Raw genomic sequence first — 288,358 nt, forward strand, 5'->3', positions numbered from 1 at the left:
CGTTGAAACTGACGGGTTCCTGTGAACACATTTTGTGCTGTACTGAAGAAAACAAGTGTGTAATTCATGAGGCATGGTCTAAGAGACCACAACACATGCCAATAGCACATGTCAACAGTTAACAGAGGAGGGGACAATGCAATTGACAATGAAACTTTATAGGGGGAGTGAAGAATCATACCACTGGAAGTGACCTTCAAAGGTCGAGTTTGAAACTTTTCACACAGTCTGAGAGACCACACCTCATCAGTTAAGGTTTAATGTCTCTTGGCTCGGATAAGTGTTTTACTAAACCTTTAGACTTATTTGAGGTACGTGTTACCTCTACTCTTCATACCCTATCTGCTAGTACGATTAGAACCAGTTATTAGCTAATCCTCATATTCCTAATTCTTCTAGCTTACATAGTAAAATTTTATGAACATTATGTAAAACCTTAAAAAGGTCTAAAAATAAGCATATGGCACACTAATCTTTGCCAAGAGCATAAAGTACCACTTTTTTCAGTTTTACTGTGGCTGCTTCTGTACTGCTACCACTTCAGAAACTAAACTGTGTGTGCAGCCATGGGATGTGGCTTCAGGTCACTGCAGTAGTGACTGAGGGAAATCTGACTGTACTATGGTAGGTCACAGACCCTCCAACTCTTCATGTGTTATTCCTCATTTGATTGTACCATGGTGTAATTTTTCAACAGGGAAAAGCTCGTCTAAATGTGACATGTGTCTCTATGAACTGTTATGTGCTGCTGAGGTACTCCCATGGCCAGTGAGACACTGAGATATGTCCCCAATAGGGCATGTATGGGACTAGCTTGTACATCAGCTCTGTCAAGAACTTGTGGGGTGGCTTACCCAAGAAGAGGATATAATGGCTTTATGAGACCCTTCCCAACTGAATCAGTGCATGCAATCAGACATGGGACATTCAAAGTCATAGTGATAAGTAGGTTCATATTACCAAGTTGACTCAATTTCGTAATCACTACAGTAACATCACATTCCACCTCACCCATCAAGCTTTATTTTGTATTCTCCTTCCTTTCAGAGTGCTTTACTTTTTTTTGTCAGGCAGTATATTTATTTTATGGAAAGTGGAATTTTGCTATATAAATCAGAATCAGTTGCATTTTGTGGTTCATTTCAAGTCCACTTTAAGGTGTTTATTAATAACAAATACATTAAACACCTCTGACAGTTTACTTCTCTTGGTTGCACATTTTTCCATGTGTTATTCATCATTTGATTGTACCATGGTGTAATTTTTCAACAGGGGAAAGCTCGTCTGAATGTGACATGTGTCTCTATGAACTGTTATGTGCTGCTGAGGTACTCCCATGGCCATTGAGACACTGAGATATGTCCCCAATAGGGCATATATGGGACTAGCTTGTACATCAGCTCTGACTTAATGGTGTCATGGAAACTTAAATATTTAATACAATGTGTGTGTGCATGTGTGTGTGTGTGTGTGTGTGTGTGTGTGTGTGTGTGTGTGTGTGTGTGTGTGTGTGTGTGTGTGTGTGTGTGTGTGTGTTGGGGGGGGGGGCAATAAGTATAATGGAAATAAATGAAAGAACAAAGGAATCAGTGTTGAAGTTGTACAAGACTTTTCTGGTACCAGTAGGCATAGGTATAACAATATAGGGCTGAAGTGTGGGTGCTCACTAGAAAGAACAGGAGGCCAAGCCACCAAAATAATACTTCTTCAATCAGTTGTGGAAGTGAGAAAGAGGGACAAGAAAAGAAATGAAAACATATGGTAGACACCCAACTTTTACAGCTTAAATAACAATACCTTACAATATCATCAAAATTGCAGATTTTGTATAGGAGGGATGAGTGATGAACATTTGCCAAAATTTGTCTACAGTTGTAAGCCTTGGGGATTCTACAGAGTGGACAGATCAAATGGAATATGGTAAGATCAAGTTTGAAGTTTGCAACAGGTTGAGGGGCCTAATGCAAGAAGATGATGATAAAGATATTTATTTTGTTGTCATTACACATTGTACTTCAGTCTAAACACTATGGCTCAAACAACTGAACACATAAGACTTGGTAAATCTTACTTCCCTAAATGTACTGTGGTCAACACTGTGACACAAAAACCTTAAAATATGAGATTTTTTATGTAAAAGGACATTTTCCTATTTCTGTGTATAAACAGAAATTTAGCATGTGTCTTCTGCTTTTCTGTTAAACAAAAAATTATTATGCCTTATAAAGGGCTATAGATAACAGCCTCAAATTTCTTATTAAAATATTTCTTTTCAATTCACAGTTTATTGAATTTCCAATACATTGATGGATTAAGAGTCTTTTTATAATTTACGAGGAATTCAATTTATTTTACTTTGACTAAAAGTGATATATCAGAAATTTAACAGATTACAGCAACAAGAATTTGCATAAAAATGATTGTAAGTTATAAAAAACGTATGGAATGGATAGATTGCTACTCATCACATAGAGCAGGTATTGAGTCATAGTCAAGCACAATGAAGAAGACTGCTAAAATACTGAGTTTTCAGAGGAAGTCATTCTTCCAAAGTAGAAAGCTCACACACAAGCACAACTCTTTCTCCTCCCCCCCCCCCCTTTTTCTCTCACTCTCCTTTCTCTCTCTCTCTCTCTCTCTCTCTCTCTCTCTCTCTCTCTCTCTCTCGCACACACACACACACACACACTCACACACACACACACATTACACATTCACAAAATGTCTGCCGACAGTGTTTTCTGCTTCAGAAGAAGGACTTTGAAAAGACTGCTCAAATACCGAGGTTTTTCACATTGTGCCTATATGTGACTCGACACCTCGTCTATGGGCAAAAAGCAATCCACACTTGTTATTCATTCCTCAACTGTTCATTGCTTGATTATAAATTGTATGTATTTAAACAAACTAATTTGCAATATGTGTTGAAATGAATGGATTTTATCTTTAATTGGATTATTAACATAATGATTTAGTTGCTCTACAAGTCATCTTTTCCATTGTGATAAAAATATGAAACTGTGAAGACTGATAAAGCTGAAAAGCAAAGAAAACAACAAAATGCACCATAGTAAAATTTGACTACAAAAAAATGTAAGTTATTCCCCACCGAAAAGGAGATTTTCACTGTAGTGGCATTGTAAGTAATCCCTGTGGGTGAATGTCATTACCAGGAGCTGGTGTTGTAATATTCTGTTTCACAATCAGAGTTAATGACTTCACAGCAATTTCATCATTTCTGAAGAGTCATTTCCATAGTTTGTTGTATGAAGGATTCCTCCCAGTCAGCACAAAGAGCAGTTATTCAGTTTCTTTGTGCAGAATGGGAGCATGCTTCACAAATTTATGTCAAAATGAAAGAGGTGTACAGAGAGAAGTGTCTTGCATGGTGCATAATATTCTGGTGGTACCAGTATTATGAAGCAGGATGTGTGGCCAAGAAGACCCTCAGATTCTTCAAATATTTTAATGAAAGATCTTGCAACATTGTCCTTACAGACCCAGTATCTCCCTATGGACTCGCATATGTATAGTTGTGTGATTATAAAGAAAGTTGAGTGATTATAAAGAAACCTTCAGACAAATTATGTTTATGTGCAGATTTTGTGATAACAGTAAATCCACAGACTGTGACTCACTCATCTCTTTGTCACAGTCTGAGGAAATTATGGATAAGCTTGATGTAGGTTACTTCTTTTACAAGACTGATCCATGAAATGTTATTTGCAGCTTCTGGTGGATGAATAGTCCCAGTGAGCGTTTCTGATCAAAACTTAATGGGGTTATTTAAGTTTCTGCAGTGTCCTTCAGCAGTGTGTCTGCACCTGTAATTTTTCAGTGCTACTAATTACAGTTGAGTGCTACAGTTCCTTCTTGTTTGAACTATTTGGATGACGTATTAGTTTCAGGTCATACTCCCGAAAAACATCTCAATTTCAGGAAATTGTTTGAAGTGCTCTCAGATGCTGATTTAAGGTGTAATAAAGTCAAACTACTCTTCCTTCCATACCCTGATTGAATATTTGGGACATGTTATCAACAGTCAGCATATCTATGCTTTGGAGACACACTTAACTGTCATCCAGGACATATTGTCTCCTCATAAAGTCAGTGAACTCCAGGCTGTCTTGGGTAGATTCGCTTATTACATTCAGTTAATCTCACATACTACACATATTGCAGCTCCACTGCATTGTCTTTGACAAAAGAATTTTCCATTTGAGTGGATGAGTGATTGTCAAGTCACGTTTCAGAAACTGCAAGATGCGTTACTGAGCGATTGATGTTTGGTAAATTTTGATCCAACTAAACCTGTTGTGCTGGCTGTTGATGCATCCTCTTGTAAGATTGGCACTAATCTCTGACAAAGGGTTGGACAGGTCAACTGCCTTGGTATACACACTCCACGACAAAGTACATTGCAACTAGTCACAGATTGAGAAGGTGGTTCTTTCTATTGTATGTGAGATGACAAAATTTCACCAATACTTCTATTGCTGAAAATTCTACTTGGTGATGGACCACAAGCCTCTCACCTCATTTTTCAGTCCTTCAAAGCCTGTTATTCTAAGCCTGGCACACAACTCACTGCTATGGTCTCTACTCCTCTCTATCAGTATGAAACTGTGCATAGGCCAATGGGTAAGCATTTGAACAAAGACACTATTTCTCATGTGTCAGTGGGCACTGACTTGGTGTTTGACGCTGTACAAGGTTCTTCCTTTCCTGCTGATGTCCACGACAATGAAATACTTGATGGTTTTTTCCCTTCTACCACCAACGGATACCCCCATCTCATGATTCTGTTGAAGTGCTTCCACACTGATTGACCACATACAATTAAGCAGATTAGTGATCCAGTGTGCCATTATTTTGCACCGTGGCACAGCTTATCATTCAAGTGGGGTGTCATCCTCTTGCAAACAGACAATGATTAGTCCTGTGTGGTTGTGCAATGTTTGCTTCAGAAGTAGGTTCTTCAGCTTCCCTAACAAGGCCACTGGGGCATTGTACACACTAAGCAGCTTGCCCAATGCCACTGCATGTGGTTTGGCATGGATGCTCAAATCCAAAAATTAACTTCACAATGTCTGGCATGTCCATAACACCAGGGTGCCCTACCACAAAAATTTTTTGGTTGGCTGAAGCTCATGCGCCTTGGCAGTGTTTGCACTCTAACTTTGCAGAACCCTACTGGTTCAAATGGTTCAAATGGCTCTGAGCACTATGGGACTCAACTGCTGTGGTCATCAGTCCCCTAGAACTTAGAACTACTTAAACCTAACTAACCTAAGGACATCACACACACCCATGCCCGAGGCAGGATTCGAACCTGCGACCGTAGCAGCAGTGCGGCTCCGGACTGGAGCGCCTAGAACTGCACGGCCACCGAGACCCCTACTGGAATTATTGTTGAATTATTATGGTAGTGCCATTAGAAGATTTCCATTTGTGATGCCCATTGCATGGATGCTGACATTAGACACTTCTCCAGCTTCTGCACCCTCTGCAACAATTGGCCCATTACCCACAGTGCCCTAATCTTAATGTGCACAATTTGATATTTTTCAGAGTTTTTGGCTGACATCAGTGCTGGGAATGATGCACTATCATCAAAGTTCAGGTGTTGCTCCTTGTATGTTGGATAGTGTACCACCAGACTGCAGATTCATTTGTGTGATCCTGGCATGGGTTTTTTATTTACAGAGTCAGTGCCCAAAGGACCACTAGCACCAGATGGGATGCAGGTGGACATTGATGTAGCGTCCACCTTCACCGTCACTGCAGCACCACCAAGCCCAGCCATGGGAAGTGGGGACCTCATATCCTTGCCAACTTCTGGTGGGCCATTGTGGAACCTCCACTCGCCGTTGTGCCTCTGTTGATGGGAGAAGGTGCTCCATCCCTGGGCATTAGTGCACACCCAATGACTTGTTTTCAGAAAAAATTTCAAACAATTTGTTGGACAAATGGCGGGGTGCAGGTGAGAGATTTTCATCAGCTGAAGTTCCAGCTCCACACTTCTCAATGTCACCTGTACCTAGACCCCCCACCCTTCTCCTCTACTGTCATTTCTGACAGCACCAGTACACAATGACAGTGAGGAGTTGTGGCAGGGGGGGAAGGGGAAAGGGGGGGGGGGAGAAATTTGTAATACTGTGCTACACTACACCAGTCCACTTTTAGAAGTTGGCAGTGATCATGTAATCCTGCTGCTGATCTTATATAGCTGTGAGTGGTGCATGGCACTCTTACAGTGGTCAGTGAATAATGCTGTCAAAATTGCATTTTCTATTTAGTAAGTCATGTAGCCATCCTGAGTGTTATCTGGTATCAATTTTCATTTTTGCCTCATAACAATGGAGCAGAAACAATAGAGACAAGCCTGCAGTATCTTGATTTGCCATGTTGTATGTTAATGTCATGATGGGCATTATTGTGTCTCAGTCTCTCTGTTCAACATCAACATATATTAAGGCACATCTGCCAACATCCTGTTAAGGCTATTGTGGGTTGTAGGCAGTTGTCGTAGTGTGGGTGCTATTGCAATGTGACATAACCTCTGACACTAGTCTCAACTGGAATACTTTTCCACAAACATAGAGCCCGTGCTTCAAAATGTCTCTTCTACAAGGAACCTTGCTAATTCCAGCGTTTTGGTTGCTGTCTAGTAGGTAAGATAGTCAGTATAGCTTATTATCAATTGATTCCCATTTTTTTGCTATGGGAACCTCCCCAAGAGGTCAATTCCAATTTGGATTAGTGGTACTACTGCAACGGGAATTGGTACTAGGTGCACTGGAAGTAACTATGGTACATGCTTCCATCATTTACTTTCCTTACAGTGGTTCAAACAGTGTGTAAGTGATTGGTAGAAGCGCAGCCAGTGGATCATGAATCCAAGGTGACCAGATGCTAGACCATTATGGAAAAAGTCAGGATATCTGGCCATACATGAGCTGGAATGATGAGAAATCACTTTCATAACTTTGGATAATAATTCCTTGTATAAAATGTTCTGTTTACAAACTGGGTTCCTTCTCTGAAGCTTATGAGGTTTTCAGTAACGCTGGATCTTTCCTCTGTTCAGCAACAATGTCATTTACTGCAGTGCTGAATAGTGGAACAAAGCAGCAAAGATGAAACCTGAAAGTATTCCTTGAAAGTCAGCATCCTTATTTTTGTGTCCATTTTCATTTTCTCCTGAAGCCTCAGTGCCCATCTCATCAGTAGGACTGATAATATTTTTGAAAACATTGGGATACCAACATATTGATATTTAAGAAATATCATTATCAGCCCTTGACATATCAAAAAAAATTACGGCAGAAATGTATCGACATACTGGCCAAAAAAAATTTGTCTTGTAATCTTACCCTCCCACACATCACTTAAATTTTTCTTAGTGTTTTCATTAGTTTCAAAAGCTTGAAGAGGTGCAAGACATACAAAATAAAATCTTTTTATTTATCTTCATTTTCTCTTTTTGTTGTTGGCTTTAGTTATTGTGTCTAGAGGAACATTGTTGCAGCTGAAATTGTGATTTATAACATTGTGGGTTCCTGATGATCAAATAACTGATGAAGATTCACCTGTATTATTCTTGAATTTTATTCTGTGTCTTATTTCGCCATATCACACCATCTTAACAATTTCCACATCTATCACACCACAAATTACATTACTAGTGACACAATCAAAAACATGTCTGATTCCATCAGCGGCATGCCCACTACTACCTACATTCTGCAGTAATCACAATATTCCAAACAGTTTACAAAACAAAACAGTTTACAAACAAAGTATCTCCAAGTTATATCATTAGTTTGTAAATGAGTCAAAAAATCATTTTTATATTTATCGTCAGATTGTGCAATTAATAACATGAATATTAAGTATGCCAGAAATTTTGTAATTTCAAATTTTAAACTCTTTTTCACCTTCTCCAAAGTAGTTAGATAATTCACTTCCTAAAGGTAGCCTATACAAAGCATCAGCAACTACATTGTCTGTGCCCTTAATGTTCAACCTCCTGAAATGAATGAGCACCAAATCCAACATCACTACTGTCTGTCATAATACGAAATAGTTTGTGCATGAAGTTTGTGCTTGATTCGACCGCTAGAGGCCTTTGGTTTGCTAATGTGACAGCAGTTACATGCGCAGCCTGCCAGCTGTGCCCCCTGTTGGAACTAATGGATATAATAGGCTGGTGCGACAGGCTCCGCTGGTCACTTGTGCATTTCTTATTGTATTGTACTCGGCTGATTGAGCAATAAAATAGAGTGTTCTTAGGTTATAAAAATAAAAAACTGAATTTTTATGTCATGTAAGAGGAATTGTAAGTGCCAGCAGAGAAAATAATAATAGATGTGTGTCATTGGCATGGAAGAAATCAAAGTCTGTTTTGGGTTACATAAAAATTTGACTAAATTAGGTCTCAACAAAATTATTCAGAAATCTCTCTCTCAACAAAACCAACTTGAGCATCACATCATTTAGTAATGAATACAGCACCAATTACTGTGAATTCAGCCAAAGCAGTTGCATATTATCACAGAAACTGAAGGGACATCTATGAATCACTAAGCAAATCATAAGACGCTATATCTATACAATCCCTAAAAACTGGAACAAGGAATGAGAACAGATAGGACTTATGGAACTGAATGGAACTGATGTCTTGTATGTGGCTTAGTAGTAAAATAAACTAATAATACAGCTTTCATTTAAGCCTACAAAATGATGATTATAGATGGTAAGCTAAAAAGAATTTTTTCTAAGAAAAGTCATTAAACAGAAGCAACAAGTCATATGTTGATGATGAAATGACTTGTACATTGTTAAGCTTAAGGCTATTGGAAGCCAGCAAGGGTATTCCAAGATACGTAATCAGAGACACAATGAAGACAGCCGGCAAAAGTATTAGCCTTTAGGTTACGGGAGGTCTCCAGTAATGCTAGAACCATGTGACTTTTAGATGCTCTGGGCTGCTATCCAAGGGGAGAAGTAACATTTAAGTGATTTTTAGATGCTCTGGGCTGCTATCCAAGGGGAGAAGTAACACTTAAGAGAATTAAATGGTAACTGCACACACTGCCCAGATGTTGTTGCTAGGCATCACGGTAAAAGATAGTGACAAAAAGGCATGTCTTAGCAGATGTAGCAAGCATGATACTTGCCTCTGACAACTACACTGATTACAGTGCTACAACGGCAGTCCCTACTGATGAAAGGCCTCTGATCAGGGCCAACTGATGTAAAACACTGCTGTTGCTGGCCATAAGAGGAATAGTGGTGATATAAACTTTCAGCTGCTATTAAATTTGAAGTTTGTTAATGTAAGTCCAGATACATCCCTACATACCAAGTAAGGGAAGGTAAGGAATCTGAAAGTGTTTGACCAGAGGTGCTCTGGAGGTGCATATACCACTCTTCAGATTGGCTGAAACCTATTAGGTGCCAGTGGATTGGTGGGCTGACTATAGGAAGGGAGAAATAGTGTGCCACCACAATCCGTTAAAAACCCATTTTTTGTTTTGAGAAGGGGGTCTCAGTCAGATCATTGGGACATCAACTCTGTCTCACTTGTTGCCAGCTTTTGTAAGTCTGTTTTTTGTACTTGGAGTGCTGCTCGATAAATTTGTACTTAAAATCCTCCTGGTGTTTGTTGCACCTGTTAGCTGTCACTCCATGGACTCAGACACTGACTTCTGTTGTGCAGTCAGTAGCACTCTTTGATTTTTCTAATGTTTAGAATGAGCCTTGAGTGTAGCAGTTAGTCTGATCGCAAATAAACAGTGTTAATCAGATCCCCATATATCTTCGTGTCTCCAGCTGCAAGCATCCTATCGAGTCTTAAAATCAATATCCTCATGGGTGCCTTGTGACCATGCTTGGTGGTACTGTTAACAATCAATCTGCCTTCACTGAAAGTTTGTCTTAATGTGGTTGTTCCTAACCACTCAGAAATTGCAGAGTGGCCTTCAACCCCATTTTCCCTCCATCCTGTGTTAACACATGACATAAAATAGGTAAAAAAATTTCTGGTGCTAAGTGTGAGGTATCCTTAATAATTTTTTTCTGTGATAGATAGTTTCTTTCCACATACTCAGCCCAGCATTGAGACTGACTTAATTGTTCTGAGTCTCTTATGAGGAGCAGCACTTGCACTCTACTGAGAACTAGAGGTGGCATGGGCAGTCCTGTCTACAGGACTTCATAACAAGAGGGTGTTATGGGAACAGCCAAGTGACAATGAGACAGAGTGGCCATCACAGTCCTGAAAGGATTGTCAGGGAAACAACCCATGGCAGCAGCATGGTCAAGCAGCAGAGTGCGTACCGAGTCTTCATGAGCTTCAGCAGCAGTAGGGGTGGCCAGCGAGCAGCCTGCAGTGGGCAACAGCCCAGCACAACATAACTTAAGTCTACTTGACACTGCGGTTGTTGTGCAGTCACGCCCTGCTCATGTCACCTTAGCACAGCACTTTCAGTGGCAGTGCTGTCTCAACCCGACTTGCCTCACCTTGCCTTGCCTCTGCACAACTCATCAATAAACATAGAAAGTCATGGCCTCAACTGACAATGCAGTGGCCAATAATGGAGCAGCCACAACTAACATTACCATTAGTGAGGCCATTAAACTGCTTCTTTAGGCTTTTGATGACACAAAATTCACATTAAAGAATTTCATAAGTGATGTGGACATACTTTTGAACTAGTACTTGGAGCAGGCCATCCAATATTGTTAAAGTTTGTAAAAACCCATATTCAGGGTCCTGCATGAAGAAAAATGCTAGTACATGCATTATCTTCCACATGGGAAGTAGTAATAACTATCTTGTTCAAAAATTTCACAGGTAAGTGTACTTTACTCTTCTGCACTTGAAACAAATTTTCTAGCAGATAATCAAAAGGAGAATCGATTGAAGATTCACTTCAACATGAATTTCATGAGCCTGTCCATGTTGCAATGCCAGCACCAGAACTGGCAGGAGATCTGTCATTAATAAGAAAATTAAGCAAGCAGTATTCATTCAGGGGACCTATGATGAGTGCATACAGACAGTTGTGCATGCAAGGGGCAAAAACATCACACTAATTGATGCAGTTGAGGTAGTTTTGAGGAAATTGTTTCCACCAGAGATACAGGATTTAGTGAAAAAAGTCTTCAGGGCCAAATGTGGATGGCTATTCTTAAGTGTTTCGCATGTGGATGTGTAGGGGACAGTTCTAAGGACTGCTGAATTAATCTCAATTGTAAAACCTGTGGCTAATTTTAAAATAGAATTGGCTCAAGTGTGTTGAGAGTCAGTGGCTCGAAAGGCAGTCAGATGCGAAAGTTGCAATTTATGGGAATCAGAGGTCTTTGCAAGAAAGTGAAGCCATCTGTGTGTTTCACGTGTCATAGGATGGAGCATATGGCTAGTGATTGTACTCAAAATAAGGACCAGGGAAATGGAAGAAAAGCATAAGATTACAGTTGCCTTATGCCAAGTTGGGAAAGATATTTAAAGTTGACTGTAATTTGTAAAACTGAATTGCCCACAGAGTACAAAAAGTCCATTAAAATGGCTTCTAGATAATGAAACACATATAGGTTGTTCAATACGAAATATCTGTGAAGCAAATTCATGTATAGAACAGAAGAAAGGATAAAGACTAAAAGTATTACAAGTGCAGTCATATGTACATATGGGATGCCAGTTTTAGCTCTTGGAAGAGATCAGACATTAAGAGTGAAACATAAGTTTCATCTGGTAGAAGGGGAACTGGATATTCCCTATGCCAGTTTAATTGGTAGAGACTTCTTTACGAAGCATGGTATAACAATTGTTCATGCCAAGGGAACCCTGTGGATGAGGGATAGGCACATTAAATTTTGTACAGAGACAGAAGTGCAAGGCTCCAGTGCACAGGGCAGGGAGCCTAGTAATGCTTCTGAAACTGTAGAATATGAAAGTGGTAAAGTTGACAGTTCTCTGAGTAGCTCAAAGCAGCCAGTAAATCATTGTACTTCGGAGAAATGGCACAGCAAACAAAGTACCAGTAGACAGATATTTAGCCAATGGAAAACACATACTGCAGAATGTAAGGCAAGCCAGATGGCTAGAATAAAATTCGGTCTTCATGAGGATAGGATTCTGAGGTTAAAGACTGTAGATACTAGCCTATGAGAAGACACTGTTGGAAAACAAAAGTTAAAGGAAGGTGTGTGCCTACCAAAGGCATTGGTGAGAGAACAAAAGAGCTCTTGTTTAATTAGCATGTTAAATACATAAGAGGAGGTGGTTTCTACTGAGATGCCTTGCATTAAGGTGGAATAAGTTCTGCCATTTAACCCAAATCTGAAGCAGACTGCGTGCAAGATATACAAGGGTTTGATTGATAAAAAATCAAGAGTTGGTTTATTAAACTTGTGATTTTTTTTTCCCCCCCGGCAGTCTACCGACTGGTTTGATGCGGCCCGCCACGAATTCCTTTCCTGTGCTAACCTCTTCATCTCAGAGTAGCACTTGCAATCTGCAATCTCTGTCTTCCTCTACAGTTTTTGCCCTCTACAGCTCCCTCTAGTACCATGGAAGTCATTCCCTCATGTCTTACCTTATCAGTCCACCTAATTTTCAACATTCGGCTATAGCACCACATCTCAAATGCTTCGATTCTCTTCTGTTCCGATTTTCCCACAGTCCATGTTTCACTACCATACAATGTTGTACTCCAGACATACATCCACAGAAATTTCTTCCTCAAATTAAGGCCGGTATTTGATATTAGTAGACTTCTCTAGGCCCGAAATGCCTTTTTTCCCATAGCGAGACTGCTTTTGATGTCCTCCTTGCTCCGTCCATCATTGGTTATTTTACTGCCTAGGTAGGAGAATTCCTTAACTTCATTGACATTGTGACCATCAATCCTGATGTTAAGTTTCTCGCTGTTCTCATTTCTACTACTTCTCATTACCTTCGTCTTTCTCCGATTTACTCTCAAACCATACTGTGTACTCATTAGACTGTTCATTCCATTCAGCAGATCATTTAATTCTTCTTCACTTTCACTCAGGATAGCAATGTCATCAGCAAATCGTATCATTGATATCCTTTCACCTTGTATTTTAATTCCACTCCTGAACCTTTCTTTTATTTCCATCATTGCTTCCTCGATGTACAGATTGAAGAGTAGGGGCGAAAGGCCTTGTCTTACACCCTTCTTAATACGAGCACTTCGTTCTTGATCGTCCACTCTTATTATTCCCTCTTGGTTTTGTACATATTGTATATGACCCGTCTTTTCCTATAGCTTACCCCTACTTTTTCCAGAATCTCGAACAGCTTGCACCATTTAATATTGTCGAACGCTTTTTCCAGGTCGACAAATCCTATGAAAGTGTCCTGATTTTTCTTTAGCCTTGCTTTCGTTATTAGCCGTAACATCAAAATTGCCTCTCTCGGCCCTTTACTTTTCCTAAAGCCAAACTGATCATCACCTAGCGCATTCTCAATTCCATTCTTCTGTATATTATTCTTGTAAGCAGCTTCTATGCATGAGCTGTTAAGCTGATTGTACAATAATTCTCGCACTTGTCAGCTCTTGCCGTCTTCGGAATTGTGTGGATGATGCTTTTACGAAAGTCAGATGGTATGTCGCCAGACTCATATATTCTACACACCAACGTGAATAGTCATTTTCTTGCCACTTCCCCCAATGATTTTAGAAATTCTGATGGAATGTTATGTATCCCTCCTTCCTTATTTGACTGTAAGTCCTCCAAAGCTCTTTTAAATTCCAATTCTAATACTGGAACCCCTATCTCTTGTAAATCGACTCCTATTTCTTCTTCTATCACATCAGACAAATCTTCACCCTCATAGAGGCTTTCAATGTATTCTTTCCACCTATCTGCTCTCTCCTCTGCATTTAACAGTGGAATTCCCGTTGCACTCTTAATGTTACCACCGTTGCTTTTTTTAATGTCACCAAAGGTTGTTTTGACTTTCCTGTATGCTAAGTCTGTCCTTCCGACAATCATATCTTTTTCGATGTCTTCACATTTTTACTGCAGCCATTTCGTCTTAGCTTCCCTGCACTTCCTATTTATTTCATTCCTCAGCGACTTGTATTTCAGTATTCCTGATTTTCCCGGAACATGTTTGTACTTCCTCCTTTCATCAATCAACTGTAGTATTTTTTTGTTACCCATGGTTTCTTCGCAGCTATCTTCTTTGTACCTATGTTTTCCCTCCCAACTTCTGTGATGGTCCTTTTTAGAGATGTCCATTCCTCTTCAACTGTACTGCCTACTGCGCTATTCCTTATTGCTGTATCTATAGCGTTAGAGAACTTCAAATGCATCTCGTCATTCCTTATTACTTCTGTATCCCACTTCTTTGCGTATTGATTCTTCCTGACTAATGTCTTGAACTTCAGCCTACTCTTCATCACTACTATATTGTGATCTGAGTCTATATCTGGTCCTGGGTACACCTTACAATCCAGTATCTGATTTCGGAATCTCTGTCTGACCATGATGTAATATAATTGAAATCTTCCCGTATCTCCCGGCGTTTTCCAAGTATACCTCCTCCTCTTGTGATTCTTGAACAGGATATTCGCTATTACTAGCTGAAACTTGTTACAGAACTCAATTAGTGTTTTTCCTCTTTCATTCCTTGTCCCAAGCCCATATTCTCCTGTAACCTTTTCTTCTACTCCTTCCCCTACAACTGCATTCCAGTTGCCCATGACTATTAGATTTTCGTCCCCCTTTACATACTGCATTACCCTTTCAATATCCTCATACACTTTCTCTATCTGTTCATCTTCAGCTTGCGACGTCGGCATGTATACCTGAACTATCGTTGTCGGTGTTGGTCTGCTGTCGATTCTGATTAGAACAACCCGGTCACTGAACTGTTCACAGTAACACACCCTCTGCCCTACCTTCCTATTCATAACGAATCCTACACCTGTTATACCATTTTCTGATGCTGTTGATATTACCCGATACTCATCTGACCAGAAATCCTTGTCTTCCTTCCACTTGACTTCACTGACCGCTACTATATCTAGATTGAGCCTTTGCATTTCCCTTTTCAGATTTTCTAGTTTCCCTACCACGTTCAAGCTTCTGACATTCCACGCCCTGACTCGTAGAACGTTATCCTTTCATTGATTATTCAATCTTTTTCTCATGGTAACCTCCCCCTTGGCAGTCCCCTCCCAGAGATCCGAATGGGGGACTATTCCGGAATCTTTTGCCAATGGAGAGATCATCATGACACTTCTTCAATTACAGGCCACATGTCCTTGTGATTAGATCATTAAAATGCCACAGAAAAATGTTCCATCATAAAGATATGTTCTACCTATAATGGTATCTTTCATTTTCCAGGGGATAAGTTGACATATACAGACACAAGTCATCATCAAATAAAATTGATTCCCAAAGTAGAAGGATGAGTAATTTTCTCTCATCCTTACAGAATACCAGAAGTGTAGAAGGAAGCGTTACAACTGGACATAAATCGGATGTTGGAGATGGTATATTAGTACCTTCAGCAAGTGTCTGGAAATGCCCATTAACTATGATTCACAAAAAGATGGATGCATCTGGTAAAAATAAATGGACAGTAGAAACCGATTACAGAAAACTAAATGACATTACTTTCAATTCAGTATTCTCCCTCCCCCCCCCCCCCTGCCCCCCTCCCTGCACCACTCCTCATATCTAGGAAATTTTGGACTGAGTAGGCAAGGCAAAATATTTTTCAATGCTTCATTTAGTTAAGGGGTATTATCAGGCATTATTAGATGAAAAGAACTGAAAATTATAACTTTTAGTAAACTATATGCAGATTATATGTATAAAAGAGTGTGAATGGGACTTTGATCTGCACCCTCCACATTCCAAAAATTGATGATTTCAGTTCTAATGGATTTAAAGGGTGAGAAAATGTTTATTTACTTAGACAATGTAGTAATTTTTTATCCATCTGTGGAAGAACATAATGCCTGCATGGACAAGGCTTTCAAGAGGCTAAGGCAACATAACTTAAAGTTATAGGTGGATAAATGTGAAATTTTAAGGAAAGAATTCACATATTTGGGATATGACATAACTGAGAGTGTTTTAAAGCCAGACCCAAACAAGTTAAAAGCAGTGGTGGAATATACCCAGCTCAATATAACAAAAGTATTAAAAGGTTTGTTTGGGTTATTTGGGTACTACAGCCATTTTCTAAGTGACTTCAGTAAAGTTGCAAAACCACAACATGAGTTGTTGAAGAAAACTGTTAAGTATGAATGTTGTGCCAAAAAAGAAGATTTGTTGCAAGTGCTAAAAGAGAAGCTACTCAATCCCCCTGTATTGCAGGAGTATGATTATGAAATTGTATACAAAAATGGCCAGTACAACTGTGTAGCAGATGCACTTTTAAGGATAAGAAAAATACAGTCAGCTGATACCAAGACTTGGGCAAATGAAAGTGTGGAAGGGCTGGTAGTAAAGGAAGATGAATAGCAGGAGATAACTGCTGAAGAAAAGGTGGAAATTTTGCAAGGGTTCCATGATTCACCCATAGCTGGTCATACAGGGATCGTGAGAACTTACAATCAGATTAGGAAATACTGAACATGATCTGGAATGAAGAAGGATATTGAGGGATGTATCATGAAATGGGTTTGCTAGATTGATTTTTTTTTTTTTTTTTTTTTGGAGATAATGCAAAATAACATGGTAATGCCATTGATTAAAACACCAGCACCAGAAGGGGTATATGGTAGGTATGATATCGATATCATTGCTCCCTTGACGGTAACAGATAGAAATGACAGATATATACTAACATTCCAGGGTGCCTTAATAAAGGTCATTGTAGCTGAACTGATAGAAAAACAGGATGTAGGCACAGTGACTGATATCCTGGCAGAAAGAATAATTCTAAAATTTGGGATACCCTTAGTAATAATACTCAGCTAAAATGGTAGCCATTTTCTGAGTGACACACTAAAGATAGTGTGCAGATTGTTAAAGATTGACAGGTACAGATCTCCTTTTACCATCCTCAGCTGAATGGAGCATTCGAAAGATCACACTGAACTATAACAGAATTCCTGTTACACTGTATTAATAGTACTCAATCAAATTGGGACAAAAGGCTTAAATTTGCAGTATTTGTGAACATGCCGTGTCCCATAGTGCCAAAATTATACACTACATGAGTTATTTTTCAGAAGAGCATGTAACATTCTGGGTATATCACAAAGAGATCCCACATATGTTACTTATAATTTTGATGATTATGTACCCAAATTAAAGGAGAAAATGAGACTGATAAATCAATGCATCAGATATTATAATAAACAGTGTAAGAAGAAGAAGCACTATGCTAGAGACCAGAACATGAAAGATTTTAAAACAGGTGATCAAGTTCTACAGTATGATGAAAGCATTAGAAGGGGCAGAAGCCATAATCTAGACTCACAGAGGCTTGGCCCATACACTGCAGGTAAGGACAAAGTACCCATATGTGGTCATTTGTTTAAAGAGAAACAAATTTTTAATGGCACATGCCTATAGGTAAAAGGAGCTCTACTGAAAATGAACTTCCTCTTGAATTTCAGATGAGGAAACTAGTGGGAGTGATGGACCTGGTGAGCTGTGTTGTAGCAGTGTACACACTTGGCCAGTTTCAAGATTTTAGCACAGAGGATTTTCCATCGTTGCTGGGCTTGTATTATTATAGTACTGGCCAGGTACAAATCTGCAGTGTGACATGGAAAATCACTAACTTTATTAACCAGGGAGAACTTCAGGGAAAAGCTGATGAGACAGAAAGACTCACACAATTATCTGTATGATATTGTAAATAGAAGTTAACAAATTTGAGATAAGCAATAAAGAGTGTACAGCTGTTGAGTGAGCCTTTGAATGGCATGTCAAAAAGATCTGGAAATCACAAGATCTAATTGGACAGTTAACAAGACATGAGACACATAGGAAATGAGGTGTCTTAAATTTTTTGGGTGAAATTAGTAAAATATTGTTTAGGACATTAGATGAACAGGATGCCCAAATTTCAGATCACAGACTGAAAAAAAAAAACAGAGTCCATTGTGTAAGTGGGTCAAAGAGCAAGTAATAGTTGAAAAAGCTACTTTGACGATTTTTAGTCATACAGTAGCTAGCCTTACGTGTAATGAGAAAGTAGTTAAACATATGGAAAAGCTCCATAGATACATGAATGAATACACTAATAGTACAGATAAAAAAATGCAGCACTTAGCCATGATCACTACTGTTAATGAACAGTTAACATAGTAGGTATGAATTTACATTGAGTTAGAAAGAGAAGAGGCAATGTTAGTTTCTGCCATAGTAAATACACATAAAGCAATACTGGAACCCCATATAATTAATCTGGCACAACCAGTTAAATACTTGCATTTAATTTGGGATGATATTAAGGACAAGAAGTTCTCAATTGCCTTCGCAGAAAAGAGCGGATACTAGTTTGGATGCATAATTGATGTTGATGCATTTATGTGTGGTCATATATTTAGCTATGTATAGAATGTCCAATTAGTAGAAAATGAGTTGTTTAATTTACACATAGTATTACCCCACCTTTCAAAGTTGGTGGAAAGTAAAATTTATTTATGTATATACAAACGGAGAAAGATTATTTGTTGACTGCAGAATCCAAGTGGCACCATGCAAAGATGAATAACAACCAACTGTTTTGTAAAGAGATAGATTGCATTCACAAAATTTGTAAGCAAAAGTTTGTGTTAATGTCCACATATGATCACAAAACATATAACACTAGGATTTTGCAATTGTTGAGGAAAATTTCCAATGATTTTAATAAGAAGTTGGTGAAACTAAATGATAATATTTGGACTCCACTGAATCAGGCCATTGATTATTCATTGCTCTGAAAGATCAAGCTTTGACAATTTTGTGTAATTATAACAAGCCAACAGATGTACTGGTCAGAGGTACAGGGAAACGTAACATTTTATGGAAAATATGAAGTGTGTACCATGAACATCATGAATCAAGTAAAACATAAAATCTATGACACTGCTGTGGACAGAAAAAGATCCTGCAAGAATGGAACCAACAATGACTGAAGAGAATCATTGAATGTGACAGAAGTGCAACCCTTCTGCAGTTTGCTGCAAATTCCAATGCTGGGACATCAGCAAGTGTCAGTGTGTGAACCATTCAATGAAACATCATTGATATGGGCTTTTGGAGCCTAATATCCACTCATGTACCCTTGATAACTGCATAACACAGAGCATTATGCCTTACCTGGGCCTGTCAAAACCAAGATTGGACTGTTGATGACTGGAAACATGTTGTCTGGTTGAACGAGTCTCATTTCAAATTGTATCAAGTAGATGGACAAGTACAGGTATGGGACAACCTCATGAATCCATGGACCCTGCATCTCAGCAGGGGACTGTTCAAGCTGGTGGAGGCTCTGTAATGGTGTGGGGTGTATGCAGTTCGTGTGATCTGAGACCCCTGATATGTCTCGGTATGAATCTGACAGATGTCACGCATGTAAACATCCTGTCTGATCAGCTGAATCCATTCATATCTATTGTGCTTTCCGACGGACAAGGGCAATTCCAGCAGGACAATGCGACACCCTGCATGCCCAGAATTGCTACAGAGTGGCTCCAGAAACACTCTTCTGAGTCTGAACACTTTTGCCGTCCACCAAACTCCCCAGACATGAACATTATTGAGCTTATCTGGGATTACTTGCAATATGCTATTCAGATGAGGTCTTCACGCTGTCAGTTCCCTACAGCACTACTTCAGACATTAGTTGAGTCTATGCCACATTGTGCTGTGGCACTTCTGCATGCTCGAGGGGCCCCTACACGGTATTAGTCAGGTGGACCAGTTTCTTTGGCTCTTCAGTGTATGTAACATGAAAACAAAGGAGGGACAAAATAATTTTATCTTTGTTGTATGTATTATGTATCTGTAATGTTAAAATTAAAACTTATTTAATCAATGATTTAAACTGATGTTTAATGTGTAAGTTACAGTAAAAGGTGAACCGATGATTTCTATTGATGCTTCTATGCATATGTATTTGTGTGTGTATAAGTGCAATAAAAAATGAAACATTATTTTACATTGATGTTAACATGTGTGCAAAAGTGCACGTACAAATGAACTCTAAAAAGCACAAAATGACTAAAGTGATTAACCAAGATTTTATATAATGTCATTTTTTGAACTAAGATTTTTACTACAACAGAAACATTATTACAAATTTGTTGCCACATGTTTTCAGCAAATTTTTCCCATGGGAGGGGGTGGGAGACTGCAGTAACCACCAGAAAGATCACGGGAGGCGTGCATCGGCACGGCGCGTCACGGACGGTAGTTGCTGCAAATAGAGTCCCGTCCACCAGAGGGCACGCGAGAATTCGGCCGCAACCTCTGCCAGCGGAACAACAACAACAACAACTCAGGCAGTACGGGCCGTGCCCAGTCATTTCACATCGGGCATGCCTATGAGACAGTTCTCGGTCTACTCTGAAGGGCGACGGAAAACGTGAACCGTGTTACTACAGAGACATTACCTATAGACAATGTAATAACTTGTACATTGTTAGTGTTGTGGATTGTCAGGAGAGCCAACCCAGGCTTAATAGAGGAAGCCGAAAGGCACCCGTTTTAGCTCACGCAGGCTGGCGTGAGGTCTGGAACAGGACAAGGAATTTAGACTAGAAAAAAAAAGGATGTAGCTGGTGGAATACATAACTTTAATCCATTAATGTTGAATGTACCTCTTGTCTGTACATTATTTACAATATCAATAGTAACTGAACATGGTGCCTTGCTAGGTCGTAGCAAATGACGTAGCTGAAGGCTATGCTAACTATCGTCTCGGCAAATGAGAGCGTATTTTGTCAGTGAACCATCGCTAGCAAAGTCGGTTGTACAACTGGGGCGAGTGCTAGGAAGTCTCTAGACCTGCCGTGTGGCGGCACTCGGTCTGCAATCTCTGATAGTGGCGACACACGGGTCCGACGTATACTAACGGACCGCGGCCGATTTAAAGGCTACCACCTACCAAGTGTGGTGTCTGGTGGTGACACCACAGTTAGGCTTAAGGCTGTTGGAAGCCAGCAAGGGCACTCCAAGATAGGAAATCAGAGACCCACGAAGAGGTCATCAGTAATGCAAGAGCCATGTGCTTTCCATAAGCTCTGGGCTGCTGTCCAAGGGGAGAAGTACCACTTCAGAGAATTAACTGGTAACTGCATAAACTGCCCCAATGTGGTTGTAAGGCATCACAGTAATAGACAGTGAAAAAAGGCATGTCTTAGGAGATGCAACGTGCTTGATACTTGGCCCTAAGAACTGCACTGTCAGTTGGTTTCCACTGATTAGTGTGCAGCTATGACTGATGAAAGGCTTCTGGGCAGGGCCAAGTGCTGTAAAATGCTGTTGTTATTGGCCATAAGAGAAAGAACAGTGACTCTAAGCTTTTAGCTGAACACTGTTGCTACCAAATATTGGAGTTTGTTTATGTAAAGTCCAGATACATCCCTACATACCAAGCAGGAGAAGGTGAGGAATCTGAATATAGTTGACCAGAGATGCTCTGGAGGTACACACACCACTCCTCAGATTGGCTGAAGCCTGTAAAGTGCCAGTGGATTAGTGGGCTGACTATAGGTTTTTTTGTTTTTGTTTTTTCTTTTGTATTCAGATGGAGTTCTCAGTCAGAGCATTGGGACACCAACTCCATGTCACTTATCATCAGCCTCAGTATGCTTTCACAAGTCAGTTTCTTTCACTTGGAATGCTGCCCTCAACGTTTGTACTTAGAATGCTTCTAGTGTTTGCTGCTCCTGTTAGTGGGCACTCCACAGGTTCAGACGCTGAATTCTGTTGTGCAACCAGCAGCACACTTTGCTTCTTCTAATATTTAGGATAACCCTTCATTGGTTGCAAATAAAAAGTGTTAGTTAAACCCCGTGTATCCTTGTGTTTACAGCTCCAAGCATCCTATCAAGTCTTAAAATACATATGTTTGCAGGTGCCTTGTGACAGTGCTTGGCACTACTGCTAACAATCAATATGCCCTCACTGAAACTTTGTCTTTCTACAATTGTTCCTAACCACTTGGAAATTGCAGACTGGCCATTAACCCCAACTTCCCACCATCTTGTGCTAGGACATGACAAGCAACATTCATCAAAGCTGAGCAAATGTACAAGAGTGAGTTCTGTGATAACCATAGAAAAAGAATACGCATTCCAGTTGGAGCTTTGTGGTTGAAATGACTGTGGTTATAGTTTTAGTAAGGAAGGAGCTTCAACAAATAGTAGAAAGACAGAAAGGTTTTGAATGAAAAAGTTTTCGATATTATTTTTCATTCTTTTAACACACAAACTTTACAGAAGCTCTCCTGCGAACCTTGCAGAACTAGAACTCCTGAAAGAAAGGATACTACAGAGACATGGCTTAGCCACAGCCTGGAGCATGTTTCTAGAATGAGATTTTCACTCTGCAGTGGAGTGTGTGCTGATATGAAACTTCCTGGCAGATTAAAACTGTGTAGCTCAGACGGTAGAGCACTTGCCTGTGAAAGACAAAGGTCCCGAGTTCAAGTCTCGGTTGTGCACACAGTTTTAATCTGCCAGGAAGTTTCATATCAGTGCACACTCCACTGCAGAGTGAAAATCTCATTCTGGGAACTTCAGTTTTTCCTTGACATAATGCAAATTAGATATTATTTCTTCTCTAGTGATCCATTCCTGGAAGCAGTTAGAAAAATCTGAGTTTTAAAATGAGAATGCAACCAATAATCTGATATGACAAAAGGAAATACTGAAGAAAAACCTTCAGAAATCATAAAATACAAATGATAAGAAGAATAGGTGAGTATGAAGCTCAGACAAGCAGAAAGTGGGACAGGAAAGAAATTTGATAAAGTACTTGAATCATTATCCTGAATAAAAAGGGTAACACATTTATATAATGTTGGAAGTGTGAATCAGTATGAGGGGAAATACTGATCAAAATTTACAACTGAACTGAAACATTCTTGACTTCTAAACTAATGATCTGAGGCCATAGCAGTTACTCATTTGGACAATGAATCAGTCCACAGGAATTTTTTTTTTCAGTAACTTGTAAGAAAAGAAGTTCCAATGGCATACCTGAGTCAATTTTAAATGTGATAAATTGAGGTACCCAGAGGAAATGTAGTTATCATTAGTCAGTTCCTTCATGTTTAGTGTATTAGAAAAATTAATTCCTATAGTAATGGTAGAGTCCATGCCCATTTGACAAACATTAGTTCAAATTTGGTTAATAGAATTGGGAATAGCAGTATTAAGAGGAAATGGAAATGTAATATCCACCCTTTAAGAAAAATATCTGAGGACACATGTGATGAGTTGGGTTTAAGGGCTGGGTATAGAGGTAACCATAGCTTATGTCTGTCTAAGGCTCAAGTGAGGCTGTACAGTCACCAGCATATATTTAGTCTCTGAATATATGCAAAGATTAGTTTTAGAGGTGGTCATTGGGGTTATTCTAGTCTGTGTAAGCTAGGTATCTCAAATTAGTATGTAGTGGTTTTAGGAATCAAAGGAGAGGAGGTGCCATTATAGGTCCTTAGGTGGACACAAAAGGATATGAATAATAAAAAAGGCCAACATACATACACAAGCACACCATCTCGTATTACATAATGGTCGGTACAGGGAGACTTCCATGAAACAAAAAAGGTGATACTGTTAGCATGTGCATGAGCACACACCTGCGACTCGTGCATGTCGCTGTGTGTGTGTGTGTGTGTGTGTGTGTGTGTGTGTGTGTGTGTGTGTGTGTGTGTGTGTGTCCATGGTGCAAGTAGTTTCTTTTGAAACATAATATCAGTTTTTCAGTGTAAAAATAATTTATTTTCCTAGTTTTAATTTATTATTTTCGAGGACAAAAGAGGTACTGAGATTGTATTTGTTCACAAAGAGCAGACCAAAAGTCAGGAAACACAAACCACAATGCTCCTGATACTAGCACATATGAACTTCTGCACTTTTTCAGCAAGATGAAATAGGATGGATTGCAAAGACAACCACTGATTTAGGTATCGTGAAGTAATTAATAAAGAAAACTTCTAGAAATGAGATGTTTATAATCCTTTATTGAATGTCTATAATTTAAATAGTGAAAGCAAAAGCTCACTCAATAGTTGAGGTGCTGAGTCATAAATAGGCACAATAACAATGTTGCCAGCTTTTAGACTAATCATTCTATAGAGCTATAGAGGACACTTTCACATGCATAAATACAGTACAGGACTGATTGGTTTATTCTGACAGCAGGCAGGGGGAGCTGTGAGCAGTGCATCATGATGCCATGAAGCCAAATGGGAAGGGAAGAGTGAGGAGGAGACTGTGGGGCAGAGTGTGTGTGTATAGGATTTGTGAGGCAGTGCTGGAGATGGGTGTGGGGTAGTAGCTCGAAGAGATTGAGACCAGAAAGATTACTGGATTGAAGACTTTGCTGTTAGGACAACTTCAATTTGCATAATTTACAGAACCTATTGATGGGGATAAGGTTCATCCAAACAACATGCTTTGTGAAATAACGATTGAACCTGGACATGTTGTGATCAGGAATGTGTTCTGCATCTAGGTGATCAACTCTGTTCTTGGTCACAGTTTGGTGATGGACAATTGGTCGAGGTCTTACCCACATAATATGCTGTGTAGTAATTACAGTTGAGGTAGTATATGATGACTGATTTCCCAGCTGTTCTTGCCTTTGGTGGAATAGGATAAACTATTGATGGAAATAAAGTAGGACATGACAGATGCACATGATCTGATGCACCCATCTGGCACATCCTACTGCAGTCCTATCGCATGCTTGTCTTATCACATCAGAGGCATGGGCACCTGTCTAAGCAATAATATAATGTAGTAGCTCCACTGTAATTCCTGAACAGCATTTCATGTGGGCATGACCACGAGTGAGTCGTTCACACAAATGAAAGGCCATAGACAAATTTTGGCCAAGAGTAGTGTTAACCACCAAGTGCTAGAACACACTGCTAAGCAGCCTGAGCTCAGTTTTTACAGTTTCTCCATAACCCATGACATATGGGTACTTCCACCCAGCACCAGCTTCTCTGAATTATACAATGGGAATCGTCCTTGCAACACATTCTTATATCCTATAATATTTTTGGCCTCAATCTCTGCTAATCCCTGCCCCACACCCACCTCTACACCTGCCCCTTGACACAACCTTCACTTGACTCTCACTTACACATACTTCCTCGCAGTCTCCAAATAAATGATGAAAATTGAAGTCAAAGTTACTCATAAATTCAAAATGAAAGTGCTGCAGTATGCTATGTTACCTGAGCCATGTATGTGTGCCACAGCTGTAGGTGTAGGTGGGCTCTGACCTAGCTGAATTAAGGTCTGCGGGTTGTTCCCAATTGAGATTGTTAAATAGCATCTGGGACTAATAATATTTTTTTCCACTCTCCAAACTTCATCTTAAAATGCAAGCAATAACCTGTAACACAAGTCAGAACATAAATTCATTTTATGAACATAGAAATTACCTCATTATTAAATTTATCTACACATACAATCTTATAGTAGGCAAAAATTACTTATTTCATGTTTCAACTTATCTCCAAGTGGCACATTTTAGAAACAGTTTTTTTTATCCAGAGTATACTTCAGCTGATAATCTTATGAGAAGGAAAGTTGCTACTCACCATATAGCAGAGATGCTGAGTTGCAGATAGGTATAACAAAAAGACTCTCACAATTAAAGCTTTCGGCCCTTAAGGTCTTCATCAACAGGACACACACACACACACACACACACACACACACACACACACACAACTGCAGTCTCAGGCAACTGAAACCTGAGACTTCAAGGATGGGCAAAAATTTGTAACAGGGTCTTTCTATCATGCACCAGGTTCTCCTCCTGATGTAACTGGGAGCTTTAGAGAAAACCTCGGTACACTTGTACATAAGTTTCCTAATGATATTGTTATCACTGGATGAGACTTTCATCATACAGCAGTCAATTGGGATAGCTATAGTTTTGTTAGTGGTGATTGTGATGACACATGCTGTGAAACATTACTAAATGCCTGCTCTGAAAACTACCTAAAAAACAAATAGTACAGAACCCCACCCATGATGGAAATATATTAGTTCTGATGGCAACAAACATATCTAACCTCTATGAAGAAGACCATATCAAAACTGGAATAAGTGACCATGAGGCTGTTATAGCAACAATGAATATGAAAACATTAAGGGCAACTAAAACAAGCAGAAAGATTTATATGTTCAGCAAGCTGGACAGAGAAGCAATAGTGTCATATCTCAGTGAGGAACCTGAAATTGTTAACTGAGGACATGAGTGTGTAGAGGAACTTTTGCTCAATTTTACTGTGCACTGGATAGATATGTACTCAGTATGACAGTTCATAAAGGGTATACGGTCACTGTGAAGAAACTTCTGAATAAATAGAGACTTATGCATAATAGGCATAAAGCAAAGCACAATGCTATTGATAGAGAAATGCTGTACGAAATGCATTTAGCAGTCAAGACAGAAGTGCATGAAGTCTTCAATGACAAATTTAGCAGAATATTATCAAATTATTTTCCCCGCAAGAACCATGGACATTGCCATTGGTGGGGAGGCTTGCATGCCTCAGTGATACAGATGGCCATACCGTAGGTGCAACCATAACGGAGGGATATCTGTTGAGAGGCCAGACAAACATGTGGTTCCTGAAGAGGGGCAGCAGCCTTTTCAGTAGTTGCACGGGCAGCAGTCTGGATGAATGACTGATCCGGCCTTGTAACACTAACCAAAACGGCCTTGCTGTGCTGGTACTGTGAACAGCTGAAAGCAAGGGGAAACTACAGCCGTAATTTTTCCCGAGGGCATGCAGCTTTACTGTATGGTTAAATGATGACTGCGTCCTCTTGGGTAAAATATTCCGGAGGTAAAATAGTCCCCCATTCGGATCTCCGGGCGGGGACTACTCAGGAGGACGTCATTATCAGGCAAAAGTAAACTGGCATTCTATGGATCGGAGTGTGGAATGTCAGATCCCTTAATCGAGCAGGTAGGTTAGAAAATTTAAAAAGGGAAATGGATAGGTTAAAGTTAGATATAGTAGGAATCAGTGAAGTTCGGTGGCAAGAGGAACAAGACTTTTGGTCAGGCCAATACAGGGTTATAAATACAAAATCAAATAGGGGTAATGCAGGAGTCAGTTTAATAATGAATAAAAAAATAAGAGTGTGGGTAAGCTACTACAAACAGCATAGTGAACGCATTATTGTGGCCAAGACAAGACAGACACGAAGTCCACACCTACTACAGTAGTACAAGTTTATATGCCAACTAGGTCTGCAGATGATGAAGAAATTGAAGAAATGTATGATGAAATAAAAGAAATTATTCAGATAGTGAAGGGAGATGAAAATTTAATAGTCATGAGTGACTGGAATTCGGTAGTAGGAAAAGGGAGAGAAGGAAACGCAGGAGGTGAATATGGATTGGGGCTAAGAAATGAAAGAGGAAGCCGCATGGTACAATTTTGCACACAGCATAACTTACTCATAGCTAACACTTGGTTCAAGAATCATAGAAGAAGGTTGTATACATGGAAGAATCCTAGAGATATTGACAGGTTTCAGATATATTATATAATGGTAAGACAGAGATTTAGGAACCAGATTTTAAATTGTAAGACATTTCCAGGGGCAGATGTGGACTCTGACCACAATCTATTGGTTATTAACTGTAGATTAAAACTGAAGAAACTGCAAAAAGGTGGGAATTTAAGGAGATGGGACCTGGATAAACTGACTAAACCAGAGGTTGTACAGAATTTCAGGGAGAGCATAAGGGAACAATTGAGAGGAATGGGGGAAAGAAATACAACAGAAGAAGAATGGGTAGCTTTGAGATATGAAGTCGTGAAGGTAGGTAAAAAGTCGAGGGCTAGTAGAAATCCTTGGGTAATAGAAGAAATATTGAATTTAATTGATGAAAGGAGAAAATATAAAAATGCAGTAAATGAATCAGGCAAAAAGGAATACAAATGTCTCAAAAATGAGATTGACAGGAAGTGCAAAATGGCTAAGCAGGCATGGCTAGAGGACAAATGTAAGGATGTAGAGGCTTATTTCACTAGGGGTAAGATAGATGCTGCCTACAGGAAAATTAAAGAGACCTTTGGATAAAAGAGAACCACTTGTATGAATGTCAAGAGCTCAGATGGAAACCCACTTCTAAGCAAAGAAGGGAAAGCAGAAAGATGGAAGGAGTATATAAAGGGTCTATACAAGGGTGATGTACTTGAGGACAATATTATGGAAATGGAAGAGGATGTAGATGAAGGTGAAATGGGAGATACAATAGTGTGTGAAGAGTTTGATAGAGTACTGAAAGACCTGAGTCGAAACAAGGCCCCGGGAGTAGACAACATTCCATCAGAACTACTGACAGCCTTGGGAGAGCCAGTCCTCACAAAACTATACCATCTGGTGAGCAAGATGTATGTGACACGTGAAATACCATCAGATTTCAAGAAGTATGTAATAATTCCAACCCCAAAGAAAGCAGAAGCTGACATATGTGAAAATTACTGAACTATCGGTTTAATAAGTCATGGATGCAAAATACGAATGCGAATTCTTTACAGACGAATGGAAAAATTGGTAGAAGCGGACCTCGGGGAAGATCAGTTTGGATTCCGTAGAAATATTGGAACACGTGAGGCAATACTGACCCTACGGCCTATCTTAGAAGCTAGATTAAGGAAAGGCAAACCTACATTTCTAGCATTTGTAGACTTAGAGAAAGCTTTTGTCAATGTTGACTGGAATACTCTCTTTCAAATTCTGAAGGTGGCAGGGGTAAAATACAGGTTCGAAAGGCTATTTACAATTTGTACAGAAACATGAAAGGGAAGCAGTGGTTGTGATGGGAGTGAGACAGGTTTGTAGCCTCTCCCTGATGTTATTCAATCTGTATATTGAGCATGCAGTGAAGGAAACAAAAGAAAAATTCGGAGTAGGTATTAAAATCCATGGAGAAGAAATAAAAACTTTGAGGTTCACCAATGAAATTGTAATTCTGTCAGAGAGAGCAAAGGACTTAGAAGAGCAGTTGAACGGAATGGATAGTGTCTTGAAAGGAGGATATAAGATGAACATCAACAAAAGCAAAACGAGGATAATGGAATGTAGTTGAATTAAGTCAGGTGATGCTGAAGGAATTAGATTAGGAAATGAGACACTTACAGTAGTAAAGGAGTATGGCTATTTGGGGAGCAAAATAACTGATGATGGTCAAAGTAGAGAGGATATAAAATGTGGACTGGCAATGGCAAGGAAAGCATTTCTAAAGAAGAGAAATTTGTTAACATCGAGTATAGATTTAAGTGTCAGGAAGATGTTTCTGAAAGTATTTGTATGGAGTGTAGCCATGTATTGAAGTGAAACATGGATGATAACTATTTTGGACAAGAAGAGAATAGAAGCTTTCGAAATGTGGTGCTACAGAAGAATGCTGAAGATTAGATGGGTAGATCATATAACTAATGAGGAGATATTGAATAGGATTGGAGAGAAGAGAAGTCTGTGGTACAACTTGACTATAAGAAGGGATCGGTTGGTAGCACATGTTCTGAGGTATCAAGGGATCACCAATTTGGTATTGGAGGCCAGCGTTGAGGGTAAAAATCGTAGAGGGAGACCAAGAGATGAATACACTAAACAGATACAGAAGGATGTAGGTTGCAGTAGGTACTGGGAGATGAGGAAGCTTGCACATGATAGAGTAGCATGGAGAGCTGCATCAGACCAGTCTCAGGAATGAACAACAACAACAACATTTTCAAATGACCTTTAGTGACATCCAAGGAAATTCTGGTAATATATAAAGGCTGTTAGTGGCACAAAAGATAGCTTCCACTCATTCATGGACGATACTTTAATTGAAGTTGGGAGTAGCAAAGCAAAAGCAGAAATGCTTAACTTAGTTTTCAAAATTTGCTTTACAAAGTAAAATTCAGGAGAACTGTCACCAATTTAATGTTCATGCTATTCAAAAGGGGATTGATAGCAGTATTAGTGTCAGTGGTGTTGAGAAACAGCTGAAATTGTTAAAACTGCACAAAGCTCCAGGGCCTGATGGAGTCCCTATCAGATTCTATACTGAATCTGAAGCTGAGTTAGCACCTCTTCTAAATAAAATCTTGCATAGATCCTTCAGACAGAAAACCATGCTCAGTAGTTGGAGAGGGCACAGGTCACACACATCTACAAGAAGGGTAGTTGAAGTGATCCACAAAACCACCATCCAACTTCCTTGACACTGATTCATTAAAGACTCATGGAACATATTCTAATCTCCAACATAATGACTTATCTTGAACAAAATGACTTCCTTCATGCAAATTAGCGTGGATTCTGAAAACATCAATCATGGGAAACTCAACTCCTACTTTTCTCACATGACATACTGAAAGCTTTGGATCATGGCAGTCATGTAGACACAGTATTTCTTGATTTCGGAAAATCATTTTACTCAGTACCACACCTACAATTATTGTCAAAAGTTTGATCATATGGGGTATCAAGTGAAATTTGTGAGTGGACTGAGGACTTTTTGGTATTGAGGACACAGCATGTTATCTTGGATAGAGAGCCATCATCAGATGTAGAAGTAACTTTGGATGTGCCCCAGGGAAGTGTATTGGGACCTTTGGTGTTCATGTTGTATATTAATGATCATTTAGACCATATTGATAGTAACCTCACACTTTTCAGAGATGATGACATTATCTACAATGAATTACAGTCTGAATGAAGATGTACAAATAATCAGTCAGATCTTGATAAGATTTCAGAGTGGTGCAATGACTGACAGCTTGCTTTAAATGTTCAAAAAAATGAAATTTTGTGTGTCATAAAACAAAAAATTTAGTATCCCACAAACATGAGGTGTGTGAGAAAAGTAATGAGACTGAGAACACTCTGGGTGATATGGCAGACTGTGTAGACTGGTGTGTTAATCCCTTCCAGATGCTCTGTTTGCATTACAGCTTCATACAGCCATCACATGATTATTGAGAGCACCATCAGTGAAGTTGCAGTTTTGTTGTGTGTTACAAAAATAGCTGAATCTGGCCTGTGGGGAGTATTCCTTAAAAGAGCCACGTTTTTCACTGGCACATATCAGTTTTGGACAGCCAAGAACACTCTGAAGGTGAACCTTGCTCAAAGAGGCCTCCAACTCCAAAAATCAATGAACACATTGAATGTGTGCATGTTCTTCTGAGATCAGACCAATGTTTAACAATAAAAATTATGGGTGACTTGTTGGACTTAAACACTTTCATCAAGCTTTGACCACGGTTTTGAACATGTGAAAAGTTTCTACCAAAATGGTGTTGTAATTCCTCACAACTGAGCAGAAGGATAATCAAAGAAATGTGTTCACCTATCTTCTTGAGAGGACTGCCAATGACTACAGATCATTCAGCCATGTGATCACAGGTGATGAATTCTAGATTTTTTAGTATGATCCTGACAGGATTGGCACACTGAGACATCACCTCAACTGAAAAAAGCTAGAATGAGCAAATCAAAGATCAAAACACTGCTGATTTCCTTTTTTAATAGTAGGAGTCACAACAATTCATGTTGAATGTTACTTAACTTAAGTTTCTTCTGCCTCGTCCATTGATGAATGAATGTGCAATTTTCACGCTTCACAAAATTTATTCACATTAATTGACATCCGACTGAACACTCATCATACAAACAAAACACGAACAGACCCCACTGATCTCAATGACTTCCAAAAGTAAATTCAAAACTAACTGACAAAACAACAACTCAGTAACTAACTCGCAGCCTCACTGCATCGCTTTATATAGAATTTTAACAAGAACTTCTAAAAGGAAGCATTATTAATTTTGTACAATTTTGATATTAGTATTAAAATTTACAAAACTTAAAGAAACTGATGTTACAGCCAAATATGGTATAAAATACAATATTGAATGACAATTTTCTATAGTAATATCTATAGTTTTCCAACAGAAAATCATTCTGAACTTCCATTACAATAATGTCTCTCATATTATTTTAGTTACATAATTAATTACAGTTTGGATTTGGTCACTAACATGTAATGGTAGTACAGAGCTTGTGCTTTAGCCAATTAAATACATAGAATGTGCAATTAAGGCCTCAAATTCAGGAAATAGGTATACTGTGAGACGTACACAATTGGAGAATTAATTAGAAATGTAATTACAAAGAATATTAATGACAGAGGAAGACATAAAAATAAATAACAAATGAAAATAAATTGCTTGGTAATAATTTTTAAGCTATTTCTCAAGATAATGTGTTTTTTTGTTACTGGATTTTTAGATTACCATTTTGTTAATTAGAAGCATTGAGTTTCCATGCTAACATCTCTGCAGTCTCTAGTTATTTATTGCTAATGACTTATTACTTCAATTTCTAGATTATTTACTTAATTTAGTATATGTACATAATTTTATCAATAAGAACAATCCACTGATAATTATGACAATGCATGTCCTTCCAGAAAATTTTCACAACTTTTGCAATGAATATCAATTTTTTTTATCAAGTAAGACAGAATGATATATATATAGACACACATACAAGGCCTTTGGAAGCACTGAATTGTCTGCTCACTATCTGGATGCATATATAAAGAAGGTGGTATCAGACATTTTATATGAGTCCTGGGGGAGGCTGTACCATTATGCAACACCCCCCCCCCTCTGCCCCTCTTACAAGTATTACTTGTATGACTGGCTGCTAAATACATATCCACACATTTAAAAAATCAAGAATCACTCCAGTCACTGGTTCACATTGCGCATCTTAAGGAATTGGCAGCTCACAATCATCAGTCTTTTTGCGCTGTCCATATTGTGTCTGCAACCCCTCTTTTTCTACACTGCAATATCACAGTCTACTATTAGTTCCACAGTTTTTTAATTTCCAGGTCAGGTAAGGATCCTGGATACAGTTCTCGAGGCAGGAACAGGGATGAACTCATTACTCAAGGTACTCGTGCAGGTTACAATTAAGGTCACATCAGGTGCAAATATACCACAAGCATTCACATATTGCCCTATACTATTCGCATATTTATAAACAAAATCACACAAAATTAAGCTTCTCTAAACTGTAAGGATTTAGCTATATACAGATTAAAGTCAATAAACCAAAAATGAATTATATATGTATCCTTTCTTTTTGATTAATATTTCAGTATATTCCACTATACAGTATTTTGACCCCCCAGATCTCATTTAACTCTTTATCATATCAAACAAACTCACAGACTGCTCATCATCACACCATCTTGTAGTAACATACTTTTCACAAAATGTCTTTTCTCAGAGTGCAACTGGTCCATTTAGTAACACATGTACATCTTTACCATTGTCCATTTGTTCATCTCATTAGCAAATTCATAAAATCATGACCTTGCCTGTAATTCTCAAAGAAGCACCCACAAATCAAATACATGCTCTACAGAGTATAGCTGCAATAATTGACCTTCACTGTTGTAGGAAAGTCAAATTTAGTACACAGTTTACATTTTCAAATTAGTCCTCAAATAATGTCACTTAATAGTCATATTACATATAGAAAACTTATACTACAGAGAATGGATAGTATTATCAGTAAGATATAACTTCATTACAGGTTTATAGATGAGTAAAAGATGTAACATCCAAAAATGAAAAGAAGAAAATAGAATGATACATAGTTGGAGACCTAGTGCTCACCACACACTTGACACAAAGATGTGTCCTCCTGAGGACTTTTACATCATCTTACTTTTTCTTGGTGTTTGGCACATGCTTATAGGGTTTCAGTTCGGTTATGTTACATAGACCAAATAACCTTCCAGACATTGGATACACTAACCTGTATGCATTTCTGTGAGGCATAGATTGAATTTTGAATGGACCAATATAGATGTCAAAGAATTTCTTTAATTCATTACTTATAGCCTTTAATTTTTCATGTGTTTTCGCCAAGACCAGATCAAGGATTTTAAAATTTGTAGGTTTCAACTTCTTACCATATTTGTTTTTTCTCATTTTCCCCTATTGTTCCATTACTTTCTTGACAATTTCTTCTCTTTTCTGTGGACTCATAGTCTTACATGCTGGGAATTGAATTAAGTCATTGATCAGATTTGGAGGTTTCTCGTGATACATTATTTCATATGGACAGAACCCAGTAGACCAATGTTGTAAGCTGTTCATTATATCTTCAAAGCTGTGTACATAGTCTATCCAACTTACGTGATTTTTGTTGCAATAAGTTCTAAATAATCTCCCTATTTATCTCATGTAACGTTCAGACGGATTGCTTGACAGGTCATAAGCAGATATCAGAATATGGTTTATGTTCTCATTCTCAAAAAATGTTTTCCAAGGTTTAGAAGTAAATTGTGCTCCAGTGTCAGAAAGCATGCTCTTTGGTTTTCCTACCTTTGTGAAATAGTCTCTTCTAATTTTCAAAATGATGTTCTTACTTGTTGCTTTCTTCATCAGATATAGTTTAATGAATTTTGAAAAAAGATTCACCATGACAAAAAATGTAACAAAATCCTCCTTTAGCCTTAGGCAATGCTCCATAAAGATCAACTGCTACAAGTTGTAGTTGTTCTTTTGGCAAGATATTTTGCATGTATCCATTGCAGGTTTGAATACTAACTTTAACCCTCTGGCACCTGTCACATGTAGATAATTGTATTCTCACTCTCCTAGCAGTATTGTAAAAGTATACATTTTCTTGAATCTTTTGGATACATTTCAGTGTCCCACAATGTCTGAAGCTCTCATGTACATACTTTATCAATTCTTCAATATACTGCTCTGGCCAATGAATCTCCAAGTATCAATGTCTGCACTGTATCATCTGTAAATCTGTGCACTTTGTAATACTGCTCTACTTTCTCATATCCTCTCTTACCCAGATAACTTTTAACTAACTTCCAGTTGGAATCATGGTTCTGATATCTATGGATGTCATTACAAATTTTCCTGATTTCATTCTAATCTTTCACCCCTTTTAGATAAATAATTTGAAATTCCCTTTCACATGCATCACTCTTATTTTCACCATTTCCCCCCATTGGCAATCTTGATAGAGCATCAGCAATTAGATTTTCTTCACCTTTTATATACTTTTACCGTATAGTTGAACTGCTGGAGGAATAGTGCCCACCTGCTGTGATGCAAAGCACAATCTTGTATATAGATCAAAGACTAATGGTCTGTGTATACAACTACTTGATGTCCTGATAAGAAATTCTTGAACTTGATGAAAGCCCAATAGACTGCTAACAATTTTTTTTTGGTGACGATATATGACTTCTCATGTTTTTGTAATGCTCTACTGGTGTAAGCTATTGATCCATGCTCCATCACACCATCTACAATCTTTTCTTGGAACAAATGAGCTCCCAGTCCGTAGTCACTGCTGTTGGTCATAATGCAAAATGGCCCTGTAGGATCAGGTTTGTAAGATCAGGTTTTACTATTGCACACCTCTTTCTTGATGTTGTTGAATGCTTCCTGACAATCCTTGTTCCATACACAAATGGTGTTCTTCTTCAACAAGATGTTCAAAAATGGTGCATTTAAAGTTTGATTGCTGACAAACTTCTGATAGTAGCCACAAATTCCATAGAATGATTTAAGTTGTTTCTTAGTCTTGGGTGCAGGAAATTTTGCAATGGCTTCAAGTTTTTCTTCATCAGGCAAGATTCCTTCTTCTGAGATGGTATGGCCTAAAAATTTAGCTGTGTAAGTCTGAATTTGCACTTCTCTAGTTTTAATTACATCCCTCCCTGTCTCAATCTGTAACACACTTCACCTAACAAATGTATATGTTCTTCCCAACTCTTTCCTGTTACAAGTATGTCATAAACATAAAGGATTAGTTTGCTTAACAGTTTTTTTCCTAAAACAAAATCCAATGCTCGGATAAATTCTGTAACTGATACATTAAGGCCAAATGGTACAACATAATAGCAATAACATCTTCCTCCATTCAGAAATGCAGTATATTTTCTAGACTGAATCTCCAATGGTACCTGAAGGAAACCAGCTGTTAAGTCTAAACTAGACATGTACTTCATATGTTCAAACTTATGTAATAACTCATCTATTTTTTTAGGGTGATAAGTTTCCCTCTCAAGGCATTTGTTTAAATGTCTTGAACTGAGCACGAGTCTTACTCCACCATCACATTTGGAAATGACCACGAATGGGTTATTGTATGCACTACTGCATCTTTCAATTACTTCCCACTCTTCCATCTTTTGCAGTTCTTCCTCCACAGCTTTCCTTTTTGAGATGTGTACTCCATATGGTTTGATCAAAAATGGTTTGTGAGATTTCAGTTTAAGCCTAGATTCGTAGTTTTTCACTTGCCCAGGTTTCTCACTAAACACATCTTTATATTACCACAACAAAGTACCTAACTGATCTGTCTGTTCTTTACCTAGGCTTCCAGCTTCTTTTAGTTTGGTGGCCACTAATTTAGCATACTTGTCTTCACTGCATTCTTCTTCATTGTCTTCCTCTTTAAAATCATTCTTTTCATTTTCACAAATCACTCTTCTAATTTGAAAATTGTTCTCTAGGCAATTTTGGATGATTAGTTCAGTCACATGTGTCTCAACTGTCTTTGAGCTGGTAAGCCTTAACCTTTTGTTATTCCAGTCAAAACTTGCATTTACTCCTTGTATCCAATTCATCCTGAACAAAATATTTTCATTGAGGTCAGGTACTACAAAACATCCTTGGTTATACTGTACATCATTAATGGTGAAACATATTAAGGCTTCACTGTTTACAACTTTGCTGTGCCTACCAGTTGCTACCTTAATTTTGATTCCAATAACAGGATATTCTTCAGAGTCAGCATTATGTCTTATCTGGTCACTAAATTTTTCAGAAATGGCACAGACAGTACTACCTGTGTCTAATAGGCAAACTCCTTCATAATTTGCAACTTTTATACATATATAAGGGCAACCCAAAACTTTTTCCTTCCTGCTTTCCTCACCTTCATGCAACAAATCATCCTCAATCTCTTTAAACTCCAAGTCGTTTATACCATTTTTTTCTTCACATTTTCTCTTTCTTGTCTGAATTTTACTTAGAGGTACGTCAGATGCTTGCTTGATGTCATGCCCATCTTTTACACACTGTTTACTTTTCCTGGAAATGATCTCATTGTAAGCCTGCTGATTGGTTCTACTTTCCCAGTTGGAATGAAATTCTTCACAAATAACCTTGATGACCCTTTTTACTGTTACTGTCACTATAACCTTTGTAAGTATACCATAAAGTTTCTAGCATCACATCTAAATCATAATGTCTGTCCACATGTTCCTTATCTGATGATACCTTCCCAGTTAACATTGGTACAATCTGGTTCTCATATTCTTCACAAATACTACTGACATCATCTTTCTCACCATTAATTAAATCATCTTTAACCTCCATATACACCATGCTGTGTAATTCTTCCTCCCATTCATCATTACTACTGTCACTTTCACTATCAACATTGTCACACATGTTATCATCACCAATACTAGGCACTTCTACAACATCTTTACAATGATCATCAGAATTGCTGACAAGTACACCAGTAGAAGTATCATTACTTAAGTGTTCAACAGTGATAGATTCTTCCTCCATTAATTTACCTAATGCACACTCATCAGAATTATTATCAGGACCAACATTTTCTTTGCCACACTGATTATATAGAGTTGAGATTGCTTCCTCTTCTAATGGAACCTCTTCAATATTCTTGCAGATACTATTACTTCCATCTTCAACACTTTCATTCATACTTTTCCAGGATTTACTGTCAAACTGTAATTTGCTAATCTGATGTGCTCCTCTTACATTAGTTCTGTCATTTCCACTCCAATATCTTTGACTATTCTGTCTTCTGTAATTATTTTTGATGTCTCTAGGTTGGTGGTGTTTAGCCTGATTTTGGAACTTATTTTTTGTCCCAAATTGACAGGCTCCCAGGGAGGTGTCTGTCAGTTTAAATTGCCTGGTCTTGAGTGGTGATTATCCAATTGTCTGTTATTATTCTCCCAAGATCTCTCCATGTTGTGATATCCTCTGTTTCCATTCTCATTTCTATGGTTGATCCATCTATGATCACTTCTATTGTAACTGCTATTATCATTATTCTGATTTTCATTGCCACTCCTTTCTTGATTCCTGCTCTGATTCCACCCTCCAGATGGTTGATTGCCAAATCTGCCATTACTTAACCTCTCATTTCTCTCAAAGGCTCTATCCAAGTTATCTACATATCTCAAGAACTCATCTACAGAGTCATCTGGTCCATAAATCAACTCTCACTGTACTCTTTTTGGTAATCTCCTTTTTAAGGCAGCTATTTGTGTTAGCTCATCAAAAGGTTTGTCTAAGTGTACTAATTTCCTCAATTGGTTTTCACAAAAACACTTCAAGCTACCATCACCTTCCCTGTACATTCCACCATTCAAAAACTCTCTATTAATCCTAGCTTGCTCAGATTCTGACCAAAACTTATTTAAGAACTTTCTTTCAAATTCATCATATGACATAGTACAATTAACATTCTGGTTGGCCCACAAGATTGCTTCTACATCCAAAAATCTCTTAACAAATTTAATTTAAACATTTTGTGTCATGTCATTAATAAAATTATCATGACAATGCTGTAAAAGATCAACAGGATGCAATTTACCATCTCCTGGAAAGCATTTTAAAGGTTTGCCTCCCCATACACAATTAATATTGTGAACAAAATTTCTTTGAACTACAACTTTCTTGCTTAAATCTACAACACTACTTTTACACAAATATATTTTTTTCATCACACGTAAGTTCTACATTATTTATGTGATTGCAAATATCTGTAAGTTTTAGCACAGAGTTCCTTTTGTAAGTTTCTACTTTATCTTCTAACAGTCTCCTAGTCTGAACAAACTCTACTTCAAGTTTAGAATTTTCTACTTCGACATGTTTATCTAGTTTGTCAAATCTCTCCTCATTTTTGGGCAACTCTAGTGTGAAATTAGTTTCTAGTATCTCTAACCTTCTATCTACTGCTCCTACAAGAGTATTGAGTTCACCCTGTCCTGTCTCAACAATAATTCTTAGTGCTGCCAAACCCTCCTGGATTTCCCTAATCTAATTAGCATTTTCAGTAACAGTATTCTTTAATTCCACCATTTGTTTACTGAATTGCTGACTTAACTGTAGACCCTGTTCACAATATCCTTAATCTTTCCCATCTGTTCCATCTGTTCCTTTGCTTCTTGCCTAATCTGTCCCATCTGTTCCTTCACTTCCTTCATATGCTGCATTAATAACATTAACAAATCATATATACCTACTCTTCCCTGTGCAATTGCAGTACTCATGGTGACATATTCACGGGAACCCTCTCCACCAAAGCTTCTATCTACTATTTGATTACCGGTATTATTCGATGATAGATCACTGATACTTGCTCCTAGATCTGAAGTGTTTTCTACAGATTTACTATTAACTCCTTTTTTCTCACACAAATGTTTTTCACTTCCACAAAACTATTTAATTAAATAGATAAACTGTTACTCATCTGATGGTTGACGGTGCTGTCCAAGAATTTGGTCCTTTTTCTGCATACCAACTTTGACCACAGTTTTGAATATGTGAAAAGTTTGTACCAAAATGGTATTGAAATTCCTCACAACTGAGCAGAAGGATAATCCAAGAAATGTGTTCATTGATCTTATTGAGAGGACTGCCAAAGATCACAGATCATTCAGCCATGTGATCACAGGTGATGAATTCTGGATTTTTGAGTATGATCCTGAGAGGATTGGCACACTCGAGACATCACCTCAACAGAAAAAAGCTAGAATGAGCAAATCAAAGATCAAAACACTGCTGATTTCCTTTTTTAATAGTAGTAGTCGTAACAATTCATGTTGAAGGTCACTTAACTTAAGTTTCTTCTGCCTGGTCCATTGATAAATGAATGCACAATTTTCATGCTTCACAAATTTTACTCACATTAATTGACATCCGAATTGTACACTCATCATGCAAACAAAACACAGATAGACTTCACTGATCTCTTTGACTTCCAAAAGTAAATTCAAAACTGACTGAAAAAAACAACAACTCAACAACTAACTCGCAGCCTCGCTGTGTCACTTTACATAGAATTTTAACCAGAACTTCCAAAATAAAGCATTATGAATTTTGTACAATTTTTATATTACAATTAAAATTTACAAAACATAAAGAAACTGATGTTACAGCCAAATACAGTATAAAATACAATATTGAATGACAATCTTTTATAGTAATATCTTTAGTTTTCCATATGAAAATCATTCTGAACTTCCATTACAATAATGTCTCTCATATTATTTTAGTTACATAATTAATTACAGTTTGGATTTGGTCACTAACATGTAATGATAGTACAGAGCTTGTGCTTTATCCAGTTAAATACATAGAATGCATAAATAAAGCCTCAAATTCTGGAAATAGGTAAACTGTGAGATGTAAAAATCAGAGAGTTAATTAGAAATGTAATTACAAGGAATATTAATTACAGAGGAAGACATAAAAATAAATAATAAATGAAAATACATTGTTTGGTAATAACATTTAAGCTATTTTTCAAGATAGTGTGTTCTTTTGTCACTGGATTTTTGGATTACCATTTTGATAATTAGAAGCATTGATTTTCCATGCTAACATCTCTGCAGTCTCTAGTTATTTATTGCTAATGACTCATTACTTCAATTTCTAGATTATTTACTTAATTTAGTATATGTACATAATTTTATCAATGACAACAATCCACCCATAATTGTGTCAATGCAGGTCCTTCCAGAACATTTCACACGCCTTTGCAATGAATATCAATTTTTTTTATCAAGTAAGACAGAATGATATATACAGACACACATACAAGGCTTTAGGAAACACTGAATTGTCTGATAACTATCCAGATGCATATAAAAAAAAGTGGTATCAGACATTTCATATGAGTCTTGGGGGAGGCTGCATCATTATAGAGTATCATGCATGAAGAATATGTTCCTCCAGGAAAAACTGCCAACCAAGTGTTTTACAAAGATGTCCTTGAAAGAACCAGGAGAAGTGTGAACTGAATGAGACCAGACATTTCAGACAAGTGGATGCGGCAACATGACAATGCCCTATGTCACATGGCCACTTACATCATGGAATTTTTGACCTCAAAAGGCATTCCTGTTGTTCCACAGCCCCCTATTCATTTAAAATTAAAACTTTGGTAGGTAAATATCTGTCTCATTACTTTTCTCACATGCCTCATATAACACTAGTAAGTCACAGTTATTTGGAATCTGTAAACTCGTACAAATACTTGATTGTAACACTTTGTAGGGACACGAAGTGGTACAAGCACATAGGCTCAGTCATATGTAAAGCAGGTAGCTGACTTTGGTTACTGGTAGACTGCTACGAAAGTGCAGTCAGTTTACAGTGGAGATTGCTTACAGATAATTCATGTGATCCATCCTAGAATATTTCTTAAGTATGTGGGACCTGTACAAAACAGGACTGGCAGGAGATATTGAACATATAAAGAGAGGAGCAGCATGAATGGTTACAGCTTTGTTGGACCCATGGGAGAGTGTCACTGAGATCGTGAAAGAACTGAACTGGCAGATCCTTGAAGATAGATGGAAACTAGTCCAAGAAAGTTTCAAGAACTGACATGAAATGATGAGTCTTGGAGCATACCACAACCCCCCTACACATGACTCCCACAGAGCTCATGTTGATAAGATTACATTAAATACAGCATGAACAGAGGCATTTAAACAATCATTTTTTCCCATTATTTCTATATGAATGGAAAGGGAAAAAGTCCTCATAACAAGTACAGTGAGATGTTTCCTCTGTCATGCACTTTACAGTGGTTTTCAGAGCATAGATGTAGACTTAGATACAGAAGACTAAAAAGTCTTACAAAGATGAGCAATTAGACTTACTGTACAATGAGTTTCTATTATTATTATGGAGAGGGTTAAATGTATTCTATCAGAATGATGAGCACTTTACTAGTGATACGACATGACAAGTGTGCCTAATTCTCCAAGGCCCACAATTTCTGTTGACCTCACCCTACTAGATTTATTAATGCAGGATCAAGTTAGAAGCAACATTTGCAATGCAAGAATAAAGAGAAAACGTAGTCACTAATGTTATTAACACTTATTCTCTAGGGAAAAACACCACTATTTATTTGATATAGTTAAATTAATTACTGCAAAGTGAACTGAGAAGTTCGTCGCTATCAGTGGAGGAATTCATGAAACTTTATTTTAAAACACTCATTTCACATAACCTTGTAATAATTCAATAAATAAGCTGCCCAACTGCAAAAGGAGAATGAGAGGTGTAAGGTGTGGAGGGAGTAAGACCTAATAAAGAAACCAGGGTTTACCTGCTGCCAGATGATAGCAACATGTGAGGCTCCCTGACTAGGCTCACAGTTGAGGAAGACCAACAACTTCAATGGCAGAATGCAATCTCAATGGAAAAGGTGGTGGAAGAGTTGCTCTTCCTGATGATGGAAATGTCAGCACTACGGGAAGGATACATATGGTCAAATTGAATTGTGACTGACTATTTACTGATGTGGTAGGGTGACATTAATGGCAATAAAATTGCCACAGTATTTCTTAAGCACAGCAACCATGGGTAGCATAGGAAATATTTTTATACGTGTAACAGGAAACTCGAAGACCCAGTAGGGGTATGAGTGAGGTGGCCCATGTCGATATGCAGCAGAAGCCTAACAGGATGAGAGAAAGTGATGAAGGTAGGAAAATGGAATACTAGGACCCTACTAACAGTCGGAAAATGGAAAGACGTCAGCATTACTCTGAGAAATAATTACTTTGACAATTCCGAACAGTGTGTAACCTGATGAAAAGGGCAAGGAGATATCAACAGTAATTTAACTCAGCAGTGCATGCACCTGGAATCTTGACATCAATACACACAGCTGGTCTCACACATCCTTAACGTTTCCATTGCTCTTGGCAGACAGTAACAGAATGTACAGAGCAAACAAATCTGGTTTTCCTTCCACAGTCCACACACTGTCCTCCCGAGCTTCAAGTTGATTCCACTTCAGAGATATTCACACCATAAAGCTCTCCATTTCTCTCTGTTACCTTTTTTGACAAAATTTTTGACACTGCTATTTGCTGAAGGTGGTCTTGCAGAAGCACAAAAGAAAGCTCGCTCAAGAAATCTCTTCTTCTCAGTTGTTCTTTATTATTTGTGTTCAGAATAATAGTAGCACCTAACTCTCTCTTCTTCTGCCTCATAAGGGAATCCATTATGCATTTATAATACTTACAAGATACTAAAATAAGGTACCAAGCAAATTCAATACTGCGTACATGGATGTATGGGAATAACCTAAGTGGAGCTAACAATAAACTGACACTAGTGCACACAGCTGGTAAGTGATACTCTAAAACTGTTTATTGTAATATAACTGGAAGTGCTATTGTTTCAATACCAGGTACACCATAACAAACAACTCCTATTATGGTCACTAAACGGTACTAAGAAGTTACATTGTTGAAAGCAATTGTCAGACATTGTATGGATGCAAAAATATTCTCCATAATCTTACAAACAACCTGTATGTACTTACAAGTTAATGAGATTAACATAGAGTGAAGAAAATGGGACACCAATCGTAAGAGGGAAAATGGACGGGCAATGTTACAAACACTTCAACGCTTGTCATGTAAATTGTAGATTAATCTGTAGTGACAAGCAGCCGCTATTGAAATATACCGAGGGTCCTACTGAGGCCTTCCCAAATCAAAATAAATCTTGCAGCTCTGCACAAAAACAGATCTTCCATGCCTTATCTCTCCAGTCACTACCTCACATAGTTCCAACATCTGGCAATAAAAAAGCATTCCCCTTGGGTCTTAAGACCACCCAGGACTGGAGTAACAGAATCACATTCTCTGCGAGGGTTTCAACTACCTCTCATTGTGCCCTGAAATGAGGAATGTTCTGTCCACTATCCTTCCCACACCACCCACAGTGATATTCAACCACCCACTAAAGCTGCACAACATCCTGATCCATCCATTCTCCACCTCTGCTCCCAACCCCTTTGCCTCATGTCTAATATCCCCTCTATACACCTAAACGCAAGACCTGTACCATACGTCCTCCCACCACCATCCACTCCAGTCCAGTCACAAGCGTCACTTACCTCACAAAATGCAGGGCTATCTGTAAAAGCAGTTTGGTGATATACAAGCTAAGCTGCCACCATTGTGCTGTGTTCTACATGGGTGTGATGACCAACAACTCATCTGTCCACATCAATGGCCACTGACAAATTGTGGCCAAGGAACAGGTGGAACACCCAGTTGCAGAGTACACTGACCTACAGAATGTTCTTCACTTCAGTGTCTGCTTCACAAACTGTGTCATCCAGACCTTTCCTACCAACACTAGCTTTCCTGAATTGGGAACTCTCCCTGGAGTACATCCTACATTCCTATAACCTGCTCCTCTCAGCCTCAATTGTTGTCAGTCACTGTCCTTCACTCACCTACCCCCTAACATGTTCTCACTCCAGCACTACATGGCCTTCTATTCCATCAATGCACCCGCAGTCTTTTTACTTCTCTCCTTGTCCACTCCCCTTCCCCCTTCCCCCCCCCCCCCATTTGACCACCCAACTGCATCTAGTTGCCCTACCCTCTCTCCACCATATCCCTATATGCCTGCACAAGCAGCACTTCACCATAATGCACACCATTATTCATTCACACGACATACGTGCATGTGTGAATGGATGTGTGTGTGTTTCTTTTTCTAACAAAGGCTTTGGCCAAAAGCTAATGTGTAAGTGTCTTTTGGTTGTGCCTGTCTGAAAATTAATGTGTCATCTTTATGGTAACTAGTAACCTATCTGTTCCTTGTATTGTTAAGCATAAATTTCTGTTGTTGTCAATTCTTATTATGATAAGCACCTTCCTTGATATGTAACAATTTTCTATGAAGTCTAATGACTTGCACATTCTTACATTTCACTCAACTTTCTAATGCATGAATATTTTTATAAATGTAATAACTGTTGCTTCCAAAATGAATGTGTTGAAGATTCTTGCTGTTTGTGGCTCATATGTAGCAGCAAGTATTTTGAAGTTGGTTTCTATGTGTCAGGAAACGGTTTTATTGCTTTTGGCATTTTATGATCATATCTGCATGGTTTTACCTTCAGCTGCAATTGTAGTAGCTTATTTGTGGCACTAAATAATGCAGTTATTGCATTCAACACAAGTTTCCTATGTTCCAGATTCACTGATTTGACTGGACAGCCGGCCGCTGGTGGCCGAGCGGTTCTGGCGCTACAGTCTGGAACCGCGCGACCGCTACGGTCGCAGGTTCGAATCCTGCCTCGGGCATGGATGTGTGTGTTGTCCTTAGGTTAGTTAGGTTTAAGTAGTTCTAAGTTCTAGGGGACTTATGACCTCAGCAGTTGAGTCCCATAGTGCTCAGAGCCATTTGAACCATTTTTTTGACTGGACATGTAATGGAAAAAACATCATGTTATTGAGTACAAGTATATAACTACATTCTACATTAGTGCTAATTGTGCTAATGTATAGCATGTTTATATGGACTGTGTTCAGACAGATTCTTATGACAGTTATATAAGTTCTACATTTGACAAAATGTATTTTTGACCCATTGAAGTGTACTGTTTTTCTGCTGTGAAGATGGCTGTTATAACCGAACACTGGTAGAGAATAATTACACAATTGTAAATCTGATGGCAAAAATATGTTTCTGTTCTTTTTTTTTTTTTCAAAATGTCTTTTAATAGTCACCCCTGCTACAAAATCGACAGTCTGTGACTGGCCAGCACACAGACAACATCATTATGTCAGTTAGCTTGAAAATCTGTGCTATCTAGTTTGATACTAACATCTCAGTGTTGCAATGAACAAGTTTGCAGTAGGAAAGTAAATGATAAACACCTTTGCAGCTTAAAGTCTGCTTCTCAACATCATATGTGCATCAAGTACATAAGCAAGGAGAATGCAACTGCGTAATCTTTGTATCTTAAAATCTCAGGTGAGCACCTAAAAGTAGTAATGATCCACAGACACTAACTGTTGTGCAGTGGAGTTAATTCTGATGATCATTCTACAAGTTAATTTCTGTGCACTGTTCAAGTTTCCATGACTATATTATGCCACTGTGAAGTTCAAAAAATACTGTGACACAGAGCTAAATTTTTAAAATTTTAGGTTCTGGAACACACCTCTACAACCATATGATTGCCTTCCACTGACACCTCCTCACAGACACAAAAATCAACAGTTCCAATTTTTAAAATTTGTGATAAAACTTAAAATGAGAAATAACATTTTTACAAAATACTGCTCAGAAATTTAGGTCTCTAAAACATAATTTCTTATAATTAAAACAATAAAACCATATGATTCAATATAAACAACAGGTGTCATGTTCACTAGTACCTGCAAAGCAACAAATTCCAGTTACGTTACGATGCAACGTACATATACTGTTTTAAATAACTGGTGCCAACTTGTTCCAGTGAGCTCAAACAAAATTCTCCAGCGGGTGCTAGAATGCTATTTCAGTGCATTTTGGCCAAAATTAAGTCCTGCTGTGACTGATTAATGGTTGGTTGAGTCCTCTTCCAGTTGTGTTTGTGAAGAAAGGGTTGCACTTCTCTTAACTGTATAGACTGTGATTTGTAAAACTGCAACTAGCCATGAACAACAGTATAATGCAAATAAAATGAGATGAGGCACTTTTAAAATTCATCTGTTATGTGGTCTACATCATTTGGCACAATTCTCCATTGTATCAGTTTCCAGGATATCTATTCAGTGCATCAAGACATGAGATTTCAAGATACATAAAACTAAGTGCAACAACAATAATAACAACAGGTAAGGGGAACATTGTGAGATCAGTATCAAATTAAGAGACTCTACCATTACTTTCCTTCATACCATTGTACAGATACTTAAAATTTATCAGGAAGACTCCTCTACTGACATTTTCATCTAATCATTCTCACTACATCCAACATTCTATAATCAGGCAGCATTGTAGCACATAATCCGCCATTTTGTTACCATCTCATTGACCCAAAAAGTCTATGACCAGGATCTTAAGACAATAAACACAATATCTGCAAGCAATGAATTTAAATCCAACAGTATTGAGAATAGTTACATGAAAAGTGAAGAAGCATGCCAGATTGCTACTGCACGCAGTGGACAACATAGATGGAGTAATGTTATGGAACAAATGGGCTAGCATGGTGTCAAGAAATTTGATGTTTCAGCTATATATTTGTTTACATTTACTTTATTTATTTACATTTTCTTTGCTATGAAGACCAAAAAATTGATTTTGAAGTTTGATTTTGCCTTTTTAATATGACATCACAGAATCTGCAGGGTAAAATATCCCTGTGATAGACACAGCATCCTAGTAAACCCTTACACCACTCACAATTCCAGCCCCTTGTTACAGGGTTCATATCCCTGTGGAAGACACTAGTGTAAGACCTTCCCAATCCACTCACCTGGCATTTCCTCTTCCAGTTCTATTAAAAGCTTTTCCTACACCATCACAGACTGAGCCACCTCAAAAGGTACCATGTCATATACCAGCTCTGCTGCAATCATTGCACAGCTTTTTATAATGATGTAACTACCAACCAGCTGTCCATCAGGATTAATGGTCACCGCCAAACTATGGACAAGAGCAAAGTGGACCACCCTGTGGCCCAACATGCCACTGAACATAAAAGATTTCAATGGCTGCTTCACAACCTGGGCCATTTGGATCCTTCCCTCCACCACCAGCTTGCCTGAACAGCACAGATGAGAGTTATCCTTACAACACATTATCCATTCCCAAAATTATCCCAGCCTCAAACTACAATAAACATCTATCCCCACAGCCTCCCCCAACAGTGTCTGCCCCATCTGTCTCATCACTTTCTCCCAATGCACTTCCATTCACCCTCACTGTGCACTACTCTCTGCCAATGCACCCACCAGTCATTTCCCCTTTCTGCTCCTCTTCTTCTCCATTGCCCATTTTCTTCTCCTCCCCCGCAGCCTCCCTATGCTTCACCTGGCAGCCTCGTCCTGCCACCTTATAGTACCTACACAATCTGCCAGACAATTTTGTTCTCTTTTCCTAGACAGACCCTGCTATCCCTCCCCCTTCCCCACGTCATTTGATTGCTGCTCTCATTCAATGCAACGGCTGCTGTGTGGTCAGCGCAGCTGGAGATAGCAGTATTGTGTGTGTGAAGTGTGCCTGCTTGTATAAATGGATGTGTATGTTTTCCTTTCTTTCCTGAAGTACGCCTTAGCTGGAAGCTCAGTGAACAAGTCATTTTGTTGTCTTCAACTCAATATCTCCTCTATACAGTGAGGTTTTTTCTTTTCCTTTTGACAATACTGCATCCCCCTACAGTCACTCAATGACACTTTGCCATAACTTGCAGCATGATGAGCAAACAACTGCAGATGCTTACTCACCCAATTCTCAGATCAGTTATGTATACAGGGAATGAGACTGGTCCTATCCTACTTCCATAGGACACTTCTGACAATGCCCTTTTTCATGATGAACACTCACTGTCCAGGACACTGTAGTATGTTTTATCACTTAACATATCTTCAGACCACTCACATACATGAGAAAATATTCCTTAAGGTTGTCTCTTTATTTGCAGTGTGCAGTGAGACACTGTGTCAAATGATTTCTCAAGATCTACAAATGTGAAATCTGCCTGTTGCTCTTAATTCATAATTTGCAGTACACAAATACAAAAGGCAAGTCAAGTCTCACACTAGTGTTGCTTTATAAAACAGTGTCAATTTATGGTCTCAAGGTTTTATCTCACAAGGAAGTTAGTTATATTTGAACTTAGAATGTGGTCAAGAATTCTACAGCAATCTGTCATTAAGAATGTTGTTCTGTAATTTTGTGAGTCAAATCTTTCTCCCTTTTTATATATGGGAGTCACTTACCCTTCTTTCCCAGTCACTTGGAACTTTACACTGGGCTAGAGATTCAAGATAAATGCAAGCTAAGTAATGGGACAATGCTAAAGAGCATTGTCTGCAAAGTCAAATTGGAATTCCACCCAGAACTAGCAACCTATTTTTTTTCAGCTCTTTCAGTTGTTCTCAATGCTAGCAGATGTCTATGTCGATGTTCTCCTTAAAACAATCTGCATGTTAGTCAAACAATGGTATGTGTGTATGATCCTCCTGTGTGAATGCTTTTTTGAATGCGGAATTTATAGCTTTAGCTATTCGTCCATTGTCTTTTATTGCAATGTCAGACTGGATGAGTAATTGAACAGAAGTCTTGGACTCACTTAGTGATTTTATTATGTAATGCTAGAATTTTCTCAGGTCCTTGGCAAGATCTTTCACTAATGTTGCAAGGTGCCAGGGCTAGCAGTGTATTTAACACTAAATTCTTCTAGAATCTTCATATGGAAATGGTGCTCTAAGCCCCCCCTTTCCAAACTCTGACTTTTGCTGTTGCACATGGATTAAGAAGAAACGTGAACTGACTCTAATCGACCCTGCAAGCGGAGTAGAAAAGAGTTTGGCAACTGCAATAACTTAATTTGACAGAAATTAATTTGATAAATAAGTTTCATTAACGTGGTGAGAAATGAAAGGGTTGCTCTACCAATCTACAGAATGAAAGTTCTGTCCAAAATAACAATTTGATTTATTATGACTAAACTCAAAATAATAAATACAACACATGAAACATTTACAATATGTCAAATCGGATACTCAAATGAATGCTGTGAAGGTGAAGCTGTCCGTAAACTAGCTTGTAACGTTTATGACCAAGTGGTATGTGGAGCCAATTCCTTGTAACTCAAATCTTAAGAGAAACACCTAGCCAACCCAACATTAATTGCTGTTACAGTAGTGAGAACTCAGACAATGAACACTCAAGACAGAACCACATAAGAAAAGACAGGAACAAGTGCGCTCTGCTGAGCTCTGATTATCACAGAGCAAAATTCCCTAATCTGCCGTTGCTGCAGACATACATTACCAAGCTGTCTTCTTGACTGCAAGGACATGATCTGGTGTACCGGAGGCGATGGCTGGTTGCTTCGACATCCTGTCGTGGTGATGATAATGTCGTGAGTATAGCCCGAAACAAATTATCCTGGTCTGGTTGGTCCAGACTAAAGACTTCCTATCAATACAAATGCGACTCTCAGGGAGATGAAGAAGGCTCACCACACAATCACTGAAGGTACAGTGATTGATTTTAACAAGCGAAGTCACACAGTAACTCCGATACAGGCAACTTTAGACAAAACTGCTCAAGACGGACAACACAGGCCGCTTGTATGCAGAACGTGCAATTGCCAACTGTACTCGGAAAGTTACATTGAAGTCGAAACTTCAGCAACTTTATCAAACAGTTACAAGTAAATGAAAGTATATTAGACAGCCAAAGGAAGGCAGGCTGTCCAGAGCAGCGAGAGTTCATTCTTGTAACCCACTCTGACCGAAAGTGGAGAGTCGACCCTCTCAAGAGCACTCGTATAAGCCGAACACAGAACATTCCCTCCCCCACAACAGTGGCCGCGGTTAAACGTTCCAATCAGCAACTCCAAAACCAGCGGAGAATTCCACTCTATTGCCGACGCACTACTATTCCACCAATGGAGATACTCGGCGCCAATTTCTGCGCCGATTTTGCTATGTCACAGAGCTATCCCCTGAGCAAGCCAATCACAGGTATCATATTGCAGAAAACGCGGGAATTTTCCTGCCAAGACTGCCTGGGAACACAATCATACTCACGCCTTGCTGGTAGCCCACCAGAAAGTGTTTTCACTAAGTTTCTGCAAAGTAACGGAATCTCTAGCCCAGCCGCTCCATCAGGCCCCTGTGGGCATGTCATCCCCTCTATTATGACAATGTCATCATCTGGAAAGCATCCACTCGACTCCCTCACACCCGTCGGCTTAACCCTTTCAAGATCAGCAGTACCCGCCTGTCACCGGACCACCCAGATGACGAGAGACGCTGTGTGGGAAGTCCGCACGTGAGGGAATAGCAACTTTTCACCGCATGCAATTAGAGAAGAAAATCAAATTATTCAGAGTAAGATAGAAATATGAGAGGGGGTTCATGCCACCTCTCAACATATAATTGTTGAAGTTGCTGTATGTTACATGCAACAATCTCTTTATAGCTGCACGGACTTCTGCTAGCTTTGGCCTGTTGGCATTTCTGTGTTCTTTCCTGAACTGAGAGTGCACAGTGTGTTTGTGAATTTTCCTATTAAACTATCGTGGTTTTTTCCATCCTTAATCCACTTACCTAACACATACTTCTCCAGAGCATTATCTACAATCAGTGTAAACTTTGTCTATAACTTCTCTACATGCATCATGTTGGAACTAAATGTGATCCAAGTAGGATTATAACAAATGAACAACTCCTCTTTCCTGGATAAAACCTGTCTTAGCCTTCATGATATACACTCCTGGAAATGGAAAAAAGAACACATTGACACCAGTGTGTCAGACCCACCATACTTGCTCCGGACACTGCGAGAGGGCTGTACAAGCAATGATCACACGCACGGCACAGCGGACACACCAGGAACCGCAGTGTTGGCCGTCGAATGGCGCTAGCTGCGCAGCATTTGTGCACCGCCGCCGTCAGTGTCAGCCAGTTTGCCGTGGCATACGGAGCTCCATCGCAGTCTTTAACACTGGTAGCATGCCGCGACAGCGTGGACGTGAACCATATGTGCAGTTGACGGACTTTGAGCGAGGGCGTATAGTGGGCATGCGGGAGGCTGGGTGGACGTACCGCCGAATTGCTCAACACGTGGGGCGTGAGGTCTCCACAGTACATCGATGTTGTCGCCAGTGGTCGGCGGAAGGTGCACGTGCCCGTCGACCTGGGACCGGACCGCAGCGGCGCACGGATGCACGCCAAGACCGTAGGATCCTACGCAGTGCCGTAGGGGAGCACACCGCCACTTCCCAGCAAATTAGGGACACTGTTGCTCCTGGGGTATCGGCGAGGACCATTTGCAACCGTCTCCATGAAGCTGGGCTACGGTCCCGCACACCGTTAGGCCGTCTTCCGCTCACGCCCCAACATCGTGCAACCTGCCTCCAGTGGTGTCGCGACAGGCGTGAATGGAGGGACGAATGGAGACGTGTCGTCTTCAGCGATGAGAGTCGCTTCTGCCTTGGTGCCAATGATGGTCGTATGCGTGTTTGGCGCCGTGCAGGTGAGCGCCACAATCAGGACTGCATACGACCGAGGCACACAGGGCCAACACCCGGCATCATGGTGTGGGGAGCGATCTCCTACACTGGCCGTACACCGCTGGTGATCGTCGAGGGGACACTGAATAGTGCACGGTACATCCAAACTGTCATCGAACCCATCGTTCTACCATTCCTAGACCGGCAAGGGAACTTGCTGTTCCAACAGGACAATGCACGTCTGCATGTATCCCGTGCCACCCAACGTGCTCTAGAAGGTGTAAGTCAACTACCCTGGCCAGCAAGATCTCCGGATCTGTCCCCCACTGAGCATGTTTGGGACTGGATGAAGTGTCGTCTCACGCAGTCTGCACGTCCAGCACGAACGCTGGTCCAACTGAGGCGCCAGGTGGAAATGGCATGGCAAGCCGTTCCACAGGACTACATCCAGCATCTCTACGATCGTCTCCATGGGAGAATAGCAGCCTGCATTGCTGCGAAAGGTGGATATACACTGTACTAGTGCCGACATTGTGCATGCTCTGTTGCCTGTGTCTATGTGCCTGTGGTTCTGTCAGTGTGATCATGTGATGTATCTGACCCCAGGAATGTGTCAATAAAGTTTCCCCTTCCTGGGACAATGAATTCACGGTGTTCTTATTTCAATTTCCAGGAGTGTATTTATCAACTTTAGTAATCATTGTGGCTATGGTGACATGATTACTTGGTATCCTTTCATACTGGTCCTTTTGATGAGACCAGACTGTTTGTAGCTTCAAGTTCTTCTATATTTTTAATGTATGCATTGGATGGGGGGGTGGGTGGGGGGGGGTGGATGATGGGGGTAGGGAGAGCTAGGAAACCAGGAGTAGAGGTAGTAAGAACACAAATTTGTACTACAGTTGTGGGTTTTGGTTTACTGTCAGCCCAGCTATGAAAATGTGTTCAGTTTGCTGTTCATAGTAGCTCAAGAGCATTAATAGTTTCTTATCCATTATTACATCAACACTGTCATCAATCCCCATTTAATTTTGGGTGTACAAACCAGCATTCACCTGAGCAGACATCCTGTTCTTCATGCTACCTTAAGCCATTAATTCCCACAATACCTCACAAAACCTATCTAACTAATTAAGCTATCTAGCTGTTAGTACATTTTTACTGATGATAACATCCCCATGAGCAGAAAAAAATAACTATTGCAAACAATTGTTTCACTAATCTAAATACACATTTTGTCAGTCCTCAATCAGATAACAGCATAATGGAGAACGTGAGTAAGGCAGAGGCACTGCTGCCAGAAATGAACAGTAAGCAGACAGACAGCTTTCACAGGACTTGTGTAACTGAGAAGATGGTCAATGAATCAATAGCTAAGCTCAGTAATTCTAGAGCAGAGGATTATTATGGTCTCTCAAATCATGTTGTTAAATATAGCATAAACCAGAGAATAATGCCACTGACTAAAATAATCAACAAAATTTTAAATGAAGGTAATTATCCAGAATGTTTAAAAATATCTGTAGTTAAATCAGTACATAAGAAAGGAGATATAGCATCTCCAGATAACTATCAACCAATATCACTTATACCCATAATATAAAAAATAATAGGATACTGCATGCATAAACAGATGAGTCGATATTTTGAACATAAAGGCCCATCCACACGCAATGATGTGTCTGCGCAAATGTCTGTGCACATCACATCTGCGCAGACAGATCATTACGTGTGGACAGAGGATTTGCACCAACCTGAGGGTTGTGCTAATCTGGAAGTTGGAGTTGGAAGTTTGAGCGAAATAGTGTAGAAAAACATTCCTTAGTAAAATTCTGAACTGATAGACAGTAACAACTGTTACAAAATATATGTGTTTTAAAGTAGTGTTTTAAAGATGGCAAATCACAGAGAAGAATCAGCCTCTGAAAATCAACTTTACAGCAGAACTGAAAACATAAGAACAAATTAACTTTCTGGATCTCACTGCCTACAAAAAATTTGCATGCACCATTTTCAAATACTCTGGAAGCCAATGTGTACTGATGTCATTACAAATGATGAACTGTGTCATATAGTACAGTATAAACATGCTTATTTCCACTCTAACATCTTCATGATTCTTCACCTTTCCTTACATCAGTCACAGGTAATGAAAAAACTCAGAAATCTACAACAGGTTGTCCAAAATCATGAATATGATCTCAAAATAGTCCACTCTGGCTGGAAAACATTTATGGAAAGGATATGAACTTTGAATTCACAGATGAAAGTACAGTTCACTACCACAAAATACAGAACAATCCAACTAAGCTGTTCCTCTCAAGTATTTCCAGAACCATTTACAATATCATATCTCCGTTTCCAACCAGATGAATTGTGAGATAGTTCTCGATAAACAGTGTATAGTATCTTTTCGTATGTATATTAATTTTTTAGACATAAGTATCAACTTAGCTTTTCCAGATGTAATTACAATACTTTCTGCTGATGACAATGTAGTCCTAAGAGGAGATGAACACAATGGCATTTTATTATTTACAATTTAATTACTAGTTTCAGGGTAATTACAACACCTAAAATATGGAATTCATCTGTTTTGAACATGAAACTGACTGCTGTCTTATGTGGAAGATTCTGATTTAAACCCAAATGAGGGTATGCATCATGTCAGAAAGGATAAAACAGAGTTTTATAGGCAGCAACATAGTCACAAATGAAATAAATAACCAAGAAACTACAGAATAATTTTGTTTATTTCTGATCCCCGATAACAAGAATTATTTTCAGACTACTGGTTTTAGCATTTTGTGAGCTCCTTCAGTTCTCCAAAGAATGGTGATCCAAATAAAACTAACTGACAATATACTTCTTGTACTTAATTATTACATGATAAAAATGTGTCAATTACACATGTATAGAAAATGTGACCTTAAAAATTTGACAGCAGTTATCTGGTTAAAACATATCCTCATATAATAAAGCCAGAGTAATATTATTAACAGGTATAAAATGATGTTAGTCTGAGCATGTCAAGAAGAAATAATAATGTGGTGTGAACTGGGCTACACTGGCAGTGGAGCAAATGTGAACAGTGCTATTGTTCATAGGAAACTTAGGTGCATCTGTAACAAAGTAAACTTGTGAGGTACTGCTACTAAACATGTATTTGACAAATATCCAATATGCAATTAAATAAAAACATGACATGAAGTAAAAACTAATTTAGAATTACAAGATGTCACAAGTGTTCACAGTAATAAAGTAAAAATAGATTAGAAACTCAAATGAACATTTTTTATTTATTAACAATGAATAGGATTAGTGACAACATATGATGCTGAAACACTTTTATGATATCTTTGGATAAAATGGTAATGATGTAACAAAGTTACTAGTTAAGGGGCAAACATCATTACATAAAATAACTAATGCAAAGAGACCAAGTGAAAAAAACTTAAGATGGGAGTAAGTGATCAACAACCACTGTCAATGTAGCCCCCATAGTGCAGCAGAGGTAGGTACTGACTGGAGAAACAGAACCACCAGAGGACCTCTCATACCCCACAATATGTTGCTTGAAGAAAAGGAGCACAAACTATTCTTCCTGTCAATTAACAAGAAACTCTTTATAAAAACAGATATGTGACCTTCTAAAAGAAGCATGACACTAAATGCAACATACCTGGAATGCACTGTATGTGAGATTATGACCAGGGCCAGTGTATGTTGTAGAGGTGTTAGATGGTTAATGCAAGACTCTGTCACACAGACACTGTCACACAAAGTAAAGTAGCCATTGGGTACAAAATCACTCTGTCCAGTGAACACTCTTCCTGGCTCTTGTTTCTTGCTCTCATAAATTTAGAGCACAGTCCTTTGTCACTTTATGGAGAATACATATGCTATTCTGAGTGCACCCTACACTATGACCCATTTCTGCTAAATGCAACCTCTTAGCAGTTTTGTTACATTACTGTAAATGCTCCTTAAATCTCACATCAAAAAAGTGGCCAGTTTGGCCAATTTAGTACTAATCACTGTTATTGCAATCAGTACTGTATACTCCAGAGCCATTAAATTTGTCATACTCACTTTTCAACATATGTTTTTCATTAAATTTTCATGTATTGTTGGCTTGGAACCAGTATCTATCCTTCTACTTTTTAAAACTTTTCTTAGTTTATGGGACATATTACTGCGAAATTCCATTGAAATGGTTTTCCTTCTTTCATTGCTTCTTGTTTCTTCAGCCTTCTATGCTATTGAACAAAGATAAACAAAATAGATGATGAATAACTGATGTGAAAAAGGCTCTTTTACATTTTTCATGGAAGAAACTGGTTCTGACGATTTGATCTGTATCCGGAATTTTCCTGGAAATCGAACATTAATGTTTGTCGTTAGCTCTCTTAATGGGAAGACTTAGATAGTTAATTGAGTTCTCTTCTTCCATTTGCACAGTAAAAGTTATTTTCAGTTCATGCTGCCCATTGCTTGAGCAAATATGTTAAACAGTGTCACCTTCTACCAGTAACAAGTTATCATCGACATAATGTTTATAATAAAAAGTTTCTTCTCCTAGTTTTGTAAACATGGGAAAGAACTTACCTTCTAAATCATTCAAAAAGATGTCTGCTAAAGTCCTAGGCAGACTATTAACAATCCCAAGACCATCTTTGTGATAATATTTTCTCATTGAAGATAAAGAAACTATAGGCTAAAACAAACTATAAAAATTTAATCAGTTCTATATATTTGTAGTACTAATTAGTTATTACTGGATTAGTTAGTACTAGATATTATGTATAATAATGTGGCCTAGTTTGCACTATATTATGAGTTCTGTTCAACAATACCAATGCTAAATATGTTTTATATCTATTTTCCCATCACCCTCTCACAATATTTGATTCCACATCACCTCCATTGTACACCGCAGCTCACTGGCTCCAGTGCCCCACGTCACATGCCTAGACTAGGCACCCGCCACCTCTCAGTCCCACATTCCTATCTGCACACCTGCTACCTCCCTCCTGGCAGCTAGCAACCTGCTCCCCAACCCCTCCTCCTACTGCCTGGTGCTTCCTCCCTCTACCACCCCTCCTGACACAATCCTCATGCAGGTGTACCAGCCAAACCACAATTTTAGCATTGTGTGTCCAGCAGGCCCAATGGAGTTGCATAGGTGTCCAGCTCATCAAAGGATTTCTTCCAGAGGCCAGCAAAGTTTTCATTCTGTGTTTGTCAATGATTTAATGCCTGTGCTATTCAGAGGGTGGCCCATTTGACTGCTAAATTATTCACAAACTAATTTAAAGTTTCAGGTCTGTTTCAGCCTACAGTTTCTGCAATGAGAAAATAATTATATCACCAAAAAGATGGTCCTGGAATGGGTAACAGTCAAGCTGATTCTCTACCATACATTTTTGTGAGTCATTTATGGTGCTGATTATTTGCCAAGTTCTCATAGCTAAAAGGGAAAAGCTATTTATTATAAATGTTATGCCAACAATATTTTTGTACTGGTAGAAAGTGATATTAGTGAGGTTACTGGACTTGCACAGACAACAGGTAGCATGAATCATAAAATAACTTTCACTGCAAAAGCAGGAGAAGGGAATTCCATGGACTACCTAGACCTTACCATCGAGAAAGTTAACAACAAACATTAATTTTCAAGTTCCATGTAACCCACAGACACAGTTGTTATCACCAATGCCAGTACCAGCCATCCACCACAATATTTGAGGGTTACTTAGTAAGTGATGGAATACACTTTTTTCCTTGAAATAGGATGATTTAAATACACCTTAATGTTCCCCAAATCTTTGGCTAAAAATCTTTGGTTCTTGTCTGCAGGTTGCAACATTGCTGGCTTCACAGCTATGTGTGGCCAACCTGTGCTTGTGAGATTATACACAATTCCTTCTCCTTATTGTGTTGATAACAGACACTTGTCCCAGTGAATTATATGCTCTTAGCCACTGGCTGGGGTCCATAAAAATTCTTTGAATGGCTGTAAATAGTTGTAATGTTCCATTTCTCTGTCAGTAGCAGTTCAGTAACTGCTCTTTTCTTGGAAGACATCTCTGTTGCAGACATCATTCTTAAGACTAGTTATAGTGCTATCATCTAGTGGGAATTACCAGAAAGGTATGAGATGATGTGGGAATCTTTAAGGAAAAACGATAAAATGTTGTAACTAAAACTGGCTGAGGAAAAAGAGTGATGCATTACTTATTGAATCCCGTATAAAAAAACCTTTTTCACATCAATAATTTACTGTCTCTTTGATTTACCCTTGGCCAACAGAAAAGTATGTAGAGAATTCAGTATTTAAAAGTAAATTAGAACAGTCAATATTTTTCTGCAAATGATGTTATGTACCAGTCTAATAGACTAAAGGAAAAGTATGTAGTGGGAAAATGCCTTCTCAGTCTGAAAAAAGAAATAATGAAGAAAGAATGGAAACCATTCCAATGAGATTACATGGTAATATGTCCCAATAGTTAGAGAAATATTTTAGAAAATAAAAAGGTAGATGTTGTTTCTAAGTTAACAATACACTAAAATTTTGTGACTATCGTATGTTGAGAAGTGCACAGACAAATGTGATGCCTCTGGGGTATATAGTATTGACTGCTGTAACGGTAATAAGTGCTACATCAGCCATGCCAGCCCAGTATTTTAATGTAAGACTCAAGGAATATTTACAACCACATAACAAAACAGTCCTGGGGTTGTATTTAACAAAAATCAGTTGTGCTTCAGGAAGCATTGAGAATAGCATACACATTTTGCATAGAGCACCAAATGCTTGATCTCTAAAGCAATTTTGTATTAAGTGCCTACTTTGCTTTGTGACACAATGTTTTACATTAATCATCTAATAACTTTATTAAAAAATGGAAAGGTTGGGATATCAACTACGTTATGAAAAGGATAAATTCCTACTCAGCATAATGATCACATGTTGAGTTGCAGACAGACATGACAAGAAGACTGTTGCACATTTGAGCTTCCATCCAAAGCCTACTTCAGAAAGGAGTACATACATGCATTTACTCAAGCAAGCACTTTTTATGCACACATTACCATTATCTCTGACTGCTCTGGCTAGAATGCAACCTTGAATGGAAGAAGCAATGCAGAGTGGGGTGGGAAAGCAGGAGGGACAGCAGGGAACATGCAGGATGAGGGGAATCAGCATTGCCTGGTGAAGTGTATAGGGACTTGATGGTGCCACTTGGAAGAGGAAGGGGGAGAGGGGGGAGAGGATGGGACATGGGGAGTGGGAAAGGAGAGAAGCAGAGAAGGGGAAAAGATTGGTGGGTGCATTGACAGAGAGTGATGAACAATGAGGGTGAGGAAGTGACAGGACAGAGGGGGTGGAAACTGATGAGTGGATGGTGTGGAAATTGTAGGTTGATGCCAATATGGCTTCAGCATTGGAGAATGTGTTGTAAGCATAATTCCCACTTGCACTGTTCGGAAAAGCTGTTGGTGGAGGGAACATTCCAGACAGCCTGTATTGTGAAGCAGCAATCCCTGCGTGGCCAGGTTGTATGGAAGGGATTTTTTGCTGTGGAAGGCGTGGCCACTGTCATTGTACAGAGGTCAGCATTCATGAAATTTGCAAGCTGGGTTGAGAAGGACCAAGTGATGTGGATGGGAGGGAAGGTGCTAAGGTTGTGGAGGAATGAAGATAAGGTGTCTTGGCTCTGAATCCAAATCTTGAAAATATCGTAAGCAAACCTGAACCAGACCAGGTTTTTGGGGTTTTGAGAAGCTAGGAAGCTTTCCTGCAGATGGCCCTCAATCAAGTTTGCATAGAAGTGTACCATGTGGCTGGTGCTCATGGCTGTGCTGCAAGTTTATTTGTATATTTTCCCTTCAAAGGAGTAATACTTCTGTGTTAGGGTGTAGCTAGTAAGGGGTATGAGGAATGAGGTAGTGGGTTTGGAGTCAGAAGGAAGTTGGGTCTGGTAGTTTTCAATAGTGGCAAGAGGCATGAGGGATGTGGCTGTATAGGGAAGTGGTGTCAACAGTGACAAGTGGAGACACTCTGGGTAAAACTGTCAGATTTAGACAGAGACTGGAGGTTAAGTTAGACTGTTGGTGTGGGATCACTCTGGCAGGATTCATAGATGGACGAGTCAGATAATTTGCAGATGCCTTCCACCAGGTAGTTGCTGAAACTCATTATAAATTTGATTGAGGCTTTGTCTGCAGATAGGGTGATTAAGCAAGATTGGTGTTGAGACCGTGCCCGCATCTCGTGGTCGTGCGGTAGCGTTCTCGCTTCCCACGCCCGGGTTCCCGGGTTCAATTCCCGGCGGGGTCAGGGATTTTCTCTGCCTCGTGATGGCTGGGTGTTGTGTGGTGTCCTTAGGTTAGTTAGGTTTAAGTAGTTCTAAGTTCTAGGGGACTTATGACCACAGCAGTTGAGTCCCATAGTGCTCAGAGCCATTTTTTTGTTGAGACTGTGAATGGCTGTCCAAAGATTGAATCCTGCCACTCCCAGTTCATACTATCATCCAACCATGATCCTCCTACCCTCCCAACCAACCACTTCCTGGTCATCTTCCACGAATTCCTTACCTCCATCTTGGTCTCACTCTCCTTCCTCAGGTCTTTTCTATGAACACTGACCTTTCGGCAGAAGAAAGGACAGACATACACTGCCTCACAACAGATCCTCATCTAATCATTGTACCTTCAGCAAAGGTTCCATTGCCATCATCATGAATCTCAGTGGCTACCAGGTGGGAGGCTTCTGCCAATTGCCTGACTTGTCCACCTGTACACTCTGCCAAAGTCATCACATCCCAGAAGTTTAATATAGCTTCCAAACCCTTGATAACGCTTTAGGCTCTTTCCAGTACCTCTCACCTGAATTTAGTTCCCTCCTCAACCCTATGACACCCTATACTCTCCCATTCTACATTCTCCCCAAAACACACAAACCAAAAATTCTGGATGTCCCATTGTAGGTAGTTATTGTACTCCCACTGATAGAATTTTGGCTCTCACTAAACAACACCTCCAACAAACTGCCCAAAATCTGGCCTCCCACATCAAAGATACCAACTGCTTTCTTCACTGACTCTCCACCCACCCAATGCTTTACCTCCCGGATCTCTAATCATCAATGTTGACATACTCCTTTGAAGGGAAGATACACAAACAAATATGCAACAAAGCCATGGGCACCTTTTTGGCATGCTCCTATGCCACCCATCATCTATCAATGCTGGATATCCTACCAAGATTTTTCCCACCCCTCCTAAAGTGATGCTGCATCACTCAAACAACCTCCACAGCATTCTAGTACTTCCTTAAACCATCCACAACCGCAACCCCTTGCCACAGGGATCATATCCCTGTGGAAGATACACATGCAAGATATGCCCAATCCACCCACCCAGTACTTTCTATTCCAGTCCTGGCACAGGCCTCTCCTACCCTGTCAGAAGCTGGTCCACCTGTCAAAGCAGCCATGTCATTTACCAGATCTGCTGCCATCACTCCACAGCTGTTTATATTGGTCTGACTACCAACCAGCTGTCTGCCAGGATGAATGTCCACCACTGAACTGTGCCCAAGAGAAAACTGGGTCACACTGTGGCCTACTTAATGTAACACGCTTGATTTAAGTGGCTCCCATGTGGATTCTCCCCTCCGGCACCTGTTTTTTGGAACTGCACTAACTGGAGTCATGCTTACAACACATTTTCCACTCCTGAAATCATCCAAGTCTCTACATAGGATAGCTCATGCCCCGCACCATCCATCAAACATTTTCTGCCCCCTCTGTTCTATTACCTCTTCCCATTCAATGTCCCCTCACCTCACTGTTTGCCACTCTATGCCAACACATCCCCCATTCTTTTCCCCTTCTCCGCTCCTCTCCTTTTCCAATCCCCATCCCTCCTTCCCCTCCAACCCCCCCCCCCCCTCCTCTTCACAGCCCCAAACACTGTGTCTGGCAGCCTTGCCTTGCCACCAACTAGTCCTTGCACGACACACTAGGCAGTGCTAACTTCTTTCCCCCCACAAATACCCTGCTATCCTTCCCTCTTCCCCACCCCACTCCATATTGCTGCTTCCACTCTACATTGAATCCTGGCTCGAATGTCCCGAGTTAGTGGTGATGGGTGAGTGAGGCTTGCTTTCTTGTGTGAATGAATGGGTGTTTTCCTTTCTAAAGAAGGCTTTGGCTGAAGGCTCAAATGCGTAACAGTCATTTTATCATGTCTGTCTGCAACTCAATGTATCATTTTTACAGTGAGTAGTAATCTATCATTTTCTTAATTCAGGGCTATTCGAAAAGAAGGAACAGATTTCAAGTATTTATTGCTTCCAAACTACAAGAGATAGAAACACAATTCCTACTTCCCTGGAAAGAGAAAAGTTCAACTATTTATGCATTAAATGCGAGAAACATGCGTTACATGACAAATAGCAAAACAGTGGCTCATTTCTTGCCACATACGAAACAGCTGGTCCTCGTTACCAAAGTGATAGCTTAAACAAGGTGATGTTGCAGACTTCTAAGAATGTCAGGCGTAAGAGGGTTAAAACATAAGGTGTGAGGTCTCGAATGTTGGATTGGAAGAGGAGGAGGAGAAGATTTACTTCATCATTGGTGGCCTCCCAGGTCTCCAGACATCACGCCTCGTGACTTTTATCTGTGGGGTTATAAGAGACCACATTTTTATCCCCTCTATGCCTGACACTTTTGAAAGTCTGGAAAATCGCATCGTTGAAGCTGTTAATTCGATAACGAGAGACCAGCTGGTGCTCACATTAAATGCATAAAAATTTGAACTTTTCTGTTTCCAGGGATGTTGGAATTATGTTTCTATCTTTAGTAGTTTGGAAGCAATAAATGCTTGAAATTTGTTCCTTTCTTTTGAATAGCCCTTTCTTATTAACACCTTTATTTGATATACCTGTCCTGGTCCTTGCCTCGTAAAGAGTGTATTCTAGTTATGTTTTATCTTGTTATGCTTCTCAAGCCACTCTCTTTTCTTGGTTGTCATTTACCTGTTTTCTTATTAATTTACAGGAACAATGGTTTGTAATTCTTGTTCTGAGGCTATGTAACACAAGGTGCAAGGAGCTATCTGGCAATTGCATTCTTCAGGTCAGTACTTACCTCTGCCACATTCTGGTGGCTTCATTGACAGAGGTCAGTGATTACTTACTCGAGTCTTCAGGAGAGAGAGTCTTTTTCTGGAGAGAGACTTGTGCAGAAGTGAGATGTGGACAATGAACAGTCCAGACAAGAACAGATTAGAAGCGTCTGCACTGTGGTGCCCTAGGAGAAGTCTGCAATTTGATGCATAGACACTTAACTAAAGTGTAGACACGGAACTAATAAGTAGATACTGTGTCTAAATGGAGAAGCAAGAAATTTATGACACAACTTTGGCTAAAAGAAGAGACCAGTTCATAGGCTACATTCTCAGTCATCAAGGAATTGTCAGTTTGATAATTGATGGAAGTGGAGTAGTGGAAGGAGGCAGCATCGTGAGGGGGGGGGGGGTTGCTGGAGGGGGTAAAAACTGCAGAGGGAGACCAACGTATGAATACAGCAAGGAGCTTCAAATGGATGTAGGCTGTAGCAGTTATTCAGAGATGAACAAGATGGGACAGTATAGAGCAGAGTGGAGAGCTGCACAAAACCACACTCCAGACTGAAGACTACAACAACAACATTTTATCATTTTTGTGTAATTGTATTAGCTCATTAAACATGATACTTTGTGTGCAGCACTAAAGCAGCGACTGCACACCGACCAGTGGAGCGCCGCGAAATAGCATCAAGAAGGTGCTTACCTGCATGCCATTGGAGAAAGCAGGCAGCACCACACCTCCACGAAGATAGAGTTCAGTGCCCCTGTCAATGCTGATTGAACCAGCTGCACATTGCTGTTTAACCCAGTTTGGTCGCAGTCTTCGAGAGCACCAGTACTGAGCACATGACAATTTGAAAAAACAGGACTTCTGCTGGAAGTTCGCGTCATTCTCACACGTTATTTCGATGGCGTAACTCACTCAGGTGCTACCTGAGAATAGTCCTTGGGCGGATCGAGTCCAGTATTTATGCCTGTAAGGTGCTGGACGGTCCCTAGTCGGTCCGCCCCGCATCGGGTGTTCACACTGCAGTCCACACCCGCTAGGCTCGGCTCCAATGGTAGCCTTTGGTCGCTGGTGCTCCGACCGCAGTCCGCACTTAGTGCGGCCGTCCTCTGGGGTCGTGGTCGTCATCTGAGGTCTGTCAAAAGGGGTCTATAATGTCTGGTGTTCTGTTTCATTGCTGTTCCCTCGGTTTCCACTTCTGTCTCTTGCAGGCGCCGCATCGAGTGTTCTGTCCCTGGTCCACACCCGCAAGGCGCGGCTACAATGGTTCCCTTTGATCGTTGGTGTTGCGACCGACGTCCGCGCCAGATATGGCCGTCCTCTAGGGTCGTGGTCGTCATGTCAGGAGTGTCAGGGCAAATCTGTAGTGTCTGCTGCTCTGTCTCATGGCTGTTTTCTCTGTCCCCACTCCTATTTCGTGTTTCAGAAGTTCAAGAGCCAGATCCCAGGCTGTGCTGAGCTGGTATCCAATGTCAAGGCTGATGAGATTCTCCATGATCTTGATCTCAAAGTACTTTTTTATGACACTGTCCAATATATAGGGGTCTGTGTGATTATCTTGGTGTCACTGTAGTTCATCAAGTGACCAAGCTTTAGACAGTGTTCTGCTATGGCTGATTTCGTTGACTGTCTGCTCCTGGTGTTCTTTACACCTGATGTCCACACTCCTGGTGGTCTGGCCGATGTATGACATCCCACACTCGCATGGTATGTTGTAAATGCCTGGATTCCGTAACCCCAGGTCATCCTTAACATTCCCCAACATTGTCCCAATCTTAGTGGGTGAGCAGAATACGCTCTTAATGTGTCATGAGAATTCTGCTGATCTTAGCAGAGATCGGTCGAGCATATGGCATGTATGCCACCCTCTTTGGCTCTTCTGGTTCTTCTTCTGGGTCCTGTGGTTGACTGGCGGGTCGAAGTGCCTTCTGGATGTCTCTAGATGAGAATACGTTCTTGCTGAATACCAACTGTAAGTGTTCTATTTCCATCGCCAAACAGTCAGGGTCTGACAGAGTAAATGCTCTGTGGACTAGAGTTTTGAGCACTCTGTTCTTCTGTGCCTGATGGTGGCAGCTGTTGGCTTGCAGATATAAGTCAGTGTGTGCCGGTTTGCGGTACACACTGTACCCAAATGTGCCATCAGCCTTCCTCGTGACGAATACATCCAGGAATGGGACTTGTCCATACTTCTCCAGTTCCATTGTGAATGTTATATTCAGATGACATGAATTCAGATGTTCCAGAAAATCATCTAGCTTCTCCTTGCCATGGAGCCAGCTGACAAAGGTCATCCACATACCTAAACCAAGCACTTGGGTTCATATGTGACCGATGTAAGTGCCTCCTCTTCAAATCTCTCCATGAATAGGTAGGCAACCACTGGTGATAGAGGGCTGCCCATTGCCATCCCTTCCGTTTGCTCATAAAATTGAGCGCCACATAGGAAGTACGTTGAGGTTAGTACATATCTGAATAAGTTGGGGAGATCTCCAGCGAGGCTCTCTCCAATAAGATAAAGTGATTCATTCAGTGGTACTCGTGTGAAGAGCGGCACCACATCGAAACTGATCATTACGTCAGTGTCCACAATGTTAAGTTGTTTCAGCCGTCGTAGGAAGTCCTCTGAGTTCTTAATGTGGTGTACAAATTTGTCCACTTTTGGTGCCAGTATCTTCTTTGGGTATTTTGCAGTAGGATAGATGGCAGCGCCGATATTGCTAACAATAGCTCCAAGAGGAACCCCATTCTTGTGAACTTTGGGGAGTCCACACAGTCTAGGTGGTACTGGCGGTTTGGAATGCAGCTGTTTGATGACCTGTTCAGGCAGGCCCGCCTCCTTGAGCAGAGCCCTGGTGTTTTTGTCCACTTTGTCTGTGGGGTCACTTTCTGTTGGTTTGTATGCAGGATCCTCCAGAAGTTGTCGCACTTTTCTGTCATACCCTGTCATCTATAGGATGACTGTGGAGTCCCTCTTGTCTGCTGGCATCACCACAATGCTGTCATCCTTCTGGAGTTAAATGAGTGCCAACCTTCCATCGCTTGAGATGTCGGATTTCGTTGGCTTGGTCTTGGTGAGCGCCCTGCACGTCCCTCTACGGATCTCTTCAGCCAAACTGAATGGTAGCCTGTTGGTCGCTTGCTCAACTGCACTGATGGCAGAAGTGGTAACCAATGAAACAGCAATGAGACAGAACACCAGATATAACACGCCAGTTTTGACAGACCTCAGATGACGACCACGACCCCAGAGGACGGCTGCACTGGGTACATATGACGGTCGGAACACCAGCGACCAGGGGGGACCATTGGAGCTGGACCTGGCGGAGGCGGACCGCGGAGGGAACGCCTGGTGCGGTGCTGACCAACTAGGGAGCGTACTGGACTCGATCCGCCCGAGGACCATTCTCGGGTAGCACCTGAAGAAGACAGCAAGTTACGCCAGCGAAATATCCTGCGAGAACGACTCGAACATCTGGCAGAAGTCCCATTTTAACAAAATGTGAACAGATCGCAGGGAAAGCTTGAAGGATTACAATAGAGAAACATATTTGCATGTAGGAAGCACAGGCAGTAAGTTAAGTTATGTCTATTTTCTTCTTAGAAACAAAATGATCAGTTAATCTTTAAGTGTTATGTACACAACATTTTGGATTCCTGCCACTGGCCATTACAACTTCTCTCCTTCCTTGTTTGAGTCCATGCTGACTCCCACAGTAGCCAACACAACACTTTGGTATATTACTAATGATTTATGTAAAGTTACCTTAAAACTGTTGCAGCAACATGTATCATCATTTATTAATTTCCTTTTTCATAAATTTAAAAAAAGTCAATTTCATTGATGTTTTTAATGCACTTCACATTGCTACTGTAATAATTTGTAGCACCTTGTAGTTTCCAAATAGTTTTTGCCTAATTGTACCTTTTACCTAAATGCATATTACATAGTTGTAAAATATGTGTACAGTAGCAGTAACTGAGAAGTTTATGTCATGATCACTTTTCTATTGCAACTACAGCCCTGTTTACAATGAATGGTAGCACTGTTCACACTGAATCCACTGTCACTGTGGCCTACCTCACAACACTTCATTTGTTCTCTCTGAAATACTAATACTTATTTTGTGTCATGTATATGAACGACGTCACTTTCACTGTATTATATGAGGGTATGTTTTAAACAGGTATATTTTATAAATTTTTTTAAGCTTCTGAATTTTATATGTATGTAATTGACACCTATTTACTATCTCATAACTACTTGTTTACAAGATGTAGATTGTCAGTTAGTTGTATTTGGTTTTCCACTTCTCTGCAGATGAGCAAGATGGTCATAACAGGCCAAAACCAATAATTTTATTTTTTTATTTACATGTCTAGTGCTGTAAGACCAAGTTGAGGAGCAAACTTCCAACGGCATGGAACGTGTCAGTAAATGAAATTAAAACATGAAAAACATATAAAATAAAATGTGTATAAACCCAAAAAAAAGTCAAGCCATAAGCTTAACTAAAAGCAATCAACAGTACAACATAGAAATCAATTTAATTTTTCAAGGAACTCCTCAACAGAATAGAAGGGGTGACCCACATGAAAACTCTTCAGTTTTGATTTGGAAACGTGTGGATTACTGCTAAGATTTTTGAATTCTTGTGGTAGCTTATTGAAAATAGATGCACCAGTATAATGCACACCATTCTACACAAGAGTTAAGGAAGTGCGAGCCAAATGCAGACTGGATTTCTGCCAATTTTTAACTGAGTGAAGGCTGCTAATTCTTGGGACTAAGCAGATATTGATAACAAAAAATGACAGTAGAAAATATGTACATTGAGAGGCCAGTCTCAAAATACCCACGCTAGTGAACACGGGTTGACAAGAGGTTCGCAAACTTCCACCAGATATTGCCCGAGCTGCCCATTTCTGAGCCAAAAATATCCTTTTAGGATGGGAAGAGTTTCCTGGAAATATAATACTATATGATATAAGCGAATGAAAATAAGCAAAGTTCCTTCAAAAACTGTTCGCATAGTAAAAATGGCAGCATTAAGTCTTTTAACAAGATCCTGAACGTGGGCGTTCCACGATCGTTTACTATCTGTCTGAACATCTAGAAATTTGGACTGTTCAGTTTCGCTGATCATATGCCCATTCTGTGGAATTAAAACACCGGGTTTTGTTGAATTGTGTGTTAAGAACTGTAAAAACTGAGTCTTACTGTGATTTAGCTTTAGTCTATTTTCTACAAGCCATGAATTTGTGCCTATGGATTGCACTATTTGAAACAGAGCTGATGTTGCATACAACATCTTTACTACGAAGCTAGTGTCATCAGCAAACAGAAATATTTTAAATTACCTGTAATACTAGAGGGCATATCATTTATGTAAATAAGGAACATGAGTGGCCCCAGCACTGATCCCTGGGGCACCACCCATTTAACTGTACTCCATTCAGACACTGCATCACAACCATTCTCAGCGCTGTGAATAATGACCTTTTGCTGTCTGTTGTTAAAGTAAGAGGTGGGCCAATTGTGAGCTACTCCCCATATTCCATAATAGTCCAATTTCTGGAGCTATATTTTGTGATAAAAACAATCAAAAGCCTTAGTTAAATCAAACAAGATACCTAGCGTTCGAGCGCTTTTGTTTAATCCATCCAGCACCTCGCAGAGAAAGATTATATATCATTTTCAGTTGTTAAACGACTTCTAAAGCTGAACTGCACATTTGCTAGCAAGTTATGTGATATAAAACGATAAATTATCCTTAAATACATAGCCTTTTCAATGACTTCAGCAAACACTGATGGGATAGAAATAGGTCTAAATTTGTCTACATTATTTCTTTCTCCCTTTTTATAAAGTGGTTTTATTATTGAGCGCTTTAATCGTTCAGGAAACAGACCATTCTTAAAGGAAAAATTACAATTATGGCTAAGTACAGGGCTAACATGTGCAGCAGAGTACTTTAAAATTATTATAGGCACTCCATCATATCCTTGAGAGTCCTTAGTCTCCAGCGATTTAATTGTATCTCCCCCTTGTTAGTATCACAGAGGAGTATTTCAGGCATGAATCTTGGAAAGGCATTTTACAAGAGAGTTATATGATTCCCTGTAGAAACTAATTTTTTATTTAATTCACCAGCAATGCTCTGAATACTGTACTTATATCTGACTTATCAGTAAGAGAAATATTTTTACTACGAACTGACTTTATATCATTGATCATGTGCTGCTGACCAGATACTTATATCCTGTGAATTAGCTATTCCATTTGCATACCACATACTCTTTGCCTTCCGAATAACATTTTTAAGCACCTTATGATACTGTTTGTAATAGGCTCCTGTAGCTTGATTGTGACTACTTCCAACATTTAGATATAATTCCCACTTTGTTCTACATGATATACTTATCCCACTAGTTAGCCAACCAGGCTGCCTTTTACTGCTAGTACCCCGTTTAGAACGTTCTAATGGAAAGAGCATGAGAAATGTGTTAAGAAAAGCATTACATCTGTCATCTATATTATCGGCACTATAAACATCCTGCCACTCTTGTTCCTTAATGAGGTTTAATACTACCAAAATACCCATCTAGTAATGAAGAATGAATAAAAATATTGTGTGTGGCTGGCTACTCTTCCTCTCCACCCTGGTTGAAAAAAACACAGTCTACACCAGATCATATGAGGTTTTTCTTGCACAATCACGTACAAAATTAATATTGAAGACACCACATGTAACTGGTACTTCCTATAAAGTGAACCAAGAACCCTCTCTAGCTTAAGCAGACATGCTCTGAAGTCACGAGTTATGGGACCTATAGACAACAACAATTAGAAGTTTAGTTTCACTAAATACAACTGCCCCTGCACGACATTCAAATATCTGTTCAGTGGAGCGCTGTGATGGTCTATGGACTGAAATGGTATACTGTTTTTTACGTACGTGGCCACTCCTCCACTCCACAAGGAACTCCTTGAAAAACAGCCAACTAATATGTATCCTGGTAAAGGAAGCCTCTAAATTCTCAAATAATTTAAGTCGTACTCCAGTATACCAATAATGTCAGAGTCAACATCTATAAGCAGTTCACTAACTTTGTCTCTAATACCTCTCATATTCTGATGAAGTGTCCTATTTCCTTCTCTACTTGGATATCTGACCTCCTCTGAAGGTGATTCCTTAATTAGATGGACTCCCTTTAAGCAGGTATACCTATCAGCTGGATTCAATCTAAAAAAAAGGTGCAACTCTAACACAAACTACTACAGGAATTTTTCCATGAGTGATCCCACCACCACCTACTACACTGTCACCTATAAGCTTTGCCAGCCATGCCTTCCCGTACCTATTGAGGTGCAGGCCATGCCAAGTGAATCCCGGTCTACTGATAGACTCAACAGGCACCACTGCAATGTGCGCCATGCCCTCAGCCATCAGTGCCTTCACCAGCCCCATGTTAACACGCCTAACAGCAGCATTAAGAAGAGGCAGATTATGACGGTGAAACAGTTTCACATTAGTACCACCAGTTTCAGTAGCTATCTTTACTAGGTCACCACCTACATCATATTCCCTGTCCCTATCAAAACTACACCCTGCTCCACCCACAATCACTACCTGATCCTCTTTCATATAATTCCTAGATAACTCCCCTATGCTGTCAGTCACCTGAGCCAACCCTATACTAGGCTTCACAATACTGGTTAACTGGTATTCATTCCCCAACACTTCCTGCAAGTGCTGGCCCAAACCTCTACCATGATAACTACCTGTTGAAGAGTATATGTCAGATCCTCAAGATGTAGCACAAGCACAAGCTGTTTACAGAAAGCCGGAGTTTAGTGTACACACTAAGTACAAAGTGGGTGAAGGGTACATGTGAACCTGAAAGTAAGTATTGTGACTGAACATTATCCCAAAGTTAAAACTTGTTAGCAGAAAGCTATTACCATTGTGGAGCTATCATGAGGTGCGTCTGTTGTGCAAAAGAAACCAATCAAACCATGTACAAAAGAACAAAGGTGTAATTCGCGTGGTATGACGCCACTAGAAACCAGGAAGTTGTTTTGAGTGAGCAGGAGGACTAGGAAAACAACCATTTCTAGGTGAATTCAGTATGTAATGAGCACTACAGTGAGAGGAATAACTGTTGTGAATGGTGGTGGGATATGTGGTTTTCTCATGAGGATGTTTTTCGGAGTATGTTTGACTAGAAATAACGGCATCCATCGTTATTGTTGACAACACATGAAGGGAAATCAAAATCGAAAATTATTTATCATTAGTAATATTGTGTACATATGCTTGGGCTTGCAATGAAACCATGAATATTTTTGTGCTGGAACAGGATTCCAACCCCCGTATGTGCCTTTGGTGGTGATCTAGAGAAGTTTGCGATCTTGGGAAAGACAACAAATGGTCGAACCATATCGCTCCGTGTGGGTTATATACTACGAAAGATACATCCGAATTCGAATCCCAGACCAGCACCAAAGTTTTCAACGTCTTAAGTTCTAATAACGTAAGAATCCCGTGACCTAAAGTGACCATTGGCTCATTAAATAAAATGAAGTTTCTAGTGTAAGGAAGCTCATTTTTGTCAGAGTTTCTATTTGCCGCGGCTTCTGCCTCTGCTATGGACCAACCTAAACCAGCGCTGCCCCAGTTGGTAGCAAAGTGATATGAAGTTAACAATGCGAATTCTGAACTACGGTCCAACCTGACGTTCTCCACTTGGCGTTACTAGATGAAAAGGAGATCTGTTCCTATGTGTTCATAATACATGACGGAAGTTGGAATCGAACCGATATGTCACACATAAGGGTCTACGATCCATCCGCGAGACCAATGAAGTCCAGACTTCATACATTCATGATCATGTCATAACGTATAATGCGCTTAGCTTACAAATTAGACACGGTGATAACAAATTAAGTTCCCTATTCACTGCTTAATTATCAGCAGGCTTCTGACACGGAAATTATGCTAGTCTCATGTCAACAGGATTCAAAGACACTTAGCCATCACGGCCTAGATTCGAAATTTTCATTGTTTCAAGAAATGTCTTAGATTGGGAAATACCATTGCAGAATATGAAGTTACCAAGTACTTCGCTCATTACTGCCATTATCGCTATTAACTTCCTCATTCTGCTGCTGCTACACACGTGCTTGAAGGAAGCATTTACTACATCTTTGTCATTTTTGGAAGCAGTTACCCAAAAAAGGTAAATATTTAGTTCTCAGCAATTGGTTGCGGCGTTCTGTGGCAAATGGACCATAACACGTAGTTATTTAGTTCCACGTTTAGAAAATACTTTTCAGGTTAATATCGGACATCTCCAATTATTCATACAGTACATTAAAACTAAATTAACTGAGGAAGGCGTTACTTCACAAGAGAAATTGCATTGCAGTACTTCATTTAGTTGCGCTTAGCAACGACCCTTGTAAAATGCTAAAACTGGCGACAAACACCACTTTCAAAGCCAGAAGATGCTAATGTCTTCTGTTAAATGTCACGATCGTTCTCTACAGATGACTTGGCGGATGTCACTTATTTCAAGAAGCACAAGGAAGAAAATATTACAGAAAACCAACTATCTTCGTTACAATAAACTCATTTTACGTGGAACAAATTCACACTATAGTATCCACTTCAAACTTGTAGAAAAGTATTCCAATGTTGCAAAACTGACATCCTTACACTTAGTCGCCAACCAGAAATTCTAATTCTGTAGTAAACCAGTTTCAGTAAACAGATGTAGCGGAGATCCTTTATCACTGCTCTTTCTCACTGGAAAATACGCAGGTGAGTTATTGGGCTGTATAACGATATTGAAACAGTAATTTCGTGTGCAAAGAATGCATACGAATTGAAGAATTTTATACTGCCATGATTTCCAGTGCTATATATCCCAGACTTAACCCTTTAGTGACCAAATTATTTCTGGAAGTTGTAGACTTTTTATGAACACTTTATTGGGCTAAGAAACCGTTCATAAAATCATAGTTTAAATCTCGAAAGTGAGACTTTAGCCTACAAGTATAAAAAAATTAGTGGGAACTATTGCTCCCACCAAACTCTGGAGTAACTTCACTTGCTAATTTAAAAAAATGTATTTAATTTTTTGTAGTACAAAAACATGTTAAACATTACATTTATATTAGTTCATACTGTCCTTTGAGTTCACTAAGGTGATGTATTATGGAACTTAGAGAAGCATGGAGCTACACACAAAGGTACACGATAGTTACTACTCATTATTTTTCTTCTCTTTTCTGTGTTCTTGGTGCTACATCGGCGGCATCTTCTGTTTGTTGTACCTTTTGTAGGGAAATGAGTTCCAACTTTCTCCAGACAAACTTCATCTGATACTCCAGACACACCTCTTTTTGGTGTTTGAAAATGAACAGGCCTTCCTCTTCTCTTAAGACTTGAGAAGCCAGAGATAAGCGGCCTTGCCAAGTGCAATCTAAATGTTAGCTCGTCTGCTTCTGTCTTCTGTAGCTTTCACATAATGTAGGAATTGACAACTGCCAAATCCACAAGAAAGAAAAACAGTTTGTGCCACCACTTCCATGAACGATGGCCTACAGCATACCGTTCACACAGCTGATCAAAACTATCCACTCCTCCCATTATTTTATTATACTCTGCCACAGCCAATGGGCAGAATACTTCACTTCTGCTTCCACTAACTTACCTTGTAATATTTACGTAATTTTCAGTCAAATCCAGCAAATATACACGAATACTATCTCAATCATAAATATAAAAGTAGATCAATACAACACAAGTCACTTCACACGCAAAAGGAAGGCACACTATCCAAAAACCACTGTAGCAGTCGAGACAGTGGCTCGTTTTCACTCGGGAACTGCGCTTCTGCATTGATTGACTTACAAGGTAGAAATACAACAGCTTTCGCCTAACCGTTGACAATCTACACATAGTTAGCACACTCTAACAGAGATGGTAGCACAGGCTAGAAGTGGGAACACGGATTACCACTGAACATAGAGCGAAAACAAATAAGTGGTCACTAAACGATACTGGTTCTGCACCATTTGAGGCAGCGTCATACTAATACCTATAGTGTACTCGTACTGCCAATGTAATTGTTAATTTCACTTGATTTCATAATCATTGAAATAAAAGTTACATGACATCCCAACACGAGAGGTTTCATTTCATTCCTCCTTTCCTTCTGGCATATAAGTTTTCTGGTCAGTAAGCTTTCTTCCAGCGAAGTGCAGAAAAATGCGGCCATTAATCGCTTCACAAACCGCTGTTTGGTGCTGTTAAGAAGATATCTTGTGATGTAGCCTTAGGTAGAGGACTTTGTTTTGACCTTGAAACATGTTAAGCAGCAATGTTTGCAAATTTCCCGAATAAGAAAAGCTTATTGTCCAAGTAGGAAAAGTTTTAAATACAAAGTCTGCTCAATATGGGCCACGCCGCTCTTCTCGTCTGCCGGCACTGCATTATAGTTTGCGTAAGAGTTACAACAAGTTGTGTTGCTGTAGCTGTTGAAATCATTAGCTGAAACCGATTTCAACATCGAAGGGTATGGTACTGTTCAAAACACAAAACGATTAACAACCGAAGGGTGAGTTCATATTCAAACTGAGGTGTATGTATAATAGGGAAACCAGGGAGCCGTTTGTCCTCGCCTTCCTCAAATGAGCACCGGAAGCCAAATACACAAATCTTTACAATAAGACGAGTACTTTGAACGTTACAATTGACTTTGTCCTCCTAAACCAACAATTTTTTGTTTACAACGAATTAAAATTTGTAGAAACGGCAGAATTCGAACCCGTTAACAGGAGATTACAAAGTCACCGCTTTACCTACTCCACTTTTCTTCCACTTCTCTGAAGCGCGGTTAAAGACTGGTGTAACATGTGAGATAACAGAGCGGAGTACAATACGATAGCCCGAACAACCTGTATCACAATGTGGATCTAAATTTTGCCTGTACTCTCTGAAAATGGTGTCATTATTACTACTACGTATAATGTTTAGAGACAAAATACGTTTACACGATACTCTAAGTGATATTCACAAAGAATTAATTGATCAAATCTTGTAACAAAGCATGAAGTGGGGAATGAACTGGACTTCTGCGAGGGAGAAAGCGCTGCCCACCTGGCATCGCATTTCGTTTCCTCCTGCCTTGTCAGTGGGTCCTTACGTGAGAAACGTCACAGCTCAAGGAATCTAATGAAGGTAGCATTCTTGCACTTTATGAAGATTGATACTGTATCAGCGCCATTTTCCCTGCCATAGGATATACCTCTAGATGGAAAGGATACCGGAGGAAGGCTACGTCAACCGTCGACCGACGTCGCCCTCGACGTCCACGGGCTATCACGGAGGATGAAAACAATGGGATAATCCACTGCAGTGATGAAGACCCTTTGAGGACTAGCACAGAAATTAGAAGTATGCACCAGATAAGTGTGATTATGTTAACCATTGGTAGTCGTCTCAACGAGAAAGGAATTTATGAACGAAAATCAGCGGTTAAGTTAATGTTGAAGGAGCAACATAAGGCTGCCAGATTAATCTTTCCACTGGTGTACTGAAGGAAACCTCTTTCCAACTGGTAGCAAGTTATATTTACGACCGAGGAGGTGTTTTTTAATGTATCAAATACTTCGGTCCACGTATATCGACCAATTTCAGCGAAGTTCGATGAAAAATACACTCCTGGAAATTGAAATAAGAACACCGTGAATTCATTGTCCCAGGAAGGGGAAACTTTATTGACACATTCCTGGGGTCAGATACATCACATGATCACACTGACAGAACCACAAGCACATAGACACAGGCAACAGAGCATGCACAATGTCGGCACTAGTACAGTGTATATCCACCTTTCGCAGCAATGCAGGCTGCTATTCTCCCATGGAGACGATCGTAGAGATGCTGGATGTAGTCCTGTGGAACGGCTTGCCATGCCATTTCCACCTGGCGCCTCAGTTGGACCAGCGTTCGTGCTGGACGTGCAGACCGCGTGAGACGACGCTTCATCCAGTCCCAAACATGCTCAATGGGGGACAGATCCGGAGATATTGCTGGCCAGGGTAGTTGACTTACACCTTCTAGAGCACGTTGGGTGGCACGGGATACATGCGGACGTGCATTGTCCTGTTGGAACAGCAAGTTCCCTTGCCGGTCTAGGAATGGTAGAACGATGGGTTCGATGACGGTTTGGATGTACCGTGCACTATTCAGTGTCCCCTCGACGATCACCAGTGGTGTACGGCCAGTGTAGGAGATCGCTCCCCACACCATGATGCCGGGTGTTGGCCCTGTGTGCCTCGGTCGTATGCAGTCCTGATTGTGGCGCTCACCTGCACGGCGCCAAACACGCATACGACCATCATTGGCACCAAGGCAGATGCGACTCTCATCGCTGAAGACGACACGTCTCCATTCGTCCCTCCATTCACGCCTGTCGAGACACCACTGGAGGCGGGCTGCACGATGTTGGGGCGTGAGCGGAAGACGGCCTAACGGTGTGCGGGACCGTAGCCCAGCTTCATGGAGACGGTTGCGAATGGTCCTCGCCGATACCCCAGGAGCAACAGTGTCCCTAATTTGCTGGGAAGTGGCGGTGCGGTCCCCTACGGCACTGCGTAGGATCCTACGGTCTTGGCGTGCATCCGTGCGTCGCTGCGGTCCGGTCCCAGGTCGACGGGCACGTGCACCTTCCGCCGACCACTGGCGACAACATCGATGTACTGTGGAGACCTCACGCCCCAAGTGTTGAGCAATTCGGCGGTACGTCCACCCGGCCTCCCGCATGCCCACTATACGCCCTCGCTCAAAGTCCGTCAACTGCACATACGGTTCACGTCCACGCTGTCGCGGCATGCTACCAGTGTTAAAGACTGCGATGGAGCTCCGTATGGCACGGCAAACTCGCTGACACTGACGGCGGCAGTGCACAAATGCTGCGCAGCTAGCGCCATTCGACGGCCAACGCCGCGGTTCCTGGTGTGTCCGCTGTGCCGTGCGTGAGATCATTGCTTGTACAGCCCTCTCGCAGTGTCCGGAGCAAGTATGGTGGGTCTGACCGGTGTCAATGTGTTCTTTTTTCCATTTCCAGGAGTGTATGTCCATCAGTAGCAAAGGTGTGGCCGAAGTGCTGTCACAGTTTGGAATGGATATCAGCAAGTCGTTGCGGCGTTGTGTGCAACTGGACCGTCCGTCTTCTAGTCATTACTACTGCGAAATACTGGAGAACGTAATGATACCTCGTCTGAGATTTTCGGGAGGCAGAAAAATCTTCCTACATGACCGTTCTCCTGTCCACACAGCGAAATGTGCAAAACACTGGAATCAAATGTCCCATAGAGGACGTATGGGCAGAGATGGAGAAAATTATCAACCGTAGAAGACCAGCACCGACAACAAACCCAGCGTTGTCCAAAGCAGCTCATGACACATGGGAAGCGTTGTCACAGAATAACAGACTCATCCGGAACCTTGTTGCCTCTATTCCCCGGCGGCTAAATGCATTTATAGAGGAGGACGAAAACTGTACGCGTTACTGAATTATTGTGTTGTTAGCAAGAAAATGTTGTTTATGACAAATGAACCTTTATTTTCCCTCGAAGAAGAGGAAAATTCGTTTGTCTTATCTCCTTAAAAAAATAAATAAATAAAAGAAGGAGCATGTGGGTCCGTAAATCGGCATGAATATCAAGAGGAGCAAATTACACATAAAAACTAGGCAGCCTATTTCACTCTTTTCAGTCCTTAAATAGATTACTGATTTTAAATTATTTTACGACCATTGATCAAGAAGACTGAAACAAATATGAAACCACTTTTTTTTATCACATGGCTCATGACGTCAATGCCGATGAAGACACCAAAGGTAAAGTATTTACTTTTTTAAGTCGAGAGAAAGGATGATATTGAATTGTGCTCACTTTATTTGCACGCAGGCAGGACGCCACAACAGAGATATCATTTCCTTTTAATGGCAAGCAGAAATCACATTACATAAAGAGAAAAAGTGGTACAAGGCTTGCTGTGTAGACGTAGCCAAGCGTTTGAATCCACTCCTTCCTCAGTTATATACTTATGAATTCTTTAAAATTATGAGTACTACATAATTCTCGTTGTTCTCCTAAATTACCAACTCATAATGCAAGTTAAAATTGATGGAAGTGACAGGATTGGAAGCCCATACCAGCGTATTACAAACTGACTGCCGTAAAGGCAACGCCAATCGATCAATCGCATACGCTGCCCTTACGAACGGGTTCGAGTCCCGGTCGAGGTATACATTTTCAAAAGAAAAACAAAAGTAACTTAGTCGCTTTTAAAGTGAAGACTGCTTTGGTCCCCGGATCCGCTCATGCTAAAGGGTACGTTTTTGGCCGTTTCGTGGCCAAGCTACAAGCAGTCAGATCGGAAATTTTATTTATGTCAGTTATAAAATGTCACATTTCCATACTACAGCAAGTAAATACAGACCTCTTCGAAGTCCAGAATGAGTAATATCTTGCTGATTCGTGCTGATATAGGCACACTCCTGCTACAGATACTTTATTTTTTATTAACATAGACTTTGTTGTAAGGATACGATAATTATTTGATTTTCGAATTAGGACAGTCCAGATTTTAACAATGTTGTCCATGATTTTATTGACCACAACAGTAAACATGAAAAGAAATTAATCGTCAACAGTATATTCTGTCACACTATCTAAAACAGTCTTACGAAGTTCAAGTAGTTTACCGATTCCATGCCTGTGGAAACCTGATGGATGATACTTAAAAGATGTCGTTAGAATAGGTTTGAAGTACATTTTCGTCCACAGCGGATTTTTCTTGACTGTTCTTCAATCAGGACCTCAAAAAGCGAACATCTGAGGACATATGATCAAAAGAGTAAATGCATGCGGAATGACATTTCAAATTCCCGGATAGTTTTGTTAATAAAACCGGCAGTGCACGTTATCATGTAGTATCAACACGTGATGTAGTTTTGTAGGTCGTTTTCTTACACTGCGACAGATATGTGTCTTAGTTGTTGACAAAAAATACTAGCTGCAGTATACTCTCCCCTGAGTAGGTTTTCGTAATGCATTACACCTTTTTGAGGCAGCAGGGTCAAAAAATTATGCCCTATGATTGAGTTTTTTTGTTAGGGCTCTGGCATTAATTCTTCTTAAGAAGTTAGTATAAAGACATCAAAACTAGTCACCAGCAGGAATATTGCATTAGAATTCTCAAAGGACCAACTAATGACTATCAAGCAAAAATGCGTTAATAATCAACCCTTTGATTTTTGTTGCTTTCAATTAGAGCATGCAGTAATACTGAACCTGACTTCTGAACGTTGCTAATTGAGTGCAAATGCAGCGCAACACTTAAATGGTCGCACTTCATCATGTATCTCTGTTATCGGGGCTACCTGAACGTAAAAATCATTCATGCCATAACGACCTTTCTTGAAGCAAAAACTATTTTCCTGACGTGTCTTGCCCAAAAGAAATCGCCCCACACACAACACAAAGTGTTCAGAGCTGCTTCTGCTGCCTTCATCCCTCAACTAAACCCTAAGAGAACAACATGTCGCAAATGTTAGACCTTTTTCGACTTGTGACTATATTTCATCACACTTAAACGACGCTCATAAGTCTCAGGCACGCAAAATCCAAATCGTAACTGTGAGATAAATACGAGAACTTCAAATAAGAAAATGATCGCTGATAAATACGCTCGTAGTACCGCGCCACATTCGGCTGGTCGGAGGCGTGTGACGTTGGCAGCAGGAAGCGCGTGGCCAGTAGCCGGCAGGGATCTCCTGCTTACGTGGCAGACGCTCTAGCCGACTTTTTTTTATAATGGTGTAACAATAACAAACATAAACTGCTTCTATCAATTTTTCATATAAGACGATGCTCTTTATAAAATAAAATATTACTGGAAAATGTAAACAAGTGGATGTTTTTCACATAATGGTGTAACAATAAGAAACATAAACTGCTTATATCGGTTCTAAACAATAACGGACCACGTCCCTCTTCCTGGGCGCGTTCCTCGCTAATCCCGTTGTACCTCGCGTTGGTGCTGGGTACGTCTTCACGTGTGGTGGTCGATCCTCTCCACTTTCCTGGTCCTTTCTTGTTCTGAATACTTAAGGCAATAATTACATTCTCCTAGCCGGGATACCCCAACTGGCTGGGGTATCTAGCAAGGCACTCCCTAAAAAATTTGCGTAACATATTCGATATCTCGGATGTCTCATAATTTGTGAGTGATGTTCTTGTAGTAAAGCCCGAAAGTCGAGTACATTCTTACTGCGCTCTCGAAAAAGGTAAAGCACAGTCAGACCCCGAATCCAAGTCACTGCGTTTGCTTCGTTTGGGGATAATAGGTCATATCCGGGAGAAATAGTATCCGTGGTTCTATTGCTTGCGGTACAACCCGAAGGAGGAAGGCGATCATTTTTTTGGACGTACACCACACGTCTACCGAAGGCCCGCATATCAGGCGATGTTCCCCTGTGTATATAACATTGCACTGTGGACACAGTGGCTCATCCGTCATATGAATTGTATGCAACCTGGAACGAGACACTTATTTCCCATTTACCACCTGATACCACAGCGCGCGTCCCAGTATCAAGTGTGGGTGGTGTACTGTACACCATATCACTGACCATGTCACTGTTGGTTGTCGGCGCTCATCGGCATTATTCGGCCGTCTTCGAGTCAAGATGCGATATATATCACGTTCCATTGCCGTCCTGGTAGTCGGTGGTTCCATATGTACGAGGGCTGGAACTTAAATAGTGGCAACTATTTATTCACAACCGATACAAAAGAGTTACATGTTTTCACCTGTTACTATCCTTCAAAGTAGTCACCAGCATTGTGTAGAATCCGTTACCAGCGATGTGAAAGGCGTAGTATACCGTTAGCAGAGCCTGTTCTGTTGATGGTGCGAATGGAGCGGTCTACTGCCTGCCGAATCTATGGAACAGTTTTCAAGCAAATGCCACCGTCAATGCACAGTATTACTGTTCGTTTTTGGAGCGTCACCTACATACAGCTTTGCGAAAGAAGCGGCAACACTTTCTGCGCAACCCACCCATCATTTTGCACGTCAATGCGCGGATGCATACATGGCAAGCTCTGGCTGCTCTGTTCGGTCGATGGGACTGGGAAGTACTGTACCATCCACCATACTCCCCGGACTTAAGTCCTTGTGACTTTGATTTCATTCCGAAGATGAAGGAACTACTTCGTGGCATTCGCTTCAGAACTGTTCCATAGATTCGACAGGCAGTAGACCGGTCCATTCTCATCATTAACAGAACAGGCTCTGCCAACGGTATACTATGCCTTCCACATCGCTGGCAACGGGTTCTACACAACGCTGGTGACTACTTTGACGGAGAGTAACAGGTGCAAACATGTAACTCCTTTGTATCGGTTGTGAATAAATAGTTGCCACTATTTAAGTTCTAACCCTCGTACATAAGTGTGTTCCACAAAAAAGGTTCGCATGTGAGCAAGCGATGGTGATATGTGTGCCACGTTACCGGTGTCTGACGAGAAGATGGAGCTAGTTCGTCTATCAAGGCGCCCGTCAGACTTGTCCGGTGTCGTGTCCACATCTTTATCATCGTGCTTGCGTAAATAGCCTCTCCTCGGTCGTGGACGTGGACTGGTCCAAGACCTATACCACTGCTGGGAAGAGTGGGGGTTTCATATCCGACCTTAAAAAGCAGATCTGTGCTCACAAAATATCCTAATGCCGCCAGGATTCGGCGCACCAACACCACCGGCATAGGAAGAACTTGTGCCAGGTGGGGGATGCGAGAAGCTAGATAAGTTTTGGCAAAGATGACACGCTGTATCATGTTCAGGGCTCTTAGCCTGTGACTTCGGACAGTCGCACGAATTGTTTGCAGATGATGTCCGTAGCTCAGTGCCACCGTGCGTCGAACGTCTTTAGTGAAAGTAATTCCTAGGCATTTCATCTTGTTTATCGGCTGTATTGGTGCTACACTTCCCGTCGGGAGTCCTCTCCCGATGTTCGTCGCTCCCGACTTCGCCATGTTCATACCACTCCCCATAGCCATACCATGCAAATTAATCCAATGCAAGTTCGCTCTTGCCTCGTCGCCCGACCGTGCTAAGAACACTAGGTCATCTGCGTATGTTCTGCATATAAACTTGTTGTGCCTTATCGTCATTCCTTGGAGTCGATTCCGGAGCCCGCAGAGCAACGGCTCGACAGCGATGGCATACAGTATCGTCGGCAGCGGGCACCCTTGGCTGACCGATCGTGAGATGGTGATGGGCCCCAGCATGCGTCCATTGATGAGCACTCTGGACGAGGTGACGTGGAGTAGTCTCATAACGACGGTGACGAAACGTTCTGGAAACTTCATTTGCGTCATCACTTCCATGAGACTTTCTGCTGTGGGGCGAGGAAACCCACGAATGTAAACTGTTCTGATCTTGACGCAACCAGACGCCGTTCTCCGGAAATGCTTAAATTATTGCTATTTCAGGTGGATTAGAAAATAAGACGAACTATGTTTGGGTTCCATCAGATGATAACTTTCCTATTCTGAATGGGTCAAACATATCCAGTTCGTTTACTAAAATTAATATAAAACTGCGATTAATATTTGTACTTTAACTGGACCTTAGGTGCTCCTCAGATACGTAATAATTTATGTTGTTCTCAATTCTAATTTCAATATATAAAATAATTTTGGAGACACACAGCTTTGGTGATTGGGACGTTTAGACCCAGTCAGAAATTATTTGAATTCTAAGAAAATTTTCTTTGAAATAAATGCAATTGTTGTCGTATGGTCTACAATGGTTCAGATGCATTTCACATTGTTGTAAGAATAGGTACAACAACTACAATATTAATTTGACTCTGTGTGTCAAAATGGTTAGACGTTTTCTAAGTAATGATCAGTTACGGAGGCTTTTGAATGAGTCACATTATGAAATGGTAGATAATCCTGTCAGTGGTCCTGATTTTCAAGATTTTCTTGACTGTCCAATTGATGATGATAATGTATTACCTGGGAGTGAGGGTGGTGATGTGATTGGAGGAGATGAAGGCAAAGTATTGCGGGGCCAGACACGCTTCTCAGGGTTATCCCTTTACCTCCTCATTGTGTCGATTGTCTATAAAGATGAAAACCTATGTCAACCATCACTTGCTGGGGATTGTACGCAGTATACCTTTACTCTTAACTTATTCTCAGGTTTAGGTTTCATTGTATTTACTTGTAATTTATTTTATTGCATTGTATTTAGTTCCAGTGTAGTTTATTTTTCCTTATTTTATATTTTTATTTCAAGGCAGCAAACATTCTCCAAAACAAGCATATCTGAAAACATGGTAGAATACCTACTTTGTCACTTTTAATTAGCTTATGTAATTTAAAACTCCGTTAACGGAATTGGACTGCCTGCATTTCCGTCGAAGACGCACTGCAGTGCTTTCACTCGGTGGCGTGGCTCACCCTGTCAAAGGCGCGATCGAAGTCTATCGATACCAGTACACCCCGGAGACGACATTTTGTTGCCAGTGCGATAACATAGCGATAGTCGCTGAGTGCCGTTTTTAAATTGCTGTCCCATTCTAGTTGTTTCGTCGAGTGAAATAACTTGGCGTAGTACGCGATTAAAGCGTGCTGCAAGTATCCTGGTGTAGATCTTGTAGTCAGAATTTAGAAGGGTCAGTGGCCGGTAAGCCTGTATCCCTGTGCCGCCGAATGGCTTTCGGATTGGGATGATCATTCCTTCCACGAAGGAGAGTGGAAGAGGCACGTTGGGAGACATCAATTCGCGGTACATGGCAGTCCATCGCGGAGTCACGAGATCTTTAAATGTACCATAAAAAACCATAAACATAAAAACCATAAACCATAAAAAACGGAAACCCATCGGGCCCGGCGATTTGTGCGACGCTCCCTTATCAAGCGCTGCCGTTACGTCGTCAGCTGTGACTTCCCCTGTTAACTCTCGGTCGGCCGTCTCGTCGAGACACGCGGATAGCGTTCGTGGGACCTCATGAGAAGCTGCCTGCTCGTGTTCCACTTCTTCACAGAGATGATCGTGTTGTTCCACAAAGGCGTTGGCAATGTCTTTTTGCGTTGCCATACGGCGACCATCCGGCAGTACGACTGTCTGTATTAGCGTTCTGAGGCTACGTTGTTTTTCTCTGATAACGTGACTCATCGACGGTGATTCTCCACGGACTCGTTCAAAGGCCCTTGCGTGGACTGCGACATCCTCCAGACGGCGGCCCGTTATGGAAATTATTTGAGCCTGTGCTCGTTTTATAGCAGCACTCCGATCCTGTGAAGGCGCTTGTACAGAAATTTCGAAGAGTATCGTGAAATAAAATTTCGTCGTGTAGAGCCTTCACTTCATCTGCTCTCTTCCGTATGCAATTAACGCTCGACGCAATGCAGGCTTAACGCATTCCAGCCACCATTGCAACGTCGTCGGGTACGTCGGGAGGCGTCGTTCACATTAGTGGCAAGTGTCTTCGATTAAACGTCTGAACTGAGGTTCCCTGAGGCGTGCTGTATTCATTTTTGAAAAGCTGCGACTCATCCACGCTCGTTGACGACTTAGGGAAACCGTGCATATATACGTTATGTGATCTGAAAAGGCGACGGGCCACAATTCCGCATGGAGGATCGCAGATTCGAGACGACGTGTTACGTAAATTCGATCGAGGCGACATGCAGAATGACTTGTGACATCGGTATATCGGCGTCTGTTGCCATGTACCGTCCCCCATGCATCGATGAGGTTCATGTCCTGTATCAGTTGCCGCAGCGTGGTGTTGATCCTTCATTGCGAGTACGCAGTTGAAGTCGCTTCCAAATAAGACATGTTCATACCGGCCTAAGAATAGTGATGCAATCTTCTCTGCGTAAAATCGTGATGGATCGCGCCGGCTGTAGGACCCCGACGGTGCGTAGATGTTAACGACCCGTACTCCTAGCACTGTGAGCGCCAGTCCTCGCTCTGACTGCAGGTACACCACGTCCTCGGCGACTATGCCTCCACTTAGAAGTATCGTTGTTCCGCTGCCGCCATCTGTAGTGGGTGTAACGTATGTATAGTACTCACAGAGGTCGGGGAAGCTCTCGACACATGCTTCCTGCAGAAGGACGATGTCGACGTCTGACGCATGCAGCAGGTCTCGTAATAACTGCAATTTGACCGGCGTTCTAATTGTATTCATATTAATAGAAACTGTTCGATACACCTGCCGCTGTTCCTCAGTGCGTAAAGCGCACATGAACGCTTCTGTTAACTTATGTGCTGTTGCTTGGCGACATGCTGTCTGTGCGTCAGTCTGCGTCTTCTGCGTGGTTAACATACGGTGGACGTCGCAGTAGCCATTGCGGCTGCGTCGTCGGTCTGTGGGTCAATATCGGATTCGTCGGCCCAGTTCCTGTGCTGGAGGTCCATCCCTCGTCGTGTTTCTCCGGCCGGGCTGACCGAAGGCGGAGTGTTGCCGCGGTGGGTGGAGGGACTCCTACCGGCGTCTCTCCGTCCGGTGGGTCTGTATTCAACCCCTGTCTCGTGTGATTCGAGTCGTACTGCTGTGTGGGAGGTAGAACCTCCCGTTGCGCATCCGGATTCACTGTATCTTCGTTACACGCAAGTCTGTCTGATTTGGAATGCCTTAAGCAGGTGTCCGACGGAGTTAGGCGTCGTTTCTAGTGGCGCTTCGGCGATCGTTGTTTCCGCGTGTGCGCCTCCGTGTCCGAGTGCGGAAGTGACTCCCGGTGCTCAGGGACGAAAGCAGCTGTCGGCACAACCGTAGGATCAATTTCCATACCTTCTACCGATCCTTTCCGGTCTGTTAACGGCGTCGTCGGCGCCGGAGTGGCAGAAGTGTACGTCGTTTCGTCACAGGTGGCGGTCTCTGCCGCAGTCGGTTGCCGCAAACTGTCAGGACGTTGGAGCTGGTCATTCTTCGGGATGGGATCTGTTCGAAACGCGTCCGCATACGTTAGTGTCAGCGGCGACACCGTGGACGTAGGCACGGTTTCGCCAATTGGAACTTGCACAATCCTCCGCTGCATACATTCGGAACGGACGTGGCCTTGCTTCCCGCATCCAGAGCATGTTTTGGGTCGTCCATCGTAGATGACTATTGCTCTGCATCCACCGATGAACAAGTATGAGGGTACATGTTGTGACAGTTCTATTCTGATTTGACACTCCTCATTGAGAACGGGGTAGGTCGTGAAGTTGGACCATTTTTCCTGTACGTGGCTAAGCACTCTTTAGTATGGGCGTCAGGCGTCAATCACCAAGTCAGACGGAACCTCGAAAATACGTATGCTTCGTAAGCCCAGTCCTGTGTGATCAATAGTTACTTCTCCAACATGTCCATCAGAGTGACGAAATTTGAGTCCATGTTTAGTATCTCGAATGATCCTGTCACACACTGCACCGTTAATCAGTTTAACGTACACGAGACTGCTCACTATGGAGAGGTGTATTCCTATAAGTTCGTTGCAGTCAAATTTAACTTGGTCTCGTAGGAACCTTTCAGTTTCATAGGGTTTCGGTCTCGCATATTCATTCGAAAAACTAATCTTGAGAGTGGACTTTCGGTATGCATGTGCCATTCTATATCGAGTCTTCGAAACGTGTGCGTACGCCCAATAGGTAAACAACCGCGAGCGCCCGAACTTCCACGGCAGGAACGTAAACAGACGTCCTTGTCGCAGCACCGCCGAAGGCAAACTGACGGGTGACAGCGGAACACTAGAGCACCGTAGTCTCCCTTATTGCTCCAGTGCTCACTAGGACTGATAAGCTCGCAAGGTGAAATACGAAATTAAGTGCAATTTTCATTTCCTGGACTCAGAACCATAGTTGATAACTTTGTTTCATTCGTTATGTTAAAGTTACGTAGATTATTTAATCGAAATGTTATGAATATATCAAGTGAATTTTGTAGGCTAATTCTGAGTCACCTAAGAAATAACTCGTCGATCAAAAGGCTGAAAAACAAATCTGGCGTTGTTGCCAAGCTTCAGTTAGGCCGGTATTACACACACTACCATATTTCTTTGTAGAAGTTGATATGTCAAATATTTATGTCGAAGAAATTTGAGAGTGTAATAGGGAACTTTGCCAAATATCGACTTTCTTCAAGCAAATATGAGCAAATATAGGGCCTCGCCGTGAACTGCAGTGTGAAATGTTACGGCTTGGAGCGCTGGCATCGCTACAGCTATGTGACGTCTGTAGTGGGTTTGTAAACATGGCTAAAAAGTTTAGTTGGTGTGTACCTTCGGCGGGGGGGGTGGGGGGGGGTGGAGTGAGGAAGGGGCACAATGCATGCTATTAATCGTGTGCTGGTGGGATATGCTGCAGGTGAAGTCAAATCCACAATCGCAGCTACAGCCATACTCCTCTACATCGGAAAACACCAAGGTGACTTTTCAGCAAGCCGGAATAGAGGACGACACACTCTAGAATTAAAAAAATTCTTAGCTCTCCATCGCAGTTTGTATATTTTTGAACTCTGGAGGCCATCAGTTAAAAACTGCTTCATATGTTTCGTACTTTTCATTAATTTTATAGTAGTTGGAACACTATTGTACTAATTGAATTATTCAGAAATGGAAATGGTTCTTAATGCCCATAGAGTGCATTAAACACTTAGTTATCTTCAGATATTGCTCCTTCAGTGCTTTATAAATCACTTCACACATTTCTGGAATCATTTTGGTTAATGTGCACTGTGGTATTGTAGCAAGAAGTCACCGTGTTATGCTGAACCTATCTACTGCAATATATCAAGTGAGCATTCTGCTTTGTAATATTAGGAACCCCTTTACTGAGCAAATACTGAAATGCACTCTCTTCCATTTGTGAGTAGTTTGTATAAGACTTGACGTCCTCCACTTGCAGCTGTCGTAACAAATTTTGCTGAATGCTTTTATTATCTCGACACAAGACCCACGGCTTCACCCAAGTGTGTTTTCTTTTCTCTACAGTTTCTCTTCCAGATGCGTACACAATGCAATTGTGGTACAAGCAACTACAAACAATTATCGTTGTCCGCCATCTTGAACTTTGACGAAATATATGATGGCACTGTAATACCAATTTTCAGCGCCACCTCAAAGATCTATGTCAAAGAAATTTGACGAATACTCGATCACATTTCTTTGTCAAGGCCTTAGAAGGGGCAAAATCGCCTGGGTGGAGCAAACCGCCCCCTAGAGGACTTCCTGGTATTTGCTGCTATCGGTCGGCAACATTATGAGCTGGTGAAGGGGCAACGATTATGAGTAGTTCGAACTTGGTTTCGTTTGAGTATTGGCGACTGTTTGGATTGTGCAAGTTTTTGAAGTTTTAAACAGTTTATTTCTCAAGTTGCACGAAGTTTGATTATGGTTTTGAGAATTAGTACGCCAATATGATTTACTATCAGTGAGTATGTATAATTATTTAGTGTGTTTAGTTGTATTTTTATAATAAACGTAGCCTAGCAACTGTTACTCGAGACCTGAAAACGCCATGTTTGTTTCGTTGAGTACTGTGTGTGAGGCAAATCCGTCAATCGACGATCGACGAAGGTCGGTTTTGTCCCGCAATGTTAAAACTACTCATATCGGTGTTCCATTATTCTTTATAAAATAACCGAAACTCTGAGTTAGTAATACTAAGTGTTTCATTAATTACTGTAAATGAGAATGGAAGTTAACATGAAATAAAAAGGAGGTGGTCAGATTTTATACTTTTTACTTAACACAAAAGTTGTTTTACTTGTTACACCAAGAAAGTTAAAACCACAGGTAACTGGTACTTTAAATATATTCTAATTATATTCTAACTCAAAGGACAGGGAGGGGCTCCACGGGGCTTGTACAAATTGTGAAAAAGAAGATGACAATTTCTTTTCTGACTTTTGTTCTTAGAATTTAAATGTAATCTCTTATCGAGTTAATTTCTTATTTCATGTTGATAAATGTCTCACTACTTTTTAAAAAAATCATTTGTATATGTATTTTTTGTAAATTTTGGAATAAACTTTTTACATTTAAATCTTATGGGTGTCTATTTTTTCCCATCTATGGGGAAAAACCGCCATTTTGTCAACGTCAGGAAAAAATTTTACAAAAATTAAAGCACTTATCATTAATACGTTATACAAGAACATCACACATCTTTAATATGCACATAACATTAATAACCTCATTTCACAAAAATAATTAGCAGATGTCCGATTTTCAGAAGAAATAATGGTAAAAGGTCGGTTTTGCCCCACTCGCCCTTATACTATTAGCGGGAACAACACCAGCCTTGACATGTCTAGGAAGTGACTGCAGTTCGTGTTTCAAAGCCGTGGCGGCCGAAATATCCATAGTATATGTCAGTGAATCTTATTGCATTTCTATAACTTGGTTAAGGGACTAGTGCGTCACCACTATTGATACACAGATGCGCCGACTGCAAACTAAACAACACGAATTATAGACTATCACAATTATTTGTGTCTTTTCTGTCTTAAGCTCACTGAAACTAAAATCTCATTCCAGACATATTCACATTTTTAGAACATCTCCAGTAGTTATAGTGTAAACTTTATGAGTAGACAACACATATTTTTTATAATAATAGACTAATAAAATATTTTTCTTGAGATCAATATGAATGGCACTTAGTATTTTCGTTCATAATACAACTACATAACCTTGGCTTCAGACTGCTAATGTGTTTTTATTGCAAATGGACAGGTAGCATTAGATTTCGAGGAGTGCGCTCGCTCTTTCGTTGTCGATCCTTCATTACTTGGGACAGCCTGACAGTCAGTTGCCCAGTGCATACCATCCTTTTTGCTACCCGTATTGTTGTGGATACTCAGCAACAGTGGTCTTAAAATACAGTAACGGAAGATATTGCACGCATGACGTGGCCTGACGCTCTCTCGATTTCAGTCCGAAAGATCATGTCTGGGATGCACTAGGGAAACGGCTTGCATCACGTAGTATCCACCAACGTCTAAGACTGCTAGCAGCTCTCCAGGAAAAAAGGGCATCATTACCTCAACACTAGACTGATGACCCCGTCGTTGTCATGCCTGTGTTGCTTTCAGAGGTGGTCACACCCCATACTGATCACATTAACCAGTTGTCGCAATATGTGTGCAAATCCATGAACTTGGAAAAACGAAGAACATTTTTGTCCACCGTTATGCATGTTGCAGTTGTTTACATTTTTTATTCGTTACTTTTTTACCATCACCTGTTTATACTGTCTTGTACCAAAATAAACGAAGCCTTGCAAAATTTCCGTTTGGTGTTTTAATGTGTGCCGTTGAATGTGAAACTGGAGGGTGTGAAAAGAGTAGACAAAGGAGAAACATAAAATAAAAACTTTCTGCCGGGTATGGAGTAGCTGAAGTGACAGTTGGAGATTGGGGTAGAAATAAACTACAAAATTAAGAAATTTTCGTCAAACAAGTCTTCTATTTCGTCATTTAAACGGAAGTCAATGAAGAAATCTGAGTATAAAAAAACGAGTGCAGCTTTGTTCCTTTGGTTTACTCAACAAACGCAAAAATGAAATCCAATTTCAGGGCCTATTCTGCAAGAGATGTATTTTTTAGAACTGAGTTAAAGGAAAGTGAGGACGATTTTACTGCAATTTCAGGATGGTTGGATGCGTGGAAGAAGCAATACGGCGTAAGGTAGCTTGAAATTTGCGGTGAAAAAACTTTCTGCGGATTGTGAAACTGTTGCATAGTTTTGTGAGAAATTAAGAATAATTATGCAAGAAGAAAATCTTACTCCTGATCAACTGTCAAACTGTGATGAATCCCAAAAGAAGAAAAGGCTGCCCTGGGGCTACAAAAAGCGCAGAGAGGTTAACAGTTCTTGCTGCACCGAATGCAATTTGGAGACCAGAGACTGAAGATGCTGGTAATAGGGAAGTCTGTTAACCCTAGTGCCATTTTTTTTAAGAAACAGAACACTGCTTCTGCACTGCCTGTACGTATGTCCATCAAAAATCTACTTGGATGGATAAAAATGTTTTTAAGAAGTGATTTTTCGATTATTTTGTTCCAGAGACCAAAAGTCACCTACAGAAAAAGTGCTTGTCTTCCAAAGCAATCTTAACGCTTGACGACGCTGGTTCACAATGTGAGGGTATTAGTGCATTGCTTTTACCCCTTAACACGACGAGGTTAACATAGCCTTTAGACCAAGGCGTTTTACAATCCTTGAAAAAAAAAAGGTATCGGCGTGTCGTTTGCTTCAGACGCATCTACAAACCATCAAAGAATGATGGAACCATCAAAGAATTTGTAAAAAACCTACGCTAAAGACGTAGTTTGCTGGATAGACGATTCATGGTCTGAAATAAAGGCGGAGACACTAAGAAAATCTTGGAACCAGATTTTACAGTTTGAAACGGATATCTACTCCAATGATGAAGATGACCTACCGCTGGTAGAACTGATGAAAAAGCTTTCTAGATGTGGAAATGCGAATCCGAGTTACGTTCCAGAATCGATGAACTGTGATGGACAGTTGGAAGTGACCGATTTTCCAATTGTAGAAATGGTCAGTGAACCCGTTGAAGACAATGACTACGAGGAATGGCTGAAGAAACTATACCAGTGATCACTCACATCGACGGTTCGGCAGCGCTAGGTGTGACACTGCGTTTTATGGAGCAGCAAGCCGAAGCTACTACAACTGACACCATGCCTCTTAGAAGATGGCGCGACACTGCTGCTAAAATAAATAAATAAATAAATAAAATAAACAAATGAGTGTGGACGATTTCTTCAAAATGTAACTTATATTTTTGGAACTTGGAAATGCGTGCCCATACATGCACCTACAACACAGTTATGTACTATATTTTTTAATTAATTTTTTAAATTACTGTTGTGATCATTAAACATTTATTCATGATTTAACCATTGAGTCAGTGATATTTCCGTATTATCCAAACTTTTTGTTGTTCGAGGTAGCCTCAGTTCCAACTAGCTCTAATTTCCGGGGATCTACCGTATAAATTAATCTTGGCAGCAATGCAGGATATGTTTGATAACCCTTTGACCGACGAGCTACTTCCTGGGTGACACAGAATTAGCCTACAAAATTCACTTGATATATTAGGAATGCACATCTTTTTTCAGTGACCACAGCAAAATATTATGTTGTCACCGCCCTTTGCTCGAATATATGTCTTTTGTTAGGGCTCAGCCATTAATTCTCCTTAAGAAGTTAATACAAAGACATCACAACTAGTCAACAGTAGCAATACAGCATTGAAATTTTCAGTGAACGTATTGGTGATGATCAAGCAAATATATATTAATAGCAATATCTTTGATTTTCGTTGTTTTCAATTAGAACATGCAATAATACTGATCCCGACTTCTGAATCTTGTCTACAGAGTGCAAATGTCGCGTGACGCTTAAATGGTCGCACTTCATCGCATATGTCTGTTATCGAGGTTCCCTGAATGTGTTAAATAATTCATGCCACAACGATATTTCTTGAAGCAAAAACTGTGTTTCTGTCGTGTTCTGCCCAAAGGAAATCGCGCCATACACAATACAATAGTTCAGAGCTGCTTATGCTGCCTTCACCCCTCTACAAAACCCAAAGCGAACAACAGGTCGCAAATGTTAGACATTTTTTACACTTGTGACTATATTTCATCACACTTGAACAATGTTCATAAGTCTCAGGGATGGAATACCCAAATCGCAACTGTGAGGTAAATATTTCAAATATGAAAATGACCATTTGAAAATCTTAAATACGCCTGCGAAACAGCATCTGTGTAAATCTGAACAGTTTGAAAAATCAGTCATCCAGTTGCAAACATAGCTTTATTAGTTCTTTACCTAGGTTTCGATATTTATAAAAATATCCTCTTCAGAAAGAGTAGGCCTTGTTGCACCACTTGATGTGCCAATAGATTAGATGAAGCCGAGCGGCTCTTGTCACATACAAAGTTGACAAAACAAGAACTATCCCACGCCATGGCTTTAGATAGCAGCCAGATTACATATATCGTACTTCAGAATGAATGCTCACTAGTAAATACCCACAGGTAGAGGCTCTTGTCGACGTAAACTTGTAATAGGAATCAGAGGTTAAAATATTTGCTCAAGTTACGTGTACATAACGCCAGAGACGAAGGCCAACTGTTACATATACACTGGCTCAAGCGACCAGGAAGAAGTGGGCTGCAGAGAGCGCTAAATACATGCGCGTAAGAACTGCGTCTTGATTGCGTTGAACAATAGCATTTTACGTTAAAGTAAGAATGAAATTTCCTCTACAAGGCTACCAAAATAATAATAGATTTACTGGTATACATTACGTGTAAAATTACTAATACATTTGCTGACAGAAATACCGTACATAAATTCAGCGTGCGGAAGTTACAGTTCTGTTTACAAAAGAACACTGTTATAAATGCATTGGGAAAGACGAACGAATATAAGGTAAAACAACATCAATAAAAAGGAAAAACTTCCGCTTAGCACTACGGAAGCTTAAGCACTCGCTACGATATACGAGCACGTAATCTGGCTTTTATCTAAAGCCATGGCTTGGTATAATTCTCGTTTTGTCAATTTTACATATGACAAGAGCCTCTCGGCTTCATCTAATCTGATGTACCATCATGCGAAGTAACAAGGCCTACTCTTTCTGAAGAAGATATTTTTACAAATATCGAAACCTAGGTCAAGGGCTAATAAAGCTTTGTTTGCAACTGGTCGGCTGATTTTTCAGCCTCTTCAAAATGACCGTTGATAAAGACAGTCATAGTACCGTGTCACGTTTACATGTCGGAGGTATGTGACATTGACGGCAGGAGGCGTGTGGCCGGTAGCCGGTAACTGATGTGAGGCGAGGAAACCCACGAGCAAAAACTGTTCTGTTCTTGACGTTGCCACAAGCTGTTTGGCAGAAATGTTTTTGGAATTTATTGCTATTAGAGGTGGATTAGAAAATGAAACGAATTATGTTTGAGGTTCCATCAGACTAATAACTTAACCTTCCTATTATGAATGGTTCAAAATGACCCAGTTCGTTCACTAAAACTGACATAAAACCGCAACTAATATTCATACTTTAGCAGGAGCTTGGATAATCCTCAGATATGTAATGATTTATGTTGTCCTCAATTTTTATTTCAAATTTAAAATAATTTGGAAGACACACAGCTTTGGCACAGTTACTGTGAATGCGTTGTTTAGATTCAGTCAGAAATAGTCATTTAAATTGTAACAACATTTTATTTGTAATAAACGCGTTTGTTGTCGTATGGTCTACAATGGTTCAGAGGAATTGCATATTGTTGTAAGAACAGGTGCAAGTATAATAACTACATTATTATTCTGGCTCTGTGTGTCAAAATGGCTAGACGTTTTCTAAGTGATGATCAAGTAGAAAGGCTTTTCAATAGGTCAGATTATGAAGTGATAGATGATCCTGTCAGTGATCCTGACTTTCAAAATTTTCTTGATAGTTCAACTGATGATTATAACATAACGGCCGGAAGTGAGGAGAGTGATGTGATTGAAGGAGATGAAGGTAGAGTATCGTTGTCTAAGGAAACCAATGTTGTGGGAGATGTATAAACGTGACGTAATGGAACAGAGTGGTCAGCAAATCCTCCAGCAGAGTCTAGAGCATGGTGAGCATAACCAATATATTATATGTAACTGTGTTTTATGGGTATACTATTATTACTATTGCATCGCGTCATGGTCTAGTGACTAGTGCCCTGAGCTGTCAACGTTCGCCGGCCGCGGTGGCCGAGCGGTTCTATGCGCTACAGTCTGGAACCGCGCTGTCGCTACGGTCGCAGGTTCGAATCCTGCCTCGGGCATGGGTGTGTGTGATGTCCTTAGGTTAGTTAGGTTTAAGTAGTTCTAAGTTCTAGGGGACTGATGACCTCAGAAGTTAAGTCCCATAGTGCTCAGAGCCATTTGAACCATTTTGTCAACGTTGTGGTCCCAGATGCGAAACTCGCTCCAGCTATCAACCATCACTTCTTGAGGCTTGTACTCATAGTATCTTAACTTTTTACTTATTGTCAGGTTTAGGTTTCATTATATTTATTTGTAAATTTACTTTACTGCATTGTTTTTAATCCTAGTTTGGTTTACTTCTCTTTATTTTACATTTTTATTTTAGGGCTGCAAACATTCTCCACCCTACTTCAGGACCTACGCAGTTTGCTCTTCAACGGATTAACAAAACGAAAGTCCGTCATTATCACTGTTCATAACTGAAGATAAGTTGATAGTGATTTTGAATGAAACCAAGAGAGAAACTGCTCCAGTATCGCAAGTTAAAGATGCGACTTTCACTGCTATTACAAGTCAGGAACTGAAGGCTTATTTAGGATTTCTTATATTAGCTGGGCAACGGCCTTGCCACAGTGGATACACCGGTTCCCGTCAGATCACCGAAGTTAAGCGCTGTCGGGCGTGGCCGGCACTTGGATGGGTGACCATCCGGGCCGCCATGCGCTGTTGCCATTTTTCGGGGTGCACTCAGCCCCGTGATGCCGATTGAGGAGATACCCGACCGAATAGTAGCGGCTCCGGTCAAAGAAAACCATCATAACGAGTGGGAGAGCGGTGTGCTGATCACACGCCGCTGATATCCGCATCCTCACCTGAGGATGACACGGCGGTCTGATGGTCCCGATGGGCCACTTGTGGCCTGAAGACGGAGTCCTTATGTGTTTCATAGTAGCTGGTGTGTACATATCTTCTGTAAAATCTCTTGAAGAGCTGTGGGACAACACGAATGCTCGATCAGTTTATCATACAGCAATGTCACTTCAGCATTTCCATACAATTAGCAGATTTGTCAGATTTGACAACAAAGAAGATCCAACATCTAGGTGACGTCATGATAAACTGTCTGCTATTAGGAATCTCTTTGAAATGTTTCTGGAACTGTTGCGTAAAATGTTTGTTCCTTATGAAGATGTCACAGAGGATAAGCAATTGCTTCCATTAAAAGGAAAGTGTCCTCCCCAGCAATACCTAGCGTCAGAACCCAGAGGGAAATATGGAATAAAATTATGGTTGTTATCTGACGTAATAACAGCATATGTTTGTGCGATAGAAGTGTATACGGAAAGTCAGAAAATGGACCACAAGAAAAAAATCAAGGCAGAAATTTTGTTTTGAGGCTTGTTCAAAGTACTGAGAAAACTGAGTAAAACGTTACCGCTGATAATTTCTTTACATACTACACCCTGGCCAAAGGACTTCTTATAAAAAATCTAACGTTAATAGGAACTTCCAGAAAGAACAAAGATGAGATTGCGAACGAAATGCAGCCAAACAACAGCAGACCGGTACTTTCAGCCATCTTTGGGTTCCAGAGGGACGTAACGTTAGTTTCGTACGTGCGTAAAAAAATCAGTTGCATTACTCTCTACAATGCACCGTGAATATAGCCTGTCTTCAGAAGAGCTGGAGTAATGCCAAATTAGAACAAAACGAATTGAGGTTGGTTGGTTGTTTTGGGGGAGGGGACAAAACAGGGAGGTCATCGATTCCATCAGATGAGAGAAGGATGGGGAGAAGTTGGGTGTGCCCTTCCAAAGGAACCATTTGCCAGCAGCGATTTAGCAAAATCACGGAAAACCTAAATCAGGATGGCCAGACGCGGGTCTGAACCGTCGTCCTCCCGAATGCGAGTCTAGTGTGCTAGCCACTGCACCACCTCGTACGGTGAAAGGAAGAGTTGACACAACAGATAAACTTGCTAGCATTTATTCTCACAAAAGGTGTACCAAACGATGGTCTGTTTGCTCTATAACATGCTAGATATTGCTACAATAAATGCCTCTGTGTTGTATGTACACATCGATCCAGAGTACATTCAAAATAAATTGCACAGAAGGCGGCTATTTTAAGAGTACTTTGATATGAGTTAACAAAACCAGTGGAAGAGGAAAGATAGACCAAAAATATTTCTAACAAGATGAAAGTTAGTTTGGAAAATATTGCTGGAACCAGTTCTGGAGAAAAAGAACGGAAGAGGGGCCTGTGAAAAGAGTGTGGACTGAAGAAAGACCAAAAGACAAAAAAGTGTAATAGATGTCAATCATTATTCTGCGAAAAGCATGCAAGCATTTACTACCTGAATTGCATAAGTTAATGCTACAGGCATAGAAATTGAGTTCAGTATAGTTTCTCAGAGGCAAATTTTGTAATTTAATTTAAATTTCGTAATGATTATTGTCTGCAATAAACGTTGCAATTTAAGGTCTAATGTGTGTTTTCCTGGAAGAAAGTATTTTGAAGTACCATCTAAGAATTATTTATTTTTCAACTTAAGTTTTGTAATAAGCTTTATTTTGTAATAATTATGTTCAGAGGATTAGTTCCTATGTCTGTTTCCTTACATAAAAAACGATCTGCAAAACATATTTTGAAGTATCACCTAAGAACAAAAATATTTTTTTAATAGTAGGTCTAGCTGACCCATTCATAATATGTGTGTTTCTGTTTGAAAAACAATAGTTAGGTTAAGCAGATATCTGATATGCAATTTAAGAAACTAGCGAAATGAGTGCACATGAACGCACGGCTTTATGTGTACATAGAAGAAAGCTTACCACCGAACATAACAGCTAGAGAAGAGTGACATACACTTCCACATTCTACATTGTTGCCAGATAGTGCATATGGCTGGACTTAGAATTCTGGGGGGTGATTGGAAATATTGGCCACCTTCAGTGAATGATTTGGACTTCATCTTTGCAGCGACCAGTTAGCAGCAAGGTTCTGTCTAATACTATACTTTTTTGTTATCTCGATGCAATATTCTGAATAGCTTCCATTTAAGATGTGACAATGAGTCTGTGAAATTCGTTGTTTGAACCAAGACTTGGCGTTAGGCACTTAAACTAGGATTGGTCTCTAATGGCACATCCCAAGTAATCTACATTAGGAAATATGGACATAATGAAAAAAGATATACTACAACTTATCAATAATATGCTCGATTTACAATGCATTGCTTAATATGCAAGTCTGTTTGGATCTCGGTAGTGAAATGTTGTGCTGGCATAAGCTGTTGCCAACACACAGGATGGCGAAGAAACTAACAGTAGGCGCTAGAACAAGCACACCTATCAGGAGAGAGGCCAAAGACAGACTCACAAGAAACTAGCAGCCAACGCCGTCTCGACCGCCAGTATTGAGATCGCCGCCGTCGACCGGAGGGCCCAGTCAGTCACAGACAGTCATCCCAGTCACAGCCAGTGGCAGTTGCAATTAGATCCTCTGTCTCAGGTAGCACATAGCGTCCAGAGCAGTGTGCATAGCGAGACATGTACTTCATCAGCAGTGATGCTAACGTCGACTATTTATTATATAAGAGCTTGTGCCACAACAAATGGACTAGCTTAAGATACGTAGCTTCTTGTTCTTATGAATAAAGAACTCTGTTAATACATACGTGCAGTTTGTTGTAGAAAGAGGATACCGGCCACCAAACAATATCCTCCCCATGGCTTCCCCTGGTACAAGACTCTAGAGTGTCAAAAACGACACAAAAGTGCCGACGAGAATAAGTCATAGCAGATCGAGATCACCGTGGCTAAAGATTTTGCTTGCTTCTCTTATGTTTTAGCTTTCAGGGGTGATCACTTTGCTAATTTGTTGTTGTGTTCTTGCATATATTCCAGGAGGAGAGCGGCAGAACTAATAAAATTTCTCTTTTCAGAGGCTTTGCTTGTTTTCTTGCTGTAACGTATTTGTGTAAACCATGGCTAGCCCCCTTCACCCCCTGCCCCCGCGTCCCAACCGCAGATGGCCAATGTGATGGATCTAACACAAGATTTTCAGTTTCAGAACCAACAAATCTCTGCCCTACTAACGATGGTACAACTACTATTGGCTGCACAAGCTGCGCCGGCCGCACAACCGCAACCGACCGACCGACCAGCCCAACAAGTGCCGCCGATCAGCATACCACCATTTCGACAGTACTCAGCTGTGACAAAGTAATCGTTGCATTAACTCAATATTATGACCAGCAAGTCCAAGTAGCTGCAGCCAGATATCAGTTCGTTTGCTTGCAGAAAAAGCCAGAACATATGTACCGTCAGAATTAACGGGCCTGACTAGGAAGTGTAAATTCAAGTGTAGTTGAGGCAACTTGTACAGAGATTTAATGGTTCAAATGGCTCTGAGCATTATGGGACTTAACATCTGAGGTCATCAGTCCCCTAGAACTTAGAACAACTTAAACCTAACTAACCTAAGGACATCACACATATCCATGCCTGAGGCAGGATTCGAACCTGCGACCGTGGCGGTCGCGCGGTTCCAGACTGAAGCGCCTAGAACCGCACGGCCACACCGGCCGGCTGTGATTTAATGATTAGGGATGCAATGACATTCAGTGTTCCAGATAGTAGAGTACGGGAACAAATCCTACAGTACTTAGATCCATGACTTCCCCAAGTAGTGCAAATCCTAGAGCAATATGATTGCCGGCCGCGGTGGTCTAGCGGTTCTAGGCGCTCAGTCCGGAACCGCGCGACTGCTACGGTCGCAGGTTCGAATCCTGCCTCGGGCATGGATGTGTCTGATGTCCTTAGGTTAGTTAGGTTTAAGTAGTTCTACGTTCTAGGGGACTGATGACCACAGATGTTAAGTCCCATAGTGCTCAGAGCCGTTTGAACCGTTTTGAGCAATATGATTCAGGTGCCATTGAGACCAATAAGTTTGAACAGGTCCCCATTTGTCGGGTCGAGTTGCCCCTTGCTCGCGACCGCCCCAGGCAGCCACAAGAACGAGCACGTACACAGCCAAGCGGACAGCCACGTCGACGGGTAAACAGACCTGTGAACTTAGTGATGTTTTGTTCGCCATAACACACAGGATTGCTCATCATGTAACGCAACGTGTTACAGATGTGGGCAAAAGGGACATGTCCAAGCACTTTGTTTGCAATGACACCAAAACGCCGATTTTGTTCGCTCCGAGAGAAAAACGGGCTCGTGAATATTATGTTTTCTAAACCTACAACAGGTTGCAATAAAAGTAAGATTAAGGTTGTGCCTCCTTCTCGCCCTCGTGCTGTGTAATGACGTTCTAACAAACTTTTGTCTCACTACGAATTGCTGGCCATCATGTGAACTTTCAATTAGACACAGGTGCCTCAATAACCTCACTTAATCGTGCCGCATAGGAACAGTTAGGCTCACTATGCCATTCTAAATCTAGTAAGCACCTCACTGCCTACAACGGACAGGAAATTCCAGAACTTGGACAGTGTAGTTTGCCTGCAACTTACAAATCTCACACTAGGGCAGTGAATTTTACTGTGTTCAAATCCAGAGACAATGAGAACATTTCTAGGTTAGATGCTTTTGATGCCTTTGATTTGTTTGTCCTTAGCATCCAAGACTTTCCATATCAGCTTTTGCACCAAAAGACAGTTTCGCTAGCTTGCTTAAAGAATTTACTGAACTATTTTCAGAAGGCATGGGAAAAGCCAATAACTTTGTAGTGCATGTTACAGTAAAAGGGGCCTGCCCCATTCCGCGTGCCGGCCGCGGTGGCCGTGCGGTTCTAGGCGCTGCAGTCCGGAACCGCGGGACTGCTACGGTCGCAGGTTCGAATCCTGCCTCGGGTATGGATGTGTGTGATGTCCTTAGGTTACTTAGGTTTAAGTATTTCTAAGTTCTAGGGGACTGGTGACCTAAGATGTTAAGTCCCATAGTGCTCAGAGCCATTTGAACCATTTTTTGAACACATTCCGACTGCTTTAAGAGACAAAGTAGCCAGTGAACTGAAGGCACTGCAGGATAATGGTGTAATTGCTCCCATTCAAGCTATTCAATGGGCAAGTCCTCTTGTTCTGTTGCCTAAGCCTTCTGGCCGCATTCATGTTTGTGTTGGCTTCCAGTCTACAATCAACCCACAGAGAGTAATTGACACTTATCCACTACCTCGCCATGAGGAACTCATGGGCTGGCTTGGTGCAGATCCCGATGGTTTACAGTACCACCACCAGAACCAACTTCGTGCACGTCATTTGCCCCATGATTCTCCTGCTTACCTTCCTCCAGATTCACTGCCTCACAGGACCACATGGCCTTCACAGCCGCCCACTGGTGCCACCAGGACACCCCAGGAGGAGCGGATGGACGATGAGCCCTCGCTCCCACCGTCTCCACTCGCTGACCCCATGGACCTGAAACCACCATCGCCATCTCTGGCACTGTCATCGCCCCAGGTAACGCCCTGGATGTATGCCCTGGCAATAGTTTTCTGGAGGATATTCCTGTTGCCTCGCAAGCCAGATGAGGGGGGGGGGAGGGGTACAGTTGGGAGTATTCCATCCTCCATAGTCATTGCTACTGGCTCATCTCTATGTCCAGCATCCTGCCTCCCTCCCTGTTGTCATTCGCAGCCTCCCTACATGACAACAGTGTGGCATTTAGGGGGGGAAGAGGGAATGTGCTGGCATAAGCTGTCGCCTGCACACCGGTTGGTAAAGAGGTTGCCAGAAGGTCGATAGTTGGCGCTAGAGCAAGCGGATCTATCAGAAGAGAGGCAAAAGACAGACTCGTAAGAAACGAGCCGCCAACGCCCTCTCGACCGCCAGTATTGAGATCGCCGCCGCCGACCGAAGGGCCCAGTCAGTCACAGACAGTCAGCTCAGTCACAGACAGTCGCAGTGAGAGTCTCTATCTCAGGTGGCACATAGCGACCAGAGTAGTGTGCATAGTGGGACATGTACTTCACCAACAGTGAGGCTAATGTGGACTATTATGGAAGAGCTTGTACCAGAACTCAATGCAGTTGCTTAAAGTAGCTTCCTGTTCTTATGAATAAAGAACCCTCTGCTGTTTGTTGTAGAAAGAGGATACCAGCCACCAAACAACATCCTCTCCCTGGCTTCCCCAGGTAGAAGACTCTACAGTGTCAACGACGACACAGAAAATGTGTTTTGGAAGTCTTTCTCTCGTTTTATTTATTCGATTGGGAAATGGCCACAACGAAATTCAGTGACTAAATCATAAGATAAGCTCTGCATCATCAGCCACCTCACAACCTCCGTTCAATACATTGTAGGAGTGAGCAGAAGTGGCTGTTTTGGAAATACTGAGTTACTTTATGTTGTGGCGTAACAAGACAGCCACGCCACTCGGAAGTAGCCGAAAGGCACGCGTTAACTGACGCAGGCTAGCTTCAAATGGCTCTGAGCACTATGGGACTTAACATCTTTGGTCATGAGTCCCCTAGAACTTAGAACTACTTAAACCTAACTAACCTAAGGACAGCACACAACACCCAGCCATCACGAGGCAGAGAAAATCCCTGACCCCGCCGGGAATCGAACCCGGGAACCCGGGCGTGGGAAGCGAGAACGCTACCGCACGACCACGAGCTGCGGGCCACGCAGGCTAGTAGATAGGTCTGAAACAGGATACGTAATGAATGCTATAAAGAAAAGTACGTAGCTCCTGGAATACTTAACTTTAATCCATCCTTGTGGTACATCGCTCTTGATACAAGTGAGACTCTTTAGATACAAGCTATGTAATGCTAATGGCGCCTTGCTAGGTCGTAGCCATTGACTTAGCTGAAGGCTATTCTAACTATCTGCTCTGCAAATGAGCGAGGCTTCGTCAGTGTGCATCGCTAGCTACGTCGTCCGTACAACTGGGGCGAGTGCTAGTAAGTCTCTCGAGACCTGCCGTGTGGTGGCGCTCGGTCTGCGATCACTGTCAGTGGCGACACGTGGGTCCGACATGTACTAATGGACCGCGGCCGATTTAAAGCTACCACCTAGCAAGTGTGGTGTCTGGCGGTGACACCACACTTTACAGTAAAGGCTCAAAGGGGTTATTAATGATAGTAATTTATATTTTGCTTCTCATTTAGGGAATCATCGTCCGAGACACATAGAAAGAATACATAGAAAGAAGGATCCTTTGTTGTATGATTATATGATAGCGGAAGAAACACTGGTAGCAGTTACTTGTGTAAAATATCTGGGAGTATGCGTGCGGAACGATTTGAAATGGAATGATCATATAAAATTAATTGTTGGTAAGGCGGGTACCAGGTTGAGATTCATTGGGAGAGTCCTTAGAAAATGTAGTCCATCAACAAAGGAGGTGGCTTACAAAACACTCGTTCGACCTATACTTGAGTATTGCTCAACAGTGGGGGATCCGTACCAGATCGGGTTGACGGAGGAGATAGAGAAGATCCAAAGAAGAGCGGCGCGTTTCGTCACAGGGTTATTTGGTAACCGTGATAGCGTTACGGAGATGTTTAGCAAACTCAAGTGGCAGACTCTGCAAGAGAGGCGCTCTGCATCGCGGTGTAGCTTGCTCGCCAGGTTTCGACAGGGTGCGTTTCTGGAAGAGGTATCGAATATATTGCTTCCCCCTACTTATACCTCCCGAGGAGATCACGAATGTAAAATTAGAGAGATTCGAGCGCGCACGGAGGCTTTCAGACAGTCGTTCTTCCCGCGAACCATAAGCGACTGGAACAGAAAAGGGAGGTAATGACAGTGGCACGTAAAGTGCCCTCCGCCACACGCCGTTGGGTGGCTTGCGGAGTATAGATGTAGATGTAGATGTAGACAAAGGTTATGGGAACAATGAAAACACTGGGGTAAACCTGGAAGTGAAAACGTATGTAGTAGCAGAACTGTACGCTTTTTCAGATTTTGCTTTTTGTATCTGCACCACAAGAACCACATTTTCCTGGTAAATACACATTTTGATTACTGTGTGGTATACATGAATCATTTCACAACTGTACCTATAACAACCAGTTTTATTTCCCTACAAAAAGCTTTTGTTTTAAGATAAATACGATAATTGCCGCAGTGGATACACAGGTTCCCGTGAGATCACCGAAGTTAAGCACTGTCGGGCGTGGCTGGGGCTTGGATGGGTGACCATCCAGCCGCCATGCGCTGTTGCCATTTTTCGGGGTGCACTCAGCCTCGTGATGCCAATTGAGGAGCTACTCGACCGAATAGTAGCGGCTCCGGTCAAAGAAAACCATCATAACGACCGGGGGAGCGGTGTGCTGACCACACGCCCCTCCTAGCCGCATCCTCACCTGAGGATGACATGGCGGTCGGATGGTCCCGATGGGCCACTTGTGGCCTGAAGACGGAGTGCTTTTTTATAATTTAATTGCATTTTCTGGTACATTTCAGCCGTGGTGGTAGAATTTATGCTTCAAAGATTCTCAATCTATTTTCTGGACGAGCAGAGTTATGAAGAACATAAGCTAACTGAAAGTGAAAAAGTAGGTATTCTGCTATGTTTCATCAGATGTGCTTGTTTTGGAGATGCAAAGTTACTCATATGGCACACGAGTAACTTTGCCATCACTGTGTTGAAATTTTATTACACATGTGGTAGCAGCTATTAAGCTGTCACACTCTTCCACACACGGCATCTCCAAAACAAGCAGATCTGATAAAACATAGCAGAATACCTACTTTGTCACTTTCAGTCAGCTTATGTTCTTAATAACTCTGTTCATAGAATTCAAAGTTAGATAGACTGCCTGCATTTCCGTCGAAGATACACTGCGACGCTTGTACTCGGTACATCACTCCTTTTTCATGAAACAATTGTGACATCCCAGATCATATCATACTATTTCGTAAGTTCAGCGTATGCAATTAATAAAGTGACGTAGAAGTTAAGGCAGTCAGTTTCTAATCTGCAGGTTGTTGTTGTTGTGGTCTTCAGTCCTGAGACTGGTTTGATGCAGCTCTCCATGCTACTCTATCCTGTGCAAGCTTCTTCATCTCCCAGTACCTACTGCAACCTACATCCTTCTGAATCTGCTTAGTGTATTGATCTCTTGGTCTCCCCCTACGATTTTTACCCTCCACGATGCCCTCCAATACTAAATTGGTGATCCCTTGATGCCTCAGAACATGTCCTGCCAACCGATCCCTTCTTCTGGTCAAGTTGTGCCACAAACTCCTCTTCTCCCCAATCCTATTCAGTACCTCCTCATTAGTTATGTGATCTACCCATCTAATCTTCAGCATTCTTCTGTAGCACCACATTTCGAAAGCTTCTATTCTCTTCTTCTCCAAACTAGTTATCGTCCATGTTTCACTTCCATACATGGCTACACTCCATAGAAATACTTTCAGAAATGACTTCCTGACACTTAAATCTATACTCGATGTTAACAAATTTCTCTTCTTCAGAAACGCTTTCCTTGCCATTGCCAGTCTACATTTTATATCCTCTCTACTTCGACCATCATCGGTTATTTTGCTCCCCAAATAGCAAAACTCCTTTACTACTTTAAGTGTCTCATTTCCTAATCTAATACCCTCAACATCACCCGACTTAATTCGACTACATTCCATTATCCTCGTTTTGCTTTTGTTGATGTTCATCTTATATCCTCCCTTCAAGACACCATCCATTCCGTTCAACTGCTTTTCCAAGTCCTTTGCTGTCTCTGACAGAATTACAATGTCATCGGCGAACCTAAAAGTTTTTATTTCTTCTCCATGGATTTTAATACCTACTCCGAATTTTTCTTTTGTTTCCTTTACTGCTTGCTCAATATACAGATTGAATAACATCGGGGAGAGGCTACAACCCTGTCTTACTCCCTTCCCAACAACTGCTTCCCTTTCATGTCCCTCGACTCTTATAACTGCCATCTAGTTTCTGTACAAATTGTAAATAGCCTTTCGCTCCCTGTATGTTACCCCTGCCACCTTTAGAATTTGAAAGAGAGTATTCCAGTCAACATTGTCAAAAGCTTTCTCTAAGTCTACAAATGCTAGAAACGTAGGTTTGCCTTTCCTTAATCTTTCTTCTAAGGTAAGTCGTAAGGTCAGTATTGCCTCACGTGTCCCAGTATTTCTACGGAATCCAAACTGATCTTCCCCGAGGCCGGCTTCTACTAGTTTTTCCATTCGTCTGTAAAGAATTCGTGTTAGTATTTTGCAGCTGTGGCTTATTAAACTGATTGTCCGGTAATTTTCACATCTGTCAACACCTGCTTTCTTTGGGATTGGAATTATTATATTCTTCTTGAAGTCTGAGGGTATTTCACCTGTTTCATACATCTTGCTCACCAGATGGTAGAGTTTTGTCAGGACTGGCTCTCCCAAGGCCGTCAGTAGTTCCAATGGAATGTTGTCTACTCCGGGGGCCTTGTTTCGATTCAGGTCTTTCAGTGCTCTGTCGAACTCTTCACGCAGTATCGTATCTCCCATTTCATCTTCATCTACATCCTCTTCCATTTCCATAATATTGTCCTCAAGTACATCGCCCTTGTATAGACCCTCTATATACTCCTTCAACCTTTCTGCTTTCCCTTCTTTGCTTAGAACTGGGTTTCCATCTGAGCTCTTGATGTTCATACAAGTGGTTCTCTTATCTCCAAAGGTCTCTTTAATTTTCCTGTAGGCAGTATCTATCTTACCCCTAGTGAGAAAAGCCTCTACATCCTTACATTTGTCCTCTAGCCATCCCTGCTTAGCCATTTTGCACTTCCTGTCGATCTCATTTTTGAGACGTTTGTATTCCTTTTTGCCTGCTTCATTTACTGCATTTTTATATTTTCTCCTTTCATCAATTAAATTCAATATTTCTTCTGTTACCCAAGGATTTCTACTAGCCCTCGTCTTTTTACCTATTTGATCCTCTGCTGCCTTCACTACTTCATCCCTCAAAGCTACCCATTCCTCTTCTACTGTATTTCTTTCCCCCATTCCTGTCAATTGTTCCCTTATGCTCTCCCTGAAACTCTGTACAACCTCTGGTTCTTTCAGTTTATCCAGGTCCCATCTCCTTAAATTCCCACCTTTTTGCAGTTTCTTCAGATTGTGGTCAGAGTCCACATCTGCCCCTGGAAATGTCTTACAATTTAAAACCTGGTTCCTAAATCTCTGTCTTACCATTATATAATCTATCTGATACCTTTTAGTATCTCCAGGGTTCTTCCATGTATACAACCTTCTATCATGATTCTTAAACCAAGTGTTAGCTATGATTAAGTTGTGCTCTGTGCAAAATTCTACCAGACGGCTTCCTCTTTCATTTCTTAGCCCCAATCCATATTCACCTACTACGTTTCCTTCTCTCCCTTTTCCTACACTCGAATTCCAGTCACCCATGACTATTAAATTTTCGTCTCCCTTCACTATCTGAATAATTTCTTTTATTTCATCATACATTTCTTCAATTTCTTCGTCATCTGCAGAGCTAGTTGGCATATAAACTTGTACTACTGTAGTAGGTGTGGGCTTCGTATCTATCTTGGCCACAATAATGCGTTCACTATGCTGTTTGTAGTAGCTAACCCGCACTCCTATTTTTTTATTCATTATTAAACCTACTCCTGCATTACCTCTATTTGATTTTGTATTTATAACCCTGTAATCACCTGACCAAAAGTCTTGTCCCTCCTGCCACCGAACTTCACTAATTCCCACTATATCTAACTTTAATGTATCCATTTCCCTTTTTAAATTTTCTAACCTACCTGCCCGATTAAGGGATCGGACATTCCACGCTCCGATCCGTAGAATCCCAGTTTTCTTTCTCCTGATAACGACATCCTCTTGAGTAGTCCCCGCCCGGAGATCCGGATGGGGGACTATTTTACCTCCGGAATATTTTACCCTAGAGGACGCCATTATCCTTTAATCATACAGTAAAGCTGCATGCCCTCGGAAAAATTACGGCCGTAGTTTCCCCTTGCTTTCAGCCGTTCGCAGTACCAGCACAGCAAGGCCGTTTTGGTTATTGTTACAAGGCCAGATCAGTCAATCATCCAGACTGTTGCCCTTGCAACTACTGAAAAGGCTGCTGCCCCTCTTCAGGAACCACACGTTTGTCTGGCCTCTCAACAGATACCCCTCCGTTATGGTTGTACCTACGGTACGGCTATCTGTATCGCTGAGGCACGCAAGCCTCCCCACCAACGGCAAGGTCCATGGTTCATGGGGGGGGGAATCTGCAGGTAAGGGGTCCGAATCAACTCACTTCCATAAATCTCAGCTCATGGTAAGGATTAGTAGCTTAGGAGAACAACGAGAAATATTAAGTATTCATAATTTTAAGGACTACATAAGTATGCACCTAAGGATGTAGTGGACTCAAACGCTCGACGACTTCTACACAGCAGGTATTGCACCATTATTTCTGTTTATGTACTGTGATTTCTGCTTGGCATTAAAAGAAAATGGTATCTCCTTAGAGCTTTAGCCGATATTAGCGTCCTCCTAGCGTGTAAATAAAGAGAACATAATCGCATATGATATTTCTTCTCGAGTTATATATACTTTACTTCTAGTGCCTTCATGGGCACTGACATTATGTACCATGTCACAAACATGTCTCAATTATTTTGATCAATGGTAGTAAAATAATTTCAAATCAAGAGTCTATTTAATAACTGAAAAGAGCGGATTTGACAGCCTAGTTTTTATGTATGATCTGCTCTTTTTTCTTTAAAAAAAGGTATAAGAGAAACGAATTTTCCTCTTCTTCGAGGGAAAACAAAACTTTCATTTGCATACACAAAATTTTCTCCCTAACAACACAATAATTCAGAACGTGTCCATTTTCTTTCCTTCTCTACAAATGTATTTAACTGCGGGGGAATAGAAGCAACAAATTTCCGGATAAATCTGATATTATGTGATAACTGTTCCCACGTGACATGAACCGCTTCGGACAGCTCTGGCTTGGTTGTCGGTGCTGGTCTTCTACACTCAATAATTTTCCCCATCTCTGCCCATAGATCTCTGAGGGACTAAGGTCAGCACCTTAGGGAGGCCAGTCCAACAGCTTAGTGTCTCCGTTCACTTGACACCAGTGTTTTACACATTTCATTGTGTGGAAAGAAGAACGTTCGGGCTGGATGATTATTATGCCTCCAGAAAATCTCAGACGAACAGAAGGAAGCATTACATTCTCCAGTATTTCGCAGTGGCAATGACTAGAAAACGGGCGGTCCAGTTACCACAGCACACCACATCCACTTGCTGATAGCCGCCCCAAACTGTGGCAGCAGTTCGGCCGCAGACATACACGGACTGAAGTATTTCGTACAGTAGAAAATACCTTCTCGACCGTAAAGATAACTTGCTCCCAGTGCGACAGTGGTTTCCTTCAGTAAACCAGTGCCAAGTTTAATCTGGTAGGTTTATGTTACTCCTTCAACATTTACAGGAAAACCGTTTCCTTCAGTGCCCCAGTGCAAAGAGTAATCTGGGAGTCCTATGATGCTCCTTTAACATTTACTTAACCGCTGATTTTCGTTCGTACCTTCCTTTCTCGTAGAGACGACGACGAATGGTCGACCTGCTCAAACTTGTCTAGAGGATACTCCTAATTTCTGTGCTAGTTGTCAGAGGGTCTTCATCGCGGCAGTGGAGTATACTATTGTCCTCATCCTCTGCGGCAGTCTGTCGAAGTCCAGGGTGACGACGACGATTGACGTGGCCTTCCTACGCTATCCACTTCACCTAGAGATGCATCCTATAGAATGGAAAATGGTACTGATTCCGTATCCATCTTCATTAAGGCAAGTATGCGACCTTCATCAGATTCCTTGAGCTGGGACGTTTCTCATTTAGGGATCACTGACAAGGCAGGAGGAAACGAAGTGCGATGCATTGTGGACAGCACTTCCTCCGCCTCAGTAGTCCAGCTAATTCCAGATTTCATGCTTTGATGAAAGATTTAATAAATTAATTCCTTGTGAGTATAGCTTAGAGTATCGTGTAAACGTATTTTGTCTCTAAACATAGTAATAAACGAAATAATAGTGATACCATTTTCATAGAGTAAAGGCCAAATTTAGATTCACATTCTGATACAGGACATGTTCTTCCGGTTATCGCATTGTAGTCCATTGTGTTACCTCATATATTACACCACAGAAGTCTGTAACAAGTGGGAGGATGATGGCGTAGGCAATGTGATGTGTTTGTAATCTCCTGTTAACGGGTTCGAATTCTGCCACTTCTACAAACTTGAATTAGTTGTAAACAAAAAATGGTTAGTTTCGGAGGACAACGTCAATTGTAACGTTCAAAGTAAACGTAGTTTTGTAAACATCTGTGTATATGGTTTTCAATGATTATTCAAGGAAGGAGAGGACAAACGGTCTCCCCTGGTTTCTGTATTATAAATACAAATCAGTTTGAGGATGAACTCAGCCTTCGGTTGTTAATTGTTTTGTATTTTTAGTCTTCGATGTTAAAATTAGTTTCAACAAATGATTTCAAGAGTTACAGGAACGCAAAGTGTTATACCTCTTAGGCAAACTATAACGCAGTGCTATCAGCCGAAAAATTCAACCTCGCCCAGATTGAGCGGACTTCGTTTTTAAACCCTTTGCTAATGGGACAATAAGCTTTTCTTATTCGGGAAATTCTTGATCTTTGCTGATTAACATATTTTAAGATTAAACTAAATTCATTCACCTACGGCTACGTTAAAGGAAATATTTTTAAGAGCACTAAATAGCGGTTTGTGAAGCAATTAATGGTCGCATTTCGCTTGTTAGAAGCGAGAAAGATTACTGACCAGAAAACTAATCTTCCACAAGGAAAGGAGAAACTAAATGTACTTCTCATATTGGGAGGTCATGTGACTTTTATTTCAGTGATTACAAATGGCTCAAATGGCTCTGAGCACTATGGGACTTAACTGCTGAGGTCATCAGTCCCCTAGAACTTAGAACTACTTAAACCTAACTAACCTAAGGACATCACACACATCCATGCCCGAGGCAGGATTCGAACCTGCGACCGTAGCGGTCGCGCGGTTCCAGACTGCAGCGCCTAGAACCGCTCGGCCATCAGTGATTACAAAATCAAGTGAAAAGAACAGTGATGTTGACGGTAAGAGCACAATGTTGGTTTCAGCATGATGTTGCAGTACCTGAGGCCTGAAATGATGCAGAGCTAGTTTATGTCAGGAATACACAGCACTGGAAGCCACGACATTCTAATATTCTGCAATTCGTATGCATTCCTTGCACACGAAATTATAATTGCAATATAGTTATATGGCCCAATAAGTCAACTGCGTATTTTCCTTTGAGAAAGAGCAGTGATAAACAGTCTTCGATATATTTGTTTGGGGAAACTGGTTTTCCACAGAGTTGGAATTTTTGGTTGTAAGGCCTCTGAGTAAGACGTCACTTTTGCAAGGTTGAAATACTTTCCTACAATGTTGAAGTATTGCACTACAGTTAAGAGTAATTCCGCGAAAATGTGGACTTGGTCCGCGTAAAATGAGCTTTCTGCAACGAAGTAGGTTATCCCTTGTACTTCTTGAAATAAGTGACGTCGACCAAATCATCTGTAGAGAATTATCGTGACATTTAACAGAAGATATTAACATCTGCCGGCCGGGGTGGCCGAGCGGTTCTAGGCGCTTCAGTCTGGAACCGCGCGACCGCTACGGTCGCAGGTTCGAAACGTGCCTTGGGCATGGATGTGTATGATGTCCTTAGGTTAGTTAGGCTTAAGTAGTTCTAAGTTCTAGGGGACTGATGACCTCAGAAGTTAAGTCCCATAGTGCTCAGAGCCATTTGAACCATTAACATCTTCCGGCTTTAAAATTGCGTTTTAGCATTTTACATCTAAATGAAGTAGTGCAACGTGAAGTAATATCTTCATCAGTTAATTTAGTTGTAAGGTAGTCTATAAAGAATTGGAGATGTCCGATATTAGCCTGAAAAGTGTTCCCTAAACACGGAAAGAAGTAAATAGCTATTATACGTGCAGACAAAGTTGACGCTCGGCGTGGTGGCTGATGGGAGCGACAGTAAAGGCATTTCCCATTTACAGTCGCTCGCATGAGCCACCGCACCGAGTGTCAACTTCGTTTGCGGGAGTCGTACATGTTACGCTGTATTGGCCACAAAACACCGCAACCAACTGCTGCGAACTAAATATTTACCTGTTTTTGGGCAACTGCTTCTAAAAGTGACAAAGATGCATTAAATGCTTTCTTCAAACACGCATTTAGCAGCAGCTGAATGTAGAAGTTAAAAGCGATCGTAGTAGTAATAAGCGAAGTATTTGGTTACTGCTATGGTATTTCTCGATCTAAGAAATTTCTTGAAGTAGTGAACATTTCAAAGTGGCATCGAATCGAGGCTAAAAGCGTCTTTACATCCCGCTGACGTGAGACTAGCATAATTTACGTCTCAGAAGCCTGATGATTATTAATCAGTGAATAGAGAACTGAATTTTAACCGTGTCTAGCTTGTAAACTAAGAGCATCTTACGTTGCGATACGATCATGAATGTATCAGATGTGGCTTCAGTGGTCTCATGGACTGATCCTAGTTTTTTAATTGCGAGGTATAGGTTCGATTTCTACTTCCTTTATGTATGCCAAACACAAACGAAAAGGCTGCAACTCTAGGATGATACACATCTATAGAGGGGCAAGTTAAGTGTTTATCTCTTTCTGTCTTTTCCTTGTAGTATATTTATTAAATTTCGTTCGTGTTGTTCTGTTTAAGATGTTAATCTCACATTTTTAAGGGTAAATTCAGTCAGTTTGTTGCACAGTAGTTGCTCATTTGTTTTGTTTTGAGGACAAGCGTCCGTTCGTTCAGCACGCCTGTCAGCCAGTAGTGTTAAACGTGGGTAGTTGTCGCATAAGATATTATAGATAGCATTTTTAAAAACTATCAAAATCGTGATTAACTATTGATTATTTTGGACAGGGAGTCACTTCTCGAGTTAGGCTGTCGGAACAGTCTTGTGTGGTATTCCAAATAAAAAATAACTTTCTAAGAATTTTTTATTGTTTAAAATACAACACAAGAAATGTAAATTTTGTTCTTATAAAAAGTAAGGTAATTAAATTCTGGTCCTTTAGTTTGTTGTTTAAAATATAGCGTTACAAGATATGCAAATTTTGTTTTGTAAAAAGTAAGATATTCTAATTTTTACTCTTTAGTCGGTTGCGTTTTTTGTTAATTATTTCTCCTGCCTTGCAGTAAACCGTCTTTGCGGAAATGAAGTCGCTGGACAGCACAAATATTAAGTGGCCATTACACGCAATATACTATTTGATTTCACCCAACGTTCTAATACAGAAGCATTCTTTTCTATTACATGTTCTTTAAAATACTGACGTAGGTCAATTGTGCAACCACCGACTGTTGTAACGACATCGACTTTACGCTGATGCTGATTGGGCAAAAAAAGTAGATCATCCGATTTCAAACTGGTAGACGTATTAGCACTTCTCATGGATGCTTCTGTTTCAGGCATTCTTGGTGTTGATGCAGTGACAGCAGCATATTCTTTCAGAAGTAATAGTGCAGCGTTGTCTGACTCTTGAATTTTCATGAAATCAAGATTTTTAAAACTGGGATCTAATAACCTAGCAAGCATTTTAACCGTTCGTATAGTAAATGGTTTCAGTCTTTCATTGACTGATTTAATTAGGAAATCCATTCTACAGCAGATGGTTGTCCATATTCGCAACTGCGAATACATTTAATGTAAATCTAACAGTGGTTCAGTCTGGACGGCTGTAAGCTAGTTTATAGTTCAGGCTCAGTTTATTGTAAGATAAAATTTTGACACTTGGCACTGACTAGCCGATACTCTCTCTATGATAGCTGCTGGGCTTTATCTCCGGTAACTGTAGATAATTGATCGGCAATTGGTGATCTGCAACAACGGTGACAACTGGCTCAGTGCAGCTGCACAGCAGATTTTATCCATGAATGGTGAAAAAAAAAACACTTACGAACTAATTCAAGGATACAACGGGTAGTTCTTGGTACCAGCGCCCTCTGTGGGGGCTGACAACTGTTGGCGGATGGAACGACCATTTTTGTGTCGTGTAGCGGAAGGGCCGGCCGGGGTGACCGAAAGGTTCTAGGCGCTACAGTCTGGAACCGCGCGACCGCTGCGGGCGCAGGTTCGAATCCTGCCTCGGGCATTGCTGTATGTGATGTCCTTAGGTTAGTTAGGTTTAACTACTTCTAAGTTCTAGGGGACTGATGTCCTCACATGTTAAGTCCTATAGTGCTCAGAGCCATTTGAACCATTTTTTGTGGCGGAAGGATCAATACGTTCCTGTTATGTGCGCCATCTATGTAGCGACTGATCGGAACTCTGTGGCACCACGCTGTAGACTACCTGAAGTTTGGTGCGCACTTTAAGCATATCTGAGTATCATGTCCTACCATTTATACAGCATCCGTCCCTTCGCCTTTATGGCGACTTGAGCTCTGCTGGGGGCAACTTCCATCAGGTATCTGAATACCGATGGACCCCATTTTTTCTTAACAGCCGAAACTAGAGAAGGTAGTGATGTTGGACGCGGGAGTCTCAAGCCTAGATGATCCTTGTTCCGTTTAGTTCAAGTCAGGAATCTGATTGTCCACAAAATATTGCTCAGACATGGTGCTTTACATCAGGGTGCATTGTTATGCTGATAGAAACAATCATAGTCTCCGAACTATCCTTCTACAAAACGCAGTACACAATGCTGTAAAATGTGTACATATCCTTCCGCATTTAACATTTTTTAATCGCAATTGTGGAACCGTACCCTAACCACAAGAAACACCCTAATACCGTGAGCATCAATTGGCCTGTACATCATTGCCAGCACTACACAAGAAAACAGGTAACGTTTTCCATGCATTCGACAAGTCCAAATCATTTCATCGGATTGCCACAGTGTATAGCATGCTTCATCATTCCGATCACTCGTTTCCAGACATCCGCCGTCCAGTGGCATTGCTCTTTACACTCAATCAAGCATCGCTTATGTTGACTGCAGAGATCTGTCGCCTATGAAGAGCTGCTCGACCATTACACCCCATTCTACGTGACACCCTACGCACAGTTACTGTGTTAACTGCACTGTTTCTAGCATCTTGGAACTCACGAGTGACCACTACCGCTGATTTCATTCGATTTTTTTTTCACAACTACCCTCTGTAATGCTTTAAAATCCCAGCCCGTCTGTATATGGGTCTGCCTGGCCTTTGTTTAACTGTGGTTATTCTTTTATCATCATTCAGATCATCAACAGTCAGATCATCAACAGTCTATCTGAGCAACTTTAGAAGGATTGAAATATCGGTGATGGATTTGTTACTGATATGAGATCCAGTGATTAGTAGAAGTTCCAAGTCCCTGAGATCTCCTGACGAACCTATGCTGCTGTTACTGGTTAGTACCAGCCTCCTTTTATAATGGTGGGTCCGCCTCTCGTGATATCTAGTAGTCAGTTCTGCATTATATGAAGGTGACCGGATACTTATGATCAGATTATGTACTTGCTTTATCAAAAATCTATACCCGTATTGAAGCACAAATAAATATTCCTTTCAATTTAAGAATATTAGATACATAACTTCTATTATTTCTGACGGGAAGTCAAATCAAAAAAAGACAGATGGAAAAAGTAAGTAAACTTTTTATAATTTCAAAAGCAAACGCCCTAACTTTTAATTTGATTATTCCACTGTGAGACAAGATGTCCCACGCCCTCATGGAAAAATGTTTGCGGTTGCCTACGCGGCCATGATTGTACCCAGTCGTGAACTTCTTTGCCCCCAGCAAGTCGACGGCCACGAAGGTCTTACACGTACTCCATACAGTCACAGTCTCGCCCCATACAGTCACAATCTCGCACCATGTGATCTCTATGTTTTTGGAGCCCAGAAGAAAGACATTGGTGGTAATCGATTTGCTTCGGGGGAAGAGGTGCACACCTGTGTAGAATCATAGTTCTGTAGGCAACCGCAAACATTTTTCCACAAAGTCATTGTTCGTCTCGTCTCTTAGTGGGATAAATTTACTAACAGTTATGATCATTGCTTTTGAAATACTAAACAGTTTACTTATTTTTCATCATCTGTCTCGTTTTCATTTGATTTCCCCTTATATTTTCAAATGGCTCTGAGCACTATGCGACTTAACTTCTGAGGTCATCAGTCGCCTAGAACTTAGAACTACTTAAACCTAACTAACCTAAGGACATAACACACATCCATGTCCGAGGCAGGTTTCGAACCTGCGACCGTAGCGGTCGCTCGGCTCCAGACTGTAGCGCCTAGAACCGCACGCCCACTCCGGCCGGCCCTTATATTTTAGTTGTCTTTAATTTAATGGTAGATATCATATATAGCATGGGAACACCGATACTATAGTGGCAAGTCATATAATTGCTACACTTCACTGAGTCTTGAACGTGCACAACTCAACACTGTACACAATAAATATATATGGTAGCCCGATAGTGACGAGCTTATCAGGTACCGATCAACTAAGCAACCAAAGGAGGTACCCTCTTTTGATCTGTCAGCATAAGTGATAGTAAAACCGCCGTGCTTGTTTAATATATTGCAAGACGAAGATCTGAAAATCGTTCTTAGTGTTGTCGCTCTTCTACAGTTCGTCAAAGTTAACAAGACTGGGCCTCCTAAGAAGCCAGATTGGTGACTTACTCCAACCTTGGCATTTATCAAGAATACTCTCTATACCAGTTTATAAAATATAGCTCTTTCCTCGATTCTCACATGACCTCGTTGTTTGCAGACGATTATTAAGAAGTTGCTCCACGGGTGAGTGAGCACCGTACAGAATGTATTCCGAATGTTTGTCGCACAAAAAAGAGGTGTCCTGAGGCACCAGGGGATCTTCCATTTGGCGATGGAGGGAACAGTGTATGTATTGGGCGGGGGTGATGGGGGGGGGGGGGGAGGGTGTTACAGAGTGTGAGCAAGAGTTAGAAGATTTAAAGGGATGTAGGTTGTAGTAGATATACAGACATGAGGGGATTGCACAGGACAGAATAACGTGAGTGATGTGTCAAAGCTGCCTTCGCACTAAAGTCGACAACAACAACATCGACCATGAAATACATTTGCTAATATTTAGTAGAACAAAGTGCAAAGTGTGTTATTGAGAGCATTCATGTTTCTTCCTCTGTAGTCTAGAGTGGATGCAGCATTCAGTTTTACTCATGAAAACCACTCATTGTGATCAGCACGTACTCAAAATATATTTATGCTCTGTGCGTTGTAAATCGCATGTTCGCTGCTTGCTGTTTTAGATACTCAGTGCTATTTCTCCAACAAAAGCAACCACCACGGTGTTGCACATGAAACGAAAGCCCGGAAGAGGTGATTTTTGTCGTCTGTCTCGTGTAACCTCATATCGAGCTCCGCCTTTCGCGCCACCTCCCATAATGCTTGTTCACTAGAGTTGGGTGGTCATTGTGAATTATGTTTCTCATTAAGCCATAAATAAAAACATGCTTCTTCGTCCCCTACAAGTATTCCGTATGACATATGATGCTTTTTAGTGGCCGTTTTTTATGAAACGTGCGGAGCTTTCATTTTCACCCATAAAAACCAAAATTGACCGCGCTTTGCGCCGGTCCGGGAGCTCTAATAAAAGGCTTCCCGCTGCGACGCTGACCTGTGGCCGCCCACCTCTTACTACCAGCTTTGCGTCCGCTACGGAACCTTTCATTACTCGACCATGCTCAGCAGTTGTGACTGCAGGGCCAAAAGTTAATCAAATCGGAGAACTGCTCTGACGCAAACATATTAATTACGTGTAATTTCTTTTTAAAAAGAGGGTGATAATTTAGATAGCTGGGAGACTGATACTGCCATGGATCCACAGTAATAACATTCGTATCATCCAATCATTGTGCTCCATAGTTTGATTTAATTTCAAACTGTGATTTAAAAGTTTCATTGTTGTTTCTAGTTAAGTCACGGTGAAGTACGGCGAGGTAAACTGCACTCAACGCACTAGCAAATGGTTCAAATCTACATCCACATTTACACTCCGCAAGCCACCCAACGATGTGTGGCGGAGCACTATGGGACTTAACATCTGAGGTCATCAGTACCCTAGACTTAGAACTACGTAAACCTTACTAACCTACGGACATCACACACATCCAGGCCCGAGGCAGGATTCGAACCTGTGACCGTAGCAGCAGCGCGGTTTCCGGCTGAAGCGCCTAGAACCGCTCGGCCACCAACGCACTAGCAAAAAATATACTCGACTCTGGTGACAGCAACTCGCATATTATACAACAATTGTCTCTGTTTAAACACTGGTTTATCGCCCGTACACATCTCCCGCAGCCGTCGTTCACACCTGTCATCAATGACACATGATACGTCACAAAATGGTTCAAATGGCTCTAAGCACTATGGGACTTAAGATCTGAGCTCATTAGTCCCCTCGACGTATAACTACTTACACCTAACTAACCTAAGGATATCACACACATCCATGCCCGAGGCAGGATTCGAACCTGCGACCGTAGCGGGCGCGCGGTTCCAGACTGAAGCGCCTAAAACCGCTGCGTCACCACGGCCTGCTCTTAGAATTGAATAGAGAGATTTCCTCTGAAGAGATATACAGAGTGTAAAGGATAACTTTACAACATACCACAATCTTATAGAGCAATTCAAAAACTGTTCGAATGTGTGTGAAATCTTATGGGACTTAACTGCTAAGGTCATCAGTCCCTAAGCTTACACACTACTTAACCTAAATTATTCTAAGGACAAACACACATACCCATGCCCGAGGCAGGACTCGAACATTCGCCGGGACCAGCCGCACAGTATAGAGCAATTCAAGACGAACAGTTTCGTATGGGACAGTTGAGGTATGTCAAGTATGGATGGCGGTTATCGCCGAAACAATCGGTTTTCGTTTGAATTAGATTTTCTCCACGCCAGGTTAGCTTGACTGTTAAAACACTTCAGAATATCGGGTTTCTGAAATAACCGATTTTCGGTTTTTTATTCCTATTATTTCCTGTAATAAACGTAGAAATCTAACAAAGATTGATAAATTTTCACTTTTTCAGTTTCAAGATACATATAGCCAAAATATTAAATGAAATAGGCAAATAAGAGAAACCTTAGTCTGTCCACCATTCTCTGCTCTTCTCGAACAGTCGTAAGTGACTGAATACTAAAAAAAGTTATCAGTATTATCCTATTGACTTTAATTTTTTGAAACTCTCTCAAAATTCATATTTCAATCAGGTATCATACGACTCCTTGGGCACTATGAACAGTCATTGCTGAAGTGTGGAAAACGAAGGTTGAAAAATAGTTTTTCGTGTTAATTTGTTCCTTTTCAAGGGCTACAAGCAGATAAAAGCATATTCAGTCGACACGGCCAACAGATAAGCTAATTTCTATTTTTATTGTATATTATGGTTCAAATGGCTCTGAGCACTATGCGACTTAACTTCTGAGGTCATCAGTCGCCTAGAACGTAGAACTAATTAAACCTAACTAACCTAAGGACATCACACACATCCATGCCTGAGGCAGGATTCGAACCTGTGACCATAGCGGGCGTATTGTATATTATGAATAAATTGTTGATTTATTACTGTTACCACAGTTGCCTTCCTCTTTCATTATTTTATGGAAATGGCAAACATATCGTTAATATTTTAAAACAAAGGAAGCCTATATTTCGCTGCTACCTAGCTTCGTAAAAATATTTCGCTACTGCGGATGATACCATTCCGTAATACAAAGCATGTCCGATGACGACAGCGAGGAACAGCAGTATAGACGAAGTGGGGGCAAGTCTTACACGCTACACGTACACACGGCAACAGAGACAGTATTGTCTCAGCAATGCTGTACCAATTCTTATGCCATATGTTTCTTGCTTGTTTCTGTCAGCATTGTTATTGAAATAATACTGATCGTTTTTCTCATTTTCTACAGTAATACAGTGTTTCGAACCAATGCAAACTTCAAGAATAAAAATTACTTTTAAAAAAGATTTATTTGAAAAAGTAAAATTTTACATTCCTGTTGTGAGTAACTGATATTTCAGTTTTTTGCTTGTTTACTAGTAAAAAAAAAAAAACACCATCTATTATAACCGAGATCGAACCTGGTGCATACGACAGTATTGATTTAAACGAAGTTTTAAAACACTCTGGAAAACAGATAAACAGATTGAGACCCGTGCATACATCAGTACACATAAATCTGAAATAAGGAGCATGTATGCGTCGATTAACTTTAAGCAGAAAGGTTCAACAGGCCCACTACTGTGCTACACAAAGGGGAAGGGTTTTAAGATCCCAGCTGTTTTATATGTCGGATAAGTCTGTGGACATACCGCCTGTCAGTACAATCTATATTGACTGTAATATCGCAACAAACTCATATCTCAACGATAGACTGTTTCGTTCAAGTTATAGATTCTTCCCATAAGAACAGTTCAGACATTGGACTGTCTGGAGCTGCGTTTTGCGGATACGACTATATGCTAAAGCAGAACCAGCAGTGATCTCGAACGTGCAGAGACCCAGAAGTGGCGGCGACCTTCATCCAGCTTGGACCTACAGCGGACTCACCTCAATCTCTCGGCAGAAAAAAATGCGTGTGAAATCTTATGGGACTTAACTGCTAAGGTCATCAGTCCCTAAGCTTGCACTCTACTTAACCTAAATTATCCTAAGGACAAACACACACACACATGCCCGAGGGAGGACTCGAACCTTTGCAGGGACCATCCGCTCAGTCCATGACTGCAGCGCCACAGACCGCTCGGCTAATCCCGCGCGGCCTCTCGGCAGAAGCAAAGTCCTCGCCTTGCCGGGAGACCGCAAGTGGCGACAACGAACATCAACCAGCTGGAACTTGCTGTAGCCTCCCAGAGTCCTCGTATTGTAAACGAAGACAGAATGTGCACAGGGTATAAAACCAATGTGCACAATGCACAGTGCGGCACTTCACAACAGAACACCAAAATAATATGTGTGATGTGGTGTCACCGCCAGACACCACACTTGCTAGGTGGTAGCTTTAAATCGGCCGCGGTCCATTAGTACATGTCGGACCCGCGTGTCGCCACTGACAGTGATCGCAGACCGAGCGCCACCACACGGCAGGTCTCGAGAGACGGACTAGCACTCGCCCCAGTTGTACGGACGACGTAGCTAGCGATGCACACTGACGAAGCCTCGGTCATTTGCAGAGCAGATAGTTAGAATAGCCTTCAGCTAAGTCAATGGCTACGACCTAGCAAGGCGCCTTTATCCTTACATAGCTTGTATCTAAAGAGTCTCACTTGTATCGCCACAATCTCCAGATGTAACACAAGGATGGATTAAAGTTAAGTATTCCAGAAGCTACGTACTTTTATTTATAGCATTCTTTACGTATCCTGTTTCAGACCTCACGCCATCCTTCGCGAGCTTATAGCGTGCATTACGGTCCCCTCAAACCACACTGTGTCGGCACTTCTGTCGACACATCATGTGAACTACGAGTGTCTTAAATTAGTAGGATTGACACCTCACAATGATGTTCGATATACCTAGCCTGGTGGAATATGATGAGCATATTACACGCCAGCAATACTTCTAACATCAACGTTATGCATTAACCACATTTAACAAGAACGGCGGAATTAGAATCGTCATCCAACACCAAATGCTTTAACCCTCCCATGTAAGAGTTTCACGTGTCTTGGTGGATCATTTACGAAAAGGGATGGTACTGCTACGGTTGTATCGAACCCTAGATGTAATTCTTTAGGGTTTCTGTTTCATAAGGTACAATATGAATTCAATAGAGTCGAGACTGACAGTACATGTGATGTAGGCATAAAATAATCTCTTAAAACTTACGTTTCTGCCTCTCCCTCGCATTTGAACTATTTACAAAATGTTGGATCGTTCATAGATGAGCCAGTTGGTAGAACAGCGGAAGAGTACAAGAAACTGACCGCATGTATACCTCTAAAATTGCTTATGAGATACTTTGAAGACATGTGGCGAATAGTTCTGAATGATAAACAGGAAATTATTCTGGTATGAGGTGCTACGGATAACAACTCATACATTCAAGGAGCTCAAGAGGAGAACGAGATCACTATTAATAAAATAATGTGGAAAATGACACACATCACTGTAGTGGATGAGCAGCGTTTGAAGTTTTTAAATATTGTGAATGCTGATGTATTTCTAGCGTTATCTTTCCCTTCATAGGAGGTGTTCGAGTGCCCAGTGCTGCCGACTGCAACCAGACAAACGTGGGCTTTTAAACCCTCTGCTCAATTTATACTTGCATTTCGGACCGATAGAAGAGGGAATATAGCAAATGATTCCACCAAATTTGGCAATTGCAGCTTAACAAATGCCAGAATCTACCTGAACTCCGATTCCTACCTGTATGATAAGTTACACCTGCAATGGAATGAAAATGTATAAAGTCATGACATGAATGTGATGTTCTATGCTTCATACGGTAAAGAGGAAGGATGTTTACTACACCGACAGAAATCAAGGAGTTGACAGACCACATTTGCAGCACAGTGTGTGTCTTGTCTCCTCTCAACCAAATACTCGTTCGCTGCATCATATGCTGCGATTGCGACAGAGCACCGTGAACACCACTGTATAGGCACTGCAAATAGTCCCCGGTATAGAGGGCTCCTGATGCTGCAAAAAATGGTTCAAAAGGCTCTAAGCCCTATGGGACGTATTATCTGAGGTCATCAGTCGCCTAGACTTAGAACTAATTAAACCTAACTAACCTAAAGACATCACACACGTCCATGTCCGAGGCAGGTTTCGAACCTGCGACCGTAACAGCAGCGCGGTTCCGGACTGGAGCGCCTAGAACCGCTCCGCGACAAGGTTCGGCTCTTGATGCTGCACGATGCACACCCTTAGCCTGCTTATGGGTAGAATATTGCAGTATGCATTATATACAGGGTGTTTCAAAACCGTTGGTAAATATTCAGGGATATGACAGGAATGATCATTCGAAATAAAAAAGTCAACTGAACATGGGCTCTAACACGCTTACCTTAAGGACAATGAGCAATTCTTGACCTTTGATACTGTGCAACAAATATCTTGTACTGCAAGCTCTTTGCTTTCCATATTATGGGAAGTTATAGTATGGACCAAAACAAGGAAAAAATGTCCAGTAAACATATGCTCTAAAATGCATACCTTTGGCCCTTTCTCATCTTCGCTACTGTGAAATACAACTCTTATAATGAAGAAATGCTCATAACTTTTAAGATATGCATTTTAGATTATATGTTTATTGAAATTTTTTTTCTTGTTTTGGTCTGTACTGCCACTTCCCAAAATATGGAAATCAAAGAGCTCGCAGTAAAAGAGATTGGTTTCCCAGTACCGAAGATTAAGAATTGCTCTTAGCTCTTAAGGTATGTGCTTTAGTGCCCATGTTTACTTGACTTTTCTGTTTCGAATGATCTTTCCTGTCATATCCCTGAATATTGACCGTCACTTCTCAAACACCCTGTATACATTTTCGCTGGCAGACCTACGAACTTCACAATAGGTGATCCATTCGCCTTGTCTTTCATTAGGCAGATACCCTTATTGTTCTGTGGAACAATACCACAAGCATTATTGGCCATGCATGAAGATGTATCGAGTTCTTGACTGGGGCATCCTCATTACTTCATATGGATTGCAGTTCTTCACTCAATAGATGAAACTTTCTATATCCATATACGGTAACTTAGGATCAGCGAAGTGAGGTTTGGAAGACTCATAATGAAAGCGATACATGAGGAATCTGAATGGGTCAAGTAAGCACATACCCTCATAGATAGGTTTTGTTAACTCTACTGCAGCCCTCGCCATCTCCACATCAACAAAGTTCTCATTGAATATTGTGACCCGTTTAAAATATGGTCTGGCAGTTCATTTTCTTATGCCCCAACACCCATCCCATTCGGTTCTAATCAAAATTTCACGATGTGCTCTCAAATTATCCATTGTTCTTGCCGAAAATTGAATTATTCATTAATTTAAAAATGTCTTTCTCAATATCACATGTCGCAGAAGTCCTCAGTGTCGTATTCAAATCAATATACTCCTTCAACCAGGGGGAAAGCTTGAAGGTGGTAGCCCGGGTAACTCTAACCAACCTCATTCCCAATTTGAGACACTGCTGGAGATTACAATAGTGAATAATGTATCTCCTGTTATTCCTCACCATTGTCATCAGTTTTTGAGTGGAGCCTCCTCGCGGAATTAGTTGCCACAGACAAGAGGCAGCTTGGGGTGCGCGTGTTGCAAACTAATTAGGTATGTGAGTTCTCGCTCTACAATGGACCCCACACTAGAATCAGCCGCCATAGCCACGATTTTCCCACCTAATCCCTTGAATTCTTCTTTGGACACCAATTGAAACGCCCCAATCGGCAGTGCCCAAATAGGTTATTGACTACCAAGTACATGATGTAGCTAGAATTAAGTGATGTGTTGAATCTCTGCTCTTACCTTGGTGTGCCTATGGACACATTGGCGAAGTCCCCCACAGACCTCCCACTCAAAGAAAAGAAACACACGAGCATCTTTCAATAGTTCGATGCTGCGCTTCGTTTTATTGACCATGGCGCCCCAAGTGCACGCAGGTGCTGTGTAATAAAAGGAAGGACCCAGAGAATATGTGGTTATGCATAGACTCCAGAATTTCTCGAAAACATCCACGAGCAATCGGACGTCTCCATGTAACCCTATGCATACTCTCCTAAAGTGTAGATGTTGAATTCTCACCAGACATCCACATCATGCTCACACTCTGCATCAAATATGGCATCGCCTCTAAGGTTTCTGGAGAAGGCAGTTGTCAGGTAGACGGGTTTCGTTCAGTTTTGCCAAGCTATCCAGATACTCGTATGGAAAAAAAAACCTTCCTAGTCACAAGTTGCTGCTATCCCATCAGACATTATGTCTGTTTTTGCAAAATCAAAAGTTGTAACTTTTCCTCATTGGCTAATCCAGCTCCAGTGATGTCCATATCCTTCTCAGGCAGAGTTTCAACAAGTTTCTGAAGTGTTGCCTACATTAAATATACCGAGTCAAGAAAGCAGAGCGTTATCCTTGACTTTATTCATTTGGAGAATGAAATATATTTCGCAGCACTCTCAGGCAGGACACTGACCTGATACTTCTCCATACCGAAATTAGACAAATGCTCAACAAGACAGTGAGCGTCATGCCCACTTAAATTATGAAACAAAACGGTTTTGTGTCGCGGTAATTGATATTTCAAGTTGCATGTGTTATAGGCGATGCCATGGAATTTCCCCATAGGATGACATTAGTCCCTATGAGTAGTTTCCACTTTTCTATCTAATGGCAGCCCACAAATATGCCAATCAACCGCATTTTAGTACCAGTCTTCATTCTCCTTCGATTTGGTCATGGGGATGTTGTCATTGCAAGGCTTATCAACTTTCCATGAAAGTTTCCCAAGCTCAGTGAGAAGCAAAATCACACGGATTATCAATAAGATTTGTATTAGTTAAGAGTCGAATCATATGATGATGTAACACGGTACGCTGCCACATATGGTACATGTTTCCTGTGAAGGTAGTATGTAAAGCTGTAGGGTCACTTTCACAGTGGGTCACAGGAGCGGGGAGGCATTCGAAGACGGCGTATACCACAGACTAGCATCGCTCCTGTTTGACAGCATTCTTAAACTTTATGAGTTTATGCTCCTCAGTGGGCATAATAACATGTACCGCGTTCTTGGAAGTTCAATGTACTAGATTATTTGTTAATAACTTTTCTGACAAAAATACACTGAGGCGCCTTAAGCAAATATACTGTTTAACCTTACGTTTACTCAATTGGGAAGCAAGGAGTCGGGGCGTATCCCTCATCCAACAGTAATGACATTTGTCTCCATTGGAGAACTGCAGCACGTTCACATACATGTTATGCTCACTGGCAAATTCTGAGAAGTCGAGGGGTCCAGCGACTATACGTTTATACTGCCTATTCTGCTTATCTGATTTGCGTTTCTCCACCCCATAAACATGAACCAATATTCCGGTACACAGTGCATCAAATTAGTTGTGTCCAGGATCTTGACAGGGAACTCGATACCATCAAAATTATACTCCCGGGGATAGCGTCTAACTTCCATCTGGGAAAACAGGTCCAGCATAGCGCTCAAGGTGGACTCACTAAACCACTTGGCAATTGATGCACTCCATGACATCATACCATCCAACCCCCCTCCCCCCTTCCCCGCCCCCCTCCCCCCAGAGATAGTGCGGGCCTGTTTTGCCAAAACCAGAGATAGTGAAGGCCTATCTTGCCAAAACCACCATTGAATTATTTGGAATGATGTGATAGTTCGATGTACAGCACAGCACTGCATTTATTGATGGGATACTGTGGATCATTAACAGCCTTGAGGAGCTCCATTTCTAGAACAGGAAGTCACGTTTTCAGAAATCCTACAAGGTCACAGTACCCTCCTGCCTGATTCTCGATCCTAGTGAACGAAATTCGCTCCTCAAAGGCAAAGGCATCCACAGTCACCAACTATTCTAATTGCAGTTTGGCTTTACTTACCTGATTCCTTCACTAAAAGGACGGGGGAGTGAACTGCTGCTAGTCACAGGATTAGTACTATTACTATAACTACAACTAAATAACGACGACGCTGCTCCTGCTGGCTGTGACAATGATGACTGCGGCGTGGAGGAACAGGGAGGAGCACAAACCTTGCAGTTCGTGCCAGAACGTGAGGGAGGAGATGGTGCGTTGCTTCAGTTCGAGCAGCCTGGCTGCGGTTGTGGAGATGATGGTTGTCACAACCCTGAAGAAGTTGCTGGAGGGAGGCTGGCCCATGTACAGCCGAATGGAGCTGGTGCAGCAACAGCGGTGGTGGGAATGGCTGCAGCTATGGCTTCCCATCCAGCAATGAGTAGCTTCTTACATGGCAGTGTGGCCCACATGGGACCACGTCTTGCTGATTGTTTCCTCACCACCCTTGTACCCACACCATGGTGTATTGTAGTAGGGCTGGAAGAAGAAGAATAAAGAAAAGAATTAAATACAATATTCTAGACATTGCATGCTGCTCATGCTACAATAAAAGAAAGAAAACTGTTTGAATGTAAATGGCTCTGAGCACTATGGGACTCAACTGCTGTGGTCATAAGCCCCTAGAACTTAGAACTACTTAAACCTAACTAACCTAAGGACAGCACACAACACCCAGCCATCACGAGGCAGAGAAAATCCCTGACCCCGCCGGGAATCGAACCCGGGAACCCGGGCGTGGGTGTTTGAATGTAAGTAGAGACAGCATGTATAAAAATTAACAATATCGCTCTGGCTCTATGACATATCCCTCAGGTCATTGAGAATCACATCTGGCATCTCCTCACACAGCTCACTTTCCATCTCCTCAATACATTCTGGCACGTCATCATTCTCACCTGAACCGCCATGGATCCAGCAATCCAGCTCCACTGCATCACCTACAACAGCAACACACTGATCTAGTGAAAAAAACATAGACACACACATAACTAAGAATTTTTTTTGGAATACACATTTACACAATAGCTGTGATGGGAGAGGTATGGCAATCTCAATGGCTCCCTGCTTCTCTTCCTCAGAATCATCCACAACAAAGAATATGTATCACACAGCAACATACTACATGTACACGACGCTACAATGAAATTTTAGAAGGAAGTTTCTTAACGAATATGTCTCGTCAATTTTTATGTAAACACAGTGCTGCAATGAAGAAGAATGTATATACCTACCTGCTGCTGTTGCTTCTGCTGCTGCTGCCTCTCAGCTTCCAACTGGTTCAATATTTCATGGACATAATGAGGTGATATGTATTTAGTACTATGACATTCTTAGTGAATTAATAGTAAAAAAAAGCTACAATTATCGATTTGAATATGTGCTTACCCAATAATTCCCATTCCTCTGATTCCATAGGGTGTTTGCCCCTCAGGCTGCAGTTGTTTGCAGCTGCTGACCGCTTCATGGAAGGGGTGCATGGATGCACTATCAAAAACTCAATGAACTAACGAGGACACAGGCACACTGATGTGACAATGGATGATAGCAGAACAAGAACGACTGGGGAGGAGGTAGGCTTTATATACCTTCACTGATTCTGTATTAGCCAATAGGAACAGAGTATTCTGGGGAAGGATTAAAATCTCTGTCTGAGTGTTTGGACATATTGGTTTATGCATGTGTTCACACAAACAGGAAGTAACCACTCAAGAAAGAGAGAGAGAGACAGGAATCGACTCTGAAATTCCCCAATCAAAGGAATGCCATCCATCACCTCATACTTTGTTCGAGGCCATGTCTCAGCCTGGTATTTGCATGTGCGGATCCTGGTGGAGGGAGAGCTGTGTGGCCTCTGACAGTGGTTTCTCTGCTGTGAGCTGTGCGGGCCCCAACAGGGGCTTCTCTGTGTGCAGATGGTGCGGAGAACGAGTGCCTCGGGCTTGCATGGTCTCCTGTTAGTTGCGCCAGATGCTGCATGGCGACGCTAATCTCAGAAAGCGCCATTAACCTATAGACTTCCACAGCAAATGGAGCTGTCAGTGCTCAGCATTCTGCTTGGCGCCTGGCAGCTCCCAGCCAGCTGACACACATGTGGGTGACCCAACATGGCAACTAATATATCTCAGTTCTTTCCATTCCTCAGTGCTTAATGTTATTAAGTTATGAAAAGTGGGGGGTGGGGAGGGGTGAAGACATGAGCTCTACCTAAGTGGGGTGGGAGAAGGGAGGTGCCCTTTCTCCTGAAAACTGATTAAATAAGGAATATGCAAATCGAACTGAAGAATATACTCTCTGGAATGTAGTCCACAATGATTTCAATTTCGTGTCATGTGATCCTTCCTCTCCAGCAGGTCAGCACAGACTGAAACTTTTTCCCACCAATTTCTGGATGGAGAGGGGAGGGACTGGAAGTGGTGGAAGGGAGGGGTGGGCTGAGGGATACCCACTGAGGTGGAAAAGAGGCTTAGAACTTGGGATTGGGTGGCAAAAAAAGTGTCCCTTTTCCCAGGGGCGTCGGGGTGGAGAAGGTGGGGGGTAGGGGTAAGGGGTTTCTCAGAAGGGGGTTCATAAATCAATCCCCAGAGCGTCCTAAATTAATTAGCATAACAATAGGTTAAGGGGGAAGAGAGAGAATGGGTGTTTTAATTGGTCAATTTAATTAGTTACCATATCAAAGAAAAGAGCCCCAGAACACACTTTATCCCATTATTGGTGTCGAGAGAACTTGGAGAATATCTTGAACGCATTTCCTGATCATGCTGTCGTAGTAGGAGGAGAATTGGCTTTGCTAGCTACAAACTGAGAGATACGCGTAAATACCTTTTGTGGAAATTGCTTCAAGCTGTTAGAGAACCGACTAGTAAGAGCAACGTCTTACTTCTTCTAGTAACTAAGAGAACCAAACTGTTTTAATTAGTTAACAAAGAGGAGGTTATAGATGACAACGAGGTACTGAAAAAAAGTTAGGAAAAGTAGGAAAACACTTTTGCTAAGCAAGTGGGACAAGAGAAAAACGTAGATATCTGTGCTGTCACCATCAGGTATTCATCTCTGGGGACGAAACCGTGGAATGCAAATGGATATAATTCAAAAGCATTGTACAATACACTTCAGACAAGTATGTACAAAGCCGAATTGTGAGGGAAGTCAAAGACCAGCTGAGGCTCAATAGCAGTCTGAGAAAGCTCCTATGAAATCGAAGATAGCTTCATAAACAAATTTAACCGAAATTTTTTAAGCGGAGAGCTATTCAGCAGTTTTTCCTACGACCAAAGGGACTAATGAGCGTGCTACTTGGTGCGCTAGTCGTTTGTCAGTTATTTAAATATTCGTAAGCCTGAGGCGGTGTTCTTCGCTTGCAAGAAATCGGCAGCAATATGTGATCTAGAGAGTTTTGAAAACAGTCAGCCATTATGGGCCTTCTGTTATCTCTTCTTCGCAGTTTTTTTTTAAATCTCAATAATAGCGTAGTGCTCTGTTTGTGACAGTGGACAAACTTTTCTTTTTAATCACATTGGTATTTACTGGTCCGCTCTTAAGAAATCAATATCGAGTCGTATAAACAATAACTAAAAGTGTTGCACTAAGTTCAAAATGTTACGCAATGGTGTTAAATTGTTGTTTTGTGCCGTCAGCCCCGTTTATAATTTCTGATTTTTGCATTCTTTCTGAAGCGTGTAAAATCTTCGCCAGTGGAAGAAAAATAGATCGTGTGCCCGTTGAAGTTAGTAGTAACTTTTAGTTATCGCGTAGTCGATGTGGAGTGGGTGGAAACTTCATAGGCATTGTAGAATAATGCTCTGTGGGTTCAGTTTGATATCTGTACAGTTCGTCATGTCTTATACGGGTATAACAAATGTGTGGCGGCAGACTGGGATAGTTCGCTTCGAGTGGTTAGCACACTGGATTCGCATCCGGGAGAACGAAGGTTCAAATTCGAGTCCGGCCATCTAGCTCTAGGTTGTCCTTGATTTTCCTAAATAGCTTCAGGCAAATGGTTCCTTTAACAGCGCACGGCCGATTTCCTTCCCCATTCTGCAATAATCTGAGCTAGCGCTCCGTCTCTAATGACCTCGTTGTCGACGGGACATTAAACACCAATTCCCTCCTCCTCCTAGTTCACTTCGGGTGAACGCAATGTTATCCAGTGAAGTAAGTGACATATCTAGAAGATCTTTTAAAAATGGGAATGAGGATTAGCGTTTAAAGTCACGTTGACAATGATTTCACTAAGTCAGTGCTGCGTTATTTCTGGTATTAACTGTTTTTTTTCCTTATACATAGTTTTATTGATAGTGTTAGTGATAATGAACCTATGGCTAGCGGTACTCTCTCCCGTCCTGATAGCGAAGGACATCAGATTAGCGGCATGATGACCCCTCTCGAATACTCGGCGGCTGCGAACGCCGTTGAGGGACATATCTTGTTCGCTAGTATTGAGAATCCGGCCAGGGGGTAGTTATGTATAATCAATATCTGATTGTAGGAAAATTCAGCAACGATTTTGTTGTTGTTTCTTATAATCAATAGACGACTTCCGTGAGATGCATCAATGGCTCCATAAAAATTCTGGCGAGGATGAAATACCAGAGTGTGTGCATGAGATGGCAGCTGCTGAGGACGCTGAAATACAACGCCATCTCGCCATTTTGGATGAGAAAGAAGATATACCTGACTGGGTGGAAGAACTAGCAGAAAGCCCGACTGAACTGCTCAATCCTGAGTTGCAGAGTGTAAAAGATGACTATAATGCAACCGTCATCATTATAGCATATAATTATTATTACTATTTTTGAATTTTTATGTACGTAATTGTTGTTTAAAGCGCGTATTAAAAATATTGAGCATTGTACTTAATTTTTTTTCCATTATTTGTCTGTTGCAGATGTATATCAACACTACCACCATAATAACTTGCTGTCGCATGGTTGTCGGGGCAGGCATCATACACGCACCCGAGTGGCGTGCACTGCCGTGCAAGTCATCACTCGTGGCTCTGCGAGAGGCAGCGAAAGCAGCTGTGGCAGCTGCAGTGCCAGCCCCCGCACCATCTGTGGGTGGTTCAGTCAGAGGATGAAGAAGAACAGCACCAATCTCCCACCCCTCAGGATGGTGGTGGTGAAGGCTTCAGCATCCAGCAACATCAACGAGCGCTCTCTCCACAGCCTAGGTGTCCCCACAGGACCTCACCGCCACCACCTCCTCCTACACTGGCTCCGACTGTTCGCCTTTGCCGCCAACAAAAGGTGCGTGTGCCTCAGCGCATGCCCCTCACCTCAGTAGGTGCCCCTTTTCCAATGTGTCATCCACCGGGTGGACACAGTCTTCCCCTACACATAGTTTTATTGATAGTGTTAGTGATAATGAACCGTCCTGATAATCATGCTCTGGGCCACGATCTTAAGTCTTTTGGGGGCTGATGGTAAGACTAAATTTCTCACATGTATATGATAATTTGTTAGTTAGATACTGCAGCTCATCTTCTGTCTGCTAAAAGAGCTGCATCGTCTGCATATAACAACTCACGAATAACAACTGTTTTTACTTTGGTCTTGGCCTTAAGGCGGGCAATGTTGATAGGATTTCCATCGGACGTAGTTTGTAAATACACTCCCTCCTCACAATCTTTAGAAGAAAATCTCTGCAGAAGAGAAAATAAGATCCCAAATAGATTAGGAACTAACACACATCCCTGATTCGCACTGCAATTAACAGAGAATGTTTCCAGCGTTTTAACGCTAAAGCAGTTGCCGCCTACCTTCTCTCATGGAAAGAGACAGTTATTTGTAGAAGTTTAGCTGGGCATCCAACCTTCTGCAATAACTTGAAGAGCCCATAACTGTTCCCTAATTCAAACGCTTTAACAAGGTCTATAAAAACCATATATACTGGTTTCAACTGCTCACGGTATTTCTCTTGCAGTTGTAGTAGAGAGAAGGTCATCCCTACAGTTGATTTGCCAGGTCTGAAGCAAAACTGAGGTTCAGGGTAGATTCTGGAAGCTAGGATCTCTAATCTCAGTAGGATGACTTGCATATGATTTCCCAGCCACACTCAGCAGTGGAATGCCTGGGTAGTTGTTGAAGACACTTCTGTCCCCATTCTGTATATAAAAAGCAACAATCTTCGAATTCCGCATACTCAGGGGACATAAACTTCTTCCCATCTGGTTGTGAGAAGTGAGTGTAAGTGTTTGAGAAGGACAGACGTGTTATACTGATCCCATTTTCACCTAGAGCCTTTCCATTAGCAAGAGGATCTATTGGTTTACTGAGTTATTCCTTAGTAGGCATTGCATCTAGTTCTTCCATAACTTGCGATTGGCTGATGGCGTCATGTGCTAACTTAATTCCCAACTGCATATAACTCTAGGCAATATTCAACCCAGTGTTCCATTTGGTTACCTTCATCAGTAACGACTTTACCTGTCTTGGACTTCAGAGGAGCTGTTCTTCTGACAGTTGGACCACCTGATTCCTTAATACCGCCTTACATAGCCTTAGTGTTCCCAGAATCGTCCACTTTCCGTATACCTGCACATAAATTCAGCCAGTAGTTGTTTGCATATCTCCCGGATGTTCGCTGTGTCCTGTTCTTTGCTGCTCGCAGGTCATCCCGACATCTTCCGTTTGGGTTTCTTTTGTAAACAAACAAGGCTCTTCGTTTAGCCTCACTGACTGGCTCTATCTCTTCCAAATTTTTCTCACATCAACCCTAGTTTCTATTATCTCTTATTACATAGGCCAATAATGCCGAGTTGTAGATGGTACCAGAATGTTGTGCCCATTTATTATCAATTTTCCTTTCTGCTTGTACGTTTCCTGTTAAAGCACTTTCCAAATTACTGACCAATTCCTGTTTTCGTTTTGAGTCATGAACATGATAGGTGTTGATCAGGGGTTGACCTGTCGGTTTGATGTGGTGATATTTCTTAGGAGAAACCTCAGTACGCATGCAACCAGAGTATGTCCAGTGTTGCAATCAGTACTATCATAGTTTCGTGTTAGTGGGACAATTCTGAGATCTGTACGCTATGATGCTAGTGGTGAGAGCAGCAGTTTCTCCAGAACAGCTTGTGTCGATCCTTAAGTTGAAAATATGTGTTTGTAATGCATAATCCGTGAAAGCAGTAGACTACTGGCAGTCTCTGGTCGTTTTCATTCTTTTTTCTCAGTCTCTGATGACCCAAATAAGTTGATCACATGTCATTATCTGATCTCACTCGAGCATTCAAGTCCCCTAAAGTATGTAGAGACTTGGAGCCAGATACTTTGGCTGTTATGTCCCTGAGTAAATCACAAAAGAGTTCCTCCTCTTTCATGCTGGATGATAGAATGGGAGTGTACACATTCACTATAATGATAGTGCCACTTGAAGCGCATTGATAAAGCAAGAATCCGCTCTGTTCCACCAGATGATAGCACAATACAGTTTAGGAGGGTGCTTTTAACTGTAAATCCTACACATTGAAGTCTTAAAGCTCGTCTTCAGACATTCCCTGCCAGAAGAATGTGTAGCTAGCCTCTGTGATAGAGCCATGTCTGAAAGCTGCATCTCCTGTAGTCTCACAATGTCGATATTCAAGCGATGGAGCTCAATGTCAATTATAGCAGTCTTACAAATGAATGAAACCTCCTGGGCATCGTCAATCCCCGACTTGTAGAAGACTTCCCGTATCCTGCTGTTCCCTAAACCCAACAAACCCCCCTCCGATACCTCTTCCTATCTTCCCATCTGCCTCACCTCCATGTTCAGTAATGTCTTCGAGGCCATCCTCTCACGCCGTATTCGCCGCCACCTTAACCAGCACCACCTCCTTCCCCTTCCCAGTGTGGCTTCCGGCCTTCCTTCTCAGCTGACAACCAGCTCCTTAATCCTTAACCTTACCAATCTTCTTTACCTCCAACTTAACTCCCGTCGCTCCGCTATCTTTGTTTCCCTTGACCTCCAGAACGCCTGTGACCGTGTCTGGCATCCCAGGCTCCTTTTCAAACTCCAGACCTATGATCTACCTATCAATTTCGTCCATCTCATTGCTTCCTTCCTCTCCTGTTGTCCCTCCTATGTCACTATCCACAATCCCTACTCCAGTACCTTCTATCCCTCCACCGGCGTGCCCCAAGGTTACGTCCTTTCCCCTCTCCTCTACCTCCTGTACACTGCTGATATGCCCAAACCCACCTTGACCAGTTCATCACTTGGTGCAACCAGTGGTTCCTTTGTATCAACGCCACCAAGACCCAGGCGATCATCATAGGCCGTACCACACGCTCCTTCTGTCTCCATGATTTCTACCTAACCATTTATGGCTATATTATCCACCTCACTCCTACCCTCATATACCTTGACCTCGCCCTCGACCACCACCTCACCTGGACATCCCATCTCCTTACCATCCAAAACAAAGCCCATAACAGACTCCGTCTCCTGAAACTTCTGTGCAGCCAGACATGGGGACTGCATCCTTGCACCATCCTTCACACCTACAAATCTTTAATCTGCCCTATCCTTTGTTATGCCAGCATTGCTTGGATTTCCGCCCCTCTCAGGTTCTATAACGCCCTCGAAATCCTCAAGCACCATGTAGTCCACCTCGCCTTCCATATGCGCCTTCCATCCACCACATGCATCGTCTACAACCTCATCCCTTTCCCCCACCTTCTGCTTTTCCTTGAACACATCCACACCCTGTATATTGCCCGCCAACTCGATCCACCCCCCCCCCACCCTATGGTGTCCCCCTTCCTCTCCACCCCGAGCCCATTGCCGCACCTTTACCGTTGTGTCCCGCCCTCTCTCCATCTCCACACCCTCCTCCTTCTTTTCCAATGCAACTTCCAGCACCTGCCCCTCCTGAATGATGAACCTCGCCCTGACGTCTACCCCTCCTACCAACTCTAACCCCACCTTCATCCTGCCTCCTACTCAGGGCTCTCTCTCCTGCCCCTTCGCTTCTCCTGAGTGGCTTTTCCCCTCCTACAGACCCTCCCTCTGGCATGCTCCCCTTCAGTGTCTCTGCACTCTTTCCTACCTTGTCTTCCCTCTTCATCTCCCACCCTGCCCGTCTCCTGCCTCTTCCTCCTGTCTCCCAGTGACCCTCCCATTTCTTTCCCTCCTCTCCAACCTCCAGTCCTGCAACAGGTCCCTACCGGTGACTTTTTTTATTCTTTGTCAGTGTTTCGTCGTTTCCAGTGGTTTTGCTTTTTAAGTGTCTCGCGCTGTGCGAATTTCATACTGTGGCAAACTTTTACCTTGTGTTTGACTCCAGTGATTTTAAGTACGTAACGAGTTGCCAGCTGTGTTCTTTTAAGTTTATGTCGACTTTTTAGTTGTCCTGCAACGTCTCCATATTAGTGTTTATTTCAACTACCATCATCCCCATTTACTGTATTTTTATGTACCCCTTTTTACCCCCTTTTTTATGTAAGAATTCCCCTTGTATTTTTGTTACAGCCATTTGGCTGAAGAGCTGTGGACTGTACAGCTGCCAGCCCTCCCTTGCCCATATGGGGCAGGGAAATGAAATTACAATAAAGGAAAAAAAAGAAAGAAACATCGTATATGTACCTTGGACACATAGTCCTAACATTCCTTTACTGTTTTCCTTTTGCTTTTAGTAGATGTACTATATCAACCAGCTTGCTGAAGATTATTTCTAAGCTCTATACACCCTATGGAACAGGCTGTTAGTGTCGGAAAAACATCTTATTGGCTGTCCGCCTGCTTAGCTGCGTGGTAATGTACTCGCCTCCCATGCAAGCCGGCCTATGTTCGGTTCTCGTTGGAGATTTTCTCCGCTCATCCCGTGTTGTGCCGATGAAGTGTGCTCTCTCCAGGATGCTACATGTCTAGGCAATAAATATGAAGACATGAGACTCCCCCAATCATCATAGTCTCCCTCTTGAAGTAAATGATTATGTTTAGAGGAAAGGCAAACCATTACGTCTGCTATCGTTTCCTCTGCAGGAGTTGCTGGGAGGGGGTGTAGTATGTCTGCCAGCCGCATTTGGGGCCCAACCCACATTTTCTTTCACGGTTTTCTCCTTTATCCTTGATCCTCTCCCAAGACCACCTTGTTGTAGCGCTGTCTGTGTGGGTGGGAGAGACTGTGTGCTCCGAGGAAGCTGAGTGCTATATCGGCGGTAGGCAGCTATTGGCAGGTCTAACCTAGCCAGGCAGGTATCTGCAGGGGAGCCAGTCAAAGAGTGCCTCACAGTGACTTATATCCTACATATCCTGTTCATTATGCTTTCTCCAGTTACTATTCCTTTTCCTCCTTTAGCTATTTTACACACTACTGCCTCGTGGTTAATCTTGGGACGAGGGTAATGATCCCCTCTTCCCTGTTCCACTTGCGAATGGCGTATGGAAATAACGATTGTAGACAAATTTCCATATTATCTCTAACTACTAGAATTTTCTCGTCTCACAGAGCTGCAAACAAAAAAATCAAATGTATGACTGCTAAAACCACACTATTTACAGTTTGGCTAGCTGTTCAAAAGCTGAAGTTCAGTAGAGTCGCTGATAACCATTCCTAGAAAATCAGAGAATTCTGTAATGAATAAAAGCCGTGTCCCCAGATTTCAGGAGGGGACAAGTGCTCACTTTTACCCTCCTCTATAACCCCTCACCCCCGTTTGAAAACGGCTATGTAATGGACATCCGTTCACCGAGCTCGTATGATGCAACTTCTTGAATGTTGTGGCTAGCAGCCGATGAAAATGCCTCGAAAACAATCGACTTGCGCCAATATGCATCGATCAGAACCAGTGAGCAAAGCGACACTGTTATGGGAGAGACGATAGCATCTGTTGTTTATATTAAATCTTGCGGTTTTATTGCTTTGATTGTAAGAAATTATCTTTCACCAACCCCAGTTCGAGAACAGTACTTTGTAAAAAAATATTTTTAATTGCAAGTTCTATCACAAGTTTTAAAAGATCGAGATTATGATTTTTATGGCTTGGGGAGGGGGAGGGGGGAGGGAATGTTGTGTGGTTGAAAAGATGTGTTCCGGCATCTAAAAGTTTATGAATTAAGCATGGGGTGTAAGGCTGGTTAATGATACCACACTGGCAGCAAAATTCACCAAAATTCTGCACAGCGCCGCCATGGACATTCCAAACGAATGGGAGGTAGTCATACTCATCTTACACATATTTCACCCCTCCTTTTGACGCCACTACGATGGAGGTCCGAGCCACGACACTCAGTCTAGAATCCATGTGGTTTCCATTTGGGTGGCTAAGGATACCATTTTATACACCGCTGCTCAGAATCGAGATGAGAAGGGCTCAGGGGTGGCGTAAAGAGCGTCTGCGAAACCATCCTTTAACTTGGAGGGCTTATTCCCACAAATTTCACAGTCAGCAGTGCGATATGCAACGGCTAAAAAAGCATAATCACCATTTGCTGCTTCAGATCGTGTTTAGATTTCGACGAATTGCTCTGAAAAGTTCCTAGTGGTTCCACCCTATACACCAGAGCAAAAATTAAAATCTACGATCGCATTGCACTCCATAGGGATGCGATCATGTTGAGTGGCGTTCCTGGCCCACGATGGCCTTAGAGAAGGATTGAATCTTCTGTGGGTGGCAGCAGTGTCAAAGTTGTCATTTCAGACAGCGAAATGTGTGGACAACAATGCCCCAAGGAAAGGGATTGTTTAATTGACGTCCTCTATGCCACCCCCTGAGGCCTTTTCATGTCGATTCTGAGTAACGTGTGTTTCAAATGTTTTCGTCAACAGTAGTTGGGAGATGGCAACACAAGCCCACTTTTGATATCAAATTGATATCAAATCGATATACAAATTAAATAAATTGATTAATTAATTAGCCATCACCCTGGATGACGTGATGTGTTTTCTTCAGCCTGCACGTAGGTCCCGGCCACCTCCCTCCTACCCATCTCTCCCTCACCCAACTACCCAATTGGTGGGAATTTCGAATTTTGAAAGGAATTTAGAATTTTGGCGGGAATCTCTAATTTTGGCGGGAATGTCATTGTACCAGAGCTGTGCAGACGTTCCACCTCAACCAGGAATTGGTGACAAATTCAAAATGGCGTTGCCCTTGCAGGGACTCGAATCCTGGTCCTCCTGGACGAGTAACACAAGTGCACCTTCCTAACACAACTACACCGGCAGAAGCGCTAGGTATTGGTTGGAATTTAAAAATCGCGGTGTCCTTTACGGGACTCGAACCCTGGTCCTTGTAGACGGAAAGCCCAAGTGCACACCGGACACATTGAAACTGGCCAGATGCAGGAGAGAAAGGATAGGTTAGAGAACTTCATTTGATTGGGAAACATCGGTCTTAGTTACGTAATTACACTGATCGGTCCTAATTACACAACTATATGCGTAGCGCTACACAAGGACTGCCTAAAATCGCAATATAGCTCGAAAGTTAACAACGCCATACAAAAGGTGTTATCCTGCAAGGAAAAAAAATTCACAGTACTACTCGAAACTAGTGTCAGATGCACTAAAACTCTCTCCTCCATCTACAAGGAGGGGGGGGGGGGAGGCTGGGTTGCAAGGTACTATAATTTTTTTTTTTTGTGGGAAATATATTCAACTGACGAGATGCTGCTGCTACAGACGCCTGCTCGATAACCACCCTGCAGCCCAGGTAGTCTAAGCCAACACACACTACCACAAAAGATGTAGAAAGAGCTTCACTGTTGTAATTACACTTTGAAAATATTGTGAAAAAAACCAGCACTCATAATGAATGGGTCATAATTCAATACGTGTACTGGAGGATTGTGAAAGGATCATCATAATAACACAACTACCGCATAAACCAACCCCAGAAGATCATATGGGGCAAGCAGTTTCGTCTTTGTCCATCTCGATGGACGCTCACAAACTACTGAAATTCAAGGCCCTCACCTCATCCCTCCCCTGCCTCCCTCCATCAACCTACAGGGGGGGGGGGGGGGGAGACACAGGCTGTTTCAAACGGTCAGCAGCTACTGCCCCGCACCTCGAGAATATTCTGCGACCAACAGCAATCCATACGTGGTCGTCGGCGCCCGGAATTTCACCATACCCGACGTGGACGCTGGCCGCCTTCAGGCGACGGGCCTTCACCAACACAAAGGCATGAATAGTCAACAAAACAACAGGAGATAAATTATGAGCTACCCCTAGTGCAACTTGCTCGTCTATAATATAACGACACAGCTACACCCCATAAGCAGCGCTCTGGTCGGGACTCATCTGTGTAGCGCGACCACCCCCCGCCCCCCCCCCGCCCCACCCCCCCGCCCCCCCACACAGTCGTCCCGAGCTATTGTATTTTGTATTTAACGTCAACGCATCTCTTATAATCCAGCATTATTAAAAAGGAGAGCAAAATCGCGACGATTATAAATGTCCTCTTTCAACGAAAATAGGTACAGTCCATTTTCGTTTAGTTTTATGAGTGAAATCGGTATAGTTTTTATGTTCGATTGTGTAGTACTAATTGGCATTTCACCATTTAGTGACATCCAACGAAATGCACGGCATCTGATTACAAATGATCAGTGGCCTAGACACCTCTATCCTACATAAAACCAGCAAAATAAAACTTTCTCTATTTTGCTGTGAAAACTACCGATCACCGCAGAATATCACGGTTGTTTTGAAACTGTCATCGGAGTAAACAAAAAGCGAGAATTTAAACTACGAAGAAAAAACGTCTACGTTAAGCAACTTCTTTCAGCTTGACTGACAGATTAGACGACCTGAGAGCGCCTGTCGCGTTCAAATCAGTGTCTGTAAATAAACTGTTATGTACATACGTATTTACAAACATTTCAGACACGTTTAATAGCATTTTCACAATATATATAAATGACCTAGTAGATAGCGTCGGAAGTTCCATGCGACTTTTCGCGGATGATGCTGTAGTATACAGAGAAGTTCCAGCATTAGAAAATTGTAGCGAAATGCAGGAAGATCTGAAGCGGATAGGCACTTGGTGCAGGGAGTGGCAACTGTCCCTTAACATAGACAAATGTAATGTATTGCGAATACATAGAAAGAAGGATCCTTTATTGTATGATTATATGATAGCGGAACAAACACTGGTAGCAGTTACTTCTGTAAAATATCTCGGAGTATGCGTGCGGAACGATTTGAAGTGTAATGATCATATAAAATTAATTGTTGGTAAGGCGGGTACCAGCTTGAGATTTATTGGGAGAGTCCTTAGAAAATGTAGTCCATCAACAAAGGAGGTGGCTTACAAAACACTCGTTCGACCTATACTTGAGTATTGCTCATCAGTGTGGGATCCGAACCAGATCGGGTTGACAGAGGAGATAGAGAAGATCCAAAGAAGAGCGGCGCGTTTCGTCACAGGGTTATTGGGTAACCGTGATAGCGTTACGGAGATGTTTAATAAACTCAAGTGGCAGACTCTGCAAGAGAGGCGCTCTGCACCGCGGTGTAGCTTGCTCCCCAGGTTTCGAGAGGGTGCGTTTCTGGATGAGGTATCGGATATATTGCTTCCCCCTACTTATACCTCCCGAGGAGATCACGAATGTAAAATTAGAGGGATTAGAGCGCGCACGGAGGCTTTCAGACAGTCGTTCCTCCCGCGAATCATACGCGACTGGAACAGGAAAGGGAGGTAATGACAGTGGCACGTAAAGTGCCCTCCGCCACACACCGTTGGGTGGCTTGCGGAGTATAAATGTAGATGTAGATGTAGAGAATTCAATCATTCAGGCCATTGACTCACATGTCGGAAAAAACACCATCATTTTAAGTTCGACAACAGCATGCTATAATTCAACAGGACGTAGCTGTCTTGTATACAAGGGCAAGTCCCGCTTTACCAAAGTGAAGCTATATCACACCAACATTTACGAAACAGATCGTGAGAGCCTGTCTTGTAATAGGACCTCCTATAAAATTTTACCGCATCTCTTTCTACCGCGCCGGCCGCGGTGGTCTAGCGGTTCTGGCGCTGCAGTCCGGAACCGCGGGACTGCTACGGTCGCAGGTTCGAATCCTGCCTCGGGCATGGGTGTGTGTGATGTTCTTAGGTTAGTTAGGTTTAAGTAGTTCTAAGTTCTAGGGGACTTATGACCTAAGATGTTGAGTCCCATAGTGCTCAGAGCCATTTGAACCATCTTTCTACCGCTACATCGAAACCAGTTACCATCTGTGTGCTTACGTTTGACATCTTTGCTTTATAACTCCCCTCTACGACATTTATGTAAGCTTTCTATCATAGATTCTACTTTTTTAAGCAATTTCATCGTGACAGCCAATTCAACGCAATCTACTCATATCTCAGGGAAAAAAATACTATCACTTCTAGAATCCACAACGGGCTGTAAATCAAATGGTGTCTACTTTATACTTAGAGGTTATGAAGTATGAAATAACACAGGACTTGCGGTAACATCAATTTTTTAAACACGCAGTCGTGACAATAATAATGAAACAGCTACGATTCCTCGAGAATAGGTACTCGTACATCCGATTTCTATTAATTTTATTAGTAAAATCGGTGTAGTTTTGAGAGAACTAGCTGCATCCAAACTTTATACGACTTCTCATAATAGAACCTCCTAAAATAGTTTATCGATTTTCTCTCTTTCGATGTATCGAAAAAACAAATACTGTCTGCATGCTGACATCGAGTATACAGGTATCATCCCATTGGAGTATGTGGCCAGTATTCGAAGTCTCTTACACAGATCTGCGTAAAGGTTTGTCCACTGTACTGGAGAAGAGCATAGGCAGCAATCAATCAGCCGGAAGAGTGAGTTCCTGTATTGGTCCTTCATAAACCGTTTATTAATTTTTTTTTCGGCTGTAGCACATCGAAGCTGGGTGGACTACAGTTTTGTACACCGCCATACCTTTTGTTTTTCTACCATGACTTCGAGGTCTATATGTCAGGCGCTAAAACTATATTAACACGTTTCAATCCTTGGGCTCTCACACAAAGCTGAACATCGCATGGTTCGCTCCCACAACACGCAGGTCAGTAGAAATTAAACACAGAGTCGATGTTTCTCACTGACAAAAATATGGGAGACATCGCAGCATATGGAAACTGGCATTTGCGGCATTGTAGAGCGTTTCCAACAGCTATCCGAAGGTGATGACCTATAGAATTATTTTCATCTTTCAGCGGATGTCTCGGTGTTCCATTTCGCCGAACATTGTTTCCTGATTTTGCAGTCATGTGCATGATCACTGTTCCGTTGTTGCTGCTGCGGTCGCAGGGCGTGGACGTATGTGATGTCCTTAGGTTAGTTAGGTTTAAGTCGTTCAAAGTCTAGGGGAATGATGATCTCAGATGTTAATCCTATAGTTCTCAGAGCCGTTTGAACTATTTTTTTGTTCCGTTGTTGACCATCGCCGGAAGGTAACATTCACCACACGAGCGATATAGTAGAAATAAAAATCGGTAATGTTCTCGTTTCGCTGAAAAGAATAAATAAAAACTTGTAGCAGGCATCGCAGAATATGGAGATAGAACGAGTCTGCAGCATTGAGGAACGTTTCTAAACAACTGTGTGAAGGTGATGACTTCTACATTTAATCTCTTATTCCAAAGTGACAAGTAGCAGATATCCAGTGTTTCGCCAATGTTCCCTCCATCTCAACCAAACGGTGTCAGTCATTGATTATTCGGTAATAAACAGCATACTGTGGATGGACGGGATGGGAAAGACACTGTTGATATGGATGATGTACTGTAATACATACTGCAGTTGGTAGCGCGTTTAATTTGAGCAATTTTCCCAGTTGTTCTGTAATTTCAACGCCAGCGAGTGACACAGCAGAATGCTTCCCAGTTTCTGCATCGTCGCCAAATCATCCATCCACTACTTTCAAAAATGGCCCCAAGCACTATGGGACTTAATATCGGAGGTCATAAGTCCCATAGACTTAGAACTACTTAAACCTAACTAACTGAAGGACAGCACACACATCCATGCCCGAGGCAGGATTCGAACCTGCGACCGTAGCAGCAGCGTGGCTCCGGACTGAAGCGCCTTGAACCGCTCGGCCACAGCGGCCGGCTCCACTGCTTATACTAGATTATGAATGAAGTTAGATGGCTGCATCTGTAGAATATTTGGTTGTGAGTGACTAGGGGCAGTCGAGTATAGTGCTACAGCGTCCGACTAATGTGATGTTCTGTACTGTACGTAATACGCGGAAAATGCTCAGAAAAGAGAGGAATTTGGATGATTATATGCTGTCATCACGGATATTTAGAGTATAAAAAGGAGGTGTAACAGGCGCAGCAGGATGTCTTCGTTTGTTGTTATTACTGGAGAATACTGTTACGAAATACTGGTAATATAGTATGCATCGAAGATGTTATGCTCTTTTCCAGGATGAATTTAAATGTGCGTACATTCCACACAGAAACGCTTAGCGACGAGTTTTTCGCTCTTTGCGGGTCTGTAGTACTGTCGAAAATAGCGTATAAGCGGCTGAAATGGAGACTTCACGATTGCTCATATGCATTTATAGTTGTATGTGTGTAGAGCTGTCAGCGTCGGGCCGCTGTGGTTGTAATACATGACTTGCAAACAGTTCGTCTATAAATTACGTTTCCCGGAATGCGCACTCTGTAGGTACAGGGAAGGGAAACTCTAAGTTCCAGGATGCTAAGTGCAGCCGACACACCGTCAACTAATGAATACCTTATTACTAAGACAAAAAAAAAAAAAAAAAAAAAAAAAACAACAGAAACCCACAGTTTGTAGATGTCCTGACATGGTTGTGGGTGCGTATCAGTGTTGGAAGGTGTAAACAAAAGTTGTGAAGCTCATCTGGTAAGCAATTAGAGCATATACTTACGGGAAAAAATATCACAGTAGCAGCAGAAGTCAACGCTGTACACACGTCAACTCTCTGTTGCAGATCCCTACACAGTAGTTTGGAAGTCAGATGAAGGTGTAGTATTGTGCCAGACTTCGAGTTTGCATCAAGTTGAAAATGGTTCAAATGGCTCTGAGCACAATGGGACTTAACGCCAGAGGTCATCAGTCCCCTAGAACTTCGAACCAGTTAAACCTAACAAACCTCAGGACATCACACACATCCATGCCCGAGGCAGGATTCGAACCTGCGACCGTAGCGGTCGCGTGGTTCCAGGCTGAAGCGCTTAGAACCGCTCGGCCACTCAGGCCGGCTTGCATCAAGTGCATCGCTACATGAGCCTGCAGAAGTGCCGTAGCAGCACACAGATGTGTTTCCAGACTACGAATTTCCCATCTGAACCACTCGTTGAGTCTCATGTAGATACGAAGCGAGGGTTACTATACTTTTCAAGATCTCGCTATCGAAAATGCATGCATATAGATCATCAGAAAGAGGGGAACTCTTGGAATCTTTTAGTAGGCTGGTGTATAGGACACGCAAATATCCTCGTATAAAACCAAACCGCGCATTCGTATGCTGGCAATATGATCACACACATACGGAAAAATGTCTGAAAAAATATGAAAAAGGTGACATAAAATCGGTAAAAATCGATGGAAATCTCATACAGTTACACTACTGACCATTAAAATTGCTACACCACGAAGATGGCGTGCTACCGACGCGAAATTTAACCCACAGAAGAAGATGCTGTGATATGCAAATGATTAGCTTTTCAGAGCATTCACACAAGGTTGGCGCCGGTGGCGACACCTACAACGTGCTGACATGAGGAAAGTTTACAACCGATTTTTCATACACAAACAGCAGTTGACCGGCGTTGCCTGGTGAAACGATGTTGTGATGCCTCGTGTAAGGAGGAGAAACGCGTACCGACTTTGATAAAGGTCGGATTGTAGCCTATCGCGATTGCGGTTTATCGTATCGCGACATTGCTGCTCGGGTTGGTCGAGATCCAATGACTGTCAGCAGAATATGGAATCGGTGGGTTCAGGAGGATAATACGGAACGCCGTGCTGGATCCCAACGGCCTCGTATCACCAGCACTCGAGATGACAGGCATCTTATCCGCATGGCTGTAACGGATCGTGCAGCCACGTCTCGGTCCCTGAGTCAACAGACGGGGACGTTTGCAAGACAACAACCATCTACACGAACAGTTCAACGACGTTTGCAGCAGCATGGACTATCAGCTCGGAGACCATGGCTGCGGTTACCCTTGACGCTGCATCACAGACGGGAGCGCCTGTGATGGTGTACTCAACGACGAACCTGGGTGCAGGAATGGCAAAACGTCATTTTTTCGGATGAATCCAGGTTCTGTTTACAGCATCATGATGGTGGCATCCGTGTTTGGCGACATCGCGGTGAACGCACATTGGAAGCATGTATTCGTCATCGCCATACAGGCGTATCACCCGCCGTGATGGTATGGGGTGCCATTGGTTACACGTCTCGGTCACCTCTTGTTCGCATTGACGGCAATTTGAACAGTGGACGTTACATTACAGATGTGTTACGACCCTTGGCTCTACCCTTCATTCAATCCCTGCGAAACCCCACATTTCAGCAGGATAATGCACGACCGCATGTTGCAGGTCCTGTACGGGCCTATCTGGATACAGAAAATGTTCGACTGCTGCCCTGGCCAGCGCATTCTCCAGGTCTCTCACCAATTGAAAACGTCTGGTCAATGGTGACGGGGCAACTGGCTCGTCACAATACGCCAGTCATTACTCTTGATGAACTGTGGTATCGTGTTGAAGCTGCATGGGCAACTGTACCTGCACACGCCATCCAAGTTCTGTTTGACTCAATGCCCAGGCGTATCATGGCCGTTACTACGGCCAGCGGTGGTTGTTCTGGGTACTGATTTCTCAGGATCTATGCACCCAAATTGCATGACAGTGTAATGACATGTCACTTCTAGTATAATATATTTGTCCAATGAATACCCGTTTATCATCTGCATTTCTTATTGATGTAGCAATTTTAATGGCCAGTAGAGTACTATAAATTGACGAGAAATACGTAAACTTGAGGGAAATACGGCGAAATATGTAAAATCGGGAAAAAACAAGTAAAATTACGTAAATTGACTGAGGTTACATAAAACTGGAAAGAAAGTACCACGAAATGCATGGAATTGAGATGGGTTGGTTGTACCCAGCCACTCAAAATCGAGACAAGCTTAAAATTTATGCTCTGCCTGCATTCAGTTTTAACCGTTCGCCTCCCTTTGTAAACTACGCGGTTTTTCGTAACACATACTCCAACATAGGCGACATACATAAATATTACACAGAGGCGCTATATTAAAGTATGCAAAACATATGTATCCCAACCCATAACTCTGTTTTCACACATGGAGTCGAAAATAGATGTTACCGAATTATGACTGGTTCTTACCAATAGTTTTATTCCTTAAGTGTTAAGGAGAAGAATCAATGCGTTTATCAGACTTAAACCATTCCATAAAGTGTTCTGTAGGGGAGTGCACCGATCTCACATGCATCATGTTAAATAGTGTGAGGGGGTTTACTCGAGACATGTGGTGTTAGCACGAAATTGCTTAATTACCCTACACATGAGCAAAACTACCTAACATCAGACCAGGACTTCTTTGTGCAAGAGGAATGTTACCAGAGCTATGATGATGCTACTGTAAACAGCAATAAGTCTGTTACATCTCTTTTGGCTACTGATCGCGCTGCTTGTTCAAGTGCATTTTCGTGCAGCAGGTTGTGGACGGTACCTCAATATATCAACTATCGAAAATACACTCCTGGAAATTGAAATAAGAACACCGTGAATTCATTGTCCCAGGAAGGGGAAACTTTATTGACACATTCCTGGGGTCAGATACATCACATGATCACACTGACAGAACCACAGGCACATAGACACAGGCAACAGAGCATGCACAATGTCGGCACTAGTACAGTGTATATCCACCTTTCGCAGCAATGCAGGCTGCTATTCTCCCATGGAGACGATCGTAGAGATGCTGGATGTAGTCCTGTGGAACGGCTTGCCATGCCATTTCCACCTGGCGCCTCAGTTGGACCAGCGTTCGTGCTGGACGTGCAGACCGCGTGAGACGACGCTTCATCCTGTCCCAAACATGCTCAATGGGGGACAGATCCGGAGATCTTGCTGGCCAGGGTAGTTGACTTACACCTTCTAGAGCACGTTGGGTGGCACGGGATACATGCGGACGTGCATTGTCCTGTTGGAACAGCAAGTTCCCTTGCCGGTCTAGGAATGGTAGAACGATGGGTTCGATGACGGTTTGGATGTACCGTGCACTATTCAGTGTCCCCTCGACGATCACCAGTGGTGTACGGCCAGTGTAGGAGATCGCTCCCCACACCATGATGCCGGGTGTTGGCCCTGTGTGCCTCAGTCGTATGCAGTCCTGATTGTGGCGCTCACCTGCACGGCGCCAAATGCGCATACGACCATCATTGGCACCAAGGCAGAAGCGACTCTCATCGCTGAAGACGACACGTCTCCATTCGTCCCTCCATTCACGCCTGTCGCGACACCACTGGAGGCGGGCTGCACGATGTTGGGGCGTGAGCGGAAGACGGCCTAACGGTGTGCGGGACCGTAGCCCAGCTTCATGGAGACGGTTGCGAATGGTCCTCGCCGATACCCCAGGAGCAACAGTGTCCCTAATTTGCTGGGAAGTGGCGGTGCGGTCCCCTACGGCACTGCGTAGGATCCTACGGTCTTGGCGTGCATCCGTGCGTCGCTGCGGTCCGGTCCCAGGTCGACGGGCACGTGCACCTTCCGCCGACCACTGGCGACAACATCGATGTACTGTGGAGACCTCACGCCCCACGTGTTGAGCAATTCGGCGGTACGTCCACCCGGCCTCCCGCATGCCCACTATACGCCCTCGCTCAAAGTCCGTCAACTGCACATACGGTTCACGTCCACGCTGTCGCGGCATGCTACCAGTGTTAAAGACTGCGATGGAGCTCCGTATGCCACGGCAAACTGGCTGACACTGACGGCGGCGGTGCACAAATGCTGCGCAGCTAGCGCCATTCGACGGCCAACACCGCGGTTCCTGGTGTGTCCGCTGTGCCGTGCGTGTGATCATTGCTTGTACAGCCCTCTCGCAGTGTCCGGAGCAAGTATGGTGGGTCTGACACACCGGTGTCAATGTGTTCTTTTTTCCATTTCCAGGAGTGTATTAATGTCGGTATTTATTCATTCTATTATCTAGTGAGATATAGCCGCATCTGTCAAAACCGATACTAGTTGTAATTATAAGTACGATTGATGCGGTAAGTGAGAATCAGGTTACGTAAGTTTCAGACTTAAAAAGACGTATGAAATCCATTAATTTCCTAAGAGACAGAACATAAGTATGCGGACCTTGTTCTAGTTGGTGTATAACCAGCATGAGCGGTGGATATACACTGACGATGAGATTCTAGGACACCAGAATGGTATAGAAGAGAGTAGTTTTATCATTTTAAAGTTTCTCTCCATAGTATTTGGGGTGGGAAATTTGCGGGGTGATTGTACGTCTGATGTTGGACAAATACAGCCTGCATTAGAGTATTAAGAGCGTTGCATTCCGCACGACTAATACTTAGGAAACCATATGGCATTAACAATATAGCATTTTTAGGTGCGGAAGCACCAAACCATAGGAGTGTGTGTTTATGCTCTACGATCATTTCTCTCATGCAGGTACATTTCTGGTATTGAACCCAGAGAGTGGAATAATGCTTCAGAATTGATAGCACGGTTGATTTACGTGAAATGTTTCAACTCGATCCGTCTGGAGCTCCATAATGTATAAACCATACTTTCTTCTTAACCACAACACTCTCATGTCCACTATACACCGATAAGAGGCGCTACCCTCTTCGACACGCACGCATTTGGAGAGATGTTGTGCTTTTGGATAAGAGTCGTGTTTAAGATTCGTGGTGCAGGGAGGATGGATCAGGGACAATGTGGAACGGATCTGTCAACCTCTGACTTCATCCTACGAATGTGAGAATACTCTATGACGCCCATCCACACAGGGAAAGATGGCCTGTCGTAATCGTAAATTCTGCGCATGATCGATGCTCTGGAAATATATACATAACCTAATTGCATCACTACCGGAAGCTGCATTCGCAGTCTAGTGTATTGTAGCTGCAAAGTACTGGTGGGATGATTTAGCGATGATACAGAAATTGGGACACATTCTAAATCGTTCAAATGGCTCTGTGCACTATGGGACTTAACATCTGAGGTCATCAGTTCCCTATAACTTAAAACTACTTAAACCTAACTAGCCTAAGGACATCACACACATCCATGTCCGAGGCATGATTCGAATCTGCGACCGTAGCAGTCGCGCGGTTCCAGACTGAAGCGCCTAGAACCGCACGAAAGGCGGAATGCCAAAAGTCGAAGTTTGGGACAAAATCCGCCTAAATCTCAAATATAGGAGAATTTATTTGATGATGACATGATAGATGAAATAGTTTTACATACAAACGTGAAACTGAATACAATAAGGGCAATGTTGCAGGAAACAACTAATCCGTGCAATTACAGAGATACTGACAGCGTCGAAATCAAAACTTTCACATCCCTTCTAATGATGAAATCAATATTCATATCGTCTCATGAGGATATGTTGTCTCTTTTCGAAAAAAAACCATGAGGCACTTAGCTGTAGCAGTTGACAGTTTGAATAAGCTTGTGTCCTCCCGCATCCCCCTAAAATGTGGATGGAGGGCGGGAGGGAGGGAGGGGAGGAATGAGGTGAGGTAAGAGGGGCTCGAATTTTGGAAGTTTGTGAGCACTCTTGGAGGACATGGCTGCAGTCCCTCTGGAATCTTCTGGGGTCGGTTTTTGTGTTATTACGATGATTTTTCTCCTATCCTCCAGTACATGCACTGCATTATAACCCACTCGTTATGGTTGCTGGTTTTTACACGAAAATTTCGAAGTATAATTAGAACATTGATGCTTTTTTTCTGTCAGTTGTGTTAGCATGTATTGGCTTCGTTTGCCTGGGCTGCATGGTGATTGTAAGTAGGCGTCTGTAATAAGGTAAACTAACGTTATCTTCCTCTCCTGCATATGGGCAGCTTCCATGTGTTATGGTGCACTTGGGCTTTCCGTCCAAAAGAACCAGGTTTTGAGTCCTGGAAAGGCCACAGCCATATTTAATTTCCCACGAACTGCCGAGTGGGGGGGGGGGGGGGGGGGAGATACCAGCACAGCCCTGGGACAAAGCAATTCCAACAGTTTTCGAAATTTCCACCAAAATTCGAAATTCCCTCCAAAATTCGAAATTCTCACCAGTAGGGGAGGTCGGGGAGGTCGGGAAAGATAGGGTAGGTGGGTGAAGGGGCGAAGGGGTGGGGAGGGGGAGGCTGGGAACCACATGTAGTCTGATGGAAACAGTTGATTCCATCCAGGGATGGGCATGGTCTGGGGGATAATTAATTAATCAGTTTAATTAAGTTGCATATCAATTAGGTATCAAAAGTGGGCCCATGCCGCCATTTCCCTACTACTCTCAGCCACCCATAATAAACTGCATGATTTCAATAATGGCCATCGTGGTTCTAGCCTCTATCGCAGAGCCGTGCAAAGAGAGGTGTGAAGATCTTACCATCATGTCACACACCCACGGTGGCGTTGTGCAACATTGTGGCAATTCTGCTGCCAGTGTGACATCATTAACTCAGTTTACAACTCACACGAACTCTGAAGCTCTTGCCTTTTTTTACACTTGTCGAAGCCTCACCCTTTGAAATATTGCAGGACCTGAGGGTGATGTCGCTTTCGCTACGTTACAGATGAAGTTTGTAGGCACCTTTGAGCCAAATTTCATTGTTCTACGTCGCAATGGGAGGAAAGTAAGAGTTTTTGAAAAAATTGTCCTTGAATTGTGTTACGTAGCGTATTTAGATCAAGTGTCCTACCTAAAAATGGTCGGGAGTATTTTTCGTGATGTTTCAGCAGATTTTTGCAGTTTTGTTTTTGCAGTGTGTAGCTGGAGTCAGCCCAAGCAATTTCCTGTCTTTCATGTGATGCCAAACGTCGACGGAAAGCGTCGGCTTTCTTTCCATTGGAAACAAAATGATTTTTAAAACGGAATTTTGCAGGCCCTTTCAATGGAGCAGTCCCAGTGCGATATTTGTATTATCAATATACGTATATTACGAGGGACAGTAATACACGAAGAATAACCGGTACCCCAGCAGTGAATGAACGCATTCCTGCTTGGCGGTAGCAGTCAGCGCAAGCCAGGGCAGTGCTGTCACTGTTGGAAAATTGGTTATTCTTCCTGTTTTATTGTTCTTGCTAATACATACCGATAAGAAAACAGCACTAGATTAATTTTGGACCGCCTTACGGAGTGGGGACGTAAAATTCTGCTTTAAGAAACTATTTACTTTGTAACAGTGTGAAACGCCTTGCACAAGAAAAGCTAACCAGTCCCAGAAAACTAACTGCGAGCCGGTTACACCTTTAAGATCTAAGTTAATAATTCTAATGTGTGAAATTGTAATTAATTACATGAATTCTAAGGCCATAACAATAGATCCTCAAGTGGATGTTTAGACAAACTATATTTCAATATGAATGGAAGGCATTTAACAGAAGCAATCTTTCAGTAAAAAATAATTTATTCAACAAAACGTATTAAAATATGAACTTATTGTTCAAGATTGCTGAATGATTAATACACTCGACGGATAGAACTTTAATTACTGGGTTTTGAATGGTTTGCAGAATTACTTTCAATGAAGAGATTACGTAGCCCTTCTAACGCAAAACATCAAACAATAATTTGGTCTGAAAATTCGCTGACCCAAAACGAAAACAGTGACAGCACACCTGCTGCTTAATCAAAAGGCTCATGCACTCAGTGGCCAAACAAGCGCTGTAGCATTGTAAGAGGTACAGAGGCGAGCGATGGTGCCGGAGATTACTACAGTTCACTACTATCAGCTCCACGTCGTCATAACACACGAGTTCTTAACGCACACAAAATTGCACCATAATCTAAGAGTGACATTAAAAATTAAAATAACTTTTCCAAACTTCCTCAGTGTTTGCATAAGTATATTAATGTTAACACCGTTAAGTATCAGAATGATAACATCAATATGTTAGGTAAAATATACGATCTTAAGAAAAGAATAAGTGGTGCTAAATAATAAAACTAGAAAGCTAAAAATTGGTCAAAATATGCAAAAATATGTCACAATTAAAAGTTACAAGTCTCAATTTGATCAGAGCAATATTTTGACCAAAATAGGAGTTTTTACGAAAAATTGAGGGCACTGAATATTAGACTCAGAAAGATTAAAATTCGTATGTAACCTTAGTTCCATATAAAAACATTTTATAGGCGACACCAATACGCTAACTCTATTGGTTGTCAAGTTATTTACTAAAAACCAAATTTGGAACGAGAACGTCCTTATTCATGATAGATTAAGTTTCATTTGTATTTGTAATATGAAGTTGTAGCTAATTACAGCACTCGATTACATTCATGCAATAACACAGCTGTACCAAGTTTTAATGTTTGCGTGGTAGAATAATTACGGTGTACATGTACGTGGAAACGGTGTTTGCCCAGCAATCGCCGACACAGTGTAACTGAGGCGGAATAAGGGGAACCAGCGCGCATTCGCCGAGGTAGATGGAAAACCGCCTTAAAAACTATACACAGGCTGGCCGGCACACTGTAACCGGAACGCCTTCCCGCTCGGGAAGCAGCTCGTTGACCGTGTGGTTAGGCGGGCGGGCTAAGAACGTATTGTAAATAACAAGGACTACAATGTATCTGACAAAGGCAGTTTAAAGATCATGTTCTACTGTCAGTTCCGTTCTAAAAACTGTAGCCGGAAAAGTTTAAATGAAGTCGAGCTAAAACTGTTTCAGTTACTAAAGAAAACTTATTTGTATTTATATAAAGAGTAAGAAGATTGTTCACTGTTAAACGATAGAACTATTAATTAATATGTGTCCGAGAAATGGGCCATTTAGATACTGCTACATGTGCTTAGGCCGCTTGACAGCAGATGTTCTGTTTGGCGGTCTGCTGCGCCCCTATATATATATATATATATATATATATATATATATATATATATATATATATATATATATATATATATATATATCCAGAGAGGCAGTGAGAAGAGACACTTCTCATCTTCATATCAATCTGTTCGCGTCAGTCAAACACCTGCGTACTGTATGCCTCGGATGACGTCAGAGCCTTTCAGATTGGAACACGTTTTCGGTAAAAGTAGGAAGTCAGCTTGCGAGGACTGTGTAACGTTCTGGATTGCTTAGATTTCGTGGAAGTGACCGTTCCTGTGCTGCCTGTTATGATAGACCATTCTACTTGGAACTTCCCGTAGATGACGCCTCTGAACTGCTAATACTGCTGTTTGCGATAGGGATATTACTATTATTATTAAAGATATTATTGCATTTTGTGGATGTGAACTGTTACAAAATATATCAAACAGTTAAAACTCAAAAACCTATATTTATAGTCATAGTTCCTGATCGCGCGCTCCAAACTCCGTTCGCCAGGAACTCACACCACCATCACACCAATTTTTCACGTCTTCCTATTCCCAGCAGTATTCTCCCGTTAAGCCATACATGTCCGCCAATAGCAGAAAGTGCGTACACGGCGGCCCCGTAATAAGGATTTCCTTCAGCACACAGAATCCTGTCTCTTTTGTCACGATACCAGTCCAGTCATATCGCATATCAACTTCCCACTTCTAAAAAACGGTGGCTTCAGCCGTCTTCGTGACGTCACTGATTAATTTAGCAATGCAAGTTTTTGCGCTTAGCACTAGTCTTGTGTCAGAGACCCTCTGAAATTCGAGACCATACACCAGGCTAGACTCATTATTTCAGCACTTCATGTTTCTTTGAGAAAATGAAATACGTCTGCCTACGATTTTTTTTTTTCGAAACGTAGGAAAGTGGCGCTTTCCCACTGTTTGGGTGCTGACTTGGCTACAGTTCTGTCGCTGATGGCCTATATTGTAAAATGCACAATAACCTCTAGGCCATCTGGCTGCACGCTGGCGACCTAACTTCTGCAAACAGCGGTACTTGAGGTCGCAGTCTCCGTTCACGGAAGAGAGACACTCTTTTTCCATACCAATCTGTCTGTCCTGTTCCAAACCCGAGGCAGTGCTTTCTCATGTTCACAAAAGTCAACCAGAAAAACAGGCCATTCCAGCGCCAAGTTAAAATGAAAAGAAATGAAGCTATAAAGAGCGCAGTAAGCCCACCTCAATAAACAATGCCCGTGTAATTCGGACCGTTATCTTTCTTCTCCTCCTTAATCTACTTCATGTAGAATGAAAAAGACATGTGAAATAGCTTGCCGCATTGCAACGGGAAATATCCCGACGCTTTTCACTGACACAGCGAGTTGCAAGAAAGCGGCCAAGGGCAGTATTTGTTGGGGCTGACTCCAGCTACACATTGTGTAAATGCCATAGCAGATATCTGCTGAAACACCAGAGAAATTGCGCCTCGCGAATCTTAGGAGGGAAATTATCTATAAAATTACTACTCATTTTTACTATCGTATTTCTGAACATGTTGCTATCAGAGAGAAATTGATGCCAAAGAATATTATATATTGTGAGAAAATATGAGTGTTTCTAACACTGAAGCCATTTTTTTAAAGAACATTTGTCTAAAGGGAATGGTTACCTTACTCCCTTTTTATTATTTAGAAACCAAAACTTCACGCTTAAGACCTAATTAAAAAGGAAGTTCGACTGCAAATAAATGTAGAAAGCTATTCTACTGCATGAAAATGAATGAAAACTTTGAGTCATGTGTCAAGTATGTGTGTGTGTGTGTTTGTGTGTGTGTGTGTGTGTACATCAGGAGCGCAGATAGGATGAGAGACTGAACGTGAGTGGACAGTCCATCTCATGATAGGTAAGTCAGGGGGTTAATTATTTTTATGGGCCGCAGGTGGTGGTGGTGGTGGGGGGGATCCTGGGCAGCTTTCTTTTTGGGTAATAAAGCATTCCAACTGGGTAATAAATAATGATGGTGAAAGAGGCATGTGATCAATTTTGAGTTACACAATTGCCCTAGAATGGAGATAAGGAAAACAATGGACCCTTTGTCCCGTATTGATTCTGCCATCTTGGATAAATGTTGCAACAGTGCTGCCTGGTCCCACATTTTTGACCAATGTAGACAGACATTTTTGAATGTCCTGCCGTCTTTAAGCCTCCCACTTCCCCTATATGAAGTGGGGGAGGCGGACACGAGACAGGGAGAGGTGACCTAAGAGGAGACCTGGCAAAAATGCAAACAGGGCTTGTGTGCCCAGTGCTTCAGTACTCACATATGAAATAATGGAAGCGTCTTTCTCTTCCAGTATCGAACATTTCTCACAGTTTTTCGTCAGGAGCGCAGATCTCATTTCTTTATACGAAGTAGAATATACACTGAAGTGCCAAAGAAACTGCTATAGGCAAGCGTATTCAGATACAGTTACTGTATATGTATACAGGCATAATACGTCGCTGCATTCGGCAATGCTTATATAAGGCAACAAGTATCTGTCGCAGTTGTTGGATCTTTACCGCTGCTATAGTGGCAGGTTATCAAAATTTAAGTGAGTTTGAACGTGGTGTTATAGACGGCCAACGAGCGATGGGACACAGCGCTCCGAGGAAGCGACGAAGTGGAGATTTTCCCGTACGACCATTTCACGAGTGTACCGTGAATATCAGGAATCCAGTAAAACATCAAATCTGCGACATCTCTACGGCCAGAAAAAGATCCTGCAAGAATGGAACCAATGACGACTGAAGGGAATCGTTCAACTGACAGAAGTGCAACCCTTCCGCATATTGCTGCAGATTTCAATGCTGAGCCATCAACAAGTGTTAGCGTGAGAGCTATCATCAATACGAGTTTTCGAAGCTGAAGGCTCACTCGTGAATCTTTGATGACTGCACGACACAAAGCTTTACGCCTCGCCTGGACCCGTCAACACTGGCATTGGGCTGTTGACCATTGGAAACATGTTGCCTGGTCGGACGAGTCTTGTATCAAATTGTATCGAGCGGGTGGACGTGTACGTGTATGGAGACAACCTCATGAATCCATGGACCCCGCAGGTCAGACGAGAACTGTCACGCTGATGGAGGCACTGTAATGATGTGGGACGTGTGCAGGAGAAGTGATACGACTCTGACAGATGACATGTACGTAAGCATCCTGTCTGCTCACCTGTATCTATTCATATTCATTTTGCATTCCGACGGACTTGGGCAGTTCCAGCAGGACAATGCGACACCCCACACGTTCAGAACTGTGACAGTGACGTCTGAGTTTAAATACTTCCGCTGGTCACCAAACTCGTCAGACATGAACATTATTGAGCATATCTGGGATACCTTGCAACGTGATGTTTAGAAGAGATCTCCACTCCCTCGTACTCTTACGGATTTATGGACAGCCCTACAGGATTCATGGTGTCAGTTCCCTCCAGCACTACTTCATATATTACTCGAATCCATGACACATCATGTTGTGGCGCTTCTGCGTGCTCGCGGGGGCCATACGTGATGTTAGGCAGGTGTATCAGTTTTTTTTTTTTTTGGCTCTTCAGTGTATGATTTAATAGAGGTTATTTTTCTATGCTCTAGTGTAACACTGCGGAATGACATCAGAATATATGAGAAACAAGTCTGAACCTGTCATTGCTAGACTAAAGTTAGTGTGAATGGAATTATACTGTCTCCAGTCGCCTGAAATGCCTCCACTCAACGTTCTCAATACACAATACATCCTCGGTTGTCTCGAGAGGCCTCCATCAGATCGCTGTCATATAGACTCGCGTATAGAGATCTTTCTGCGTATATTATGGCATCTGTTGCTTGAGTGCCACTAGCCTCTCAGAAGGAAGTGTGTCGTTTACGTGCATACTTCCTTTCTTTTCTTTTTTAAGTTACGAATCAGTGGGCACCGGACTCATTCCCACATCCTCGTTCCATCAGTTAACTTGTTTTGTGTGACTGAAATGGGTGATTGTGAGTTTTCATGAGAGTAGCCAATAGCTGTCTGCTACTAAAGTTTTCGTCTGCTTCTCCATTTCTGCTAATAGCTGTAGGGGAAATATAAATGCAGAGAATCCTAGCTTGTCTATCACAGCTGGTACAATAGCACACAAAAGAGTTGGGTTGGTAGGTATGACATCCCCATGTTTAGTACCCCTTTTTTCCCCCTCCTCTCCCCCCACGCACACACCACAGGGGAAGCGGAAGTGGTCAGGCTGTGGGGTGAAGAGGTTATTGTTCGACTGAGGCTTGGTGATTATGGACCGATCTCTGAGTAGCCCACAGATGGTGGAACCTGAAATATTAAAGGAGTGAATTTTCAGCTTTTTCATTGCAGATTGTTATGGAATCAGGGGTAATCAAGGTAGTTAACGTGGGAATAAATTTCGTGTGTGGTCTCAATTTTCGTAAGTATCCTGGGTGCCTGAATGAGTTGGATTCCACGTGCGTGGAAGAAGAAAAGAGACTCGGTTTCTCAGAACAGTATGGTAGTACAGTCAATTTAAAAGTACAAAATAATCTTACTAAACGGAATTGTGAGAACCGCGAGTTTGTATTTTGATTCATTCGTGAGTTTTGGCAAAAATACATTGTGTGTGATAGAACAAAAGAGACTTGGTTCCTGTGACCGATAAGGTTATTTATTCTTTATAAATTTACAGACTAAATCTAGTAAACAGAATCGTGAGAACCGCGAGTTTGAATTTCAGCTCGTTCGTGCGTTTGGAACTTGATAGTCAATGCCTTTGATGGTGAAATCGAAGCCCAATCTTTGGTAACTCGTAGTAAATATGTGCATCATCAGCGTATGAGTATTATACGAAACACAATCTTAAATCTTATTGAATATTACGTTGTAAAACGATGCCTTTTCGTTGTGGGATTCATGGTTTAAACCACGTGTGAACAGAATAAAAACATACTGCTTTCTTCAATCAGTCTGTAATGTGAAATGTATTTGATCAACTAAATTATTTTGTGTTTCAACAATTGACTAGTCTAAAGTATTTTCGCTATTTGGCGTTCTTGATCACATTTGACTCATGTTCTCATGAAATTCTCGGTAGATGACCACACCTTCAGCGTTCGTGGATCATAAGTAGGCTTGATATGTTCTGCAGATTTTGACGGAGCTATAACCGGGTTTATCCTTGTATTACTTGTGCATTATGGGTCCACGTGTTGATTAGTTCACGTTCTATTTCTCTAGCTTAGCCCAGATAATATCTGCTGAATAGTCATTACATTTTGTGGAAGTTTCTGGCATCAGTCATATGACATTTACTCCGGTTCCTGTGGAATGAGCGAATGTATGAATGTTAGATTAGTTTTCTCAATTCTTGTTTCCCTTGACTACCGTATCCATAGCACAACAGCCTCTACATCTGATGCAGTAAGATAATTCGTTAAACGTTCGTGTAATGTAGAGGATCACATCAGTTTATTAATAGTTGAATACTGTTGTCTTGTCTAGACTTGGTCCACAAATTATCTGATTCTTAAATAAACCTTTTGGATCACATGCTAAAATATTGCATGATTTCTAGAACACGATCCCATCCACTATATTTAATATGTTTATGGAAAAGTAAACTGAGAGATTCATTTATTAAATTAGAAGTTCTATTCTATTCCCCTAGCCGCGAGGGGTAGCCGTGCGGTCAAGGGCGCCTTGTCACGGTTCGCGAGGCTCCCCCGGTCGTAGGTTCGAGTCCTCCCTTGGGCATGGATGTGTGTGTTGTCCTTAGCGTAAGTTAGTTTAAGTAAGATTAAGTAATGGGTAAGCCTAGGGACCGATGACCTCAGCAGTTTGGTCCCATAGTCCTTACCACAAAAATTTCTATTCCCTTAATTAATATGCTAAATATGAAATAAAGTTCTTCATTGTGCTTTTCTTTAAATGAATGTCAGATGAAAGTAGTGATTTGGGCCTAAAGAAAAGTTAAGATTAAAATGGAGAGTATAGATACTGTAAAAATAATCCAATCCTCCATCGACCTCCATCATTTCAACGTAACTGTTCAAGTAAAATAAACCACCACTTTACTGACCGTAGCCAAAATAAAGCTACCCCTTATTAAACGTAACCGTTTCACATGACGTACCCTGCTTTCGGAAGTTCCAACAATAGACAGAATCATCTGGGAAGCATAAATTAGGGACAGATTAATAGGATATCTAATATAAACTGTTTTATATTTCGAATGGTTTCTTTGTTTTGTGATTTGAATTTGTGATATGAAGTATTTTTCTTTGATTATATGTACTGTGATGTTGGGAAATTTTCATTTCTTTTCTGTATCGTGTGATTTTGTGGGGCCAGTTGGAAGAGGATTGATAGGCGCGTGTGAATAATTTTGTGTTCCGAAATTTAAATTTCTGTGTGTATACGTTTTACTTTCGGAAAATGGCGTCACGAAATAAATCCAAAAGTAGTTCGTGGCGAATGAAGCGTATTATGAAACAAAACTCGACGGAATTGGGACTACAAGACGCGTGTGTTGACAATGTAGGGTTACTGAAAAACAGCAGTTCCGTCTTTCAGAATGCGGACACCGAACAGGGAGCAAGGCACTCAGAGAGCTAGTAGAGAATGATTCTTCTAGCACGTGCGGGGCATTCGATCACAGTAGTATACAAGATGAATCACGAAGTTGCAGTAACAGTTTAAGCGATGCCGCCATTTATCCGAATATTTGTCATAATGCGCAATTGCGTAAAGATGAACAGGAAGTTAGTGCTTCTGTGAGTCAAGCATTGTACTTGGCGAATCTTCTAAATTTACTTTGGAATAAAATGACTAAAATAGAAGAACACAGCAAAACTCAAAGTGAAAATATATCCAGGAAAATTGAAGAGATGTCTAAGAGTTTAGACGAGATGTTTCACACAGCAACGGGAAGACTTTAGGAAAGAAGAGGAGACTAATTTTTTAAGGTTAAAGAACAGAATCGAAACCGTGAAAACGAAGGCTTTAAGGAGCACGAAAGCGCTATACAGCGGGATCTAGAGGCACTACGGACGCAAAAAACGAAAATAGGAACAGATTACAGTCCAGGGGGTGGAAAACTGGGGGTATGAAGTATATTTAAGATTTTTTAAGACCAATGGCAGCTTGTAGGTAGCCAAAGTTCGAGTTCTGACCCTGTTAAAAACCTGCGTATAACTGACGTAAAACATTTTCTTGAAAGTAAAACACCCGGCGCCGGCCGGTGTGGCCGTGCGGTTCTAGGCGCTTCAGTCTGGAACCGCGAGACCGCTACGGTCGCAGGTTCGAATCCTGCCTCGGGCATGGATGTGTGTGATGTCCTTAGGTTAGTTAGGTTTAAGTAGCTCTTAGGGGACTGATGACCTCAGATGTTGAGTCCCATAGTGCTCAGAGCCATTTGAACCATTTGAACCAAAACACCCGGCTGCCTTATATTATCTTGCTTTCCATGAGAGCTAGAGGAGTGGGTGTGGTGCCCTCTTGCCCTGGGGAAAGGCGCTCTCTGTTACGCTAAACACAGAGTAACATCATTTAAACCTGTAAGAGGAGGTGCAACAGCTAGCGGAAAGTGTGAAGGAACTAGAGAGTCCGGATAAAAACAGTGATCACACTCTGGCGATTGCTGTGGCTGATTTTGGTGAAGTTAAGTCTCTGCTAAACTTTAGAGAAGGCCGTTAGTGAAGATAAGGGTTTGACTTCAAGCACTTCTTGTCGGAATGAAATTCGAGGATTTTCGCAACTCATCCAATGGCATTCATCCCAGGAGTTAGGTCGAGCAGTTTGCTTTTTCATTGCCACCTTCATGGCACAGTACTTTCCGAACTGAATTTATTTGCGGTTATTTGGAAAACGAACTGGCACTTAGAATGCGTTCTATCGCGCAGAAGTGCACCACGTAGGAACGAGATCTGACAAGAATTTTTTCCGCATACTGGTCGGAGGCTGCGCAAGATCGTGTAAAACTCAGCATCATAATGATGCCAGATTATCAGCAATCAAGGTATTCGAGCCCAGAAAAGTTCTTCGAACAGATGATTCAAACGAACCAGTTTTTGTAGAGCCTATATAGTCCGACAGAATTAAATATAATTTGTATCACAACATTGGCTGTGTACGTTAGACATATCATCCTAGCCAGAAGATGCAAGGATGACGCTGAAACTTCCAAAACGTTATTACAGGAACTAGAATATGATGCTGGAGATAACAGGATACAATATGACTGACGAGGCCAGAGTTGTTACTATGAATCAGCGCGTAGCAGGAGCCGCAGTAGGGATATGTGCAGTAGGCTGAAGGGACATAGGATCGCGACAGATCCGATAGGCGACACCAACCCTGTTATCAGAATGGGTGGAATCAGAACATTCCCAATCGTTACGAGCAGAGAAGGAGCCCTCCACGGGAAATATTAAATAGAGACTCTAAGACGTCATGGTCTCCTGACCTTCATTGCTTATATGTTCCGCCCTCACAATCATATTCTGCACATCAAGACGCTTCATTCGAACTCAAACTCGATAAGACAAAGTCAATGTTGTGTGAATTCATGTAAACGATATGCAATTGACAAGTGAGCGCACCGTGGTTGAAATACTCGAGGCTGGCGTGCACACATACATTGCAGACACAACGGTCACAGAGGCCTTTAGTTCGGGAGGGAGGCCGCACAGTGGGACGCCAGGCCCTTCAGAAGACGACCCAGCCCATGTCGGCCGGTGGCCGCCCGTAGCGAACAGCGTGGGCCCGAGTGAAAAGGGGGAACGACCCCGTGTTCGACTTAAAAGTAAATTCCGCTACATTGTGTGGGAGCGGCCAGCCGACGCATTCTTTACACATAGCACGCAGTTTCAGAGATTCTCACAGGGAGACAGCAAACGCCAAACGCCAAAGCTACAAGCTTCCGGATTGGTCTCCCGTATTAGAAGAGCAATGCTGATTGGCAGACGATATTTCTGACGCCTTGAGCTAAAGGAATAATGGAAGAGACCGAAAGATATACCCCTTCACGTCTGGCGTGGAGAGGCGCGGTTCCGTTGTCGCTCTTGGAGCGAGAACACGTAACGAGAGCGTTCGCGCTCGTACATGGACTCGAAAGAGCGAGGAACAAGTCTCTCCTCAGTACTTCACTGGGAGAACACCTCTGTCGAGAGCGAACCAAAGGGCGACTCTATATTGAGTCCTTGTGATTAAGCGTTGTGTTGGCCGACACAGTTATTGTGCAGTGTGAACGGACAGAGTTATAGTTAAACACCTGCAAGCGAATTTTGAGTGGCATCACGGTGGACTGGTTATCTGAGCGGTGTACCACGCCAATAGTTAGACTAGGGGCGAATAGGAATCCTTGACTTCATCAAGGCATAGGGAGAGTTTGATTGGCGAAGGTCAATCCAGATAGAACGAGAGTTATCTTATTTGCCAGCAGCGAGTGGTGCAGGCAGCAGTCATCACAGCTTACAGTATTGTGTGCTACAGCTATTGCGAGCCCCATATTTCCTCCACAACAGTACACTTCACTGCATTTCACATGCGACAGCCTCGACCGTACCTAGAAACATTCTAAAGGATAATGATTCAAGTTGAGTAGGCGCGCCTCTCAGCCATTCTGCCAAGGCAACAAGCATCTTAAACTTTGTGTAGAAATTTCATTAGCGAATCCTATCCTTGAAAGGTAACTTCACATTCCGAAAAGAACCAGGATATAACTTGTTCAATTCATAACTAAAAGTGTCATTGTGATTTCTCAGAATTTTTGCAAAATAAAAAATAACTTTCGTTAGTTTCATGTTTTTCTTACACTAACTAGCACTACTCCAGTACCCAAGTATCCCACTAGTTACGTAAGAAATTTTGTGAATTTTTGTGTCATTTTCTTACAGCGGACGACTCCAGGAGATATTTATTGCTGAAAGTTTTTCAGGCATTTCTCTTTAGAACGTTAGGAGCGTCTGTCTGATTTCTGTAGTAGTGTGAGGGTGGAAACTGCGTCTTGTAGGAGCCACAGGGTAAAGGGTACATCTCAGATTAATCCGTTGCGCAGAATAACAGATCAACCCCACACCGCAGAAGACAATTGGAATGGACCAACTCCAGAAATGGTGAGAATGGGTGGAATCGGAACTACCATCATTACAAGCGGGGAAGAAGTCCTCTGTGTGATCGATGAAATCGAGGCTATTAGAATAGGCTGAATTATAGCAATTGTAACCAATATGGGAATAAAAGAAGATGTTATAACAGGTCTGCAGTTCCACCAAGTGTTCAAATAGGGGCTGCTGATCCAGGGAACAATCCGCCAGAAAACCTGCCTCCTCAGCAACACAATGCGAGAGTGGATTAGAGGACTGAAGAATCTGAGATAGTACCCATTAGTGCACAAGTACACGGGGAGTATCCAGTATATTTTATTTGTACGTTAGTTATCAAATTTTGTAAGGGTAACCAGGCAGACTTTAATGTAGCATCCTTCAAGCGGATTAATAGTGGTTGTGAATAGGGTACAAATTCTTAAATATATTTAGTTTTTTAGTTATTTGACTGGCAAGATTTTCTGGAACGATAATGTGATTGACGTACAGATTATCTGTGGAGATGGTGCATATAGAGTGAAGGTGCACAGTAATTTTCAGATGTTTTGGTTTGGTGTGGTGTGGTGCATGTGTTTTATTATGAATTCTGTGTGTTTCGTATATTAGTGTCTTACTCTTTAATAAGGTCTTCGTCATGTGCTTGAAACCATTTTTCTGATGGCTGTGTGCTTGGTATCTCGTATGATGGATGAGTGCAGATTTATATAGTATCAGAATTTTCGATAGTGTAAAGAAATTTTGAGTTATTCGTGTATTAAGATTACAGACTATGAATGAAATTTCGTATGGACTTCTTGGTTGAAAGGGTCCATTTTTTGCTGTTTTATAATTTGAGGAAAGGAATTGTTATGAAGCTCATCAGAGGTGGTCTCTTTTCTGGTAAGTTAACTTTTTTTGTCGTGGGTGACACTGTACTAATATGATGGTACAATGACAGAATATTTGTAAAGTGGTTGTCTAAGGTGTATTTATTCTATCCAGGGAAGCATGATTTTGCGTTTACTGTGGCTGTATTCTGTTATTTATGAAATGAATTGAATCCTTATCGGTTAATGGATTTCCTATGAACATCAATAAATGAGTTGTCTTTTTGGTTTTCTTTTATAGGTAGAGCCTGTAAGGGAGTTTTCTCTTATTTTTACGTACTGAGTACAGCTGGGAAATTGTCGTGGAGGGTTGCGAAAAACTGATGCTTTTCCCGGAGTCACTGTAGTTGAGTTGATTAATTTCTGACAGTGGTTAATGAGAATAATTTGTCTATGAGAATGATCTTGATGTGTAGATTAATGTAATTTGCCAACCTGAAAGAAGAGATTCATGTTCGGTGAGCTCATGAATTTTGCCGCTGTTTAATCAGAAGTCTGTGCGTATGAGAATAATGTGATGTGTTGATGGATTTTGTTGCCGACCTTAAAGAAGATGTTCACACCCAGTGTTGACGATGTTTTAATCTATTGAATGTGCTGATGTAGAAGGCATTAGGGCAGCGTTAGGGAAACAAGATAGGAAATGTGTTACCCCCTCAATGAAGTAACAATATTTTCCATTTAGAGTCTAAGCGTAATTTGATTTTCTACAGCTATGAATTAAGAGAGACAAATAACATTTGTATTTCAGTGAGGCAAGATTGTCAGATGATTAGAAATTTTAACAAAAGTGAAAGATTGTTATCACCAGCTAGGATGTTAACTATGGAAACCAGAAAATGGACTGCCCTGGAAAATGAGTATTAATACGTAGTTTAATCACCTGACATATGAAGTATGGTAAGATACAAATGACCCTATCCACTCCAAAACATTGTTTAGATTAGATGCATTAAGATAACTCGTTAAACGTTCGTGTAATGTAGAGAATCACATCAGTTTATTAATATTTGAATACTGTTGTCTTGTCTAGACTTGGTCCACAAATAATCTGATTATTAAATAAACTCTTTAAATCCATGATTTCTAGAACACGACCCCAGCCCCTATATTTAATATATTCATAGAAGAGTAAGCTGAGAGATTCATTGATGAAATTAGATGTCCTATTCTATTTCATTAATACTATCAAAGATAGTATTCCATTGCGCGTTTCCTTAAACGAGCATCAAATGCGATTAGTGATAAGGGACTAAAGAAAAGTTAAGATAAAGGATAGTTAAATGGAGAGTAAAATTACAGTGAAAGTAATCCAGTCCTCCATCAACCTTCACCATTTCAACGTAACAAATCAAGTAAAATAAACCTCCATCGTGTTAAAAGCAACCGAAGTAAATCTCCATCATATTAAACCAATCAAGATAAACCTGCATCTTATTAAACGTTGCCGTTTCAAGCTGTGGAGCTCCCCACGAGCTAGGTCTAGTGCTCCATTCATGACAGCCGCAAGAAAAGTGCTTGCTTCAAAACTTCTTGCTCTTTACCTCTATTGATAGCGACGGGGTAGTCCAACAGGATAACTCACCACTGACAGAGTTTTTCCCAAATGGGAACAATGGACGTATTTGTTTACGCTTTCTTTTGCCTCGGTCAGCTCATGTATTTATCAGTGCTCGAAACAAAAATGGAGAGATGTGTTGTGGCTGTGGTCATTAGCCCGAAGACTGGTTTGACGCAGCTCTTCGCGCTTGTGTACTACCTGTGAGTCTCTCCATCTCTGCATAACTAATGCATCCTACATCCATCTGAACATACTTCCTGTAACCAATCCTTGGTCTCCCTGTACATTGTACATCTACACCCTCCCCCTCCTCCGCACCTAAATACTTCCTTCCATTACCAAACTGACGATTCCTTGATGCCTTAGGCTATGTCCTATCTGTTGATACATTCTTTAATCCAAGTTGTGCGACAAATTTCTTTTCTCCCCAGTTTTATTCAGCACCCACTAATGGCTTACGCGATGTACGCATCCATTTTTCAGCATTATTTTGTAGTAGAAATTTTGAAAACCTTCAATTCTCTTCTTGTCTGACCTGGTTATCGTTCAAGTTTCACTTCCATACAAGGCTATACTCCTGAAAAATGCCTTCAGAAAAGACTCTCTAATACTTAACTTCATATTTGACATTTATTATTTTTTATGTTTCAGAAACACTCTTAATCTTATTGCCAGTCTGTATTTTATATCACCTCTATGTCATCCATCATCAGTTATTTATCATCTTGGGGTTGAAGCTCTTTTTCCGTGTTTGCTTTAACAATATATGTCTTTGGATAAGGTCCGCCTTTAGCAAAACACGATTTTGTTTTTTAACCCAAACATGTTTCACTGCAGTTGCAGCATCTTCCCTTTACTCTCAAAGAATTATTAGACGAGACCAACATATAGAGCTCTCACCCCCCCCCCCCCCACCTGACCCCACTCCCTCACTCCACACACACAAAAAATAATAATCCTCAAACCTGCTGTCACACACACTCTATCTCCCATAGACAAACACACACACACACACACACACACACACACACACACACACACACACCACACAAACACACACAAAAAATGCACAGACATCTCTGAAAGATTCAGAACAACTGCCAGGAACACCTTCAACTGTTCCACTGTCGGCCATCTTGTGTTTACACCTTCAGCTGTTCCACTGTCGGCCATGTTTGTTTTTCAACTGGTAAACAGTGAAACAGTGACAGTGACAGTGGCAGCTCAATATGTAGTGTTTGACAGTGATGAAGATGAATAAAAAGAAAATGTAAGTGAAACATAATGTAAATAGACAAAACACACACACACACACACACACACACACACACACACAGAATTAATTATTTTCAGGCATAGAAATAACAATTTTCAAATTGTAATTTTGGCTTAAACAATTTATCTACTTTAAAGTGTAAGTGGTTGCAGATGACAAACTGTGAAACAAAACAGTCGCTGTAGAAATACAATACATCAGAAAAACCTCACCATGTTGGAAAAAGGTATTAATTCATAATTTTGTTTGTTCTTTCAAATATCTGTCATTACGATTTAAGAACTAATAGTTACATGTATACAAACAGTACAGAACATTCTTTATCTTTAACAGCCATAAAATAAAGGCCTACTGAAATGCTGCAACTGCAGTGAAAAATGTTTGGGCTAAAAACAAAACTGCGTTTTGCTAATGGCGGACCCTATCCAAAAACATACGTATCATTTATTTAGCAGCCCCAAATTTAAAGTTACCAACTGATTATAGTGTCTCATTTCCTATTCTAATTCCCTCAGCGTCGCCTGATTCAATTCGACTGCATACCATTACCCTTGTTTTACTATAGTTGACATTCATCTTATAATCTCCTTTCAAGACATTATCCATTCCATTCAACTGCACTTCAAAGTTTTTTGCCGTCTCTGACAGAATTATGGTGTCAATGAGAATTACCAGAACTTTTATTTTTTCTTCCTGAAGTTTAATTACTCTTCAAAATTTCTCCTTGGTTTCCTATATTCCTTGTTAAATATACAGATTGAATAACATCAGGGATAAGAAACTACTGCTTCCCTTTCACGTCCTCCGATTCTCATAAAGGCAGCCTAGTTTCTGTGCAAGTTGTAAATGGAGAATACATTCTGAAAGAAACTTACAGTAACGATCAAATGAAATTAATTACACGCGTCGTTAATCAGCGCCAGTAACCTGCATCAGAGAACGTATCAACCATGTTTCTTTCCCACTTCTGCAGACCATGAAATCCTCTGAATCCCAGACTTCATTTCAATGACACACTTAATCGTGTTCATTTTTTTGTCGTTTTTAACCTTCCCTGTGACATCCCAGTCTTAGGCGGACAAGTGCATTCCATGTCCCAAACGGGAGGTGGTGATGGGATATAGAGATGTTCTACTTCACCGGCGGTTTCGGGTGAATCGGAAGATGGAATAGCTGTCTCTGTATTCATTAAGCCATTACGCATCTTAATTTTGAATTATGAATGTTACGTGCGAACACAAAATTTCGTCTTCATGGGTCAGTTTGCTGATTTCTTTTTGCTAATCTGCTGTTACTGTGCTTGTGACACCTGGGCGTGCTGTTTTTGTGAGCGGGAAGACTGTATTTAAACAAGTTGATCTTAGCCAACCTTCCAGTATCCACCCCGTTTCATTACGTGCAACATCAACTTAATAACAACGACACAGTTCATTCAAACTGGTGCACTGTATCGTGCACCGTAAGGCAACAGTTGAAGTTTGACAGACGCAGGACCGCAGCCGACTTGTCCCAAGACTCGTCAAAACTGTGATAATGTAATGTAGCGGGATACCATAGTGTGACAATAGCATCACAACTGAAGAAAGCTTAGTCTCTGTGTTTTATATGACAGTCATATCATTTACAGCTAACGACGTTCAGGAGAAGCAGTTTATTCTTTAGCTTAGCAAAAGCTGCTACGTGTTCCTGACTCTACCCAGGTAAGACAAAGCAGTGGAATCGTTTTGTTTTCGCTTTCCTGAGGAAACGGATTCAGATGACGTTATATTCATCCAACTGTGGCGCATTTGTCACATCCACAGTCGAAGCTAAGAGTGTGGGGTAATAGATTATTTTAGTACGTTGAGGACAGTTACCCTTCCCCGTGGTCAAAATGAGTCTTCGTGCAGTCATGACACGAAGGAATTAATGACATTTAGCTGCTAGTGGGCATTGATTTACATCAATGGGGTAAGCTGAAAATTTGTGTCGTATTGGGATTCAAACCCGGGTCTTCCGCTTACTAGGCAGAATGCTTTGACCACTATTTCAACCAGAGAGAGTGTTCAGCACAGCTGCACGGACGGCCCTAGCACGCCCTAGCACTACTGACGTATTGTCCCTGTCCATTATACTCCTTCACCGGGGACGTTTCGCCGATTCTCGTAAAAGTTCAAGATTAGTGTGCATATGCACTGAAGGGACCGATGGCCGGTCTAGCCTTAATTATATATGCGGTGTTTGTTCCTTCAGAAATCCCCGAGAGAATAGACACCATATATATCTTTGTTGAATACCTAACACCCAGGAAATCGACAGTATGGTAAAACCCCTCAAAATGATGGAGTCAACAGATTAGATTTATGTTTGATCTACTTTGGGTCACCTCGTGAAAGATTTTTTTTTTATTTTAACTTCAGCGAGAGTACATTATTGAGCAATCAACAATTACAGTTACATTGTTTAGCCATAACAATTACAAAACAAATTGTATTTTTTACCTTTAAATGAATATATTACATAAAAACAACAAAACAACAAATTTTCGCCGTTAGTAAGAAAAGGAAAAGCTCCTTAATTGCTTAAAACGAAGGTAATAATAATTTTTTTCTTTCCGCTATTATCTACAAACAGGTTCACGCTGTTAGTACTCTTTGTCATACAAACAGTTTTATTATTGGGAACTGCACCTTTTTTATAGACCTTGGGTAACGTTTTAAAATCACTAACGAAAATTAATCTCATCAGACACCTAAGAACTGCCTTCTCATTCTTCAGTGGAAGACCAGTAATGCTTGTAGGGAATGGTGCCTAATGTTTTCTCAATTCTGAGAACAGTTATTCTCTATAGGGTACTTGGAACAAGTGAGGATTAAATTATTACTCTGTACGTCTGAATTGTTGCTATCACAAGTGTCTGAATTACTTAGTTGTAAATGATACAAATGAGCAGAGAAGCTGCCGTGATTGAATATCATTCGAGTGATTGTGGAAAAAGCTATATGGTGTAACGACATGTTATGAAGCCAATATAGGCGAGATATGTGATTTTGAACGCCTCCATATTAATTTACGTTATTTAAGTTTCATGTTTCCTTGTTAAGGACACATCACCGGGCCACTTGGCTGAGGTAACGCTGCGATTCCTTCCATTCTTCCAAGGATGAGAGTCCTGGTTTTCCCAGAAAATGAGCAGAGAAGCTGCCGTGATTGAATATCATTCGAGTGATTGTGGAGAAAGCTATATGGTGTAACGACATGTTATGAAACCAATATAGGCAAGATATGTGATTTTGAACGCCTCCATATTAATTTCCCTTATTTAAGTTTCATGTTTCCTCGTTAAGAACACATCACCGGGCCACTTGGCTGAGGTAACGCTGCGATGCCTTCCATTCTTCCAAGGATGAGAGCCCTGGTTTTCCCAGGCAAGACACCTGCTTATATTAATCAACCAAGTAACCGAAAATTGCTAAGAATGTTATCAGAAAAGTGAAAGATCCTCGTCCATTGCTGTGAGAGCTACTTTGTGTGGAGGTCTATATAGTTTTACACGAACTGCTCCATGTCGGGCTAATGTATAGAACGTGTTTGGAGAGTTCCGTAGCTCACGACTCTCCGTAGAAACCGATAAGAAGCCGAGGCCGTTCTCAGCTTACAAGCAGCTACGAGGACTCTGTTTTACCTCTAGCCGGTCGATACCACACAAAGGCGGCAACATTGCGTGCCGTCACTTACGTTAGACAGTAGCACACTTCCAGCTCACAACGTGTAATTGTTCTTTTGTATGTCACAATCACTTTATTCAAATTTCTTCACAACATACGAGTGGACGCTAAACGTTCTGTTATGGATAAAAGAGAAATGCGTATTCTTCTTCCATTTCTCAACAGAACTGCTTGAAATATTGCAACCGAATTCCGTACAATTTTCTATTCGTTCTACGTGTCATATGAGCACTTGATTGATATGTTTCACGTAAGAATAAAGGCAGTTTGTAGTATGTACTCTTGGTACTGCGTTTCATACGTATTGCATCAGAGGGCAGGGTTTCTCCTGTGATCGGTTTCCAGAAGAATTAAGGGAGTTTTGGAAGATAAAAACTGAGAATTAGACTGTTAGAGTGAGAGTATATGAAAGTAAACAGATGACTTTTGTCTATTCTTCAAGTACAAATATAGGTGCAGTATTTCGTTTACTTCGTGGACTTCTTGAAAGCTACTGTATCATCCGAAACCCTTCTTCGTAATAGTGTTGTGATAACGGCTGACAGATGGGTGATAATAACAGCGAATCAGTATTAATCCACCAAGACAGTTAAGTATTTCACTACAACTACGAATGATAGACGATTCCTTGTAATATGGAATGGTTCAAGTTCTGTAACTACTTGTAAACGCAAGCGTTTACAATAACGAATGAGCTGCTTATACCTAACGTTTATTGAATATGAGGGTGACCGATAACGCACTTGCATTGGTGCGCAGATACATACATTCGTACCACGCTACATGTATCAAGTGCACAATTTATTTCCGATGTAAAAGAGTTATTAAGAAGTAACAGTTGCTGCAATTATTTTGTAGCAGCATAATCCCAACTTGAGCAGGATGGAGTTTTAACAGTTAATTATGATTATGTACGGCGGTATTTAAATTTTACGTGTTTTGTATCCTTTCAGCACATGTCAAAGTTTAAACTACTATGTCAGTGGTACAACAGAACGCGAAATCGTAGTGAACGCACGTCTCTTCTTGAAGAGTAAGCTGCAGGTAGATTGTTTAGTGATTACAGATATTAAAAGAGTTACTTATGAATTTTGTACCTAAGGAATGAATGCCACAGGTAATGAAGAGATGCAAGTTACTGCGAATCATTTACGTTGTTTCATCTTTACGGTAATCTACGAGCAGCCATTAGTTCAAGAGGCTGATGGCGCTATACCCAATAGTTTAGAAATTATCTGTTGATTATGTTGAGCATCAAATTACAGTAAAATTATATGCCTCCCTGCCTCTCCGATCATCACATTTCAGCAGTTTTCGATTATTATAACTTTTAGAACGAGCCAAGTGAAAACGTTTTGAAATACAAGTTTAGTGGCGAATGGTGTTGTGCGTTAAGCTTCCTGGAAAGTGCGTCCGGATGAACCTACAGAGTTATATTTGCTTGGTGTGAGACGATAAGACACTATGCTCGCGACACTGCTGACTTCATATACCTGGGCTATTCGGAAAGTAAGGAACGATAGGTCGCGAAATGGAAAACACAGTGAAAATCAAAACTGTTTTATTTGCAACAGTTAGCTACAACTTCCAGCTACCTATCTCCATAGTCGCCGATCCGACTTAGACGTTTGTAGTAGCGTTGTACCAACTTTTCAATACCCTCGTTATAGAAGGCAGCCGCCAGCGCTTTTCGCTGATTCTCTACGTTTGCCTACAGCTCGTTGTCTGTGCCAAAATGTTGTCTTCGTAGCCAGCGGTTCGCTTGAGCAGAGATTAAACTCAGAGGGAGACAATTACGGACTGTATTCTGGGTAATCAAACATTTCCAGTTGTAGACGATGCAGGAGCATCTTCATTGCCCCTGCAGAATGCGGCTGAGAATTATCTTGAAGAAGAAAGCGCACGACAGTTTTGTAATGTTGGCTGCATAGCTTCAGGCGAAATTTCTCACCAGGCCCTCATACGTGGCGGGAGACACAATTGTTCTAGGTATCTTTATGTGCTCCCTGTGTGCTCAGAACTAAAAGAACGACGTAACGCGATCGACTGGCATACTAGAGACACTGCCCAACACACCTGTGCAAAACTTCATCGGATTTTCACTGTGGTTTCCATTTCGCGACCGATCGTTCCTTACTTTCCGAATAACTCTCGTAGTTTAGTCTTTTCTTCAGAACAGTTCCGAGGAAGACGATCGAAAATCTTTGCGTGTCTGAGGATAGCGCTTCTAGTTCACGTAGAGCGACAAATCAATAACACAAAAAATGAAGTAACTGCGTCAGGCTACTATCCTGCACTTGACCACTACAGCCGCTACCGGCCAAAACGCTGTTACGAATGGTACTGTTTTCACTCATTTTCTCGCAGATGAGCCTAAAAAAAACTTAAGTGAATAATTAAAAGGCTTGTTTCACAAGTAGTATATTCATCGCCGGAGCTTGATTTTACGCATAGTAAAAATATACTTACCTAGATATATTCAAGGATTATATATGTTTCACGTTTTGTTACTTCCTAAGCAAAGTAGATCGATAGCAGATGGTGACAACGTTACGAAACAGATTACGAATATTTCATACGAAATAAGAGCTTTATATTATTATACAAACCTTAGGACTGCAAAAACTAAGAATTATCTGCAAAGGACTGCCTTGGTGTAGTTACAAAGTCAATCATGGCCCACAACTGTTCTGAAATGCTTTCATTTGAAACCTTTAATATATACTGCAGAAGACACAGTTCTGTTTCGCAGAAAACGAGCGTCACGAAAACGATTGAAATAGACAAACAGATATTTTTTCTTACATGTGTAATATTTTTTAATTCCTGTACCATTCATATAACAGTCCGCAGCTCGTGGTCGTGCGGTAGCGTTCTCGATTCCCGCGCCCGAGTTCCCGGGTTCGATTCCCGGCGGGGTCAGGGATTTTCTCTGCCGCGTGATGACTGGGTGTTGTGTGATGTCCTTAGGTTAGTTAGGTTTAAGTAGTTCTAAGTTCTAGCGGACTAATGACCATAGATGTTAAGTCCCATAGTGCTCAGAGCCATTTGAACCATTTTTTTTATATAACAACATTTTACCGTAAAGAGCGTTATAGGCTAAAGTACGTGTCAAAACTTGTTCTGCAAGAGAACAACATTTCAGGGAGATACTGTAATGATTTGCACATTTTATAACACGTCATAGCAAAATAAAAAAAATCCTGCAGAGTATAGGAGTGTACCACAAGAAAAGTTTTATACTAAGACACAATTACAGCAAAACTGTTGCTCATTTTCATTCTCGTGGGCGCTATACTGCGCAGGGTGATTTTTTTCCACCGTGTACAAACTCTAGGTATTGATCGATGACAGTATGCGGAGGAAAAAAGGGCTAATGAACCTACGTCCGGAAATGCATGTTTTCCATGCTAAAGATCATTATGTAGTCATACTTTGTAACAGAGACTGCAGTCCAATACGCGCTGTACCATGCAGCCACAGTTACAGTACCCATGGTTTCCTCCTAAAGGGTGGTACTGTTCCTCATACGTCATGTCCTAGCACCCTCTCCCGCCATAGTAATTGGTAATGTTGTGTCTGATTCACTTCTCTTGCTGACTCACCTTGTAGTGGATGTGATGCAACTTTGTGCACAACGTTTTCTTATTCTCATGGAGAGCTTGCCGACATGGTGTTTACTTACGGAAAGGCAAATGGCAGAAGCCAGACGACCGTGTGGAACATTCTCCATGACAATTATTGTTACTACCGTTATCACTTACAGCGTGTGCGGTGCTGATTAGCTACAGAATTTCCACATCGGGAGCAGTTTTGTTATTGGTATGTTCACCAGGCAACCACGATTCCGGGATTTGTGTTATCCATCCTAGTCACAGATGAAACCACCTTTACTCGGAGTGGTATCTTCAACATTCATAACTGTCAGTTGTGGGATAGTATGCAGAACCCCCATGGTGTGGTGACAGCGAATCATCAGCATCGGAGCAGCCGTGATGTGTGTGCCGAAATAATTGGCGACCGTATCTTAGTACCAGTCTAACTTCCACGTCACCTAAAAGGCTGGAAGTATTGGCGTTTCTTGCGGATGACTTTGCCTCCCCTGCAGGAAGAAGTGTCATTGATGATTCCAAGGATTGTGCCGTTATGCCGCTAACGTCCGGACGCATCTCAAGCGTGTCTTCCCTGGTCGATGGTGTAATGGTCGCCTAGTCGTAGATATTGCTATAATCGCACTATTTCACTCCCATTTACGGAGCTTGTCAGCAATTGATGTTAGGTTGGCGCCATTAAAATGCATTGTGGTAATCGCTGCTGCTTGCTGGATCGCTGCTGTGTCTCGATGCTAATGCTGGCTCTAAATCTGGTTGTCTAGGGGTAAAAAGATGAGGTCTCGTGTTTTTGATGTGCTTTTGATGATAAATAATGAGCGAAACCAACAAATATTTAAACTTCAAATATTTATTACTCTGGTGGCCATCTTAATTCCACTGTCCACCAAAGACAATGACACAACACAAAGTAACACTTCTTTCACATGTTCTTTGCAATGTTTATCCACCTCGAACAATAACACACATACACTTTACCAAAGTGACATTCAGACTCCGCTCCCGACCCTTCTTGCTGCTTGTATTTATAACCTTGTCAAAGAACTACTAAAAAGAGATATGGTTTATAAGTCACATGTACAGTCGTGCTCAAAAGTATCCGAACGACCTGAATTGCATTTCGCCTGATTCGCATGCAACCGGCATAACGCAGCTGTCTAGCAGGTCCTCTAATCGCTCCTTGGTACAGTCGTTTGACTATTGAAAATGGTTCCAACAAGTCACCACTAGAAAACACTGCTCTGTATCGCAATAACTCAAGATGTAAAGTAATACCACGATACTACAAATATCAGGGAACACCTTATCACAGATAAGACTGTCCTTAAGACTTGTAAGCTCACATTTATTACAATAAATGACATACCTGAAACTTTACCACTCTCATTATTACGTCAGATAGGTAATGCACGTAGTAAGTTCGTCGTATTCATGATTTACTCTTGGAAGTAACATACCGTACTTATTATTTAACACAAAATGACACTAAAAATTGAAGTTATTCACGAGCAGCTAGTTGAGAATATGTATGAACTTCAAATGACACGACGAACAGTCTCGTTCTGCATATGGATTCAAACCCAGGTCATGCAGACTAAGCAAAGACTTCGTGACTGACGGAAACTAACAGTCATTCCCGACTAGGCATACAGAGAGTGATACAGCTCGATTCTAGACAGTATCAGTTAGCAAATACCAACTTTAAATTACACAACGCAGACATTTTTAACGGACGCGAATTCCTACCCAGCATCTACTGTCCCTGTTAACGAACTACGAGAGATGTTAAATATTGCTTCTTCACAAGTAACTTACTTGAAATGCCGTGAGGTAAAGCTTTGTGTTGGACAGGGATTCGAACCCATAACCTAATCGGATTGATATCGAAGCACAATCAACTGTGACATATCGGATTTTCTCGGCAGTAGCTAGATGTTTTAACTGAAATGACGAGACGAAACATTAATTTTTTCCTTCCCAGGACTCCAACCCGGCATCTATCGCTGTAATATTCTAGAGAAAACGAACGTTAAATATTGGTTTGTTGCAACAGCAGCGACATGTAAGCATGTTTCAACTAGAAATAATATGACGAAGAGTTCAGTGCTGACTGGGAATAGAGCCCCACACATATCGTTGTTGACTACACACAAAGAGATGTCAGCTACCGAATTTTTCTCCACCAGCAGCTCGGAATAACATCTTGAACTTATAGTGATCTCGCAAATAGTTCTGTGTCTCACTGGGAGTCAAAAACGTCAAATATCGTTAGTGTTGACAACGAATGAAAATACATTAAATATCAAAATTATTATCGACCAGCAGATAGGTGTTCTCATGCTAGAGCTTGATAATACATAATGAAATCTTTAGTGCCGGACCAGGATTCGAACCCATTCAGGGGGCAACATGTGGAGATGTTGAGGAATCTGCAGTTTTGAACAAACAACAAATTGCAGCCGAGCTGTATTGTCACGATGGGATCAAATTGCGCGTTAAGGGCGGTCTGAATTGCATTCCAACTTCAGAACCAATTTTATCAACATACAGAAGCTCAAATAAAAGATGGAATAAGTGTCCTGTGACCCTACATAACGTCTGTTTAGTTACTAGAAATAAATAACTAGTATAAGAAAGGTTACTGGTGATAAAGTTTCTACGTGTCGCCACTCCAGACTTCATTGTGGTTCAAACTAACGTCTGCTTGGTAGAAAAGGAATATCATTTTCAATGTGAAATTCAGACCACAGTGCCATTATATCTTCTTCACTTGGTGTAGCCAGAAGAGAAAGGAATCTGTATCTTCCTACATAAAATCATTGACAGGAGTTGGAATCGAACCCAGACCGTAGGTATATGAACCGATCATCAGTCTTTTTTTTTTTTTTTTTTTTTTTGCATTTTTGTTCATTGTTGATCGTTGTTTTTGTTCGTTGCGGACGTAGCATGACATCCGTTAAAGTTCGTTTGTTGATCTTTCGACTCAGTTTTTTATTACAGAGGCCAACCGGCTCTCTGACCGAACACGCTGAGCCACCGTGCCGGCTAGTCCAACAGACCACCCAATACTCTTCTCTGCGGCTCATTTTTCTATCGTAACGCCGTTGCGACACACTGGATGAGAATTCTTACACACAGGCTCCCTGTAGTAATTTGCAGCATGTTCAGTAAATTCATTTACTTGGTTGACCGAATCACCATGAACTAGCTGCCTCGGCTACCCAGTGCTTACGTCGGACTCTATTTTGTAATCACCGAAATAAAGTCACGTAACTGCTACCTTCACAGAACAGCCAACAGTGTAGGATGCAGAAATTGAAATAGAAGTGTTCGTTTCCACTTGAGCTACTGTATTGCGCTTTCTATTCGTTGAAAACGTCGTGCAGTGCAAAAGAAAAGCTGCAGCTCTTTGTCTCTCAGAAGTCTAGACCCCGCCATATGAATTATCTCACAGTGCAGTGGAATGCAGAAGTTCTGGAGGACTCGTTGAGTTCATGGTAAGTGTCGCGCACTGTAGATAAGATGTCCCGAGTTCGAGTACATTCACTTCTACGTTTTTTAAAACGCAATTCAGCTGTCTGCTAAAGTTATCAATCTAATGGAACTTTGAACATAATTCCCTTCACTTCTCAACCCAAAATTGTCACATGTCAAAAAAGAGCTAACTTCTGCGCCATTTTGTTCTTTTGAGGTTCAATAGACAGCCAGGCAGCAGATGCATCTCGAAACTTTTGTATTATGTATGGGGAGAGCGCATCGTGCCAAAATACGTCATAAAAGTATTTTCTACATTAGCTGTTGTGTGGTAGTGGCATTTTATTCTTCTTCAAACCTTGTTTGACAGCTTTAACTCAGAACACGTTTTTTACATGATGTAATCAATAAAATGCATGTGCATTGTCAGACTGTTATAGATAACATCAGAGTATTCGCATATATCCTTGATGGTTAATATCTCTCTCATGTTTACTATTGTTTTAACAACACTAAACGAAAACTTACGAAAATTGTGCACTGTGTTATAAGAAATGAAATAAAACTACCCACAATAACATTACCACGAAAGTCTGTTTTAATAAAACTGAGTATCTGTACACAAGCATGCCTCTATGGACACGAATTAGTAAAATACTACTCATTTAGATTGGGTCTGTGTTTAATTGGTATGCTGTGACATACTCAGGGGGTATACAAATGTAACATTTCATAGATAAAGTTACATATTCCTAGAACCCAAAATTTGCTTGCCAGCAGCGGAAAGAGGCGTTACCTGTTGTGCAGCATTCTAAGTTTTTCACCATTGCACTATTAGCCGAAAGTATTTTCTTGCAATTTCCTTATCGATGTTTGACCTGACTGCTTGAAGCTCTTCCACAAAAGGGATAATAACGTTACAGTTAGTGAGACTGGAACTGCGAACCATGATGGACGCTTTTTCACAGGTCAGCAAGTTACCAAAGAGCTGGCGAAGAGGTATGTGTCCTAGCTTCGTCTAACGAGGCCAATAGTTACTAGAACTCGTAAACCGCTACTTGAGGAACGAGATTATTTGCGAATTCCACGTGCAACGACTTTTCTGGGCTGAAAACCGTAAATTTTCAATCTTTTATTACACCTCAAGCGATAATATCACAGATTATTCAATGGAAATGATAGGTAAAATGAAGTGAAGTTTGAGGCTTATTTCCGTGCACACCAGGAAGTAACTCGTCGATTACAGAGTTGCCAAACATAACCTGCCTTATTGCCAAATCTCAGTTACAGTACCAGTAGGAAGAAGACGAACCGATGTGATCCTACAGCGGGCTGGGAAGTGACCACAGCTGGCGTCTCCAAGTCGTGGCTGCTACTGCCTGGAATACGTAATGCGTCTGATTCGCATTTCTGTAACTGGGTTTAGGGACTGGAGCGTAGTTACTAATAATACTCAGAACTGACTGCAAACTAAGCATCCTAAATCGGTAACTCTCATAGTTGTTTTTATATTTCTTTCGTAAGTGTACACAGAACTAAGAACTCATTCACAGAAATTTTCGTGCCTCGCTGATAGTTCAGCACAACAAACAAATAAAAAAAATGTGTGTGTGTGTGTGTGTGTGTGTGTGTGTGTGTGACAGAGAGAGAGAGAGAGGGAGAGAGAGAGAGAGAGAGAGAAATCAAAAAGAATGAGAGAGAGATTAAAAAATGGTTGTAAAGAAATTAAATCATGGTATGTAAGGAACTCTTTCATTAAAATAACACGTTCCACATCATTAGGAAATGTATTTATGATCTATGGAACAAGAATTAGTCTAATGTAATCTAATCTAATCATATCATATTGAGAAATAGCAATGAAGAGTCATGAATTACCTAACCTTTTTCCAATTCCAGTAACCAAATCTAAACTTGACAATAAAAGATGACAATTTTCGTCATAAACCAGGACTCCTATCAAGACCCTTCGTCCCTGTTAACTAATCACGAAAGATGTCTCATATACCTCCATTCTAAAGTAACAAAGTGTGCATGCATTTAAAGATGAAGTGCATGATGTGGAGTTCTGTGACGGAGATACGAACCCAATACATAATCGGATTGCTAACTAAGTAAAATCAAATGTTACGTATAGGTTTTTCTTACCAGCTGCTAGGTGTTTGAATCTAAAATAAGGATACAGACTTTCGTGCCTAAGCGACAATCGAACTGCACACCTACCGTGCATCCACGAATGCCAGTGAAAATTAACGTGCATTTTTAATGTCTGTTTACGTGTTGCCAACAATCGCATTAGGTACCGTTATTTCTGGTCAAACACGCACACATCTTACTGTTGGTGAGTAAGCAGCTGACACTTAAGCTATATTCGTGGATGCAATGGAGCCATCTGAAAAGTATCGTGAATGCAGAGCCCATTCCAGATGTGGAGACACAGGAGCAGCGTATTCATGCTGCCTTTGACACTGTTGGGATACAGCCTGGCCGACGTAAACGTCTGAGACAAAACATACTACTGCTCGTACACGTATGCGCTGAGGCATATGGAAATCATTTTCAACACATACTGTAGCTGTGTCTGCATCGAACAGTGCGTATTAGATCGCAGTCTCTGTAACAGTGTATGATTGAATAAATAGGCTCTAGCATGGAAACCATGCATTTCCGAACATAAGTTCATTAGACCTTTTTTGTTCTGTATCCTCTCATCGATCAATCCCTAGAGTTTGTACATGGTGAAAAAAATCACCCTGTGTATAAAATATGTTGCAGAATTAATACCGCGCTATGATCGCAGGTTCGAATCCTGCCTCGGGCATGGATGTGTGTGATGTCCTTAGGTTAGTTAGGTTTAAGTAGTTCTAAGCTCTAGGGGGACTGATGACCTCAGATGTGAAGTCCCATAGTGCTCAGAGCAATTTGAACCAATTAATACCGTCCGGTTACACAAAAGGCAAGGAAGTGAAATCGGAATGCAAAATTGTTCTTTATCTTGTGTTTATGGAGGGTATTCTGCGGAACATCACGAATGATGACGTTTACTCGTCAGGAAACGTCATATGAGAGGCAGCACAGTTGAATATCGGTCTTACAGTTCCCGTACTTGTAAACAGGAAGCTTGTAAACTACTAGTTCATACGAGAATATACTAAGAAGAAGATACATTGGTCATATTAGGAAAATTCATCAGCTGGAGCTATGCTTTGATTACATTATATTAGTATTAGCTGAAACTACATGCACTGTCAGTCAAAAATGTGACACTCCAAGTCGGGTAAGAGAAAACAGAATAAAACTTTACGGGTTGAGAGGATATGTCATTCTATATCAGTGATTACAGATCTGAGTTAATTTTCAAAGAACTTGGTAGCATGACCCCACTTACCAGTAGGATACTGCACCCAATATGGCCTGCATGCAAGCACCTGTTTGAATGGGGAGGATGTCAAAAAGGCATAGTTACCTCTCTAGAGACAACCTGCCCCACAGCTGTTGCATTTGGTCCCTAAATTCCTGATGTCCAGCGCTGGAAAGGAGTTGACCTCCGAGCTTGTCCTACACATGTTCCATCGGGACCGATGCGGGAATCTTGCTAACCATGCGCGTACATCATTGTCAAACACGCAGTTTACAGAGACACGCTTTTTGTGTGGATGAGCATTGTCTTGTTGAAGTATGAAACCACACACGAGGATGCATGTGACAGGATGTTCGTGACGTACCGTTTTGCCATCCGAGTTCCCTCAGGTACTACCAGCCGTGACCTGAATTCATATCTTATGGCTCCCTACACCATGATGTAAGGAGTAACACCTCTGTGCATCTCCAAAACATTGGAAGAATGTCGCCGCCATACTCGCCAGTGATGGTCATCCAGGGTTGTGCAGAACCGTGATTCATTCCTCAGCATGGAGCGAAACCATTCATCTCCAGTCGACGCTTCCCCGTCACGGCACCACTCAAAACATAGTAATTTGTTGAGTTATGGTAACAGGTGTCTATGCGTGGGAGAGTAATTCCCTAGTCTATCTGCTGTCGGTCTCCGACCAACGTGATGACAGGATGTTTATCAGGCGTGGTCGACCGGAACATCGACAATGAATATGCCTGCCCTCAGGATCCCATGCAGCCCATTATGGGAACACTGTCACATCCGAATGCCCCACAAATCTGGATGTTGCACTATTCGACCAGCTTGACAAAGGAAAACTCGCAATGAGGTCCCTTTCAAAGTCTGTCTTGTGCTGAAACGCCGTCTCATACGAGTATGCAGCATCTCTCTGTCCTTAACAATGCTCACTCACTATCTGACGTTGTTCACACCCTTCGCGTACCCTATCCGGCCTGATAAAAACACTAAACATGGACGACTCTGGTGACCTTTCTACCTGTAGCAGTCACAGAGAACTGCACCATGCGGGGACCAAGCAGCAATCGGTATTGTAATTGTAAACTGTCGAAGCTGCGTTGGTAAAGTACCGGAACTTCCAGCGCTGATAGAGAGCATCGAAGCTGAAATCGTTATAGGTACGGAAAGCTGGCTGAAGCCAGAGATAAATTCTGCCGAAATTTTTACAAAGGCACAGACGGTGTTTAGAAAGGATAGATTGCATGCAACCGGTGGTGGCGTCTTTGTCGCTGTTAGTAGTAGTTTATCCTGTAGTGAATTCGAAGTGGATACAACAACCGAGCTAGGTTAATAATTGGCTCCTTTCACCGACCTCCCGACTCAGCAGTTTTAGTGGCAGAACAACTGAGAGAAATCTGGAATACATTTCACATAAATTTTCTCAGCATGCTATAGTCTTAGGTGGAGATCTCAATCACCAGATATAGACTGGGACACTCAGATGTTTAGGACGGGTGGTAGGGACAGAGCATCGAGTGACATTATACTGAGCGCACTATCCGAAAATTACCTCGAGCATTTAAACAGAGAACCGACTCGTAGAGATAACATCTTGGACCCACTGATAATAAACAGACCCGAACTTTTCGACTCTGTAAGCGCAGAACAGGGAATCAGTGATCATAATGGCGTTGCAGCATCCCTGAATATGGAAGTAAATAGGAATATAAAAAAGGGAGGAAGGTTTGTCTGTTTAGCAAGAGTAATAGAAGGCTGATTTCAGACTACCTAACAGATCAAAACGAAAATTTCTGTTCCGAAACTGACAATGTTGAGTGTTTATGGATAAAGTTCAAGGCCATCGTAAAATGCGTTTTAGACAGGTACGTGCCGAGTAAAACTGTGAGGGACGGGAAAAACCCACCGTGGTTCAGCAACAAAGTTAGGAAACTACTACGAAAGCAAAGAGAGCTTCACTGCAAGTTTAAACGCAGCCAAAACCTCTCAGACAAACAGAAGCTAAACGATGTCAAAGTTAGCGTAAGGAGGGCTATGCGTTAAGCGTTCAGTGAATTCGAAAGTAAAATTCTATGTGCCGACTTGACAGAAAATCCTAGGAAGCTCTGGTCTTACGTTAAATCAGTAAGTGTCTCGAAACAGCATATCCAAACACTCTGGGATGATAATGGCATGGAAACAGAGGATGACACGCGTAAATCTGAAATACTAAACACCTTTTTCCAAAGCTGTTTCACAGAGGAAGAGCGCACTGCAGTTCCATCTCTAAATCCTCGCAAAACCGAAAAAATGGCTGACATCGAAATAAGTGTCCAAGGAATAGAAAAGCAACTGAAATCACTCAACACAGGAAAGTCCACTGGACCTGACGGGATACCAGTTCGATTCTACACAGAGTACGCGAAAAAATTTGCCCCCCGTCTAACAGCCGTGTACCGCAAGTCTCTAGAAGAACGGAAGGTTCCAAATGATTGGAAAAGAGTACAGGTAGCCCCGGCCTTCAACAAGGGTCGTAGGGCAGATGCGCAAAACTATAGACCTATATATCTGACATCGATCTGTTGTAGAATTTTAGAACATGTTTTTTGCTCGCGTATCATGTCATTTCTGGAAACCCACAATCTACTCTGTAGGAATCAACATGGATTCCGGAAACAGCGATCGTTTGAGACCCAACTCGCTTTATTTGTTGATGGTGTTAGGACAGCAACCAGCCACAAATTTACTTTCAGATCCTTTATACAAAGGGCACCGTTACCGGTTTGGAATCGTTGTGATTCATCTTCAGACGGTTTACACGCTTTCTTTATGACATGTTGTGTGTTTTTACAGATTAATTTTCCTAAAATATAAATAATACATTGCATAGCAATGAATCCCTCAGCACCAAAACTGCGTGCACAGCCAAAGGTTCATAAAGAAAATTCTCCCATTCCCCCGATTGTTAATTCAAGAAACTGCCCTGCATACTTCATAAGCTGTAAATTAAAAGACCTCATTACCAAATACTATACATTTGAAAATAGCTGCACCATACATAACACACATGAACTCATAAGCTTAATTAAAGACATCTACATCCCACCAACAGCTAAATTAGCGTCACTAGACATAGTCAACCTGTACACGACCATCCCTGTCAAAGAGACTATTAAAATTATAAGAAACAATCCGCTTACATATAAGAAAATTAGTGATGCAGAGATCTGTGAACTCATAGAAATACTTTCACTTATTCTAGAGCATAATTACTTTAGCTTCAACAACAAACTGTACCAACAACACGATGGTTTGGCAGTGGGAAGTAGCTTAGCTGGAATATTGGCTGACATTTACATCAACCATATAGAACAAAAATTCTTCTCAAGCAACCAGCACATCTCAAACAAAATAATCTACTACAGAAGATACGTTGATGATACAATTTTGCTTTTTGATGGTACAAGCAATGAAATAGATACATTAGCAGCAGATCAAAGCAAAATGCAAAAAAAAATATATATATATTAAATTCACAGTTGAACGTGAAACTAATAAAAGCATTAACTTTCTTGACCTGAAAATTTGCCATAGTAACAATAAACATCAATTTAGTATTTACAGGAAACCTACCACCACAGATGTCAGTATTGGCAACTCATCTTGCCACCCCTGCCAACAAACAATGGTATATTTCAGAACGATGCTACACCGCATTAAAAATTACAAATGAGTGACACAGACCAACAAAATGAAATCAATATAATTAAAACAGTTGCTCATAATAATGGATATAAACCCACAATAATAGAAAAACTCCACAACAAAATGCAGACAAAAACCACAGATCCACTTCACAGCAGTCACTTCAAGCCAAATCAGTGTGCCACTGAAGCCAAACCTAAATATGCTACTCTCCCATACATAGGCCCACTTTCATACCAAATAGCAAACTTATTTAAAAAGAAGAAAAATTTCACAATCAGCTCTTCCACAAACAATAAATTACAACAAAAAGTAATCCATGATATAAATACCTCCAAGAGTCCCTACCATAAATCAGGAATATACACACTCAAATGTGATACATGCCCAAAATTCTACATCGGACAGACAGGCAGAAGTTTTGAAATTAGATAAAAAGAACATATTGATGCCTTAAGACTTGGTAACTTGAACAAATCTGGATTTGCAGCCCATATTGCTGAAGAAAACCATTCAGTGGGAAACATTGAGGACAACTTAAAAATTTTACATCTAGCAGAAAAAGGAACCACTATGAATATATAAGAAGAATTAGAAATACACACACACAAAAACAGCACCCCAGACTATAACCTTAGCGAACAAACAGAGTTAGCTAACACCCCTTTACTGAAAAATTTCAAAAAATTGCTTTCCAGCCTGAAAAGCAAATAATATTAATACACCTATTTGCAGATCAAGTAGCAAATTTATGTTACTATAATTCTCATGATGCTAAATGTAATTAATTAATATACTATTTTACCTATACAGTCCTATTTTTAAAAAAAATTAAAAAAACCTTTATAATTAATTTAAAAATATCAATTCAAAAATTCAGTTTGCGTAAATGAATATATATAGGACATCATCGCCAAATGTTACGGTATATCATAGCATCTGTGACACTCATATGTTTGTAAGCTCTTTGTATGTATCAAAACAAGTGACAAATCTAAAGTGTTTAGTGAGAACAATTTACGTGTGCAACAATAAGAACGCAGTGGGAATGCATTTACACCTGTTGGACGAATTTTATGGAAACAAACACTCCAAACCGATGTTTCACGTAAGTCACATGCAATGAAAATCTGTAACGCAACCATCTGTGTGTGGCGTGTTTATAATTATGTATTATTTATAATTTAGGAAAATTAATCTGTAAAAACACTCAACATGTCATAAAGAAAGCGTGTAAACCGTCTGAGGATGAATCACAACGGTTCGAAACCCGTAACGGTGCCATTTGAATAAAGGATCTGAAAGTAAATTTGTGGCTGGTTGCTGTCCTAACACCATCAACATTTGTCTTCAAGCAACAGCCACGGTCTCCATGATGTTATCATCTGACAAAATTGCATCGCTTTACTTGTTCATGAGACCCAGAAAATATTAGATACAGGCTCCCAGGTATATGCCATTTTCCTTGACTTCGGGAAGGCGTTCGATACAGTTCCGCACTGTCGCTTGATAAACAAAGTAAGAGCCTACGGAATATCAGACCAGCTGTGTGGCTGGATTGAAGTGTTTCTAGCAAACAGAACACAGCATGTTGTTCTCAATGGAAAGACGCCTACAGACGTTACAGTAACCTCTGGCGTGCCACAGGGGAGTGTTATGGGACCATTGCTTTTCACAATATATATAAATGACCTAGTAGATAGTGTCGGAAGTTCCATGCGGCTTTTCGTGGATGATGCTGTAGTATACAGAGAAGTTGCAGCATTAGAAAATTGCAGCGAAATGCAGGAAGATTTGCAGTTAATAGGCACTTGGTGCAGGGAGTGGCAACTGACCCTTCACATAGACAAATGTAATGTATTGCGAATACATAGAAAGAAGGATCCTTTATTGTATGATTATATGATAGTGGAACTAACACCGGTAGCAGTTACTTACGTAAAATATCTGAGGGTATGCGTGCGGAACGATTTGAAGTGGATATATCATATAAAATTAATTGTTGGTAAGGCAGATGCCAGGTTGAGATTCATTAGGAGAGTCCTTATAAAATGTAGTCCATCAACAAAGGAGGTGGCTTACAAAACACTCGTTCGACCTATACTTGAGTATTGCTCATCAGTGTGGGATCCGTACCAGGTCGGGTTGACAGAGGAGATAGAGAAGATCCAAAGAAGAGCGGCGCGTTTCGTCACAGGGTTATTTGGTAAGCGTGATAGCGTTACGGAGATGTTAAGCAAACTCAAGTGGCAGAATCTGCAAGAGAGGCGCTCTGCGTCGCTGTGTAGCTCGCTGTCCAGGTTTCAAGACGGTGCGTTTCTGGATGAGGTATCGAATATATTGCTTCCCCCTACTTATACCTCCCGAGGAGATCACGAATGTAAAATTAGAGAGATTTGAGCGAGCATGGAGGCTTCCGGCAGTCGTTCTTCCCGCGCACCATACGCGACTGGAATAGGAAAGGGAGCTAAAGACAGCGGCACGTAAAGTGCCCTCCGCCACACACAGTTGGGTGGTTTGCGGAGTTTAAATGTAGATGTAATCATTTACATACTTAGTGCATACGTGTACGAAGTTTAGTTGACATGCGACCTTTTTTTTGATCAGGCAGTTTAGTTGCTATGAAAAATTAGTTCGTTCATCATTCCCCTTCTTAACTCTAACACCACTTCTATATTTTTCCGTTCAGTAATTAAACAACACCTACAGTATATGTTAATGATACGTTACCAGGAAACTGTAGATTTTAATGGACATTGTGATACTGTTCGAAATGTCAGTTTTCTGCAACAGAAGAGAGTAAACTTGTCACTGAACTAGGTTCTTTTACTTTAAAGATTTTGATTATCTAATGATTAACCGAAATTAGTGAAAATGGAGACTTAAGTAATGAACTGTGTACACCACCTATCAACAGATTTGGAAATGCATTGATGGAAGAAAGACGGTGCTGATTCTGATCCAAACCAGCGACGTTTGTCTGTATCAGTCGAGCCACACACTTTGTAGACCAGTTTCGAGCATATAGTTGATATGTTTTAAATTTTTTGGATGCGCCAGTAACTAATAGTAAAGGTACTGTTTTCACTGTTTTTAGTGGTACTGATAGACCCCAAAATCTCTTATGCCATAAGTGGCAGCTTGTGTTGGTGCTCTATGTATCTGTCAGAGCGTGTTGGCGAGGTACTTAACATGCTGAAAGGAACGCAATTCAAAGCTCCCCTCCCCCCTTCTCTCCATCAAGATTTAGATATCCTGAGGCTTTACTAAATTACATGGTGGGAATACCTTAATGATTTCTTCCTGCCTTCATATTTGTCCAGTCACAGCTGGTGCTATCGCCAAAGGGCCGCTAAATACGAATCGTTATATTTTCCCCTTTCAATTTCTATTTTCGATCATTTTGTCCCGCTTGGCAAATCCTCAGAACTGCATCTATCTGGACCATGACTTTTTCCAAAGCTTTCCTACTGAAATGAAGACTCGATGATACTTCTAAGCATTATTAATTTTTCACCAGGGCATGTATCATGTTTTCCTGGGGAATTTTCTTTATCCCATCTCTAAATCAAACACAACTAATGGACGTGTATTTGTGAGTTCATCTTTCGATTTTTTCCTTCTTTGTCATTATTCGTCAACTAAATGAATACCTGGCATTGCCTAGGCATGTAGTTATTCCAATCTTCTATTAGCCCAGCACCTGTTCCCCTCTCTCTGTCCATCTCCTTCTTCACCTCCTCCATGTCTATCTCCTCCAACCCGCAATATCTGCCCATACCCTCCTTCCTGTCTCTCTGTCCATCTGTTCCTCCCCTCTCTCTCTGTCAATCTGCTGTTCCCCCACCTGTCCATTTGCTCCTTCCTCATTTGTCCTTCTCTTTCTCCCCCTCTCTCTGCCCACTTCCTCCTGCCTGTCTCCTTGTTCATCTTTTCCTCTTTCCCTTCTCTGTTCACCTCCTCCTCTCCAACTCTCTGTCCATCACCTCCTCTTCCCTTCCTCTGTCCATTTCCTCATCCCCATGTGTCTCTCCATCTTCTCCTCCTTCCTCTTTCTGCAGATGTCTTCCTCCCCCTGTCTATGTTCATTTACTCCTCTTTTCTTTCTCTGCCCAACCCCCCCCCCCTTTCCCCTCTTTTTGTCCATTTCCCCTGCCCCTCATTTGTGCACCCCCAATCTCCTTCTTGTGATCATCTACTTCTCCCTCATTGTCTGTCCATCTCCTCATGATTAGTGGGGCAACATTCACTGTGAACAATTTTTTATGCAGGTTGTATACACTCAGGGGCAAGCATACATTCAGGGGCAAATTAACCCCTTCCCCCTCCCCTCAACTTATAGTTATGATAATTCATTTATGACCCCCTCAGGATAATAATTCCTTATGAGAAACCCCCAATCCCTTTCCATCGACCTCCTCCTTCTCCACCCTCTGGGAAATCCCAAACCCTCCCCCACATCCCTCACTGATACACACACACTTTTGATATCAAATTAATTACTAAGAAATTAAATCGATCAGTTAATTAATCCTCCCCCTCTGGGAAATGAATCCAACCCTCCCCTCGCCCCCTTCCCCTCTGGCCTTCCCTACCTGGAAACTGTTAGGAAAAAGACTCAGCTTATGCTGAGCTACTGGAGAGGAAGGGCGTAGGGTGGTTAATTTTCTTTATTTAGGGTGCTACCCTGTTCGAAATTTGCGTGGAAAACACAGCCCCTCCCATCGTCTGCCCCCTCCCCAGCTCGAGAAGTAGCGGGAAATGCTCAGTCTGTGGTGAGCTATTGGACTGGAAGGTGCAAGCATTAACCTGTCTAGCACCTGCATATCTTAATTACGTAATCACATTGATGCAGGTGTTGTCTTGTTGGACAATTTTCACGTGTGTGCTCACCTTGTCGTATTGGGATGGAATGAGCTATTTCACAATGCCACCAATAGAGGGATTTCCACACCCTCCCTCTCCAACCCTCACAGAAAAAACTGATGGGAAAAATTGCTGAGCTGATGGACTGGTAGGATCGCATGACAGGAAATTCAACTACAATCCAGAAAGCATTATAATATATTGTTTATTTATCACATTCGCCGGCCGCGGTAGTCTAGCGGTTCTAGGCGCTCAGTCCGGAGCCGCGCGACTGCTACGGTCGCAGGTTCGAATCCTGCCTCGGGCATGGATGTGTGTGATGTCCTTAGGTTAGTTAGGTTTAAGTAGTTCTAAGTTCTAGGGGACTGATGACCATAGATGTTAAGTCCCATAGTGCTCAGAGCCATTTTTTTTGATTTATCACATTCAATTGCCTGGGATTGGATCTCTCCTTTATTTGGCGGGGAAAGTTCATCATTCTCTGCTGTTTATGTAACTTTGGAAGATGGAGGCATTGTAAAATACATCGGAAAGGAGTAATTAAATACGAAAATAGATCGCTTTTCTCCGAAGGCGCAAGGAAACACGTCATGGTATCGACGTTAACATAATGTTATCGCACGTAGTTACGCTGTTAAAAAGCTCCCGCACACATGCCGTCCACTGAGCTGCACCACATGAGGGTGTCCATCACAGCGCTCCAAGCGGGACGAGAGGCACGCACACGCCGTCCGATGGAAACTGCAGTGCGCTCAGGATCACAATAGCCAATCGTCACGTGAGGGACCACCAGCAGCCTACTGTTAAGTGCACATCTCCCGTTATTAGCATGTTGACTGTACAGAGACTGTCCATCACAGCGCTCCAAGCGGGACAAGAGGCACGCACACGCCGTCCGATGGAAACTGCAGTGCGCTCAGGATCACAATAGCCAATCGTCACGTGAGGGACCACCAGCAGCCTACTGTTAAGTGCACATCTCCCGTTATTAGCATGTTGACTGTACAGAGACTGTCCATCAATACTGAAATTATACAATGCATATTCAAGGCCCAGAGAGCTCTGTTGCCCACGACACCAGAAGCAAGTTAGGTTTTTTGGGACCATCTGGCAGCCAGATCATACCACAGTCTCAGTCCCCTTTGCTTGCGGCGACGTTCTTTGCTGGAGAATCCCCACCTGATGTGGCTACTTGCGGCTGCCAGCACCTGAAAATGTGCTCCCAAACATACATCTCCCACACCAGATCAGTGGAAGCAACTATTCTTTACGCTCACACTGCTGTGTAGATACTGACTGAGACGGTTCACAATTCGACCGACAGAGGACGTTGTGAGAAGCAACCTCTCGACCACTCCTCCCTCCAATTCCCTCCTCCCCTCAACCTCACCACTTCAGTTACTTCCTGTCGGACAAAGCATCAGGTGATGGCACCTCTTTGGTATGGGTAGCTGCAACTCCTTCTTATTGATACCTGGGAAAGTCCTACCGAAACACATGCTCTCTCTCACACACACACTTGTTTTCCTTCTCCCTCTCTCAAGTGGCTGCTTCTTGCCCAGCTAGCGTCTATCGCGTCCTGCACTAACCCCTCTTTTGTGCTGAACAAAGTAGTGGATACCTGGTAAATCCCCAGGTGAAGATGTCTCGCAAAAAGTCCATTTGCGCTACTCCCACTCTATCGAATTGATTGACTAATTAATTAAATAGATACCGTCTGAGTAGTATAGTTTATCCTTGCTTCCTATTGTTGGATACTAGGACTGATGTAGGTGGTGTGAAATTCTGGGATTAGATTTCGCAACTGCCCAGTTTCCAAACCCTACGCTTCCACCCTTCTTGATTTCCTTGCATCCTGTTGGAGGGTATTTGCTCAGGTGGGTTGTTTGGCAAAACATCCGTTACGTTGTAGGTAGCTGAAGATTTAAATTTTCAACTCAGTTGCATGCAATTTCCTTGTACACCTTACGGGGGACAGGGCATGTCGTTGAACTGGTCTGCGTGTGAAACTTCCTGGCAGATTAAAACTGTGTACCGGACCGAGACTCGAACTCGGGACCTTTGCCTTTCGCAGGCAAGTGCTCGACCATCTGAGCTACCCAAGCACGACTCACGCCCCCTCCTCGCCGCTTTACTTCTGCCAGTACCTCGTCTCCTACCTTCCAAACTTAACAGAAGCTCTGCTGCGAACCTTGCAGAACTAGCCCTCCTGAAAGAAAGGATATTGCGGAGACATGGCTTAGCCACAGCCTAGGGGGATGTTTCGAGAATGAGATTTGCACTCTGCAGAGGAGTGTGCGCTGATATGAAATATTGTGGAAACATCCCCTAGGCTGTGGCTAAGCAATGTCTCCGTAATATCCTTTCAGCTTTCTGACAGAGTCAATGGATTGAAATGTGTGAAGACGATTTGGTACCTGACACACACTTCAAAGTCATGGTAAGAAAACAAAATGTGGGGATGTGTAGACAGCTGTTGTCACACACTGCTTCGATGTGTTACAGGAAAAAAACTATGTATGAAACTGCTTATGAAAGTGTGTGGGATATGGTCTTCCTCCAGAACAGGTGGCAAAACTTTACATAGGTTCTTGGAAGTGACTTCAATCACTCGTCGCCTGCTCCAATGGAGCAGGCAGCCAGTGACATTTAATGGGATCACCATGTATGGTCGATGTCAACATGCAGATGGTATTTGTTTATGGTACATCGAAAGAGAGAGATGCAGTAAAATCTTATTGAGTTCTCTATCAGGTGACCTTATTACTCCGTTGGATGTTACCATAATAACGAGGATGCGGGGAGAAAAGAAAGAGAGAGAATGTACTATCAACGAAGACCTGTCACCATTACACTGTCGAATTTCTAGAATTGTTATCGTAGGAATATGATAAAGGAGATTAGTACATGTACAGGGGGATATTTGCATACTGTCACATCGTATCAATGAATTGTAGGTGTTACGCTTCTGACTTTCTTTGTGCAGACCGAGTGTACTCTACATGATTGTGAATTCCCTCCTGTAAGTAGAGAGAGATCACAGTGAGAAAAATAGCATACTAATGCTACTACCTACTCAGTAACGTATGGAGGAGTAGACAGCCTTCTTACTATGGAACAGTGCTGTCAGTATATTGACGAGATTTCTAGAGATTTAGCAGCGGTCTGTGACTTGGCTGGGGGTACCAGTTCTTCCTCTTCTGGAAAACGCCGGCTATCGTGCAAGAACACAAGTAACGTAAATAAATGACGCGGGAGCTTTTTAATTGTAATTACTCCCTTTATACCTCGACAAATATGTGATAACGACTGTGTGGTGGGAAGGGTTTGCTAGTGGAAATCTATGGTAAGCCTTGCAAAGCGGAACCCTGCCGGTGCGAGTGTGGGCATACCACAATTTTTCGGACGCTATACCCCTATAAATGATAATCACGCTTCTTGTCAGGAATGTTATGCTGTTGGAATATAACGATACTGTCGTTTGTGTTCCAACACGCACAAAATTCGGTCGTAAGGTTGGAACAGATTTGACGAGGAAAAATAGGATTTCAACGTATCGATAGCCATACGGGGGATGAAAGATTTTACGTATAAAATTATGTCTGATCATAATAATGATATAGATTTACATGGGAAATTGATATTTCCAGAGCCACAGTCGTGAAGAGGAAGTTTCTGGTATGTCTCTCATTGGCGAATGTCACCAGATGGGCGCTGCAATCGTAATATTTTACTATAATTCCACTTATAAATATGTGGGTGGTTTCCAAATGACATATCTGCCTGTCATGCAGGCACATGGGGTCGTTAGACGGTAGCCAGAACGAATGGAAATTTCCAGTTTAAGGTACGAGCCGCCGCTGAGCCTCCTGAACCGGTCTGGAGGGGTACGGAGATGCATTTGATCTCACTGTGTCACCTTGTGGGCTTGTCAATAGCGAACTAATGCTCAGGATGTGTTGGACAGACTTCGTATTCACGTGTTTTGCGAGTATTCTCCGATTTTTACCTGGATTTAGAGAAGACTGAATGTCGACTACTGCCAAGTTTTGGGGCTGGACGTATTGATAACATCCGAATTCCTACTACTCCGATCTCCGTTGACACCCCCCCCCCCCCCCCCCCCCCATGGCTGGGCATTCCTTTCAGGCAGGCCTAGTCCAGCTGCAGATCTGGCGCGATCGCTGAAACAAGCACCAAGGCAGCAACTAGCGCCGCGTGACCTCTGGTCTGGTTCGCTGTGTATATGAGTGCGCAGAATGTACGAGTGTTTCAGCGATCTCTGATATCTAACCGTGACAACTACTACTACAAAATGGAATGTGGCCTAAGTGTGCATTGTTTACTGCTTCTCAATACAGTCCAGTGCACTCTGTGTTGCAGCATAAAAGTGGGACTGATTCGTTGTTGTTAGTATTGTGTCATGTGGTAGACCCTTCCACCTCTCCTTCCTACTCCTCACTCTTTGTCCTGGGGTAGCTGAGAGAACCAACTTAGAGATTACGTAGTGCTTTAAAAACCCAATCGCAACCTCAAATTCCTGATTAACCTCAATTTACTGTTTCCGCCTGTCTGCTGTAATTGTGGGGGAAGTAGCTGCCAGGCGGTCCCCAAGATATGTAACTTGCTTCTGGTATCGCGGGCAGCTGAGCTCTATGGGTACTGAGTATGTATCGTGTACTGATGTACAATCTCTGAACGGTTGTGCTAATACCGGGAGATGTGCGCTGAATGGTAGATAGCTAGTGGTTTCTCACAGTGCGGTGCCATGTCACGAGCCCGGGCGCACCGTGACTTTCAGCGGACGGCATGTGCATGCCTCTCAGCTAGCTTGGAGCGCTGCGGTAGACACCAGCGCATCGTGCAGCGCAGTGGACGGTGTGTGCGCATATATGAACACATGATTGGGAGATTTTTAATGATGTAATTATGTCCGGTGAGTTATGTTGACATCAATTTCATGCCGGTATTCCATTCGCGATCAGGAAAAGGCGAGCTACAGTGGTGTCGAAAATTAAAGCAACAAACGGAAATTTCTCAAGGTAGCGTTTATTTTGCCACAATAAAGTGTAAACAAATGATAGTAAAATCAAGAGTACAGGACGTAATCAACTGCAACATGCAAAACGGTAGACATATATGCTCTTCGTTTTTTTCGAACTTAACCGATCTGCACGTACATTCTGGCAACAATGTGCTCAGTATGGTATGTGACCACCTCTGGCACCCATACAGGCCTCACAACGATGGGAGACGCTGTGAATGTTGTCATCAATCTCGCTGTGAGGCAATAACTCCCATTCTTCCTGCAGAGCTGTTCACAAGTCTTTGACAGTGGTTGGTGGATTCTGATGTGATGCAAACCCGTGTCGCTAGAGCATCACAGATATGTTTTATGGGATTCAAATCGGGAGAGCAAGCAGGCCACGCCATGCGTGCAATATCTTCCGTTTCCAAAAAAACATCGACTATGCGTGCTCTATGAGGTCTACCATTATCGTCCATCAATACGAAGTCTGGACCCACAGAATCTCGCAACAACCGCGCATGAGATCCCAAGATCTACTCACGGTACCTGACAGCAGTTAAATCTTGCGGATTCACCCGTACAATTTCATGAAGAGGTGTTCCAATCGTCTACATAATCCCTGCCCACTTCAGTAGGGATCCTCCTCATACCGGCGTCTTTCCACGATGTTTGGGTCTCGAAATCATGTTCCATGTGCCCTCCAGATGCGAATCTGTCGAGAATCACTCTCTAGACCAAATCAGGGCTCATCTGTGAAAAGAACATTGGCCCACTATTCCAGATGGCATGTTGACGACTCCACTGTACACGTTCTCTTCTGTGAAGACACGGCACAGATAAACAGACAACAGGTCTCCAACAATGAAGGCCACTGAGCTGAAGCCTTTGATCACCATTGGCCTCGATACAACACGTTCAGGGGATACTTCGAGGTCAGATGCCAGTTGCAGTGTAGTACTAAGGTGGTACCGTGTTGCCCGTAAAGCCAAATAATGGTCACCCTTTCTGATGTCACTCGTGTTCGGCCCTGTCCTGGTCTCTGGGATACAGTTTTGGACTCTGCAAACTGTTGCCTCATCCGAGAAACAACAGAGAGATTCACATTAAGCAACTGGATCATATCAGTTTGCGACTCTCACACCTCCATTTTTCCATTGGCCCTCCACAGGAGAGAGTCTATAGGCGTCTTCTCTGTGCCATACAGCACCGTCTATGACTGTGTACTCAGCGATTGTGGATGTGGGACTACCGTGCAAACACTACCCCACTCGATAGGTGCCCTGACTTCATTGCTGGGATAGTTGCCATTTGATCGGAATTCCATCTTTCGTGCAGAACACGATCGTAACATCTGTTGACAGTTTTATGATTATATCGTGAATTAGATACAGGATGGTGAAGCAGCAGTTTGTTGCTTTAATTTTGGATACCAGTTTGTTTTTGTGTTTAATTACTTGTTGTTGATGTATTTTATAAGACCTCCATCTTCCAAAATTACATAAACAACACAGAATGACGACGTTTTCCCGTCAAATAAAAGAGAGATTGAACCCCTTCAAACTGACTTTCATAAATAAACAGTATATTATAATGCCCTCTCGATTGTATTTGAATATTCTGTGATGGGATACTTGTGGTCCACCAGCTCAGCGATTTTTCGCGCCAGCTTTTTCTGGGAGGGCTGTTGAGGGAGGGGGTGAGGGGTGGCAGTGAAGTGTTCTCTGGTGGTGGCATTGTGCACTAGATCAGTCAATCCCTACAGATCAAAGTGAGCACACATGAAAATTTTCCAACAAGGCAACACTTCCGATCTGCATCAGTTTAATTATGTAATTAGGGTATGTAGTTCTTGTGCAAGGTAATACTTGCGCCTTCCCGACCAATAGCTCAGCAGAGACTGTGCGTTTCCCACCTCTTTTGATATGGCAGAGGAGAGGGGGGAATGTGGTGAGGGGAGGGTTGTGAGATTTTACAAAGAGTGAGGGGTTAATTAATTGATCGATTTATTTAATTATTAAATTAATTTGATATCAAAAGTGTGCTTTTACCAGTGAAGGGGAGGGTATGAGAATGTCCCAGAGGTGTGGGGGAGGAGGAGTTTGAGGGGGATGAGGTGGGGTGTTTCTCAGAAGGAGAGATTATCCTCTGGAGGTCATAAATCAATCAGCATAACAATATGTTAAAGGGTGGGTAGGGGGCTAATTTACCCCTGAATGTAGGTTTGACCCTGAATGTATGCAACTTGCAGAAACAAAATGGCTATGAATGAACACTACCCTACTACTCTCATCCCCCTCGTCTCGTCAATTTATCAAGCTCACCTCGATGTCAGGCTAGTGGTTTCTTACCCACACAGTATTTTTCTTCCAGATTGTAACTAGTATGTGTACGAAACTATGTTTAAATGTTTCCTGGGGACTATGATGAACCTTTTACCAATGGCTTTGTTCGTGTACGCAAATGTCAAACATATTTCACATATATTTAAGATGTTTCACCTGTACCTCTACCCATATTCGTCCTTCAGATTCATTTTCACGTAACTCAATGTTTATAACGTCGTATCTCCTGAACTATGAGCTGTACAATGATGTATTGTTGTATTGTTGTAGCTACATTCAGCAACATATTTGGATACCGTCCGACAATTTGTTGCGAATAGAATTATTATTAAAAACGTAATTAATTAAAACGTCACGCATGTTACGACTGTTTTTCACGTATCTCTGTATTTGACATCATTTGTCCTGAACATTGTGCTGTACAATGACGTACTTTTTAGGTATACTCAACGGCGTATGTGGATACGGTCTGCGAAGTGTATTGCTAATAGGGTCAGTAGTGAAGAGGCACGCATCTCTGTATTTGACATGTCCTGAACATTGTGCTGTACAATGACGTACTTTTTAGGTATACTCAACGGCGTATGTGGATACGGTCTGCGAAGTGTATTGCTAATAGGGTCAGTAATAAAGAGGCACGCATCTCTGTATTTGACATCATACGTCCTGAATTATGTGTCGTACAATCATGTAATGTTTCTGTATATTCATGGTTGTATGTGAATACTATCTGCAAAATTTGTCTCAAATACAATTAGTTGTAAGGAAGTCATACATTATTGTTCATGTGGCAGTTCTACTGCATGAATAGCGAAAATGTAGTTTTTCTTTTCATTATTGTGTTGGGGTCATCAGTGAGAAAAAGTTTCGAAGACATTTGAAATTATATGTAGAGTTTGTAGCTAATCTCTAAATTCTCTCATTCGCAAATACTAAATGACTATAGTATGGGTATTAGCGCATCGTGGGCTACACTGCTTTTCCATCACCACCGCCACCCCTTCGACAAGCACATGGTTCTTACCCCACAGCGATTATTTCCAGACAGTAAGCCATATGTGTACGAAGCTTGGCTGAAATAGGTCCAATGGTTTTAGGAGGAGTTGTGGAACATACACACATATACACGTACATCCATTTTTATAATATGCATGGATTTGAACATCATCAGATTGTTTCGTTTTGTTGTTGTTGTAAGCGCCTCAGTTCTATAGAACCAAGCAAAAGTAAGTAAATCGAATAGTGTTCACTAATTTATGAAGATTTTCGCATAGAACTTCGCAGTTTTGAATGGTAAAAATATGTGCAAGGGGCTTTCTGTTCCTATTTTAATTTTGGGAAGGGTTGCTTTCAAATATGCAAAGACAGAGGTCCCTGTGATGAAGTGGTGGCTTCACCGCGAATTGGGATCCACAAATGAATACTTGACCTCCGAAACTGATTGCTGATTAACTTTACTGTGCAAGTGAGATTGTGTACTACAAATTATATTCTGAACTCCTGTCGTTGCTTCATGCCACCATTTTAAATATTACCAAACACATTGTCTTCATTTCCAGTAATGTCTGTTGACGATTTCTTACACGAATTCATTTACATGAGTTGCTGTGTGAGGCGGACTGTAGCAGATCCGCACGAGTGTTCAAAATGGTTCAAATGGCTCTGCGCACTATGGGACTCAACTGCTTAGGTCATTAGTCCCCTAGAACTTAGAACTAGTTAAACCTAACTAACCTAAGGACATCACAAACATCCATGCCCGAGGCAGGATTCGAACCTGCGACCGTAGCGGTCTCGCGGTTCCAGACTGCAGCGCCTTTAACCGCACGGCCACTTCGGCCGGCCGCACGAGTGTATTGCCTACTCTGTAGCAAAGTGCACGTTCTTGTGAAATATTTTTGTCTGTATTTGTAATTTCATTCACTAAAGTGGCAGCGGTCCGTAAGTGACAGTATTAGCCCTATCCTTACTCGAGTGTTTAATGTATTAAAAGACTTTCCAGTAAATGATTAAAATATATAAGATATTCATGTATGGGGTGATACTCTTCACAGTGAGACTGAGCTGTACGATACTCATGACTGATTAGTTGATCCAGATAAAAGTATGTGAAGGGCTTGATAGTTATGCGATGAGGGAAGTAGTATTGGTAATGAGGCCGGCCGGTGTTGCCGTGCGGTTCTAGGCGCTTCAGTTTGGAACCGCGTGACCACTACGGTCGCAGGTTCGAATCCTGCCTCGGGCATGGATGTGTGTGATGTCCTTAGGTTAGTTAGGTTTAAGTAGTTCTAAGTTATAGGGGACTGATGACCACAGATGTTAAGTCCCATAGTGCTCAGAGCCATTTGAACCATTTTTGGTAATGAGGAGCCTCCTTTGGGTCTTTTCGGAGGATTCTAAAATGAGTTCGATGTGGAAGATATAGTTATTTAGTTATTAAATTTAACGAAATGGAGGATGATAATGTGCGTAACGGCGCTTTGGTTTATGAGATAGGTAAAAAAGTGGCGAACTGTAACCGACATTTTACTTCTCAAGTTTTCCGGGTGTGTAGGATTTTTAGAACTTGTATTAATAATTTGAGGAGGGGTGGGAAATAAATTGGCTGGTAATGGATTTTTGTAGGATAGGATAAACGGATGTGGAATGAGTGGTAGCGATTATAATACCAAGATCATGTTGGGAGTGACAGAGCTTATGAAGAACAGAAGTACAAGCAGCATTCACAAAAGTAGGGATTCATTACTTCAGTGTTTTAATAAACTAAGTTAAATGATTACCGCTGCTCCGAAACTAGTAGTAAATCCATTACGTTCGGTTACTCTGTTACGTAGATATTGTCTAGTTTAACTCTTTGTCCTCTGGGAATGCTGAAGTGACAATAACAATGACGATAATGATGCTTCTTTATTAAACAATGTCTCAGTCGACGACATGGCGCTGTACAAAGTTCGAAACACACTGAACGTCACGCTAACGTCACGTCGTGTCACGTCAAGCACTATCCCTGTAAATTAAATGGCAGCATTTGAACTACCTGTCAACTGACGGAACTTCACCATCATGTCATGTCAAGCGAAGTCAAACATTCTCGGCGGCTCTGTTTGACCGTTTAATGGGAAGGTGGGACATGTGACGGCATGATTCTCCACAAGGCGATTTGAACCGAAATCAGATGATAATTTATTTTTGTTGCGCTCGCTTATGTTAGTAGATTTCACGTTTTTGTTGCATCTTAATCTTTAATGTTCACTTTTATTTCATTACAAAGTTTTATGATTATTTAAATTCTTTCCTGTGGGCGTATTTTCACAAACGACGCACAATATTCCGTAGACTCGTCGCTTAGATGTTACAATGTAAAATGTATGAAAACGAGCCTCAAGTCTGCAAAAGCACGAGCAGAAATGAACGTCCCGAGAAGGATTTTAATATTGCCTCAATAGTGAAACAACCACCTCTCAATGAGAAAGTCAGGGTTAAGGTTTTTCACGTAATTTCGCACTTAGAAGATTGACGCAAATTACAAGGCAAAAACTAAGTGCATTAAGTTAACTAAAGGTTATTCAGTATTGGTGAATATTTACTGATTCAAATGAAAAGGGATGCAATTGCTGTATTAAAATGTTTATATGACGCTTTTCGCCTTCTCCCATGTGCCTACAACACGAAAAGTTTATCACAGAAGTTTTGTCAAAAGCAGTCATCATGAATTTGGTTTTTTGTGTTAAGAAACGCACGTACCACCATTGCTGATGGTGCATTGTACTTCTAAGTCAATGACAGTGCGACACCAGCTTTTTTCACACAACGACAACGATAAATGCAACATTTACAGCGTCTCGCTTTAATATATAGTCACCTAATATTGTCAACTTCTCTATACAATACTAGTGTTTCAGATAAGAAACAAACACACAGAACATATATAATTGTATAACGTCCTCGCTGAAATACCAAGAAGTGCCACGTGATAATTTAGTCCTAAAACCCAATGGTTATCTTTACATCGCTACAGACGTAATATTTGAATTCTTATCGTAATATCGTAATATCGAGCAGGACGATCATCTCTCTCACGAAAAGTGTCAGCTGGAAATGACAATTTTGTACCTGTTTGTTCAACGTGGCCCGTTTTACCTTTGGGACATCAGACGTCGATTCAGAGATGCAGGGAGAATCAGCTGAGTGTCATCAAGGCGCTAGCCACAGAAACTTAATGATGCAGAAACACGTCTTGTCGTGTAAGAGGTAAGAAAAATTAACGGATAGAATATGTTTTATTTGCTGAAGTAACTGTGAAGTGTAAAATCTGATGGTACACTACATGTTTGTCAGAAGAGGTCATCAGTCCCCTAGAACTTAGAACTACTTAAACCTAACTAGGCTAAGGACATCACACACATCCATACCCGAGGCAGGATTCTATCCTGCGACCGTAGCGGTCGCGCGGGTCCAGACTGTAGCGCCTAGAGCCGCTCGGCCATCCAGGCCGGCAAAATACTTACTACCACAGTAAAGAACATCGGAACAATGTAGCGGTAAGGGGTATACGGCTTCAGCAGGGGTGGCTAACGTACCTTTCTTGACGACACCATCTCATAAGGCAGTTACCTAAATATTTAAAAGAGAGTTTAAACATAGCTGCTGAGAAACTGGGCGTGACGCCTACGCTCAAACTATAACAATGTCTGCCCTAAAACTGTTAAAAGAGATTCACAGTCTCCGGATTTAAATATGCTGAGAAATTACGGGAAACTCGCGACTGACGAATGAGGCAAAAGAGTATTTTGTCAGAAACGAAACTTGAAAGAAGTTGGCGGATGAGAGGCTCAGTAAGCATACCGAATAGATTGGAAAAGTACGGGAAGTATGTTAGTAGATGAACATAAAAGTGACGCTGACGTATTCCAGCTACTACGTTTATCTTTACTTGGGCGTTATTCTATGGTAATAAGAGGCTAAGGACTTTAGAGGAGATTTCGGAATGCCGAAAAATCAAATACTTGTCTTGTACATGTAAGTGAGGATTAACAACCTCTGTCTCATAGTAGCAGCTGAATAGTAATATGAGGCACTGTGTGTGATAATAGATAGCAAATGAGATCAGCATGTAAGATCCACGGGAAATAGTCGTGACAGCACCCAAGCAGCACGCGAAGAAGAATTCAATTTTAATGTCCAGTCGAAGACAGTAGTTAGAAACGAAGGTAAAGCTCAGATTGGGGAAGGATGTGGAAGGAACTAGACAGTATGCTTTTGAAAGGCACGATTTCGGCAGTTTCTTTAAGTAACTTATGGAATCTTCGGAAAACCAAATTCAGCAGGGTCTGGCGGGAATTTCAACCGCCGTCCTTCTGTCTGAACCACCGCGCCACTTCACTCGGTAATCCGTACCACACGCTGTTCCATCACTAAACTGTCCAGTTTACGTACAGACAGGGAACGTGCACGAAAAAAGTGATGTATTATCAGTGAATGTAAACTTCCCGGTGAATTCTACTAATTAACAGCTCTCGTACTTGCAGCCAGCTGGCTGAATTATCCAGAAGATGATGAGCGTGACACTCGACAAAACACCACTGCTTTTCAACGTCGCTGCCCACCTGGAAAACCGAGAGCTTTTCATCAAGCCGTGAACTGTCGGGAAGTATTCACCTGCGCAGGTGTTATGATTTACTGCTAACTGTTTGAGGAGCTATCTGCTAGTATATAGATAGTGCACTCGAGAGCGAGGGAGGATGGTTTGTCTTCTTTGTCATTTATCACCGTGATTAGAGCACAATTAGCGGCCTCGCGAGGCTTTTTAGTGGCTTATCTGCGCATCTGTGAGGGCACCATATTGCGTCGGCTGTAACTACTCGTACACAGAGGATGACGTCGGTTATCTGTGGCCACGATTAGTAAATACCTGGGAGCGGTTACGCGGCACTAAACGCACGGCAGATCTTCCTGCCTAGAGATCATCAATGTAGAGCCGAAAGGTGTCAGAGTAGTGAGGCAAAACTCCAAATACGAGCAGCATTTTCTCTGAATATTCCATCCTCGCATAGAATACGCTTTTTCGTCCTACCCAGATTCGTTGCAATGTTTATTGCCGTTTGAAATCTTATTTGGTTTGGACAAATGATCTAATCACCTGATCAGGACCACCGACCTCTTTGTATTGTACTGCAGTGAGACAGAGGAAGGAATCTGGGTATCAAGCCCAACTGAAAAGTGTACACTCGATATTATTCTCCCTCGCAGGGGAGAAATACAAATATAAACGGAAGAAAGAAATTATGGGAATAATGGAGACAATTATTTATTGTCATAGAATACAGGGTTATTCGCAAGTATCTCTTGGGCTTCAAAATAAGACGGTGCGAATAATAGCAGTCGTAGAGAAAATAGACACATATCGATGAAGAGATCACCTCTCCAAGTTTTTAAGACACATTAAAGGTGCTCAAAATGGGCCCCGTTTGCGATGTATAAACGTGAATGAAGGCGTATGAGATAGTGTGTACAATCAATTGAAGCGGCTCATTTCTCTACATGTTCTGACACGCCAGCCCCCGAGTGGTGCACTCTGAAACTACGTCACAGTGCGTATTAAGGGGGAGAAACCACTTAGGAGGTTCAAAAATCCCATATTTTATTGCATAAATCGTTAGTTTACATATCCAAGAATACGCTGTCGAAATTTCAAAGCTAAATTCGCATTCGATTAGATTTTATGAGCCTAGAACCGAGTGCACATCGAGTACAGAAGGAAATTCTTCCAATATATGAAGATTTATCGAGGATTGAATTACTGGAGAGATGTTTAGGTGGCCACACACAAAATGCGAATGAAAGTTTTGATTCCACGATTTGGCGATTAGCTCCTAAACACTTGCACTCCGCACTAAATGTCGTTGAATTGGCATCGTATTTGGCAACGGACTTATTCAGTGAAGGAAATCCATCCCTTCTGATGGTCATCAACGAGGCAGGAATTGTAGCACGCATGCAAAGCTTCAATTATGCCGAACAAATGGATAACCAGCGCGTGACGTTATTCATTGGAATCGAAGGAAGGTCGGGAATCTCGAAAAGCACTGCTGTAAGCGCAAAACGAAGCCTATGAGGAAGGAGGAGGATTACTACACCACAGATTAATCGATAAGCATTTTTCATTATTGTTAACTACCTTAAATGTCTAGTTTCCTAGAATTTATTTCTTAAACGCGTTTATCCCGAAATGACTTCTTTCACATTTGTGTGCACTCTAACTCAAAAAGTATAGAACCGATCATTATGAAAATTGATAAAATGTTTCTTTATAAAATTACGAATTATATGAATCAACTTGTCAGATGATATCATGATTTTAAGGGTATTTTTCTTTTCATAATTAGAGACAAAATCGTGAAAATCGAAGTAAATTGTTCCAACGCCTGACATATTTTTAATTTTCATTATTCGCCTGCACTGAGGTTCATATTCTTAAAAAATAAGTTATTGATGTACAGTCAAAACATTTTTGATTTCAGATGAAAATCGGAATGGCTACACTACACGCAATTGGAGAACTATACTCACAACCTTCAGCGGATATCACAGTGTAACTTTGTTATTTTTGACTGAAATTATTCATAAAACTCAAAAAGACTGTCCGAAATATGAATGAAATGTCAAAATTTGATTAAATTCTAATTAATTCTTCCCACCAAAAAAAAAAAAAATCCCAAAAAACTGTGTCAAACAGCCTCCTTATGTGGTTTCCCCCCTTAAGAACAATAAAAAGCCTGGAGAGATGCACTACACACTGATATGTGTCATTTTCTAGTACGATCTGCAGTTTTCCCACTGTAATGTCTCTTGCAGCGGTCTCTCCGCAATATTTTCAGAAATTTTATAAATTACACTCCTGGAAATTGAAATAAGAACACCGTGAATTCATTGTCCCAGGAAGGGGAAACTTTATTGACACATTCCTGGGGTCAGATACATCACATGATCACACTGACAGAACCACAGGCACATAGACACAGGCAACAGAGCATGCACAATGTCGGCACTAGTACAGTGTATATCCACCTTTCGCAGCAATGCAGGCTGCTATTCTCCCATGGAGACGATCGTAGAGATGCTGGATGTAGTCCTGTGGAACGGCTTGCCATGCCATTTCCACCTGGCGCCTCAGTTGGACCAGCGTTCGTGCTGGACGTGCAGACCGCGTGAGACGACGCTTCATCCAGTCCCAAACATGCTCAATGGGGGACAGATCCGGAGATCTTGCTGGCCAGGGTAGTTGACTTACACCTTCTAGAGCACGTTGGGTGGCACGGGATACATGCGGACGTGCATTGTCCTGTTGGAACAGCAAGTTCCCTTGCCGGTCTAGGAATGGTAGAACGATGGGTTCGATGACGGTTTGGATGTACCGTGCACTATTCAGTGTCCCCTCGACGATCACCCGTGGTGTACGGCCAGTGTAGGAGATCGCTCCCCACACCATGATGCCGGGTGTTGGCCCTGTGTGCCTCGGTCGTATGCAGTCCTGATTGTGGCGCTCACCTGCACGGCGCCAAACACGCATACGACCATCATTGGCACCAAGGCAGAAGCGACTCTCATCGCTGAAGACGACACGTCTCCATTCGTCCCTCCATTCACGCCTGTCGCGACACCACTGGAGGCGGGCTGCACGATGTTGGGGCGTGAGCGGAAGACGGCCTAACGGTGTGCGGGACGTAGCCCAGCTTCATGGAGACGGTTGCGAATGGTCCTCGCCGATACCCCAGGAGCAACAGTGTCCCTAATTTGCTGGGAAGTGGCGGTGCGGTCCCCTACGGCACTGCGTAGGATCCTACGGTCTTGGCGTGCATCCGTGCGTCGCTGCGGTCCGGTCCCAGGTCGACGGGCACGTGCACCTTCCGCCGACCACTGGCGACAACATCGATGTACTGTGGAGACCTCACGCCCCACGTGTTGAGCAATTCGGCGGTACGTCCACCCGGCCTCCCGCATGCCCACTATACGCCCTCGCTCAAAGTCCGTCAACTGCACATACGGTTCACGTCCACGCTGTCGCGGCATGCTACCAGTGTTAAAGACTGCGATGGAGCTCCGTATGCCACGGCAAACTGGCTGACACTGACGGCGGCGGTGCACAAATGCTGCGCAGCTAGCGCCATTCGACGGCCAACACCGCGGTTCCTGGTGTGTCCGCTGTGCCGTGCGTGTGATCATTGCTTGTACAGCCCTCTCGCAGTGTCCGGAGCAAGTATGGTGGGTCTGACACACCGGTGTCAATGTGTTCTTTTTTCCATTTCCAGGAGTGTATATAACTCAGTACATATCTCGAAATATCTCTTCTTATCTTAGCGATTATCAATGCAAAGTAGTTCCAAGCCCAATTATTCCTTGGAGCGTCCATTTACTCCATGGAATAGCTTCTCTGCTATCTATGTTTTCTCTTATGAAAAGAATGAAGGGAGTCTTGCCGATTAGTCGTGAAAGAAGGAGGATGTATATGTACGTATTGTTGAGCTAGTCGCCATCTTCTGTATGAGAAGGAATTAAATACGTGAACTAAACTAAAGTAAGTGTGTTCGCGTATTATTTAACTGATTATTATTGACAGTGTCTGCTTACCACGCTGTGTTGCACGGGATCAGTGGGGAACGTCTGATTTACACAGGACGAACCTGCCGTTTTGTACGCTCAAGATATCCAGTTACTTCAAATAAATAGGCTAAAACGGTGTTACCAGCAGATCTCCGGGCTTCCCCATGTGTTCACCGAAAGTTAATAATTATTACAAATGTTTTCAGGAGATCGACTGACAATTTTCGTCGCACCGAGACTTCGAAATTGCTTCACTGCCTTATGGAATTTAAGTTAAGCTCAATTTAATCAGGATAGAACAGTATAGAACTGTGTGAATGTGATAAGCCTGCTTTGTGAATGAAAATTCCCTCAACAGACGCATGTTTTTACTATCCTGATCAGTGAAGCTAAATCAGGCCGGTGTGAGAGAGGTTTTTTAAATTTGGGATCCCACAAAAAAAATATTAAATTTTGGCTTCACTGTGACAGGACACATTTTTGAGCATTACTTAAACATTGTGTGAATTTTATGTTGCATGTGCACGAGAGAAAAGAAGACGAGGCCAGTTCCAGAAGTCACAATTTCGCCACAACCTACGAGAACGCCGTTCAGGCCAGACAATATACAATTAAATTTTTGTAGATAGAAATTTAGAATAACTATTTAAATGTCTATCGGTTTGAATCAGATTGATTGAGTGACTGTTGGGTTGAACTTTAGATAGGAAGTGTTTATTATAAGTGAGTATTACGCAAAGTTTAGGTCAGTGACATTATTAACTCAGGTGCGAGTGACTTTATATATTTTTTGTTCTGTGTATTAATGGTTCTTACTAGGGCGGCTTATAAAATGGCAATGCAACAGCAGAGCGAATCACAACAGCCCTCAGCTGTTTCTGAGGTTAGTGAAACATTAGACGCTAGCTTAACTGAAGTAGTGCCTAGCGGCAGCATTAGTCAGGCCCCACAACAAAGCTTAGGTGTTTCGATGTCATCTGAGCAGGACGAAATAAACCCATTGACTGTAATCATGCAGCAGTTAACACTGTTAGCCAAAAATGTAACAGACTTAACTAAAGCGCAAATAGAGACTAAAAGAGAATCAACTAAAGCGCAAATAGATACTAAAAGGGAAATGAATGAACAATTAGCAGCCAATCAAGTGAAACTCCAGGAGCAATTAGAAACTAATCAAGCGGAATTAAATAATAAATTAGTAGAGAGTTTTCAGAAACTTGATGATAAATTAAATAAAACTGCGGAAGAATTGAAAATTCAGAATGAAAAGACAGAATTAAAATTAGCTGCTCAAATTGAGCAAGTCACTCAGCAGTGTAATGAAAATGTGAAGAAGTTACGCCTAGAGCTAACTGAGTATGTTACTACTAAGCTTGATACTATTAAAGAGCAGGTCGAGACAATCCCACATATAGTTCAAGCACAAGAACAGATGCAATGTTCTATGGCGGTAATTCCGGTATTAGTTGAAGTTCAAGATGAATTAAAGCAACAAGTAAATGAGATGTCAGCAAATATGCAGGATTTGAGACAATCACAAGACAAGATCCCGAAGGACATCCAAAATTTGGATAGATCCATTAGTAACATAAAGGCGAGACAAGAAGAGGTTGATCATAAGGTAAACATTCTCGCGGGAAAATTCTCCCAGTTAAGTTTGGAAAAGCAAAGCATTTCTTCAGACAATATTGAACATACGGTCAGAGCAGCTATACAATCTATGACCGAGAGTTCTGAAGAAAATTTATTTAATAAAGGTTTTCGAGAAGCCAGAGAACAACTAGGCGAAGAACTTAAACAATGGAAAGAAAACATTGAGAGATCTTTAAATCTATCTCGAGAAGATTTGTGTTCCCAAGGAAATGAACCCATAACAAGATCTATCAATGAAGCTACATTATTTAATCTATGACCGAGAGTTCTGAAGAAAATTTATTTAATAAAGGTTTTCGAGAAGCCAGAGAACAACTAGGCGAAGAACTTAAACAATGGAAAGAAAACATTGAGAGATCTTTAAATCTATCTCGAGAAGATTTGTGTTCCCAAGGAAATGAACCCATAACAAGATCTATCAATGAAGCTACATTATTTAACCGATCAAGTACAGACAGGGACATTAATGCACACGTTCGTTTTTGCAATCAACATCAATCACAACACTATGAGGGTAGTCATAATGACTGTAATTGTAAAAGCAATACTGAGGAGAAAATGCTGAAACAACGTCAATTCCAGATCTACAACCCAGACAAGAAAAATGTTCATTCTGTAGTGTTTATAAGAAGTTTTAGGGGAGTATTGCCAAAAAACTGGAGTGAGTGGCAAAAGGTTAGTTTCGTGACCGGTTATATTCAGGTGTCAGGAGCTATATGGGCATCTGATATGATATCAACTTGGGACACATATGAAGATTTTGAACGAGCATTTTTATCCAAATACTGGTCCGAAGGAGTACAAGAACGTTTAAGGCAGGAGGTATTATACCCGGAACCTTTTTCCTTTTCACGTGAGTCTTTAAAGAAATACTTTGAGAAATAAATAAACAAATCGCGGTATTGGGATAAGCCTATGCCTCTACAAGATGAGATTGGCATATTAAAATCTCGACTTCCGGCCAGCATCAAATAGAATGCTGTATATTAATAAGCATGATCTTGACTCTTTAATGACTACGCTTGACACTATAGATATGATCGAGGAAGATGAACATCGGCCAAGACAACCGGTTATGCAGAGGAGAGCGATTGAGGCGCCAAACGCAAACCGGAACGGAAACGGATTTAATAATGATTATACTAGGAATAGTCAGAGATTCAATGGAAACAATTGCAACGGAAATGGAAATTTCAATAACAGTGCTGCGAGGGGCAGATTCAGAGACAATCGAACAGGTCGCAGATACAACCCAATGTTTGGAAATGCAAGAGATTATCAGAACCAGCAGTTTTCAAATAATAATAATGCGTACAGAAATTCTGACCCTCGATTTGAAGCAAATAACACAACCAGTCATCAACAACAACCAGTCATAACAGAAGTAGTAGATGATTCAAGAGGAAATAATAATCGACATTTAAACTGAAGAGGGCCGCTTTATGCTCCGTAAAGTCGGCCGGGGAATACAAAAGGGGTAAACCTGTTTTAAACGAAATTAATTCCGTGGCAATGTTGAGGTATAATGAAGGCGAATTAATGACAGATGAATTGACGAGAGACTTAGAGGCCTGTGTAGTCGAAGATAAAAGGGTTCCTGTGTCTGAGATCATCACAGAAGTGGGAGGAATTTTAACCAATGTTGTATTGGACACAGCTTCATCTACAGACGTAGTATCCGGAACTTTGTTTCGCAGAATTAGTAAAATTAAGAAAATCCCTGTCCTACCAGTACAAAATTGCCGAGTTATAGGAGCAGTGGGAGCAAAATCCCGGAACGTCAAGATAAAAACACTTTTAGAGATAAAATTGGGAAATGTAGCTAAACAATGCACATTCCTTGTAGTGGAAAAGTTGTTAGTAGATTGTATTCTTGGCATTGGAACTTTGCAAGCCTGCAATTGCAAGTTGGACTTGGTAGAAGGAAAGGTGCATTTTAAAATCGAAGATCAATTTGTTACACTGATCTTACTGAGAAAGGAGGCAGTGTATGAGCGATATTTCCGTGGTGCTGCTGTGCAGTTGATTTGTGCTGAAAATAATAATATGTACCGACTACCGATCAAGTCAATTCAAGTAGAGGATTTCAGACAAACAGTCGAACAGAAGATTTCTGAGTCAGATTGCCTAACGGATAGTCAGAGGGAACAATTATTCAATATATTAACAGAATATGAGTCAGTTTTCGATGAAAAGCCCGGAATTATAAGAGGATATGTTTGTACATTACAGATTAAGCCCCATAAGACATTTTGCCGTACACACTATCCCATTCCCTGGCGATTAAAACAACCAGTTCAGGAAGAGATACAAAAAATGTTAAACTGGAATCTTATTGAACCTTCGAACAGCCCATATTGTTCTCCGTTGCTTGTTGTACCAAAGCCAGGAGGAAAAGTTCGATTGGTATTAGATGCAAGGGAAATTAACAAAATTATAGTACCTGTGCGCACACATCAGGAGAACATCGATGAGTTAATACAGAAATTTCAAGATGTATCCTATTTAACCAGTATTGATTTGAGAAGTTCGTTCTGGCAAGTCCAGTTAGACAAGGACTCAAGAAAATATACTGCTTTTAGATATGGAGGGAGAAGCTATCAGTTCAAGGTCGTTCCGTTTGGTCTCAATATCAGCTCTGGAGTTTTTATTTCTGCGTTGGACTATGCCCTAGGACCAGAACTACGTAGTCGAATAACAATTTTTGTGGACGATCTATTAATTGCCTCTAAAACTTGGGAGGAACATGTACAACTTATTAGGAGGATTTTTGCTGTATTCAAACAAACTGGTATAACTGCAAATCTAAAAAAATCCCAATTTTCTCTACAGAGAATTAGATTCATAGGACATATGGTTAATGCAAAATCGTTCTTCCAACAGAAGCGAAGATTAGTGCGATAAAAAATTTTCCATCTCCAAGAAACAGAAGACAACTGAAAGGCTTTATAGGCTTGGCTTAATTTTTTCGTCGATTTATTAAAACTCAAGCAATGAACTCTGAAGCACTAAACCGGCTCCTGAGTTAAGATGTACCATGGCAATGATCTAATGATTGTGAAAATGCTTTTTGTGAAATTAAGGATCAACTGATAAATGCTCCGTTATTATACCACCCTGATATGAATGTCGGATTCTGTTTAGCCACTGATTCATCAGATGTGGAATTAGGATCTCGTTTATTTCAAATTAGGTACATCGATGGTGTAAAAACCTTTTGTCCAATTGCATTTGCTAGCAGAGTTTTATCCACCTGTGAAAGAGCATATACCACTACGGATTTGGAAGCTTTAGCAGTTATTTGGTCTTTGAAAAGGTTTAATTATTATGTATATGGCTCAAGGATAGCCGTTTATTGTAACCACCAATCACTAGCTTTTTTACAAACTTGTACGTTTCTGCATCCTCGCTTGTCAAGGTGGACGCTGGCGCTGCAAGAATATCAGTTTCAAATTTTCATATAGCCGGAAAAGAAAATATTATAGCTGACGCGTTGTCAAGGTCTCCAGAAGGAATAACACCTGAACTGGATTTAAATAATAAGGCAGATTTTCCAGTGCTTCTTCTTCAAGAAAATAATTACAAGTTATATTATATTCATTTATGTAAGACAATGGCTCAGCTTCAGAAGAAGGATCGACGATGGAATGCTATAATACGAGAATTCAATCAACAAAATCCTGTGGTCAATTTGGAATACTACCGGCTTGTGAATAATATTTTAATTTTTAAATCTGGGAAGGCTGAGAATTCAAAGTGGTGTGTCTGCATACCCGAAGAATATGAAGAACGGTTAATTTGGTTTACACATTTGACCTGGGGTCATGTTGGTGTTGTAAAGTGTGCTAATAAGATTAGATATTATTGTTACTTCCAAAATATAAGGCGAAAAGTGCACAAAGTCATACAGAAATGTGTTCTCTGTCAAAAGGCTAAGCCGGACAACAAGGTAAATAAAATTGCGCTCCACTCAATAATACCTGAAGCACCAAGATCACTTATATCATGTGATATTTGTGGACCACTTCCTAGAGCCAGAGGTGGTGTTAAGTACATTATTGGATTCTGTGATGTGTTTACAAAATATGTTAAACTATATCCCATAAAATCAGCAACTGCAAGAGCTGCCGCAGTAACGTTTGTAAACGACTACATTCCTCATGCAGGGATTCCAAAATCTATAATCTCTGACAATGCGAAGATATTTACTGGGTATTTATGGAGAAAATTAGTATCACAACTAGGAATAAAACAGATATTTACATCTTGCTATCATCCACAAGGGAATTTAATTGAACGGGTTTTTCGAGAACTAAACAGATTCATGAGAACGTACTGTCATGATAAACAAACTACCTGGATAAACTGTTTGGCCGAGTTTGAGCAGATTTATAATAATTTAAGTCATAGTTCTACAAACTTTACCCCGAATGAACTGATGTTCAGAGATAACGAAAGAAACTTTTGGGTAGATAACTTGCCTAAACTCGAGGACACCAAAATGTCATGGGAAGAAAAAATTCGCAATGCTCTCATTAATATTACGGAGAAAGTAAGACAGCGAAAGGAAATCCATGACAGAAACATCAAACGGATTCAGACTTTCAAATTCTTTTAAGAAGACACATCAAGTCATCAAGGTTGAAGAAGACCATCAGAAAATGGAATCTAATTTATACAGGTCCACATGTAATAGTTGATATACCGAATCCTGGTGCGTATTTATTAGCATATCCGGATTCTGGAAGAATAAAAGGATTATTTCCCCATGTAGACCTAAAGAGGTACTTTTAAGGAAAGTGTTTCAAATTAAATGAAAAGTCTGTATGAAGTATTTGGGTGTTGAAAAAAAAATTGAAGTGCGAAGGACAGTATGCTTTAGCTACTGTGATAGGTTAAATGACAGCATGCCAAGCATCTGTGATAGTTTAATGAACAGTAAGCGATTGCTTCTGTGATAGTATAGGAATATTTAGAAAAGTAAGTGGAACTGTAGCTATTGCTGCTGTGAAGACTTACGGATTATCTGTCTACACGATGATCACCAAAGAAGCTTGTGCGTGTGAAATAATATACCTTCAGGGAGTGTTAATCTCCAGTGAGAATAAGTTTACTGAAACTATATGATCGAATACGGCGCTTGCGTGTGAAGTTAGTGTTTGTAAACTGACAGTTCACAGGAGAACAAATGAACCGCGTTAGGAAATTAGAATCGATTGCTTCTGTCCACAGATATAAAGACTCGCTGTTTTTTTTTGGCGCGAGCTAAATTCTATTCAAGAGAATTTAATTAACTAGCTTAGTATGTGTTTATAAAATTAGAGTTAATAAGAAAATTCTTCATAGAATTTATAATAATGTGTCATTTTCCAGTTGGATTTGTTTATTGTTATATTGCATTCATATATGTTCATGAGAAAATGCGGCAATCAGAGTATAAAAGAGAAAATTTTGATCGTCAATCAATACTAACAAAGATTAATTTCAGCTGGAGAGGTCATGCAGCAAGACTTAATTAAACGTTCTCTTTCAGCAAAATTTCATTTTAATCATACACGAGTAAGATATAATTTTTTTTGGAAATTGTCTCAAATAATAAAGTTTTTAACATTCTGACATGCTATCCACATTCGTACTTGAAGCCAAATTAGGAAAGATTCAGATCTACTTCCACCTGGAAAAGCCAACGAAAAAAAAAAAAAATAATTAAAACCAGGATTAGAACCTTTCGGCTTACTCAAGAAGATGGATGAAATTATCCAAGTTTTCAAAATTGTTTTCCGATCTGGAGTTGTGATATTGTGCAACTACAGTATCGATTAAGACACCTAGGTGTGGAAAGTATAAGACGAATGGATTTTCCCATTCCTCAGATGGAAGATTGGATGGATCAGGTCCATATTTGAGTTCAAAATGAATCTGGAGAAATTCGACTAACCCTTCTCTTCCAGGAATCTTTAATAGTTGACCATTCCTTAGACAAATTTCGATTGTTTCATGCCACAATCCTGAGTACCTGTTCCTGAGGTTCCTTCTGGTCTCTCAAATCCGTTACGTCTCCTGTCCGGTACGCCAATGCGACGCCTGTCCTCCGTGCCGTGTCCCATGTTCCTGTTCGATCAGTTTCACCGCAGTTCAGCAAGACATCGATAAAGAACATTTTTCAGAAGATTGTAAAAAATTTGCATGTGCAAAGATTTTTTTTTTTTTTTGGCTATGAGGCAGATTTTATCTTTCCTATGAATTCTAGAATATCTCTGAAATTTCTAAATTATTCTGTCTTTCCTATCATCTGTGATACCTAGTTGGGGTCTAAGCCTCCAGGTTTTCTGGGGTTTCCCTGTGAAGGCCTGTTCCTGAATAGGGAGACCTGATTAGCAACTATATAAGTCCATCTTCTCTGGTTGTGTACGTGGGATGCGGGTATGCCCCAGTACACGTGAAAGCAACAACTAGGTATCTAGGTAACGAAGATACCAAATCTCTTTCAATTCTTGTAATCAAAAAAATCTTACTAACTTCTTCAAATTTATAGGAACGTATGTGCCACAAATTCTAACGAATTAGCTAAGCCAATAGTTAGCTCGCAAAATGGATACATATCAACTTTGCTTGCTGCGAGGGGCGATGTAATGTCTCTTGCAGCGGTCTCTCCGCGATATTTTCAGAAATTTTATAAATTATATAACTCAATACATATCTCGAAATATCTCTTCTTATCTTACCCATTATCAATGCAAAGTAGTTTCAAGCCCAATTATTCCTTGGAGCGTCCATTTACTCCATGGAATAGCTTCTCTGCTATCTATGTTTTCTCCTATGAAAAGAATGAAGGGAGTCTTGCCGATTAGTCGTGAAAGAAGGAGGATGTATATGTATCTTTTGTTGAGCTAGTCGCCATCTTGATGAGATTCTGTATGAGAAGGAATTTAATACATGAACTAAACTAAAGTAAGTGTGTTCACGTATTATTTAACTGATTATTATTGACAGTGTCTGCTTACCACGGCCAGCCGGGGTGGTCGAGCGGTTCTAGGCGCTACAGTCTGGAACCGCGTGGCCGCTACGGTCGCAGGTTCGAATCCTGCCTCGGGCATGGGTGTGTGTGATGTCCTTCGGTTAGATAGGTTTAAGTGGTTCTAAATTCTAGGGGACTGATGACCACAGCAGTTAAGTCCCATAGTGCTCAGAGCCATTTGAACCATTTTTGCTTACCACGCTGTGTTGCACGGGATCAGTGGGGAACGTCTGATTTACACTGGACGAACCTGCCGTTTTGTATGCTCAAGATATCCAGTTATTTCAAATAAATAAGCTAACACGGTCTTACCAGCAGATCTCCGGTCTTCCCCATGTGATCACCGAAAGTTAATAATTATTACAAATGTTTTCAGGAGATCGACTGACAATTTTCGTCGCACCGAGACTTCGAAATTGCTTCACTGCCTTATGGAATTTAAGTTACGCTCAATTTAATCAGGATAGAACAGTATTGAACTGTGTGAATGTGATAAGCCTGCCTTGTGAATGAAAATTCCTTTAACATACGCATGTTTTTACTATCCTGATCAGTGAAGCTAAATCAGGCCGGTGTGAGAGAGGTTTTTTAAATTTTTAAATCCCACAAAAAAAATATTAAACCACAGTCCCAGAGATATTTATGAGTAACCGCGTATAAACAGTAATACTGAACGAGTTGTTTCATTATAGCTGTTTCGCGTCTTCTTCTGTTACCTGTACAGATTGTTTGGCACAAGTGATTGTACAGCTCATGCAGTAGCATTTACACTTCCTGACAAAGAAAGTGAAGCGTCCAGAAGGTATGGTCGAACGTCAATGTAGTTCCGTACATGTATATACCATCGGTGGATATGTAAATAATTAGAACTGCAATTATCTGTGGCAGGTAGAACGGACAAGAGAGGGTATTAATGTTGTTCATGTTTAATGTTGTTACCAGGTCTCGTAATGGTGTAAACACCGTCAGTCTAAAAATTTTTCAGTTTGGATTAATGAGTAATAGAGAAACGATAATGTGATAGTTTTAATGATTCTGGTGTTCTCATACGCTCCCCCTCCTTCCCCTAACCTCTCTACCCAATCCAGCAAGCAATACGCATAGACCGTTCATACAACCATGTGAAAGTATCAGAAATGTGCTTCTCTGCAATAATGCTCTACTCACGTGTCCAGTTGGCTTGAAAGTCGGTTATGCCGTCAAAGTGTTGACCAGTCGTGTCGTTTTCTGCGCCTTGTCGTTTTCTGAGAGGTTCGTATTGATAACACCAAGTCGCGTCACTCGTGTCGGTTTATTCAATAAGAGAATTTTTCGCGCTTTGCTTTCGATGAAGTCGCGCAAGGCATCCAGGCGTGGTTATTTCGTGGTGGTTCGGAAATCAAGATATGCGGGACAAAAGTTGCACTCAATTTTCTCTTCTTGAAAACATTCTGGATAATGCCTTGAATAATTTACAGATGTTGCACGAGTGCCATTTGTGACCAAACAATATTGACATACTTCACTCGGATATCCACCACTTAACACTGCTTGCTCACAACTGACTGGTCAAATGCACATGTGTTGTTTACGGTTATGAGTTAAAGCTGCCACCATGGTTACAGCGCTGACGTCGCTTATACGCTTGGAATAAAATCAGTCAAGGAACCTTTTTTGGCTGGCGGTGAGAGAGGAATGAATAGCGTCTGCACTATTAGCACATAGAGAGTTTGTAAGTGCCCTCATTGGAGTTCTCCGTTTGGCCAGCTGGTAGAACCATGTGATAGCCAAGTTTATGGTGCATTCGGATATGACACTGACCCGATGTTGGACGGCATGGGATCGTGATAGCACGCATGCTTGTCATAAAGGTTCCAATCGATCACGTCTGACCACCACAATGGAGGATCACCGTACTGTCCACTAGCACAGCGTAACCTCTTCACATCTGTGCCTGGGATCCGAGAACTCCCTGCAACATTCAGTGTTACACCGCACCATTTCTCAGAAACTAGCAACAGCCGTACTAGAGAATTATCGTCCTACACATAGGCTGCCATCAACCCCACTACCCAAACGCCTGCGTTTGCAGTGATTCTGTGTCTTGGAAGCAAGGACTGCTGATGAATGGAGTTCGACTGTGTTCATTGATGGATCGAGGTCCTCCACTGCCCAAGATGACCATCATCTGCGAGTATGACGCAGACCTGGGCAGAAGTCCTAGCAGTTTTAACCTTGGCATTATTTTGTGGGGAGCCATCAGGTCTTCAGGTCTGACTTCAGGTCACGGCTGCTAGTGATTGGGGGAACTCTGACGGCACGACGGTACGTCACGGAGACCCTGCGTCCACATGTTTTTACCTCTCATGCAACAAAACCGTGGTTCCATATTTCAACAAGATATTTCTCAACCCCACATGACACGTTTCTCTCTCAACTGCCTGTGTGATTTTGAGGTCCTCTCATGGGCATCGCCGAGCGGGGTAACCGCGCCGTTTTGGGCGTCTTGTCACTGTCCGCGCGGCTTCCCCCGTCGGAGGTTCGAGTCCTCCGTCGGCCATGGGTGTGTGTGTGTGTGTGTGTGTGTGTGTGTGTGTTATCCTTCACGTAAGTAAGTTTAAGTTAGATTAAGTAGTGTGTTAGCTTAGGGACCGATGACCTCAGCTGTTTGGTCCCATAAGACCTTACCACAAATTTCCAAAATTTCATGGGCAGCAACATCCTCACATTGGTCCCCAACAGCAAATGTGTTGGAGAAGCTGGGACGTCAGTTCTGTCCCAGTGCCAGTATAAAGCATATCAATCACCAAGTTGTGAGCCTGCTGGTCTCAGGAGAGGATAAAATGGCTATATGACACCTTTCCCAACCAAATTATGCATGCATCCAGGCCAGAGGGGATGTAACTACATACTGATAAATGAGCTCATACTGCCAAGTTCTCTCAATTTTATAACCACTGCAACAACATCACAGACCCTCTCAACTACTCCATTGCCCATCTGTTTTCTAGTCGACACGGTAGCTGAGTCTGCCTCATCTCGGCGCCTGCAGGCTCATCTGAGCGCGGCGTTTGCACCTCTGCCGACTATGTAGCATATTTTCGGCGGCAACTCAAGCATCATTCAGTCATATCACCGACCACCGCTCATCTCTCCAGATGGAACTTGCTGCCTCTACCATTATCTGTACCTCCTCATTCACAGGGAGCACAGCAACACTATGGAACCTTACCCCAACCCATTGTCCTGCATCCATCCACCCTTACTTACAAACTCTTACGTAACTAATGTCCCATCCTTCACACATCGTTCTCCCGCTAAATAAACACAATTTTAACTCTCTTTAGCCATTAAATCAATGGCAACTGCATGAATTATAGCCCGTCGTGCAGCAGTAGCAATAACAGCCATGAACATTACATTACATTTCTACTACTATACATAATGTTTAACGACTTGCATCATCCATATACAATGAACAACAAGATATCTCGCCACTTCCTATTCCACAACCATACCACTCTTCGAATTTTTCAGGAAACCCTCAAACTCAAGAATATAGAAAGGGCCCTCAAACCCTACTCTCGAAAAACTACTAAATCAGTACCGATCCCGCAGCATACATCAAGACAACTTTTATCTCTAAGTTACATCCCCTTTATTTTAATACCTTAATCCTTATCCGAGATTCTGGATTTCCTATTCTCTAGCACTTGACATAATATACTCTCAATAAACATCATGAAATAAATCATTGTAATGGTTCAGTTCTAATCAAATCACCAGACTCAGACTTCCACACCTTAAAATTCCATGCCACCTAATGCCACCACGTCGCCTTGGCTCCTCTCCCCACTTCCCCTTCGACCAAACAACCCCAAACTCCTTTCAATGCACTATCCTCAATGCCATGATAAAGAGAGCTCAGATGAAATCTCAAGAGAGGAGGTGGACTCTAAACTTAAGTCCCACATCATTATCGGAATCTACTAAGCACTTCAAATTAGCAACAATTTGACCTCATCTTTGTCAACAGAATATTTACTGAATCCCGTCCATAGTGATCACCCCATCGCACATGGTGCCCTGACCCGCCATAAAGTCTAACCGTCTAATTCCATCTCTTTATCTACTGTTTCTATAAGTGTCGTGTCTACGATGCTAGTCTTTTCATCAATTTTAAAAACTCGACCACACATTCTCAGTGCAAAGCTTCTCACCTACTCATACTGTGTCCGAACTTTAGCTCTCCTCCAACTTACGTTACAAGTAATCAGTTTGTAAAACGCAAAGTTCTCTCCTAATGTACTAAACCATAACTAATTCTAACCATCAGAACGAACGATAATTCCATGAAGCCCAATAATTTTTCGTATCCACCAAAATATCCACCCATTCAACTGAACACACTCTCTCCAACAACTCTCTGTATTCCACCTAATTATACAAGCCCTCTATTAACATTACCACGTATATTTATTCTTTAACCGCCTTTAAATTTTGGTTCAAACTCTCCTTTTCATCCACCCTAAAACCATTCTCTAACCATCAACCAGGTTCAACAGCAAAGCAGTGTGCCCTTGTACAGCACCCATTCCTTCATCTCAAAGAAACCTCAATTTATTCATACCATCTCCCAGCACGAAGTCCATACCTTCACCCTCATTCAGGCCTTCTGTAATCTTACCACAGGATCCACGCTTTCCATTATATCTTACATCAAACAACCCACTTCCCATGGACCAAGACGAAGTCGCTATTGGCCTCCAGAAGGTCATTCCTGTTTGGTCACAGCTCCAATACGACACTACTGACGAACAGAATTTAACTACAAGCTGTCCTCATGAACCCACCCATTTTGACTAACTCAATGAAGCGCGACCGCTACGGTCGCAGGTTCGAATCCTGCCTCGGGCATGGATGTGTGTGATGTCCTTAGGTTAGTTAGGTTTAAGTAGTTCTAAGTTCTAGGGGGCTGATGACTTCAGAAGTTAAGCTCCATGGTGCTTAGAGCCATTTAACTCAATGAAATGAACCGTAAATTTTCTACTTGTAATACTGCCGCTGAATTAAACACCTATGGTCCGTCCTTGGCAGAACACCAACAGTGGCTTCAGGCAAGAGCGTGCATCCCCAGCAGTTTTTCTTTCGAGTAAATGATTTAGCAGTCGATATTACGCAGGTTTTTAACAGGGTCGCAAATGGATTCAAGTGGATTTTTTATGGCTACTTACAAGGCGCCATTCGTCGTTCAAAATATTACAAACCTCCATACCCCCATGTTTAGCCCCATCCCCTACAAATTATCGTACGGGCGCCCATGGATTCAAGAAGACCTAATGGTCATTCTACACCATATCATTCTGAAAGAAACTTACTACTATTGAATACGCACAATCTAATCCTCACATACAAAGTCTCAACGTACTATCACACGCAAAAGTATCCAAACGACCCGAGCTGCATTTCGCCTGCTTTGCATGCAGTCCACATGATGTACCTGTCTTGTAGGTCCCCTAATCTGTTTGCAGCACAGTCGTATGACTGCAGAAAATGGATACCAGATGAGACCACTAGAGAACACTGTTCTTTAAGGTAATCAGCCCATATGTAAATCAACATCACAATGTTGCAAATACCAGGAAACACGTCTTTAGAGATGAGACTGTCCTTAACGTTTGTAAACTCAGTTTTATTACAGCAGGTAGCATTTCAAAATCACTACCCCACTCATTAAAATTTGAGTTTACTAACTCTGTCACGTAAGTCTTCAGGCAAAATTAAATTTTTATGTAGAAATTTTGAGACAATATATGGACTCCTAAAATTCTCTGACAATTCGAAGTATTCTTTAAAAGGTTTTCGCACAACTCGGAAACGTCGTTCCTGATACGAGTGGTTTGTCACAAACTGTACGTTGAACTAACCAGTTAAAAGCAATGCAGTTAACAGTGTTAAACGATCTATGAAAACATCAAAATTAACATTCTATCACCAGTACGTTCTCTGTACTCATGATTGAGAAATTATTTGTCTACATGTCCGATCTTTAAACAACATGACGAACATTTTTGTTCTGGAATTCGATCGAAACGGAGCGCCTATAATACCTGCAACTAAGCAACTATTTCGTACCAGACCGAGGCTCGTCATTGGTGACTAGGAGTAAAAAGTTGTGAAATATCGAAATTTTCACTAGTGTCAGATAGAAAAAAATGGTTCAAATGGCTCTGAGCACTATGCTACTTAACTTCAGAGGTCATCAGTCGCGTAGAACAAATTAAACCTAACTAACCTAAGTACATCACACACATCCATGCCCGAGGTAGGATTCGAACCTGCGACTGTAGCGGTCGCTCGGTTCCAGACTGTAGCGCCTAGAACCGCACGGCCATTCCGGCCGGCTCAGATAGAAAAACTGAACCCGAAAACTGAAACTTTTTGTGCTCAGCCTTTAATCCTGTCAAGACTCTTATCTCGCTGTTAACCAATCTCGAAATATTTATAAAATATAGAGAGCGCAACAATCAGCCGTCCCTTTTTTGCAGGTTTTGTTTGGCAAATCCAGATTTCGGCTAGTGCCGAGCCATTATCAATGCACTATTTTCTAGTCTCGATGCATGTCAGTCCCTTGTTGTTACTACTGTAGTATTCAAAGAACTGTGACTGACGCCCGAACAACAGGAAACTGACATGCATCGAGTGCACTGATAAAGGCTAGGCACTAGTCTAAATCTGGATTTGAAAAAAAAAAAAAAAAAAAACTGCAAAGAAAAGGACGACTGATTGCTGCGCTCTATAATTTATAAATTACATCACAGTCGCTAAGTGCACCAACTTCCCTAATGGAAGGTAACCTGAATCACGAAATATGTTTAACATAATTACAAGTAAACAAGTTTCCATGTATTTAAATCAAAGTGCCATGTTGTAAAGTTTTATGACGTGGACCAGATACCAGCACGTAATCAAATTCTTAACTAAATAAAATCAGATATTAGATATCTAATTTTGTCACCAGCAGTGAGATGTTTCAATTTGAAAGGTGCATAATTTCTTTTTGCCTAACTGGGAATCGAACCTGGCACCTACGAACGGTTGTGTCCTGTCCACAAATTGTTTGCTTACCTGTAGTGAGATGTGTACATACCTGACAAAAAATAACGACACCTATCGTTATTCTTGCCTAAACCTGAAGAGACAGAAAAATGAAGATTATTTATCACTAGTAATTCAGTGTGTATATGCAAGGGTGTGATGTGAAACCGGCGATATTTTTATGCTGGAACAAGATTTGAACAAATGTATGTGCCTTTCGTGGAAACCTAGAGGAATTTTTAATCTTGGGGCAGACAACGACATGATCGAACTGTATTGTTCCGTGTGGGTCAGACACCACGAAATAGAAGATCCGAATTCGAAACCTAGTTAAGCACCAAATTTTTCAACGTCTCAAGTTCAAATAAAATAAGAGCCCCGTGACCTGAAGTGACCATTGGTTCATTCAATAAAATAAAGTTTATAGTGCAAGGTAGCTCACTGGAGACAGAGTTTCGGTTTGCCGCGACTGCCGCCTCTGCTATGGCCCGATATAAATCGGCTGTGCCCCATTGGTAGCGAAGGAAATGATGTTTTCCGTGCGGATTCCAAACTGCGATGCAACCTCCCGAACTTCACTTGGAATTACTAGACGAGAAGGAGATAACATCCTCATTCTGCTGCTGCTACACGAGTGCTCGAAGGAAGAAGTCAACGCGTCTTTCTCATCTTTAGAAGCAGTTGCCCAAAAATAGAGGTGGATATATATTTCCCAGCAAATGGTTGCTGCATTCTATGGCAAGTATACCGTCAGAAATATTTATTTCGTTCTTTCCATGTCTAGGGAATAATTTTCAGGTTACTAACGGACATCTCCAATTATTTGAAGATTACATTAATATTAAATTAACTGATGAAGATGTTATTTCATAACAGAAATAGCATTGCACCACTTCATTTACTTACGCTCAGCAACGACGCTTGTAAAATCATAAAATTGGTGATAAACACCACTTTCAAAGCCAGATGATGTTAATGTCTTCTGTTAAATGTCACGATCATTCTCTCCAGACGACTTGGACGACGTCGTCTATTTCAGGTAGTACAAGGAAGAAAATAGGGCAGAAGACGAAGTGTTTTTCTTTCAGTAAACTTACTATTCTGGTCCAAGTTCACACAGAATTACTTTTCGAAGAATTACTGTAACTGTAGTATCCACTTCAACAATGTAGAAAAATATTCCAACGCAGCAAAACTGACGTCCAACTCAGACGCCTTACACTTTCTCCCGAAACAGAAATTCTTTCTCTACAGAACACCAGTTTCAATAAACTAATTGGGCTCTATAACTGCACTGCAACAGTAATTTCGTGTGCAAGGAGTTCACACAAATTTCAGTATTTAGTAGTCCTAGCTAAAATGGTTCTGCATTATTTTAAGTACTAAGACGTCATACTGATACCAAAAGTGTGCTCATACTGCCAACGTTCTTGTTCGATTCACTTGATACTGTAATTAGTCAAATAAAAGTCGCTTGACTTCACAACGTGAGAGGTTTCAGTACATTCCGCCTTTCTTTCTGGGAGATAAGTTTTCTGGTCACTAAGAATTTTCTATTCTAACAAGACAACTATGTGGCCAGTAATTCGTTCACAAATCGATCTTTAGTGTTATTAAGAAGATTTCTCTTAACGTAGTCGTAGTTGAAGGTATTTAGTTTAACCATAAAACCTCTTAAGCAGAAAACTTAACAAATTTACCAAATAAGAAAAGCTTATTTTCCAGGTAGGAAAAGTGTTTGAAAACAGTCTGCACAGCCTGTTAGCACCACATTATAGTTTCTCCAAGAGGTATTACACGTTTTGTTCATGTACACTATGTGATCAAAAGTATCCGGACTCCTGGCTGAACATGACTTACAAGTTAGTGGTGCCCTCCATCGGCAATTCTGCAACCCAATATGGTGTTGGCCCACCCTTAGCCTTGATGACAGCTTCCACTCTCGAAGGCATACTTTCAAGCAGGTGCCGAAAGGTTTCTTGCGAATGGCAGCCCATTCTTCACGGAGTGCTGCACTGAGGAGAGATACCGATGTCGGTTGGTGAGACGTGGCACGAAGTCGGCGTTCCAAAACATCCCAAAGGTGTTATGTACGATTTAAGTCAGTACTCTGTGCAGGCCACTCAATTACAGGGATGTTATTGTCTTGTAACCACTCCGCCACAGGCCGTTCATTATGAACAGATGCTCAATCGTGTTGAAAGGTGCAATCGCCGTCGCCGAATTGCTCTTCAAACGTGATAAGCAAGACGGTGCTTTAAACGTCAATTTAGGCCTAAGCTGTGATAGTGCCACGTAAAACAACAAGGGTGCAAGCCCCCTCCATGAAAAACGCGACCATACGATAATACCACCGCCTCCGAATTTTACTGTTGGCATTACAGACGTTGGCAGATGACATTCATCGGGCATTCGCCATACCCACTTCCAGCCATCGGATAGCCACAGTGTGTGCCGTGATTCGTCACTCCATTCAGCGTTTCTCCACTGTTTAATCGTCCAATTTTTACGCTCGTTGCACCAAGCGAGGCGTCGTTTGGCTTTTACCGGGGTGATGTGTTGCTTATGAGCAGCGGCTCGACCATGGAATGGTTCACATGGTTCTGAGCACTATGGGACTTAACATCTGAGGTCATCAGTCCCCTAGACTTAGAACTACTTAAACCTAACTAAATTAAGGACATCACACACAGCCATGCCCGAGGCGGGATTCGAACCTGCGACCATAGCAACAGCGCGGTTCCGGACTGAAACGCCTAGAACCGCTCGGCCACAGAGGTCGGCGACCATGGAATCCAAGTTATCTCACCGCCCACCTAACTGTCATAGTACTTGCAGTGGATCCTGATGCAGTTTTGAATTCCTGCATGATGGTCTGGATAGATGTCTGCCTATTACACATTACGATCCTCTTCAACTGTCGGCGTTCTCTGTCAGTCAGCAGACAAAGTCGGGCTGTACGCTTTTGTGCTGTGCGTGTCACTTCGCGTTTCCGTTTCACTATCACATCGGAACCAGTGGACCTAGGGTTGTTTAGGAGTCTGGAAATCTCGCGTACAGACGTATGACACATGTGACTCCCAATCACCTGACCACATTCGAAGTCCGTGCATTCCGCGGAGCGCCCCATGCTGCTCACTCACGATGTCTAATGACTGCTGAGGTCGCTGATATGGAGTACCTGGCAGTACGTGGCAGCACAATGCACCTAATATGAACAGAGTATGTTTTTGGGGGTGTCCGGATACTTTTTATCACGTGGTACAGCTGTGGAAATCATTAGCGGAAATCGTATTTAACACCTAAGGGTATGGTACTGCTAAAAATACAAAACGATTAACAACCCAAGGCTGAGTTCATCATCAAACTCAAATGTATTTATAGTAGGGAAATCAGGGGAGACCGTTTCGCCTCGCCTTCCTTTAATGATCATTGGCAGACATATACACAAATGTTTGCAGTACCACGTGTACTTGGAACGCTGCAATTGACGTTGTCCTCCTGAATTAACAATTCTTCGTTTACAACGAATTAAAACTTGTGGATGCAGCAGAATTCTAACCTGATAAAAAGAGATTAAAAACTCACCGCTCTACTTAGTCTAGTATCCTCCCACTTGTATGAAGCACTGCTACAGTCTTCTGTGGTTTAATATGTTAGATAACAATGTTGACTGAAATAAGATGGCTGGATCGACATCACCTGTATCACAGTGTCAATCTAAATTTTACCTTTAATCTCTGTAAACGGTAGCATTATTATTGCTACGTGTATTGTTTGTAGACATATTACATTTAAAAGCTACTGTAAACAATACTCACAAGGAACTAATTTATTAAATCTTTTTTCAGAGCATGGTATCGGGAACGAATTTGACTTTCGAGGCAAAGGAAGTACTCTCCTCCTTGAATCGCACTTCGTTTCTTCCTCCCTCGTCATTAGGTTCTTACTTGCGAAATTCACAGCTACAGGAATATGACAAAGGTCGAATTCTTGTGCTTTATGAAGATGCGTACTGTAGCTCCATTTCCCGTGCCCTAGGGCACAGAAAATCTGTAGGTGAAGAGGATGGCGGAGGAAGGACGCGTCAACCGTCGTCGTCGCCATGGCCGTCCACGTACCTCCACTGAGGACCAAGACAGCGGTATACTGCACTGCAATGATGAATACCCTTTCAGGACTATCGCACAAATTAGGAACATCTACGTGATAAATATGAGCCGGTCGGCCATTCATTGTCGTTGTCTCCACGAGGAAGGAATGTAAGGATGAAAATCAGCGAGTAAGGAAATCTTGAAGAGACAACATGTGGCTGCCATATTAAACTTCGCTCTGGCTTATTGAACAAAGGCAATTTCGTACTGAGCGCGAGTAACATTTACGATCGAGAAGGTGTTTTCTACTGCATAAGATACTTCAGTTCACGTAAATCGACCAAGAGGAATGAGATTCGGCAGCAAATACGTCCATCAGATGCAAAGATGTGGCCAAGCAGTCGTCACAGTTTGGGGACGGATATCAGAAACTGTGGCAACTGGACCGTCCGTGTTCTAGTCATTACTTCTGTGAAATGCTGGAGAACGTAATGCTTCCCACTGTTCATCTGAGATTTTCAGGAGGCTGAATAATCTTCCAACATGACTGTTCTCGTGTCCACACAGTAAAATGTGTAAAACGCTGGTTTCAGATGAACGGCGCCGTTGAGATGTTGGACTGGCTTCCCAAAGGTCCTGACCGCAGTCCCACAGACCACGTATGGACACAGATGGAGAAAATTATTAGATGTAGAAAACCAGCACCGATAACCAAGCCAGTGCTGTCCGAAGCAGTTCATTAAGCAGGGGAAATGTTGTCACAGGTTAACAAATTCATCCGGAAACTTGTCGCCTTTACTTCACGGCGGCTAAATGCATTTGTAGAGGAGAACGGGAACAGGACATGTTACTGAATGAAAGTACTGTTAGGAATAAAATTGTGTTTATGACAAATGAACGTTTTCCTTTCCCCTGAAGAGAAGGAAATTTTTTTTAATAAACAGAGGGGCAGATTATTCATAAAACCTAGGCCATCTGTTTCAGCCTTTCCTGTCCTTAACCAGACTCTTGATTTTAATTTATTATACGACCATTGATCAAAAGGTTTGAGAGAAACATGAAACTAATTTATTTGTCACATGGCGCGTGGCGTCAATGGCGATGAACACAGCGTAGAAAAGTATTTAGCCCTATAAGTCGAGAAAAAGCATCATATTAATTTGTGCTCTCTTTATTTCCGTGCAGGCAGGACGCCAATACGAACGAAAGCACAAAGGAGATCTTATTTTCTTTTAACGCCAAGCAGAAATGACAAACCATAAGGAGAAAACGTGTTGCAAGACCGGCAGTGTAGACATTGTCGAGAGTTTGAGTCCACTACAGCCTCAATTATAGAGGGTGTTACAAAAAGGTACGGCCAAACTTTCAGGAAACATTCCTCATACACAAATAAAGAAAATATGTTATGTGGACATGTGTCCGGAAACGCTTAATTTCCATGTTAGAGCTCATTTTAGTTTCTTCCACCTACGCTCAATGGAGCACGTTATCATGATTTCATACGAGATACTCTACTTGTGCTGCTAGAACATGTGCCTTTACAAGTACGACACAACATGTGGTTCATGCACGATGGAGCTCCTGTACATTTCAGTCGAAGTGTTCGTACGCTTCTCAACAACAGATTCGGCGACCGATGGATTGGTAGAGGCGGATCAATTCCATGGCCTCCACGCTCTCCTGACCTCAACCGTCTTGACTTTCACTTATGGGGGCATTTGAAAGCTCTTGTTTACGCAACCCCGGTACCAAATGTAGAGACTCTTTGTGCTCGTATTGTGGACGGTTGTGATACAATACGCCATTCTCCAGGGCTGCATCAGCGCATCAGGGATTCCATGCGACGGAGGGTGGATGCATGTATCCTCGCTAACGGAGGACATTTTGAACATTTCCTGTAACAAAGTATTTGAAGTCACGCTGGTACGTTCTGTTGCTGTGTGTTTCCAATGTGATTCGAAGAGAAGTAATAAAGTGAGGTCTAACATGGAAAGTAAGCGTTTCCGAACACATGTCCACATAACATATTTTCTTTCTTTGTGTGTGAGGAATGTTTCCTGAAAGTTTGGCCGTACCTTTTTGTAACACCCTGTATACTTACGTATTCTTTAAAATTACGAATACTAAATATTTCTCGTTATCCTTCTAAACTGTTAACTCTTACCACAATTACAATTTATGAAAATGACAGAAGTTGAAATTCCTACCTGCGCTTGTGAACTAACCGTCTTAACCGCTACGTCATTCTACCAATCGCTTACACTATACTTACGTCACAGCTTTCCAATGAAAAACAAGTGATATACCGGGTGACAGCGGTGTAGTGCGTCTTCGATGGAAATGCAGACTGTCCTTCTGACTTCGAACAGCATGGGCGGAGTTATGAAGAACATAAGCTAATTGAAAGTAAAACAATAGGTATTCTTCTTGTTTTAGAGATCCTGTGTGTTGGACAGTGTGAGAACTTAATAGTTGCTAACGCAGGTGTCATAAAATTTCGTTACAGCACTGGCAAAGGTCATGTGGCAGTTGCTCATGTAGAAAATGGCTTGACAATCTTTGAAGCATACAGGGTGAGTCACCTAACGTTACCGCTGGCTATATTTCGTAAACCACATCAAATACTGACGAACCGATTCCACAGACCGAACGTAAGGAGAGGGGCTAGTGTAATTGTTTAATACAAACCATACAAAAATGCACGGAAGTATGTTTTTTAACACAAACCTACGTTTTTTTTAAATGGAACCACGTTAGTTTTGTTAGCAAATATGAACATATAAACAAATACGTAATCAGTGCCGTTTGTTGCATTGTAAAATGTTAATTACATCCGGAGATATTGTAACCTAAAGTTGACGCTTGAAACCTCCGACGTTCAGTTGCGTGTTGTAACAAACACGGGCCACGGTCGGCGAGCAGCGTCTGCAGGGACATGTTTAGGATGACGACCGTGTTTACGAGTGTGGCTGTAGTGCACTGTTGTGGTTTGGTCTAGCTGTCGCAGTGTCCGCATGTAGCGCTTGCTGCTATTGTTATTCTGCATTCGTCTCCGCACGCAGTCCAACTGTAGTACACCGTGTTACCAGACGTCTGTGATAGTGTAGTGTTGTAGGAACTGTGACCATGGTGTATTCGAACTCTGAAAAGGCGGAGATGATACTCATGTATGGCGAGTGTCGACGAAATGCAGCTGAAGCCTGCAGGGTGTATGCAGAACGGTACCCGGACAGAGATCATCCAACGTGCTGCACACTGCAAAATATCTACCGCCAACTGTATGCAACAGGTATGGTCGTAGCACGCAAACGGGTCCGTGACAGGTCCGTCACAGGAGAAGCGGGTGCAGTTGGTGTGTTAGCTGCTGTTGCCATGAACCCACACATGAGTACACGGGACATTGCGAGAGCCGGTGGACTGAGTCAAAGTAGTGTCATGCGCATACTGCATCGTCGCCACTTTCACCCGTTTCATGGGTCGCTACATCAGCAATTACATGGTGATGACTTTAATCACCGAGTGCAATTCTGTCAATGGGCATTAACAGAGAATGCGTTGCATTTTTGCTGGTATTCTGGGTCCATGAATTCATGACATTGTCTCCACACCCATACATGTCCATCTACTCGATACACTGAGACGAGAATATATTTCAGAACGTGGAGACAGACGGTATGGAGCCTTGCGGACTGTCCTGACCTGCGGCCGTCTTTTCGATCTTAATGCCCGTCGCCAACGGCACAATTTTTGTGATAGGATGGAGTTCGCATCAATATTGAACTTTTCCAGCACTTCTTTAATCAGCAATAGTATGTTTTGCGGTGTTTATGCACCGAAGAGCCAAAGGAACTGGTACACCTGCCTAATATCGTATAGTGGCCCCACGAGCACGCAGAAATGCCGGACCACGACGTGGCATCAACTCGACTAATGTCTGAAGTAGTGTTGGAGGGAACTGACATCGTGAATACTGCAGGAGTATCCATAAATCCGTAAGCAAACTACAGGGTGGAGATCTCTTCTCAACAGCACGTTGCAAGGCATCCCAGATATGCTCAATAATGTTCATGTCTGGCGAGTCTGGTGGCCAGCGGAAGTCTTTAAACTCAGAAGAGTGTCCCTGGAGCCATTCTGTAGCAATTCTGGGCGTGTGGGGCGTCGCATTGTCCTGCTGGAATTGCCCAAGTCCGTCGGAATGCACAATGGACATGAATGGATGCAGGTGATCAGACTGGATGCTTACGTATGTGTCACCTGTCAGAGTCGTATCTAGATGTATCAGAGGTCCCATATCACTCCAACTGCACACGCCCCACACCATTACAAGACTCAAACAGCTTGAACAGTCCCCTGCTGGTATTCTGGGTCCATGAATTCGTGACATTGTCTCCACACCCATACATGTCCATCTACTCGATACACTGAGACGAGATTGGTCCGACCAGACAACATGTTTCCAGTCACCAATAGTCCAATGTTGGTGTTGATGGCCCATGCGTGGCGTAAAGCTTTGTGTCGTGCAGTCATCAAGGGTACACGAGTGGGCCTTCGGCTCCGAAAGCCAATATCGATGATTTTTCGTTGAATGGTTCGCACACCAACACTTGTTAATGGCCCAGCATTGAAATCTGCAGCAATTTGCGGAAGGGTTGCACTTTTGTCACGTTGAACGATTCTCTTCAGTCGTCGTTGGTCCCGTTCTTGCAAGATCTTTTTCCGGTCCCAGCGATGTCGGAGATTTGATGTTTTACCGGATTTCCGATATTCACGATACACTTCTGAAATGGTCGTACGGAAAAATCCCCATTTCATCACGACCTCAGAGATGCTTATACCGGTTTCTTTGGCGCTTCAGTGTGTACAGGACACGTAACTTCCTCTGGCCAGTGTACTGCAGTCTCCTCACCTGCCACTTCCTCCCTCTGTCCTTTTCCCCGGCTCCCTCTCCCTCCCTTCCATACTGTTTTTTCCATGCCTGCCCTATCTTTGACTCCATTCTCTCCCCCGAGTCCTTTTGCTTTACCCTCCACTACCTTCCTCACTCCTTCTTGCACCCCCCCTGCCCCCCTTCCGTTTTTTGTGTTCTCTCCCGCCATAGGCTCCCCAGAACGTCTTACAGCAAAGAAACGCCAGGACTGGCGCCAGACATGTACACACTCCAACTCCACCCTTCGTGTCAACTCCTCCAAGTACTAGTCAGCATTCCACTGCCTTACTGGTAGCCATCCCACCCCGCAGTACCCTCGTCTCCATGAGAAACGCCCCTTCCCTGATAACCTCAGTAAAGCTAACCATTTTGTTTTCTACCATCTGAGGTCTTCTCCATTCCTGATGATCCCCATTTTGATTACTCCCTCTTCCCCACCATTCTGATACTGGCTGATACCTGTGTCCCACAGCTCGACCCTAGTTTCTGGTACTTGGATCAGTTACCCCCCTCAGGTATAAACACTCCCATCACCATACACGACATTACACTAGTCATCCACTCCAAACACTACACTGCCCCTGGTCACAACGGTGTCACCTACGACTACCTCATGGTCTCACCCCTGTCCTTCCTGGCTGCCCTTGCTACCTTGTGCACTGTCCTCCTCTCCACTGACCTGTGTAAGGCTTCCCATGTCCTACTGTTCCCTAAACCCAACAAACCCCTCTGACACCTCTTCCTATTGTCCCATTTGCATCACATCTGCGTTCAGCAAGGACTTCGAGTCCATCACCTCCCATCGTATTCATCACCACCTCAACCAACACAACCTCCTTGCCTTACTCACTATCCAAAATTCCAATACCTTGGCCTCACCCTTGACAGTCACCTCACCTGGACACTCCATCTCCTTATGATCCAAGACAACGCCTACAGTAGACTCCGCCCATGTGGCCTTCGGCCCTCCTTCTCAGCCAATGACCAGCTCCATAATCTTACCAATCTTCTTTCCCTGCAACTTAACTCCTGTTGCTCTGCTGTCTTTGCTTCCCTCGACCTCCAGAGCACCTACAGCCATGTTTTGCATCCCAGGCTTCTCTTCAGAACTATGCTCTCCCCAGCAATTTCGTCCACCTCGTCGCTTCTTTCCTCTCCCAGCGCCCCTCCTATGTCACTATCCAAAATTCCAGTTCCCATACTTTCTATCCCACTGCTGGTGTGCCCCAAGGCTGTAACCTTTCCCCTCTCCTCTATCTCCTGTATACTGCCGATATGCGCAAACCTCCCCATCCCCCTTTATCTCCTCCAATTTCCTGATGACATCGCCTTCCTGGCCCTTTATCCTACCCTTCCACAGTCCCAATGTACCCTCCAAACCCACCCTGACCAGTTCGCCACTTGGTGCAACCAGTAGTTCCTTCGTATCAACCCCTCCAAGACCCAGGCAGTCATGATAGACCGTACCATCCTCTCCTTCCGTCTCTATGATTTCTACCTAACGATTTATGGTCGTCATATCCATGTCACTCGTACCCTGAAATACCTTGGCCTCACCCTTGACAGTCACCTCACCTGGACACTCCATCTCCTTATGATCCAAGACAACGCCTACAGTAGACTCCGCCTCCTGAAACTCCTGTCCAACTGGACATCAGGACTGCATCCTTCACTCCTACAAATCCTTGATCTGCCTGCTCCTTTGTTATGCCAGCATCGCTTGGTTTTCTGCCCCTCTCAGACTCTATAAAGACCTCCAAATCCTAGAACGCCATGCACTGTGTTCGCCTTCTGTATCCGCCTTCCGTCCCCACACACATCCTCTATGACCTCATTCCCTTCCCCCAGCTTCTTCTCTTCTGTGAACTCGATTTCCCCCACCTCCTGGTGTCCTCCTTCCTCTGCACCCCAGCCAACTCGCGCCTTTACCATTGTGTTCCCCCTTCTCTCCATCTCCACACCTTCCAACTCCTTTCCCAATGCAACTTCCAGCCCATACCCATCCTGAATGCTGAGCTTTGCCCTGACATCTAGCCCTCCTACCAACTCTAACCCCATCTTCCCCTTCTATTCCTCAGGACACCCTTGCCCTTCCCTTCCCCTGAGTGGTTTTCCTCCCTCCTACAGCCCTCTCCCTTTGCCATGTTACCCTTCTGTGTCTCTGCAGTCCCTCCTGCCTTGTCTTCCCTCTTCATCTCCTGCCCCACCCATCTCCTGCCTCTTGGTGCGCCCACTGCCTTTATCCTGTTCCTCCAACCCATAGCCAGCCCCCACTACACCTTCCTCCCCACTTTTTCCCTCCTCCCAGGCCTCCTGTACCTTGGGAGGTCCCTACCAGCAGTTTTTATTTTTCATGTGTACTACATCGTTTACAGTGGTTTTCTCAAGTGTCTCTCACTCTGTGTGTTTTTATACTGTGGCTGACTGTTAACATGGCTCTGACTCCAGTGTATTTTAAATGCCCCACAAGTTGGCAACCATGTTCTTTTAACTTTATGTCGACTTTTTAAACTGTACTCCTGTGAATGTCCCTGTGCTAGTGTATATTTTAGCTCCCATTATATCTATTTACTGTGTTTTTATATCCACATTTTTTCTCCCTTTTTATGTACGTGTTCCCCTTTTTTGTATTTTTTGTAAAGCCACTCAGCTGAAGAGCGGCGGACTGTGAAACTGTCAGCCCTCCCCTGCCCGTTCGGGCAGGGACACAAAATTGCAATATGGAAAAAAAGAAGGCAATGGGCACCCCATTGGCGCACCTACACCCTGACTCCCCTGTTTTCCCCCCACCCTCCCCCTTCTAGCACCAACATTCCCTCCTTTCTTCCCTTCTCTAACATGTCCCTACCCCTGGCAGATCCTCCCAGTTTGTTTCTTCGTCATCAGTGTGCTACGTCAGTGTTGTGTTTTGTGCCAGTCTACAGTGACATCAAGTGCTGTGGTTTTAATTGTGTGCTTAACTTTATCCTCTGGCCATACTTTGCCTTGTGTACTTTCCATTTTAAGTGTTTGGTTTTTGTGTAATACAAATTTTTAGATATTTATTTTCATTTTTACAGTCACCTCTTTTTGTGCGCTCTTTTCCATAATATTCCCCTCTTTTATATCTCTGTTCCGACATATTTCCTCCTTTATGTTGTTTAAATGTGTTTGTGATATGTATTTAGTGTCTCTTGGCTGAAGAGCAGCGCCTATGTTGCTGCCGGCACATCCTGGAAGGGGGATTGAAATTCAATAAAGAACGAAGAAAAGACAGTGGGCAGAACATCTCAAGGGTTAGATTCCTTTAACTTACAACTTGGAGGATTACATCAGCTGGGCTACTCTCAGGGTGCAATCGAAATTTTTGGAAGAGCCCCCTGCCACTGCCTCTGCCTCTGCCGCCCATCCATCGGTCCATCTGTCAGAGCCACCGGTGCCCACCGCCGCAGCTGCCACCACTGCTGCTGCCACCCGCAGTTCGTCCATCTGTCACTGCCTTCGCCATGAGCCCTCCCACCTCCACTGTCATCTATTTCATCAACACCTCCCCATTCCCCACTTCAATTATCATTTTCTGGAGTGCCGCCCTGGCCTGTCTCCTACAAATCACCTCCCCTCCTCCGACACACCCATTCCCCCATCTCCTCCCCTGCTCTCTACCCCACCTATAATCCCTCCCCCTAGGCTCCACACCTGCAACGGCTCCCACACCTGGCCCCGCCCTCACATATACCTCAGTTGCCACTGCTGTTACAACCCCTGAGGTGGTCTGACCCCCCTGACACTTCATCATCTGCTTCCTCCACCTGCATCACATCACGCCAGGCCACAATTGCCACCACAGAACCAACCACACCTCCACTACACCTACAGGATCTGCCACCCACCACTTTCCTCTCCCTCTGTCCCTCTCCCCTCCTCCCAGGCTATTATCACCAAAAAACCCCATAAGCGTGTCACTGCTGATTCTGCTCCCGCCACTTATAACAAAAAAATCACCATCGTCTCCTGCCACCATCTCAATGGATACCACCCCTCCTCCTGTCACACATACCCAGGCCCCCACCCTCCACACCTCTGTCCTCTCAACTTTGGGCCCCAAGTTCCTCGACGTCCATACCCTCACCATGGAGATACGAAGATGTCTCCCACATCCTGCCATCTCCCAACTGATTCCATCAGGCATTCAGTCCTCATCTAATCCCCCTCCTCCTTCTTTCATGCAGACCTCCTTTGTAAACTCCAACTCATCATGTTTGGCCCCCACACGTCCCTGACACACTTCCTCTCCTCTTCCTCTCTTAGCCTGCCCCAGTCTCCCTGTCGCCCCCAACCTACACAACTGTGATCACCAAACTCAGCCCAGTGATCATGGAGGACGAGGTTCTGGCTGAACTAAACTCTTACCCTGAACTTGAAATCCACTCTTCCTGCTGTGTCCACGATACCTCTGGTCTCAATTACCTCATGCAGGTCTTTTTGGAATCTGCCACCTGCATTTACAAACTACTGACTCACGGCAACCTGATTTTTACCACCACCACCAAGTTTAATCCTCTCCCCAATCCTACAGTTGCCACTGCTGCCTAATGTAAAATGATCACCTGATCCCCAACTGTAACGCCCCTCCACCTGTCCCCATTTAATGGCCTCCAAGTTTCTTAGAAACTGCCCAAACCTTGCCACCCATCCTTCCTCAAACACCTGCAATAGACCGCATCACATCTACTCCCCCAAATGTAAGGCTTAACCCCCTCCTGCCACCACCAAGCTTACTGTCCCCATCTGTCCCATCGACCCCCATCCAACCCAACAATTCGCTCCATCTGCCCACACAGCTGAAGATATCATCCATTTCTTAACCATAGTCCTCCAAAACATCTACCCTTTCCAGCGCCCCCACACCCTCCAATACATCTCCCTAGCAGCCCACTCGATCTTTCACTTCAACACCTTCGCCACTTACTCCCACAACCAAGCCCACTTCACCTTCACCAGCCTAGTTGAAGCCTCTTCTCTCCTCTCTCTTCACTCCCGTCTTTTCCCATCATGGTGGAGGATGAGCATCGCATCCTCTCCCAGAACATCTGCACCTTCAGCATTAACAAGTACCTCCTCATGAAGACCCTCTCCTGAAAAAAGGGTCAACACCTTCCTCCTGAATGAAACCTTTCTCCAGCCCCACCGTACTCCCCACACCTGTCCCTATATCCTACACTGAACTGATGCTCCTTGGCCCCAAGCGCAGGGTGGCCACCTTAAGCACATCCCCGTCTGGCCACAAACCCTCCTAAATGACCCCAACGAACACCTCTTTCTCAGCGTCTTTTTCCCCTCCCTCACTGTCACCTGTGCCACCATCTATATCCGCTCCACTGCTCCTATTCCCTATGACTTCACCTCGCATGTTGACCACACCTTCTCCACCTATGTCATTGCCACTGACTTCAACATCCACAGTTACTCCCATGCCGCCCTTCGGCGGTGGCATCTGCTCCTCCCCACGATCCATGGTGAATTTCTTCCTCTTCCTCAGCACACGTGTCCTGAAAGCAACACCACCTGCGATGTGCCATTTCCTCTGCCACTCTCCGTATGCGTATTGTTGTAGACATCCTTGACCCCACAGGTAGTGACCACCTCCCTGTCATCCTCACCATAACATCTTCTCACCACCAACTTCTCGCTCCCTATCCTGCACCCTGCACACCCTCCCACGGTAGTCCATGACTGCCGTCATGCCAAATGGGATGCATATCGGGGAGCCATCGCCAGCCAGGCCGAAAGCCACCCTCTTACCTGTCACCGTCCCAACGACGTCACCCTCGCCTCCTCCTTCCTTCAGAAGGCCATTACTGACGCCACATAGGCCCATGTTCCTACACGTGATAGCGATACACTCCAAGAGCAACTCCAGCAACACGTTCAGAACTTGATTAGAGCTAAGAGCCGCCAATACTGGCACCAGACCTGTGACTCAACGCCACCCTCCCTATAAACTCCTCCAAGTACTGGTCAGCCTTCCATTGCCTTACTGGATCCCATTCTGCAACCCATTATCATCTTCTCCATAAGGACCCGCCCTTCCCGACGACGTCATTAAGGTGAATAACTTCACTTTCTACCTTGGGTGAGTTGATGTTAGTTAAGAATGCCTTTAAGGTGACTAAGATGTCACTATCTACACCTCGCTGAGTTTGGATGAGGTCGTTTAATAGGACTATGAGATGGTTGGTGTTCCTTCTGCAGTACTGCAGAAAGACTGTACAGGATTGCGGCAGCGGTGGTCACGAGAATGTATAGTCGCAAGAAGACTGGACTCTGGATGGCCACATGGCACTACAGAGAGATAAGACAATCATGTTTGACATATGGCACTGTTGCGTCGTACTGCATCTGCAAGAGCAATTTGACTGCAGTTGGCACCCAAGTAACACAACCAACTCTTACAAAGCGGTAACGTCAAGGGCAGTTCCAAGACAGACGCCCTGTAACGTGTATTCCACTGACCGCAAACGATTGGTGATTTGAGTGGTGTCAAGACAGAACTCATTGGAGGTCTGCTGTGTTTTCTGATGAAATCTGGTTCTATCTCGCTGCTAGTGATGGTCGTGTGTTGGTTAGAAGTATGCCAGTTGGGGACCTACACGCAACATATCTGCATGCTAGACTCCTTGGACCCTCACCTGGAGCTATAGACTGGGATTTGATTTCGGATGACAGCAAAATTACTCTCGTGGTTATTCCACGCACGCTAACTGCAAAACTGTATTTCAGTGTGTTGATTCGACCCGTAGTTTTGCCATTCATAAATAACATTCCATGGTGTTTTCCAATTGGATAACGCTTGTCCACATACCTCTGGTGTATCTCAATATCCTCTACAGAGTACCAGCATGTTTCTTTCATCTGCTCGATTTCCAGATCTATCTCCAGTCGAGCACATGTGGGGCATCACTGGACGAAAACTGCAGTGTCATCAACAAACAGCATTACGCGTCCCTGTATTGACCGACCAGTGCGATTGGTATGGAACTCCATCCCACAAACTGACATCCGGAATCTGTATAACACAGTGCATGCATGTCTGCTTGCTTGCATTCAACATTCTGGCGGTTGCACCGGCTATTAATATACGAGCATTTAACATTTCAATGGCTTATCTAGCGCTTGTCATGCAATCTTAATGACTTAAATATGTTATCTTGAGAAATGTATTCCTGAAATTTGATTACTCTGCATTAATTACTTTTTGATGTTTCGAAGTGATCTTGAGCAACTTACTTCTAATAAACATTCAGACCGACATATTCTATATATATTTTTAGGGAACAATGTGGAGCTTTTCTGTTAAAAGAAACTGTGAAAAGAAAATGCTGTGCTGTGGAAATGTGCGGTTTCGTTTTCTTCTTACAGTCCGTTTTAACCACAATATCTGGAACTTTAAACTATTAGAGAAACTATTTCTCAAGTTTACAATTTTGCTTCCCCAACTCTTTCCCTAAGTTCGAGACTTTATCGTGAAAAACGCATAAAAAATTTACGATTCACCAAGTACTGGACACCGCTGGCCACTACTTTCTCCCATCTTTTGGGTTGGTTCAAATGGCTCTGAGCACTATGGGACTTAACATCTGTGGTCATCAGTTCCCTAGAACTTAGAACTACTTAAACCTAACAAACCTAAGGACATCACACACATCCGTGCCCGAGGCAGGATTCGAACCTGCGATCGTAGCAGTCGCGCGGTTCCGGACTGAAGAGCCTAGAACCGCTCGGCCACCGCGGCCGGCATCTTTTGGGCAGCACACGAATCCCACAGTGGGAGAACGTGGCCTCTTTTGAGGAGATCCACGAATCGTTCCAATTTTGCACTTGTTCACGTGATCGATTGTGCAGGTCATCCCGGTCATGTCCCATTGATTAAAAAAAGTGGAAGTCAGATGGAACAATGTCTGAAGAATACGGCGGGTGGGTTAGGACTTCCCATTTGATGTTTCCAAATATGTTTTGCCGGGTTTTGCGACATGTGTTCAAGCACTGTCAGGCTGCAAAATCACATTTTCATGTCTATCGCTGTGTTGTTGGCGTCTGTCTATCAGTGCTTGGTTCAAACACATCAGTTTCTTTCGATAACAACTATCTCTTGTAATTGTTTCCGTCGAGTTCAGTACCTTCGAAAACTTATTGTCTTCCATCGCCATGCTGGAACTCGACGTCAAAATCACCGTTCCTGAAACGTTGAACCCGTTCTCTGCAAATTCTTTCACCATAGCTCTTACCCAGCAGTTTATGAGCCTCAGCGGCAGGTTTCTTTACATTAAAGCGGAGAATTAAAACTTCCCGTGAATGTTTAGAATTACGCACGTAAGTTGACATATTCAATCAGGAATAATTATATTATGGACTCCCAAGTCGACAAATATTTTGATGGCCTTAAGTTTATAAATGCCTAAGTTTATTGCATGACACTTACGATCGACTTCGTGCACCACAATTTGCCGCTGTTGCCATATATTGTAAATCGGCGGAAGCGAAGTTGTAGACCAAATATATTCTTTCTCTTTAATATAATTTTAAACAAATCTTGTCTACACAACTACGTGCAGTTTTGTCTCCTTCCCCACAGTCGATTTCATTAAAAAGGCAGACAAGTTGTATTTATGGATTACCGCCTAATTATTATAACACTACTACTGCAGGATCAGAACCGTCCGAAACAGCTACTATCGTCACAGATTCACCGGGAGGAGGGGTCTCTCATACGCCATACACCATTGATCCCAACCTATCTACCAGTTCATTTTAAGCAACTTCAGTTCCCAATCATCATTTCGTTGGTAATAACAATCAAGAAGACTCAAAGTCAGAGAGAGGCGGAAATAGGTGATTGACAGAGAGTGGGGAGGAAATGTACACAGAGAAGGAAAATGGGGAGATAGAGAGAGGGTGGAGGCAGAGGAGATTATGACGTACATCCGATTCCCATGTACAGGGTGCGATCCCCCACCCCACCCTCACCCCCACCCCAAAAAAATGAAAATGATCGGTTTTCAAAAAGGAACCAGTATCCGTAAAGGCACGGCTTGGGCGCTGCGCCAGCTGTACCCGTCAGTGGTAGTTCTCCTCCCATACTACCTCGAATTTCTGCAGATGGTATGGATGGAGCAGGTGTTCACAGAAAACACGTCACATAACACGTTAATCTATGTGCAGCGCCTGTGTCACCTTCCAAGTGCTGGTGGCTGGGGCCTCTTCGGTAATTGTCAGCGAGTCCTCCTCCAACTGTAGTGTTCGAGTCGAGGGTGGACGACCCGCACCACATTTCGACACCTATCACAGGATAAACATTAGACTGGGGATAGTAATCGCAAGTACCAAGCAGAAAGTGCTATTAATTTTACTCTACAATGGACGCACCTCAGGCAGAATATACCTACTCGCAACTTTCCGGCTACTCTGAAGTATCTCTCTATGCCCGCGAATGTGGAATGGTGTGAGGTACATTCCACATACAGTTTTCAGTAGCTCTCCCACTGAAATCCGCTTTTCCATACGTAAGCACCATGTCAGTCATTTTACCAGCTGTGAACTGGTACATGTAGCACTGCTGTAGACAACGTTACTGCACTGGCAGACCACACAAGGTCTGCAGTGCGATGGGCACGATCGCTGTGTGGAGAAATGTAACAGATGCGCAGGAATCTTATTAAATGGTTCAAATGGCTCTGAGCACTATGGGACTTAACTGCTGAGGTCATCAATCACCTAGTTCTTAGAACTACTTAAACCTAACTAACCTAAGGACATCACACACATCCACGCCCGAGGCAGGATTCGAACCTGCGACCGTAGCGGCCGCGCGGCTCCAGACTCTAGCGCCTAGAACCACTCGGCCACTCCGGCCGGCGAATCTTATTAGGCTCAGGTCGTCCAATAGCAGTACACAGACTGCTAAAGGGATGCATACCTTCCCTATTGAGATGCCAAAACGAATCGAAACAATCTGCCACAACCGTTCGTTCTCAGACTTTGACACTTTCCAGCGCCAATGCCAAGCATTTCCGGATATGGGATACACAATAAATCAATGAAATACAGATGTCGTCAATTCAACTAAGTACCTAGTAATTACAATTACAAGACTGCGTTTCATTGGCAGAACACTTAGAAGATGCAACAGATCTACTAAAGTGATTGCCTATAGTACGCTTTGTGCGTCATGTTTTGGAGGACTGCTGCACTGTGTGGGAACCTTACCAAATAGGATTAACGGAGCACATCGATAAAGTTCAAAGAAGGGCAGCGCGTTTTGTATCATCGAGAAACAGGTGAGAGATTGGCACGGATACTATACAGGATTTGGGGTAGAAACCATTCAAACAAAGGTGTTTTTCGTTGCGGCAGGATCTTCTCACGAAATTTAAATCACCAACTTTCTCCTCCGAATGCGAAAATATCTTGTTAACCCCGACATACATAAGGAGATACAATCATCATAATAAAATAAGGGAAATCAGAGCTCCTTTTTTCTGCACGCTCTTCGAGAGTGGAATAAAAGAGAATTAGTGTGAAAGTGGTTCAATGAGCCCTCTGCCAGGTTCTTAAGTGTGATTTGCAAAGTAGCCATGTAGATATAGATGTAAATCTTTTGGGAAAATTATCAGGTTGCCTTCTCGCACAACGTGCTAAGCTTTGTCGGTGCTTCTTGAAGCAATTACGCAGCATTACTAAGTTTTCTACAAAGCTTACTAAATTTTTAGAAACATCAACAGTCAATATGATAGTTTTGTTTTCGATTAGTATATAACCTTTCATTCCACTTTTTTCTTTTTTGTAAGCGTATTATATCACACTCCAGGATTACGTCAATGTTCTACACATCGCAGTATTATAGCCACGCACCGGAAAATGCATCCAGTATCGAACTACTCTGACTACTCATGCTCCCTTCACTTTGTCTCTACGAACAAAAACAAAAACTTAAACTTCTAAACGCCACAGAAAACTAATTCTGTTTACTGATAAGTGGTGTGAAACAGCTTTCTTCTTTTTACATTGTAATATGACGATTTCTGTGTCAAAGTTTACATTTTCGGCTCAATAAGTAACAATTTTGGACTCTAGTAAATATATTGGACATTCAGGAAATTATAAAAGAACTGTAGTAGCAGTGTGTCATATTAATGCTTGAACAATAAATCTAGAAGTGCAGCTGGCAAGCATTCCGACATGAAATTACGTCGCTGAATTCTGTGCTCAGAGAAGCAGAACGTAATCAAAGAACTGTTGTCGAACTCCTTTGCGTGTGCCTCAGGAGGAGATGAAATATTCCGTCGTACCACGGACATCATGAAAATATAATCCATTAGAATTTAAATATACGTACTTAGGTCTGAGATGAGGACATTGTTAATCTCATCGCGGACCGTACTCGTCTGTCAGTGGAACGGAAGCGCCTCTCTTCGCAGTGTTAGGAATCTAACTCAGGGAATTCGTAATTAGGGACGATTCATTGCTCGTGCATGGCGCAGTGCCTGATTTCTTTAGTAACTTACTTGCCGATTTTTATGTAATTGGTGCAGGCGGCTGGATGAGAGAACAAGCAAAGCTTAATCCATATTTCGTCGCACCCAGCTGAAAGCTCGAAAACAGTCGAGAAAAAGAAATTATCTGTTGTTGCCGGCCGGAGTGGCCGAGCGGTTTTAGGCGCTACAGTCTGGAACCGCGCGACCGCTACGGTCGCAGGTTCGAATCCTGCCTCGGGCATGGATGTGTGTGATGTCCTTAGGTTAGTTAGGTTTAAATAGTTCTAAGTTCTAGGGGACTGATGACCTGAGAAGTTAAGTCCCATAGTGCTCAGAGCCATTTGAACCGTATATATCTGTTGTTCGCTCTCACTAAACGATTTCTTATACTTACTCAATGTGCGATTTGCACTGTAGAAGATACTATTTTCACTCGTAATATGGTCTTGGCGGAACATTGTGAAGAAACAAGCCGAACTCTCTCTTCTAACCACACAAAACGGAAGGAAAAATGTGCCTCCTTGTCGGTGACTGCTAACTTAGGGCACTTCTTCGCAGTATATTTGACTGACATGTGGATTTCTCAAGTGTAGAGTAACTGATTATAATCTCTGTTGCCTAAATACTAAAAGCACATTTCACACGCTTCGCGTGGCGCACAGAAAACACATTTCTAGAGGCCCACAAAATCAGCAGAACTGAGAAATGTTGACCTAAAGAAGAGCTTTCTGTTAAGTATCAGTGACTACATTTGTTAGGTGATGACCCTTGTAACTAGAAGCGATAAATTATTCGAAAGTACTGTACTGACGATGCCAATGAACTTCTAAGCAAGCTATTTAAACTCCGACTTTTCTATGAGAACGTCTCTTTCATTCTGAATTACACCAGTAACATAATAATAAATTTTAGCAGTACGCTGTTCAAGTAATTTTTGCATAGTAATGTCGAACCGAAACAAATTAAGCCGCATTTTATCGACAGATTGACGAACCAGCCGACGAGTGCAGGTGCTGCCGAATGACCCCAATGATGATTCGTAGGAGAAGATAAATATCGATACATATATTGTAAAATTGGATGTATAAACATGTATGTTTCACATCTCCTCCTAAACTTAGAGAATCGGCATTTGAAGCTGACTGCCGAAAGATTTTACTGCCACCAACATACTGTACATTGCGCGTAAGGACCTCGAAGATAAGATGCGAGAAATTAGGGCTCGTACGGAGGCTTACAGACAGTCGCTTTTCCCTCGCTCTGTTTCTGTTTGCAAGTGGAACAGGAAAGGAAATGAAACGTAGTGATGTAGGGTACCCTCCTCGATGATGCACCGTACGGTGGCTTGCCGAGTACCTATGTAGACATAGATGTAGAACCAATTTCAATCAAACTTGATATAATTATAGACAGTAATATATATAGGGTGGTCCATTGATAGTGACCGGGCCAAATATCTCACGAAATAAGCAACAAACGAAAAAACTACAAAGAACGAAACTCGTCTAGCGTGAAGGGGGCAAACAGATGGCGCTATGGTTGGTCCGCTAGATGGCGCTGCCATAGGTCAAACGGATATCAACTGCGTTTTTTAAAAAATAGTAACCCCAATTTTTATTACATATTCGTGTAGTACGCAGAGAAATATGAATGTTTTAGTTGGACCCCTTTTTTCGCTTTGTGATAGATGGCGCTGTAATAGTCACAAACGTATAAGTACGTGGTATCAAGTTAACATGCCGCCAGTGCGGACAGTATTTGCTTCGTGATACATTACCCGTGTTAAAATGGACCGTTTACCAATTGCGGAAAAGGTAGATATCGTGTTGATGTATGGCTATTGTGATCAAAATGCCCAACGGGCGTGTGCTGTGTATGCTGCTCGGTATCCTGGACGACATCATCCAAGTGTCCGGACGGTTTGCCGGATAGTTACGTTATTTAAGGAAACAGGAAGTGTTCCGCCACATGTGAAAAGTCAATCACGACCTGCAACAAATGATGATGCCCGAGTAGGTGTTTTAGCTGTTGTCGCGGCTAATCCGCACATCAATAGCAGGCAAATCGCGCGAGAATCGGGAATCTCAAAAACGTCGGTGTTGAGAATGCTACATCAACGTTGATTGCACCTGTACCATATTTCTATGCACCAGGAATTGCATGGCGCCAACTTTGAACGTCGTGTACAATTCTGCCACTGGGCACAAGAGAAATTACGGGACGATGACAGATTTTTTGCACGCGTCCTATTAAGCGACCAAGCGTCATTCACCAGCAGCTAACGTAAACCGGCATAATATGCAACATTGGGCAAGGAAAAATCCACGATGGCTGCGACAAGTGGAACATCAGCGACCTTGTCGGGTTAATGTATGGTGCGACATTATGGGAGGAAGGATAATTGGCCTCCATTTTATCGATGGCAATCTAAATGGTGCAATGTATGCTGATTTCCTACATAATGTTCTACTGATGTTACTACAAGATGTTTCACTGCATGACAGAATGGCGATGTACTTCCAACATGATGGATGTCCGGCACATAGCTCGAGTGCGGTTGAAGCGGTATTGAATAGCATATTTCATGACAGGTGGATTGGTCGTTGAAGCACCATACCATGGCCCGCACATTCACCGGATCTGACGTCCCCGGATTTCTTTCTGTGGGGAAAGTTGAAGGATATTTGCTATCTTGATCCACCGACAACGCCTGACAACACGCGTCAGCCCATTGTCAATGCATGTGCGAACATTACGGAAGGCGAACTACTCGCTGTTGAGAGGAATTTCGTTTTACGTATTGCCAAATGGATTGAGGTTGAGGGACATCATTTTGAGCATTTATTGCATTAATGTAGTATTTACAGGTAATCACGCTTTAACAGCATGCGTTCTCAGAAATGATAAGTTCACAAAGGTACATGTATCACATTGGAACAACCGAAATAAAATGTTCAAACGTACCTACGTTCCGTACTTTAATTTAAAATACCTACCTGTTACCAACTATCTGTGTAAAATTGTGAGCCATATGTTTGTGACTATTACAGCGCCATCTATCACAAAGCGAAAAAAGTGGCCCAACTAAAACATTTATATTTCTTTAAGTACTACACGAGTATTAAATAAAAAATGCGGGTTGCTATTTAAAAAACGCAATTGATATCCTTTTGAGCTATGGCAGCGCCATCTAGCGGGCCAACCATAGCACCGTCTGGTTTCCCCCTTCAAGCTAGACAAGTTTCCTGCTTTGTAGTTTTTTCGTTTGACGCTTATTTCGTGAGATATTTGGCCCGGTCACGATCAATGGACCACCCTGTATATCGCTTACTGTTTGGAAAGAACCACTGTGGGCGGGCAAGAACCACCTACCTCTCAATAATAATGGTCGCTGTTTAGTGACACTTTGTATAAAAGTTATATTGACGGAGATCTAATTTACCACATTTTCACTGTCACAGGGCAGGAATGTATGTCGATACCTGCCTGCTAAGGTGTAGGCGTGAAAAAGTACAGCTCTCGGCGCGCATTGCCATACTATGTTCAACAAGTACTTGCAACGAACTTTACGCCTAATTTCAAAACACGAAGAGACTTCTTCGCTCACCCCGTATACAAAATGATGAAAGGAAAAAAAGTTTACCGCTTACTACATTTTCGCTGTTCTTGTAGTAAAACTGGTGAACGACCACTTAAGTTGTTGCTTCTTTACCAATAACGCCATTCCCTACACAGTTTGTAAACAGTATTCACATATACCACTGAACGTACCTGCAGGTATCATTGTACGACAAATAGTTCAGGAAATAGGACGTCATAAGCACAGACATGCGTGAAAACTGCTGCATCATACATGACGTATTAATTTATTACATCTTTACTACCGCCTCTATTCTCAACTCATTTCCACCCAGTGTCCACATACACCGTTGCATGTAGCTACAAAATTGCATCACTGTGCGTCACATAGCTCAGGACTTATGACATCATAAACTCTGAGGTGCATGAAAATGGAACTGCAATGTGAATATATGTACAAACATGCGTGAAATATGTTAAATATATGTGAAATTTATGTCACATGCTGGCAAAGTTGTGGGTAACAAGCTGCTTCTAAACCATGGCACGATTTCAACCAAACTTTGTACACATATTACTTGCATTGTGTATTTAACTAGAGACCTAGAAACAATGGAGAGGCTTCGTCCCACAGCAGCCCGAAGTGGTTCACATCCCCATAACAGGCCACAGCAGCCTACCCACCTCACCACTGCCCGACACTGAACCAAGGGTTATTGTACGGTTCAGCCCCCGGGCGGATTCGTGCCGGGGGTCGGCACGCCTTCCTGCTCGGGAAGCAGCGCGTTAGAAGGCGCGGCTAGCCGGTAAGAAGCAGCAGCCTCCTATTGAGATGTGGGTGATAACTTTGAGAGAGAAGGGGACAGAAAGAGATGTACAAACAGAGAAGGGGAAAGGGGAAAATTGACACAGATATGGGGAATGAGGAGGTGGACAGAGAGAAGGGAAAGTGTAAATGGACAGAGAAATGAAAGATAAGGATATGGAGATAGAGAGGGGAAGGAGGAAATGGAGAGAGGAAGGAATCAGGAGAAGATGGCAGAGAGAGGTGGAGGAGGAGATGGTCTAAGAGGGGGAGTAGGAAGAGATGGATTGAGAGAGGGGGACGAGGAAACGGACAGGGAAATGGACAGAGATGAGGAAAGACAGGGGAAGGCGATGTGGACAGAGAGAAGTGGAACAGGAGAGGCACAGAGAGAGGAGAGAAGATGAACAGAGAGAGGGGGAGGATATGGACTGAGACAGGGGGAGAAGAGATGGACAGAGAGGAAGGAGTCGAAAGGCAGAGAGAGGAGGGAGGGGGAGACACACTGAATGAGGCAGGATGAGGAGATGATATTAGTAGTGAGGAAGAGATGGATATACGGGGAAGGAAGAGATGGACAGAGGCGGAAGACCAGATAAACATAGTATTGTTTGTAGCTTAACCGTCATTTATGTCACACTGATTAAAAAAACACTAGAAAAATAGTAAATATGGTAATTATACAATTATAAATAAAGGAATGATCCACGAAGTACTGTAGCTGATAATAAAATATATACAAAAGTGAACACAACTATTTTGCGTGTCTGTTTTGTGTGTAATATTGTAGTTGATTGATGTGCATCTAACTACTTAATTTCTAGCCTCTCCACCATTCTTAAAAAATTAAACGGCGTTGTTAGCAAACAATGGACTTTATTCAATTTAAAATCACAAGTTTCAAACTCACAGCTCCAGAATGAGGAACACTATTGTTTGTTTCACGTTGATGAATGGCAGAAAGGGTTGGGGGCAGCGTGACGGAGGTGACGAGGAATGCAATAAGGCCCGTAATAGCAACTATAGGCAGGCGTGTAAATGCGTAAACTGGTGCGAGTGAATATTCGAGCTATAGGCAATGCCATACCGAATCTGTAGCGAGATAGGCCCCCGCCAAGGCCGCTGGCACACAGGATGCACAAAAATAAATAAACAGATAAAATAAAATAATATCAAATAAACTAAAATAAAAGATTTAAGAATAGATTCAATAGAAACTTCAGTGAAATAACTCAACGTTCTCAGACAGTAAGCGGCAAAAGTTGGGCTTCATGAGGCACTTGAAAAAACGCAGTACATCACGAACATAGGTGAATCTCCTAGTACACTGCATCTGGAACAGGGAGAGATCAAGAAAACCAACACGTTTAAGTAATTGGGAGAATGGCTGGAACCTAACCTATCTGGAGGAACAGCACTATCAACTCGAGTCAACAAGCTAGAGATGGCATACCAGCTGACCAAGAATACTTATAATAAAAAATGTCTCTCCCGTAACACTCAACTGAAGCACTACCAGACAGTCATCCGTCCTGAAGCCTTATATGTTTTAGAATGTTTGATACTCAATAGGAAGGGACTTACTGAAAAGCTCGAAATCCAGGAGAGAAAGATATTGAGGAAGATAGCGGGGCCAGTCAAGGAAGGTGACAATTATAAAAGGCTACGAGTACTGTGAAAAAATCACTGGTGTAGCTAGGATACAGGATACATCGTGACAGATCGACCAACGAGCTTCTCTGCTACTGGCAAAAGAGGAAGACCAAGTCACCATGGATGATGGAGGTGGAGAAAGATCTTCAGGAACTGGGAATAACAGAAGGAAACTTCAAGGATTGGACATTACTCAAGAAGAAGCTTAGACAAAAAATGTTCCGGGACAGACTAGCAAGAAAGAAGACTGGTGCTCTATGGACACAGGAGACGAAGGAGCAACACAGCCTGAGGATGCGTAACTACTGGGGAAACGTCAAAGCCCACTCAAAACGCAATAGTAGAATGCCGTGGTCCTTAGTTGGCCTATACGAAATAAGAAGAAGAAGGAAAGAGTTAATAATTAACTGAGATGGGCATCTGAGTTCCTGCCCCACGCGTTCCTTCCTATCTTTTGCCTACAAGAAGGAGCCTCTCACGCGGCACGAGACTGAAAACACAGGCTACTATCACAGAGTTACTTCGTGCAAAGTGGCACATGAAAGAATGTCTACTACCGAACATGCGTCACTTGGATAACGCCTCAACAGTGCGTCTGGTTCATACAGTTGCCGGCAACCCAGTTACCTCGTCTTCAACAATGGGCTTTTTGCTGCTACTTCGCTACAGTACTGTAGGATCTCATAGTTTGGCCATCGGCTCTTGAAATAAATAATGTGCTGTTCAACCGAACCCTTCCTAGTTCTGCCAGCTGAGCACTCGATTGAAACTGCTTAAGTTAGACTGCTTCAAATTATTTGCTAGAATAATAACTGAAATGGGAAACAGATCTTGCATATAACGCAGTCTTTTATCTCACTTTATTTCCTATCAGTAAAGCGTCAAATGAGAGCTCTGTACCTTGTTTTGAAACATTTGCTTCAGATTTTGGCGCAAAATAATACAGGAATATTTATACAGCAGAGCTAGTTAACGAAATACCTTCTTTCAGATTCCAGTAGAAACAACTGATGAAAATCACTGTCACATATTTCCATTTGGATAGTTTGAATTTTTTTTCAATATTTGGCTTACAAAATGCTTTTCCAAATATAAAAATTGCTTTGAGGATATTTATGGCAATTTCAACGGAGTTTCTGCAAATTAAAGATGGTAAAAATCTACTCAAAGTAGAGTAAATGTGAAGTAGACTGTCAAATTTAACAACCCTGTCGACAGGAAATAATACAGCTGCTAAATTTGACTTCAGAGACGCTATGAATAAACCCAAGCAAAGAAATGTGGAGTAAAATTATAATGAGAACACTATGTGTTCTCAGTACTTAATTATAGCTTTTTCGTTTATTTCCTATTATGATTCATACACCGTCAATAATTTAATACGAGCAAATATAATTTGTTATTTATTATACCTCATGATAAAATACAGTAGCTGCGACAAACAATAAGACATAGGTATCTTTTACTTTCAGTTTATTTAGAACGTTTGAACAATTTATAATTTATTTATTACAGCGTAAATTTAATTTGTCGTGTGCAATATTTTCCGCCAATATTTTTGCCTCTTTTAAGTAATTTTTAAAGTAATGCTTCATTTTTGTTAAACCTAGCTCACAAATTACAGAATTTCCTGTATCAGCGTACAGAAAATTGCAGAAAGGTAGTTTTTTCTGGGGGTGGGGGCAGGATCAAGGCGGCTGACCCCAAACATCGTGTAGAAGAGCGAACAGCGGACAAGGAGGGGAGAGAGAGAGAGAGAGAGAGAGAGAACAGTATATGAGTCCGCTGGGTCTGCCCGAGGCGATTGCAGTTTTCGAATCCGTTGCTCAGAAGGGAGTACAGGCCACTTGAAGTTGGCCCTCGGGGTTAGGTGTGTAAGGTGGGGAAACGAAAACAGATTCGTCACTGTGGAAGGATGCGCTAAGGGGAGGGGTGACTGAGGGGTAGCCTGGTCTGTCTACTGGTAGCTCAGCGTAACTTCACAACAGTATAACATCTGCAACGGAGCAGTGGAAACTGGGTCCGATTACCCCTGGTCTCTGTTACACGTACTACGCTAAAATAATCATATCGTACTCAAACTGTTTGATATAATACTGAAAAAATACGGAGAATAAAATTATATCGCAAAATTTCTGATGGGGCCGGGTCCCTCTGATCCTTCAGAACGAGCCACCCCTGATGTAGCAATACTGTTTTCAAGGTTTTCTTTGAAGAATCTATAAATAATCTCCATTGCTTTCTGTTATACATTTGAGCTATGATTTTCGTCACTTTTCCGGTTTTGTCTTTGCAGAATACCATTATACCATCTTCAAGAAGAAATTCCCCGAAGTCTTTACCACCATTTCTGTGAATTAAATATGATGTATCGTGCGCAAGTACATTATTTTAACTGAGACGTTATCCCAGAAGTTGTGCTGCGTTTTTTTTTTTAGAGTTCCAAGCCTTTCACCAAATTGTTAAGTTCTTTTTGAGTAAGAACTTTTGTGTTACTATCGGTACCACACTTGGAGTAGTGAGATTTACTAGTTTCATGACTTATCTCCAGTTCAGAGCATTGGAATGTATCCATTGATGTTGGTCGAGAAGTGATCGGCAGCCCTGGCCCATGAGGGACAGATCTAACTGTCGAATTTTTGGATACCAAACTTCGTTCCGTTTCTTTTGTCGTATCCCGCTACTTCCTTCATACAAAAAAATAAATAAATAAATAAATAAATAAATAAAAAATAAAAAAATAAACAGCCATCCACATGAGTCTTCTGTTCGCGCCATACCATGGTAAAAGCGAAGTTCAAACACTTCATTTTACCTTAAATCCATACCTTCATTGCTCCACGTGTGTTTGACACCCAGTGTGTGGAGCTAATGACTTGTTCTGATCTACTTGCTCTGTTCTCCATGCCGAAATAAGAAAATTGTTTTTTGTCGACGTCTTATAAGTTCTACAGGTCTAACAAAATGTATGTGGGCTATTGAAAAACTGTCCTCCTGATTTTTTGATCACGGCTTCGATGAAATAACACCACTCACAATAAAACGCATAAGCACCTTCTAGCTCTCGTCCTTAGTCAGTGTTAATTTCTGTGGCGAAAACGGAGCGTCAGCTATGAAACTCATTCTCACCCTCCACTACACCATCCAAGAAACAAGCAATGTCGCCACATTTGTATAAATTGCTCTACATAACAGATTTCACAGCCATTAGTAAATATCAAATGACCCTAGTAAGATGGGAGTAGGAGTAGCTTTGCAGAGAAAACTGAGGGTGATGAAACAAAAACTGTCATCGTTTTCACGTTTAGTGGTGCCAAATTAGCAGTGACCATCACTCTTACCAAATTTCTGAACGAGCGAGGTGCCGTAGTGGTTAGCCCACTGGTCTCACATTCGGCCATCCTGATTTTGGTTTTCCGTGATTTCCCTAAATCGCTTCAAGCAAATTCCAGGATGGTTCCTTTGAAAGGGCACGGCCGACTTCCTTCCCCATCCTTCCCTAGTCTGATGATACCAATGATCTGGATGTTGGTCCCTTCCCCCGAATCAACCCACTAACCAAGCTTCTGAAGCCATGCTGACGTGTGTAATAGAAGTTCCCAGGTACATAATTACGCACATGTGTGTTGCAACTGTCGCTTACAGCGTTACCTACTTTAACGGCCATGACACTGCAAATCTGCTCAAGGTCATGTCATGTCACATAACTCTTTCCATTGCCTAAGAACAATGTCATAAATCCTATAAGGCAATTGTTGTGCATTTTGTAGAGCATCAATCATTAGTATACAGCTAACACATAACCATACAAATAGAGTAAAGCTCTGTGATAGACACGCTGATGAGAAAAACGATATGCTCATCTGCTTAATACGTTGTTGGTCCACATTGGAAGCACAGTGCAGCAGCGATCCTGCGTGGCATCGATTCGACAAGCCCTTAGTACATTTTCAGAGGTATGTGGCACCAAATGCCTACGCACAGGTCACCCAATTTATGTAGATTACAGGCGGATGGTTGAGGATGCGGTGGTGGGGTTCAGATTAGGTGAATTTGCTGGCCAAGATATCAAAGGTAAGTTCCCGGCTGCGCTCCTGAAAACACTGTAGCACCATTCTGGCAGTGGGGAAACGTGCATTCTGGTGCAGTTTTAATTTATTCAAGATGGCGACTGTCGCTAGGGGGTGGTTGTAGCAACATCGCACTGATGACATCACCACCCCCACTCCTCCCTCTCTCCCACATCCCCTCCCCTCCCATATTTGTGAATCGGCGAGAAAAAGATACAGTCTGTGCCGATATGTTGGAGAGAAAGAATGTAAGGTGCTGTCCTGGGAATTATGTCCATTTATTTATACATGTATTAATTAAATTGCTCGGGAATGTGTTCAACTGATGACATGTTGCTGTTGGACAGAGAGGAGTTATCTGTAACCATACAGCTCAGCACTATGTCCATAGCCTCCTATATGAGAAATGGAAGGAGTCGATAGGCTGTTCGTGTTTTTTGACACGGCTGGTCAATCCACAGTATAGGAGACAACTTCGTTCTATGCTGCTAACCCAGACTAAATGAACCAGAGGTGCTCACCTCGGTGTATGGTGCTCTATTGAGGGTCCCTAAAATGGGTATTGTTCCACTTTTCGATCACGTGTATGTATATGTTCACTTTGTTGTGTTTTCTAGTCCATGATACCACTCGAAATGGGTGGGGAACTACCCTACAGCCGCTTCCAAAGGAATTGACTGCTATAGGGCTACAAGTGTATAGCTGCTGAAGAACGTACATGGTAAGAAGGTATAGGGAAAGAACGTGTAGACAGATACATGCTAACAAAGTATAGAGAAGCAAACTATCACTGAAGTGTAGGGAGGGCAATACACATTACCACAACTGATGCAAAATGCTTTACTGCCCGAATTGCACATCCAAACTGTCGTGAAAAAGCCACCAATCGTAAAAAACAGATTATATTGCTACACGTGCACTGGGCATTGACAAAAATCATTGTAATAACACAACTACCACAAAAACCAACCCCAAAAGATCTCACTGCTGGTGGCAGTTCCTCCTATCTCCATGCAGGTAGGGATACCAGTTTTTCAGGACTGTTCTCACCTGTTGTTGATGGTACTCAAAGAGAGTCATCTGTGGGTAGTGCTGTACTGTTCCCGGTATTCGGAAATCAATCACAAATGGACAGCCGGCTGCGGTGGCCGAGCGGTTCTGGGCGCTTCAGTCCGGAACCGCGCGACTGCTACGGTCGCAGGTTCGAATCCTGCCTCGGGCATTGATTTGTGTGATGTCTTTAGGTTAGTTAGGTTTAAGTAGTTCTAAGTTCTATGGGACTGATGACATCAGATGTTAAGTCCCATAGTGCTCAGTGCCATTTGAACCACAAATGGACAAAAGACTCAACAACAGGACCCTTTCTACAAGCTGTGAAACGTATTTCTCGTAAAGACTGCTCCCCCCTCCTCCCTTCACCACTGGAACAATAGCGAAATACCTGGCTATTCGTCACAGGTGAAGAACTGAACACTGAACAGTGGTACCCCACCCTTCCCTTAATTCCCCTCCACTCCCGCACCTGCACATAACCCCTCTCCCACTTGCCCTTCTCTCCCCCAGTTGCGAATTGGTGCGAAAAAGACCCAGTCCTGGAAAATCGGTGTCCCTACCTGCTGAGCTGCTGGAGAGGAAAGTCATAAAATATTGTATACTGTGACAGTGCAAACAGTGGACATAGTACTGAAGTCAATGAAAACTCCAGCTATATAAGTATAAACTCAGTCACCAGGTATGATTCTTATGCTTTCTACAACAGATATTGTACCGACAGACCTCATCTAACATTGCGAAAGGGTGTAGTCTTACATTTTTAAAATGAATATTGTGATAGTGCAAATAGTGGGTGCAGTACTAAAATCAATGAAATCTCTAACTAAATAAGTGTATACTCACTCTTGTGATATGAACTTACACTTGCTACAATGGACACTGAACCGAGAACATTAAATCTCACATTGAATATACTACAAAAGAAGCACTTAACACCTTTCAACAATCCTCAAACATACGTTCAGCTAGCAAATTCCTCACGCTATGGTGTGCAGAAGACTTAACCAATAGCGTAATGCCGGTAAGACCAAACAACACAATAACCAATATTGAGTGAATGTTCTGGGATGGTTACACGTGTTTTTCTTGTGAGTAGTACCAGTGTGTCTTAGGAGGACAGACAGATAATCCTCTTATAAGTGAGCTACCATTAAAAAAAAGAGAGAGAGAGAAAACACATTAACACACAATATTAATGACTATGCTGTGCTATGAGTGCATTTCAGCTTAGTTCTACAGGAAGTCGAAACAGAATAATAACATCACGCAACTATTGAAAAAAGAAACTGCATGAACGATGTATTATAACCTCCATGTGTGAATACAGACTAAGCAGCTTAGAACCAGACTTACCTTCCCTCATACCTCCTCATCTCTCCCTCTCCTCCGCCATAGGTAGGGACACAGGTTTTCCAGCCCTGTTCTGTCCTGTGCCTGATGGTACACAAAGAGCTCCATAGATTGCAGGTTCTCTGCTTTGGTCGGTGTTGGGCTGACAGCGATATACTGTTTCTGGTCTGTAGCTGGACTCTCCCATATGCAGTGATTCTGCTTTCCCAGGCCTGTTAGAACCTGTCGCTGATGCTACACAAAGGGATTCATCTGCTAGTGATTGCTCTGCTTTGGTGGGCGTCATGTTGACAGTTATATACATTTTGAGGTCTAGGAGTTGTCGACCCCTGGAACAACAGTGAAATACTTGAGTGTTCATCACAGGTGGGGCAAACACAATTCCCAGCAGGCTTTCGTAGCCGGCGTATGTCCTGGACTCTGAGCACTCAAAATTAGTGTCTGTGTAAATCTTGCAAATAAATTGTCATGAATGTAGGAATTACATACATTTTAGATGCACAAATGGCGATATGGAACAGCAGCTTTGACGCTACCTATCACATCTAGGGAAAGAAAACCACAGTGTTTTTTGTACCTAACAGCAAGCTATAATTCGCATCCCCACCCTCCTTGTTATATCGTAACTTCCAAATGAGTAAAACTACATACTTTTTCTATGACTCCGCGGCGATCTCATTATTCTAGTAGCTAATGAAATTACTGGGTGGTTCTCAATTTCTTATTCATTGCTAAACCACCCCTCCAATACATTGTGAAAGCTATATAAAGGTTGACATATGCTGAATCCTGTTTCACTGCCCACATCACATGACACAAATACTGTTTCGTAGTGTGGGAAATTTCTAGCAGCAGAGAAGAGGTGCAAAAACTACGTTTCGTAGTTGAAACACTTTATAACTCGGTAGGATTCTATAACGATTGCCCATCACTCCCAATGTGGATGGAAGTCACAAGGTATTCTCGCATTCGTAGGATAAAATCTGGGATTAATATATTTCATCTACACCTTTGATGACTTTCACCCCAACAAACGGATGATATCCATACTGGCACTCTGTCCTCTATTTCGAAACGAGCTTCCCCTTCATTGGACCTGTTGGGTAAGGAGCCTGAGCGAATTTCTAGATGGGCTCTTTCTGTGTATCTTGTATCTCATCCTCTGTCCTTAACCAATCTTCCCTACAACATCAGCTCCGATGTAGTTTGGAACTGACCAGAAGTCGGTGGGCACTATGGAAGCTACATTCGATGTCTCGTGAAGGAACAGAATGAGCTGAGCTCTACATAATAAATAAGCTCTACATAATAATAAGAGCGTAACACATCTTGCAGATTTGTACAACAGACCAACACTAGTGATATAGACCGGTATTCTCATTCCGATACCGTAACTACCATTCTGCGAAGACTGTTCCATACCAATCTTACTCGCGAGACTCATTCCAGTAGACACGCTCTCTCTAGATGCATGCATGCTGAGGAGGTTAGCATCCTTTATTAGTATAGTATATACGAGCCTGATACATTTGAGGGTATTGTGGTGATGTAACAGGCAGTTATGAATAAGAAGAGAAATGTGGTTTATGCATGATGGAGCTCCAGAAACATTTTACGTAAAACACTTGTGCTATTAATTCTGAAGACTTGTTCTAGCGCTTGGAGTCCACACCAAGACGGTATTGGAAAGAGAGAAATGATTGTAGAACATAAACACATGCTCCTAAGGCTACACGGTTCTGCACTTAAACTTGCTATACCGTTAAAGCAGTGTTGTTTCTGATATAATAGTCAAGGAATGCATCGCTGTCATTACTCCAATGAAGGACATATATTTCCAACATCTGACATACATTCACGCTGCAAGTTTTCTATCCCATTCACTATGGTGCTAAACTCTAAGATTATGAAACTACTACCTTCTACACCAAAGAAACATATTACAGATTCTTTGTGATACGTACACTATATATGTTTCCAGATGTGTATAGCGCCCACTGTTCATGTCCGATTACAGTTCAGACACTATGCAATACTCGCATCAGTTCTATAAAATGATAGTCAGTAATGATGCAAGCCATCGCATGCTTTAACTATAAATATATGTCCGAGTGATGCTAAATGGCCTCATTTTTACACAAAGGAAAGTATTATCCTTTCAACGACCTTTAAGTCTTGAGCTACACCCTTACTTTTTATATATGAATTACTGAGTTTACTCATGGCACTTTTGTTGCCAGTGCCTTTTGTCACTTTCAGAACTCACATTAATAATCAAATTAATTAATTCAATAAGATTAAACCCGAAATTTCTGGTGTATCCATGTACCATCACAATAAAATAATAACAGTGAATAGCTGAGGGAGTATGAATGAGAACAGTGGTGTATTTAAGTTTACAGAATAGTGACAAGTTTTATTAATCATTTATAGCAAAAACTAACTGAAAAGTCTTACACAAAAATGGGAAACAAAAATCAGAAAAGAAATGGTGTTTGATTGGGAAAGTATATGTTGTGGCGGAATTTACACAAATTTTCCCATGAATTTATTCATTTTACCACACAATCGGACTTTGGTTACATAAATCCACTGTGAGACCCAACTCTGCTCAAATGGAATCAACAACGACCAAGTATACCACAAACTATGGTGCACCTGAGAACAGAGAGCTGTGAATATCAGTTAACAACGCTGCGCTGGTGTTGCAGTATTTTACCCTTTCACTTTGATTCAGGCAGCAGCAGAAAACGGCGCGTTGTGGGCGAGCAGCAGTGTGCTGCGGCAGCTGTAATGTTCTGACGCGTCCATGAAATTTTGCAAACAACGCAGTCTGACGTTGTCATTATCAGAACCCTGAAATTCTGGCAGATTTCAGTGTAATGTGCAGCTGTTTGATGGTCTGGCCAAACTAATTTGACTCAGAGGCACGGCGGTGCATGCTGGAATTGTCAAACATCTGACGCCCAACTCAGGATCAATAAGTTCACCTTCGTGACATGCTACATATCCGAGATGATATACAGTTCTACTGTCAACAGTTGCAAACTACCACTGGCTCTTAATCCACCACAAGATACAAACCACAAGTCTCACTCACTACGGAAAGACCTGAAGTTCTCCACCAGGGGAGGACCAGAAGACAAAGAAAGCAAAGAATCACAACCATTTCCACCAAGCCTCGGTATGAGAGCCGAAATAGCAAAAACCAAACCGTCCTCACATTTTACGAACCAATCGAACTATCCTCTACTAATTGAATCTCCCCTCTAGACTGTTCTGTTGCTCTGGTAGCCAATCTCGGTACAGGACTCAAGGTTCCCACTCTGGGGTAGCAAGGCCGGCTTGTGTGGCCGGCGCTTCAGTCAGGAACCGCGCGACCGCTACGACGCAGGTTCTAATCCTGCCTCGGGCATGGCTGTGTAGGATGTCCTTAGGTTAGTTAGGTTTAAGTGGTTCTAAGTTCTAGGGGACTGATGACCTCAGATGTTAAGTCCCATAGTGCTCAGAGCTATTTGAACCATTTCCTGGGGGAGCAAACCACCATTTTGAGTGTCCTGAGAGGAGCCTATCAGCGACACCAAATCCCTCTTGTCTGACTAGGGTGGCAAATGTTTTGCCAAGAAAAATTTATCTAGATAGGACCACAGTATATCATTTACAGATAGATCTTTCCGGGCCGACCATTTCCAATTTCTGAAGAGGGCTGCCTACGTTTCCCAGACAATCGTGTTCATGAAATATATGTTTTGCTGTGACTTCCTGGCATCATGGAAGTTACAGTCTTGCCTTCACTAAATACGTACACCAGCCACTCTGTCCGTATCGTCCCAGTTTCTAATATGAAGTACACAGAGTTTTATGACCTTCTCACCAATTGCACAAATGCTCAGTTTAATGCAGTCTCTCTTAATGGCTTCCACCACCCACCTTCCGACAACTGGCCACCTTCACGATGGATTGCTACCTGGCCCAGGTAAGATATTTTGTGAGCCAGTGCCCTTTTGAGTTGCCCTAAGTGGAAGAAGGAGAGAAATTTGGTCAAAAGTCCCTGTGAATGTACAATCCACTGAGCGCTGCTTCCTAGAATTAGTCACATCTCTAGGTCGCTGCAATCAGCATTTATGGCCACTGATTCATCTCTCTCCCTGTTCTCAATCATCTCCAGTATGGGCCCTCAGGTACAAGTTCTCTACAGTTTATACATACAGTTATAAGAATATTTTTCCCACACTTCCTCCATGTACAAAAGTGATAAACCACACATATCAAATGTAGAACTGGGGAACTCTGAGATCATGACCTAAAATATGACTGTTAATCTGACTGACAGGGTTATTAAAGTGAGAGAGTGGCGTGTCACCTCTCAATGGAAAATGCATGAAACAACGACATCTTATGAAGAAACAGACAAACGCATGACAGCGGTGTTTGACATGTGAAGTTACATACCATGTTGTTCTAACTCTGTGAACAGAACACAGTCTCCACCACACAAGACATATGTCAAGCTAATGTATACACAGTGATTGCATTACCTGAAAAACCACTGTCACTGACTTAGAATCACTGCAGGTATGAAACTGAAGACGTGGCAGGGAAGCTGTTGGAAGTGGCCGGTGGCAGTGGGGTTGGCCAGTGCTGCCTCGGTGAATAGAAACCTTTCACAGTGACGTCAACAACTGCTGGTCACGGTGCCCGCTCCCCTTGTGATTGCAATTCCTACAGCTGCCTCTTCTCACTGCGTGATGTAGGCAAGAGCCGCAAATTCCTGTTGGCGATTCTTCTCCTGGGGAGTTTTATTTGGGCGATCTGGGACATGTATTTGTCAATTGTTCCAGGCATCAGGAATTCCTAGAAATATGTACCAGTTTTGCAGACCTCATAGCCAGTGCAACGTCGACCTGAGCTTAGCATCGCCAGTATATTGATGTCTTAATGTGCCATCAGTCCCAGCTGCAGACCGTAAACAGTATATCATTTTCAGCCCAACAGGACCTGCAGTGGACAGAGCTCTTTGTGTACCATCAGCAAGAGGACAGGACTCGAAAACCCGTATCCATACCTAAAGGTTGAGGAGAAGGAGGGATGATGTGAGGCAGGAAGGGAGGTGAGACTGATTCTAAAATACTTATTCTGTATCCACACATCGAGGTGAAGACGCATGTACTGTTCTGGTGGAGGGTTTCCTTCCTCAATAGTTGTGTGATCGTAGTGCACTGTTTTGTCTTCCTATAGCACCGAAGGTGTGATGCACATGTAGCGTAACACAGTTATTGCTATTGCATTGTTCTCTTTTTAATATCTGCTCACTATAAGACGATTACATAACTCACTTGTATGAATATCAAGAGCTCAGATGGAAAACCAGTTCTAAGATTCAAATGGTTCAAATGGCTCTGAGCACTATGGGACTTAACATCTATGGTCATCAGTCCCCTAGAACTTAGAACTACTTAAACCTAACTAACCTAAGGACAGCACACAACACCCAGTCATCACGAGGCAGAGAAAATCCCTGACCCCGCCGGGAATCGAACCCGGGAACCCGGGCGTGGGAAGCGAGAACGCTACCGCACGACCACGAGCTGCGGGCAAACAAAGTTCTAAGCAAAGAAGGGAAAGCAGAAAGGTGGAAAGAGTATACTGAGGGTCTGTACAATGGCGATGTACTTTATGTACTTTATGGCAATGGGAGACGATACAGATGAAGATGAAATGGGAGATATGATGCTGCATGAATAATTTGATAAAGCACTGAAACACCTAGGTCGAAACAAGGCCCCGGGAGTAGACAACATTCCATTAGAATTACTGGTAGCCTTGGGAGAGCCAGTCCTGACTAAACTCCACCCTCTGATGAGGAAGATGTATGAAATGGGCGGAATACCCTCAGAATTCGAGAAGAATATAATAATTCCAATCCCAAAGAAGGCAGGTGTTGACAGGTGTGAAAATTACCGAACTATTAGCTTAATAAGTCATGGCTGCAAAATAATGACACGAATTATTTACAGACGAATGCAAAAACTGGTAGACACCGACTTTGAGGAAGATCAGTTCGGATTCCACAGAAAAGTTGGAGCACGTGAGGCAATACTGACTCTACGACTTATCTTAGAAGACAGATTAAGGAAAGACAAACCTACGTTTCTAGCATTTGTAGACTGAGAGAAAGCTTTTGACAATGTTGACTGGAATACTCTCTTTCAAATTCTGAAGGTGGCAGGTGTCAAATACAGGGAGCGAAAGGCTATTTACAATTTGTGCAGAAACCAGATGGCAGTTATAAGAGTGGAAGGGCATGAAAGGGAAGCAGTGGTTGGGAAGGTAGTGAGACACGGTTGTAGCCTATCCCCGATGTTATTCAATCTGTATACTGAGCAAGCAATAAAGGAAACAAAAGAAAAAAATGGAGTAGGAATTAAAATCCATGGAGAAGAAATAAAAACTTTGAAGATCGCTGATGACATTGTAACTCTGTCAGTGAAGGTGAGGAGGAAGTCTTTTCTAAATGTATTTGTATGGGGTGTAGCCATGTATGGATGTAAAACACTGACAATAAATAATTTAGACAAGAAAAGAATAGAAGCTTTCGAAATGCGGTGGTACAAAAAAATGGTGAAGATTAGATGGATAGATCACGTAACTAATGAGGAGGTACTGAAAAGAATTGAGGAGAAGAGCACTTTGCGGCACAACGTGAACAGAAGAAGGGATCAGTTTGAAGGACATGTTCTTGAGGCATCAAAGGATCACCACCTTAGTAATGGTGGACAGGGTGCAGGGTGAAAATCGTAGAAGGAGTCCAAGAGATGAATACACTAAGCAGATTCAGAAGGATGTAGGGTACAGTAGTTACTTGGAGATGAATAAGCTTGCACAGGATAGAGTCGCTTGGAGAGCTGAATTAAACCAGTCTCTGGACTGAAAATCACAACAACAACAACACACCTCTCCTCCTAAGACATACTGGTACCACTCACAAGAAAACTATGTCTATCCATCCCAGAATGTTGGCTTAATATTTGTTATCGTGATGTTGTTTGGTCCCACCAGCATTATGTTACTGGTGAAGTCTTCTACTCACCATAGTGTGTGCAACTTGCTAGCTGAATGTATGTTTAAGGACTGTTGGATGGTGTTAAGATCTTATTTTGAAGTATACTCAATGCAAGATTCAGTGTCCTCGGTTCAATATTATTTGTAGCTAGCCTAAGTTCATATCACAAAAGTTAGTCTATACTTATTTAGCTGGAGATTTCATTGATTTTAGTACTACATCCACTATTTGCATTTTCATTGTATTCGTTTTAAAAGTGTAAGACTACACCCTCTACATGATGTGAGGTGAGGTCTGTCGGTACAATGTTCGTTGTAGCAAGCGTAAGAATCACACCTGGACAGTAAGTTTACACATATTCAGCTGGATATTTCATAGATTTTAGCACTATATCTACTATTTGAGCTGTCACAGTATACAGTAACTTATGTCCTTCCTCTCCAGCACTTACATGCAGACTGAATCTTTTGTCTGCCAATTCCCAAGTGAGATAGTGGAGGGGAAGAGGGTGAGGGGAGAGGGGAAGTGTGGGAGTGTAGGGTAAGTGGCACATACCGTTCAGTCTTCATCTGTGAAGAATGGTCAGGTAGTTTGCTATTGTTCCAGGGGGGCAGGCACTTTTTCTGAGAAATACGTTTAATGGCTTGCAGGAAGCGACCCGTTCTCGTGGCTTTTGTTCATCTGCGACTGATTTCTGCAGATCGGAAACAGTATATCACCATCAGCGATAGGTTAGAACAGGCCTGGAAAACTGGTATCCCTTCCTACGGGGGCAGGAGAGGGAGGGAGGGAGCTAGTATGGGAGGGATGACTGGTTCTAAGCTGCTTAAGCTGTATCCACATATCAAGGTGAACATGTGCAAACCTAAAACATCGACTGCACACCGACCAGTGCAGCAATGCAAAACGGCATCAAAAAGGTGCTAACCAATGCGTCAATGGAAAGACGATTAAAGTACAGGGTTTAAAGCTTCAAGAATATCACATTTTTGTCCTAGATATGCGGGTGACAGACAATATGGTGACGATGTTTCGCCGAAATCGGTGATTCGATTCCTCCCCCCTTGTAAAATGAGTCATGAGGTGATGTCATGTGACATTCTTATTCAATTGAGGTTTTCCATACTTGGCGACGCAGTGCTATTTCCTGGTAGTGGAGAAGCGAGGTTTATTATGGGTGAAGCCTAAGCCGCTTTCAGGGCTTTCCGATGTTATCTCCACATGTCATTAATTTCAAAATTGTCCCTCAAAAGTAGTTCTCCTAATGGTAGCGTGAGAGATCTAAACTTTAGCCTCTGCAGAGCAGCACCAGCCACGTCACTGTGCAGCGGAAGGTGAGGATTCGCTAAAATTTAGTTATATTCCTTAACTAAACTTTAAAGTCTACGAATACGAGGAGGAGCAATGTGGTTCGAAAGAGGAAGCCAAAGGAGGTAGCACTTGTTGAGTAAACCACCTCTGAAGTTTCATCACGTGCAGTCGACACAAATTCGCCGGAATCGACAGACAATAGAAAATTAGGCATTTTTCATCTTCATATATGGCGTCTGCAAAGATATGTTTTCGTACAATTCGGCGAATGAAACTTTTTCGATTGCCGCTTATGTAACCACTGCGTAATGGCCCTTGAACGAGAGCTCCGCCGTCTTATCGACCAAGGCATCTGTCTGGTAAGCAGGGAACCTGTGTTAATAAATTAAGTAAGTCAATAAAGAGTAATTACAAGATAGGCAAACAAATTTCTCAAACGTCTTGGCTTAGTAAGAAATTAAAGATTTAATCCTATTCGCTTAACAGTGGCCCTTTCACTCTACCTGTTGCATGTCGTCAATTTCCTTTGATCAGGTACATGGATGGTACTTGTCATTAAGCATTTGGAGCAAATATAATGGTGGAACTAAGAACATCTAAAGAATGCAAACTTGGCGCAACTACGTCTCTCCTTCCGAAGATTTGGCGAGAAGCAGACTTGGTCTACATTTAAAAATATTACTTATTCTGGAGTTCATTTTGATTTATACCACTCATAGGATAACATTGCCTGAAAAATTGATGCTGAAAATTGATCATGAATTATGCTGTGAATCGTTATTGCGTACACGCATTCGTGCAATTCCTGCTGCATTCGCAAAAGCAGATTTCAATTTTGAATTCCCGAAATAAAGTTTTTGACTTGGTGATAAAAATATACATCACATGGCTGGCACACAGATGTGCAGATTTGTGGTATTACTTCTACCGTGTAAGCCGGTTGATCCTCGTCAGCCGGCCGAAGTGGTCGAGCAGTTCTAGGCGCTACAGTCCGGAACCGCGCGACCGCTACGGTCGCAGGTTCGAGTCCTGCCTCGGGCATGAATGTGTGTGATGTCCTTAGGTTAGTTAGGTTTAAATAGTTCTGAGTTCTAGGGGACTGATGACCTCAGAAGTTAAGTCCCATAGTGCTCAGAGCCATTTGAACCATTTTTTGATCCTCGTCATCTATAACCATGCTATCAATTATGACGGTATCATTTTTTGCACGCGAGGATTCCAATATCAGACAAACTTGGAATCAGCAATTTACACTTGCGAAACGGAAAAATACAAACGAAAAAAATCTGCAGAACGCATTCGCGAATCGAACACATGTTCTCTGCTTCTTAGCCAGATGCTTTGGGCCCTACACCAGCGGCACTTTCATTGAGCAGGGTTTACCGTGTGAATACAAATGCGCCAAATATGAACCGAATCGGTTGGCCGTGTGTAAGGCCTTGCTCTTTCTCATAGTGTTGAAAACCGAGAAATGGAGGCTTCAAAAGAAGAGCAAAGAGGCTTGGTGTGTTTCCTGACAGCGGGGGAGGATGCAGGGAACTGAAATTCATCGAACACTGGCGCAAGTGTACGAAGAACACGGCATGTCCGTTGCAAGGGAAGTTCAAATAGACGTAGGTTGGCCGAGCGGTCAGGGGTGCTGCAGTCATGGACTGTGCGCCTGGTCCCGGAGCAGGTTCGAGTCCTCTCTCGGGCATGGGTGTGAGTGTTTGTCCTTAGCATAATTTAGGTTACGTAGTGTGTAAGCTTAGGGAGTGATGACCTTAGCAGTTAAGTCCCATAAGATTTCACACACATTTGAACATTTGATGTAGGTTGCGGTAGTTATGCAGATATGAAAACCTTGCACAGGATAGACTAACATGGAGAGCTGCATATAAACGAGCCTTCGGACTGAAGACCACGACCACAACAACAACAACAAAAATATTGAGCACCACTAATTATATGTATCATTGTTGTACATAAATTACAACTTGTATAAAATTTCTCAGTATCAGAGTTTGTTTGCTTCATAAATGATTAATTGAAAAAAAAGGAAAACGGCTATCAATAAGTGTTGTGAACAGACTCCTTTCCAAAAATTACATTACGTGACTCCAAAATCTGCTACATGCTTTTCAAAATAAGATAGGCTTTTCTGACAGGAATTTATATGTCACATCTGTTTCCAGTTTCACTTATTACTCTATCAAATAACTTGAAGCACTCTAACTTAAATAGTTCACTTTAGCTAAAAATGTTCAAATGTGTGTGAATTCCTAAGGGACCAAACTACTGAAGTCATCAGTCCGTAGAGTTACACAATACTTAAATTAACTTATGCTAAGAACAACACACACACTCATGTCCAAAGGAGGACTCGAACCACCGGCTGGAGAGACCGCTTAATCCGTGTCATGGCGCCTCAAACCACGCGGCCACTCCGCGTGGCTCACTTTAGCCCTCAATTAGCAGAATTCGGCAAGAACCGTAAGCCTTCGGTCAAATAACATATTTGCTTCAGCACCCACACGCCAACCTTTGGAATCCTACAATACCGAAACGGAGTTTCACCAAAAACTCCATTTTGAACATGAGCTGTGTTGGCGGCAGTTGTATGAACTATACGCAACGTTGACACATAGCTGTTGTGACGCCTATTCGGTAGTAAACGAAATGACACCGCGACAACAGCGTTCTACATTACAGTCTCTGGTCAAAAGAAAGGCTTCTTCTCATCACAGACCGAAAATTTTAACACATGGGGCAGGTGCACTCACGTATCTCTCCCGGTTGTTATATCCTTTTTTTCGCCTCTTCTGTGCCTCCACCCTCGGCGGATGCCTATCTCACCACAGCGTTAGTATGGCCGCATATCCTTGATATATTCTAAGCTATCAGAACATAAGATGCCATTCTTAACGGAGAAGAATCTACAGACGTGGAAGTAACTTTGAGGATACCATAAGGAAGTGTTATACGATTATCAGTTCTCACAACATGGCCTAGCATATAACGTTGGAAGGTCCATGAAGCTTTTCGCAGATGTTACTGTTGTAAACAGGTACGTTTCAACGCCAAAATGTTGTAACGAAATGTAGAGGACGCAGGCTTGGTGTAAGGATTGGCGGTTCACACTAACACGAACACACGTAACGTGTTGAACATAAAGAGTCAGAGAGGTCTATTATTGTATGGTTGCACGATTGCAGAACAGTCACTGGAAGCCGTCACATCCATTAAATATTTTGGAGTATGCGTGTGGGGCGATTAAAAGTGGAACGACCACGTAAAAAAGATGATGATAGGCGAGACAGACGTCAGACTGACATTCTTGGTAGAATCATAAAGAAGCGTAGCATGTCCGCGAAAGAGGACCTGTAACAGATTTGATTGATAGAGGAAACAGAATGTCCGCATAAGAGCAGCACGTTTCGTTACAGGTTCTTTTAGCAAGCGCAAAAACGTCACAGAGATACTCAGTCAACTTCAGAAGCAGACGCTACATGAGAGGTGTTCCGCATCACGATGTGTTTTACTGTTGAAATTGCGACAGGAACAGGGAAAGGGGGGCGGGGGGGGGTAGGGAAGCGGGAAAGGATCAGTGATATACAAAGTACCCTCCACCAAACACCATAAGCTGGCATGGTGACAATACTGTAGATGCCGAAGTAATATGTCTACTAACTCTTTGATACACTTTGACATTGCATTGTGGTTCCCTATATGCAGGAGTAGGGAAATGACATGGTCAGGGACGTCATCGCTCTTGTCAGTGACGTCATCTTTAGACCGCAGATTTTTCAGCCTTAAAAGATGCATTTTAGGCTCCTAATGTAGGCTGTTTCAGTACCTCGTATAGGTTATAAAAATCATAAAATAGGCCCTAAAAAGTATTATGCAGATGAACTAAATATAATGTAAAATAGACAGTGTTGGCAAATGAGCATATTATTATTTATTAAAAGCGAGGAAAATGAAAATATGCCCAGTTGCACAACACAGCAAACATTATACCACTTTGAAGCTCAAACTGATTCCAAACCTTTTCAGTTTTTCCCTCATAAAAATAAAGTATAAAACATATACAGTCATATGTTTAAATACGTGTAATGTTTAATATAATAAATCACGGATAAACCTGTGGTTTCAAACATTTAGAATATAGTTGGCTTCACAGTAAATAACTAAGACGTTATATATATTTTCCAGAAAAAACTATGGTGCTCCTCAGCCAGTATTCCACTCTGATAACTGTATAGTCATTCAAAGAAGCCCTATGGTCAGTAGCGCGTTAATATCCAGATCATGCAATACTGGTTGGAGGCGACTTTAACCTTCCGAGCACAGACTGTGAAGTCTATGGATTCATTTCAAGGGGTACGGACCAACGGTCGTGAGAAATATTTTTGAACGTGTTTTCTGAAACCTGCCTTGAGCAGCTAGTCCAGCAGCCTGCGCTCAGTGGACATATCTTAGACTTTGTAGCTAAATATACAACAGAACTGCAGCACTCTCGGTTCAGAACAGAACCATTAAGTCACACCCCTTCACCTTCTTATCTCCAGCCAATGAAGATGATGGAAATCGAGCAAATGCGTGTGCTTTATACCCAACCCCGCTTCTTATGCCAACCAATAAGAGCATAGTGGAAAAATGGTGTCAACTTACATTATTTATGTATAGATCCACAGTGTGCTATACAATCCACCTCCCCCTATTTTTCTTCTGATCAGTCATACAGCAAAGCATTAAAAATCCGAGATAATGGAAATAGACCAATAATGTGTTTCATATGCCATACGACCTCCAGTAAATGCTAAATGGTAAACATGAAACGCTAAATGGTAAATACTAAACATATAATGGTAAATAGTAAATGCTAAATGGGTAATGCATATCGCTTAATGATTGCTGATTTCACTGACTTTCATCACTGACATCATTGACCGCTCATCGTCTTTGATCACTGCTCAATTACTATCACTTATCACTCATTGTCATTGACCACTGACCATCACTGATTGCGTCTGCCCCCAGTAGCAGCCGTCACAGTAGCTCAGCGTGTTGGGTCAGAGGGCTGGTTGCTCTCTCTAATTAAAAAAAACTGAGTAAAAGGATCAACAACGAACTTCAACGAATTTAATGGAGTCTGCTCGAGCAAATGCAACGAACCATAACGAACAAAAAGGAAAAGAAAAGTAGCTGAGAGGTTAGCGCGACAGAATGCTAATCCTATGGGCCCGGGTTCGATTCCCTGCTGGGTCGGAGATTTTGTCCGCTCAGGGACTGGGTGTTGTGTTGTCCTAATCAATATCATTTCATATCCATCGACGCGCAAGTTGCCGAAGTGGCGTCAAATCGAAAGACTTGCACCCGGCGAATGGTCTACCCGATGGGAGGCCCTGATCGCACAACATTTATTTTTATCACTGATTGCTAACCATCATTGATCACTGATGATACGTATGACATTATTTTCATTTTGCAATAATAAGATCAAACAAAAGTTGGCTGGTGTAGAAGTGCACATTTCAATCCTGGTCGAGGAATGGTTACAAACTATTCTCTGTCTGCCTACAATATTTATTATAACCTAACCGTTAATGCATAACACCTTCCGGCAACAGCATTATTACATATTACAGAGGGATTACAGTTTCTCTCCATCCAGTAACTGCAACCCATGTGGTGTGACAATAGTATTTAAAACCCACTAGCATCTAATGCTTAATGGCTAATGCATGATGCATAATGCTTCATGGCAACAACATTATAATACAGTTTTCCCTCTCTAGTAGCTGTCATCCATCCGTTGTTAGAATATTGTTTCAGACCCAGTAATACCTAATGTTTAATGGCTAACACATAATTCATTATGTCACCAGGTAAGAATATTATAATGTACAGATTTACCCCTTTAGTAAGTGACATGAACGTGGTGTCAGAATACTGTTAAAGATACAGTAATGCCTGATGCTTATAGGCTAACACATAATATATATTGTATAACACATAAATGCATAATGCTGAACTTCTGAGACACATGATTCTGTGCGCAAACATACTTCTCGTTTAATATTAAAAACTTGTTCCTAGGTCAAAGACATGAATAATTACATTCCATGAGAAAGGTGTTATTCACAGAAACATTCTTCGTGTAAAACGCATTAGATTCTTGCAAGAGTGACCACTGATGTCTGCGTTATTCTCTGTTAACGACCTAATTGGATGTTAAGCTCCTCTTATACTATATGGAGAGAATCAGAGAGAGGCTGTTTCATGTCTTATCCCATGAACCTGACTACATATATATGCACTACAGTCTCTATCATGGTGATACTTGAACAAATTTACATTCCTAATACTAATTAATGACATAGTGTGTGACAAGATCATATGTGACACAAAGATGGACTTAAATTTAAACATTCTGACGACCATGTCAGATCATGTGGGGCTTGGATTAAGAAGTGTCAGAGTGTTCGAGCTACCATTTGAGGTTCTGGGTGACATTGTGGTTACTGCACCACAGCCCTATGATAGGGTGCTCAGTCACATAGCAGAAAAACGGAAAACCCTTACGATGTACCCTGTACTTAATGGGCTGCGACAAACATGGACTGAGCGAACTAAACATGTGCCATGATATCTCACAACTGGAAGCTGCAGAGTGATAGTTATTTACAATGGAACATCAGCCTGTAACATGCTCAGGTTGTGGTCAGGAAGGCAATATCCACTCTGCATGTCTGCAATAGACAACTATACAAGTGCCAAAAGGTGAAGCTGTAGCAACACTTATGGCAACCTTCCTCCCTCTCACTTATGCAAATATGTTCCAGAAGGATGCTCCACTGACCAATAACCTCACCCAACAGCTGGACAGTCCCATTGGAAAGACGGTGTCAAGAAGTGATGACACAAGTATGATGGTGGCGATGCTCCCCACCGAGCAGCAGTGACCAATGCATACAATGTAGAGGTGAGAAGAGAAAACGGACATGGCAGCCTTCGTTTCAGTCTGGCATGGTGACAAATATGCATATCCGCATTTGTATACAGAAACACACATACTTAAGCAACTATCCTTGAAAGGGCGCAAGAAATGATACCTCATAAAGTCAGATGACTCCTTTATATGCACATAGGACAACCACCAGGAAAAGGCCAATGAAGACAGCCACCTTGCCTCGCACACAGAACACCACCATCTCGACAGTACCATATGCCAAGAACGACCTGCATGACAGTGCAGAGCTACCAGCAGTCCACTGCCAAGCCAACGTATAGAAGAGGCGACAAGGAGAGATGGTGTTGGAAAAAACAAACTGATAGAAATCTTGTCTGAAGGAGACTGAGCTGAGTACTGTGATGGTGTCCATTCTAAGGTCGCAACAGGTGACACATGACACAACGAGGGTGGCGACCTCAAAAGTTAACAATACAACCAACGGCGACGGACAGGATGGAGCCACATGAAGTGTCATTACAATGTTAGATGGCATAAGCTCCTATGGGCGATACACATGGGATAGAACAAAGACAAGTGTACCAGCTTGTCTCTATCAGTATCCATACAATACAGACGCAAATTAAAATGTCTGCACTCAAAGCTATGCTGCAGGTGGTGGACATCCACGTATTCCTTCTACAACAAGAATAAATAAATAAATTTTCTGTCACGTATGGAAAGGAAAACCTACATATCTCATGCCTCTGAAACTGGCAGAAACATAAGTATACTTCTAAGATAAGGCATCACAGCAGCGGATGTACTGTACTTACCATCGGTATGGGGATTAGCAGTGATGGTGCTTATTTACAACTCAGCAAGATCTATTCTTTCTCCAATACTGAGAGGAGGCTAGAGTATTCCTGCTTAGTTGCACAGGAAATTGCCCCACTCTGCCAAGGTCGACTGATCATTTTATTCTATGTGGCGATTTCAGTTATCTAGTTAGTGAGAAAGATCAATTTCCTCGATATACACCACGCCAAAAACGACGAATGTTGGTGCAGAATATACATTTAGTTGACACCAGGAAGTATGTCAATTGTCTTGGTCATGGACACATAGTTTTAACCCTTTGTTGCCTGACGGTACTTAAAAGTACCAGTAAGTTTTGACTCTCATTATTTTCTCGTGGTGCAGTTTCGTGATCTGAGAGCCTGTCGGTACGTAACAGTAACTCTGCTCTACTGTTTCAGAGATGTTATTGTGCAATACATAGACCTCTCTGGCGGTCAGAGCTTGAAATTGTTATTCGCGCGCTGCTGTGAAAACAGAAGATTGTATGTGCTTGTTTCCATGGTGTTGCCCTGAATTTGTGCCCAATTTATTGAAACTTCCGTTGAGCTTTCCATTGTAAGTACTTACCTTATTTGTTTTTTATAATAGTTTGAAGCATTAGGTTACAAGGGAGTGAGATAAAGTGGAAAATATGAAGCAGACTTGTTAGTACTGCCAGGTTGTGCGAACACTTTATTGTAGCAACAGTGCGTTACCTCCACTTTTTCTCACACAGATGGACGAAAATTGTAAAACTGGTGGCTACTTTCGACCTTTGAGTGATGCAGAGATTGAAGCAATTTTGTATGAGGACATTCCCTCTGATATTGCAGAGGATACTGACATCGAAGATGATGACCAAAATGTTAATAATTTTGACAACGCTTTTTCGTGCAATTTGCAAGAGGCAGATTGTGAAACAAACTCCACTTGTTCTTATAATGATGCCTCAGAGAGTTCTTTGCCGTTTACATCTTCACCTCAATGTGAATATTGGACAAACAGAATGTGGAGAGACAAACACATTGAAACAAGGAACTGTGAATACAGATATAGTGAAGGTATCTTCTTACACTTAGATTATCATAAAGTCTTTTTCAGCATTAGTCAAGTTCTTCTTTTTCGTTTCACGAATTACTCTAGAATCCTGTTCCGTCTGTGACAACTGCAGTACTATTTCCATTCATGTATTCGTTTTGCAGGGCCTATGGAAGAATTATTTCAGGATTGCCTCACAGCCACTGATGTTTTTATTTTCATTTTGAAGCCAATTGTAGAAGACATAATTTTCCAGAGCAATCTGTACGCAACACAGAAGGGAAAAATTTTAAACCTGAAGGAATATGAGCTGTTTGCTTTTTTGGGAATTAATTTATTTATTGATTACCACAAGCTGTCGTCGTGGAAACACTACTGGTCTGCATGTGATGACCTTGGTGTTTCTATTGTAAGGCGATGGATGAGTAGGGACAGGTTTGATTTTATTTTGAGTAATTTACATCTTAATGACAACACAAAAAATTCCAGAAAGAAACACTGATACATTGTATAAAATACGCCCGCCTCTGACTGCTTTGAATAAGCAATTTATGTCCATATACAGGGGCACTAGAGAACTCAGTATTGATGAATCAATGATTGTCTTCAAGGGAAGAAGTAGCATAAAGCAATATAATCCATTAACACCAATGAAAAGAGGCTATAAACTATGGGCAATTTGTGATCAAAAAGGATACACACTCAATTTTGAAGTGTATCAAGGTAGAAATGAGACACTGGAGAAGGACTTTGAAGGGTACGGTTTAGGGGAGAGAGTAGTGCTGAAATTGTCTAAACCGTATTGGGGTCAGTACAGAAAATTGTACTTTGACAATTTTTTTACTTCTATTCCACTTTTGGAGAAATTAAAATCCGTAAATACATTTGCCTGTGGAACAATTAAAACAAACAGGAAAGGTTTGCCAGCGAATTTACCTAAAGAAAAATGTCTAAAGCGTGGGGAATCAAATCACAGAGTGTCATCTTTAGACCTAACAGTTTTTCAATGGAGGGACAATAAAGTAGTGTATTTTGCGTCAAACTTCCATGGCACTGAACAGAGCGCAGTGTCAAGAAAACAGAAAGATGGAACTAGTATGACTATACCATGTCCAGTTATTGTATGTGATTACAATAAAAAACGTGGGTGGTGTGGGTCATGCAGACAGATTACGTTCAACTTATGGTCTTGACAGGCGATCAAAGAAATGGTGGCACCGTCTCTTCTAGGGAGCAATAGAAATTTCTTTTGTCAATGCTTACGTCATTGTCAGTGATCTACATGGGGCACTGCCACTGCTGGAATTCAGGCGTGGTGTGGCACTATGGCTAATGAATGAACAGCAAGTGCCAAATCTCAAAAAGAGAAACTCTGGTAAAGATGAAATAACTCCCCCAAAGAGAAGGAAAGATAACTTTTCTGTTCCTAAGGATGTATGTCTTGGCAACCGAGGAAACCATTTTGTAGTGTTCAGTTGTAAAAGAGGACGATGCGAAATGTGTGCGAAAAATAAAATTCAGTCGAGACCACATTCACAATGTAGTACATGTAAAGTGTATTTGTGCTGCAATGAGAAAAAGAACTGTTTCCTACAATTTTTATGAGGTATTACTAAATATGTGATATGTATATACTGTCAAAAATGTATAGCTATGTTACTATGTATTGTAAAGTTGCTCTAGAAGGTAAATTTATGCGAAATAAAAAAAATCAGAAATATAATATTTTGTTAATTAATTTTCTAATGTAAAAATATTTAATATTTATGTGGAATAAAGTACAAGTTATAAAAATTGGAGCATTTTTCTGTGCATGTTGTGATTCTGTCAATGGAGTCTGATGGTACTTCTGGGTACCAGGAGTGAAAAAAGTTGTAAAAAATAAAATAAAATTTCACAAAAAATCCTACCGTCATTTGAGGCCACAATAGCATAAATTCTGCAAAGAAAATGTTAAAAAGTAATTTTTTTCTTATGTCAGGAAACAAAGGGTTAAATTCGTGCCAATTCTGGCTCAAAGAACATTCTAGAGTAAAGAATCTAATATCACAGTTTGCCCCAGCAAAAACTTTCATTTGCATGTAACAAAAAACCAAATTCTTATTTTTAAACCCAATAAATTTTATTATTTATAAACAACAACAATCAGACCTCATTTGCCTATACTGAAAATGCCAAATTCTCATTTCCTTGTTTAAAATTTTTCAAATCTGATAAATTTTGTTCTTTATAAGGAAGAACCACCAAACCTCATTTGCATATATTGAAAAAAATCAAACTCCCATTCTTTCAATTAAAAATTTATAAATCTAATAAATTTTATTCCCTATGAATGAGAACTAACATACGCAGTTAATGTGTAACTAAAATAAAAAATCAAATTTCATTCTATTTAAATACAATGCAAACAAAATGGACGAACAAGTTGAGTTATTTAAGAATTTCAATATTATAGTAAAGGGAAGTATGGATTAAGTTGAAAAATTTAAAAAATATTGTTTTGAAACATGTTGTTCAAATGTAAATAGACGCCATCTGTTGGAATTTATTGATTATTTTAATAGCAAAGAAATTGAAAAATAAATAAAGATGACGGAATTAAAATACAAAAATATAAAATAACTTTGATAACTCCTAAAAAAGAAATTTTAAAGAATTATTCCAACCTTAACAAACAAAAATTAGTCGATCTCATTGTAAATATTGTTGAAAATATTAATAACAATGATAACATTAACTAAATAAATAAAAGTCTTTAAATAAACATTATGAAAAGAGTAAAAAAAGTATTCTAAACTTTGAAAAATACAATTAATTGATCTTATAAAAAATCTGATGGTAAAATTAATAACGATAAGGATTTCAGTAAAAAATCACTAAGCGATCTTTGTAAAATTTGTAAAAGGAAATATTTAGATAATTATTCTAATCTTAAATAACAACAATTAATCAATCTTATGAATAGATCCGATAACAAAATAAAGAGAGTTATTTTCAAAAGCGTCTAGGAGATTATTACCAAAAAATTAAGCAAAAAAATTATCAGACAAATTTACCAGGCTTCAATTTTCAGGATGACAAAGATTTTTTCAAGTCACTTAAAAGAATTTATAGAAAAGTTTCAGCTTTTAAATAAAGAATAATATAATGGAATTAATAATAATGATAATATTGTTAACCACAAAAATTTTTAATCAAATTAAAAAAGATAAAATTACCAAATTAGAGACTATTTTAATACATAGAAGAGCAAATAAAGTTAATATGAAATTTTATTTTAATTTTAAAAGACAATATGAAATACAAGGAATTAATTATAAAAAAATATCAAGTTTTATTTAGAACAACTGATTTAGAACATTATTATCAAAAATCAATGAATAACCCATTAACCGTAATGGAAGGAAATCAAAAGCAGAAGTCTGGTTGGTCTTCATTTTATACTGATAATTTAAAATTAAGTGTTAATAAACACAATCCAATTTTTGATTGTTCTTATATAGTTTTATCATGAGTAATTAAAAATAAAAAGGTGTAGTTCACGTGAAAAACACACATAAAACATGTTTTCTTTGGCTATAAAATCTGCATTATATCATTCAGATAAAAATGCAACAAGAGTTGATAATTAGAAAAATATTGGATTAGATTTAGATGAAGTTTTTGAAAAAAGGGAAAGTAAATTTTCCTGTTCAGATATTCCAAAATTTGATAAGAAATGAAATACTTTTTAATGCTTATACATATGAAAACAATGAGGAAAGAGAAAAAATATTGTATATCCTCTTTACCATACACAAAACAAACAAGAAATATCGGTTAATCTCCATCTAATTGGAGAAAAAAATAATTCACATCATTGTTGGTCAGAAAATCTATCTACATTGGTTAGTTCACAAGAAATTATAAGAGATCATAAAATTTATGTTTGTGATCGATGATAAGATTTCTTTATTTACAAGAAAAGTTAGACATTTATGGAAACAAATGTAAAGAACAGAAATAATTGAAAATACACTCCTGGAAATTGAAATAAGAACACCGTGAATTCATTGTCCCAGGAAGGGGAAACTTTATTGACACATTCCTGGGGTCAGATACATCACATGATCACACTGACAGAACCACAGGCATATAGACACAGGCAACAGAGCATGCACAATGTCGGCACTAGTACAGTGTATATCCACCTTTCGCAGCAATGCAGGCTGCTATTCTCCCATGGAGACGATCGTAGAGATGCTGGATGTAGTCCTGTGGAACGGCTTGCCATGCCATTTCCACCTGGCGCCTCAGTTGGACCAGCGTTCGTGCTGGACGTGCAGACCGCGTGAGACGACGCTTCATCCAGTCCCAAACATGCTCAATGGGGGACAGATCCGGAGATCTTGCTGGCCAGGGTAGTTGACTTACACCTTCTAGAGCACGTTGGGTGGCACGGGATACATGCGGACGTGCATTGTCCTGTTGGAACAGCAAGTTCCCTTGCCGGTCTAGGAATGGTAGAACGATGGGTTCGATGACGGTTTGGATGTACCGTGCACTATTCAGTGTCCCCTCGACGATCACCAGTGGTGTACGGCCAGTGTAGGAGATCGCTCCCCACACCATGATGCCGGGTGTTGGCCCTGTGTGCTTCGGTCGTATGCAGTCCTGATTGTGGCGCTCACCTGCACGGCGCCAAACACGCATACGACCATCATTGGTACCAAGGCAGAAGCGACTCTCATCGCTGAAGACGACACGTCTCCATTCGTCCCTCCATTCACGCCTGTCGCGACACCACTGGAGGCGGGCTGCACGATGTTGGGGCGTGAGCGGAAGACGGCCTAACGGTGTGCGGGACCGTAGCCCAGCTTCATGGAGACGGTTGCGAATGGTCCTCGCCGATACCCCAGGAGCAACAGTGTTCCTAATTTGCTGGGAAGTGGCGGTGCGGTCCCCTACGGCACTGCGTAGGATCCTACGGTCTTGGCGTGCATCCGTGCGTCGCTGCGGTCCGGTCCCAGGTCGACGGGCACGTGCACCTTCCGCCGACCACTGGCGACAACATCGATGTACTGTGGAGACCTCACGCCCCACGTGTTGAGCAATTCGGCGGTACGTCCACCCGGCCTCCCGCATGCCCAATATACGCCCTCGCTCAAAGTCCGTCAACTGCACATACGGTTCACGTCCACGCTGTCGCGGCATGCTACCAGTGTTAAAGACTGCGATGGAGCTCCGTATGCCACGGCAAACTGGCTGACACTGACGGCGGCGGTGCACAAATGCTGCGCAGCTAGCGCCATTCGACGGCCAACACCGCGGTTCCTGGTGTGTCCGCTGTGCCGTGCGTGTGATCATTGCTTGTACAGCCCTCTCGCAGTGTCCGGAGCAAGTATGGTGGGTCTGACACACCGGTGTCAATGTGTTCTTTTTTCCATTTCCAGGAGTGTAGTTATGCCTTTTAAAGGTCAAAAACCTGAGTTAAAAGTTATAATCAATCATTAACGAAAACTTTTGTAATTTATTCGTATGTCGAATATTTATTAAAAGATATTAAAATTGTCAAAAAAATCCTGAAAACACTGCTAATAACAAATATTAAAAACATTTACCAATTTCATTCACTTATTATGCTGTTTCTAATGGTGATTATAAAAATCTACTTACTTGTACTGGTTAAGATGCAGCAAAAAATGCTAAATGAAGAGTCTAGAGAAATTAGTAAAATGAGGAAAGGAATATTTGGAAAAGGGTCAAGATGATAGGACATGTGTTAAGACATTATGGAACAACTTCCATGGTTCTAGAGGGAATAGTAGAGGGTAAAAACATAGATGAAAACAGAGATTGGAATACATGCAACAAATAAATGTGGATGTAGATTAAAAGAGTCACCTTGGGATGGAGGGTTAGCACAAGAGAGGTAGTCATGTTGGGCAGCATCAAATCAGTTAGAAGACTGACGACTCAAACAACGAAAGCAAAAATTTTATTCAGATATGAGCTACAACCCTCATTGCACTGTTTCATGATGACCTCGCCTCACTTTGGCGCATGGTGAGGACACCACTCAGAGGTTCACTGACGCCAGCAGGTGGCCAGAGGCCAGCTTTGAAATGACCCACCAGGGGAATACAGATGCCCAGGGTCCTCGCAGTGGCACATGCACCAGCTATCAGTGGTGAGGCTTCTTGTGGCAAGGCGTGCCAGTGACTCTGAGGAACGCTGTAGTTCTTCCAGGGGATGTCAGCTCTCAGAGGTGGAACTGGCCCCTTCAAGTGAAGGTGCATGGAACGAGGATGCTCACACCGGCACAGGAAGGCTAGTGGCTACACTATCCTAGTATCGAAAGGCTGTCCTCAGGGCAGAAGTCTGTTGTGACCAGGATGATCCGGAAAGCAGCTCAACACAACAAGGCAACAAGTCCTAGGAGGTGGACTCACAACCTGCAGTTGGACCAGTGGTGGTGAAGACCTGAACTCATGGTGGCGGCTTGCAGAAATATATCGCCCCACTGCCTGGTGTAGTCCTCTCCTCGTGGCTTCGTCTGCTAGGCTGGAACATTTTTGGCTAGGCATGACGGGTATTTATACTGGTCAGGAGCTCGTTTTTTGTAACGATGTACCACTTCTAATGACATATGGCACATCATATTTGTCAGTGAAAGATGTAGAAACCAGTTAAATAGTACGCAGCAGCCATGTCGTTTTGTTGTGTCGTCGGTATCATTACGCTAAGAGTGAAAAGACTCCTCACAACCGCCGTTGTAGAGCTGTTACTTTCATAGTAGGACCCAAAAAATAATAGCAATGCAACAACTCATCATGATAAAACCGTGGTTGTTGCCATATTGATTCTTCAATTAAAGTGTGACATACGTGTTCTTTTGATACGTTTATGTCGTCAGCTGTTTCATTCACTGGTTACCCTGTATCATGATGACCATACTTTCATTTTGCAGTTGCAGTCTTAGGATTCCTTCAAGTTTCACAATTCCAGAAAACTTAGAGCTCAGTTTTAATCCAATCTCTACTTGTTCATAGTATGATTTTCGCTTCGCTTGTTTAATCAGTATGTATTGCGAGCCCTTAGGAGCTGCATGTATTCAGAGCATACAGAACTTACACGAAAGAAATTTACCAATTGAGCATCCAAACAAATAAAGAGTTCCAACTACTATCACAAAGCGTTAATTAAATAACTATGATCAGAATTCACCAGTCAATTCGATAAAAATAAAAAAAAGTGTGTGAAATCTTATGGGACTTAACTGCTAAGGTCATCAGTCCCTAAGCTTACACATTACTTAACCTAAATTATCCTAAGGACAAACACACCCACCCATGCCTGAGGGAGGACGCGAACCTCCGCCGGGACCATCCGCACAGTCCATGACTGCAGCGCCTTAGACCGCTCGGCCGATAAAAATATTTATCTAGGCGGCACCAAATGGTACTCAGAAATATCAGTGCTTAGGGTAAGCATTATTTAACTTCTTAATACTCTAAATTTTACATGTATCTTAGCATGAACTATAAGACTTCAAAATGAACAGCGATTAATGTAAGTCAGATAAAAGAATTTCCTCCAAATTACATTTTACATTCATGACATTCATAATATCAATCTCTGCAGACTGAAGAGAGAATAAATGAATTTGTGACATAGACATGTTAGTATAATTACTCCGCAAGGTAGTCGACTCTTGGCTTGTCTTATGTGCTATATGGAGGTATATAAAGCGGAGAGTATGTATGTATCTCTGGGATCTCCTCCCAAACGTCTGAATCGATTTCAACAAAATTTGGTACAGAAATGAGTATCAGCACTGTAGGGTTTAAGACCTCCTAGCTCCACTATGGGCAATAACATCTTATTTTTCAGCACCTGACAGCAACAGGCATGTTGTGTGGGAAAGGTGCTAGCCTGACAAATCAACCTACTTTTCAGGGGCAAGAACCAGTTTCCCATGCCGTGACATGTAGACTGTTCTGCGAGACAGGTTTGTTGTGTTGGAGTATTATCGGTCTGCTTTATCGACCTGCTTGCATGGTGGCCTGTACGTCAGGGACAAATAAGTGATTTTCAGGTCACTGATATGTAGCCCATTCTGCATAACAGGCATGTTATAGGAGTACTATCAGCTTGTTTTATTGAACGATATTCCAGGGTCTAAACAGCTGTTGAGCATGGCTGGGGACGTGTTGAGATGGATGGTGGAGGGGATGGAGAGAACGAGGTAGAGGAGGAAATCGAAACAGGGAAGGGAGGAAGGGGAAATACTTCAGGCAGGTGAAAGGTGTCGAGGGGTAGTGGGCAGACAGAAAAGGAAAAGGGGGCGGTGGAGATGGAAAGTCAGAGGCAGAGGAGGAGGAGGAGGAGGAGGAGGAGGAGGAGGAGGATGTGTGTTCAGTACATGTGTCAAACACATGCACAGATGAAGTTGTGGGTAAAAGGCTAGTTGTACAATATATGCCAACATAACGAAAAATCTTAGGAGACGTAATGTCCATTTCTGTGCCTGGCTGGGAAAATTTTCATATCTCCCTCCTACTGGTTGGTTGGTTGGTTTCGGGGAAGGAGACCGGACAGCGAGGTCATCGGTCTCATCGGATTAGGGAAGGATGGGGAAGGAATTCGGCCGTGCCCTTTCAGAGGAACCATCCCGGCATTTGCCTGGAGTGATTTAGGGAAATCACTCCCTCCTACTGCATACAAATAATCAGATTATTATGTGGCCACATTTTATTAGGCTTCTATAGGATGTGAGAAATGTAAGGCACACATATCAAAAACCTGACCTAAAGTGAAAACTTTTTAGCATGCTATTTCCATATACTACATGTATTTTTCGCAGTAATGAAATTCCTTTTACTACGATGATTGTCGGAAGTGTGTGGCCTTAAGTAACATTTCTCTTCAGCCTGTGAGTTTTGATTTAAAATATTGATTCAGATTAAAATACAATATCAAATACAGATCTGTTAGTTATAATGTAATTCCATTAAGAAGACATAATTTATTCTTTGAAAAAAACCATATAATGGCTCATTATAAGACCATAGAAACGGTGAAGGTAACTGAAAAATAACACTAAACTGTAGTGTCTCCGTCCATACATCGAGTTTTCAAAGCGACTTAGTGCTTTTCCAGGAACGTGGTCTGCACTGTACCAAATAGAAGTTTTCATTAGATCAAAAAATCTCATTTAAGGCTGTAGCTAAAAGTTCTGGGGATGCTTAGACTGGAGCAAAATTAATTCACGTGCCATTTAGCTGTTAAGGGAGGAAACACTAAAGAAATGGGGCTTACCCAGGAATACCTCAGCATGTCTAGTACAATTCCGACATACCTTCTATGAAATATTTGGCGAAAGAATAAAATAGCCGGTGATGAGATGCTGAGAACGAAATTACGTTCACATGCGCCACGGGAGAAGGAAATATTTTGTCCGTTCCCACTGAGATGGTACAATGAAGAAACAAGAAGAAACCCTCAGCCCTTTGAAATTCTAAAGAAGTTCTCGCAACGTCTACCCGTATACAACACGGGTTGAGCAAGCAGAAAATATCTATTTTTATTACCATGAAGTTTCTCCGTTGAAGCTGATGTTGAACGCTTTTAATAGGTTAAAATTATGTGCCTGAAAGGATGCTTGAACCGAATTTTTTGCCTTTTGTGACTCTACCATTATAGGATTTGTTATCTCGGACATGAGCGTCGCTGATGCGAATGGGCAACGTCCTTTAATGTAATGCGAAGCAGTTAAAGACATTGTCTTCAAATAGTTATGCATTTTCCAAACAAAAGTCATAACTGATATTTTGTATTTATCTTTCCAGCAATTATGAGCTCAACAGAATATTATTTGACTGATGAGATTTATAGTGTCATAAAATTTCATTACATGTATTACTTGTAGCTCTTACACTCTAGCTTTATGAACCAAACAGCAGTCCTGTTTGTTTGGGACTCTTAACAGTGTGTTAATAACCAATTGTTTGGCACGCAAAGAAGTCAAACGTATGATTCCCCCTTTCTCGTCATAGTTGTCATGTTATAACATTACTGTTACGCACGTACTTCTATATTGCTACTATATATGTATGTTATTCTTCGATAGTGTTTCCAAATTATTCTAGTAACATTCTCTATCTCTTACAGAAAATGGTTTTAGTCCCGACTGCCTTTTCCAAATAATAATACTAAGCTAGCTGCCAAAATTTAAGCATCATCAGAAAAAGGAAAAAAAAAACGGAACATGTGTAGAGTCATAGTAATTGGGCGTCAAGATTTCGCCAAAGATCAGAATTGTGCTACCTGTGTGGGAAAGGTGTACCCAGCGCTTCGAATGCGTGACACAGCACACTGCATTGTATCCATGATATCTTAGTCGTGTTTGCACTTTAGGTTTGGGCGAAGTGTAATTCCCTTCAAAAAGTGACAAATGGTAACTTGATCTTATATACACGCCATTAGTTTTATAAAAATATCAGTCGGTTCTCGGTAAACACCCACAACACAGCAGTAATAATTTATTGTTCCATAACATATCCCTTACTGTCTGCTTTACAACGGCACACACAGTAACGGCACATTTAAAATCCAATATGTGATTCGAACACAGAACTTTGTTTCATAACACAAAGTTACTATTCTTAAACCATGGAGTTCGACTTGTAAATCATTTTCATGAACCTCACAACTTAATGACCAAGGTGTCATTCGGATCTTGTTTAACACGTTGGCTAAGCAAACGGCTTGAAACAGGCTAGGTTTCTCAGACAAAGGAAATGTTTGTCATAAGCCAGTTAAAAGTCGAAGAAAGAAAGACCTGTGCTTAACGTCCCGTTGACAATTAGACCATTAGAGACGGAGTAGGTCGACCAACACTAACAACAACTCCATGAGAGGGTTGATACTTAGTCTTAGCTGATCTATGAAATCCAACAACAGACAATTTCATTCCTAGCCTACAGTTGCCTCAGAAGTTACAGTTTCCCCACAGACTATTTATCGCAGACTCAAAAGTCAGTCCCGTTAGTCTGAGTTCCAGACGCACAACTGCACACGCGAGTACAACGACAGACGCATTTGTTGTGGAATCAGCACCATCGAGACTGGACAATGAGTATAAGAATGTGTTCTTCAAAAATGAATCCAGACAGAGATAAATTCCGTTTCACGATTCAGTTGCCACTTACACCATTTCGAAGCGCTTCGCGAAAGGATATATGGTATCTTGTCTACCATTATGTGCCTCTCCAGCAGTGGGCACTCAGCGTCGTTTTTGTTTGGTGAGATGCAGGTATGAGAACAAAGGGCAGTCACTAAATGTTGCCATACGAACCGAGAATCTGTTCAGGTTGTGGGAATTGTCATGATCTCTACCCTGCGATTCACCGGCCCATCAACAATTATTGCGCTCTGTAAAGGTACGGTGGACAGCAATCTCACAGTCATATGTGGTAAACTTCGTACTGCCACCTGTGATGCTTCTCGCGTGCTAGTTCATCCAGAGGGTATTAATCATTGCTGATTGTCAGTGCTGCTATATTTTCTTATACAGAGTCATTCGTAGACATAAAATGTAGTAAAAACTCTGACAATGAGCGTGGATTGTAAATAGCGAGACCTGAAGTGAAGATGAACTTTGTGGGCAGCTATTATTGTATTGTGGGCATCCACGGCTGTAGAATTGTGCCATGATGAAGAGGAAATTTATTATCCAAATAGTTTCGAAGCATTAAAACCATATCTTCAGGGATACATACTTATTTCATAATTTATTTTAAACGGTAACCACTAGATGACCCAACATTCTTTGACTACTTGTGAAAAAAGTTTTCAACCGTCGACCTCTCGAAAGTTGAATATTTGTGTCACAATCAGACAAGGAACGTTGGGTCAGCTACTGGTTACTGTTTGAAATAAATTTTGAACTAAATATGTATCTCTGAAAATGTGGCTCTAGCGCAGCGAAACTAGTTGGGTCATAAATAAAGAAATATCACACAGGTGAAGCGGTCTTTTTGATCATGATAAGTATGTGTGAGTGTCTTCTAGTGTGCTTGTGAATAAGTTCAGCGTCATGTGTGGTACTCAAAGTGTGTGAACTGCACCAAAGACCAGAAGCAATAGATTACAAAGCCCTAAAACCAAAACAAAACAAAAACAGATTACAGATTAACTGGAAGACAAAAGAGAGAACTAAAAAGTTAGTGCCCACTGTGTTAAATGAATTTTAAGCAGTATTTTTCATACATACAGAAAAGAATATCGTTAAGACAAGAGATCGCATACACAGAACAATAGGGAATTTATTCGATGTTATTTGTGCTTTTTTTTTTTTTACTCACCAACGACAGTCTCAGTTTACAAATCGGTAGATACGTAAAACTTTCTCACTGTGACATATTGCAGACATTGTTCACGCATCTTTGATATGTCTCATTATAGGTGTGGATTTCTGAGAGTGCAAATGACACAGAAGTCACATATTTCTTCCACTAGTCTTATTTAGTATGCCAAAAGGACTATCACGTATAGGATGGTCAGAAACAGTCAGAAATCCTTGTAAGAGTGCTGCATAATAGGTTATGCTGAGAAAAAATTGGCAAGAAAAAAATTCGCTAGGTCTCGCCATTTCCAACTTGGTTAGCATTGAAGTTAGCCAATCAGGCCGTTGCACTCACAAATTAAAGAGGCCCGCCACATACAGTTAGTGTCAGTAGTCCTCAAAGCGTAGATGATAGCGCACGAGACTACTAATTTTTTGGCTCGGGTTAAGTCGTTACTACCGTCCCATGTCAAATTTTTGTATCGCTCAAAAATGGTTCAAATGGCTCTGAGCACTATGGGACTTAACATCTGTGGTCATCAGTCCCCTAGAACTTAGAACTACTTAAACCTAACTAACCTAAGGACATCACAAACATCCATGCCCTAGGCAGGATTCGAACCTGCGACCGTAGCAGTCGCGCGGTTCCGGACTGAATTTGTATCGCTCTCTTGTTCGGTTTTGGGGAACCAAACAAATACATTTGGCGACACCATCTCTCGCGACCAGTTGATTTTGCGCACGCAACGACCTGATTGGCTACCTTCAATTCTAATTAACTCAGAAACGGCCCAACTTATCGGATTTTCTTCTTAAAAACTACTTCTCCGCACAAACTACTATGCAGCGCCCTTTTAAGCTTATCACTTTATAATAATATATCAAGTAAACGACGTAACAGCTTATGTAAGTAACAGCTTTAGGGAAGAGAGGCGTCAGATCCAAAATGTACACCAACAGGTTAGAGCTGAAAACTTCGTATGGAAATAGATAAGCATATGTATGCATAGAACATGACCTACTTTTCTTCTCACAAGGGAACCTCCCCATCGCACCCCCCTCAGATTTAGTTATAAGTTGGCACAGTGGATAGGCCTTGAAAAACTGAACACAGATCAATCGAGAAAACAGGAAGAAGTTGTGTGGAACTATGAAAAAATAAGCGAAATATACAAACTGAGTAGTCCATGCGCAAGATATGCAACATCAATGAGAATGTGAGATCATGTGAGTTATGGTCCCGTGGTTAGCGTGAGCAGTTGCGGAACGAGAGGTCCTTGGTTCAAGTCTTCCCTCGAGCGAAAATTTTACTTTCTTTAGTTTCGCAAAGTTATGATCTGTCCGTTCGTTCTTTGACGTCTGTGTTCACTGTAATAAGTTTAGTGTCTGTGTTTTGCAACCGCACCGCGAAACCGTGCACGTCCTTTCGTCTATTATTCGCACGGTTTTGCGGTGCGGTCGCAAAACACAGACACTAAACTTATTACAGTGAACACAGACGTCAATGAACGAACGGACAGATCATAACTTTGCGAAAATAAAGAAAGTAAAATTTTCAGGCGAGGGAGGACTTGAACCAAGGACCTCTCGTTCCCCCGCTGCTCACGCTAACCACGGGACCACGACGCACATCAGCTCACTTTCTCGTTGATGTTGCATATCTTGCGCATGGACTACTCAGTTTGTATATTTCGCTTATTTTTTTCATAGTTCCACACAACTTCTTCCTGTTTTCTCGATTGATCTGTGTTCAGTTTTTCAAGGCCTATCCACTGTGCCAACTTATAACTAAATCTGAGGGGGGTGCGATGGGGAGGTTCCCTTGTCAGTGAAAATTGTCGATACCGCCAAGATTTTCATTTGCCACTCATGGTGACATTATGTACTCGCTTATCCCTCGAGTGAAATATGTCCAACCTCTTTCAACCTAGGCACAAAAAACCATACAAGCATTTAGAAAAAATGGGAAATTGTATTGTGATTTACAAAAAGCCGCTGTAGATTTGCGGTTCCAGGAAGATTGACGCCAGCGCCGAGAGCTTGCGATATTGTTAGCTTAGTGTTCCGGAGCTGACCGCTGACGGAACTCCTCACTTTCCCTGCCCCATCCATTAACCCACTTAATGCCGATGTCACATGCGAAACCTCGCTCTTGACAAGCGGTCGTCTGGTACGCTTGAACGTTCATCTCAGGCACGTTTATAGTAGTTTCACTGCAAAACTATACGATTTCGGTGATAATAAATTCCTTCTCACGTTTCAGTTGTTCTAAATATTTTGTAGTAGTGATATGAGATAGTTTATATTGGTATGCCATCACACTGAACTAGAAGTTTATGAGAAGCACGACAGACAGTTTCA

At 41.8% G+C, this 288,358-nt stretch overlaps 1 pseudogene; it reads left to right on the top strand.

Moving 5' to 3' along the window:
• The first annotated feature begins 96,187 nt into the window (after positions 1–96,187).
• On the top strand, positions 96,188–96,305 carry LOC126250184 (5S ribosomal RNA; annotated as a pseudogene).
• Positions 96,306–288,358: the final 192,053 nt, after the last annotated feature.

The sequence above is a fragment of the Schistocerca nitens genome, chromosome 3 (assembly GCF_023898315.1).
Source record: "Schistocerca nitens isolate TAMUIC-IGC-003100 chromosome 3, iqSchNite1.1, whole genome shotgun sequence".
NCBI lineage: Eukaryota > Metazoa > Arthropoda > Insecta > Orthoptera > Acrididae > Schistocerca > Schistocerca nitens.